The 288,358-nt window shown below is 39.9% G+C and overlaps 2 protein-coding genes and 1 pseudogene across 13 annotated transcripts; 2 read left to right on the forward strand and 1 right to left on the reverse strand.

Annotated features, from left to right (window-relative positions):
* The first annotated feature begins 33,715 nt into the window (after positions 1 to 33,715).
* LOC136400847 (uncharacterized) lies at positions 33,716 to 36,696 on the forward strand. Of its 8 annotated transcripts, none has more exons than XM_066378120.1 (2): positions 33,716 to 33,827; positions 34,112 to 36,696. In XM_066378120.1, exon 2 carries the CDS (start codon positions 35,367 to 35,369, stop codon positions 36,033 to 36,035), a length of 669 nt encoding a protein of 222 aa, XP_066234217.1. In that variant the 5' UTR covers positions 33,716 to 33,827; positions 34,112 to 35,366; the 3' UTR covers positions 36,036 to 36,696. The 8 variants fall into 8 exon arrangements, with proteins under 8 accessions (XP_066234217.1, XP_066234221.1, XP_066234222.1 ...); XM_066378124.1 differs by having other exon boundaries at positions 33,719 to 33,827; positions 34,598 to 36,696; XM_066378125.1 differs by having other exon boundaries at positions 33,729 to 33,827; positions 34,399 to 36,696.
* Positions 36,697 to 37,529: 833 nt separating this feature from the next.
* On the reverse strand, positions 37,530 to 176,849 carry MEIS1 (Meis homeobox 1). 5 transcript variants are annotated; one of them, XM_066378130.1, is made up of 13 exons: positions 175,907 to 176,689; positions 173,839 to 174,065; positions 171,888 to 172,029; positions 171,312 to 171,362; positions 170,482 to 170,532; positions 168,928 to 169,074; positions 147,511 to 147,622; positions 100,363 to 100,508; positions 63,949 to 64,025; positions 44,176 to 44,234; positions 42,957 to 43,046; positions 42,569 to 42,664; positions 40,321 to 40,459 (listed from the first exon to the last, which is right to left on the reverse strand). In XM_066378130.1, the coding sequence occupies exons 1-12, from the start codon at positions 175,916 to 175,918 to the stop codon at positions 42,606 to 42,608; spliced, it is 1,173 nt and encodes a 390-aa protein (XP_066234227.1). In that variant the 5' UTR covers positions 175,919 to 176,689; the 3' UTR covers positions 40,321 to 40,459; positions 42,569 to 42,605. The 5 variants fall into 5 exon arrangements, with proteins under 5 accessions (XP_066234226.1, XP_066234224.1, XP_066234225.1 ...); XM_066378131.1 differs by having other exon boundaries at positions 42,957 to 43,042; positions 44,172 to 44,234; XM_066378129.1 differs by lacking the exons at positions 42,569 to 42,664; positions 175,907 to 176,689 and adding an exon at positions 176,723 to 176,849 and having other exon boundaries at positions 37,530 to 40,459.
* Positions 176,850 to 277,466: 100,617 nt separating this feature from the next.
* Positions 277,467 to 277,580, forward strand: LOC136401754 (U2 spliceosomal RNA; annotated as a pseudogene).
* Positions 277,581 to 288,358: the final 10,778 nt, after the last annotated feature.

Below are 288,358 nucleotides of genomic sequence, written 5' to 3' on the forward strand. Positions count from 1 at the left end.
CATGTCCTGAGACCTGACATTTGCAGAGCTAAAACCAGGACAGTTCCAGACAACCCTGGGAGTCAGATAGACCTGGATTCAAGTTCTCCTTCCACCACTACCTGACCTTCAATGTACTAATCCACCTTCATGAGTCTCAATTTCCTCATCTTTAAATGGGTGCTGAAACGAGTACTTAACTCTTAGGATTGCAGTAAAGATTAAACAAGATAAAATATTCAAAACTTGGCCCTGGCTGGTTGGCTCAGTGGTAGAGTGTCGGCCTGGCGTGCAGGAGTCCCGGGTTCGATTCCCAGCCAGGGCACACAGGAGAAGTGCCCATCTGCTTCTCCACCCCTCCCCCTCTCCGTCTCTCTCTCCCCCTCCCGCAGCAAAAGCTCCATTGGAGCAAAGTTGGCCTGGGCGCTGAGGATGGCTCTGTGGCCTCTGCCTCAGGCGCTAGAATGGCTCTGGTTGCCTACGCCCTAGATGGGTGGAGCATCACCCCCTGGTGGGCATGCCATGAGGGAGTCTGTCTGACTGCCTCCCGGTTTCCAGCTTCAGAAAAATACAAAAAGGAAAAAAAAAAATTCAAAACGCATATATCCGGCATGGAGCACAAGTTCAGTAAGTAGTAACTGTTATGATTACCACCATCATTAGCATCATTGTTTGTCATCTGTGAAGGCCTATGAGTTTCTACTCAATATCTCTTCTCTTATACCTATCTTCAGAACTTCAACTTCCTTAATATAAGTTGTCCTTTGACTTAGTTCTGGCCACTGAGAAGGAGGAGGAAGTCTTTAGTTGAGACTTCCAAGAAGGCTCTTTAAGACACATGGATGTCGCGGAGGGCATAAAAGGGCAGACACACAGGGGTGCACATTTCCCCTTTGTTCTTCCACTTCTTCCTGCCTGAAACGCAGACTTAATGCTGTGAGCAAAGCAGATCCTGTGACCCCAAGGTGACAAGAAACGCTCAGGATGGCTGGGTGGGAAGATAGGAAGAGTCCATTTCTCCTCTGGCATCACGGAGCCGCGTACCTATCTTGGATTTCCAACTCTTGGACTTTTCAATCTATGAGGAAAAAAAATAAAACCTTCAATTCGTTCAAGCCACTATTTCCAGCATTGTGTCATTCTCAGGCAAACAGAATTTTCAACCAGGCACATCCTAGCAGAAATACAGGCAAAGGATTCAAACAGGCAATTTAACGAAAACAGTCTGTGACATAACTTACTATGTGATTATTATTGTATAAATATGAACGTGACACTATGTTTAATTCCCATGTTAACAATAAAGTAGAAATATTAATATTCAAAATACTATATATAACAATTAAAATGTAATAATTATTTTTTTATTATGCCATGCTTTTTTTTATTTTTCCAAGAAATAAATGCAATAGACACAACAGAAGCTCCCTTTTATCTCTTCTCTGATTCATTTATCTCCCTCCCTTCCCAGGTTTAGCCAATATCTAGAAGATACTATTAATCCTCTCTGTTTGGATTTGTATGTTTTTAATATATATATGTATATATATACACATATATATAATAGTAATATATACTACATATATAATATATATACTACACAATATACACCATATAAATGTATATATACTTCTTATATATATATACACACATGCAAAACTATATGGTATATAACAAGTTACATATTAGTGTACTTTTAAATTCTACATAATTGTTATAATTCTGTCTATATCTTTTTATGAACTGCTCTTTAAACTCAATAGTGTAATTTGGAGGTTTTCTCATATACAGACCTACGTATCTAATTTATTCATTTTAAAAATTCTACTGTCTTCCATTGCATGAATATATTATAATTTATCTATCAATTTTTCTTTTGTTAGATAAATATATTTTTTAAAGTTTTGGCATTAGCACATACTTAAATACACATGGGAATTTTCTCGCTGTTTTAATTTGCATATCACTGATTATTATGTGTTTATTAATTATTTGGTTTTATGCTCTGTGAATTTTCTTTGCCTATCTTATGCATGTTATTTGGTGGAATCTTTGCCTTTGCCTTATGGATTTGTAGTAGTTATTTATAAATCTTGAATAATGATTCTTAGCTACTCTTTTACTTAGCTCTTTTATGTATTGCTTTAAATTTTAATGTCAGATTAATCTTTAATTTTATCTTCTTTTTGGAATTGAGATATAATTCACATAAAATTCATCACTTAAAAGCATAAAATCCAGTGGTTGTTGGTATATTCAAATATGTGCAACTACTATCACTGTTTAACCCCAGAACAGTCTCCTCAATTCAGGAAGAAATCCCGTTCCTTGCAACAATCACTCTCCATTTCCTCTACCTCAGCCCTTGGCAAGCACTAATCTGCTCTGTCTCTATGGATTTACCTATTCTGGATGCTTCATACAAGCAGAATCATACAATATATGATTTTCTATGACTGGGCTTCTTTTCCTAAACATAATAGTTTCAAGGTTCATGCATTTTGTAGCACATATCTGTACTTTATTTCTTTTTATGGCTGAATTATAGTCAATCATATAGATATATCACATTTTGTTTATCCATTCATCAGTTGATGGAAATGTGAGTTGTTTCCCCTTCAGAGCTATCATGAGTGATACTTCTATGGACATTCATGTACGAGTTTTGGGGTAGACATATGATTTCAATTATAATTGCTGGGTCATATAAAATCTCTACGTTTGAAGGAATTGCCAGACTATTTTCCAAAGTGGCTGCACCATTTTACATTCCCACTGGCCACGTTCTGAAGGTTCCAATTTTTCCACATACTCCCCAACACTCCAGCGGCCCATCTTTTTATTATAGCCATCTTCATGGGTGTGACACTGTATGGTATCTGATTGTGGTTTTGATTTGCATTTTCCCGATAGCTAATAATGTTGAGCATATGCTTACTGCTCACTTGTATATATTCTTTGGACATATGTTTATTAAAATCTTTTGTCCACTCTTTAAATTGAGGATTTTTTTTATTATTTAGTTGTAAAAGTTTATTGCATATTCTAATACTAGTACTTTACTAGATATAAGTTTGCAAATATTTTCTTCCATTCCGTAAGTTGCTACGTTCTTGATAGTGTCCTATGAATCACAAATATTGTTAATTTTAATGAAGTCCAATTTATCTATTTATTTCTTTTGTTACTTGTGCTTTTGATGTCATAACTAAGAAACCTCTGTTTAATTCAAGATGATAAAGATTTATGCTTGTTTTTTTCTTCTCAGATTTTTATTATTTTAGCTCTTATATTTAGGCCTTCAGAGAATTTTTTAGTTACTTTTTGCGTATAGCATGAAGTATTGACCCAGCTCTATTTTCCACAGTGAAGCTCTAGTTTTTCTAGTTTGGAAGATTTGATTTTTTTTTTATTTTTTTAACACATTTTTTTAAAATTTTATTTATTCATTTTTAGAGAGAAGAGAGAGAAAGAGAGAGAGAAACAGAGAGAGAGAAGGGGGAGGAGCTGGAAGCATCAACTCCTGTATGTGCCTTGACCAGGCAAGCCCAGGGTTTCGAACCGGCGACCTCAGCATTTCCAGGTCGACGCTTTATCCACTGCGCCACCACAGGTCAGGCCCAGATTTGATTTTTGATACTAAAAAAGTCTTCTGCACCCAGACATAATACGTGCCTATAATTTTCCCTAATATGTTGAAAAACTTTCGTTTCTGTTGTTGTTTTTAGGTCTTTAATCTAGATAAACTTGGTTTTGTGGTTGGTGTGAAACAGGAATCCCATTTTCTGTCTTCTGTTTGGCTATTATTTGACACAGGGGTATTTTCTGAATACTCCGTCCTCTTCCCCCCAATCTGTAATGCCACTTTTGTCAAATAACTGAATCTCCACACATGCTTGGGCATATTCTTGGGCTCTCTATTCTGTCTTATTCTTCTATTTATCAAACATTTAAATTAGCATGGTTTTATTATGTACATCATTGGTTTTTTTAAGATATCAATGATTTTTTTTATTTCTAAAACTTCTATTTGGCTCTCTTTCAAATATGCTTCTTCTTTTTCTACTATTTTCTAATGTTTCTTTGTGGTTTCTATTCCTTTATCTCTAATCAGTTAACATATTAAATATAGATTATTCTATAATGCTCAGCTTCAGGGATGACAATCTTTTATCTGTTGTGGCTGCTGATTCTTCCTTGGGGAGGCTACCATCTTCATATTGTGATCACTCTTTGGAATCTGGAGTTGGAGGAAGAATATTAACAGAGCACTATTCATTTGCTCCTTTGAGAACCCTAGGGGTTTCACCTATATAGTGACTACTTTAGGATAATTTAATGACTTGAAGGCTTCATGCTATGTGAACAGGAACCTTTCAGACCCCTCCCTGGTTATGGTGTTTTGATTCCCATCAGGAGATTCTTCCAAATTTTTTCACGCAGAACCCAAGTATATGCCAAGATCATTTCCATTTCCCTGGACCAGTGGGCCTACTCTGACTCACTTTGGTGGACAAGTCACCTTTTAAGACTTCCAGTTTTATCCAGGGTTAGCATTAATACTGCCTTTTGAGGAATACATTATTAACAAAGGCTGTAAACTTACCTTTAAAACACTGCTACATAAATAGTGCTTATAAACATCAGACTGAACAGACTACTACATTACAATAACACATGTATTTATGATAAAGCCTTATAACATCACTATATTTTCACACTTGATTGGAAGGAAAAGAGACAGATGTAGACCTTTCTCAAAAAATGGGTTGAAGAACAATATAATTTCCTTTTACCAAGAGCAAAAGTAACCATCATTCTGCCTCCTGTTTCTAAAAAAGGATTTTACACAACTTGAGGCTCCCTGTGCTGAGTGATGGTTCCTTATAAATGAATGCATAAATCATAAGCATCGAACCATTTAGAACTGGACAACAGTTTGCTTGAATCTTGGGAGAGAATTCTATTTTGCACTTAATAACATTGACATCTACTGACATATATCAGCAAACTTTGAAGGAAGATTCTGGCCAGTTCTTTTTATTTAATTTTTATATCTAAGGAAGTAATGCTATGTAGTTGGGTTTCTTTTAAGCAATTCCATTTGTCAGTCTCCATCATTCACAAGTTTTATAATGTCTGTGGGTTTTTTTTTTTGGATTATAATACCTTTTTTTTTCAGCAGGATTTAGTCTAGCATCATGCATATTGAGTATACATACATATTGAATATATATATACACATATAGAAAGAGTATATAATATATATATATTCATGTTGTAGATGCCATAAGGTAACCATGACATTTCCAACACACATATGTGTTTCTGAAGTTTTACACAATTCAAATATACCTTACTACTAATGTTATAGAAAAAGATATTATAAAAGAGCATGATGAACCTTTATTAAATTAACATAAACTTCTACATTATCAAAAAGTTTTGATTGTTTTTAATTAGGTCTCTTAAGATAAGGAGTACTTTGCAGTAGCTTCTAGCAACAACCAAGTCTGGCTTTTTAAAGTAAAACCCAATGCCTCCTTGAAGAAAATTCAAAATGGCAGAACTGAGACACAAAATATGGTGGGACTGTAAGACACAAAAAGCCTCTCCAAGAACCTTACAGTAAGTTACATAATATTAGTTATGAAAAAATTATTTTTTTCTACTATACTCAATTGTGAGTTTCACTTACTAAAAAGTTAATTATCAAAGACCAGTTATTTGCCTCCCTGGATTTAAAAAATAAATAGTCCATTTAAGTATACACTAAAATGTGCTTAACATAGTACAAAACTTATCACATTTTCATAGAAATACATAGATTAGTAGCAAGATAATGGGCATGAGTAACATTTTCTCCAAGCTATTAAATTCTCTTAATGTTCTATAGTACAAGGAAATGTGGATATAATTTGAGGTTATCCTTTTAAGGATTCTTATCTGTATCTCTCCAGTGAGTTGTTATTTCAGAACATTTGTAACTCTTAGTAGAGAAACCTCTCATTTAATATTCTTGCAAGTTGGAACCAAAAGAAAGTGAGAGTTTCTGACACTAAAAGGTTTAATTTTTCTAGCACAACCAATTAGAGCAGCAATTTTTAACTGGTGTGACGCAAGAATTTTTAAAACGTTCAATACCTGGCCATTTAGTCAGGGCACTGACCTCTTTTTCCTTAGACTGACAAATAAAGAGATGACAACAGCTAACAAAAAAAATAGCCATCTGGTGTGAATGAATCAAAATAATACCTATTTTTTTTGTCAGATTGGCAAAAACTATATTTTTGGGTACAGCACAGAATTTTAGTAATTAGTTGATGTGTGTCATGAGATGATAAAGGTTGAAAACTGCTGTATTAAGGTTTGACTGCTATCTACACTGAATGCCTTTTATGTTTCCTGTTTCTTGTGGATGAGAGCAGAGGAAATAAAACTGAGTCATTCTTTAAGTCAGCCCTGTAAGAATAGAGGATTTAAAGCTAGAGATTGCACAGGTGCAATCTGCCTGACCCCATGTTCATATTAAAGTAGATGAAGAGTGACTTTAACTCCAACTCCAAAAACACAGAAGGTGGCCCAGAGTTCAAAGTCAAAAAGAGGAGACAAAGGGTCTGAAACATGAGGAATCTTATTAAACCTATAGATCAAGAAATATTTATAAATCTCCTAAATTGTGTTTAGTATTATGTTAGGTGAAAAAAAACCAGATCAAATATTAAGGAAAAGGAAAAAATAAATACTGAGGCAGAACATTATGTTATGATATATTTACATGATATAATTAGTCTCAAAAGAGAAAACCAAAGAGCAAAGAGAATACAAGTAAACAAGAAGTTAAAAAGAAGAGATAAAAACAATTGACAAAGAGAATTAGATATAAAGATTAAGTCAAATAGAATAAACAATTTTTATAAGAAGGTGTTGATAAGGAGGGCCACACCTATCCCAGAAGAAGAGGAGAGAACTGAAATAACAAGATCGAGTCTGAGATAACACAAGTCAGAACTAGGGGAGGCCTTGGGGGTCTGACCCCCTGCTCCTCTGGGAAGGAAGGCAAGTGTCCTGACTTAAGGTCATACAAAGAAACAGTCCTCACACTAGAATCCAAGTCTTGGACTCCCATGCTGCCACTTGCAATCCAATTCCAGCTCAGGATCTCAAAGCAAAAGAGAGAAATCACTAAAGCCATGGCCATAAAGAGGAGAAAAGGGCCTGAGAACAGAATGGGAGGACATGAATGGAGGACACAGTAGCAAAACATCATTAGTGCAGCCTGAATTTCGAGGAGGTCCAGCCAAGCAGAAGACGTGGTGCATTTTATTTCCATGTGCCAAATAATTACTTGAGTTTCAAATGCCCATTTACCTAGGATGTTTGACTTGACTGCATGCATATACGGACCCTTTGTTTTTCTCGTAACACCTACTATTTCTCGTTCATAAGCACTGAAATACAATTTGAGAAACACGATAGCATACCCGACCTTTTTCAAATCTCCTAGGCAAACTCCAAACTCACCAGTTCCCCCCATCTCAGGAGTGTGAAATCTTATTTTCCAGTTCTCTGCTCAAATTTAACAAGCCACCTCCTGCTTAACCTTCTTCTGTGAAACCTGAAAGCAGCAGACAATTGTGTGCCCAACCCTTGTTCCTCTGAGCGCCCAGCCTCCCCATCGGGAGGCCATAGAAGCACAATTTCAAATCTCTGAGAATCACCCTCCGCTACCCAGAGTATGACATAAAGCTTAACACACATTTTTTGCACCTTAAATACAAAAGAACATTTTCCACTACCACAACTAAAGGGAAAAAAAAATTATTTTTCTACCCACCCTCTTGCCCTTTGACTTTAAGAGAGAAGCACTGAAACAGCATTTAATTGTCTCCCAACTATCAGAGGCTAACTAAATGAATCTATGCCGGGATGGTATTGTTGATGATGTTGTTGTTTTTACTGCTTTCTGGTGAAGATACACTTAGTGAAAACACTACAGCTCTCAATTAGGCAGCTGGGTGACCTATAAATATATATTTATGTTTGAAGCCTAAGTGGCCACTGGCTTCCCTACTGTTTTACTTAGCTAACAAAACAACTCTATCAAAGTAAGTATTATTCCAAAACCCAACTTCCTTTGCAAAATGCTCCCATGTGCTCCATCAGTCTGGGACTCTGATGAACTACATCGTTTCTTATAAACTGTCCATGGCCCATAAATTTCCAAGCATAAAGGCTATTACTGTGGTGTGCAAACCTGCTGAGAATTTGGGCCTTTCGAACTCTGTTTTACCTGGGTGAAAATGAGACGGGGAGAAAGTGCATCTGCGAACTTCCTTCATTCCCCTCTTTCTCAACCCCATCAGTGAGAATAATTTAATGTGTACAAGAAAAATGAGAATTTTCTTTCTGCAAATGCTACCTGTCAGCAAAGTAAAAGGAGAGGTTGGGTCAATTTTCTAATTAATCTAGGAAGTGTGGATTGGAAAACTCAGAAGGTAAAAAAAGGGGGGGGGGCATTTTTCTTGTATTAGCTAAATAATTCTAGACAATAATGGAAGAGGAATCACAAGAGAATGCTTTAGAATCCCAGTGAATGGCTAAATCTTGTTTATATCAGTACAAATTACACTACTTGAGACCATGTACTAATCAGGGAATGTGAGGCTGCTATTAGTTTTCTAGTCTGAAAATGTATTACATTGTCGGGCAGCATCATAATCACCATAGGCATCACGTCTTCTTAGGTTTGTGCTTTGCACTTTATAATGGGTTCAGGGATATCTTATTTGATCTTCATGAATAAGTACAAAGGATGTAGATGGAGAAATGGGGCATTAACATGTCATTCCTGAGATTTTTGACAACTCAGCTCCAATTTCATATAGTTTTATTTAATGATTAAAACAATAACAGTGAGACCAATGGTAGGTAGACTATGTAGTATGACCTGGAGACCAAGGTATCACTAAGCATTGGCTACAAGGAAATTAAAACATAAGCTGATATCTTCTAAAGCTAAACTACTTAAATTTATCAACATTAAATCTGATGGTTTTGAGCACAAATTAATCCATCTTGGAATTTTTAAGACAGACAGTTAGAATACCCCAAGTGAAGGAAGAGCAAGGAAGGGAAAGGGGAAAGGGGGAAGGGGAAAGGGGAAGGGGAAAGGGGGAAGGGGAAAGGGAAAAGGGGAATGGGAAAGGGAGGGAAGGGGAAAGGAAAGGGGAAAGGGAAGGGGAAAGGGAAGGGGAAAGGGGAAAGGGGAAGGGGGAAAAGGGAAAGGGAAAAAGGGAAAGGGGAAAGGAAAAAAGGGAGGTGGAAAGGGGAAAGGGGAAAAGGGAAAAAGGGAAAGGGGAAGGGGGAAGAGAAGGGGAAAGGGGAAGGGGGAAAGGGGAAAGGGAAGAGAAAAGGGGAAGGGAAAGGGGAAAGGGAAGTGGAAAGGGGAAAGGGGAAAAGGGAAAGGGGAAAGGGAAGTGGAGAGGGGAAAGGGGAAAGGGAAGGGAAAAGGGGAAAGGGAAAGGAAGGCAGGAGGATTCTGTCCATTTCAGCCATGATATTTCCAGGGATAATTTTCCTTGTGCTATAGAAGCCATCTCACTTTGCCATCCTCTAACTTAGGATCTGTCTTTTCACCTTCACATTTCAATTCACATCTCATTAAGTAAAATAGCTCATGTTGTTGTTAGTTTCTTTGATGCAAAATTACAGTGTTTTGTTGAGGAATTCTTCCTAGTAATATAAAGAAATTGTGGTTGTTTGGGTGATGTATTTAATGCAAAAGAGTTAGTAAATTCTAGGGAAAGAAGTTTTGCTTCCTTAATCACATTAAAACCATTAAAAACATTTTTTTTCCCCAGGCAGTTATGTGAAAATATTCATTAAGTACACTAACTGTGTCTAAACTAGAGGATTTGGGGTAGGAGAGAACACAAAATGAAATAACATACCAACATCTCAGTGTCTGATTCTAAATGTCCCTTTCAGTGAAGTCCTTCTCATTAAGTTGCTGTTGCAATTATAATATGATAGTTTTCGTCTTTCATTTCTTAAAAAATATATAGTTTATAATATATACTCTATAACAATTAGGACTCAACAGTGCTATAATTCTCTCCCCTATTTATATATAAGATTTCGACTAAAACTTTTTCCCAAGAAAATATTTAAAAAATTAGTAATATAATTTTAATAAAATCACAACCATTATGTGCTGTTGATTGAGTTTTTAAAATCTTGATCTAAAAATCTCAGGTGACTAGATGAGATGTAAAAACTAGCACAGGAAGTTATTTTTCGCTGTTTAATCTGGGGTTCGTTCATTTAAAGTGCTTATCATGGTGTGACATGATGAGCTTATTCTCTCATGCAGGTTTTTGTTAAAGAAAGATCATAAAATCTCACTGTGAATATTTAACTGCCGAGTAATAACATGGAGTCAGATACTTACACAGAATAATGGTGTAACACAATGCATTTTGACATCTGTCCAGACAGATGTTAAAAACTTAAGTTCTTCAAGATTTTTTTTTTAAGTTTTATAGGAAAAGATCTGGAAATCATTGTTTATCCTAAAGCTACTTTGTTACAATTTTACTGTCAACAATTTAATTAATTGAAAGAGAGACAGAAAAGCCGGTGATTTACATAGACTTTCTAAGAAGAATTTGGTCAAACTAGGAAAAAAAAAATCCACAAGCAACTTTTCTTACCGACACACCATCATCAATCACCTTGTCTGTTTACATGGTTTATATTATATATAAAATATAGCTTCTTATTTTGACTTTTTTTCTTAATTTGAGTCAGTAAAACTAGTAATTTTATCTTGAAAAGAAATCACTAACCTTCAGAGCAACGAGAGCCGTATTTCATTAGGATGCGTTCAAAAAGCAAACCTGAGTTATCCTTTTCATATCCTATAATGCTGCTGCTAAATATGAATGTGATATATTTCTTTTTAATTAAAAGTAGTTGCATTGTGGTGTGATTTTTAATAACTTCAGTGTCTTCAGATTTGTACAGTTTAGATTCATGTTGAAACTTGCACACCACCACATGCTGACTGCAAAATTCATTAGTGCATAAATCACGTTTTAGTGATAGTCCTTTAAACAAAGTTGGTTTGACTGTGAAGTGCTCACTGGTTGGCTTATTTATTATGAAGGTTTGTCAGGCAGAGCCGTTAAGTTAATCAGTAACTAATAAAAGATTTAAGCCTATAGATATGTCAACCGATTTATTACTAAGAAAGGTTTGGGGCTTCTTAATAAACACTCATGAGAAGATGTAATGGTTACTTCAAGAGCCTTATATCCATGCTGCCTGCAAAGTTTAAAGGAGAGTCCCAGTTCTTCTGAAAACAGAGAAGAGCATACATTATTTCCTTGAGTTTTATTATCTGACTATATGTCCATAGAAGATACTTAACTTGATTTGCTTTGGAATCAATATGCAGGTTTGCTAATCCTGCTTTTCTACATGGCTTAGTGAGCCATCACTTGAAATACGGGAAGTCTTTTCTCCTAACCCATGTCTCTCATAGCTCTATAACTTTCAGCAAAGTTAAGTGAACTCATTCTTGGAAGGTTTTGACATCACATTGCCTTATTGGGTTAATTTTTATGAGAGAAAATCATGATGCCAAACATAATTAGGGCTAAATTCAAATTGATGGGCAAAAGCTTCTTTTCCATCACTGGACCACTTTAGAACATAGGTAAAAAGTGTGGAGCATTATACTTTAACAGTGGCATTCATTTACAAGCTGTGAGACTATGAAAAATCTCTGGGTCTCAGTTTCCTTATCTGTAAAATGGTGCTAAGGGAGAGGATAAGGATTGAAATACCAAATTGAACTTTCTTACAAATACTGAAACTCAATGATCTTATGGTCCATTAACAATCCTCATTTAACTAACAGAACACATTTGTAATTCCAAAGCTAATGCAATGCCATACAAAGAGTGTGTTTTCAATACATAGGTACTAGTAGCGATTATTTGGTACTTACAGACCATGTTCCCACAAAGTTAAAGGAAGCTTTAAGTCTTTTGTGTAGAAAATTTGGTCAATCTAATCTATCAGGGGGCCAGACAATCAAGATTTAAAAACAGAATAAACATTCTCAAACATTTTTAGCTTAATTATTCAGATGATTGCTTCAATTTCCACTTCCTTTCTGCCAGGGTCTCTATTCTCTCTCTATTTGTCTCTATAAGGCCTTGGGGTAAAGTTTGGGGTTTCATTTTTTTGTTTGTTTGTTTCATTTATTTATTTTAGTTCTTTCAATCAACAAAGAAGATATATAAAATATTTTCACCAAACAGTACTTTTTGCCAAGGTAAAAGTAATTATAAATATAGTAACCAGGAGATCATGATTTTTTGGCTATCATTAAATAAACCACATACAAGTGGAAAGCTCATTTCCATCAACTCGTACTCAAGCACAAAACCATGTCTTCCCAATGTATCTTCCACTTGTGTCCCAAGTTCAGTATATCAGGAGGACAGGACCATCTTGTGTCAGTTTTGTGCTTGATGTTAAAATAAAAGTGGGGGTAAAGAATCACACCTGGAGTAAATTTGGGGTTTTGTTTGATGCAATAATTTTTATCTAAAAAAACATCATGCCCATTCTAAATCTGTTTGTAGCATGATCACAAATGTTACGTGTCTTTGATGGACTTGATAGGAAGAGCTTAGAGAAGCAAGACCCTAATTTCTTCCAAATGCATTCTTCTTTGAATTAAACAGTCAGAAAAAGGAAAACACTGGGGATATGCTGTTAATGTGTTTTAACTGCTAAGAGTGCTTTAGCTCAAAAAGATGTTAAAGGATATAAAGACCCCAAATGTTCAACTGCATGCATTTCCACAGTACCTTAATGTGTAGGTTCAATCATATTGAACTAAATGCTGAGCCAGTAGGCTCAGAGCTTTGTAAGGCTTTCCCAAAATATTCATATATGTCCAAAGAAAGCTAGGCATATTTTTGGAAACTGTAATCAGAATTACTTGGTTACATATAAAAGGAAAACAAAATAATAGTGACAATCAGGAAGGAAGGAAGGAAGGAAGGAAGGAAGGAAGGAAGGAAGGAAGGAAGGAAGGAAGGAAGGAAGGAAGGGAGGGAGGGAGGGAGGGAGGGAGGGAGGGAGGGAGGGAGGGAGGGAGGGAGGGAGGGAGGGAGGGAGGGAGGAAGGAAGAAAAAAGGAAGTAAGGAAGAAGGAAAGAAGGAAGGAAGGAAGGAAGGAAGGAAGGAAGGAAGGAAGGAAGGAAGGAAGGAAGGAAGGAAGGAAGGAAGGGAGGCTGAGTCAAGTCCTTTTAAGCAACTCTCCCAGAATCCTACTCACTTTTGCTCTTTGACCAGAGCTCCGTCACATGGCCACAGTTAGCTGCAAGAGAGGCTGGTAACCATCTCTAACTCTGGGCGGCAGTGAGCCTAACTAAAATTCAAGTTCTCCTTTTAAGGAGAAAGGGAAGTAAATATTGGGGTAGGTAAGAAGCAGCCTCTACTATGGGAATGCTTAATGACTAGGGAAGAAAATATTTTTAAAGGACTATGCCAAGAAAATATATTTTTCCTAAGGAGGAAGAGGCTTGCTATTAAAGACTACCCCTAATGCCAGACTATGGAATGGATGGTTAGGGGTAAATGCTAAAAGTCTTAGAGACTGGACTGAGTCTGGCAAAGAACACATTTCAAGCAGGAAAATAAAGTGCGCATCTGTTGTCAATTCTTTTAACCAACTGGAAACTTTATTAGGGTAAGGATTGGGGTGTGGTGGTGCCGGGGACCTAGGAAATGTGTTGGCATCTATGTTAACCACAGGAGGCAGCACAGAGGAATGAGAGACCCTGGGTCTTTGACATTACACAGACCTGGTTAGGAACAGAAAGTCTGCATTAGTCCTTAACCTCCCTGATTCTCAGTTTCTTGACTTCAAAACAAGGGAATAAATATGGGTTTGCTGTAACTTTAAAGTGGGAATTTCATTAAGCACATATGCTCAAGAATTAGTATGTATAACACTACCATTGTGCCTATTTTTAACCTATGATTTAGAATAAGATAAATAACAAAATGCTCCAGAGATAATGAGGGTGTACCTTGTTGGCCTAGTCAGTATATCCCACATCTTTCCCTGTTGTTGTTTTTTTTTTTCCTCCTGCATTCTTAATTATTGTTTCTAGCTCAGGTTTTTAATTCTCCCTTGCCCCAACTTAGGGCTCTCAACTGTATCCACTTAATAATATTGTGTAAACCCATGAGTTATTACTCTATATTTATGAAAGTGCATTGTCTGAAAGAGCTATAGTTATAAGGGGCATAATGATTAAAAGTTTGGACTCTGGCATCAAACTTGAAATTGAAACCCAGTACCAACACTTGGTCAAGGGTGCTTAGCCTCTAGGTCTCAGTTTTCTCATCTGAAAATTAGAAATGATAATTCCTCTCTCACTAGTAGAGCATGTAAAGACTGAGGTCAGAGCCTGGCACATGGTAAGCAATGAATGAAACGTGGTGATCACCATGCTTTTAGAAGAAAACGTGGGAGTCACAGTCACGGGCAGGGCTTCCCCTATGACAAGTACTACGCTTTATATTCAAGTTTTATATAGCTTTTATTCCTTGCACTGATCCTACAAGTTTTGAACCTTTCTTTTACAGATGAGAAAAGCAATGCTTGGAATGACAAAGGGCCTAGGAATGACAGAGAATAAATTATTGACAGTGGCATTATTTGGTCCCAGGTCTGTGTTTCCAAAGATCATGTTCTTTCAACTGATGCACAAAAATTGACCGCAAAAAAATTTTCAGCTTTTGACATAAATAAGTCTTCTTTTAAATATGGGGTTTATCATCCAATATATTTTTAATGTCAAAACGACTCCATCACAATGGATTTTAGAAAACCTGCAGCTAGTCTAGTTTTTTTTTTTTTATTTTAGTGTAAATGTTATTTTTACTATGTTCCAAACTAAAATTTTCTTTATGTGACCACCATTCAAATATTACACATGGATCTGAAACAGTTAAGTAAAATGAACACTATTTTTTAATGATACCTCTCATGTAAAAAACATGTGTATTTATAGATCTTCTGGTAATTCTCTACATTAATTCTTTGACCTCAAACTGACCGGAGAAGGTCAACAATTCTTGTAATGTCCCTGAGTGGTGCATTTTCATCTCTAACTTAGCTGAAAAGTATATAAAAGCACAGGCAGTCAGAAAGCACCCAAATAGCTATACAGCTGAGATGACCCCAAAACGCAAGTTAATCCCTCCAAGGTCAATTGTAATTTATGTTCAATTAACTGGCTCAAGAAACCTGTTTTAGACAGAAGCCAGAAATTAGGACACCCGTTGCTTGACTTTTTACTGGGAAACACTTTCTTTGAAAGCCACCATCAGGAGCCCAAAATAAGAGGCTAACAACTGACTTTCCCCCTAACTGAGTCTACTTGAGTCTACTCAACTGACCATACTAACGCATCCTAGGAATATGCTAGAAACATGGAAGATTTGGGTGGAAAGTCTATTATTCCTGTGGATACTGGATACGTGCAAGTGAACAGGATGCACAAACTCAGTGTCCACTTTAACATGGAAGCTACCAGGTTAAGACTCCTTTTAAGATACATCAAAAAGACACAAGAGGCAGCTGGAAGGACTCTTGCTGATTAAATCTGAGAAATAATAGCATCATAGCAATGTAGTAATGAAGCAGAACTCATTAAATAAAATAAGAATCCTGTAGTCTATACACATAGAAGTAAATGAATAAATAAATAAAGGAGGAAAGAAAGGAAAGCTCTTTCTTACAATAGAATGCCAACTGATAAATATATAAACATGATGGAGTTCTAAGCTTGTCAATGGATGTGAAAACCAGTGAATAAAAGTTTGATGAGGAACAGTACATTTACATAATAATCTCAAACTATCTGCCACTTGGCAGACAACACCATAATCAAATGAACAGAGTTAACGTCCACCAGTACAGAAGCAAACAGACACCATATGCCAGCTGATCCATGAACTCAAAGCCCCCCATCTCTTCTGTGGTGCTCCTGCTCAAAATGCACAGCCTGAATGAATCTGATTCCTGATGAATCCAGTAATTAAGGAAACATTAGACAAACCTCGACTGAGTGACATTCTACAAAAAAACTGGTCTGTACTCTTCAAAAGGGTCAAGGTCGGCCTTGGCCGATTGGCTCAGCGGTAGAGTGTCTGCCCAGCATGTGGAAGTCCCGGATTAGATTCCCAGCCAGGGCACACAGGAGAAGCACCCATCTGCTCCTCCACCCTTCCCCCTCTCCTTCCTCTCTATCTCTCTCTTCCCTTCCCACAGCCAAGGCTCCATTGGAGCAAAGTTGGCCCGGGCGCTGAGGATGGCTCTATGGCCTCAGTCTCAGGCGCTAGAATGGCTCCAGTTGCAGGGAGTAACGCCCCAGATGGGCAGAGCATCACCCCCTGGTGGGCATGCTGGGTGGATCCCTGTCGGGCTCATGTGGGAGTCTGTCTCTCTGCCTCCCTGCTTCTCACTTCAGAAAAATACAAAAAAAAAAAAAAAAGGTCAAGGTCAAGTAAGACCAAAAAAGGCAAGAAACTTTTTGTTCTAATTTAAGGAGACTAAAGAGAAATAACAAGTAAGATGTAATGTATGACCTTGGATTATATTTTAGATCAGGGAAAAGAATAATACAAAAGGTATCATTGTAACAATTGATGAAATTTAAATATGAACTGTGGATTTGATAACAGTATTGCATCAATGTTAAATTTCCTGATTTTTTTCTATTCATGTATGAAAATGTCCTTGTTCTTAGAACACACACACTGAAGTACTTAGTAGTAAAGGGGAACAATGCCATCAACTCAATTTTAAAAGGTTCAAAACAAATTATATTTATATGAAAGAGAAAATGGTAAAGCAAAAGTCAAATGTATACAATTAGTGAGATTTGGGTAAAGGATTAACAAAGTACAGAAGTTCCTTGTACTATTTTTACAACTTCTCTATAAATTTTAAATTATATTGAAATGAAAAGTTATTTTAAAGAAACATTTAAAAACTTAAAACTATAGCAAAGCAAAGTTATTAATTAAAAATATATTCTGAAGTATATATTTAAAAGTGAGAAGACCCAGTATCTGGTGTTTGATTTACAATATTTTAGAAAAGAGAAAAAAAAGACAGAGAGAGAAAAACATAAAATGAAAGTAACAAAAAGTTGGCCCTGGCCAGCTCGGTTGGAGCATTATCCTGAAATGCCAAGATTGCGGGTTCGATCCCCGTCAGAGCACATGCGGGAAGCAACCAATGAATGCACAACTAAGAGGAACAACAAATAAATGCTTCTTTCTCTCTCTCTCTCTCTCTCCCCCTTCTTTTCTGTCTCTTTAAATATCAAGCAATTTTTTAAAGTGACAAAAGGTTGATAATTCTAATTCTTAAAGTTGGATAATAGATACATGGGGATCTGTTATACCAGGCTCTCTACTTTTCTATGTGTTTGGAAATTTTCCATAATTAGTTTTTAAGTCTCCTCTGAATTGATGCCCACCTTCCAACTCCTGGCAACAATGAAAGCTTAATCTCCTTCCCCCACCACACTACTGATAGTCAAGGTAATATATATATACACACACACACACACACACACACATATACACACTGTATGGTTTGGCTAATTCTCCAGCATTTAATTTGGGTTCAAAAGCAGTTCTTTACAGCAGTGGTCCCCAACCCCCGGGCCACAGACCGGTACCAGTCCATGGGCCATTTGGTACCAGTCCACAGAGAAAGAATAAATAACTTACATTATTTCCGTTTTATTTATATTTAAGTCTGAATGATGTTTTATTTTTTAAAAATGACCAGATTCTCTCTGTTACATCCGTCTAAAACTCAGTCTTGACTCTTGTCTTGGTCACGTGATACATTTATCCGTCCCACCCTAAAGGCCGGTCTGTGAAAATATTTTCTGACATTAAACCGGTCCATGGCCCAAAAAAGGTTGGGGACCACTGCTTTACAGAAATTATTTGACATTCGGTGGGCAGGCATGTATTTCCTAATATAGGAAGTAAGAGCCTCATGCTGGAGTTCTCTTAATGCAGGTGGCCCATTCTGGGAGCTAATACCACACAGCTGGACACTGCACAGCTGGAATCGGCAACCCCAGGACCTGGATGAGCGCTGAGAAAGGCAGCCAAAGAGAGTGCTTTTCTCCTCAGACTTTCAGAGGCACATTCCCATACATTGCATCTAATTTGATCTATGGTTCTGGAGATTACCATCTCAGGTAACATTTACATCTTTAACTGGCTATATAAAATTAAATCTTGGGGAAGTCGGTAGAAAAGTAAGCACTGCCTAATGTAAGAGTGAAAACAAAAGTCAACATCAAGCTTCAATGGACACTCCCTGAAATACAGTGTCACAAAGAATCCTTCTGGGAACTCGGATCAAACAAGAGATCCCCGTGTTTGCTGTGATTGTCATCCCTGAAAAAGAGCCCAGGTGCTACTTCATTTAGAATGTGGGAAAGCAAAGTGCAAAGGTCATTAGGTCAAAGCATTTAGTGGTGACTGTAGTAGTAATGGTAAGATTTAACTGGTATAGCATGTTTTAAAAAGCACCAGAACAACATTCATCACTCCATTTCATCCTCACAAGCACCTGTAAGGTAGGTTTGGCAGATAGACTTCATCCCTATTTTACAGATGAATAAACTGATGCTCATTACAGCTGATGTCACCAGAGTCACACAATAAGTAAATGAGAGAACTGAGATTCATTGGTATCATTTTCTATCTTCCAATCTCCTACATAATTCCCAAGAACAATGAACAGAAAAACTCATGGGAAGCAAACGTTACCTGCCATTGTTTTTCTAAAGCACACTTTGCAAATCAGGGTAGATTATTCTAAGTCAACAGATACAAACAGGTTCACAAAAGAATGTCAGATCTGTTTTTGGTCCTCTGTAACATTTTCAGTAGAATCTGAGATCAACATATTATTCACAGAAACATACAGTTTGATGCCATGGAGATTCTCCTGTCAACATCATGTGCCTAGGAGGATTTTAGAAAATCATTTTTAATTAAAAGTGCCAAACATTAGAATCAACCTGAGATATTCTAAATACTAAAGAGAATTAACCAGATAGAATGACTGGCCTAAATTTCACAATAATGAAGGGAGTAAAATCATTGACTTAACCTTTGTGCTCAGATGCAGGTTTAATTCCTACTAAACATAATGAAAACACTGCCTACGAACTCCATAACCAAACTTTATTAAAACAATGTAGCATTGTTGTTTGAAACATACTGTACTTTAAAAATTACTCGGATAGAGATCATGCAGATATGGGCCTGCTATGAGGTCAATGAGGTCCAGAGAAATCCAGGAGTAGGGAAGAGGGATGAATTCACCTCCCATGGGAAGCATAACAAAAGTGTCTGTGGAGATAAGTATAGAGTTGTCTTAGCAGACATCTCCTGGGTTGGTTTTCATATTTAAAAAAGAAAGAAAAAAGAAGAAAGAAAGAAGGAAAGAAAGAAAGAAGGAAAGAAAGAAAGAAAGAAAAGAAAAGAAAAGAAAAGAAAAGAAAAGAAAAGAAAAGAAAAGAAAAGAAAAGAAAAGAAAAGAGACAAAACAAAAGAAAACTGATGCATCTGCCCTGGCTGGGTAGCTCAGTTGGTTGGAGTGTCATCTCGATGCACCAAGGTTGCAGGTTCAATTCCTGGTCAGGACACACACAGTAAGCAAGCAATGAATGCATAACTAAATGGAACAACAAATCAATGTTTCTCTCTCTCTCTCTCCCTTAAAAAAAATCAATTAAAAAAATTGCTTAAACAAAAAAACAAACTGATACATCTACTATTTCTCAGATTTTTGAGGCATCCAATCTCCAAATCTCCCTGTATTCATTTGCTAGGACTGCCAAAACAAAATACTGCAGACTTGGGGTGGTAGACAAAAGAAATTTATTTTCTCACAGTTCCAGTGTCTTGAAGTCCCAAATCTATTTGATTGGTGTGATTTCTTCTGAGGCTTCCCCTCCTGGTCCTCAGGTGGCTGCCTTGTCCCTGCGTCCTCACATGACCCCTCCTCTGTGTGTGTGCATCCCTGTGTCCCCCTTCGTGCCCAAATGCCCTCTTCTTTTAAGGACACCAGTTAGATTGGATTAGGACCCACTTATATAACCTCGTTGGACCTTAATTAAGGGTACTATTTCCAAATACAGTCACATTCTGAGGTACTGGATGGGGGTTAAGACTTCAAAATGAATTTGGGGGGGACTCAATTCAGCCCATAGCACTCCTCGTCCCTGAGCCTTCAGCCCATTCACAGAGGTGTTTGAGCCAAGAGGTACCAAATTTCAGATGAGATATGAGTACCTTTTCTAATCCAAGCCAAGTTTCAGATTTTTACCAAACTCATGTAGTTTGGGATCCTTTTGACCCCTTTTATGTACCATACTGTAAGTTTAGAGGTACTGGCTTATTCTAATTATAAGGCAAAGTTTAGTAAAATACCTCTACCTATTTGGAGCTATCCAATTTCATTTCTTCAAAAAAAAAAATACCTCAGGTCTTGGCCAGTTGGCTCAGTGGTAGAGCATCAGCCTGGCATGTGGAAGTCCCAGGTTCAATTCCCAAATAGGGCACACAGGAGAAGAGACCATCTGCTTCTCCATTCCTCTCCCTCCACTTCTCTCTCTCTCTCTTTCTCTCTCTTTCTCTCCTCCTCCGACAGTCATGGCTCAAATGGGCAAAGTTGGCCCCAGGTGCTGAGGATGACTCCATAGCCTCCCCTCAGGTGCTAAAATAGCTTGGTTGCTAAGCAATGGAGCAGCAGCCCCAGATGAATAGAACATCAGCCCCAGATGGGGGTTGCCCTGTGGGTCCCGGTTAGGGTGCATGTAGGAATCTGTCTCTCTGCCTTCCTGTCACTCTCTTGATAAAAAAAAAAAAGAAAAGAAAAAAGAAAATACCTCAGATACTTACTTGAATCTGCTTATTGGAGTTCTTTACGTCATTTGTCTTGTGACCAGGTAGACAAACACATATTTACCTTTTTCTTTGTTTTTATAACCAACAACAGGTGAAAATACTACCAGGTTTAGGAGTATATGATTTAGTCAATGACAGAGGCAAAATATCCCCAGTGCATGCCTTGCTCAGACCACGTGGATAGGGTCTGCAGCTAGAACTCAAGAACTGATGCTGGGTTAAGACCTTTAGCTCACTGCTTCTTATCACATGGCACCGCTTAATGATTACATCTCTAAGTTACTTTTCTAGAGAGATAGATGATGAACACATGTCCATATCTTCGAGGTACCTCAAGATGTTGTGGAATGTTGTAACTGTACCATTTGTCAAGTACGTAAACATGAAGAAAGAGTGATGTTGTACACCATTGACAGCAAAATCTTTCACCTAACAGGTGACTCTATTACTGGCAACCTTGTCACTGAGTTTCACTGTTTTCCTGCTCCCAGAATGAGATGTCTGATACTGTATACTTTGGGTTGCAAAAAGTCCTGCAGGCAGATATCTGGATGAGTAAACACACCCTCTCCTAGAAAATCAACTCAAAATGTTTAAGCAATGTTGAAGAAAAATCACTAAAGGCTGCCCTTTGGCCTCCAAGTCCATCTAAGTACTTGGTGCTGGCCAGCAAGCTTTACATTTCCCCATCAGCTCCCTCTCCCATTGTGATGTCAACATTTAACATTTCCCTCAAGCCTTTTCCTTTTCCCCTACTCTTAGCACGACCAAACTTCCTGATTCGTCCAGGGTTGAAGAGATTCCCATAGGAGACGTGGGACTTTCGATGCAAAACCTAGTTACCCTCCTGCCCCCTTACTCATCATCAAATGACATCACTACCCACAACACAAAAAATACATATATAATTAAGATTATCAGGTGTGAACTGCCCCCAATTTTTCTTCCACTATCCTCTACCTGAACATAGATCAGTGCCCATTTAGTCTTGGAAGCTAGGGTAGCCCATTGCTGATTCCCAGCTCAATTCCCCACCTTCATGATGCATCTTCCCATTATTTAATATCTCTTCTTTGCAATTTCAACTTTTCTTCCTCTTTCCCCTTATACAAATATGTGCAAGTTTTTCATCTTCAAAATCACATATCCCACCTCCCACCACATCCCATTCATTCAGAGCCGTACGCCTTGACTTTCCTTCACCGTAAAATATTATTAAGGTATAGCTGACAAACATTATAGCAGTTTCAGGTATACAACATAATAATTTGACACTTGTATATGTTGCAAAATGATTATCAGAGTAAGTCTAATTAACATCTGTCAAGGGGGGGGAGATATATTCGGTGGGACACTTGAATCTATGTAAACACAATAAATTAAAATCATAAATAAAAAAATAAAAAACATCTGTCACTATATATAGTCACAGAATTATTTTTCTTGGGTGATAACTTTTAAGATTTACTTTCTTACCAACTTTCAAATATGCAATACAGTATTATTAACTATAGTCACCATGTTGCCATTCCATCCTCATAACTTACTTATTTTATAACTGGAAGTTTGCACTTTTTGACTCCCTTTACCTAATTCACTCATTCCTCACCCCCAACCTCTTGCAACCAGCAATAGTTCGTTCACTGTACCTATGAGCTTAGTTTCTTGGTTTTGTTTTGTTTTTCTTTTTTTGTTTTGTTTTTAAGCTTCCACATGTAAGTAAGGTCATGTGGCATTTGTCTCTCTCTGTCTGATTTATTTCATTTGGCGTAATGCCTTCAAGGTCCATCCATGTTGTCACAAATGGCAAGATTTCATTCTTTTTTATAGCTAATATAAATGAATATATACATACCACATTTACTTTATCCACTCATCCATCAACGGACACTCAGACTATTCCTATATGCAGCAGTAATGAACATGAGGGTACATATATCTTTTAAAGTTAGTGGTTTCATTTTGTTCAGATGAACACCTAAAAGTGGAATTGTTAGATCATACTGTAGTTCTATTTTTAATCTTATGAGGAACCTCTAAACTGTTTTCCACAGTAGCTGCAGCAGCTTACATTCACACCAGCAGTACACGCGTGTTCCCTTTTCTGCACATTTTGCCAACATTTACCATTTTTATGTATTTTCAGAGTAGCCATTCTAACAGGTGTGAAGTGATATCACATTGTGACCCCCAAACTTCTTAAAATAGAGCCCAAAAGATCTCATCTATTTCAGTGGTTCCTTTAAAATTTTAATTTCCAGCCCAAACCTCTCTACTAAAATACAGCCCTGTGTCTTCATCCTCTTAATAAGCACACCTATCTTGATAAGTATATTAAGCTCAAAATGTCTGAAACAAAGATATCCTCTTTCTTTCTAGTGTGCTCTTCCTTCTAAAGTTATTGTCCCAGCAAATGGAACCACAACCTGCCCAAATTTCCAAACCAGAAACCATGCCATTGTTTTCATCTACTTTTATACTTCATTCACCAAATTTATACTAGCCTATTGTCTCCTAAATATCTTCTCTCATTCACCACTCTGGCCCCTCGTCCCCACTGCGATCACAGAAGCCTCCTCACTGGTTTCTTAGCTTCTTAGCTTCAGTTCCGCCTCCTCCAAGCTATCATTCATGAAGTTGACATTTGTAAGTCAGGGATTGAGCTATTTCTATTATGCAGGAGTAGAGAAAAATCTTTGATTTAGTCCAGTGAACATCAAACTTGCCACAAGAATGTCTAAGGATTAATGAGCAATTTCTAACTTGGTCATGAAAATGACTGGATCAATGTCCACACTGGCTTTGAAGCTGATTCAGATAACTGTGTACATTGAGTGAAGGTGGTCAAGGAGGCTGCCCGTTTCTTTGCAGAAATGCCACTTGCTGATGGCAGCTTAGCGCCTGTACGGAGATCTGACTATGTCTTTACTTTTGCAGTGTTAGCCCCGATAATCTCTATCACCCTAAGGATTCATGATTGCTAACAAGTCAAGCTGATGCCGAAGCCACTGGTTATTCCACACTGTTAGCTGTGGAATAATGTGCCCCTCCTGCACCTTTGTTCTGGCCACACTGGCAAACTTGCCATTTTCTAAGTTAGCCTCCTCCTCCCAACTCAGCCCTTGCCTGGAACATCCTTCTCCTCCTTGAACATTTTCAAACAAGTACATTCAGAAAGTAATGCTAATGCTCTTCATTTGGAAAAATAAAATAAGACCGCTGGAGGGTAACATCTGCCTCGAAGCTGTGTTGCTCCTGGAACTGTTCGCCTTCAGAACTATTCCTTGCTCTGCTCTGCATTTCAGAACCTTGTGTCTCCCAGGTTGTGTGTCTGCTGGTTTCTTGCAGGCTTTACCCAAAGGGAGATACTGGTGACAGATGACAAAGTGGAAAAAAAAAATGACTCCAGAATTATGTTTCTCTTTCTCATCTTCATAGCTCCAGCTCCCACCAGACATGCCTGCCCTCATTACACTTCTACCAGGTGTCCCTGCCCCCTGGAGCCTGGTAATCATTTGTTCCCATGTCCTTCTAGTCTACCTGGGTAACAGCTTCTTCCTGCCCATGCTCAGCGCCGGGTGGCCTCACTGCCACCTGGCTGCCTTCACAGCCTCATTTTTCCACTGTGTAAGCAACTCCCTGCGTTCAATTCTTGCCCTTGTACACATTCAAAGTGGCTTCTGTTTTCTTGGTTGGACTCAGATATAAAGCAGTTTCCTGAGCTTTACTCCTCCTCACCTCGGCCCACCACAAAGGCTTTTGGGAGCGCCTTCTCCTGGGTCTTGGCTTACTTTTTGTGTTCCCACTGGCACCTGTGTATACTGCTATGGGTTGGGATTGTGGTTTTGCTTATGAGCTCCACTCCCGATGAGCTCTTGAGAGCAGAGCCAATGTCCTGCTAATCTCAGCACCCTCTGTGTCCTGCTCGCTGCTCAGGATACGGTAGGTGGTCACGATTTTAAAATATACATATACATATGCATACACAAAGGATTTGATGTGATATGCTAGAAGTATATGAAGATTTAAAGCATGATCTAGACTGGAATAACACAGAATTTAAATGAAAAACAGTAAACCTGTGGACTTTTTTCATGAGAGGGGGAGGCGCTGTGTTTTGTTGGGTTTTGTTCTTCTCTTCGGAGTGTGGCATGCGTTTTCAGTCTGCTAGCTCACCATCCAGTCACTGGTGGAAAAGTCACCTTTTATTTCAGTGACGCAACTTAATCAATAAAGGTGTTAATTACTCTCAGCAAATGCTTTGGTACAATAAGAGACTGTCATTTTACTCCTGGCAGCCAGGCAGGGGAAATCAAAGGAAAGCTTTTCAGAATCCTAAGAGACCCTTAGAACTTTGAGGACAGAGAAATATTCCCTAATGAGTCAGGACTCCTCTGGAAAAAATCTGGAACTCTTTGAGAAACAGAATTTATTATTACATTCAATTGAATCTGTAGCAACTCCCTACCATGTTCTACAATGCAAAGTGATCTACAGAACAGAAATATATGAATATCATTTAGAGATTAGGAAAAAGATTCGTGGAAGGTAAACGACATCGCGTTCTAGCAAGAGTCAGGATTACTTAATGGCGTGCCCGGAAGTTGGCCCCTAACTTGGCTCCCCTCCCCAGCAGCCACCACCACCACTGCTAAACCTTTCACCAGAAGACCCTTTCAACTTGGGCTTCCATGAGGAACACCAGTATTTCTCTATTTGGACTGTATTTTTATGGACATCTTGAATTCAACCTACCATAAAATCCTCAACCATTAAACTTCTACATAAAGTCATTACAGCACCCCTTAATATGATAATATTTTTAGCACAAGGAAACCAGAAAAGAGCCTTTTAACCCTTAAGACTATGGAGGGATGTGCAAAAAGAATTCACTCCATCATATCAGCATATTATATTATGAAATTTGCCTAGAATTGACTTCCTGTTCTGGTGTGATTCATGGTGGTGGCTGTCTTGGCAAGGTATGGTCCATGTGTTGTGTGAAATACTGCAGGTGCCAGTTGCAACAAAGTCACCATTGTCTTTCTGTAATGAAGTCAGTTTAAACAGCTAAGTGTCCTAAAGTGAATCCAAGTGTGCCTGGTGTCCAGAAGGTCAATTATCACACGGTGTTAGACAATTGGGATTGCGTTACTGCTAAGAAAGGGGCTTTCGTTTTTGTTTTTAATAAAAGTCTATTAGAATAAAGCAAACATAGTACAGCAAAAATTGAATCAGATCTACTTTGCCACAGTTTAAAGATCGCACAAAACAACCATGAACCTAATCATACAAAACATCTTACATACTTTTACTTTGGAGGAACTTTACTTGAAACAAGTGACCATGTCTTATATAACTTTCGCTGTGCCAAGCTTCCACCACTGTAATCACTATCACAGTCCAGGCTCACTTTTTGTGGTGAGGGGAGTCGATACTGAACCAGCACACACTCCAATTTTTGTAAGCAACTTATGGAAAATCTATTTTATTTCAAATAAAATTTAACATTTACCTGGTTTTCACATTTATATCTTGCTGTTATTCTTCAGAAGATGTTTCCTTCTAACATGAAAATTCTGAGTTTTTAAAATCTTCATGTGACAATGAAACAGATTTTTTCTAAAAACAAAATCAGAGCTGATACCATCTTGATGGGAAAATATATTAAAATAGTGAATTGTTACATATATAAATAATATGTCTAGTAAACGGCAGTGTCATAATATTTTGTTGAAATTTATAAAATAGCCGTGATGTCCTTTAAAAGTCTTTTTCTTTTAGTGAATAATGTTTCAGTTAGAGCAAACCTAATTATTTTTAAATGACAAACATGAATTAAAATACAGAAATGTTTGTTTGAATTTAATAGATTTGAAAATATTTTCAAAGCATTTTCTTTATTTTAATTTAAGGGTGAATAAGTACATTTCTCTGTTGCAAAATCAGAGAAACTCAAGCACTTAGCATTCATTCCTTGGCATTAATTCTTAATGTCTAGGCACCAAAGTTGATTAAAATGCTGAAATTATTTAAGTTTTTTAACCTTCCATGAGCATTCTAAGAGGACACTATATACATATATTCCTACCTGACATAGAGGAATTGAGCTGAGTGATTTTTTTAAATGGACTTTTAAAATCTTAACTTGATAGTTACAGATGTTTTAATCTTTGGAAGCCATTATATGTTCATTTTCCTTTCAGCATTAATTATACATAATGACCTCCACCTATCAGAAGAAAACTATATTTGTTTACATTTTCCAATGCTTTTAAAAATAAAAAATAGTTTTCCTTATTAACAATAAGGGCAGACTCTTTTAATTGTTAAAGTCTTGTATTTTTGAAAAATTGTCTCTGGCTATTTTAACTAGAAAGTTCTATCGTGAATAAAACTGTAACATAAATTCCCCCCGAATAATAGCTTAATTACTTATAAACTCTGGAAACAATTAGTTTATCATCCTTTGAAGTGAGTAAGGCAACTTGCCAGGCTGAGAGTAAAATGCTTGTCACTTTTTCATGTAATGAGCTTAGTTTCTTTTTGTTATTTTAGATTATTTGGAAAAGGAAACTCAGTGGAATACACTTTAATGTTCGGAAGATTAAAAGTTGAATCATTCACTTCATAAATGGCCTCTGCAATAACACTTAATAAAGTACCGAAAGAAATATTGAAGGCTCTGAAGATTATAATTTATGTGCTTATGGAAATCATTGAAACAGATATTCTGGTTCAAAGATAAAGTTGTGCTTGAATGACACCAATATTGTAAAAGATTGACGAGGACTGTTCTGGTTCTCAGCCTCATAATATCATCCCTTACACAAACCAGCAAATTACAGGACCGGCCTCTTCTCTTTCTTCCATCTGGCAGCTTGCTCTCTGCTTTCTCTCCTCACTTCCCCCGCCCCTTCTCCTTCTGGCTGCCTTTAGGTCTCTATCTCCCCTGCACATACACACCTTTCCCTTTCACCCCACGGACTGCTCCTCCTGATTCCTCTGTGCCTTCTTTTTTTTTTTTTTCTTTTCATCGCAGTTCATTGTTAGGTGTTTTATTCCTTTTCTTATTTTTTCTTTCCCTTTCTGGCTAACCACAGATCAAAGGAAGTTCTGAATGTTAGTGGCTATTGTGAGATTGAAACACTATATGTCTATCACCCAAAAAAAATAAGAAAAAAAGTATCAGAAGAGGATACTGACTTCATCTAGCTAGCCAGGCTCGAGGTCGGCCTGAGTCGTCGCACAGCGCAGGTGGGGGGAGAGAAGCTCTAGGTGGCCACCTTGTTATAGGCCAGCTGGGTGTCTATTATTGCAGCCATTGCGTCAGATGGAGCCAACACCTGAGGCCGCCAGCTCCTTTCTGACCTTGGCGGTCAGTGAGCAAGATCATCTGTAATTCCGTCACCTGACTATAGGATTGTTTACAGGGCTCGGGGGAGAAGAACTGAGGGCCAAGAAAGGCAGGCAGGTCTCAAAAGCCCAAAGGTTCCTCTTGGGATCTATCCAGCGGGTGAGGGTCCATACCAGATTCGGCACAGCAAACTTTTTCACCACTTTACCATTTTCAAAATGATATTAACATACTTCATATATTGCCCCCCTACTGGAAGTCATAATTACAACTCGCCCTTCCCTTTGTCGGCAGGAATCTCTTTAAGCAGTCCCAGCAAGTCAACTCACTTTGGGGACGCATTTTGCATTTTTCATCACTCCTCATCCCTCCCCAGACCTATATGTCAAGGAACAGAGACTTGAGACGTGACACATTAATGTTTTTATCAGGGGACCACGCTCTCTGCTCCCACAGAAAGGGAGGGAGACCAGGAGAAGAGGGAGGCCGAGAAGGAGAGGGAAGGAATCACTCTGCAGCTCCTGTGGAAATTCATATGCTGTGTATGTTCCTCTCTCACCTGAAATAAATCCTGCAGGCCTACCCACACAAACCCAGCAGCACTTATTTATTTGCATGTCATGCTTATAATATGGTAGAAAGCAAGACGGATCTTTGAGGAGGGGAAGAGATGAGGCTCACCTTTCAGACTAGCTGTCTTAAATAAAAAAGAATCGTCCGGCCGGGCGCCTAAAATTTATCTTGAGTTTGTGGTCATTATCTCTATTATATAGCCCTGGCAATAAATAAATCGGGTAGTTACTACCCAACAATAAAACTGTAGTGTATGGGACACCGTACTATTACTTTCTTAATAATCTGCCGTTCCTTTCACTTTAAATCTTCCCCGTCTTGTCTTCCCACTTGTCTACAAGGATCTATCTTCACCCTTGAGGTACCAGATCGCTTGGTTCATTTTTATATTTGGTGAACACAATAACTTTTCCTGTCTAGACTTTCTGTTTTTCCTCCTATTTCTAGACTGCCTAATCTGCTTCAAGACAAAGGGTCGGCCCGGATCAAAAGTCTCCCCCGCCCACCCCACCTCCTCATTTTAAACGCCCTGTGAGTCCACGTGAACGAAGATCATCCCTCTCAGGGCAGCCACACACGGGGTCTCTAGGAGAAAGGGGGCAACTCAGATTCCCGACGGTCTGTGTCCCCGTGGCCAGCACGCCCTTTGCGCACTGAGTCCAAGGGTCTCGTTGAGAAGACGTTGTCTGGGTTAGATCTACTTCTCCAGGCCCTCACCCTTATTCATGGTGTGCCTGACCCAGTACGGATTTCGGGGACCGGATCCCATCCCTCTGCCCTCTCCCGCTCGCCCTCCGCCGGGGCACCGCGCGTTTCACACGGACCCGGGCGCGAGCAGGCTGGACCCGCCTGAGAAGTCGGTCCTCGCTCAACTGCTGAGTCCTCTGCGTTCTCTGGGCATGAAAAGCCCACGGAGGGGGCTCGGCCCCGGGGAGCAGATGCCGAGGTGGGCGGGGGTGAAGGACCTCCTTTCTGGTTCCCAGACGCGCTGGCCTGCGGGAGAACCAGGGCGCACGCCCACCAGCCTCCGCTCGCACACCTGGGGTTCACCCCCTCCGCGCGGCAGTTAGGTACGCGGCTCCTACCTCGGCCCCGACCCCCAGCCAGACGAGGGGCGCAGTCTGTTTAAGTATCGAGCCTTCCAGGGCCCCGGGGGCCCTCAGCTCAGCTACGTAGACGAGCCCAGCCTCTGTCCGGCCGGCTCCTTCCAAACCCAGCGCCACACTTGCTCGCACGCCAGCGCGAAAAGTGACGCGTATTGGCAAAGCGGTCTGCAAATGACCGTCTCCTCCGCGGAGCAGTAGAAATCCGGGCAGGGAGTGAGGGGAGGACTGGGGGAAGAAGGGGCGAAGAGGCAGCGGTGAGCTGGAAACACAGACCTGCGTCGCTTCCCCTTTTGTCTTTATACTGATTGTCTCAAGAAATCAACTTAAGCACAAACCCCCAACGGGCTTGTTTTTGTTTGTTTGTGTGACTTAGATCACAGATAGAACTCGGGACCAAAGCTCTGAGTGTCTGTGAGAGAAAGAAGCCGGCCAGGCTACTGATAGTGAAGGGACGATGAACTTCTCACCTTTTTTTTTTTTTTAACTCAACACGTCCTTTTAAAAAAAGCCTCATCGCGCGCGAACTCACGCGTGTGTCTCTGTGTGCGTGTTTCGCTCTTAATTGCGTTTTGCTGGGATGATCTTTTACGACTCGAAAACAAGCAGCTGGGAAAATACTCATGTTTGGGACCGAAAACACTTGATATATAGATATTATATATCAATATATCTTAACATTTAAAAGAGAATGAATTTGTCCTGTCTACATTGGCATTGAGAGAAAGTTTCAGAAATCTACCCAGAAGAAAGTAAAGGGGGGGGGGGGAGAAGAAAGAAAGAAAAGCAAAGAAAGGAAAAAGGAAAGCTAGGCTTGGTTTTCCTTATTTCAGATCTGTAATCAATCATTGAAATAGGAGGCAGCAAAATTGTAAAGATTCGATAGATTAAAATGCAAATGAAAGGTAGAAAAAGAAACATTAACATGGCGATCAAAGATTTAATAACCATAAATCAAGTTTTTTTTTTCTGTTGCAGCTGCAGTTTGTGTGTGTGTTTATGTTTTAATCATGTTTGTTCCATAAATAAATAATTTCTGAAACGAGACTAATTTTTCATTATTTTAACCGTGGGCTATAACACTAAATATTAAAAATAGAAAACGTACAGGATGCCAGATCCCCAACCAAATAAGACCTGTGTTGATTGGTTAAAATCAAGGGGGTTTATTTGTGTGTTTTGAAAATCAGAGTTATTGTGCTAAAAAATTTCTATCTAAACTGACAAAGCCCAAAGTTTTATTTTTCCTTTTAGTATTTTACGTTAACAAGATACCATTTATATTAAATATATGCATGGCTGTATATTCATTTCAGCTTGAGCATTTTCAAATAAAGTGCCAGACTATTTAAATGCTATAGAACATATTATTGTAAAGTGATTTGATAGAATTCCTAGAAAATAACATCCATTAGAAGAATCTGTCTTCTAGAGAAAAATTAAATTATGGTTTGACACAGTTAAAACTTTTCTTAGCTTTATCTCTAAAAGTTAATTTTTCCAAGTGGGGATATTTTAGCCCTTTGTTTTGTTATCATTCGATTTAGGGTCTCCTGTTAAGGTGTCAGATATCGGAACAAACACTAATTTATTCGCTCCTCATTTTCTCATATGGTGAAGGCTTTTCATTTAGGTCGTTTTGTTTAAAATATTGATTTATACTGTTAATTTATAAATTATTTCTAGAACTTTAAAAATAAACAGCTGGGCTTAGTCATTTCTTTTCCCTTTTTTTGTAGTTTTATTAACGTGGAAGAATTTATCTTCAGAAGATTGGAAACTTCTTTGTGGTAAAACAGCTTTGTAGTGTTCAAAATAGGCTCTTTGCTTAATTTTGTCTTTGAAAAGAGTTATTCAGCTTAATTTATTGAAATGATGAATTAGAATTGTCTTCAGTCTCCTCTTTCTACAAATTAAAATGATAACCAAACCTTGGATACTTGTTTCTTTTCAAACCCTTTAAGTTAAATGTGAGCTGAGTTGGTGTCCACTCCCTCCAGCCCAGCCACACAATCACGTTTTCACTTTGACAGTCTAATAATGCATTTAGTTTAAAATTACACTTGGACCTTTCCTCCTTTGTATTTTTTTTTTTTTTTTCATTTACTTCAGTGCAACAAGATGGCTTGATTTTCATGGGATTACATGAACTCCATTCAATGTTACTGGAACATTTCTGCTCAACTAAATACTTGCCTTTAATAGACAAATGAACTTCTTATTTGCTGGAGTTTGTAGATGGTTTTAGATACAGAGTGTGCAACTGATTTAGTTATTGTTGTGAGAATCAAACAGGCACAAAAGTCATCTATCTAAACCGAAGAGATATGACTCTGTAAAAGGGAGAAACAAGGACAGAATCGTGGGGAATTATTTCAGTTTACAGCTCTTATTAAACCGGATATGGTTTTATTTTGATCTTTAAGTACCAACCTTGCTAAATGCTCCCAGATACCTTTTCTCCATCACCCCCAATTTTTTCATCCATTAGATAACTTGGGTTAGATCATCTTAGCAGTTGCTTTTTCTACAGGATATCACTGAACAGTTGCAGTGTAAAATCGCGTGCATCTTCAGAGAATTGCACACACCCCACCCCCCAGGAAAAAAAAGAGAGAGAGAGAGAGAAAGAAAAAGAAAAAGAAAAGAAGAAATGTTTTTCCCATTCGGTTTTAGTATCTTGTTTCGTTGAAATGCAAGACAGGTACTTGATTTAGCATTTAAGCAAAAGGTTACACAAACCGCGTTTTAAAAAGTGTTGGGATGTCCGACAGGGTCAGCCCCAGATCAGATCATTTTTTGAATGCAGACCTAAAGATAATGAGTACTTGTTGTATTAAAGGGAACAAACAGTACTTTGGCTTCCTCTGACCCCAGAATGCACGGCTCGGTTTCATTGATCATCCTCCTTTATGAGATAATGCAATTACAAACATCAATAAGGGGCTGCAAGGGGAATCATTATGCAGTGACAGTGATAAATGACGGTGCAGAAATAGCATGCTTTTTCCCCCCTAACAATCCAGGAGCCCAGGGGCTCCGGGGGCTGAACACAGTCGCCAAGGAAACAGATGACATCCCAAACGACACCAAAGGAAAAAAAATGAACAGTCTTTCTTTGCCTCTCACTCTTTTCCGTCTTCCAAAGAGTTAGTTTTGGCTCTAGCAGCAGCTGCCACACAGGCATTTCGTTATTTCAGACATTAAAAGACTGGAGCGGGAGGTGGGAGTCTCCTCCTCTTCCATCCCCACCCCCCACTAGATAACACACAAAGCTTGCTGTTCACAGTTTGGGACTACCTGAAATGCACGTCTTGAAAATTAGATTGGGGTGGCATGGGGGTTGCAGGAACGTGGATTTACGCTGCCATTGCGTTGTATTTCTCACACTTTCACGATTGTCTGGTGGAAACTGAGTCTCCAGAACAAGCTGACGCCTCGTGGGTCGTCCAGCAAAGACGGGGGCGCGTGGCTTGCCTCCATCTCCCTGCGGTGCCAGACGCTGCCCAATGCCAAAGCGGGGGGGGGGGGGCGGAGGGGGGAGGGGGGAGGGGATGGGGCGTAGGCTGCTGCGAGGGGTATTTGCCGCTTTGCTGAGTTTCTTTGAGATAGACTTATCAATGGGCGTGGGGTTCTCACCTACATTCAGGAATCGGGCTGTTTAAAGACCCAGGGTGCCCTCAGCAAGTGGCTTCAAAGGGGCATCGCTGAACGATCCCACCCACCCTTGTCCAGGATGGTGGGTGAAGTAGGCGAGTGCGAAAGGTGAAGGGTTACTGGGAGTGCAGTGCCGGACCTGCGGCTGGGGCGAGGGGTGGGGGAGAGCCTGAGGCCACTCGGAGGAAAAGGGGAACACGCCACTTTGGGGGAAGGGAGGAGAACAAGAGCGCAAAGTTGCTGGGGGCAGCGGCCCGGGTGGGGCGGGAGGTGGGGGAGGGCAGAAGAAAAGCAGAGGGAAGGGAGGAGGAAAGCAAGAAGAGTGCAATCCCACCCTTCAACGAGGTCGCCAACCCGAAGAAAGCAGACACAGGGTTCCTGACCCCTGCCAGGCACGCCCCGGCGGGGAGCGAGGGACCTCTGCGCAGCGCGCCCTGCCACTGGAGGCCCCCACCCGGAGGAGCGGGCCGCGCGGGTGCCTGAGCAGGTGACTTTATTCACTGCTTCCCTAATCCACGGGGTCCCGGGACTTGTTTTCCGCTTGGAGATTAAAATCATTGCTCGAGTAATGAACTTAATGCTTTAGGGTAGAGGTGAGTGTGTCTGCGAGTGGGCTGGGGTAAGAATTACCGACCCGATCGATGGGAGACTGGCTTAAAACTAAATCCCTTTCCTACAGGGTTTCGCGCCGGGCGGGCAGGAGGCAGCGCGCGGAGGGACGACCCCCAAGCGTGGCACGCGAGAACCGAGACCCTAAAATGTCCCTAACCTCCCCCCCCCCCGAGACCCCAGGGTACCTATTTTTAAGGGCAAAGACTCTTAAAAGCTCAAATGCTGGAGAACTGATTGCTCAATAAGTTACTTGTTTTTCCTTTCAGCTACGCCTACGGAGAGAACGTTACTGACGCGTTGGCGGGCAGATTGAGCCAAAAAGGGACCCCACCCCCATCCTTCAAGGGCCGACCCCCCCCCCCCCATCTCTCCCTCACCGCTCTTTCCTGGGCCCTGGAATGGCCAACCTCACGTGGACTCTGCACCTGGCTACCCTAGGTGTTGCGGGTCGCCTAACAACCAAGTGGATGCGGGGTAGCACGAGAGAGGGATGTGAGACCAGGGGAAACACCCGGCCAGGCAGGGCGCCTCACTACCCAATTCCACGCTACTCCACCCGGAGTCCAAGCGCCTACGCGAGAACTTCGTACTAAGTCATGTTTTTACTGCCTTCACGTGGGCTGGCCGAAGGCCTGCTTGGAATCTGAAAGGCAGGGGAAAGTTTGCAGAGGTTTTAAAGTGCTTCCTAGGAGCTCCTGCCTAATGGCATCGAGGTGCTGCCCACAGCTCTCCGACTGTGGCGCACAGGCACCCGTGGCCGGCCTGGCGGACTCTTACCAACCAGGTCCCAAGCGCCCTCTGGGCCCCAAGCTCTCGGCGTTTCGTCCCCAGATCCACCGTGGGACTCGGGAACAGAGTTCATCGAGAAGGCTCTAGTCCCTGAGCAGTTCTGAGGGAAGGGGACCCATAGTCCCTCAGGAGGTGCCTCTCCACAATCTTCTGCGCAGACCTGTGGTCGCCTCGTCTCCAGAGACAAAGTCACTTTCATGACCTGAATTCATGTTGGGGTAGGGAGGAAGTAGGAGGCTACTGGAGATGCTGGAGCCCCCACCCCACCCCCAGAGTGCTCTGGGCTCTGAGCAGAGACTTCTGCGCAGAGGAAGCCGGGCGCAGGCCAGGACGCGGTGCACGGTAGGAGGCAAAAGCAGCCGCGTCCTGGGCAGAACTCCTCGCAGCTGTCACCGCGGCCGGCGGGATTTTCCTCGGGGCGCGGAGCTCCGCCTTAGCCTGGGGCCACCGTCATCTGCCCTCCCGCTCCACTCCCGCGGACTTGGGGGGCGCTGTTCACAGCAACCGACGCCGAGCGCAGTCTGCACCCCTCGAGGGAGACGCGGGCGGGAGGGGCGGCCAGGGCTGCGCTTTTCCTTTTCGGAATCTCTCAACTTCGCTGCGAAGTTTCCCGGTAGGCGCCTCTGCCCTCGGGTCGGAGCCTCCCACCGCCGCTCCTTCCCCTCCCTCTTCTCCGCCCCCGCGCGCCCAGCGAGTCGGAGCCTCCGCCTGGGCCTAGCCGCCAGCCCGGTTCCCGAGCGGGGACCCCGGCGCCCGCAGCGCCCGGCGCCGCGCCTCCCGCCCACCCCTCTCTGGGCCCCGCCGGGGTGCCTCTCCCCGGGGCGACACTCGCCGACCTGGCGCGCTGTTAAGGAGACACCCGCTGCCTCCCGAGGAACTCCTAATACCATCCATACAGCTTTAATGCGTTTATAATTCGATAAGTGATTTCAATTTAAAATTGTTAGTAACTAATTTTATGGGTAATTTTTCCACATCAAATATTTAAGCATCAGATTAAGGGAGCCAGTTCCGACACAGGATAATAAGGGGGTTTCCCCCCACCCTCCGCGCCTCCGCCTCTCTCCGTTTCCTACCGAGTCGTTTTTCCAAATCCCCAAAAGATGGCAGTCGAAGCCGACATTCTTCTTTTCCTGCGGCTCTGCGAGGGGAGAGGGAGAGAGGGGGGAAAGGGAGGGGGAGACGAGAGAGGAGGGGGAGGAAGGGAGAAAAAGAGGGAGGGAGGATGGAGGCGAGAGGAGAGGGAGAAACTAGATGTTCCATGGACTTTGCAAACTGGTTCTTTCACACGTTTCTAATACAAGCAAGAAACAGTGATGAATTTCCTGGAAATGTCCTGAGGAAAAAAAAAAAAAAGCCCTCCAAAAAACGTGCCTGTGGGCTCAGAGTAGGAAACGTGAGAAACTCAGCACTTTTAAACTAAACCCTCAATTCAGAGCAGAAGAGGGAGAGACCGGGAGAGAGACAGAATGGCTTTTTTATATTTCTTTGTATTTTAACATTAACGTCATATACAAATACTAAACACCTAAGCAACTTCTTTCTTCTAGGACGGGACTCTGTAAATTATATAATAGGAGGAGAGGAGGTAGGGGGTGGAAAAAGGTGATGGGTGGGGGAGGGCTGTTGTGGACCAAGGGGGGGGGGGGGGCAGCAGCGGATGAATTGCAGACCAGTTGCCAAAACTTTTTTTTCTTCCTGCTGCTGCTGCGGCTGCCTTTGCTGCTGCCTTTGCTTTGAATGTGGGTAACTAGGAAACAGCAAGCCGTCTGAGAAGACGGAATTTCCAACGTGTAAAATGTTCTTAACGGAACCATTGAGCGAGTGCAATAAGGCGTGAGGGGGAACTAATCTTCCCATTTAAATGTTTGTGGCAATTTTATCTAAATGAATTTTAATGCTAAACGAGGGTAATTCCCCATTTGTAGCGCGTTTACTTCTCTTTCCTGTGCTTCTAAAGCAGTCGAACATCATGCAATGAACAATAACAATAAAAATACTGTCGAGGCATATTATTCATTTTGAATGTGTTATAATTACAGCTGATTAAATATGATAGGGCAAAATATTTTTAATTTTTGGAAAAATACTGAAATCATATTAAAAAGTCTCGTTCAGTATGTGTCCCCCCCCTCCTCCCCAAATACTAAAAATAAAAAGCAGGTACAATTGTGCGCCCTTGTTTAGAAGAGGGCGTTTTGTTTTTGCCTTTTAAGAAACATCAAAAACACTCTCAGCCCCTCTATTATTTCCCTCTTTCGGATAAGTGTCCTCAATAACCTAGAAGCTGGCTCTGAAATTTACAAGAGGAAGAGCTAAACTAGCACTGAGGGGGAGGTGGGGGTGTCGAGGCAGGGGGAAAAGGACCTGAGGAGAGGAGGCTGTCACAAAACCACCACACAGACGGGGTAACGCAGGTAAAGAACACCGTTTTTATTTATTTTTTCTAATTCACTGGACACTAATGATTTTTATTCTTCATAGCCTCCATATTCCCAATTTCTCTTCACGTGTACCCTGCTGCTCCCCCCCCCCCCTTTCTTCCCTCTCTCTAGCTCTGTTTCGGTCTCTAGCTCTCTCTTTTTCCCTACCTCCTCTCCTTTCTTTCCCTCCCCCACCCGGCCAGAGCTTCCTCAAGAATAAAGGCTGAAAATAACCAACTCACCCAGGCATGTACTGGGGAGGAGGGGCAAATGGATGGTTAGTTTATAAAGTTTATTATTAATTTTAAAGTAAATAAATGGTTGTTAACTGCTAGTAACCACCTATCAAAAGAGAAGTATTTCACTAATGTGGACTATTTATGTAGACGAAGAATTGGCACCGGGTCCAAAGGAGAAATTTAAACAATCCCATATATGGGGTGGGGGCGGAGTGGGGTGGAGGGCGCTGCGCCTCTGGGAGGCTACAGAAGGCTGAGCCTGACTCTCATTCCGCGCATCCACGTGTTTAGAAACAAGGCCCCATAAACAAAAGGTGAGAGTGCGCACTGCTGCTCCCGCAGGTGAGTCAGTCAATCACACGTCACCTAGTAAACCCAACCCACAGCTGGTTTCCCTTTTCAAATAGAAAATAGAATTGTTCAGGGCGGGTTTATAGAGTGACACGGGCCTGAATGTCAGACTTGAGTTTAAGGCACTCTCCTCCGACCCATCCTTTGTTTACAAAGCAATCACAGCTAAAAGGCTGATTTTTAAAAACGAATTTGCCTTAATTAAAATATTTGTATATTTTCGTTAGCTTTGGGAAGCACTTTTATAGCAGCGATTTTATTTAAATAAAATTATAAGCTATTCCAGCTTAAACATGTTATTTTGTACCATTTAGCTGGCTGCCATGCAGAAATTCTGTACAGCTGTTCTGGAAAATTGGTTAATAATCAGTTTTATCCAATGAGAACATAGAGCATATTTATAAAAATTAGATTTTGAAGTCTGGTCTCTTCAATTCACATAGTTAATTTTCTAATAAACATATTCTGCTCATCGTAGGTAACATCCTTAGTAAAGATTTAACTCTACTTGTTTTGCCATTATATGCAAGAATAATTTCACTGACATTAGATGAGTAATTCTGTTGGATGTAATCTGAGTCTACAGTTACTTTAGTGCCCTTAGGCCTTAAATTTGCTGATATTAGGAGTTCATTAAGTCAGCTTAAAGAAATCAGTAATTATTATTAAATAATTTACATTGTGGTTAAAATTTTCTAGCACGTATATGTCTTAGGGAGCCAAAATTAATTTTTATATTTACTGCATTAATCATCAAAAATTTGGGGGGCAGTAAACAAATTTTTCAAGCAGTGGAGTCAGCATGACAAAAATAATCTTGTTTTTATTTTAGATTCAGATTTCATTACTGCACTCAAACGACTACAACTGGGCTTGGCGTTATTATACAATCCGAACTGTTTCCATCAGAAACGCTAAGACTCAGTGTGCAATGATTGTTATTAATAATTAGCTCCTTGGTTTCTTGATAGAAAAAGGCTATCAACAAGCATTTGTTTATCCATAACAAAAAGAATAATTAGCTTATCCCACTTAGTAAATCTTGTATGCATGCCAACTCATACCAAACTGCTACTTTTACAAAAAAAATTGCAATAATACAGTTCATTTTTCCAGTCCTTTTTGCACAAAATTTATTTACAATGTCTACATAAATGCTCCAAGGTGGGACTATGGAAAAATACACACATGACTGATGCTTTGCTCAGAAATAAAGTCAACATATTAAAAATAAATCTTCAGTCTATGTTTTTGAGCTGCATAAAACAGGAAGTGATGTATAAGGTGGTGGTCGTTGCATGGGGACAATGACGCTTGATGTGACAATTAGGCTTCTAAACACACGGCCTTTTGGTTTCCATGCCTCCTCCTACCAGTCTCCTTAAGACACTGCCTGCAACAGCTGATTAATCATTGTTGATGACTGCAGTTTTTCCCATCCTTCCCGATTTACATCTGTTCAGGCCAATTCAAATATGGTGAGTAAATGAATTAGACATGCAAATTCAAGCCCCAGGCTAGAGAGAGGGAGAGAGAGGAAAAGAGAGAGAGAAAAAGAGAGAGAGAGAGAGCGCACGCATGGCTGAAATCCTAGGCGAGAAGAAAGATTCTTCTGCCTGATAGTTATTTTAATGCTCTAAAAATCCTGCAAATCAGACCTTCCTGTCCCTTGCAGGATAACTGTAAGGCTTTTTAATGTAAGGAGGCTTCTGGAGGAAGTGAAGAGCTATGGAAACAACACACATAGTGTGGAAAAATTTCACATTTTTCTTAAAAAATCTATAAGAAACAACGTAATATGGATAACAGTATAATAGCATTTACAATATTTCACTCTTTGTTCTCTTAATGTCTTATATAGTTATTTAGCATGTCCCCCAAATTGACTTCGGTTGGTATTTCCTGCTTTTTAAGAGTCCCTATGAAGAATTAGGGATGCTCCTTGGTCCAAAGTAGATGCCAAGAATGGAACTCCACAGTCATTGCAGAAAAAACATGATTTGAAATCAGTCACCATTGCAGACAATGCATATTCCCTTAAGCTACTGAGCATGAATGTCCATGACTTGTCCACTCATTGTTGGGTCTCCTGTATTAAGAACCGTGGGGCTTGATGCTGACATTGGCATTCCAGGGTGGGGCGGTCCTCCATGCATCATCACTGTTGGGTGGTGAGGGTGTCCAGGAATGTACGTATGCATGGGGGGCCCATGACGCAGCTGAGCAGGATGGGGGGGCATCTGGGGTTGGGTATAACTTGGCTGTCCCATACTCACACCCATTGGACCACCCCGGGCTATATACTCCCCTGGCATACTTTGCAGCCCTGTAGAAATTCAAAAGAAAGAAACAAAAAAAGAAAATATTATGAAAAAGCAATAGTGTGGTTCCGGCTATGGCAATCCTATGAAAGCCAGGGATATTGTGGTTAAGGGAACATGGCTCTGTAAAGTTCTTTTGATTCACATAGAAGAAAATAAAATGAGAAATGTCATGCTGGAAACTCACATTTTGCAACTATTTTCCTTTCACTGTTGCTGTGATCAGCTCAGCCTACTAAAGTCTTATTTATTTTAAAAAATAAAACTGTTATTTGAGGCCTAGTGTGAAGAAGCACTTTTGTTCCCTGAAATCTTCTCTACCAAAAGTACAACAGTACCCTGCACTGGTCACGAAACATCTTACATGAAACTAACCTAGACAGGCTCACTAAGGCTGGTTACTTAGCTGAACCTGTACTTTTAAAAATTAAAACAAAACAAAACAATAACAGTTATCAATGAATTCCTTCCTCATGGTTTCTTAGAGCTGGAGGAAAGAAAGCATTCACAAAACCCTGTCCACCTTACAATGATTTTGAGAACAATAAGAAAAATTGGGCCTAAAACAATACCCCTCCTGCTTTGAGGGGCCTCTTGTCTTCTGCATGGATTGCTATAGTTGATGGAAACTGACAGGTGTATTGTTTCTGAGAGCTATAAGCTCCATAATCATCAAGGGTGAAAGGCATAACGCTATTGCTAAGTAGGTTCAATTGGCTTTAGTTCTAAGTAATAGGGCACTGTGAATACGATGAACACCTTCGAATAAGGTCTCCAGGCTCTAGCAATGAATGGCTGCTTAATCTAGCCTAAAGGAACATTTTTGAACTAATGAAAATTGCTTATAAAATATACTGTACCCACAGCTCTTTAATCAAAAAAGATGATAATATTTTTTGTAATAACCTATTAATTTAATTGGTCACGAAGCATAAAATACATCATTTAAATTTAATTGACCCAGAAACTAAGAAACAATATTTAAATTAACTAAGCTAGAGAATTCCATGATGAGGTAATAAGACTGTTGCATTCCCGAGCTCAATGGAATGTTTTCAGGAGCTAATTGTTAAACTTATATTTGACTCATACTTGGGGAGGAAGACCAATACGAATCACCCTTGGCCTCGGCAGCAATTTTAAATAGTGTGTTAATATAATCAGAGACACAACCAAGGCTCGGACATAACTGCTTTTAATTTCAGAAACAAAGCTGGAGCAATGCTATTAGGGGTAATTTAGGAAGTGAACAAGAGCTTTGGTGTTCAAAACAGCCTGACTTGTTTGAACACGAATTGCCGGAGTGTCTTTTTTAAGAAAGAAAATTCAAGAGTGAGAATCTGGGACAGTTTTCCTAGACCCACTTCACTAGGCCTGCCACTGAAGATTGCATTAATGATCTCTATTTTTGTATACTGAATAAGTCAAATCCATTTGTCACACTGCAAGTGATGGCATACTTAATTTGGATATAGTCAATTAGCCTGGGCTAAGCCCTGCAGCCTGCTGTGCACACCTCTATTTTGTATTCTCCCTTTATCCATTGCCACACGTAATCCCATTATGATGGACAGACAAAGGAATAAACTAAGAAAAAAAAAATCAAAGTTTAGTTGACTGAAGCTCAAAATATGCCTTTACTTACCCTAAGTAAGGCTAGTGTTTATTTTCCCTAAAAGAAGTCTCTGTTTGGCTTTTCGGTGTCTTGCAGGTTAGTGTAGAAATGTAACTCATGCATCAACTGCGGTTAGACAGATTTATGACACTTTGGGGACATGCTCTTTCCTCTCCTTGCACTGCTGCAGACTGCTTACATTTTGCAAATCAGTCTGTTGCTATGACAACCCACTCCCCCACCTCCTGACTGTTTCTTATTTTGTCATGTGGTCAGTACTGTATAATAGCAACACACAGGATAAATGTACATCATACATAGTATTTATAAGCTTAAAAGCTTGATCACAACCAAGGAGAAAATGAAGAAAGCAAGAAACCAGGAGTTTAATGGAAAGGAATGAACAAGCATGAAGCTATGGGCAAGGAGAATGTAAGAAAATGCAAGAGGAAAAATATTCCTAGGACAAAGTGAAAACAAAGACCCCATTTGTACTTACTTCCCCCTGGCTTTGCGATTGGTTAACTAGATGAAGGTTACATGTAGTGCCACTGCCCCTCCATGCCCATATTCATGCCCATTCCACTCATAGGTCCTAGAAGGGAGATAAAAATCCAAGAAGAGGCCAGAAAATGAGCAAAGTCAACAGATAGTGCCAAAAGACCCTTAAAAAAAAAAAAAACAGGTTCCAGAGGGCTGAGAAACAGTGAGATCTTCAGTGCATAAAGATCCTGGCTTCCCCTCTGCAATATCTTAGATGCACAGGTGGCAGGCAAGGCAGGCAGCTTGAGATAACAGCAAAGGATGAAGTGCGTTTACCTGTGCTGATGGGGTGGGGGTGAGACTCTTGGAGTTAAAAATGAGAAGCAACCACGAAACAATCTTACCTGGTGCCCTGATGCCCATGTGTTGCTGACCATCCATTACGAAACCTCCCATGGGCTGTCCATCAGGGTTATAAGGTGTTCCTTGACTTACTACAAAAGTGCAAAACAAGATTCTTAATAACAGTCTCTGTGAGAGAGTGAAATAGCCAGAGAGAGATAGAAAGAGACAAAGAGAACATACCAGGCAGGTATAATTTTAAAACATTCAAAGTTGAATTTCAGCCCTACATACCTCTGTGACCAAATTTTAAAACACTGTTCAAAGAACAGTAAAGATACAGAAACTTCATGTTTGGGTTTTTGTCTGGTGATCACATAATGGTTGTTGAAAGGGAAAAAAATTACAAGAAATGACTAAAGAGGTAGTGAGACTCAATATGGTGCTTAATATAGTTTCTCATAGTGCTCTCTGAGATGAGAGAGTGTTTCATAAGGAAAGTACAGCCCCACTGCACCCCTAGTAAATACTGTTGTCAACCTCACTGGTATATTACAATACAAAAACAAATCCTAAAAAGATGTTTCTTGGGTTTTTAGATCTGCAAGCCAGAGTCCCATAGAAGTATTGCCGTTTTAAGCTCAGATTAAAAAACAAAAACAAGACCATAAAAAACAACAAGTCATATACCAGAAGATGGATCTTAACAAGAGAAGGCCTGAGAAGTAAGAATCATGTATTTATACCACTACCTGAATCCCATGTTTTAACTGTACATGAAAAGCTGCTTCAGAAGTAAGCTGCCTTGGGTTATTAAAGCACACAAAAGCTCTACCTCATTGAATGTCTTTGAACTTTACTGAGTCCCACAAGCGATCCTGACCCCTTTGCCCTTTTGACAGGTAATAAAGTTTACAGCAATTCCACACCAAGCCATGCACCAGGGAGTGGTCATAGTAGCAGAAAGAGCTGGGAAGGCAAACTCAGAAAAAAAAAAACACCATAACATTAATATATTGAATGTGTACAAAGAAAATTGTAACTGAGCGTATGATTTAAGAGTTACTTTTCTCTGTTGGCTTTTTTCCACCTTCTCCAAACATTTTATAATGATGTTAAATTGATTAGTGTTGTTATGAAACGAAACTGGTTTCATTTTAATTGCCAGGCGCTCCTAGCACTCACTCCCAGTTTATTTACCAGGTAGCGGACCTCCCGGTGAATGGCTTGAGGATGGTTTTCGCTTGCGTGACTTGAATACAGTCACTATGGGGGACTTGCCTGCTCGGTTGGACTGGTCTATCATGGGCTGCACTATTCTTCTCCGGGCATTAATAAACCTGTAACCAAGAAAGAAGAGCAAATCATTATTTCTTACAACAAAACAAAGTGGTAGGGAAGGTGAAGGAAGAGAAGAGGAGTCACAGTGAGAGCAAAGCTAGATCGTGGCAAAAGGGTTCTCTGCTCTAGTCCATGTGCAGTTTCAAATGCTGCAAGACCTGTAACCTTCAGTGACCTTTGAGCACACAGGCTTGGGGTTTCTGAGTTGATTTATGTTTGCCTGTTTTACCACAGTTGGACACTTCCATTTCATCTTTTCATGGGGGAATTAGCAGAGTTTTCAGGAAACAATACCAGCTACCACTCTTTTCAGTTGCAAAGGGGGAAATTTGGTGGGGAGAGCAAGATGTCCACAGGGGCATCTGTTACCTCTCCTAATTAGTGACATTTCAATCTTATGTTCTCTGCCTTCTTTTTTACAATTTTTATCAAAACCTTCCCTACCTCTTGCAAACCTAATTCTATTTTAATGCCCACTATTAAGATAATGAACTGGGATGGCAGCACACCATCAAATGAGAGAATGTCTGGAGTTTATCACCACTAACTCACACTGCTGGGGACTTCACAGAAATGCATTCCTTGTAGAGATTTCTTGGGGTGGCTTTTTTTTCTCTTTATGCAAAGTCCTGAGGTCAAGGAGAGGTCACAGCTATACAGTAACTGAATTTATAATCTCGCTTTCTCTAGCTAGATCTGAAAATTTATAATCAGCATCTTATTAAGATAGTTCAGTCACTTAAGTGTCTTAAGAGTTTTTTTTTAAACAATTTTTGTTGCCCCTCAGAAACTGATTAGCCACCAAAAAATAAAAAAGGTGGGTAGGACAAACTTTCCAGAGTCATGCTCATGAAATTCCTAACTCTTAAGATCTGTGTGTATTGTGTAATACTACAAACTACATATCAAATACAGAAAATGGTCAGGACACAATAGATTCTGAAATAGCAAATTACTTTCAGTTCTGAACTCAGTTTGAATATGTTGAACGTGAGGAACACATAAAAAATATAAGGAAAAGTTTAATAATGCACTGTTAATAATTAAAAGATCCACAGGCCAGTGTGAATTCTAGTTTATTAGTCTCCCAACTTTAGGTAGGACAGTCGTTCCCCAAAACCAAACCATTAAACAGACAGGGACAGGTTTTTAAAATAAAAATGAATACTTCATGACATTTTAAGATTCTCATTATCTTACATTCTTATGTTTTTTCATTATCTGAGAAGTAATTAAAATAAATAATGACAGTGGAATCTAATTCAAAGGACACTGTTGGTGCTAACTCTTATTGGCAATACATATTATATCAGTTCTTGTACGTGAAGTCCTTGAACTGCTAATAAAAATATTTAAAACACAGATCTAAAACAAATTGTGTTGCAAATCAGGTTATCATTATCTTGTATAAACCATGAAAATTGGAATCATGTGAGCAGAAGGTTAGATTAATTCTCCATTCTCATTATAAGCACAGGTGTAGCACAAACACCATGTAAAATAACCAATTAAAATGAAAAAAAAATCTGCTTTTTCATTAGCTCCCTTCATTGCATGACCAATTAGAAAATTATTTAATATTAATATTCTGCATATACCAAAAGTAATTTTCATAGTAACTAACATAAGTAAGAGAGCAAAAACCAACTCTATCTATGGCACTGTTCATAATCTGCAGGCTTTTAGAGGGAAGAAACTCATAACTTTTTTAAAGTCCTTTTAAAAACATAATAATTTGTGGGTGTGATTTATACTATTCGTCTAAAAATAGGAAGAGTGCTTTTTAACGGATGAGAAGCCAGGGCTCAGAGAAATTAAGTGACTTATTTAAGGTCACATGTTAGCCAAGAGATGTTAATAATTTGCTGAATGACACACAGCTGGCAAACAGTAGCAAGCAGTTCCCTCTCAAATGTCCTACGCAGAGCATGGCCACTACTGTGCCATCCATCTAGAATATTCTGAATGACATAGATGTTTTAAAAGAGCTAGTATTGACCCAATTGCCACCAGCAATGACTCTATCATTGATTCTAAGAATAAGCATGACTGAACATTTCGTAGATTGGGGATTTTGATGTCTGTACTGCTTGTGTATATAGACAAAGATAAAACTATACATAAGATTCAGTGACTTGAGTTATCTGTATTCCAAAGCCTGCCTCCTTCACACCCATGCATGCAGATTTCCAAAGACCGATTCATAATAACCAACTAGGTTTGAATCCATGACTATTAAACCCAGGGAATTGTAGAATAACCACAGGTCAAGTTTGGAAGAGGTTTTAACATTCACCTAATTTTGTCACTGACATGAATTCCCTCTCTGATATCCCCACCCAGTAGATGGGTAGCCTCCACTGGACAGTTTCTGACACAGTATTTGCCACCTTATCCGAGTGTCCATTCATTCTATGGACAATGCAACTGTTAGTAGCTTCTGCCTTACTTGATCTAAAATGCTTTCATCAGGACAACTCCTTGGGGTAAATTAATTTTTATCTCACTTCTTCAGGATTGCCTTTCAAATATTTTAACTATAGCCCTCATGTCCCTTCGGTTTCTCCCCTCTCCTCCCTAGGATACACATCTGTGATTCCTAATAAGTTCATTCTAGAATGTGAGTTCTTCTAGGATATTGAGTCCACTCACCATTTGGACCGCTCTCTGCTCACTATGCTGAGGTTTGTCGATGTGCCTCTGAAGGGCTTCAGTGGACAACACTAAATGCCATTATTCCGGCCCTGTTCTGGACCCCACGGGGCAAGGAAACACCTCAACACAGCCTTTCAGCTAAGGGCCCCCAGATACCAGGTACTGTGCTTTGCTTTCGGTGACATTAACCAGTTGTTGTTATTGACAATACCGATGTAGGCTACCTATAGGATATGTAAATATGAAGGTGGGAATCCTTTCATTAAATAAAATATGATAAAAATAATAAAACTTTGAAAATCTAAGAACACCTAATCACTTTGTCTAGAGCACTGGACTACATTAGTTTGGAACTTCTCATTTTTGAAAACTTGATCAATACATATAGAACGTCACAAACTCTCAGAATGTTACTGAATTACAATCTTATACTTCTAGGAAACACATTATTTTCTGGGATCATGGTAGACATCTTTATCTAAAAATAACTAATAGGAATTTTTTTTTATTTATTTTTTGTATTTTTCTGAAGCTGGAAATGGGGAGAGACAGTCAGACTCCCGCATGCGCCCTACCGGGATCCACCCGGCACGCCCACCAGGGGGCAATGCTCTGCCCCTCCGGGGCGTCGCTCTGCCGCGACCAGAGCCACTCTAGCGCCTGGGGCAGAGGCCAAGGAGCCATCCCCAGCGCCCGGGCCATCTTTGCTCCAATGGAGCCTCGCTGTGGGAGGGGAAGAGAGAGAGAGGAAGGAGAGGGGGAGGGGTGGAGAGGCAGATGGGTGCCTCTCCTGTGTGCCCTGGCCGGGACTCGAAACCGGGACCTCTGCACGCCAGGCCGACGCTCTGCCACTGAGCCAACCGGCCAGGGCCGACTAATAGGAAAATATTTTTATTTTTTAAAACATCATCTCTTTGATCTTAAAACCATCACAATATTTGACTCTCTTTAGTGTATTTTATCATTATCCTAGACTATCTTATATGTACACTCTGGAATTATGATATACATAGCAAAGCCATGTGTTTAGATGGTTTCGAGGTGAATTCATATACAAAAACATTTTCCTTCTGGGCAAAGTAATAAAATGACATTCTGGCTCCTCCCACTATAAGTCAAACAGAGGTCAGTTCCCCCATCCCTGTATCTGTTTAAATAAACTGGTCCAGCTGTTTGTTTCTAAAATGCCCTTTGACCTTGTGTCTCATCTTCCCTGCTTTTGTGATAGAATGCTTTACTTTCCATTGTGGAAGATACTAAATTATCAAGAATTTTCTAAACACTAAACCAAAAACAGAACTTTAGATTTTATGTGAACTTACATGAACATATTCCCTTCTTAAAACATTGTCATTTCAAAAAGCATAAGTAAATACTTATTTTAAGCTCATATGTGTGTTCAAATATATATCTACATTTATGTATGAATACATAAATATACATTAGACCTTGAACATAAGAAGAAACAGTGTTTTTAAAGAGAAAAAAGAAAATGGCAATATTTTAATTTGAATGTATAATAAAATATACATTCTCCAACAACCACAAAGTTGTTTAAGATAAAATATATCCAGGAACTACACACACTCTTTAGAATTTCCCATACTGATAAGGTCTCTTAGTTTAAAGATATAAGAGAAAACTTTTACAATGGATGTCCAAACACTACAGCCCTTAAAACTCAGATGTATAATGTCAGGAATACATGACCACAGGACAGTTTTCCTTACTTATTAAATGAGTTTCACACCTTGCGTTAGTAGAATGTAGCTCAAATTTGCCATAAACTAGGCATTTAAAGAGGGAAACCTTTCAGTTAATGATACTTTCAGGTTGGGAGATATTCTGTTTGTCTATCCATATTACATTTTGAACACAAATTTTTTAAAAATACCATTGTTTTGTAATCACAATCCTCTTTCATAAAGTACTCTTTAAGAATTGAACACCGTATAGGTGGTAGAAAACTGAATAAGGGAAAGAATTCTTATATTTTCTTTTTCATAGAATCATGGATTAGAATTTCTTCCTGTGACCAAACTATCTCTTTTCTTGAAACATGAAGTTTTAAAAAGGAAAGGAATTTAATGGACTGGTTTTATAGCTTTAGTTCATGTCAAAATAGAGATATATTTCTTTTTACGTAGTTATTTATTTAGAACACAAGTTCTAATAAAGGGAAATGGGAGGCTAAAGGGGGAACAAAATCTTCAAAAATCTGACACATGGAATCATCTCCAAGTTGAATTTTGTTCTTTGCATTTTTAAACAGAAATCAGACAAGGAGAATGGAAGATGATTCCTGAGTTATGCTGAAAAGAAATACAGAACATTTTGCTTTCTTCTTTCTTCTTCTTGACTTCTAGATTTTTTTATCATTAGTCTTTAAGAAAATTTTTTTTCATTCTGCTATTTCCATCTATCTCCTTTTATTCTCAGTCTTTGAATACCTGAGTAGTTTTCTAAGCAAGATCTGGCAGAATGGCTTGCTGAAGTTGACCTTTGTCCTTTAGTTTATCCTCCACTCCTTGCCCTGGTTCCTTCTTACAAAACTGGATTGCTGAGTTTAGCTTCCTCTTCGTGAGAACCAGGAGAGGTAGAGAGATTATAGTGGATACCCATTTAGCCAAAACACAAAGCACATATTCCTAGTTCCACGGGCAACTTTTTCCACATAGCTTTGCCCTTTTTCTATGCTCTTATACCTTTTATCTTCCTTGTATGGTTCTCTGTAGTAGTAACAAAAACAAATAAAATTTTCTTGTTCACTTTCAGAAATGCCATTTTCATCTGTACTCAATTAATTCTATTCCTTAATGTTTACAATCCTGCTTATTCACTGATGATTAAGGGAGTCCACATTTTGTTACTTTAGCCGGTCTCTGCCAACTCAGCGAATCACATAAAATCAAAATGCTGTTGTTTCTAAACAATGACACGACTGTCAGTCATCCCCATAATGCTTCTTGCCAACTAGGCATAAGTGAATAGTCAGCAGGAAGGAGGTACCCATTAAGTATGGAGAAATAACATTTTACAATACCCTCCTATGCCCAAGAAGCTAAAATTTCAGCCTAATTATTAAAGATTTTTTAATAGCAGGATATGTTAGTAAAGATGCTTTCTATAACTATACCATCCAAGATACTATAAATTATACTCATCTTTGATTAATATAGGAATACCTAAACACATACTTTTAATAGTAATAAAAATTAATACCATGCATTCTTAAGTATAAATACCAGTAATTTCTACATGCACTATTTTTTATTCAGTTAAAAATAAACAACATGTTAATATTATACATAATTGTTACATGATTCATTTAGGTAACTTCTATAAATATTTCTATAGAATTAAACCTTGTGAAAAACTTCAGATATAAAATGTCACATTGGAAAGTAATTGCTGAATTCTAGAATTTTGTCCTTTCTCTAGTCCATGAATTTTCCTTGGCGTAGCATTTCTTTCAACTTTATCACAGTCGTTTAAATAAAACCATACATTTTAGATTTTTTTTAAAGTCAGCATTTCCTAATAACTTTAAGGCCTGTTTTATAAACAAACCCTTCAGGGAAAGAGTTCTAGCTATCTCCCAAATAACTCTCTGTTCTTTAAAACAACAACAAAAAAATCAACTTCAGAATCTTTTGTTGGAATTCTTTATTTTAGATATACATTTACTTATTGGATTTAATGACCCATAACTGGCAATCTTCAAGGTCCAAGCCTTCTACACTCTCTTTCTCTGTGAAATAAAATGTCATGAAACATGATTTTAAGATGCTCAAGAAAGTTAACTCAATCTCAAGTCAGACCTTATGAAATCATGTTTTTGGCACCCTTCCCTAGTTTCTCGACCTCCTCCAGACTCCTCCAGTTCCAGGACTGGAGTACATCACTGTGTGCCCAGGGGTGGAGGAGGTGAGTTGACAGAGGGGGAGACAGGGCACAGGTTCTGCTCCCCATCCTACCTAGAGGCATAATATTGGATTCTGCGCCGATCACCCTAGGCCCATCAATCAGCAGTTTGAGAAGCCTCCCCTTCTCAGTGGGTCTATTGGACAAATTACTCTAGAAAGGATTGAAATTAAGGAAGTTAATTACATATAAAATTTCTTCAAAACAACTAGTAAAAAAATATATATCACTAATTAGTTGAAGTTTTTAATGCAAAGAAATAACAAAACTCATGTATAATTTTGGACTTTAGATTTTGAAATAGTTTCCAAATATTTTATCACTTGGATATATATAACAAAGATGTCTATGAAAGCAAATTATAAAGTGATCTTGTTACATCCTTTCATCTGATTTGAATTCTAAACAGGAGTACCTGTAGTTGCCTAAATGGGAGTCTGTATTTCTTTTGCTACTTTTTAGATCACTAAAACAATGGGTTCCAGGCTCATTGGAATAGAGTGGAGGGATATCTCACTAGTTCTGGTATAAAAGATACCCAACAGTTAAATACCTTAAGTATCCACTGAAATAAAGCATAGGTAACAAAATAGCATTTTATAAAATATTTACTTAACTGTGACAATTTGCCAAATTTGAGTTTATATATATAACCATACATATATAATAAAAATATATGGAATTAAAATAATTATTAACACAATGGATTAGCAATAGGGCAACCTAGGATAATAGAGCAAAACCTTCTGTAGCAATGGAAAAAGTTAAAATAGTTTTAATAATATCATCAAACAATAGATGTATTTCTCTTTGGTTTAAGCTGAACAATTTTCCATATAAATTCTAATTTTCCCACATTCATAAAAAGTCAACAAAATTGTGTCTAACTAAACATCCCATGAACATTACAGAATATGTATATTTACTTAATTAAAAACAAATTTTAATTTTCTGCCAAACTCCATTATAAACAGAATGACCAGATAATTTATCAACAAAGCTGGGATGCTATTGAGAGTAAAGGAACACTATTAATAATTATCATGAACAACAGGCATAAACCATGAATGTCCCAACCAGCTAGGGTGTACGCCAGCATAATGATCAAATGCGCACCTTTTCCCCAAATAAAATTTTCCCTGTATGACTGGGATTGGAACCCTCTGGTGTTAGAATAGGGACCAGCACCAGCATGCATAAAGTTTGTATGGAATCCCAGCACCCTCCTGGAGTACCTGTGAGCTCTTTCCTTTCTCTAGGACCTCTCCTTTACTTGCTTTAGTTTCCAAGTCTGACCAACCAAAAATTTCCCAGGCCTGGAGTCTCCACTCATGCCAAGGGAAGATCTCTCAAAATTGATCTTGATTTCTACTTTCACCTGCCAGAGTAGGCTACAGAATGGCACAATGGAGCTGACTTGACTTGACTGGAATAGAGCCTTGTCTCTATTCCTTAGAATGTTCACTCTGACTTCTGTTTCAATTAGGAAGGCTTGAAACCTCAGTTCCAGGTACTGTACATGAAAATGTGATACGTAGGCCCTCAAATGCAACTGGAACCGCTTATACTAAAAGGCAAAAAATCTCTCCATTGAGTTGTATGACAAAACTTTCAAATGAAGACACTAAACTAACAAAATGACCCCCTCTAAGAATGTGTCAAATCTTTGAAAAAATGCCATAGGTATCTAAGTCACACTGAAATAGTTTAGTGAGAATGTGGATTTCACTTGAGTAGCTTCCCTTTTCTTTGAATGACATTATGCATAATTATCATAGTCAAAACCCTGGCAAGCACTTTGTAAACTGGGGTACTGTTATTAGAATTCTCAAAAATACCTAATAGTATAAAAAAGAACTTGTACATGAAACAACTCAAATGTCCATCAACTGCCTGACCAGGAGGTGGCACAGTGGATAGAGCATCGGACTGGGATGCGAAGGATCCAGGTTCAGAACCCCAAGGTCGCTGGCTTGAGCAAGGGGTCACTCACTCTGCTGTACTCCCCGCCCCCCGGTCAAGGCACATATAAGAAAGCAATCAATGAACAATGAAGGAGCCACATTGAAGAATTGATACTTCTCATCTCTCTCCCTCCCTGTCTGTCTGTCCCTATCAGTTCCTCTCTCTGTCTCTGTCACATACACACACACACACACACACACACACACACAAATGTGCACCAATTGATTCATGGATAAACAGAATGTGGTATATAGATAAAATTGAATATTACTTAGTCATAAAGAGGAATTAAGTACTGACGATACATTACAACATGGATAAAATTTAAAAACATTATTCTAAGAGAAAGAAGCCAGTCACAGAAAACTACATATAACATTTATGTGAAATGTCCGGAATAGGCAAACCTGTGGAAACAGTAGGTTAGAGGTTTCTGGGAGCTGGCAGGGTGGAGGATGGGAGTGTGGGGGTGGGGGTAGCTAAAGGGTACGTACAATAGAGTATACAAATCTCGAATTTCGACGTGTACACCTGGAACGTATATAATGTTATTGACCAGCGTTACCCCCTGAAAAAACTAAAACATAAGATAAATAAAGGTTTCTTTATGAGGTGGGTGACAGTGTTCTAACATTGACGGTGGGGGTAACTTCACTACTAAAAACCATTGCACTGTGCACTTTAAATGGGTAATTTGTACGGAATGGGAATTATATCTTAATAAAGCTGTTAAAAATAAATGCATAATGGTGGGATGGAAGAGGCAGTGGACTAGGTGTTAGCCCCCTCCTTGCCTGGAATTAGCAGAGTAACCTTGTAAGGCCCTGAGCCTAACTGTCAAATGATGCATAAGATCCCATCCAGAAATTGGTTCCCGTTGTTCCATAGCACAGGGTTTGTACAATTTTAATCCAGGTTCCCCTTTGATAAACTTTAAAATCTCATATCCATTAGTTACTTGCAATTTCAAAAGAAATAACAAGACTAAAATTCAAAGTTAATTCTCTATAGACTTTTTTTTATATTACATTCACTCAGAATGGTTCTGATATGCCTTTCTTGGCCCCCCTCCCCACTTTCTTTTTTTTTTTTTTTCTGAAGCTGGAAACGGGGAGAGACAGACAGACTCCCGCATGCGTCCGACCGGGATCCACCTGGCACGCCCACCAGGGGGCGACGCTCTGCCCCTCCGGGGCGTCACTCTGCCGCGACCAGAGCCACTCTAGCGCCTGGGGCAGAGGCCAAGGAGCCATCCCCAGAGCCCGGGCCATTTTTGTTCCAATGGAGCCTTGGCTGCGGGAGGGGAAGAGAGAGACAGAGAGGAAGGAGGGGGGCGGGGTGGAGAAGCAAATGGGCGCTTCTCCTATGTGCCCTGGCCAGGAATCGAACCCGGGTCCCCCGCACGCCAGGCCGACGCTCTACCGCTGAGCCAACTGGCCAGGCCCCACCCCCCCCCCCGCCCCACTTTCACTTGGCCCCAACGTTGAGAATCCCTGCCATAACCTATTGTACTTTCTATCCTGTAAACAGTACTGCCAGGTGACCAGCCATGGGGGCTGAGATTTGACATCTCTGGACATGTACAGTTCTTTCAGTTAGCTTGCCACCGTCCCCAACTCCCTGCTCTTTCCAAGTACATACAAATTCTGACCCAAACTAGGGATCAAATAAAGTCAATCCTAGCAGATGTTCTAGGGATATAAGCCAACAAAGCCCTTCAATCAAACAACAACTCTCAAAAGTACTGGTTTACATTTAAATCAGCATTTTAGAGTAGAAAATAGTAGAAACTTAATAGTGACTTTATCAATATTCAGCCAGATCTCCACAATGACAGGAAATTCATTGTTGAGCTAAGTTACATTGAGAACCCAAGACCAATAATCCCCATGGGCCTGAAAGAGTTAATGTGTTTGAGGAAAGAAATATTTTTTTCCCTTCTTCAGTGATGGATCTAATCTTATGAGGCATTAGGTCCTTGAATCACATTGGTGAAGAGGGTTAAAAGGAAAAGAGAGCTTTCAAGGATGGGAACTGATTAAGGTTTTTTGTTTATTTGTTATTGTTCGGGTGTCAAGAGCCCAACTGAGTTCATTATTTCCCATATTAATGGGTCAGGTTTAAAAGCCCTGTAAGAATGGAAATAAAATAAAGAGGAAAATATCCACGCCTAGGAGGACATTGAACAGGAGAGCCCTGTATTTGTCAAAGTTATAGGCATCCATGCTGTTGGAGGCTTTTTTGTTTTTAATGGTCTCTTTCCCCTTAAAAATTAAAAAAAGGGGAGGGGGGGACAGAACAGAACGCAGTGCATTTACACAAAGCTCCAGGCATTCACACATCAGAGCGATGAGGCTGGGATCCCAGACAACTTTCGCCCTCAGAAACAACTTCCTTCCCCCGCAGCCCTGGCTCCCCTCCATATTTTTTTTTTTTTTTGAGAAAATTGTTTTATTCAACAAAGAGGCAACATTTGCCCCATTTTTTCATGTTTCAGGCTGAATTTTTAACCACTCAGAAATGCTGTTTGTTTTATGTAGGCGCAGCCTGCAGCGAGATGATGATGTAAGTGAGAGGAGAGAGGGGGTCTCTGTGGGCACAGCCCGGTGCTTCAGTGCTCAATGGTTAATCACCCAACACCGGCCTCAGCAACTGTTGACACAAAATAGGTGGAGATCAGGTCTGTGCAAGCAGAAAATACCAGAAAGGCAAACTGTATGTAAACACACTTAAGACAGATTTGACAAGAACAGACCAAAACCTGACTTGCTAGGAAACTCCTAACGTCTAAGGCTCCGGGGTCCCTCTCAGCTGAGGCGGCCTCCCCTTACAAAGTTGCCTTTCAGAAGAAAAAAAAAAAAGAGTAACATTTGAAAAACTAAAATAAGTTTACAGAAGACAGCTGAGACATTTGTCCCCTTGATTCACACAGTGTGAGTTTCCAATCTGCTCCTACATGCAGGATTTATGTAATGTAATACAGTTCTTCCACGTCTACCTGGACTGGAGCCAAATGAGAGAGACTGCAAGAAAAAAAAAAAGAAAGAAAGAAAAAAAGGAAACCCAACAGGCACATACAACCACAATTCAAAAAGTTATTTCTTCTGACCTATAAAACTCATGCAAAGAAGCAAATGGATAATGCTTAAACAGTCTTTTAATCTTATCTAACTGACACCTGACAACCCATTACTTATAGATTATTAATGCACCCACTAAAAAGTTTGTCAGGTACAAAATTACTAGAGAAAAAGATTGAACGCCTGAGGAAAAAACAAATTTTGCTGTACGGTAACTTCAGAAATTTCAAGCTTATTATCTGTCATGCCCTTCCCAGGCTCGGAGCACGCTGCTAAAAACAACTGATTTGTCTCTATTATGAGTCCTAAAATGACAGCATACATGTTTTTCGTGTCTTGTGATAATGTTTAATTTCATCTAGTTTTTATTTTATGGTGCCGGATTTGTTTATTTAAGAGATAAAAAATAGCAACTTTTAAATTCTCCTGTTTGTCCCTTTTAGCAAAGGACCTTCTCTTGATCTTCAGTCCTGGTGTGAAGCTGGGATCAGTCATTTCCGAACACTAAACTTGCTTCTCTTTGATTCACAGTATCATACAGTCTAGAACATTAGAGCTGGAGGGGGCTTGGGGGTCCCAGTATTTAGCCCTACCTGCCCATGGAAGGCAGAGGAAGTTGTTGCCCGTGGAGATAAAGTGACTCAATCAAGGACACACATCTCATTGGTGAGGAGTGGGGACCACAGATGAGGTGTTTTGACTCAAAATGTTCTTTCCCCTAGTCAGTCCCTCCCCTCACTCGCCCTGTGTAAGCTGAATGTTGTCATGGGCCTTACAGGGGAATTTGTTCCTTAGCCACCTGTGGGTGTCAGGGCTCTTCCCCTTGATCCCGACGCCTCTCAGCCCCCTCACCTCCCATGCTCTCAGCAAGTAAATGGTAGTCAGGTCTAGCTCTGCCAGGTAACATGACATGCAAGGAGTTCTTTCTACAGTGTGTCCGTAAAGTCATGGTGCACTTTTGACTGGTCACAGAAAAACAATAAAAGACGTTCGAAATGTGAAATCTGCATCAAATAAAAGGAAAACCCTCCCAGTTTCTGTAGGATGATGTGGCAGCATGTGCACATGCGCAGATGATGGCGAACACCGTGTATACAGCAGAGCAGCCCATGGCCATGCCAGTCGAGATGTGGACGGTACAAAGGAAAGTTCAGTGTGTTCTGTGGCTTGCCAATTCTAATCTGTGACCAAAGTGCAACGTGAATGTCAGTGCGTTTATAACAAGCACCACCACATAGGAATAACATTACTCAGTGGGATAAGCAGTTGAAGGAAACTGGCAGTTTGGTGGAGAAACCCTGTTCTGGTAGGCCATCAGTCAGTGACGAGTCTGTAGAGCAGTGGTTCTCAACCTGTGGGTCGCGACCCCGGCGGGGGTCGAACGACCAAAACACAGGGGTCACCCATGGCTTTAGGCGACCCCTGTGTTTTGGTCGTTCGACCCCCGCCGGGGTCGCGACCCACAGGTTGAGAACCACTGCTGTAGAGGCTATACGGGATAGCTACCTAAGGAGCCCTAAAAAAATCTGTGTGTCAGCCCACATCGAACTGCACTGAATAGGTATGAAACTGGGAGAGTTTTCCTTTTATTTGGTGCAGATTTCACATTTCTATCGTCTTTGGTTGCTTTTCTGTGACCGGTCAAAAGTGCACGATGACTTTATGGACACACTGTATTTCTTGGACCAAATACTTGTGCGAAGACACCGAAAACAACAAATCTGGCTTAATTAGGACCTGCAACAAGTCCTGCTGACCCATACACTGTGTTCAAAGTCAACCATCAAGCCACTGGTTTCACTGCTTTGAAAGGGATCACAGGTGCTCAAGGAACATGGAGCCCATGAAGGCTAAATCCATTTCCCAACTCATTCAGCTCTGCACCTAACTTGAACCCCAACCCTAAGCGGTGCTCAAATATTTCCTCAGGTAGTACCAACCCTCAACTTCAGGCATCACATTCTTGCCTTGTCCTGAAAAGCACGCAAACTGTCTTCGAATGCTGGCTGGAGGAGACCGCAGTTACACAAAACAGCTTCCTACCTCACACACTTTACTGTTCGTCTTCTCACCTAGACTCAAGGTCCCCTCGTAGAAGAGTATGGCTTTTCCATCAAAGGGTATGGCTTTTCCACCCAGAGCTGTGCTTTGAGTAAAGTTGTGGCATGAAACTTACAACAAAGTATATTTAACAGATTGCAGGGTCATTCTCAAAGAGGATTGTTTGTTGTAAATTTTTAAAATCTGCAGACAAAAGCAGCGTCTCTGTTGAACTCCTAAAACTCTGTGACATGACAATACCTGAAGGTTTCTAAATTCACAGCTCTTTTCCCTGCAAGCTATTTGCTCAGCTTTCCTAATAACACCCTGCCTGCCTGGCACCTCGCCAGCTCTGTCACAGGCAATGTGCAAGCTAAACACTTTTTGACTGATTTCAATATTTTCTTATGAGCAACTAGACAGTATTTTATCTAGTGAGTATTACTGATTGCTATAATCTAAGCCCGGAGTAAGCGCTTGTAAAGGTAATATTATTAGAATTGACACTCAAGGTGAAAAGCATAGCAATTAACTGTGACTTGGAGAACAACAACCCATTCTAAAATGTTCTGGAGAGTTTTTCTATTTATATCTCCTTCTGTTGCTTCTTTTAAAGATACTGCACCTGTTACTCCATTGATCAATTGCGAGGTCTATGTTAAAGGTAGGTTATACTTAAATTCTCAAAGAAAAAAAGTTAAGCCACCTGCTTAATAAAATGACCTATTGTGTGTGAAGTTGTTCCATCCCTAGGTAATTCCCAGGAAAATCACGATACACTCTGCACTTTCATTCTGTGGTTGAGTAACAGACGAATGACCCAGGAACTCTTACATGGTGCCCTGTTTCTTTTACATCTGTTTTTCTTGCTTTTGTGTCATGCCTCTGTTTAGCTTTATTGACAAAACAATCTGTGCCTAATGTTTAAACAACATCTGTAAAATGTATTATTAAATTATGTTGGAAGAAAAAGCAGAGCAATTCTATGAAACCCTATGACCCCTATTGATTTTTAAATCACAGAAGTGGAAAGGATAATTTGTGAATGTTTTAACATTTACATCTACACAGGTACCTATATTTATAGGATCTTTGATTACTTATAAAAGTATTTGCTACATTATTACCATAACTCAGAAAGAAACCTGACCTTTACCAGTTGAATCTGCTTATAATAATAAGGGAGATCCTATTTAAAAAAAAAATAAGTTTACATTTTTACCTGCCTGTGGCATAAATCTCTAAGGATAACATGCTTTTTTTTCCACACTAGTAATAAATGGGAGGTGATGCCTGAATGCTTTGCAGCTTTGAAGGCAGTAAAGTAAGTAACTAGGAAAATCTTGTATGTATACTAAATCTGGGGTTGCTAGCGCTGAGATATTTCTGTAAAGCACCAGCTCACCTTGGATGTTAGGGTGACCCCTGGAATTTTATGCACCCGATTGATGGAGAATGGTTTTCCTTCTCATACATTCTATATTTCATATATACTAACTAGATAATTTGTACCCAAAATCCATATTGCCTTCTTAGAGCATAAAGGAATAATCATTTAACAGTGGCCTAATGGGAAAGTGTTTGATGAGAAGTAGTAAACAAAAAACTGTAAAATGTATTCACTGCACCCTAGGCTAGAACTCTGCTACGGCAGAATGTGTCAGAGGCACCTGACAAAGGAGACACGATCACAGGCACAGCATTTCAGCACATGGAATTCCCAGGCCTGCAGAAACATATGAGGGAGTTTTTATTTGACCATTCTATACTCACACTTGAAAAAAGCGCCTGACCAGATGATGACACAGTGGATAGAGTGTCGGTTTGGGACACTGAAGACCCAGGTTCAAACCCCCAAGGTCGCCGGCTTGAGCGCAGGCTCATTGGCTTGAGTCGGGCTCATCTGGCTTGAATGCATGGTCGCTGGCTTGAGTGTAGGATCATAGACATAACCCCATGGTCGCTGCCTTGAGCAAGGGGTCACTGGCTCAACTGGAGCCCCCTGGTCAAGGCACATATGAGAAAGCAATCCGTGAACAATTAAAGTACCACAACTACGAGCTGAGAAGTCTCCCTTCCTGTCTATCTGTCTCTGTCTGTCCCCCCCCTCAAAAAAGTAAACAAAATAAATAAAGTTGGTCTGAAGAAAAATGAACTAAGTATTGACTTTGTGTGTGTATATACATTTTCTTTAAAATTCTACCTAAATATCTGAAGACTTAACCACTTAATCTCAAAATTCAAGAAGTTTCTGTTGAAATGATTAAAATATTCAACATACTAGTAACATTTTTACTGCTGATGCAACAGAAGTATTTGTCACAACAACAATGAAAAAAACAGAGAAACAAAACCTCAAATGCTATTATTTATCATTTTTGAATCAAACCATATTTGGGAGTGAGGCAGCAAAGGGAGAAGAAAACATAAATTTATAGAGCATATTATATTTTTTAAATTGTTATGCTTCAAGTGTAAGTTTACCACAGTGTGCTAGATTGAAATATTTAGGCAATTAGTTATGGAAGTTAATTTTTAAAAACCATGTAGTTACCTCAAGTATTTTGATAACTTTAGGTAAAAATGCTTTTACCCAAATTATTTGCATTATTGTCTCAATTCTTAAAAAATGTATTGTTCATAGACTTGTCCTGTGATGTCTCATCTAATAAAATCCACATTCCATCTTAGGTCCCAATTTCTGTAAGTACTAAAACCAGCCATTTTCAGATTCCTCCTCTCTGTTTTCATTCTGGCAGGTACACCAATATAACAATAAGTTACTCCTTTTAATCCAAAATTTCTCTTAATTAAGCAAATCTGTCCTGTTTTAAATTTAGATTGTTGTTAAATTCTCCCTGTTGTCTCTTCTCCCAAACCCCATATGCTCTGACCTAAATTAGCCAAGGTGGATTGTATATTTCACACCTATGTCAATTAAGTAAATGTAAAATCAGTTCTGCAATAGAACGAAAGAACCATCACAACGCACCAACCTTTTCTCATCTCATTCTTTAGTTAAGAACCTCGCTTAGCACTGCACTGGTCAGGGTTTCTATGACAAGCTAACAACTAGACATGAGTTTATATTTTTCCCTTTCAGACTATGTGTTTCCATACATCATGTTGCTGCCAATAATTATGACTGATCTACACCCAACCTGCCCTTCAGCATTTTATTAAATCTCTGCAACCATGACTCATAGTTTGTACAAAATGTACATGTGTGTTAACAAGTTTTAAGAAATCCAGGAAGGAAGGCCCATTTTTAAATGTTGTGGCTAAATAAAGTGAAAGGGAATGAAGATTTTTTTTTAAAAAAATGTTATTTCCCAAAGGAAATATCTTGAGCTTGATGCTCAACACAGGAAAAATGTTTAGAAGCTCTCAAAAAAGCTTTGTGTAATTTTCGTTATGGAAAGTAAAATGAAAGCCATTTTACTTCCGTGGTTATGCTACCATTTCAAGTATGCCATGGCAGATGTACCACCTGGGTTCTCCTGTTTTTGCATCAGATTTACGACTCGAAGTCTAAAGAAAAAGAAATCTATTATCAGCTTCTTAAAAGGAAATTTGAGTGGAAATTAATAAACTGTGAAGAACTCAAATAAAACATGGGAAAAGCCATGATTCATCAAACATAAAAGAAGTAATATCTCTTACAACTTTGAGTTACTTGTGGGAAATTCTCTACCACAGACCAAGTTGTTAGAGTTGCCACAGTTGCCAAACTCCGAGCAATGAGGTGCAAGCCAAAGTCACTGCTCACTCCACAGAGAAGTAGAAAGAACACACGTGCGCAGGACGCAGAGCCGCTTGAGAGCAGACAATGCCCACGTCCCGCATTACTGAGGAAGCGTGACTTGTAAGTTATGTACCTCTGTGGAATCAAATGTCAGTATGAAGTTTAGGGTCAAGTCTGCATTCACTTTGAAAAATTACTCTATGGTATGTAGCATAACAGTTATTAAGGTCCTCCCCCCACCATTCTAATTGCAAAATGAGGCAGTCAGACTGTGATCACTGGGCAGAGAATCTAAAGAAATAATAGTTGCCTACATTCCCTGGTGTCACAGGGATGCCTGCCTGACCTGCATCTACAGGAGCCATCCCATAGGTCTGTCCACCTGTAGAAAGCAACTTGTATTAGAATTTGTTCTCTGGTAATGGTGTCTGTTTACAGATGAAGTTTGCTAGCAACACCAAGGAGGAAGAGAGACAGCATGAGTGACAGCTTATCTGAACAGCAGAGCTCTGCCTCTTTCAATTAGAGTTTGTCCTGCCACTCCTTGGCCCTCAAATGGGAACATTTCCCAGGGATATATGACATTTATACAGCCTCCCATTGTATTAAAATTGCCTCATCATCAGTTTCACTTGGAAACTATATATGAGTTTAGGTGTGCAGGCAAAATTGTTAGTCTACCCTGTGATAATGTCCAAAAACAATTCGTGAGACTAAGTTCAAATATATACAGGGTGGGGCAAACGTAGGTTTACATTTGTTTGTATGAAAAAGAATACAATAACTAATCAATAATACTACAAGAATAAACTGTGTTTTGCATACTCACACCTGTAAACCTATGTTTGCCACACCCTGTAGTGTCCACAGTCTTGAAAATTCACATGCAGAAGCAGGTAAAAATAGGCCAATGAAAAACCTCAGCAGTGACACAATTCCGGTAACTCATTTAGGTATAATGCATCTTCCACTGGATCCCTGTCCACTTGACTAAAAGGGCTGCAAAAACCAGTCTCCCGAGGCTGCAGTAAGGTCACAGAAATTGATAACCCTTACAAGCAAGGCTTATGTGAGTCTGTCTGTGTTTTGAAGATAGTGTACTTTGTAAATTAATCCTCCAAAGACAAATACATTGTAAGTAGCTTGTTATCACTAAAATACTAAATTGAAGAATACATGGAACTATACTGACAGAAATGACATCTTCTGTAATGGAGTTTAATATATCTGAAAACTCTCCCAAAGCTTCCCAGGCTCTCTAACAGAGAGAAGAGTCTGTTAATAGAAGTGCAATGGACATTCAGAACAAATTTGTTCGCCAAAATGGAATTAGGCCACGTAATCAGAAATTCTGTAATATTAATCTTTGACACTTATTGGACAGAAAGAAATACTTCTGTCTGCAAAGTGGCACTCCCAGCTCTCTGCTTTCCCTAACCAGGCTTTGGGCGTTTTCTGGATTTTACTTCAAAGAGGATAAGGTTTCCTCACCATAAACACTAATCTAAAAATATTAGGACAATTAATTAGATACACTTAGTTTTAGAGGATATTGGGTTTCAATGCCCTTCAAATATGACACTAGCCCTGCGTTAGTATGTGATCTGGTTTTCAGCACACTCACAAAGGGTAATAAATCACACTTTCTCAAAGCCCCGTTGCCATACCACCATAGAGAATATTGTTAAATCGGAATATTGTTGGCTGCTTCTTGGTACGTAATCTCAGCTTCTCCCCAAATCAGGAATTTACACATTCATTTAGAAACAGTATTGCAGAGTTCAGAGATATATCAGGTTCTGAATAGCTTCAAAGTAGAAACAAGTAATTTTTCCCTCTTCCAGAGACAGGAGATAATAGAAAAGGGGCAACTATTCTTGAATGCATAAGTCCTAAAAAAGTCTAACTAAATTTAGTTACTCAATGAATTGAAAACCTGACTGATACATGATGGTGGATTTTCTTGTTTTGTAGAAAATAGGATGACCACTCTTTCTACCAATTATCCCAAAGAGGAGAAAAAAGCCAGAGAGAGGGATATATTCCCAGAGCCACAGTGACATGAATTAAACTGACTTAGCAGGTGCCTAAAATTTGTCAGTCGCTCAAGGAGAGGGAAGCCATACGTTGTTTTCTTCTCCATACTAGCAAAGACTCTCACCTATCACTCCATAGTCTGTTTCCACTTTTGGAAGACAGGGCACCAGGGAAAACGGCAACACTGGGTGTGTCCTCTTAATGCAAAACATTAGTTGCAAGTTGCCAGAGGGGGAAGAAGACTGCTTAAACGCACAAATTACTTACCAGTTGTTCACTTGAAGGATGGTGAGTCCCGTGTCTTGTGCCAACTGCTTTTTCTGTTCTTCAGAAGGGTATGGGTGCTGAAAGAGAACAAAAAAGATATATGTCTGTTCGTAAACTTTGGGCAGAGAAGGTAGTGCACATCACATGTCAGGTGCAACGGCAGGGGCTAGGGATTCTGTAATAAAAGATACGCTCTTAAAAGAAAAGTGATGTGTACATCTAGCAATATTTAGGCTATTTGTCAATAACCTAAATGTCTGCTGAAGTCTATAATTAAGGATAAAAATGCTGAGGTGTGTCACTCTTATTAATGGAATACTACATCATCTAATTAATGGCAGTAAAAGACATCCAATTACAAAGATTAGTGAAGTGTATAAATAGCTACTTAGGATACTTGCAGAACCTTGATACTGAGTTTATCCTTTAACAGGTTTATTTGTTGCAAACATGGGAAGTTTAGTATGGTGTTGACTGTATTTTATAGGATTTAAAATAAGGCCAAGCTTTTTTGACCATATAAAAGTATACCACCTTGACATAATATTTCAATTAGAACACGGACTTCTAAAGCTGATCCACTTGGACCAGCAATCTCCACTAAGGTTCCCAGTAATTAAGCACTTTGTTAGCATGACATTCTCCCTCCAAATACCATACTGCTGGATGCAAATATCAAAATTAAAGTGGGTGCATTTTTTAAACCACTATTCATTTAAGCTCTTCTGAAGAGCACAAATGAAATTCAACCAAAGTTTGTTTCCATATCTGAATGTCAACACAAGCTGGGATTCTGAACACAGGCCAATATAAGGTCAAAGACCAGCATATTTTGCATGTTATGAACAAGCCCAGCTATGTTCCTCATAAAACAGGATAAAAAAGTATTACAGGATTAGATAATAAAATGAAATCCATACCTTCTTGTAAGAATGTTTGGAATTCTACTGAAATTAGTTTTGCCACAAATACTTTTTGTTCAATAATCAACAATATCTAAATCAGAAATATACAATCCTAAAGCCTGGGAGAGGCGCCGAGGACACGGGTTCTATTGACAGAGACGCTGCCTCGTTTGAAACACTCCATCCCAGTAAATTCTGTTCTGATCATCAACAGTCTACGCTCTTATGAGTGGAAAGGGCACCCCTAACTCTCAATTTAACTACCTGTGCCACTGGAAAGTGAATTCTGGTCTATTGAATGTTAATTAACATAGCTTTTAATCTCATTAATAATGTCTGATTAGATGCTAATAAGTCTCATTAATGACCACTTTAATGCTCTTATACGTAAGTTTAAATATGTTCTTTATCTATACACATGGGATTCGTTTGTGGAGAGCAGACATGTAGCAATTTTCCCCACAAGCATTGTCTTTGATTGTCACTTAATCAATAAATACACAATTAGAATAAGGTTTTGCTTTCATGGAATATAGTTCCTATCTCTAATGAGCTCCAAGTATATTACAGACAGGATGGTAATTAATCCCCGTTATATCCCTTTGAGGGACATAAATGGAATCGATTGTCCCTCCTGTTTTACAGGTGAGGAAACTGACCAGGGAAAGAAATGGTCAGCAGCCACAAGCTGAGTGAGATTTCCTGTTTCCAGTGTCCGAGCCTCACCATGAAAGAGGGATGTGGCAAACACCGTTCATGATCTCTCTTGAGACCCCTGCCCAAAAGCGTTCAGACTGCTTACCAGGGCTTGCAAGGCCCGCCACTCCCCAGCCCTGCCCACCTCTGTGCCCAGGTACACCATCTGCCCTTCTGTCTTTCAACATGCCAAGCCTGCTCTAATGTCACTTTTTTTGTGTGTGTATTTTTCTGAAGCTGGAAACAGGGAGAGACAGTCAGACAGATTCCCGCATGCGCCCGACTGGAATCCACCCGGCACGCCCACCAGGGGCGAGCTCTGCCCACCAGGGGGCATCGCTCTGCCGCAACCAGAGCCACTCTAGCGTCTGGGGCAGAGGCCAAGGAACCATCCCCAGCACCCGGGCCATCTTTGCTCCAATGGAGCCTTGGCTGCGGGAGGGGAAGAGAGAGACAGAGAGGAAGGGGGGGGGTGGAGAAGCAAATGGGCTCTTCTCCTATGTGCCCTGGCCGGGAATCGAACCTGGGTCCCCCGCACGCCAGGCCGACGCTCTACCGCTGAGCCAACAGGCCAGGGCCTCTAATGTCACTTTTATGTCTCAGCTCAAATGCCAATCTTACCCACTCCACTGTCCAACCCAGCCCATCTTACATACTCCGTCAGTATGCTTTCCTTAACAGCAAGCATCGCTCTCTAAAACACTTGTTCTGACTGCTTGTTTCTTTGTTGGTGTATCTCTCCCCACTCATTTAGCAACTCCAAAGCACATGCCTTTTTTGTTCACCATCCTCAACTCCCAGACTTGCATAACAGAAAATCAGTATATATTTGTGGAATAAAGAAATAGCCACTCAGATACAACATCAAAATGTACAATAAAATTTTTTCAAAGCCCACAAGAGGAATAAACAATACAATTTGAGATCTACAACACTACTTTCCTTACTTCATTCCTAAAAGTGATGTTGACCTCATTCTTTTCAAATAAATTTATAAAAGCCTCATAATAGGCTGATGTGACAATCTCCCTACTCAACATAACGTGACAATCTACTCAACAAAATGCCAGTCACCACAAGCAAAATCTCATGATTGGACACTGAGCTAAGAGTAATTCACTACTCTCGGGTTTAAAACATAACTCTCAGTGCAGAAAGACTTGTCACACACTAAACCAAATGACTCTCTCACCCTATGAACAAAATTAAGGTGGAGATAAAGTTATTCGATGTTGACACTAGTTGAAGAAGTGGACTTAGGCATGCATGACCTTATTAGATTGTATGTTATGTTGTCACTCACTTTGAGACTTGAACAAGGAACCACTTTTCTAATTCTCAATTTTGTCATCTATAGTTCTAAGAGCCATCAAAGTTAAAGGTTACCCAGGCTAGCAATTCTTACAGAATATAAGCCTGATTTTAAAGTATGGAAAATTTAGCATCCAGCTGTTGGCACTACAGCAGATCCTTGAATAAAGTTGTTTTGTTCAGTGTCATTTTGTGACAATGTTGATGAGATGCTGTTGGAACTCGCCTCCTGTCTACATCATTAGCCTATGGAAAAATTGGTTTCAGTATGCTTTGTTTTGAATAAGGTCTAAGAATCCCTTGATGATATTAAATGAGGACTTACTGTATTTGCCCTATAAAGCTGTAGGCTGATGTACACAAGTCATTTCCAATCTATAACATTTTTTTGTAATTTGTGTACAGTTTTGTAGGTCTTATGGAAATCTCATTTAGTGATTTTCAATAGAATTAATAAATATGTCAACAGTGTCTCTTCACTATAGCTGGATGGCAGTCCCTTTACCCTGTCTTATTGTGTCTTAATATTATGACCAGAACTGGATAAAAATGAATATTTATGCCATCTACCTTTAGCTACTTTGAAAATTGAGAATTGTCACAGTCATTTATTTGTGCTGTGTTTTCAAGAGTATTTCTGCATGCCTATTTGTGAGCAACTTTTAAATCCAGTCTGATAAAGCAAATGGAATTCACATTTTATTTATGCAAGTGGTGTCAGAAAAATTCTCTTTGGATCATTAAAATTACCTGAATCATTACAGCTTAAAGAATAAGTATATGACCCTCAAAGTTTCAGTACAAATTTACATTGTTTTTCACATCATGCAGTTTCTGATTTCATAATTTAAATATCATAAAATGAAAGAAAATTCTCCCCTTTTTTCCCCTCTGTCACTTTTCATGTGATCTGATTTTAAGTAATTGGAACAAACTGTGTCTAATTTCATGCAGCATAATTGCTAGGCAGCCTCAAGCTATGGAGACCCAGAACTCTATCTCCATTAAACAATTTTCAGTTGTTCAGGATATATATATATATATATATATAAATAATTTTTAAAAAAATAGAAATTATGAGCCTGGATGAAATTAAATGTCCCAATAATCTGGTCATGGTTAAGGGGGAAAAAGGTATTAACAAAATTCTTATACCCTTGTCTATGGCAGATCAACTGCACGGTGTTTTTTTCTTTCTTTCTCATAGTTCTTGGCCTTGGTGTCCCACAGACTTTCAACTCCTTGAAAAAAAATCCATCATTACTAGTATTACACGAAAGCCATGACTTCGGGTACCTAATCCAGTCAAAAATTCAGAGAAGTCGGCTTTTTAACTGAAATCCAATATGCTTAAATATCTTAAATCCTATGCATCTTTACTAGATAAGCTTTTTGTGGACAGTATGAGATATTCCTTTGTAGACTTAAAAAAAAAAAAGATTTGACAAAAATCCAACATGCCACAGGCAAGGCTGCTGTAAAAACATTCAGAGCCCTGTTGCATTCCGCCCTGGGCTAGTGAGGCCCCAGGATGGGCAAAGGTAGACATCACTTTACAAAAGAGATAAAGAGAAATGCCATTTAAAAAAAGAGGGGGGGGATTTATTTCAAACCATTGCAACTAAGGGTCTAGGTCACCCCTCACCATTCTCCTAAATACCTTTGCTATTATCACACCTACATGGCAAGGCACTAATTTAACAGAGATCAGTAGGTTCTTGTGAAGGAAAGACGGATGGATGGCACTTACCAGATATAGCAGTCAACCCAATCACTTTTGGATATCAAAGCAAATTTGACCGCTCTGATAGATAGTGACGGGAGACCTCGCCTTTGTTGTGTACATTAGCCTCCTGCCATTATCTCTTAAAAGCTTAATTATTTGCAAACAATTGATCAAGATGGGAATTTGAGAAAGGATATGCAAGGGCCACTGGGAGAACTGCAATGCATTAAGAGAGCAAACAAAATTACCTTTAGATCTTACAATAAGAATTAACGATTGAGCTCAGAGAGCTAGGCAGTGCAGTAGCTGCAAGGGTTCTTTCTCGAGTGTTTCCCATTTGATCTGCATTAACACCTCAGGAATGAGTGAAAGCCATAAAACAGTGATTATGTATGGGTAAAGCTGACCCTCCTTTTCAGCAGTAAGCCTGCACACATGTATGAGGCTGGCCTCGCTGGGGAGAGATGAGATGCGAGACTCACGGGAAAAGAAGTGGCTTATGGGCAGTGGAACCCCAGGCTAAAGGAAATCGCTCACACAGTCGTCGTCTTGATTTCAAAAATCAACACCTGGACTTCTCCTTTCCAGGGTAAGTCTCTTACTGAAATAGAAATTGTCTGCCACTCCCCACGTGTTCCTGGATCCACAGTGCAACGTCTAATAATGACGGAGGATAGCAGTGATTGCTTAATAACCCCATCAAAGAACAAAATTATTTCTGGAAAGTATATCCTGTGTAATAGAAATCAAGACTATCTGAAAGAAAAATCTAAAAATAGCTTTATGTAAAAGTTACATCTGAACTGTCATTTTGTCAGCCCCAAAGAATAGGAAGTGACAAAGAAAATGACAACTTTTTACAGAAAGTTATCTCTGCACAATTCCAATTTTATTTCTCGGGGTTGGGATGGGGGAGGGGTGGATTCTGCTGTTGGCTGTGTGATATTTACAAGTTTATAATATATTGGAAGAATATGTATTTATTTAAACAATCAAGTAGACTTTCAGATGAGCGTCAATGGAAGAAGAAAAACTCTTTAGTACACACAGATGGAAAAGGTCCAGCCTTATATCTTAATGATATCCTTGACCAAGTGTACTCCTTTCATCAAATTTTACACCGCTGACTGCAAATGTGGATGCCAAGACAGTGATGAACTTTATCTTATCTACCCTGGTAACCAAGTTTCAATAGCGTCCCCTCCCTCACCGCCTTGCCCACTCTAACAGCACATTGTAATGGCAGTAGAAAATTTGAAAATAATCCTGTACAGAGCTTGCTGGTGAGATAATGAAAGGCTACACTGCCCCTTCTCAAGCCTCAGATTAGTAATTTCTTGTGACACAGAACGGCCTCTATACCAACACTGCAAAACAGCTATAACAAAGCAATAGAGGTGGAAGCAATTTTCAAGCAAAATGTTACATGCTATACTTTAAAAGGTAGGGCAATAGGTACCGGGGAAGCTGATCTAACAGGAGGAATTATGGCAACTGTCCAATATAACCCTTATCAAGGCAATGTTCTGTTGCTTGGCTGAATATGTTGGAGGAACAATTTCGGAACTTCTTTTATCCTTTTTCCTCCAGCCCTTTGCCTCCTCCACAGCTAAGTTTAATGCATTAATATAAGTTGACCTTGAGCTAAAACTCTGGTATGTGACAGAGAGATACTCCCTTTAAGAAAAAAAAAATCTGCCATATGGCTTTTAACCATTAGCTCTCTGTGTTCTTTTAAAACTTCTACTGCGTTTTTGTCACTAGGGAATATTGTGGATCTAAATGAAAACAACCTGCTATATATGTGACCTCAAAGAGCATAACAGAAACTTGCTAACCAAATATATTTATGTTAGTTTAACATACATTTTTTCCCTATCAAAACTTCTCCCACTTTAAATAAACTTGCCGCCATTTTCCCCTTATGCATTGACTTTGAATAGCTTACACTGTGACAATTACATTGATCTAAGATACTTTTCCCTTTAAAAAAAAAATCCATAATGCTTCCCTATTGTCTTTCAGCTTTATGAATTAGTTTTACTGTTTCAGTGAATGCTTTTTTGTCTTCTGACTGCACATTATCAAAGAGACACTTTGTGCCTCCCATTTGCATTACAAAAGCAGTGCACCGTGCAGTAGAAGAACAGAGCCTGAATGCATAGTAGTGGAGTCCTGCATTCCCACTCACATGCTGGCATCCAAAGAGCTGTGCTGTCGGTACTGGCTGAGAAGCCAAACGTCTTTAGAGCCCCATCAGTGAGTGAAGTCACAGGATTTCAACCTGCTTTCTCAAATATCCACCAACATTTCCAGATTGCCCCTTTGCTCGGACTCAATGTGCCCCACTGACTGTCTGGCACTTGCTTTTTCTGAAGCCTAGTCAAGCCATTTTCTAGACACTTGCTCTGATTTTCCGTATGTCCAGTATATTTTAAGAAGTTACTACTGGAAGTGTGCAAGTAGAGAAGTCAGGTGGGAATCTCTAAACTTGATCTTATCCCATGAGAAAGACATCAATGTGGAATGAAAAGTTAAACTTGGGTAGTATTTCAGAGCAATCTTTACTTCTGCACTAATGACGCTACCTTTATAATGCACAGCAGTGAAAACGTTGTTTCATAGTCAATTATAAGAGGCCAATACTACAATGCCTTGCCTGTCTCACCTATCTGAGCTTTCGGTTTCTTATCAATATCAGTTAAATATGAAATAAAAACACTAAATAAAAAAGCAAATACTTATGTTAAAGGAGTCACAGGTGTTTAGGGGACTTCTTTTAAAGTTGCTTGCAATTCTAAAATAATAACAATGTTTTAGATTTATTCTTTATTAGCCATATATATGTTACAGGAATATTTTTAAGTATATGCATTAAAGATAAAATTTTGACTCTAAATTAGCAATTACTTATATCCTCCTCCTAAAAGTATTAAAATTCATGAAGAGTGCTAAAATTATTTTGAACAGTTATGATTATTAATGAACTCCTTGAATATTGATTCTCTTAGAAGACTGTGGCTATAAAAGGAAACACAAAAAGGCCAATAAGAAAAACAGGGTGGGAGGAGTAAGCCGGTGGAGTGGGAATGGGGGAGAAAATTCAAGCATCACTTTTGTGTTCTCTTTGAATCATTTGAAATGATAGCTCATTTCAATTTTTACTGTTTGTCAGTAGGACAAATGCATTACAAACCCTCTCTTGTTTATGTGCCCTTGGTGACCTCCAAGAGTAGAGACTGGGCTCAGCTCCATTTCACAGATGAGGATGCTGAGACTGGGCTAGGGCAGAAACACACACAGGGGCTCCCAGCCACTTAGCCCTTCCCCAGAGTCTCTCCACTTGGCTACACTCTCACTGATGTTTCCGTCCCATTTATCCATTCTCTTTTATAAGTTACTCATTTTAAAACCAAAATGATATTATAACGGAACATAAATAAAGTTATTAATTGTGGTAAGCAGTGACTGATGTTTTTCTGCAATTCTACCAGCCTCGATCCTGGAGAGAGTTGCTGTACCTATCCATCACCCTGGGGTAAAATTCAAAGGGCAGGGATGGAACCGATGGGTAAAAGGTATTTCACTAGAACTTCATCTTGAATTCTCCTATAGCACCCATCAAAGGGATTTTATTAATTGTCACTTAGTAATATTAGCAAGTATGGTAGATGTCATAATGGAAACATGTATTAACAAGTAAGGATCTACCAGACATTTTTCCAAATATACTGCTCACAAAAATTAGGGGATATTTTATTGCTTCGTATTCATTTTGAAATATCCCCTAGTTTTTGTGAGCAGTATACTTCACACGTACTAACTCCTCACAAAAACTTTACAAGGCAGACACAACTATTCTACTCACTTTAAAGATGAGGAAACTTGGGCACAAAAAGAACAAATAACTTTCTCAAGTTCACAGCTGTAAGTAGTAGAGCTGAGATTTGAAACTTGCTGGTAACATACAAGTCAGGAAACTCACTTCCAAACTTTTTGTCTTTTAAATGATGAGGAGAAATCCCACTCATTCTTGGTGAGTTAATTATGTATATATATGATAGTTACTACTTTATGAAGAAGCTATTATCTTAATGTGTGTGTCTACATCTTTTATTTCTACAACTCAGTTCTGTATGTGAAAACAATAGTAGATTTTGCTATAAGATACAAAACTCAATGGAAACTAATATACCCATCACATAATTAGTGTCTCTAGCACTGCTTAAAAACACAAGAATGATGGAGGTTGTATAACAAGAACACTCATTAAAGGTCATAGAAACAAATACCTGCTAGTCCATCCAACTATGCTACAATTTGCTCTAAATTGTCTTTTTTGAAATAAATTGTTGTGGGTTTTATGCCGATTTCTTTCATTTCTTATGTGATCCTTAATCAAATATGAGTTAAATTACATTTGGAACCACTTCATTTTAGTAGAATACTAATCAAAGCACACAAATGCTATTCACATTCACAACACAACTAGCCCAGTCCTGTGCCCAATAAATATTTGTTGTCTGAATGAAAGAGTGCTATCGAAGTTAGAGACACCATAAATGTCTCAACTGGCATTTATAAGTTGATGTGACATCAGATAAACATCAGACATCTAGCAGCCCCATTTCAACAACTGGTCAACCTTCTCACTCAAATCCGCAATCAGTACAGATTCTACTGACTTTATTTCACTGATTTTTATAGAATGCTTACCCTGTGCTAGGCAGTACCCTCAGTGCTTTACAATTATCCATTCATTTAATCCTTAGAGCAAGCCTTTGAGGTAAGTGTGTTTACCTTTAAGTTACAGATGAGGAAACTGAGGCACAGAGTCTAAGTCACTTGCAAATAGGATGGAGCTGGGATTGATTCTAAGAAGTTCTGCAGCCCATGATGCTCATAATTATTGTGTTATTGCTTGTCTTTCTTAGTGTGTATAATTTCCCCCAAAAGTTTCTCCATAACCAACTCTATGTTGTTGTTGTTGTTGCATTTATTTGTTGCAAAAGTTCCCTTCATTTTCCAACTGTAGTGTAATAAAATTCAGTTCTCCGTCTTATAGGACCTAGCACAGGACTGAAGAGGGGATGAAGGAGACTGTTTTGACATATAGGCTCTTCCCCTAAGAATCTCACTTTAATAAATAAAACAAAACAACAGCACACCATACTGGACCAATTTTCTGCAAAGAAAGTTCATGACTGATTTAGACAATCAACTCCAATAAAATAAGGATCTTTTCCAAAGTGCATGCAGCTCATCTCTGCTATTTCAGAAAGCATGCCAGCTAAAAAGAGACCTCTCTTCAACCTGAAGAACACTTTTCCACTTTAAACATCAAAGTGAAAAGGTTTTGAGACCATTAAGAGAAAAGAAAAGGAAGATGAAATACAACGATACCATTTTGGAATGAGTCTGTTGACAGTCATCATTATTGCCTTTACAGATGCCCTGTCCAGCATTAAATATTCAGGAAATATCCCTGTATAAAGAATAAAGTATCCATAAGTTAGAAGCAAAAACAGTAAACTTGGTGAGCATGGTTTTTTTTTTTTGTTGTTGTTTGTTTGTTTAGAGAGAGAGAGAGAGAAAGCTAGAGACAGGGAGAGAGAGATGGAGAATTCGTGCTGCTCCCAATATGACTAAAGACCCCTGGAACTGGTACTCATTCTCTAGTGCTAATTTTCCCACTTAAATTACAGTGATGCTGTAGCCTCATCTCATTAGAGATCATTGTCCCCAGTAGACAGTTGTGTTTATGGGGGACTCTGGCTGTTCCACACCTGCTGATCAGGTTGCTATGTGATCAAGGCTGCATACAAACAGCAGACTCGAGCTTGCTGGACTGCAACTGATGAGCCTGGGCTAATTCAGGGGTGATTATGTAGTTTACTGGACCACTAAACCTCTTTAAGCTTGTAATTACTGCCTATTTGAGTAAAGAACATTCAAAAGCAATTCACTGCATCATGCCTGCCACAGCTGGAAGCAGGCTGCCAGCAGTCTGTGGGGACATTAAAATCTACAGGGACGTGGATGGAAGCCCAGCTAGCAGACACTGTCAGCGGCACCCGCAGCCAAGTATGTGCACATCCTGCTCACCTCTCCTGACCAAGCTTACCATTAATGGTGCGATGAAAACCGTAGAGCGGTAATAAAGATGACAAATAATGGAATGTAATGGTACAAACTACATTTTAATGATTTCTCCCTTTGTAAAACTAAAATTTAAAAAGTCATTTCATGTAAATGCCAGAGAGAGAGAGAGAGAGAGAGAGAGAGAGAGAAAGAATGGATGTGCTTTAAATAATATACACTTCTGAGATTTACAGTGTATTTGCTAAAAGTTCCATCCAAAAAACAACTTGAAAACAAAATGCCCACCTTCTATGCATTCTAAAAGAATGGGGATGCAGAGTCTTTTGAGATCTCTTCCACCCACTTAGCTGCTGTGTTTATAACCTTAGCTGGGAAAATATTGTTTACCTAGTTGATTGACATTTTCTAAAATCATATGTGTAGATTTTTGCTGTTAATGAATTAAAATGCCGCTCCGACACCTGAGTGAAATTTACTTGCAAGAGTCTTAGAAGATTTAAGAACAGAATATATCAGTATTTACCAATGTTCTGGCTTTCTTTTGCTGTCACCGTAACAACTGCAGTTCTTTTGTGTAACAAAAGTGTAAAACATGCTTTGCATTGCTGCCGGTATAATTATTACTTGTCTCTAAGTAACAAAAAAAGACTGGAACTTAATGAAGGGGGATTAAGTTAATTTCTTTCGTAGCTAACAGTTTCCTGTCTCTTAAAATGCAGAATTTGGTGAATATAATGTTCAGGGAAGAAAAACTAAGCTTTTTATTTCACTAAAATCTCCACTTTGGAATATTAATTTTAAAATATTAAGATGATGTTTATTCTTTAAAAGTATGTAAATTTGGTGTTAAATAAAGCCACAAAAATCCTCTCTGACTACTCCATCCAAAGTCCACAGATCCAGGGGGCTTATGTGTTATCTAGACATCATTCCTATTAATATTCATTAGGTAGGTCTGCTTGCATTTTTATAAGCTGTGAGAGAAGCAAAAGAAACAATCAGAATTCTTTAACACACAGGCATTATCAATTCAACATATGCCAAATAGCAGAGCACCCAGATTTGAAGTTAAGATTCAAATGCAATTTACCTTTACTAAGCTAATTTTCATGAAAACTCTTTTCCCTTTACTCATTGTAGTTTAAGCTATTTAATTATCTCTATTCTCTGTAACATACACTTCAATTTTTTAAAGAGATTATTCAGCACTATATTTTATCTTGGTTAACAACAAAACCTTTATCTTGCAATCAAACCGAAGAGAATTTCCCCTGAAGAAAAAAAAAAAAAAAACTAAAAACTTTAAATTGTTTTAGTAATAAGATTACCTTTGTCTTCATGAACCTTCTTAAACAAACCCTTTTTAACTCCCCAAAGCATTTACTGATGTGAACTCACTGTCTGTCTCCAGAGTGGATTACAGAAGAGGAAAGAGTCTTAGACAAAATGTGGGCAGAGCCCCAGGATTTGTTTGCCGAACTCTGCTTTTCTTGGTTGTTCTATCTAACTGGACGGGGGAGGGGGAAATGCTGGCACCGCTGTGGATATACTTCTGTAGGGTCCTCACAGATCTCACAGATACTCATGTAACACCTTGATGAGTGGGAGAAAGAGCGAGCCTGTCACCAGCAAGATTTCAAAATAAAATTGTCAGAAATGAAGGCACTCAATCAAAGTTAACATGAAGTCCTGCATGGGGCTTTTTTTTTTTTTTTTCTTTTTAAGTTTGGGTGATCCCTTATACCCCTTATAGTTGTATGACACTCTACATTTTCAAAGAACTTTTGTTACATTTTACCAAATAGGAGGCTAACACGTGTTTGGCGTGCTTGGCGGGGTTGGAAGGGCAGGCAATTTCATCCCCACCCTGTAGGAGGGAGAACAAAACTCAGAGTGTACGCACAGCAGGCTCCCTGGCCAGGGCGTTGGGGCTTTTGGGCCTGAGGTCCAAGCCTTCCACTTCTCAATCTCGTACTCTTTACACACTACTGAAGCTCGAAGTTTATCTGGTTAATGGTAAAAGAAAAAGCTGTGGCCACATCTGTCAGAAACCCCCTTTGAGTTGGAGGACCCAGCCTCTGTTTTGATGTGTAAACAAACGCACATTGCTCTAAGCCCAGGGGAAAGCAGAGTGCTCTAACCAGAGCCAGACAAAGCAGAACACCTTTCACACTAGCTGCCATCATTTCTGGCAAACCTTAAGTCGTTTTGTTGGTAATGCCAGAAAGCCTTCTATGATGGCATATGCCCCTTCTAAACGGGGTTTGAGAAAGAAACAGCCTTACCTGTGATCAGGTCGTTTGTTCCTCTTTAAAACAAACAGATTTGGTTTTGTTCTAGGTAATGTCTTTCTGTGCCATTCCATGTGTGACATAAGGTTGCCAACTGCATATACAGGGGCCTAATTTTCTCCGTTCCTAAGTCACTTCCTAAGAGAACGTAGGCCTCTGTGGAAAGTCACAGCCAGTGTGGCCAGGAAGGTGGCCATTAAGTCCCTTTCTGCTTCAGTGATGTGGTTACACACTGACCAATGACAAATCTAAAGGAAAACATTATAAGAGTTACTGGTTTCAGAAGGTACAGTTCGGTGTACTGAATTAGTTAGTTCCTTAAGTCCAGGAACCCACACCAACTATGTGCCTTGATCAAAGCATTTCAGGCCTCTGAGCCTCGGCTTCCTCACTGGAAAACCAAGGCTGACAAACTAACTGGCGGCAGTCAAATGGGACAGCAATGCCAAATTGCTTAGTATGGTACCCGGCATGTATCTAGGGCATAGTAAGTAGTAGCTGAATTTCCCTGGCCAGGTAGCTCAGTTGGTAGAGCATCATCCTGATAATGCCAAGATTGTGGATTCGATGCCCAGTCAGGGCACATACAAGAATCCAACAATAAATTCATAAATAAGTGAAACAACAAATCAATGTTTCTCTCTCTCTCAAATCAATAAATTAAAAAAAATTTTTTTTTAAATAGTAGCTGAATCTGAGATGAGTCTTAAGTTTGGGTTAACCTATATAAAAGAATTTATATATATACCTTAATTTGTAGGCAAGAATATCATAGCAGACTAGACATTTATTGTAGTTTTCCTCTAGTGTTAAATTAGCCTTTTCCCCAAGGTGTTAATGTTTTCTTACAATTCTCTCTGGACACACCTCCAGAACACGTGACAGGGCCAGCTGGAGGGCAGGCACACAGGCCCCCACACGGAGGAGCCCTGTGCCCCATGTAATGTGCTGCTGTGGCCATCTTGAAATGCTTCACTTTTTTTTTTTCAGGAGCCCTGCATTTTCAATTTGCACAGTGTATGTGGAGAATGTTTGTGTCCTCCACAAATCACAAAGCGGGTCCTGCTAAAAGAAAAGGGCGTTGTTTCCCCATCAGGTGTTTTATATACAGCCACGACCTACCCCTCTTGAACTCATCTGAGCTTCACCGAAGTAAAGCAATAATTACTACGTTCTTACTAAAAGAATGTAAAGAAGAAAACACAAAAGAAAAAAAAAAGCAAGATACAGGAGGCAAGACTGACAGCAGAGATGTGTGCAGGCCTCAGACAGATGAGTAAGGACACTTAAATGACCCTCCAGTGGCCTTCAAGGGTTCACACACTCCTGTAAGTGCCTAAATCACCCTAGGGGATGGACAGAGGCACTGAGAAAATATTTCATATTATAAAGTCTCGGGGCGGGGGGCGGGGGTTGGAATCAATAATCCGGAACCTTCAAGGTGTGAGGCCCATTCTGGCTCACTGGACTCGGGGATGTTGAGAGCCTTTGTCTTTTGGTGGCTGGGAGTCAGAAGTGGCAGTCCGCCCACCTTCCTTGGCAGGGAATGAGTGCCACATTTGGCAGAAAAGTGTGCTCTCGAGAAAACGGAGCAGAGAATCTTTTGGCCTGGGCTCCAGCTAGGCTAGAGCAGGAGCGAGCATCGCCACCGCATGCCAACCAAATGCCACTGTAATTAAAAACAAACCTTTGGAAATAAACTATTTGGACATTATTTCAATTCCAGCACATTCACAACACGAGCTCATCGATAGTTACGATGAATTCACTTGGCCGCAGGATTTTGTCAGTCTTCTGAAACAGAATTTTACTTTTTTTGTTTAAGGAGGTCCAGATAATATCTAAGTCAGCAAACCAAAAAGAAAAATATATATATATACATAATGAAGCATAAAGTTTCAGAAACTTGAGCACGTTTGCTGCTGTACCTCACATCTAACCCTCCAAGATGGCAGCACTGAATTTTAAAAATGCCAAATTCCATCATTCTGATGATGCCAAATGATGGCCTTGACTATTATATGCATCTATTTTGTTTAATGGCTTCATTTATTTTAATAACAAAGGGAAACTAGATTTTACAGATGAAAGCTTTTTTTTTTTTTTTCATGGCTCCAATGCAACTGGGATTTGGAAAATCTGTGATGTTAACCAATATGTGATAATGGCTGCTCTCATGAGCTGTATTTTATAACATTTTATGCACCGGAAACCTACACTGAGTAACCAGCACCACAGCACCCCTATTCTGAGAAGGCACACTTGGGGTGATTGTCAGAGGTCTCACGATTATTCCATGATTCTTTTCTCTGAATGGAGACCTGCTCAGTAAAGTGTCGGCTGTGGAATTACTGGAGCAACGGGATTAACTTACTAAAAATTTATTATAAATGAGGCAGGGAAAGGGCGGTTCACGTGATTTCAGGGGTAAGAAAATAATTGCATAGACTTCTTTTTCCTCTGTTCAGAAATCTGCCTACAGGGCTATTTTTTTTTTTTTTTTTTTTTTTTTTTAGAATCAAAAAATAAATAAATAAATCACAGCAAGTAACTTCAGTTTAGTTCTTGTTTGATTTCTTCATTATGCTCCATATCTACCGTGAATCAAGAAACCAGAAACTCATCAAAATCAATTTCCATAGGAACAAAGGACCTACCACCTCAGGACCTCCCTATTGGCTATTAAAAACCTCCCCATTTATTCAGAATGTATAGCTAATTTCAGAAAGAAGGAAGGAAGGGAGGAAGGGAGAGAGGGAGGGAGGAAGGGAGGGAGGGAGGGAGGGAGGGAGGGAGGGAGGGAGGGAGGGAAGGAAGGGAGGAAGGGAGGGAGGGAGGGAGGGAGGGAGGAAGGAAGAATAAAAGGAAGGGAAGGAGGCAGGGAGGGAGACATTTAGCCCACTAAAAATTTTAGTAGGATGACACAAACCAAAAATCTGAAGTGTTTTTTTTTTTGTTTTGTTTTCTTTTGTATTAAATGAGAGCCATACCTCGATCACTAGAACACAACAGATGCAACTTGCCAGCCACACACAGGATGTGGAATTGTTTCACAGGCACTATCTTGGCCCAAGATGGCAGCTCATGATTAATGACTGCGTCATCCTGGGCCCTGCTGCAGTCAGGCCCGGGGTCTGATCCTGACACGCACAGCCTCCGTCCGTAGCCAATCAGCAGATGTAAGCGCATAGGGCCTGTCAGGTTGACATATCATTCCTTCGACAATGTCAGTGAGTATTAATGTTCAATTATCTGTCCTAGAAATGACCCTCGCCTGTATGCACTGTATAACTGCACGTATGGCACTCTGGTAGTCCCAAAGACAAGGCAGAAATGCCCCTGATAAAACAGCAACTGGGTTGGCTTTCCAACATTGTCATGACATTGCCTTGTAGTACTACAGTCAATCGGAGATTTATTTTTAGTTCTTTTCTGAAAACATATTTGAAAGACCAATGAGCCATTTTTCTTTCTTTCTTTCTTTCTTTCTTTCTTTCTTTCTTTCTTTCTCTCTCTCTCTCTCTCTCTCTCTCTCTCTCTCTCTCTCTCTTTCCTCCCTCCCTCCCTTCCTTCCTTTCAGCATGTTTGTGAATCAGTAGTCCGTACTACTTAGATAGTGAGACTTCAAATGAGTCATCTTGTGACTTGCCGATCACATTGAGTCAACTATTCTTTATGTATGACAATGAGCTGTTCATTAAGTGTGGGGTGCCTTTTCATTTCATGAAGCCAGGTGTATATCATTTACCATCAAACCAAAATGACAAGAGTAGACTCTTCTAGAGCAGTGTCAAGATTAATTCAACTTCAACTTGTGAATCTAAAGGAATATGTTCATGCCAGCCATCCCTCCTTCCCATCATTAAAAATGAGGCCTCTGGCAGAGAAATGATTTAAGAAGCATACCTATCTGAGATCGTTTTGCTTGTTAATCTTTACAGTTGCTCAAATATTTAAAAATATTGTGCTTATTTGTTGAAATTAAATTAACCTCCCCTTTCTCATAGGTTATGGTAAAAATCTATTTTTTTTTATCTTAGCAGACAGCTGCATGTGCATGGTTTTTGCTGAATTCACTTTCAAAGGTTATCAATAACAAGTTTGCAAACTTCTCATACAACGAGCACTGAAAGATAACGTACAGTAATTGCATGATAACTTCCTCCATAACTGAGATAAAAACTTGAACATAATCTTGAGTTCACCAACCTATGTATGATAGCACAAACTTCAGTGGCTTAGATTGGGGCTCAAGGAATTTTACCCCGATGCAAATTTTTCAGGAATAGAAAATGCAATCATTTTTGTCCTGTGGAAAACCACTAAAAATTTATTGTTTTGCCTTCATTTTAACATGTGAAAAGCAGGCTGATTATGAAATGTACCTATTAAATGTCTAGCCAGTTCTTGGTCCCAGTGTGTTGTCTAGTGCTATTTCTACTATATTCTCAACTGCACTGGGAAAGTCCTTTTACCTTTTTTTCGTGTGTGTGTGTGTGTGTGTGTGTGTGTGTGTGTGTGTGTGTGTGTGTGTTGGTCTGCCTACAAGGTTCCCACCAATAATTTTCTCCAAATGACTTCCATTTTCCTCCAGCTTCAGATTCTACTTCTTGGATGCTCCGCAGCTGACGTGCCTCCTGGACTGCTAAAAGATCTGGGAGAGTAGCTCCTAAGACTCCCCTCCTCTCTATTTCTAAACCTCTCTACCTTCATCTTCTCCTATTCACACTTATTGCTAGGCTCTTACTCTGAGATGCCATCTCATCACCCTCCCCAATCAACCCTGTCACTGCCAACTTGTCCCTGATCCTTGCTCTATTAATCTGTCCCAATCTATGTTTATCTTCAAAGGTTCCTTCTCTATTGCCTAAGAAATCAACCAGGCAGTGTATTAACAACTTGCGTGGAACATCGTAGCAACTGCATGAAAGAGAGCTGAGTTCAATTCTATGTGTAAACATGTTCAAGCCTCCCTTCTCCTAAATATTAAAAGGAAAGAAAAATGTTCCGTTCTTGTTACCACTTCCTCAAGCTCCTACCCAAATTATATCCTTTATTTTCCTCAAGCAACTGCAAAAGGGTCAGGCCTTACTGTCCCCATGGCAGCGCCACCCGCATACCTTGTGATACAACTTCCTTCTCTTTCAAAGGCTGGAAACAGCTCTCTTAAAGACCAGTGATGATGTTCTCATCCCCACGCCAGGACCTTTCTTAGTCCTTCTCCTTCATAAAATTCTCAGGGTTTGGTCACCTCTATTTTGAAACTCTGCTCATTCATTTGGTCAGTAAATACCATCAAGCATCTTTGATGGTGGTTCTAAAGATCTAGAGATGAGAGATTAAATCCTGCCCTCCAGATAGGGAGGCCTCTTGTAAATAAAGAGAGCATATAGGGACTCTGTATCAGATGACCCTGGGGTGCTCTGGGTCTGGTGGCAGGGGCCATTTACACTCTCCTGGGGAGGATCGGGATGGCTTCCCCAAGCACTGACAGTTGAGATAAGACTTAAAGGATATGGAAGAAAGTGTGAAGTGGAGTAGGGGTCATGGAGGTGATGCATTCCGGATAAGGGAACAGAGGAGTGCAGGGCGGTCCAGCACCTGTGAGGACCTGATGCCTTCCAGCTTGACGGCAGCCAGCGATGGGCAGTGTGTGTGGACGAGGCAAGACGAGAGCCTGGACACTCAGTTGGCCAGTATCAAACCTCAAAGGGTCCTTGAATGGCATGTCAAGGATGACATTCTGAGACAATAGAAGATAGCCCAGGATTTTAAGGGGGCAGGGAGGGACAGTGGCCCAGCTTTATTTTAGAAAAGTCACTCTCGTGGCAAAATAGCTGAATGTTCATAGGGGATCAGTATTAGACGCAGGGAGGCTGGTTAGGGCAGTGAGCACGCAGGACAGGACAAGGTGGTGGCAGTGGGACTGGAAAAGAGTAACAGAATGAAGAAGTGTTGAGGAGGGAGAACTGAGGGGGCTCAGTCAGTGAGCGACCATCCGTGAAGGGGGATGGAGAGAAGACTTTCCGGGATGGGGCCTAGTTCCTGGTGAGGGCTTCCAGGTCCATGGTGTGGCCAGTAACTGAGAGGAGTCTGGCAGGAACGGAAACCGATCTCAGGACCATGGTGGATTATGTTTGGGATGAACTCTGACTTTCTTATTATCTCCCGTCTTTTTCTTAGGGTATTAAATAGTTGGAAGCTGGAAGGACCCCAGAGATCAATTCAGCCCACCTCCACATTTGACAGACCTTCTGTTTGCTCCTGTCTCATCCTCTAGGTCCCTCCCAACACACACACAGACGACCTTTAAAATGAGGGGGGGAAACAGGCATTGCCCCAATTCTGTCCCCGACCTCCTCCTTTTCTCTTTCAGCACTCTTTGAGTCCACAACTAAACAAATATCCATCTGTAGCTTCAGTGGCAGTAACACCAAAGCCTTGTGCTGTCACCCCAGCGATCCTGTTTCTAATTACTGGCTGTACAACTCACGTGGATGTCCCACCAGCCCAGAACCACAACATATCCCATATTGAACTCCTCACCTCTCCCCAAAACCAGTTCCTCCTTCTGACTTCCGGTCTTCTGTGAAAGAGACTGCTGATACCGCAGCTCCCTAACTGCCCACGTGAAACAGGGAAGTCACCTCTGATGCTCTTCTTTACCACATGTCCGCTAATGAGTGGTTGTGAAAGGCATCTGAGTCAGACGGGCTTGAGTTCAAATCCAACCCCTGCTTCCTACTGCGCTCCTTCAGGCAAGTTGTTTAATCTCTGTGAAACTTGGTTTTCTCATCAATGAAATAAGAGATGAACAAGACCTCCCTTAGAGGGTCACGGTGGGAATTCAATGAGATAAAGCAAGAAGGAGCTTAGCAGAGACCTACCAAAGTGGGGATGAGGTGGGGCAGTCTTCCCCTAGCAGGGAGGAGCATTTCATTCACTGACATTATTTAGAATTGCGGGTACACGGGGTACTAATAAACAGACTCACTTTGGTCATTTTATTATTACTTCTAAATTCTCTACATACTTTGCCCTGAGGATGGATAGCTCCCAGACCCACCCTGGTGCATGGTTGGCTCTCAGCATGGTGCATGACATACACACGTGTCAGCTTCCAATGTTTCTGTGTGTGAGGTGCCAGGTCTACCTCCCAAATCTCTCCCACCCATGTGTTTCTTTACACACTCACAACCACAACCTTCTTACCTGAACTGTTATGTCTCCTACCTATATATGTTCCTCACTGTAGTTCTTTCTACAAACTGCACCATCACTTAGATCTGAGCCCTTTTCAAAGAACTTAGAAAGCTCCGAGATGTGCATGATTCCTTGCACAGAGTAGGCACACAAAAAAAATCTGAACTTAATTGAAAAAAAAAAAACACCTAGAATGGCCCAATTTATGTTGTCATTCAAAGATAAGGGTAGATATGGCCTAAAGTTCAGCCGTCATTTACATTGGGGAAAAATAACAAGCACTTTTTTGTGTGTATTTTTCTGAAGTAAGAAGCAGGGTGGAGGCAGACAGACAAGACTCCCACATGCACCCAACCAGGATCCACCCAGCATGCCCACCAGGAGGCGATGCTCGCCCATCTGGGGTGTTGCTCCATTGCAATCAGAGCCATTCTAGTGCCTGAGACGGAGGCCATGGAGCCATCCTCAGCACCCAGGCTAACTTTGCTCCAATGGAGCCTTGGCTGCAGGAGGGGAAGAGAGAGACAGAGAGGAAGGAGAGGGGGAGGGGTGGAGAAACAGATGGGCGTTTCTCCTGTGTGCCCTGGCCAAGAATCGATCCCCGGACTTCCTCATACTGGGCCGATGCTCTACCAACTGGCCAGGGCCAAACAAGCACATTTTTGAAAGTTGCTTTTTCCTGCTGTGGGGTGGGATGAAGCCATCATATCATGGAAACCATCCCAGCCATGTCCACACAAACCAAACAACTGAAGATATTCCTAGATAAGGGCCTGCTGCTGGTGTAACCCCCTGCTCTTGCTGCAGTGCAAGGGTCAGGGCCACAGAGAGCTCTAGGGACAGCATGGCACCCATGCAGGGACCCCACAGCTCTGCAAGTGCCCTGAGCAGTTGTGAGCGCTTCTGAGTAAGTGTGGGAAAGGTGTGGCTCTTGAAGTCATGCAGACTTCTGCCTCGGCCGGTTCTCCTCAGACCTTATCAACTGTATGTGCAAGACAGCTTCCAGAGCAGTACCAACCCGTAACTGTAAATGCCGAGGTGGGCAAGTGGGGAGAGCCAGCAAGTTGAACATTAGGGCTCTGGATTTGTTTTCCCAGTCTCTACTTTATTGGGACACTAAGATCTCTGGTAGATCTTTAGCCTTTTCTATCCCACCTCGTTCTGTAAAATGTTCCATCTGTTAAATAGGGGGGATAATTATTAATTGGAGGATCACATGCAAACTAACTCCTGATAATTAAATTCAAATGGGATCTGTGCTTATAGCCTGATTTTTAAAAATTCAAATATACGCTATTTCAGGCACGTGTCTTTGGCCTTCTCACCTCGGAAATTCACCCCACCATGGACTCAGTTGCTCTCTTGAACACTGAAGTGATGGGTGCTACTGAGTGCTCATGGTTTCCGGTTCAATACAAACACTTTTAGGGAGTGAGTCCAGAGCGCCTGTCGTCTGGGTAATTGATGATGTTTTCACTTCCAGGTGTGGGCCTGAGACCCACAGGGCTCAGTGGGGGCAGTAAATGAACTGACTTGACTACGCCTCTTACCCACTGCTCCTGATCCACATAAACTCATTACTGCCAAATATACTTCAATGTTATCAAGAGGGGGTGGCAAGATATAGTTCTGACAACAGTTCAAGTGATGCCTTTATTTTTATTTTTTTCATTAGTAAATTAAACACTTGGTTTGTCATTACAATTCTTTGTGAAAACCTGGTCTTCACTCAGTTTACAATAAATTAGAAATGCCTGCACCAAAACAAAGACTAATCCAGGATGCCATCAGACGCCTGCCTCCCTCCCTAATTTTGATTTCTAGGTCCCACGGCTTCCATAAGAGCAAGCATGCTGGGGCACACACATACTGTATTTCAAATGGAGATTTTATGTAAGCTTATTTTTATAGTGATTCCAAGAGTAGCTGCTCTGCTTTTTATCTATGCAAACTGGAAATAAAGTAGGCACCCTGCCAGCTCCCTGACAGCAGGCCAGGCCCGGGCTGCCATGGGTGACTCGCACAATGACATCTAAGGGGTACAGAAAAGAACCCTGACTAATGGCTTTTGGATTCCTTATGACCTTTGATCTTCGATGACTTGGACCAAAATAAATGATCTAATTTCAAGAAACTACATCCAGCATGTGAACTCTAATGAGTGAGAGAATTTACCTGCTAAGCAATGATTAATAGGTACATGCTACTTACAATCATTCCTTAGATCTCAGCCAAACTGGAGAGAAAATACTTTTCAGATGCTCACTTTTTAAAACAAATTCATCTTCCAGGATACTGTGAAATTTGAGAGTGCCCATGGCATTTAAAGTGCACCAGGCAGTGGAAATACAAAAGGATTTCCTGGAGCAGACAGCAAGTTGGCGGGCAGTACCAGGAACAAAAGCATCTCTCCCGCAAATATACGTATTGTTTCTGTAGTTAGTGATGCTGTTACTTTCTTACTAATAGAGGCTAACAGATCTGGAGGGACTTTGGGGGCCAGCACCATCACTGTGCACGCTGCCTGCACTCGCTGATCTCTTCTACCACCGCAAATTGTCACCGGGGCACTGAAGCTAGATGGCGGTGAAGGAGAAGATTCTGCGTCACTCAACTTCAGAACTACCCTACCCTTTCTCCCACCCTGAACATACCAGTGTGTTGTCAAGAAAGCCCAAAAGAAAAAGTCTGTATAGCTGCAGAGTCCTTGGTCTACCAGAAGCTTTCTGGGTATTTGAGAGACCCAATGCAAACTCTCTGATATTAATTTAGGGCAGTGACACTACCCTGCATGACCCTGTAATGGTGGATGGATGTCATATACATATTTGTCCAAACCCATAGAATGTACAACACCAAGAGTGAACTCTAATGTAAACTATGGACTTGGAGTGATAATGATGCGTCATGATTGGTTCATCAATTATAAGGATTGTACCACTCTAGTGGGGGACACGGAGAACGGGGCAGGCTTTGCACGTGTGGGGAAGGAGGTATATTGTCCCTTCTCCTTCGTTCCACTGCGAACCCAAATCTGCTCTTAAAAGTACAGTCTATCTTTTAAAAACTTTTCGCTATTCAAAAGAGAAAAGCTCCTGTACACTGAAAAAGAACTGAAAGTGGGCCGAGGAAAAAACAACTTCAGTCCAGTTGACATGGTAAAAATAACGGGTTCAGTTTCAAAGTCAGAGAAAAAAATAAAAATATAAAAATCAAAGATGAAGAAAAGCAATCATCTTCCCATTTAAAATCTGTCATCTTGCACGAGTGCCTAAGATTCTTGCAATGCCAAGTGTGGGCTGTGGCCCAGCGCCATCATCATTCTACACCTAGGAGCTATTGGAAATGCAGACTCTCGGGACCTGCCCCTCTGAACAAGACTCTTCATTTAAAAAAAAAAAGATCCCCAGACAATCTGACTGCACACTAACGTTTAGGAAGCATTGCTTTAGAAGAAGCATGGGAATCTTAAATTCTGTAGTAATTTCCATTCTTAAATGGTAGACTTTCATTATTTAAAGTTTCTATTTACACCTCAGTTAAGTCTCCAAATGTGTACTTTGCTAAATCTCTTGATACAGATTCAGAGGAATATTGTGAGTATTAATGTTATATGCATAAAAATTAAAATCAAGAAAATGTCTTCTATTTAGAACCTAAACAATCGTTCCACGGCTCTCTGTCATATCAACCCTGCAGTGTTTCCAGTGACTTGACTTATCATAATATCACCTTTACATACTGATTTTCCAAACCAGGTTCAGCAGGCTGGACCACCTCTGCCTTGTCATGAATAAAGAAGGAAGTAATTACTGTCTAAGTTTACTCAGCATAAGAAGGTAAACAGGGCACTGCAAGCCAGCCCAACTCTCTTTGTAACAAAAGGCACCTTCTCCCCAAATTACCAGGATAATAACTTTAACCCTCCATTTTACTTTGGTTATGAAAACCAACCGTGGTCCCGGAAGCCGTGGCTCCAGTTCATTTTGCCTTGCACTTCCTTCTGTCTCCCCATCTCCAGAAGTTAACCAACCAACCAACCAACACTATGAGCGTCTTCACATCGTTTCTCTTGAAGTTGGTATTGGGAATAATGGATGGGAAAATGAAACTCTCGGAGGTGCCACCAAAGGCCAGCCTCAGAAGTGAACACCTACCACTTAGCAAATGGGAACAGCCCTAAAATCCCACGTGCGGTGACAGTTAACCTATGCGACACGTTATCCATGCCAGATCAAATGTAAAACCAGCATGTGCAGCCCTGGAGATGACCGGAACTATAACACCACACGTGAATGGTATCTTACTGATTTTTCCAAAAGCTCTGAGCATCTAGCCCTTAATTAAATCTAATTTGGTTTCCAACATGGAGAGTTATTGAGCATATTTCCCTCCCGATCCATGGAAGCTGAACATACATCATCTTCACCTTCCCGCTACAGCCTTATGCAGAGGTTTCTGTGTGGGGACGTGCAAAACTGATTTATGGTGCTATTGCAACAACTAAGCAACTAATCTTCCGGTGTCAATGTAACGCATAAGAACAACCTAACTGAAACATATAAATTCCACATATCCTTAAAAAATATTAGTCTGTAATTTAATACAGCAGAATGTGTCTAAGCCTATATAACCTTGCATGCAGAAGCAGTTTTTCAAGCATTAATACTTAAATGGGTCACAGATACCACATCTGTCATTCTGTCCTGAAGTCTATGAGGCAAAACCAAGACTATGCTGGCCTATTGATTTTTCTAGCATTTGCTTTAATTTACTTAACCATTGAGAAATCCATCAGTACATAAAGGACAACTGTCCATTACTGCCTCATTTGCAGACATTCCTTTCCCTCGTTTTTGGTAAATATTTCCCTTAAATTGCTATGTGTTTACAGTGTAAAAACGAATTAGGAAAGTGCTCACACCTGTTTCTGTTCAGTAACTGCTGCACTGAGGTATATGTAATGTGCTTAAAGATAGAATAAATATCTAGACATTATTACATCTGTGTGCAAAGGGTGGTAAATTAGATCCTAATTACATTAACAGGGATTCTGCCTCCCAGCTTAAATTTTACATGAGCACTCTGCAAAAATCCAAACGCTCTGCTGTGGTTTCTTTATGAGCTGGTGATTACAGCTACTTCCTATGCGGTCACTAAATATTCTGTTTACAAATAAATGAAGAAGCTTTGAGCCAACTTGCCAGGGTAATAATCTATTTTTTTCTCTCCCTCCCTCTCCCTGACAAACCCTCGCCACATATGCATGGCAACAATCAGGAGCCCTGGCTTCATCTAATTACTCCATCACATAATTTCACAAATTGCCTTGTCACTGGGGAGCCTAGTGCAAAACACGCTCACAGTGGGATTTCAGGCAGCAGCTTTCATTTACTACTCATTCCTCGTTAAATTAAACACGAAAACACCAGTTGTGTGAAAGAAGTCAAAAAGAATGCCTGCAAATGAGCCAGACAAGTCTACCTCCTATTTACCATTTCACCAAATACACTGTTGGCAACAGGCATCTCGAACAGAAGGATCCCCTTGGCTGGCCCGTTCTTATTTCGATGAAGTGGCTACAATAGACCATCATCAAAAGGCCACGAAAAAATGAGCTTCTTGTCCTGAAAGTAAGCTTTGTCCTATATCAACAGGAAGCACGGGCAGCTAATAAAACATTTGATATTCTCAAACCCCTGTATTCTTTACTCCTCCTGCTATATGAATGCCTGGCCATGATCCTCACATGAGAATGTGGATTTGTATTAGATGAATGATGCTAAGCCCTTTGAAGGTATAAACAGTATACCATATTTCCATTCTGGCTGGAAAGAAGGAACCAGATTCCACTAATCTTTAAAAGTTCTCAAACGGAAAGATCATCAATCAAGTTCATACAGTATTAGATGATTTCCTTTTAAGTATTAATGCCTTGCATGTTTCTGAAACACATCAAGATAAATGCTCACCCATCTCACTACGGATGTGGGTGGAAGAAAAAGAGTGTATGGTGGGTGACATTACTAGAGGGCATGAACCTAAGGTTACAGCCCTGGAAGCTGATATTTTTATATCAACAACTAAACAGTGCCGCTGCTAATTCAAGGTATTTCTCTTTGTAGCTCAGGAGCCAGCAGGGCCAGGTACCGTTTTTACATCACAAACCAGTCCTTTATGCATGTAGATCTGCCAGCATTATCGGCACAGGGAGAAGAAGACATTAGCAGCAGCTGTCTCTCTGCTTTTACACTGAAAATTCTATTCATACAGACAGGTGGAGTAATTTAAAAGCCAATGTGGTGCAATTTCGATGTGACTAATGTCACTGCCTACGAAAATGCCACCATTACCACTGTTTATGGAAACATTACTAAAATTACATTTTATTCATAAGAATTTTAGGATTCTGGTTATTACTAGCTTTAAAATGATCAGACCTCGGTGTCATACCCCAGAGCGGTGGCTTGATTCTCCAGGGTTTCGCAGCCTTCTTTGCTGAGAAACGACAGTTGGATTGTAGTTTCAAGAGTAATCGGGGCTGCGTACGCAGTTTCCTCCATCTCCATAAAGCAAATTAAAGACATAGCTCTTTGGCGTCCTAGACACGTGACGGGCAAAAAAATCTTCAAGGAGCAAACTGCTGTGTTAGAAGGTTTAGGTAGATCTAGATGAGGAAAGATTCCTCAAACTACTTTCAAACATTGTTAATAATAGAAAGGGATAGAGATTTACATATTTCCATAAGGAAAGAAGGGCAATTAATGTTTAAAAACTGAAATTCTAACAATGAATAATTCTTACAATGGCACAAAATCTCAATAGCTGTAACAATGCCTTTTTTTAGGGGCATTTATATCTAGAAAAAGAACCTAGGTAGAAAAGGACCCTCCTTGACCTACAATTGCCAATAACCATCAGACTGCATTATGAAGTTTTTTGCCAAACCCTCTGACTCACATTTTTATTTTAAAAACACGAATTAGCTAACTCATGGAATGAGATTATAATTATGCTTTGAACTCCCACAAAGCAATTTGATTTGCTCTGTGTTTGAGAGGCAACGTGGTGGAAAGCACAGACATTCAAGTCAGGGGAGCCGGGTTCCAGCCCAGCCAGTTCCTAGCTTTTGACCTTGAAAAAAAAATCATTAACTTCTCTAAACTCCAGTGTTATCCTGCCTACTTTACAAGATCGTCTTAAAAATTGAGGGTACATGAAAATATTAAACTACAAAGTGCCACAGAGACACATCATTTTATTTAGCCTCTTGATCAATTTTTCTTCAGCTATTAACAGGACAGAATAATCCAGTGTCAAAATAGCCAAGCAATTATAGATAAATTTTTAAAAACACAATCAAAGCAACATTATGTAGGCAGGAGATAATTTTTTTTCTTATAGATGAAATCAAATCAGTTTTGTAGAATTTTTCACCCAAGTTTGGAAATTGACTTTTCTTTAAATAACCGATAAGAACTATTCCTAAATTTCCATAAATTGCAATAGAAATTATCTTCACTCATTAATCTTTCTTAAGACAAGTATCTCTGTTAACAGACTATACCCACCTCCTGGCCTATGGATGCCCCAAGACATTTCCTAGGACACTGAATTCTCAGAACTCACTTGTGTCCTGGGAGAGCAGCACAGGGTTCTACAGGGATGCTAGCCACAAAGTTGACATGGAAATTGATAAGAACCAACCACAGAATATTGCGAACTGAGAAGCAAAGACACCTAAAAGGTGTCATACATACACCTTTTTTTGTATGTACATAAAGTGATAATACCATGAGAACACTCAAATACACGTCATTAAATCATACCAAGGTCTCCATTTTAGAATATTTTGAATAATGTATTTAAAAACCAAGGAATTTGTATCCCACTTAAATATTAACTAGAACAGGATGTTTGTATTTGTAATGGTAAGTTAGTTGTTGAGATCTCTCTTTTCTTTATAGTGGTCAAACATAAAGCAACACATCTTGTATAGGGGCCCATACTCACTGGGCTATAATTTATTGAGTGAAGACATTGTGCAATGGCAAGAAGAAACAAGGCCTAGAAGAAGGCCTTTAAACCATTAGAAAATTGTCTGGCATAACTCCCCCGCCACTTGTGTGCTCTTGGAGGCTCTCCACAGGCCCACCAAGACCAGGAGCCTGACTGAGTCCTGAGAGTCTTCTGCTCTCAACACCCTGAGTTAGGTATTGAGTCCATTGAAGAAAGCCAACTCTACCTGGCTCAGGACTCTGCCATATAGGGACAAGCAGTATTAAAACACCAACAACCCTTGTAAGTAGCAGTCATTTTGACGTGAATCCACACTATCACTGTCATTACTACCAGGGAGCCTTTATAAAATAACTGTGTCACCTCATGGCATTCAGTAGACTGCAGGTAAACTTGGGCCATGACCAACAGGGTTTTGTGACCCAAGCAACAGACCATTGCAATGTGGTCTCCACTATTTGGTTACCCTCTGGTATGGGCTTACCCAAGCAGAAACAAAAATTAGAACCCTAAAACACAGAAGTAGAATGGATCCATTTTCTCACTAGAATTGGTTTAGATGGTGGGGTTCAGAGAGAGACGTCCTACAGAAAAATGCCCCGGCACATAGGGGCATCCATGCACACACAGTCCTGCTCACACTTCTGTAAGAAAGACTGAGATGTGATGAGGGTGTTTTCAGTTAACTCAAACGGTCTTCTAGGTTTCATGACACAAAGATTTACTTCTACTGGCAAAACAACAACCAAACCAAACCAAACCAAGCCAAAACACTGGAATCCTTTCTAAAACAAAACCATCCGATTATCTCTCCATCAAACCTTCATCCTTTAAAGCAAAATACCTTCACTGGGAATCTTAAACACTGAGAAAGTGAAAAGCTAAGCTTATGTTGTATCAAATGCCTGAGGGCGGGATCGGGTTAGTTTAAGAAACACACTTAAACATATCTACGTGATGCTCCGGTTTTAATCTGAAAGATAAATTGAGGAGCAGTTGCATATTCATTGACTGGGTTTGATATTTTATCTTCAAAAATATATCATCACTAAGAAGAATCAGAGGAAGACATGGTATTGATACATGCTTTGAAGTCTAAATGGCTGGCTAGTGTTCAAAGAGCTACGTGCATCAGCAGTCCTGCAACTTAATAAATTGTGCTTATATGGGCACTTTTGTTTTCAACCTAATCCTTTATTTAATTAGCATGATTAAGAGGATATCAGAAAACCAAACGATAGTACATTTTTTACTTAGCCTTGGAAACAGAAGGAAAATTTTAGAATAATCTGACAAATTGCCAGCCAGACTTTATACAGGTCCCTTGTGGACCAGTCTTCAGTGAAATGAACCAACCATTTGAGCACAAAAATCTCAATCACACCATGAAAATAACATAGAGCCCCAGCCAGAGCTCATTTGCCTGTAAGTTCTGTATACCTGGATAAATGGGCAATGTTAAAGTTGGACATTTGTTTTTACTTTTGATTGTTTTCTTTTCCCCCATGTCTCCTCATCAACCGACTGTAATTACCCCAGGTCAGAGGTGCATAACTAGGCTGGGGAAGAAAGGCTGGGGCAAGAGGAAGGAGGTGTGTGGAAGGCTGGGAGAGAGCTCTGCCAGGTCACTAATGGCCTCTGGGGCAACAACTTGGAGAACAGGCTGATGCTTCGCCTTTGATCTTCTAATTCACAATGATCATTAGTATTAACTCCGATTCTTCTGGGTGAAGAATTCCAGCTGTAGCCTTTTCAGTTTACCTGACCTAAGAAAATTCATCACCCATCCCATTAAGATTTCAATAACCAGCTAAGAAAAAGGAAAAGGCAGTTGCCCCAGAATCTAGAAACCACAGCTTTATTTTTCAAACAGAGTGTAGATGATGTATATCACCAAAGAATTAGGGCATTCCAGTATTACCCCCGGGTAATTGAATAATCTATTCCATTTTTGTACTAAGACTGATGATTTCCAATAGGGGGAAAAATAGTCCGGGTTCCTAGCTGATCAAAGTTGAAATATGCTATCTATTAAGGAGCTGAGATCTTTTAAAATTAAAACACAGGGATTTGTCATCCAGGCCTGGGTTCCTTTTAGCAAAGCCTAGCTCTAACCCATCATCACTGCTAAACTCTGTGAAGGTGAATGGCAACACCATGCAATGGAAAATGTAATGTCTACAAAGATATTTTTCTTACAGATATAAGGGAGCTCATTTTTGAAATGGTACATGAATATCTGGAAGAGAAAAAAATCTCACTCCTTCATGCTAATTTTTAAGTCTCTTAATTTACAAACATATCTGCAGATAACACGTGATGAGGAAGGAATCAAAGTTAGCTGCTAGCTCCACCAACCATTTTCCTTGGTTCAGGTGTATAAACAGGAAGATAGGTTAGGACTAATTTGAAGGTGATACTTTCTACTACCCTGACTGACACCGTGGGAGAGAGTTCCAGAATATAGTCTTCCTATCCACTACCTTCTTAGGACTGATGATAGCTGAAGGATGCTGGCTGGTAAGCCACAATAAGAGATCCATTGTTGCCTGACCTGTGGTGGTGCAGTGGATAAACGTCGACCTGGAATGCTGAGGTCGCTGGTTCGAAACCCAGGGCTTGCCTGGTCAAGGCACATATGGGAGTTATGCTTCCTGCTCCTTCCTCCCTTCTCTCTTTCTCTCTCCCGACCCCTCTAAAATGAATAAATAAAATCTTAAAAAAAAAAGATCCTTTGTTAAAAACTGGTTAAATATAGAGTTGAGGACCAGAGAGAGAGAAATGGGGAGAAAAGCCAATTCCTTCTACTATCTATCTATGTATATGCCTACCTATCTACCTATCTACCTTTCACACACCTGGATCAATAGAATGGGTTATTTGGATATCTGGATACCAATTAGAAGTGCTTTTTCATTGTAATAATAATTCATAATGTTTAGAGAACAATTCTTCCAAAATTGCAAGCAAAGATATGACAGTAAGATGTCTCCAACAGAAACATTTTTTATTACGAAAAGCGAAACCACTGAAACAACATCTGTCTCTTCTAAAGCATTCAATTCCCAACCCAATTCCATTTACTCCATCCTTAGAGTGGCAGATCCGCAGGGCACTTTTCATCTAATAGTGTTTCTATGGAAACGCTATTTTCAACCTGGAAGATTCCACAAGCCCTCACTTTGGCTTTATCCACATTGAAGGGAAAGTCTTATAAATAACAAATTGAGACAAAAATTTGGCCACAGACAAAATATATGTGTTTTTTCCCAGGCTATAAGTTCAACAAAAGAAACAAACAAACAAACAAGTAAAACAAAACCAAATAGCAAAATACACATAGCTGGCTTAGAAACAAAGTTTGTCTCTATAGTAGCCAATGGGATCCTTAAGCTTAGTGAAAGGATAGGGAATCAAAGAGAATGCAAATGAAAATCAATTTGCCTTCAGGACCACCTCTCCTACTGGTCAGTACCAACCAGATGTGTCTCCCCTTGAATGGTTTCTTTCCCTGAGTCTGCAGGGATGCATTTTAACAACCTCCACTCTTCTAACTTTCAGGATTCCCGGGATGACCAGAGCTCCATGCAGGAAAATATGTCACTGCATATTTTAAATAAGAACCATATTAACCGCTTTTCTACTTAGATTATATTTAAAACTGCACTATGTTAGGGTGGGAAAACAAAAAGAAAAAAAAAGACGTTTGGTTTTTTACTTTAAACATTGTATTTATTCCTTCTCATTTTCACTAGGGCCTGACTTTGTAACACTATGTAGCAAAATAACCACTAATATGCAAAACACATCCAACTTCAACATTAGGTCCAGTAGGTTATATTTACAGATGGGATAATGCCCTTAAGAAGGAAAAAGAAACCTTGATGTGGCATATGTCCCTGAAGTGACTGTCACTCTACAGTGATGCATATGCCAATATTAAGTACTTTTTAATTGTTTGCAATAATTTGTCTTCAGGCAAATGCAAGCATTTTGATTAATAAATGCTTTTATTTTCTTTCTAATTCTTTCTTATTCTCTAAATGTCAGTCATTCTTTTCAATTCCAGGGACTAGTTTCTTTTAAGAGACCTAGTTTCTTTTAAGAGACCTTCTCTTAAAACTGGCAAATGTTCAGCTAAGTAGTCCAAGCTGAAAACTTACATCAGTGAAATTTCCTTTTACCCCATATCACCAAAGTTTAAAATCTGTTTCCTTTTTTTTTATTGTTTTCATTTTATTGTTTTCATATGCACAAGTATGTCCAGTTTAGCTTGCTAGAGACTGTGAGTCCAAGAATGAGGCTTTAGTTTTCTCTTTGGAGCAGTAAAATGTGCTACTGATTAAATCTACCTGTGGATAACTCCAGAACGACACATTTTTCTTTTGCAGCTTGGGTGCAAATCCAGAAAGGTTTTTTTTGTTTTGTTTTGTTTTTCTAAATCAGGGCCTATTCTGCTGCTCTAACACACAAATGTTTGAAAGCCCTTTCAAAGGCAGATTTAAAAAACAAAAACAAAAAACTGAACAAACCCAATGAAAAGATTGACCCATTTATTTGAAAAAGAAAAAAAAAATAGCAATTTGCTTTTAAAGAGGTGTGTGAGGTTTTATAATATGTCTTTGGTATTTAATAGATTAGTTTTTACAATTTGCTAATAAATTGTTATTGCTATTGTTTAATTACCTAGAGTCTCCATTGCTCTTTTATATCTAGCAAGATTTAGAAAAGAATTTTGTAGATAAATTGCATTAATCACAGGACAAGAATGTGCTTCCCGGCCAGGGCACACAGGAGAAGCGCCCATTTGCTTCTCCACCCCTCCGCCGCGCTTTCCTCTCTGTCTCTCTCTTCCCCTCCCGCAGCCAAGGCTCCATTGGAGCAAAGATGGCCCGGGCGCTGGGGATGGCTCTGTGGCCTCTGCCTCAGGCGCTAGAGTGGCTCTGGTCGCAACATGGCGACGCCCAGGATGGGCAGAGCATCGCCCCCTGGTGGGCAGAGCGTCGCCCCCTGGTGGGCGTGCCGGGTGGATCCCGGTCGGGCGCATGCGGGAGTCTGTCTGACTGTCTCTCCCCGTTTCCAGCTTCAGAAAAAAAAAAAAATAATAAATAAATAAATAAAAAAAATAAAAAAATAAAAATAAAGAATGTGCTACATTTAAAATTTGTACACAGTCTTCCAAATGAATTGTGCATGCCTGGAGAGGTCTCAGAACTTGAAATTAAGTTGCTGAGGGATTAGAACTGAGATATCAGTAGTTATTTACATTTGGACAAATCACAACAAAACTCTCTCTAAACTCTTTTTTCCACACAATTTATTATAATCAGCTCCTGACTATAAATATTACCAAAGTAATCTGTGCATTCCTACAAGAGAAAGAGAAGGGTGTCCCTTGTAAACAGAGATCTATTTGCTCTTGCAATCAGAGGAAAGTGAAGGGAATCTTTCTAATTGGGGAAAGGAAAGAGGGAGAACATTTAAATGTGTCTCCTAACTTTGCTTTTTAGATGGTATTATGACAGCATTTTTTAAAAGAGACCATTATCGTTATCAATATTTTTGTCTGACTAGATGGCCGTGGAATGGGGAAGGAGAGTGTGGAACTACCCAACAAACCACAAGGCGACATCTGTGAGCATCCATGGAAAGCCAGGAGACACAGACAAGTGGATTTCCCCTTCCAGGGTAGTGACACAGGCCAGCACAGACCCCCAAACTAAAGGCAATCAGACAGCTCATGAATATTTTCTGTTACAATCACCCCAATAACATGGATCCCTAAAAGCATATCAATGCAAGGGAAATCATGCTGGCTGTTAAAAAGATGTTTCTGTTGCTTTTTAAAGATGGTAATACAGTTCTCTGCAAGGTCCTTCACAAGGATATAACCTAGGAAACCAGAAAATCTGATGGCTGCATAAAAGAACTTGCTTTTCTCTCTCCTGATTCTATCTGAGCCAATATTTGATTATATTTTATTCAGGGGCACCTCAGCTGCAAATAAAGCCAAAGCTCCTTTGCAGATTGAGATGGAGGCTGACAAAATTTATTCTTTTTTTTTTTTTCTGTTAGTACCAGAAATAGAAATATTTTGGTTGTGACTTCAGGGTCGACCTGATTCTGTCCCCTTCCCCAACTAAGTCTCCAGATCAGGTTAACTGGTTAGCTCAGGTGATGAAATATCAGCATGGTTGCATCAGCACCACTGACCAACTCTCACTTATCGCCTGCTGATTTTAAAAGCCACCAGACCCTAGTCCTCCTACTCCCATTTAGCAGTGCTTGATAATCCTTAGTAGCAAACTTGCACAAGACAGATTTCAGACTATCCACCTATAAGCAACAAGAGTTAGATATGCAATGGCACCTGAATCAGATTTTAGGCAAACCTAACATGATGTTAAAATCAGCTAAACAATCTAAGTCAGTGGTTCCCAACCCCCGGGGCCACGGACCGGTACCAGTCCGTGGGCCATTTGGTACCGGTCCACAGAGAAAGAATAAATAACTTACATTATTTCCATTTTATTTATATTTAAGTCTGAACGATGTTTTATTTTTAAAAAATGACCAGATTCCCTCTGTTACATCCCTCTAAGACTCACTCTTGACGCTTGTCTCAGTCACATGATACGTTTATCCGTCCCACCCTAAAGGCCGGTCCGTGAAAATATTTTCTGACATTAAACCGGTCCGTGGCCCAAAAAAGGTTTGGGACCACTGATCTAAGTCATCAACTAACTAGCAACATTAACCAATCCCTAAAGAGATTCCAAAATTTTCAAGCATAGTTTAGTAAAGGTTTGGAATCATCATGGGAAGAAGTGAAAGGTAGAAACCTTTGTCTTAGCTCCTCCTACTGTTCTCAGTTTTTATTTTATTGATGGATGCTGGACACTCTTGGTTAGTTTACACCCCCAAGTGTTATTGGAGGCATAGCCTTTGTCCAGGGGAGCAGAAACAGGGTGGCCTTCGACACCCCATTTGTCTCCCTGTATTGGAACAAGTCACTGAGGATCATGCTCTGAAAGTTGATAAGGGTGCAAGGGTCAACATGTCAGGACATATTTGTGACAATGCAGAATTAACTTTGATACTTAAGAAAAATGTATGACTTTAAGAAAAGTAAACTATGCTAAAAATAGTAACATAAAAGGTTTGCTCCTGACATATTTCTAAAAGCCAACACTCTTCCTCTTTGTTCATCTTAGGCAAGGCTAGGCTACTTCCTTTCTAAGTTCATCCTTTGTCCCTCAGAGTGGAAGTCCCCCTGGTCAACACTTTTGCTGATTTAAAAAAATATTATGTTACCCACAAATTTTCATGTTGTCTTCTTCCTTAGACATATTAAATCAGTATGCACTTATAAAAAATTATCCACCACAATATTATGATTATAAATATTTTGAACATGAAATTCATTCAGAACAATAACCAAACAAAACAAATCCCTCGGTGACAGAAAGCCCCAAATCTCCAGTTTCTCACATCTCCAGGAGAATTCCTGCAGTGAAAACAGCAATACTCACACAGACAATATAAACTGTTACTCTGCTTGAAAAGTCACCAGGGACTACACAGGAAGAGCTGACTCTATATTGCTGTTTTCCTTTACAGTTCCAAACACAGGGCGACTTTCACTGTGTAGCGCTGACTCACAGGAATGTTTGGGAACAGCAGCCAGTGCATTTGAGCCACTTAAAAGCAAATTATGTGAGCATCCTGCCATTACAACAAGATGGCAGTTTTTGTGGACCATTCATTATAAAGGTCCACGAAAGTGTGAGAAGAAATTAAGTCCTTCTCTCTAGGGTTTGTCTGAACTTGCTTCTTAGTGGGAGCTGGTTCTGGGTACTTAAGAGGCACACTGAGAAAAGCAACATCATTAACATGCATACTTAAAATCACAAGTGCACATTAACTCCTAAACCTTAGAACTTAGGCGAGTTAACAACAATGCAATAGCGAACTTCAAATCAAACTCCTCGTTGGGGCAACGTAGCTAGAAAATAAGTGCTGAAACTGTTGTAAAAACCCTGGGAACACAGTGATTTATGATATATTCCAGGTCCAGAGGGGTCACTTATCCCCCTTTTTTTTTTCTATCAAAACTGTTTGTCCATACTTAGTTTACATATGTCATTTAGAATCCACTTACTGTTAGATGCTGGAACAGCCACGCCCTCATGATATTTGTGGCTACTTTGGGAAAGATGCCACGCTTTTTGTGACGCTTTTTGTCCTTATCTGGATCATCATCATCACCTGTGCTGGGGGAAGCTACACTGTTGTCCAAGCCATCACCTGCAAACATAGTGAATCAAATTTTGACTGATGCTACCTTGACATGCTTTATTCAAATAGAATGCCTTTGGATATAAACAAAACCAAAAGAGCAATATAAATGATTAATAGTTTATTTGGTACTTTTTTTTTTTTCAAGACAAAGAAAAAGAACAAGGTCTAGGCTCAAAAGCGGTTGGATCTTAAGGAACTTCTTCCAAAGAACAGTGCAAAAGGTCAAAGGGAACGGAGGGAAATATCTAATCCCTCTAGTAGCTCTGTTGCCATGGTAATTATTGAAATGTGTATAGTTAAGATATGTTAAGTGTAACTCCTTTTGGGGAGTTCAATTATGGTGGCAGCCATTAGCAAAGCGGCAGTTCCCTGCCTGGGTATTCACACCCCACATACAGTCATTGGTGTCAACCTGTGAGAAGATGCATTTCAGATATCAACTATTTCCACAAGTGATCTATCTTAAGACTAAATTAGGCCATGGAAATGTAGGTAATCCATCATATAAGGCAGTTTTGACATAGGAATGCTTCAAATAGAATATAATTTTTCTTGTCATAGAAAAGAGAGCATCAGGTTTAGTAAGGGAAAAACTCCCCAAATTGTTTTCTAATTAAAAAACAATTACTATTTAAATCCAATAAAGTGATGTTAAATTAACAGTCAAGTGGCATTGTTTTATGCTAATAATCTAGGCAGTTTCTCAAATTTCTTCTACATTAAAATTTTTCTTATTGAAAAGTTACCTGCTTATGTAAGCCTATAAACTGGATCCTGTCTTTCCACTGATTTTTGTTAGAACATTTAAGCTGTTTCTTCTAGAAAATATTTTGGTTCTGTGACACAATGAAGTTCAAAATGTAGCATTTATGTTATAATGCCTTGTCAAATGAGAAAAAAAAAATTTCAGCCCATATGATCACACTGTCCAAAGTAAGTCATAAGGTACAAATAATGTGCGTTTTGTTGCAAAAATCAAAGGAAAACCCACAGCCAACTAAACCCATGACACTAAAAAGTTGTTTAGCTTCTGTCAAACACTTTTCTCAACCTGGAGCCCCACTCCTGGTGGGAGCCACTGGCTTTTAGAAAGAAACAGGGTGCTTTGGGTCTAGAAAAAAAGAGCTAGAGCAGCAAGGCTTAGTGGTGAGGTAGCTAATGTCCTTGAGAGCATACTCAGGGGTTCCGCAGGTCACGGGGGACAGCCTGCCGGCCCAGAGAACCGGGTGCTTCGGGAAGACAAGTTTCCCAGGGACTGTATATTACTTCATGCGTTTCCATATTACTTGTTTCTGTTAGCCTAAATATACTACATACAAAAAGAACTCTATTTTAATTTCAGTTATTTCAGTCTAATCTATAGCAGTTACGTTACCATTAATCAATTATCTTTAACGGCTCTCACAGAAGACCCTTATATCCCCCCACCCCAGCCAAGAATAAAAAAATAAAAAAGTGCTCTCAAATTGCCTTGACTTGTATTGAGTTAAAGTTTTAAAACTTTGTTGGGTAAAGGACAGACTAATTTTAACACTTCTGCTATAATTTCAGCATAAGCCACATATACAAAATGCTTACAGAACTTTTCAGGGTTTACTTTGTATTAATTTTAAAATTCCATCATTGTATTGTCTTTAACATCCATCTAGTTTGGTTACAGTTCCCACAGAATCATAGCTGTGTTCTCAGTGGAAAAAATCCTAAAGACCCACCGTTCCAAAGTCCTCAGGATACCAATGAGGAAGGCGCTAGTGTTCCTGGTGGGTGACTCGCCCAAGCTCACTAGCCTGGGATGGAGCTGCTGGGTGTGTGCTGGACCAGACACCTTCATCTCTAACACCAGTCTCCCATCCATCCCACACAACTCTTTATTTGCATAACCTAGTGCTTTATAAGGAGTCCCCTTGGATTTGCCTAACAAATTCTTTGAAAGTCCAGTATTTAAGGAGGCTTTTTATTCAGAGAAGCAATTCACCATATAAAAATAACAATTCATTAAAGAAACATGAGCCAAGAAAACAACTCAACAGCATTTAAAATTTCAATGGGCTTATCCACTCGCAGTATGCAAAAGGTAACCAAGGAAAAGAAACTATTCCTTGATCAATGATTAAAAATGAAAAGCTTCTAACCTAATGACACCCTGTTTTTCACCATCATGATTGTTTTCCACCTAAAAAAAAAAAAAAAAAAAGCCTTTCTAGCCATCTCAAAACCCCTTCAGATTAATTTAGCAGGCAATGCCCAGTGCCTGCCTAGAAGAGAATTCATTGATAATTTATGGAAATATCTACTATAATCCAGCGGAGATGACTTTTTTCCAGCTTTGTGCATCAATAGATAATCAAGGCCTTAAAGCAGCCTTAGCTTCCCATTACCTCGGGCAAAAGAATTCCTGAAAGCGTGCCTTGAGGGCACCTGAATTATATACTCCATTAGGAGGGGAAGGCTTTCTGCATTCCATGTGTAACACTCACCAGAACCTTTCCTGTTTATTTCTGCTGTATGAAAGCAGAAGCATTAGGAACAGAAATTTTTAAGTGAAGACTTATGTAGATACAATGGAGAAACCTTTCAAGCAGGAGCCAGATCACCCCCGTCAGTCCCTGGCAGTGACCTCTCCCGAATAAAAGGTTTCTATTACATCATTAGCTCAAGCCAAAAACAGCCTTGGCTTAATGCACAGTTTGTTCTTCCTACTGTTTTTAGGCAAATACAGCTACTTTGCTCCCATCTGGGAGGGAAATTACACTGCTGGGCTGTAATCTAAGACAAGATTTTCATTGGAAGCAAATGCTTTCAATCCAGTGTAAATACTGGTGCATGTTCAGAAAAGCCTAAAACAATAAACCCTGCTCCTTCCCGACACAAGTTAGGGAAATGGAGAAGATGGGGAAGGAGAAGAGCATAATAAAACAGACTATTCTAAAAGCAAACACTTTCATAGATTTTAATAAATTGTTTAACCTCTTCCACTTTCTAAAATTGAAAATTGATCTCGCAACGTCTCCACCTCAGAGGACCGTCTAAATGGTCAATTGTACCTTTAGCATATCCATTCACTCTGCAATTGGATACAGTCACCTCTCTGCGGTCTCTGGAGGATTTATTTCCTTTTTTTATTTTTAAGATCACTAAACAAACTTGGAGAACCGCCGGCCGACCACACGGCAGCAGGCAGCAGCTCTGAACCACATTTGTAAAATGTCAGCAGTGACTTCATTCCTGGAGCTGACTTCTCCTGCCGCCAACTGAAGGCAAACTGAAAAGGTGGAAATAATCATAAAAATGATGCTAGTCCATAAACAAGCTTACAGCCTCATTAGGATAGCAGTAGGCTCCAGTGGGTGATTTATGCTCGTTTTGCTGATGCTATGAGGAAATGCCATAGGGCGACTTTAGCCAATTGCTAATGGTTTCTGACAGCTTCTTAGCAACTAGTGCAAGCAACGTTGTGGCGTTTGCTAGTGACAGAAACCGAAAATGTCATATTATCTGCCCATGTGTCATGAAGTCCGTGTGGCAATTAACTAGCAGGCCAGTGACTGAGGGGCCAGAGGCTCCTGAAAATGGCCTTTGGCTATGCAGAGGCAGCTGGCTGAGTGCAGACTGGCTGCTCATATGCAACATTCTAATGCAGAAATTTACTTCCCTGTGACTTCCAGGATGTGATGAGACCGAGCCACTGAAATCCCTTTTTTCCCCTCACAAAAGCAAAACTCAGGACTTCTCTCTCTCTCTCTCTCTCTCTCTCTCTCTCTCTCTCTCCTCTAGGCCCCAACCCTGGCTCTCCTCAGAAGGTACTACAGCGATCCTCTTTGATATGATTGTCTGAATGGCTCCTGGTCCTGTGCTTTTTGGTCACTAAACTCAAAGGTGCTCACTGTTTTTCTGCTCTTTTCCAAATGAGTCTGAAAGGATTGAGGATCACTGAAGCAGACGCACTGCCTGTCAGATTGCTAGGAGCCGAGGAACTCTGGGCAGCAACAAGACACTATTTAAAAAAACACCAGGCTTCTCCCAAGCAGGGGGAGAATCTTGGCCACATTTTTTGGTTTCCGAGCTATCAAAACCATGCACTATATGTCAAACTGTCAAGCCTTTCAGCGTGGGCCATTTGCCCTTTCAAATAATATTTAAGAATTGTTTTTACAAAATTTTATAGGCCATGGTCTAGTGAAAGAGGCCAACCAACAAAGAAAGGAATTTGTACTACAATTCGTCTATGGACAATTTCTTGCGAGACCTGGGCCTGTCCCTGCGGAGCAAGGCAGGTGACCTGTGGCAGCTCCCAGGCTGTCAGGGAGCTCAGATTTCAAACACGCTCAACTCAAACATCCCGAGTCGCCTATTTAAGCATGCCCAGGCATTTAGGCTGTGCTATCTCGTGCCTTTCAAGGCAGGATAAAGCGGCATTTATCGTATTCAAGCCATTCAATGGGTCAGACTGACCGTGTCAGCAGGGGCTCCTCTCTGGCAGGTCAAATCCCTGCTCCCATTTTTCTTTCCCTCCTAACTCCCCCCACACACACACACACAGACACTGCCATTCCCAAAAACCTATTCTGAGTGAGGCAAAAACAAAACTCAGAAATGCGCCTGAGATCAACATTACAACAAATGGGATGTTCCCATGTCAGCGGGCCAGCAGGTATAAATAAAACGTGGTGTTTGCCAGAGGGTTCTTATGTCACAGTGGCAACACTTCTAATGACGGATATGAACTTTCAATCGCTGAGGCCAATGAGCATGTAGGGTTGGGGATCCACTCGTTTTGCTGGAAGTCGACCTGGAAGCCGCCCAGCTTCAGGAATATTTCATCCGCAATTTGGTATTGAGACTCTGGAGTTTTGGGCCATGTCCACTCCTCCACCTGTACTTTTCTCTTCCTTGGTGTTTAGAGTTATAGGGTTTGTCCAAAAAAAAAAAAAAAAAAATGTACCTAGACTGAAAAATCAAGGCTATTTATAGTTACATCTTTCAACACTGACCAAATCTTGTTTTCTTGAAAGTTGTCTAAATGGTCAACTCAAAAGCATTCTTATGATGGCACAGCTCATGTTCTTAAGGTAGCTAAGTTTTCACCCAATATCAAGGTTTCTTTTTTTCTCATGTTTCTCACCTACTACGTCTACACCAGAGAACGTGGAACACCATGTCTTCAGTTGTGGTAGAACGTTCCTGCCTTCCCAGGCGCTGGTGGTGCAAACAGCCCATCAGTTGAGAGAGGTTGGCTTTCCTTAGTCACGGAGCAGTCCGAGTGTACCAGGTTTTAGGAAAAACATAGAAACTACCCCAGACTCGTTTCTCCAGATCATAGCTGTGTCTACTTAGCCAGAAATCACATGGGATGATGATTCTGTGTTGTGTGAAGAGGATGCAGGAGGAGAAGAATAGACAGCCCTTTCTTGGGAACTAGCTAGAGCACGTCAGAGGTCTTGAGGAGGTCTTTTGTCTTCATTTAGAATGCGTAATAGCTGCCAGAATGATTTCTTCTAAACCACGTATCTGATCATATAATCCTGGTAGTTAAAATCCTTCTGCAGCTACCCTTTGCCTTCAGGATAAAGGTCGCACTTTTTAGCCTGGCATGGAAGGCCTTTTATGATTTCTTTCCTGGTGTGTTTCGGCCTGCCTTCTGCTGAGTTGGCATGTGTGTCAACACACGCCAGACACCCCAGTCCTGAGCCTACTTAACATTCTCAAGATCTCACCAAATGGACCACTTTCTCATACCTCCTTGCATTTTCCTATTCTGGTCCTTTTACTATAGCATTATTCCTGGCAAATTCTTTGGTGATCTTTTAGGTTTAGCTCAACTGCCATCTCCCATAAGAACCATTTGCTGACCTCCAGTTGTTTAGTGACCCTCCTACCCAATCCTAAGTGATTTTTCTTGTCCCAACATTCCTTCCATGCAACACACATTGTACTGGGACTGCTGATTTTTGTATATGCACCCTCAACTTGATTACAGGATATTTTGTATATGCACCCCAACCTTGATTAGGGTTACTCCAGTGTCCAGGGTACAAACTTGTCAATTGCTTAGTAAGTTAATGAGAAAATGTATTTATTTTCCACCGCAAGGAGAAAACCATAGTTTACATTTCCAGCAGTTACAATTTTTTTTTTGCTCCACACCTAAATTAAAATTCTTGGAATATATTTGCCAATGTAATTCAATAAGCTATAAGGAAACAAATGAAATGCATTTCTCCAAAGCTGGGAAGTTTCCTTAGACTCTCTAAGCTCATCTTGGCTAAAAGATAAACTAAGAGTTCAAGCATCAGTGTTCTTTATAATGTGTGCCGTTGCCTTTCAGAAATACACCCCTACTTCCTGAAATTTTAACTTAAAACTATTTACCGAACTAAAATTTCTTGCTATTTGTTCATTTTTATCCTGAGTTTAACTTTAAAAGATAAAGCAAAAGTTATTTGTTTTCCTTTTGCATTTTCCCCCCAAGGGATTAATTATACTACCCCTGCCCCTTTGCATATCTCCCAGTTGTACCTAAGGGAAGAAACAACTGTCTGTAAGTGGACAATGTGACCCTGAGCTCAGACTCCCAATATACACTTTATAGATATGGTGCTGAATACAAAATTCTAGAACTCTGGCTTTTCCTTGGTTCTGCCAAGTCATTGTATCTGTCTTTCCCACAGTATCCCTCCACACCTGCCTCAACACTTTTTTCAGCAACAGGTGATATGAGGAACTTAGTATCTGATACCACAGAACATGTCATAGGATCCAAAAAGACATTAGAAAGGACTTTGTAAGATCAATGAAAACAATACTACCCCTACGTCTTATTACATACAGTGTGTCCATAAAATCATAGTGCACTTTTGACCGGTCACAGAAAAGCAACCAAAGACGATAGAAGTATGAAATCTGCACCAAATAAAAGGAAAACCCTCCCAGTTTCTGTAGGATGATGTGGCAGCATGTGTGCATGTGCAGATGATGACGTAACACTGTGTGTATAGCGGAGCAGCCCACGGCCATGCCAGTCAAGATGTGGACGGTACAGAGGAAAGTTCAGTGTGTTCTGTGGCTCACTAAATTCGAATCTGTGACCAAAGTGCAATGTGAATATTGGCGCATTTATAATGAAGCGCCACCACATAGGAATAACATTACTCGGTGGGATAAGCAGTTGAAGGAAACCGGCAGTTTGGTGGAGAAACCTGTTCTTGTAGGCCATCAGTCAGTGACGAGTCTATAGAGACTATACGGGATAGCTACCTAAGGAGCCTTAAAAAATCTGTGCATGAGCCCACATCAAACTGCACTGAATAGGAGAGTTTTCGTTTTATTTGGTGCAGATTTCACATTTCTATCATCTTTTGTTGCTTTCCTGTGACCGGTCAAAAGTGCACCATGACTTTATGGACACACTGTACTTTCAAGAGAAACACAACACACTTCACATCACTCCATATCTGCATCCACCATACTAATATGTACTAGTCTAAATCCAATGGTTAACTTATAAGTTTAACTTTAATTAGGGTTCTGTTAACTCAGCCTCCCTTTTGTATCTCATCTCATCTTTAGGTGTTTAAAGTTTCCCTGTTCTTAGTTCAAAGTGATTCTCAGTTGATTAAAAAAAAAAAAAAAAAAGGAAAGCATATTCTCATACATTTTATTGTACCACCCTTGGCTTTCCTGAAAGTTTTGAGGTGTAGCCTTTAGAAAACAAGATAAGGAGTTAGATATTGGCATCTGCATGGCAGTGATAAGTTCTAGATGGGGCTTACCCACTGCCCATGCTATAGATGTACTAATGGCAATGATTGAAAATGTGGATGTGAGAAGAGTGGGGGAGATTAAGAATATGCTAATGTTAAATAAACATATTATTGGCCCTTAATAAAAAGAAATGTCTAGATATGTTTCCTAAGGTTGGCTTCACAGAAATTTGCCATGAAGCTTTTCCTTTCCAGTTGAATTTAGGTTTGTTAACTGGTGACAAATATTTGTTAATAGTTAACTGCTGTGGAATGAGCCCACAGCCTCCCTGTGCCCCTTGGTGGACTCCTGACATCACAGAAACCCAAGGGAAGGCAGGAAGAACCAAAGCCTGGAGGAAGTAGCCCTCTCCAGGAACATCCCCTTTTTTGAAGAGGAAAATGTAGCATTTAAATATGAGTCCCAAAAGATGGTATATGTAACCATCTTCTTCATAAATTCACCCCTATCATTCATTTAACAAAAATGTATTGAAGTTCCAAACATTATACCAACCACTGGGGACATAAATGGTGGACAAAACCAGAAAAAGTCCCTGTTTCTATAGAGTTTTCCAGTTAGAGGGCACAGATGTTAAACAAACTAATCACAGTAATACATGTACAATTGCACTCAATCAAAAATAAATATAAGTCTCAGAGTGTGAAACAGAGGAAACTGGCTTAGGCGGGAGGGATCTGGAACAGAAATCTAAAGGATGAAGGGAAGCAGACAAGGCACAGTGGGCATCCTGAAGGGGCAGAGGAAGCGTGGCAGGTATAGGAACGGCATGCGCAAAGGCTGCGTGTGCCCGTAGGATGCTTGGCACAACCAGAGAACTGAACCCTGGGAAAGCAGGACAAGATGGAACAGGCAAGTAAAAGGAGCAAGACCATACCTCATGGGCCATGGTCAGGATTTGGGTATTTGTCCTAGGGTTCTAAAGTTGTGACCTTTAAGGATGTTTCTGTGGCATCATGGTGTTCTCTCCACTGCCTACCCTAATAGTACATAAATTTTACCAAAGAAAACCTCATTTCCTGCTGTCTTTTTCTAGTTCAACCTAACAAATCCCCCCCCCCCCCCCAGTTCAAAACTCAGACTGGAGAATGAGGGACAATGGAAAAGCAATTGGATAGGCCCCCCTTTAGGCACAGATTACCTTTGGAATTCATTTATAAAATAGGTTTCTCGGACACTGGAATATATTTTCACATAGAAGAGAGTTGTGGACGGTGTTACGTCCCAAGGCTTACTCATCAAAGCCAATCGAATGAGGTTCACCACACGAGTGAAGTTCCATCTGACATGTGAGCCCCAAATACAAGGAAGTCAGAAGGTATCAGAGTAAGGAGGAAGATGGATTTCTTTTCACGTTTTGGTGCATAGAGTCAGCCTAGGAAAACATTAAAATACACGGAATTGCTTTGATTACTTCCTTCCTCGCAGCTCTCTTCCACTGCACAGCAGCCACCTCCTGGAGTTTCTGAGTACGCCACTGTTTTGTAGAGGCACTGGGCTGTCCCTGTGGTCCTTTCACCCAGACCTATTCTATTCCTGCTCTGAATTCATACTCTTCATCTCCCAACGATCAACATACCCCACCTTTCAGTCTCGTTGATGTGAGCCAGACTTTAGGTAGAAAGCAATCTGAAAGAACTAATTTAGACTAGGCATGAATAACTGATCCCTTCCTCACCTTCCCAGAAGTGTTGACATTTTTAAAAGAAGATTTGTTAATGCAAACAAATCTTGAAATGGCAGAATTTCAGGTAGAGTCATAAGTAAAGGTATGTTTAAAAATACAGCTTGTGCAGCATTTTTTTTTTAATTAACAGATGCCAGGCTTTCAGAAGAGCCCAACATCAGTTTCCAAACTTATCATTACCTCATCCATCCCCACTCCACATCACCCATGCTTATCCCTGCCTACATTTGGGAAGCCATGTGTTTCTGAGCATCCCAAGATTTCTTCACAGAAATTACAGAGACAGTAGACGAGTCCTGTGGGTGTAAAATGGTGAGAATAGGAGTGAGAGATCTGGGTTGAACATTTGTGTATAAATGTAGATCATTCATACAATTTGGGTGTTTATAACTCAGGGAAAGCCAGCCTGTTGAAATAAATTTGGAATAACTTTTTTTAGTATAAATAACAGATTCTATTAAGCTTCTACCACTTCATGATTCTTCACTGTCAACACAACACATAAAATATAACTGGGTGAAAAATAGGAAAAGAACCCAACTAAATAATAGAGACTCAGAATGAAAATACTTACTGAATTTTTATGGAATACAAAAAAAAATTCTGTCAAAATTATAATGTGAAGGTGAAGGGATTAAAAGAAGAAACTGGACTCTCTAAATTTATGGAAAGTAAGAATTCTCCATCAGAGTCAGTCAATATTCATATTTACTCTTAAGATTTATTTTATGTAAATGTTCATACGAGTAGAGTGCTGTGGAAGATACAACGTGTTCACCAAGAAATCAGATAAATTCTACAAGTATTTTTCCCCTGAATCATTGGCCTTTGTTCTTTTGAGATAGGAATACCTTTTTTCTAGTAATTCAATATGACTTTTTGACTTGAGTTTCCCTCAGGGGAACAACAGCAAATTAGCTGCCTACACACAGAGGACAAACAGCAATGATGAATAGGAAAGGAAAAAAAAAACAGATTTTACTCATTTTTCATCCATTCAGCATTTTTTTTTTACAACTAAACACCATGGAAAATCCCTGCAAAAACAGCATAACTTCTTAATGAAGTCTTAGAAACTTCAGCATGTGAGTGTGCTGCTAGATAGGACTGAAATCTATGTATTTATACTAACAGTAAAACAAAATGGAAATCCCCAACCTTTATCTAAGATAAAAAAGAAAGAAAACACACTCGCAATTGTCAAGGCAAAATAGTGCAAAAGCGATAAACTTTTGTTTTGACTCAACATCTTGGAAAGCATTATAGAAACTAGTACTTTGTTTATTTTTAAACATATTTTTGGTAATGTATGATGAGTTCATTGCTTGAGATATTCTTCCCAAAATATAGAAATCATACATTAATGAATGATCACAAAGTTTCATATAACCATGAAAATAAATGTTTTAGTCTATAAAAAAAAAAGACACATATGGGATATTATAGACAGGCACACACACACACACATTCACACACCATTTATTTTTTTGATATCTTTAAAAGTTTGTCATATAATTTATTTTTAAACTTCTATATATTCTGCATGTGTGTACATATATGTGTGTGTAAGTATATAATATATATACTTTCATACATACAGGATAATATTTATTTATCAAAGAGGTCACATCTTCAACAAACTCAATTACATGGAACACACTTGAAAAGTAGGATTAAAAAGTTTCAGATAAGCAAATGAGAAGCAGTGGTTCTTGATTTACGCTACACAGAGAATCACGTGGTGGCTTTTACAAATTCTGATGCCTACACTGTACCCAAGCCAATCACATTAGTATTTTGGAGGGTGAGATTCCAGTATTAGCAATTTTTAAAGCTCCAAGATGATTAAAACGTACAGCCAAGTTTGAAAGCCACTGGATTAATCACAGATTATATGTGGCAAAGCTTCTATATTTTCTATGGAGAAATGATCATAAGCCCCTTAATCAAAAAATTACTAAGTTTATTTTAGATGTAGATTTCAAAAGTTTACTCATCTGGTTTCTCATCTGATAGTTTGTAGGCTGAGATCTAGTGAAAATATAAGATGATAAAGAAGCAGAAAATAAAAGAACCTAAGAAGTGCAGCACACTAGGGCCCTTCAGCATGGGGACAACAGTCCCCTCTCTGCCAACGGGGCTATGGAAACAAGAAAACACAGCACACTGCCATAACTCATGTATCTACTGACTATTGTTTTAAAGTTTGTTATAGTCAGATACGATAGAGTGTGTGTATAGCTTGGAAACATTTTCATTAAAAATGCTCCTACTTTTTTTAATAATTAAAAAAGTAAGATTCTGTTCATCTCAACCACATCATTCTTGAACGACCCCAGATAAATTAGGACAATTGTGTACATTCTGTAGAAACCCTTTTTACGGGTTTGCCCTCACTTCACCGGTCTGTGCGGCTGGATGGACTAAGTCATCACAATGGGCCTTGTGAATTGGTTAAATAAGGGACACCGGTCTATCCTGACTCTCCTGCCTTCCTTGGGGTCTTCTCTCTAGGCACTCATGGGCGGCTTCCCCTTCACCCCTTACAAAAATGCCCTCCTATGTGATTTTCAGTCCATAAAAAGGTATGAGGGTGCCACGTGTGTGCAGGAAGGGGGACAGGACCACGGAAGGAGGAGCATGGTGGGTGAGAGAGTGGGACACAGGTGAGAAAAGAATCCCAAGGTCTCATCTGGTTTGAGCAAGGCTCACCAGCTTGAGCCCAAAGTCGCTGCTTGAGCAAGAGGTCACTCGCTCTGCAGTAGCCCCTGGTTGAGGCACATATGAGAAAGCAATCGATGAACAACTAAGGAGCTGCAATGAAGAATTGATGCTTCCCCTCTCTCTCCCTTGCTGTCTGTCTGTCCCTATCTGTCTCTCTCTCTGTCTCTCTCTGTCCCTGTCACACACACACACAAAAATAAATAATAATCCTGGGGTAAGGAAGGAGGTGGAGCTAGAGAAGTGCCATGGGTTAGGGGGCAAAAAAGAGAAGGTATTCTGTAGAGCTGGATTTCTTTGCATGCCAAATAAAATGAAATCAGGTTGTGAAATGTAGGTTAGTAAGCCTTTGGGGAGAATGAAAAGATTTTAGAGTTTGAAGGACAATGGGCAAGAAAAAAGTTGAAATTAAAAAAAAAAAAGGCTTGTCACCATGTTATTGTAAAGCCATCTAAAAACCCAACAGCCTGGAAAGAAAAGGTTTGTGGACAATTAGCAGGTGTCCCTTACTACATCTCACCTTCGCTTCTCTATCCGCTTTGTGGATGTCACACCACACACTGGTCACTCAGCTCCTTAAGGGCAGGTGCTTGCCATTCAGAATAAGCAGGCTGGGTAAAGTGGTGACTCGCTCCGGTGGGTAGAGTAAAGGTAAACCAACTTGACCTGCTCCAACTTTAACTTGAGTGTGAAGCACCAGGGACCTTGTTACGATGCAGTTTCCAATCCGGTTGAGGAGCCCAGTTTCTGCATTTCCTACAAGCTCCCAGGGGATTGTGGATGCCATGCTGCAGACCCAGGACCACAATGTGCATCTCATCAAGGTATTGGAGGGTCTTTCCCTACCAGCAAACAAAGCTAGAAAGTGCTGGGTGCCTGCAGAGGCCTCACTAACGGAGAAGACAGGCCAACCTCCCTTCACCCAGCACAGTGAAGGCTATACCTATGCCCCCTGAGCAAGGATGGGGAAAAGGCTGCTCAGGGCCTGCTGTGAGCCTGCCATGTCACTGATGTCTCTAGGACTAACTAGAGTATCAGAACAAGCCAGGATGTCTCCCACTGGCGACCCTTCTTTCTGTTAGTGCTACACAGCTCTCTCCCCCACGTTATCTCCTCAGCACGTACGACACCTCACTTCCTGCCTCCTATGCTGAAAGTATATTATAAGAGAACAGTTTAGCCTCTGGAATCAGGTTGTGTAGATTCATGTAAATCCCTCTTTACCACCAAATGCCTGTGTGGCCCTGGGCAAGTTATTTAACCTCTCCAAGCCTCTGTTTCTCTCCTTGGGGGAAAAAAATGAACATAGTAAGAGTACTTACCCGTCAGAGTTATTGGGCAGATTAAATAAAATAAGCTGCATAAAATGTTTATTTTAACACATCACCTGGCAGCTGTGGCTTAGCTCGGTGAATGCTAGTTCTTGTGGTTATTTTGCTATTGAGTACCTTGTTTGAGCCAGGGGACATTTATCCTGAATCTGTCACCAAAAGCACAAAAACACTCACTGCCACTCTCTCTGTGTGTGTTTGTGTGTGTGACAGAGACACAGAGAGAGAAACAGAGAGAGGGACAGATAGAGACAGACAGACAGGAGGGGAGAGAGATGAGAAGTATCAGTTCTTTGTTGAGGCACCTTAGTTGTTCATTGATTGCTTTCTCATATGTGCCTTGACAGGGGGGTTACAGTAGAGCGAATGACCCCTTGCTCAAACCAGTGACCTTGGGTTAAAGCTGGTGAGCTGTGCTCAAACCAGATGAGCTCACACTTAAGCCAGTGACCATGGACGGGGTTTCGAACCTGGGTCCTCTGCACCCCAGTCCAACGTTCTATCCGCTGTGCCACCGCCTGATCAGGCTCACTGTGGCTCTCATCATCTCTCCTCACCTCCCCCATCCCCTTCTCATTCCTAGAAGCCAAACTTCTCCAAAATACTTGCAGCCACTCTCTTGGCATTGCATACCTTTTTTTATTGTTTTGATTCTCTTTTTTTCCAACGAGCCATGGAATGACCTAGAACAGTGGTCCCCAACCTTTTTTGGGCCACAGACCGGTTTAATGTCAGAAAATATTTTCACGGAGCGGCCTTTAGGGTGGGACGGATAAATGTATCACATGACTGAGACAAGTGTCAGGAGTGAGTCTTAGACGGATGTAACAGAGGGAATCTGGTCATTTTTTAAAAATAAAACATTGTTCAGACTTAAATGTAAATAAAACGGAAATAATGTAAGTTATTTATTCTTTCTCTGCGGACCAGTACCAAATGGCCCACAGACTGGTACCGGTCCGCAGTCCGGGGGTCGGGGACCACTGACCTAGAAGTATGTAAGTGTTTCGGAGTAGAAAGGATGGGCAGTCCTGCCTAAACTGTCCTGTCCCACAAAGCTGGCAGCCTCCTGGTGGCTACACTGGAAACAGTTTTTATGAATGCAAGTTCTCATTCCCCACACAAAATAGGTTAATTCCTAATAACTTGTCCTCTGACATAATATTGTCCTCTAAATAATATTTTTGTGGCAGTTGTTAATAGCAAAGATTTTTGTTTTTGTTTTACTGAAAAAAAAGGTGCTATTGTTTAAGAAAGCATCTTCAAGGTCTAGGAAAAGTGAGATGTACTATACAAAAACAGGGCTAATTTTCTCTCTCTCTTTTTTTTTTTTTTTTTGCATTTTTCCAAAGCTGGAAACCGGGAGGCAGTCAGACAGACTCTCGCATGTGCCCGACCCGGATCCACCTGGCATGCCCACCAGGGGGCGATGCTCTGCCCATCTGGGGCGTTGCTCTGTTGCATCCAGAGCCATTCTAGCGCCTGAGGCAGAGGTTACAGAGCCATCCTCACCACCTGGGCCATCCTTTGCTCCAATGGAGCCTCGGCTGCGGGAGGGGAAGAGAGAGACAGAGAGGAAGGAGAGGGGGAGGGGTGGAGAAGCAGATGGGCGCTTCTCCTGTGTGCCCTGGCCGGGAATCGAACCAGGGACTCCTGCATGCCAGGCCGACGCTCTACCACTGAGCCAACCTGCCAGGGCCTAATTTTCAATTACAATCCATCTCTTGTCTAGATAATAATAATAATAGTAATAATAAACACTAACATTTACTGAGCATGTACTAGGTACTTGAAATTGTATTTGGCCTTCACTTATTATTATTATTATTATTATTATTATTATTATTATTATTATTAGAGAAAGATGAGAAGCATCAACTCATAGTTGTGACATTTTTGTTGTTCACTGATTGCTTTTCATACAGGCCTTGACCCAGGGACTCCAAATGAGACACTGACCACTTGCTCAAGCCAGCGACTCCACACTCAAGCTGATGAACCTGCACTCAAGCTGCTGAGCCTGTGCGCAAGCGGGTGACCTCAAAGTTTCAAACCTGGGACCTCAGTGTCCCAGGTCGACACTCTATTTACTGAACCACCACCAGCCAGGTAGGCCTTTATTCTTGATGAATTAATCCTCACAAAGACCTCAGAAGTTAAATTTGTTATAATGGTAAACAAACAGACAAACAAAAAAGGTCAATATCTCCATATTTAAAAAACCCTTTACTTCATATGGATCTTTCAAAGGCTGTTTTAGTAGTCACCAGAAATAAGTCATACTTACTAATGGACAATCATGTGCTGCATGGAGAGCAGGCACCTTACTTTCCTAAACTGTCTGCCACATGCAGGCAAGCCCTAATGCACAGGCGAGGAAACAGGCTGTGCTGCTGGCAAGGACTCTGAGCTACTCATGGATTTGGATCCAGATGTGACTCACAGCTAAACTCCTGACCACTCTGGGGCTGCTCTGTCCATTTCACTCTACTCAGCTTGCTGATAACAATCTAGGTGCATTTCTTTAACCTCTAGAAACCTCTTCCAGAGCGGTAGCCACGTCCCCCCCCCCATTGCTGCATGCTGCCCACACCCAGCACAAAGCATAACCCATAATGTGCCCTTCAGAGTCTTTCTCCTGAAGTCAGACAATACAGGAACACCATGCGTGCCATCACAGTGGCATGTGAGTGTCCCTTAGTCACAGGGAACGAACAAAAGCTAAATATGAAAACCAGCCCCAAAACAGACAAGGAAGACAACACACACCAAGGGTGCAGGGATGCAGAGAAAGCACACCACAATGGCAGATGCCAACCGTGGCCGCATAGCAAACCAGGGAGGCAGTGTTCCTGAGTGTGCCTCCAAAAGTTAAAGAAGAAGACTGTATAGGATGCCAGGGGAGGGAGTCGAGTGCCCCGCCGTCAGAGTGCAGAGGTGGTCCTGAGCCTGCCGATGCCGGTCCTGCTGCGGCCCCTTCCCACCCGCTCTGCTCTCGGGGTAGTTACCCCTGAAAAGACAGAACTGCCCATGGCAGGGACATAGAAAGCTGCGAGGCACACATTTTCTAGCAGCACACAATGGTTTTCAAGTGTCTCTCTGTCAGAAAGCTGAAGTTCTGCTCAGAGGAGAGTTGGGAGGGAAGTGTGCTCCCTGGGGACCGCCACCACTCCGTGGAAGCGGGAAGTTCACACCGAGCAGGGCGGCAGCAGGGAGACCCACCGCACGCTCACAGCTCACAGCTCACAGGCGAGTTTATTTTCTCTCACCGTTTATATATCAAAGAAAGTCTCCCCTCTGGGAAGGATACAGAAACACAAACAAGGTTGCCTCCGGAAACACCCGCCTGGAGCAGAGGACGCTCACACTGTGCCCACGCCCAAGGGGTAGCAGCGGTCCAGGTCAGTGGGGTGTACAGGGATGATGTCACCTACATGTTAATCTGAAATCTAGCTGAGGCCAGAAGGAAGTAGCAGAGCCCATGAATTATTCTCATCCACAGGAGGCAGAAATCTTCCCTCTCACAGAAAGGGGGCTGGTACCCTGCACCCACTCTCTTTGCTGGTCTGTCCTTGTCTCGTCCTCACACCTGCAGCTGCCTCTACAGACACTCTGAGTGGGACCCAGGCTCCCTTGGTTTCCTGGAGCATCATCCCACAAAGACAGAGACAGAGTGGCCTCTGTCTGTGACACGCCCCTAGATTCACAGCAGCAACAGCTGATCTTTAGCTCAAATCACAGCACCTAGCACCGCCTCTTCATGCAGATCCAGTCCTCCAGTGTGGGCACGTATCTTTGGATTCTTTTTCCTTTTTACCGAATTTATTGGGATGGCACTGGTTAACAGATGTGGGCACGTATCTCGAGCCCCTGCTCTGCTCTCTGCCCTCTTCTAGGCCTGTGCTAGCTCCCAACCACAAGCCGGCTGGAATCTCTCCCCACACCGCCCCAGCCCCTGCCAGACTTCTTTCCCAGGGCTGAACACTGCTCCCAAGAACTGCCAGCTGGAGGGGATCCTCTCCCTCAGAAACAGACCTCCGAATGCCAATCCCAGCCCTGCCTGACTTCTGAGTTGGCCTGCGGCCTAGAATTCCTTGCTGCTGGCCCCACCTATCAGACTGGGTATCCTGAAACACCAGGCCTGAACTTGCTACACCCTTTGGACGCTATAGCTTGGACCACCCAGCGACCCGCAGAGAAGCCAGCTTCTACATGAAGGTTAGGTGCTGCAAGCCTGCAGTCTTCTGAATAACTGGGGTGCTTCTGCCCTGTCCAGCCTCCCCTTCCTGCCCCGTGGCTCTGTGTCACTGAGATTCTAGCATGGCTCCTATGCCTCAGCACGGCCTGCCTTCTCATCTGGCATGCCAAACTGGGAAACAGCCCCAAATCACATCCATCCATTCAAATCCAGATGGTCTGGGAGAGTGTGATTTCCATATCTGACAGCAAAGGGGGGTGTGAATCATCGCCTTCCTCTGTATCTCATTCATAATCAAGGAAGTTTTCCTTCCCAAAACCTCTCTGAAACTAACTCTCCGTAAGTCGGGCATCTTAGCAATATTGGAGGCAGCAAGTTCCCGCTCCTGTCATACAGACAACCAAAGAAAGAACAGGTGCAGGCACAGCCTGGGCTGAGCAAAAAGATGGGAAACTTGAAAGATGGCTCAATGTAGGCCCAAAGCAAGCAAGATATATCTAGATACATCTTCTTTTTGGTGTAAAAAAAAAAAAAAAAGACAAAAACAAACAAACAAACAATAAAAGCCAACCATGAGCGGGATCAGGTTTAAAAAGTGCATAATGTTGTTTTTTTAATCACAGTATAGAAAGATGATCACCGTCAGAGAAGCCTAAACACTTTTAAGGCATGAAATGCGACTATTTTGGGCACAAAGGAAAGGATGAAAACCTAAAATATGAAAGCTGCTTGAGTGATCACGTTAACGGTCTCTCTTCTGCACTTTGCTTGTTTTCCTTATTTATTTATTTAATGCGAAGTGGGCGTTTTGAAACTATGCCTAAGCTATGTGAGCCTGCAGTGGTCATTCCAGGTCTTCCTACACTTGGCAGGGAGCCAGGGGCAAATTCCCAGATGGCCAAACAGGGATTTCACAAGATCAGGCCACTATTTCTCATCTTTCCAAGTTCCCCTCTTTTCCCAAACATACGTACTCACGGCTGACTTGCACGTCCGAGCCCAGGACTGAAGTTCCAGGCTGGCACTGCTATCTGTGTTGCCTCTGTGAAGTAACTCAGTTCTGCTGAGCCTCCCCCTTCCTCCATCCACAAAAGGCCGATGGAAATAAGGAACTAGCTCTTTCTAAGGAGTGTTGTGAGGAACAAGTGGTATGACATACAGGGGTGGGCAAAAGTCGGTTTACAGTGGTGAATCTGTGGAACAGTTTATTCTTGTATTATTATTTATTAATCATTGTATTATTTCTTTGTATTACAAATGTAAACTATCCCTGTATATGGAAACTCTTGGGTAAATATGAGACACTATAAAAATGCCTCTTCTTTTGGAGAACTTCCAGGATCCTCCAAGACAAGAGTAGGGACATTTTTTCACATGCAAACAGTTATAGCTGGTTACACATTATCTATTCCATGGCTTGGTCACACACAACCATCCCCACTAGACTATTAGCTCCTTGAGCACAATAAATGAGTCGAGTTCACCACTGTATATTCTGCAGGGCCTACCCCCAGTAAGCAGTCAGTGTTTGTTGAATGAATAGCAGACTGCATTTCTAAACTTTTGTAGATGTATTTAGTTAATGCAGGCATGGCACAGGAGAGGTAGTAGGAAAGCACCTTTATCTTTACAGCTTTTGTGTCTCTACAGAAAACAGTTAAACTCCTCACCTTGAATCAGTTCCTCTCTCTCCAAATATATATAAAATATACAGAATTCTTTATCAGAAAAATTTAACAGGCCCTGGCCAGTTGGCTCAGTGGTAGAGCATCGGCCTGGCGTGCAGGAGTCCCGGGTTCGATTCCCAGCCAGGGAACACAGGAGAAGCACCCATCTGCTTCTCCACCCCTCCCCCTCTCCTTCCTCTCTGTCGCTCTCTTCCCCTTCTGCAGCCAAGGCTCCACTGGAGCAAAGTTGGCCCGGGCGCTGAGGATGGCTCCATGGCCTCTGCCTCAGGCGCTAGAATGGCTCTGGTTGCAACAGAGCAATGCCCCAGATGGGCAGAGCATCGCCCCCTGGTGGGCATGCAGGGTGGATCCCGGTCAGGCGCATGCGGGAGTCTGTCTGACTGCCTCCCTGTTTCCAACTTAAAAAAAAAAATTAACAAAGAATTCAGTCATGCATTCTAGAAGTTTGCTAAACTCTCTTTTTTCCTGAGAGTTATTACAGATGAGACAACTGATTGGTTCGTTCAAGTGACTGAAAGGAGAGGAAAGGCTGAGAGCACCTTGTATGTCAGGTCATTCTTTCCTGTCACAAATGCCACTCTTTTTTGTCATAAGCAAACTAGTGAAGTATGATCCTTTTTAAGTGTAATTAAACCTACATTTCAGTACAGCGCATCACAGCACCACCTATATATGCTGAGGAAAATAATACTTTTACAGGAAACAGTGAGATGGCTACAGAATCATTCGTAGCCTGAATTCTACTCCTATTGCTGTCAAATAAAATACCATTCATATTCTCATTCACTCTCCCTCTCTCTCTCTCTCTCCTTAAAAGGTTCTGATTAAGTGATGTATGGGTCACTCAGAGTAGAAGCAGTTAAATGATCGTTTTACATTTAATGAAGAACATCACTATTGTTAGCTGGCTCTATTTATTAGAAGGTACATTAAAGAGTGTATGACAGTGTGGACTGTGTGGTTTACTGTTAGGGGAGTCATAATGTGCGGTGAAAGGTGGAATCAAACAGTCAGGAATATGTTGTTCCTGTTCATTTGCAATGAATGGAAATTAACATCATAGCAAGCGAATATTCTATTTAACCATACCACAGAGGCTAGGTAAAGTATAATTAGAACTTCTCGGCTTATTTTATTATTATTGATATGATGGTGGAGAAAAAAACCAAGATCATTTCCTAAGGTCTAGTTGAAAAGAGCAATTCGTTTATAAGGAAAAAACCTCCCCAATAATGACAGTGATAACTAGACTTAGTTCCTTCTGTATTTAAGGCAACTCATCATCTAACACGTACATATCAAATAAGTTACAAATATTACAGGTCGGAAGACTGGAAAGCCCCATGTTGAACTGGGAGAGGATGAGTTACAACAGACAGAGTCAGAGTGTGCACTCTTACCCCAATGTTAACACCTGCATCACTGGGAGAGGGTCAGACAGATGAAGGGAGACTGGAACGCCAGACTCAGCTCCAATTTATGACTTTAAGATCCCACTGTGGAACAGTACGTATGAGCATTTCTGCTAATTCCTACTGCCTTGTGGAATTAAGGGATAGCCGGGGATGTCTTAGTTAAACTAGTCTCAAGAAATTTAGGTAGCTTGATACCATAGGTCACATGCTTATATGTTTCCTCTATATGGGCCTCTCTGCCAAGCAACACGATCCCAACACCCATGCCTAATGTTTAAAGCCCACTTTGGTGAAGCACCTGCTTCCTCGGCCTCCTCCTTATGAAGATGAGGTTTACCTGCATGGGAATGGGTGACATGACTTAGCCAATAGTGACGGTGCTCTCATGAGCCCCAAAATGTGTTCAACAACACAACAACTGTGAAGATGCAACTCTCCTTGCAGCCATGAGACAAACTTCCATTCTCTTGAGTAGGGGAGGAAAAAAAAAAAAAAGAGTTCTCTACCTGATCATTGCAAATGACCAGCAAATGACCAACAGTCACTAGCATGGACATGGAACGCCTGGCCCTCAGATAAGACAGCACAAACAACCAAGGAGTTCTCCAGGCCTCTGCTCTAGGACTGTCCAGGAAGGAGCTGATGGAATCTGGGGCTGCTCAGCTCGGAACCAGCTGGATACGTGCATAGAGGAATGAGGTTTGTATTCTCCTGACATCCCCTCCTGCTGGACCCAGCCAGATGAGAGCAGCGGTTTCCTTAGCTTCATGCCCGGGAGGCAGTCTCTCAAAAGCAGGGTCGAGAGGCAACCAAGTGAAAGAGTTATTGACCATGTGTGTGCAGTGTTGACTGCAGCAAATAGAGCTGGATTAAGAATTAAGACCTCAGCACTCCACTCAGAGCGTTACTTTAGGAAACTGCCAAGGAAGTTTGCGTCTTGTACGGGGGCCTGAGGAAACAACCTGCAGGCATATTCTCTTTGCCGACTCTCCCACAGAACACATGGAGTTGTGTCTACAAAGGCAGTGACAGCACACACCCTCTGAAAGGTTCAAGCTGCCTCTTCCGATGGTGTGGGACAGCAAGGGGATTGGTGAAGACACCATCCAGCTTGCTGGGGCTAGAGCGCCTCCCTCCTGCTTCCCTCCTTTTGGCCTTAAACACACACACACACACACACACACACACACACACACACACACAGGAGTGAGTGAATGCTCACTCTTTTCATGTTGTGATGAGCTATTTTCCCTTTAGATTTTAATTCTCTGTACTACTCCTGATTATAACAGATTTATTATTCAGTATCTACCATATACTGTCCTTTCGCTGTGTTGTTCGCATTCTGGCACGATGGAAGTTCTCTTCAGAAAAGGAAGTTGAGGTGCTAATAATTTTCTGGTGCAGCTTTTGGTGTGCCGTGCAACGGGGAGGGGAGGGGGCCCCCATCAATAGCTCCATCGTGGAATTAAAGGAGTGTACCAAGCCCCACAGGTCACGTGAGGGTAGGGCCAGATTGTAAATGGCTGTCAAGTACATTTTGAAAGCCAGAATTTGGTAACCCCCAACCATGCATTTCTGATGGTATTTCTTGGCCTAACTTGATAGATTGATTCTGAAAACATACACTAATTTTTTAAATACAAAACAGACCCACTTGTGCTAGGGCCTGCACAAACAGAGGGCTAGGCGAGTGGAAACAGCATAAACAATGTTGTTTACATCCTAGGCCTGAGAAAACTGGTGCGCTTTCCTCTGAAATTGCAGGAAGTATCAGGGTAACCCCCATCCGTGGAGGTGGAATGAGAACCACATTTTCCAGAGGAATGGAGATAGTTTTTCAGATCCACTGACATTAAAGGATCTCAAAGCCAGAGCACAATTGATAAAGGATGGGTTCTCCTCTGACCCGCGAGGGAAGGGCAGAAGATCCCAGCCACAAACAAAGCCTCAAAGTTAAAATTAAATGAAACCAAACACCGCAAAAGGGCAGATGCGAGCAACACAGCGCGTTTCCATTGTTCTCCTTCACTTCTGACCTCACGTCGGACCCGTAGACGGTCCTGCAGACTGTCACTGCATCCAGAGCAACCAGCCATGCGGCTGGGTCCTGACGTTTGAGAAGCACATCGGGGCAGACCCGTTCATCCTTTTTTCATCAGTCAGCTTCCTTAATAGATTTCTCCATTTTTTTTTTTTTGGTCTTTTTGTTATTGTAACAAAACTATATTTAAAAGCAAGCAACAGGAAGCTTTTACTTGGGAAGTTGAGGTTTAAGCACTCGGTGGCAAACAATGAACCGGAGAGATAAAGATGCAACGCAAATGGTCGGGAACAGACCTTTGCTAGTTTCCTGCCAGAGTTGACTTGTGAGCATGTGTGAGGCCACGATAGGGACTAACAGTGCTATTTTGCTTTTATTTACTCCATTTTATTTGTTCCTGTGAGAACCCCTATAAAAACAAAGTGTGAGGACAAACAATGGAAGCTTTGCCATCTCCTTCTTGCCAGAGCTTTTATTTTCCACATTATCAAATGTTTTCATCAGTGGAGCTCAGCCCATTCATTCAACTCTGTGAATCACAACCCAGATCCTATTGCATTGGGGTGGGGTGGGGGCTATGCATTGCCTGTATCAAGGAAGAAAGGGAAAGAGAGAGAAATAAAGAGGAGAGAGAGAGAAAGAAAGAAACAGAAAGAAAAATGTGCCCTATCATCCTGTCCCTTTGACACTTAGAAACAGATTTGCAGTCTTTTGTAATACTTCAAGATGAAACTATGTCCCCAAATCATCAAGTAAACTAGAACTTTTTAAAAAGCAAAACTTGTAAGCCTATAACATAATTTTATCTTCGTCTTCCCTCCTTTTTTTATCCTGCCCCCTTCCCCAAACAGGTATCCATGTCAAAGGAGAACTCTTGAGTTGGGGGTTTGTTTGACCTAGGTCATGCAAAGGTCAAGCTTTTCACCAGTTGTTAACACAAAGCTTCTAGCCAACCCACCCTCCAAATCCGGCTACACAGTCTGTTTCCATCTGCAAATGCGCTATGCACATTGGATTTTTCTCAGTTTTGCAGGAACTAACAATCCCTGCACTGTGAAGTGGTCTCAGTGACAAATAAATAGGTCAAACACTCTTCGGTGAAACTGTAGGAGCTGAATTTGCCAAATATGGAAATGTAATAGATTTTGACTTTTTCATTTTTAAAAAGGCTTTTTAACGTGTTATTTTAAAACCAGTTGAACAGATCGCTTTATTCCTTTATTGAACTTCAAGGGATGCTGTCTTTTAAGCAGTTTTATGCAATCCAAACTATATTTTTGCCTCTCTGAGAGAGATCAATATTTATTCAGATTGATTTTTAAGATTTACATGTGAAAAATAGATAAAATTGCATCAAATATAAACCAAAACTAATTCTGTCAACTCCCATGAAAGTCAATAAAGCCAAAATAAATTTAGCAGATTTCATCTACCTGCATTTGAGAATTGTTTTACTTCATTATTTCTTATAAACTTACTGAGCAGAAATTTGCTTAACTCTTACCCGAGCTTCTCTTACTGAAACAATAAGACTCTCTATGGAATATTCTGCACTTGAATATTATCACCAGGATAGCATATGGCAAACTAGCAGTAGGCAGTTTATCTTCATCCTCTTTGTAAGCTAAAATTAGCACAATGCTTTTGCAGCATTCTACACTTGACTCGGGCCAGGGTGATATTCTCCACAATGCCATGCTTGTTCCACATCCTGCTCGCTTCCAATATTTAAGCAAATTGGTTAAAGGTTTATATTAACAATCACAGATACATTTTAATGCAATAACCCCAACCCCCCCCCAAGTAACACCCACGATGAAAAGTAAACCAGCTATATTAGGAATCAACCTGAAAAAAAAAGACCTTCCTTCATCTGCTTCCTGAAATATATAGTGTTTCAACTACAAAGTAGTTCACATGTTTACAGAGGCTAATTGTACCAAGTGGGATATATATATAAGGTTCCAAAAAGCAAGATGCAATTACCTTCTTAGACAACTAAGGCTTATTTTTCTACTTGTTTACCATATTCAGTTTTTCTTGGTAATGCGTTCTTGATGCTAAAAATGCATTGTTGCTAGGAATTAAGTATGCACTTTCAGAGGATTAAATGAAGGTGATGGCCAATGGAAAGAGCTTACTCTTTAAACAGGAAAGCAGCTACTGGCTAGCCCTTTGAAAGGATTACAACACAAACAATGATTTTAAAAACAATGGTGGAGGTTCAAATAATACATCTCTTTCAGCTGGCCTGTGGCAGTGTAATCTTCTCATCAAATAGTTAAAAACAAAATAAAACAAAAAACTTTAGGAAGAATTAACTTTAGAGAAGATTGGCAGGTAAGCAGCTGAGGGACATTTACATTAGGAACAGAAACACCACTATCCCCGGGACCCTCCCCACTTTTAATGCCATTTATTAGGGCAGATGTTAGACTAACAGGATTTTGCTGGAAATTCCGCTAATCAATATCCAACTGAAGTTTCTGTTACCTCTGTGTGCTGGGACAGATGTATTTCAGCTTGTCACTAACAAATTAAAGCCAACATGACAAACAAATACTGATACTGTCAGCTGATTCGTTATCAATAAAAAAAGAAATCCTTCATCATTTCTTGGAAAGAAAAAAAAGCGATTTCTCAAAAGCTCATTGTATATTTGACCTATTCAGATTATTCTCGGAAGTATACATTTTATCAAGGGGGAGGGGGGATGAAAATCCTCTCTAAACCTTGTAAAGCTAACTCATCCATGATCTGAGTAAAACAGTATTTCACTTGATATAACGTTAATCCATCTATCCCAGTCATTCCTGATCCACACCTCTTCCCCAACATAGATGAAGCATACCAGGGAGGGCAAAATACACGTACAAATATTTAAATAGGTAAATCATGTGGAAATTTCAGTAATGATCAAATAAAGCAGTTATATATTTCATATCTAATTCAAAAGCTGATATGCATTTGGACCTTTTCAGCAATATCTGTATGTAAAAGAATGAAATCCGTGACCTTACTTTGTACTCAGATATTCTGAAAATTCAGATATTGGGAATGGTCTATACTGTTTTATAGCTATTATCAATGCTAAGTCCTAAATTAAGATTTCTCTTCTCACTGACCATGAAATTATGTGTTTACTAACCTTTGGCAAATTTCAATCATAAGTTCTTTATTCTATCTGAGTTTGTACACAAAGTTTCAACTCGTTTCTTAGGATTTCAAAACTGAAGGAAAACATTTCCATCATCTAACCCAACATCTTTTTATTCACAGAAGAAATTTCATCTCAGTGAGGTTATGTTGTCCAACCCAGAGCACAGGGCTTATAAATTGTCCAGTGGGGATGGCACCAAGCACCAGTATTCCAACCACAGAGATCCATCACATAGTTCATAGAAAGACACTTAAAAGTTCCCAGTGTGGCCTGACCGGACAGTGGCACAGTGGATAGAGTATCAGACTGGGATGTGGAGATCCCAGGTTCAAGACCTTGAGGTCACCAGCTTGAGCGCGGGCTCATCTGGTTTAAGCAAGGCTCACCAGCTTGAGCCCAAGGTTGCTGGCTTGAGCAAGGGGTCACTCAGTCGGCTGTAGCCCCCCAGTCAAGGTCATATGGGAAGGGAAAGCAATCAATGAATAACTAAGGTGCTGCAACAAAGAATTGATGCTTCTCATCTCTCTCCCTTCCTATCTGTCGCTCTCTCTGACTCTGTCAAAAAATAAATAAATAAGTAAAATTTTAAAAATAAATAAATAAAATATAAAAAAGTTCCCAGTATGAAGTGCACATAAACAAGTATTTAAAATAATAATTGATCATCATGAGCTAATCCTCACATAGAGTCAACCAAAACTATACTTCCTGATGTCACAGCATTTGGTTCCATGACGTCAAAATCAGTGGTTCAATGTTTTGATGGGGGAATTTGGGTATCATTGATTTATCTATATCCTCAGAAATGTATGGATTCTTTAAATGTCCCTTTAAAAAAACAGAAATTTATAGTAATATATACGAATTTGTATCCATGCATATAGACAAGGCCAATATGGCCAAATGTTCATGACTATTGAAATGGAATGGTGGGTTACAGGCATTTATTATACTATTCATTCTATTTTTCTGTATGTATAAAAATATTCATAATAGAAAGTTGGGAAAATACTAACACACAATATGTGGAAAAAGAATCTCAATGCAATGCTCCACAGGCCTACGCTGTATTTTTCATTTTCTATATACCATCCTTGGCTCTGGAGTCAGAGTCCCTGTATTGTACTACGAGAGAACAGAGTCGTCGCCACATGTAGAAGGAATTCCTCTCTTTAAAAGGAAATGGATCATGTTTGGTGGTTAGGAAACCACCACTACTCCCTTGAAAAGGGATGAGTTTGCAACCAATACCAAAAATTCAAAGCACATTTATATGTCAAGAGAGAGTGGATAGAAAAAAAATTAAAACAATCAAAACAGAAAATAGACTCTACGCAGTCCACATGACTCGGCTGCAGCACTGTACATGGAAAAAAGGGAAAGGAGACATGAACAACGAGACAAGAGAGCGGGAGGGAAGTAGTAAAGCTGATGTGCTTATCACCTACCTGTAAACCTACCTGTGCCTCCCCTTAACTTCCCAGAAACAACATTTCCTGTTCACTATGAATACACCAGTGATACTTTGAATCTGATTTTACCAACTGCGATTGCTATTATCCTAGCCTATGGTGCTACATACTTCTTGTTAAAATGAATTTTAAAATTTACTGATAACATGGCCTCCTGAAATTCAAAGGTTTAACACTAACCAATAGCTTCATCAAAGACCAATGATTCCTGTGACAAGACAGAGACTGGAGATGTGAGAAGTTAGTGAGTAGATACATTCTCCATCCTAACTGGGCTCTTGTGAGGCAATTCTACCTTGGTCTTCTGAGAACACAGGACCCTACCCCAGTCTGACCATCAACAACAGCTACATATGCCATTCAAACACCCCTTTGACTGGTACTGCAATCCTCTCTTTCTCGTAGACACCTTAATATGTGTTGTGGAAATAGCACACACATATTGTTCAAAAAGAATCCAGTGGGCCAATGACCCTGGGGTAACCAAAGTATCATCTGCAGTTTAAGTCTCTTCTTAATCAGTCAATTATTTATCATCACCTCCTAATGTAAAAGTGACAGATTTATAACTTGGGACATTTGGGAGTCTTGTAGGAATGGAAATCTCAGTGGCCCAACATGTTTAGAATGCCCTCTATCCTGACACAAAAGGGTAGACAAACACTCTGCCTTGTAAACTGAAGACACATTTTGGAATAGTACCAGATTTTTAATTCCTTGTTATGTCACCATCAAAACTCAGAAACGAGCACCAGTCTGAACCAGTCTCTCTTTTTCATAGAGGAAAACAAACCAAATGGTGATGATGATGATGATAATGATGATGATGAAGATAGCAGCTAACACAGACACAATGTTTACTATGTGCCAGGCACTCTTCTAAGTTCAATATATCAACTTGTTTAATCTTCAACCCTATAAGTTGGTACAAATATCACTCCAATTTTGTAAGTGAATTTAGGTTGTTCTTCTGCCCCTTCCCCAAAGTGAAACCTAAGCCATTTTTCTACAGGAAAAGACCAATATAAGCTTGATTCAGATCTAGTCATACACTGAAACCCCCTCATGCCCGAAAATAGTAAGAGCATCCACTGAATTAGATGAAAAAGTAGATAACTCTTAAAGAGAACACCATCAAAAAATTTGTTTGTCCCAAATATTTCTTAAAAATTTAGAAGTTAGGGGAGCAACAAACACTAAACTCTAAATTCCCTGAGGCCAGAAATTAGTCTTATTCATCTTCATTGTCTCAGGATTTAACACAGTGCCTGGTAAACAGGAGGTACTCCGTGAGTGAGTGAGTGAGTGAATGAATGAATGAAATATAATGCTAAGCAGTGCCTAATCACATCCTTCTAAAGCTCCTTCCTAATTTTATCCTCTTCTCTCTTTCTCATGAGAGACAGAGGACTAGTGAATGCATTTCAGACCAAAAAGATAATCAGTTACCAGGTTATTTCCTAACCTGGTGCAAAAGAAAGCTGTCGGAGTTAAAAGCAAATAAACAAACAGAAGAACAAAACCTGGCTAATTCTGGTCCTGGTATTTTCCTACTTACTCCCCATCAGAGTTTGGCAATTCTCCCCTGAAAATGGAGCTGTGAATGGCTGCCCTGCTATAAGATTGCTGGTGTAAGGCTCAAACACTAAGTTAGGTGGACACATTTCATAAACTGAAAGCATGAAATAATAACATTATTTGTTAGAAGATATTTTTTGCCATCACCCAGTGTTGTATATGGTTCACAGTAGTTGTTCAACAAATATTTGTTAAATAATGGAAGATCAGAACAAAAGAGGCACATGGCTCTGATCCTCTAAATCCCAATTCATAAGAGTGCCTCTGAGAGGCTCAAATTAGAGCCAACCTTAGTGGAAGGAAGGAAAGCAAGCTCCGGTAATAATGCCCTTTATTTCTTTAGGCTAAAGTTGGAAAAGGTATATCCAATTCCACATCAAAATAAATTATTATATCGTCAGCCTTATGGAGAAGTAAGACTGATGCGACTAAGGAGGAGGCTCAGGGTATCAGGCTTGAAAATCAAGCCAGTGGCCCCCCAACTCTTGAGCCCCTCTCTTCGCAGCTCCTCTCCACCAGCACCCCGGGTCACAAGCCAAGAAAAGGCAGCGTCATCGCTGTCATTCCGCTCCTCTGAAATAGGAACCTGGATTAGCTCTGGCTGGCTGGAGCTCAACCCAGATAAGTCCAGGGCAATGCTGATAGGCAGCGGGAAAGAATTTGAGGAAGTGACAAGAAATGCCACGTCATCCACCATCAAGAAAGCTTTCCCACAAAGTGGCCTGGGAGGTGACTGCACAGCGACTGCTGCTCAGAAAAATGCAGATAAACGCTGAAGTCTTTCCTAACAGCAGGAGAGAGAGCCAGCCACAAACAATTCATGTCCTTGCCACATCCTTCAGTGACTACCAGGAGGAATGTAGCGCGTGCCCCTCCCTCCCACATTCCCCCTCTTGCCACCCGCGGGAGCCCGAGCTGAGGGTGTGAGTGCCCTCCTGCTGCAAGGGACCAGGACACCCAAGGCAGCAGTCTCGTCTCTGCTCATTTCTAACATACTAACCAAAGAATCACCAGTAATCCTGAGAATGTGGTTCTTGTTTTGTTTTTTCACAAAGATTCTAGGTTATAGTTTTTCTGTCTCAGGGAAGGGTATGTGCCATGTCAGAAATAGACGCTTCCTTATTTCATTCACCAAATAATAGACATCATAATAATCTGCAATGGCATCTGTCATTGCAAAGCTTTCCAGTGTTCTTCACAAGTTTCATTGAAAAGTGGAAGTTAGCAAGCAGTTATTCTCCAAAGAAATTCACATGTAAAGAAGCAGGGGCCCTGCAACAACATCTGTGCAGAGTGGACTCTTCCATTCTGTCATTGCAGCTTTTTCAAAGACAGATGGAATTCCCTAGTGGTTTTATATGGTATGGCTTTCTTTACTTATATTTAAGTTTTCATTCAAAGGACCTGTTCTCAAAAAAATGTATCCAAAACTTGCCAGAGATATCTTTATGAGGAAATAAATCTGTACTTTGAAAAATAGATAAAAGGTCAAATATATTTAGAAAAAACATATAGTCTAATGAATTACTACCAATGACTACTTAAAAAGGCATGTTGAACGAGCTCCCAGCTTGAATATCTGCTGGGTAAATCTCCTAGCCCAGTGTGCTACAAACCTCCCTGCAAGAAAATTCTGGCGTCGATTCTGTGATCTCAAATTGTCCCACAACATCTATCTAGAGAGAAATTTGAGTCCCTGGTGTCCCAGAGGTTTCATGAGGGCCACAGTTGTCGGCAGACCAGATTTTCATCCTGGGTAGCCAGGGACATATTTCAATACAGTACATTTTTGCTCAGAACTCTTTTGAGAACACGCCAAATAGAAAATGATTAGAATTACATTTACTCACTCTCACATATTAGCATTAAATTATTAGTTGTATTAGTGGCTTACATTTACATTAAACTTGCAAATGATATAGACCCTTATTTCCATTCTATGAGCGTCTCAATATTTTTTCCCCTGCATGCATATCTAATCATTTGCTTACCTCTTATCACTCCGGGAACCTACAGCTTTAATTCCATGGATTTCCACAGGGCAAGAATCTAGGCCACCGTTTATGCACAGAAATCAATTCAGCCATCACTACACTAGGCATCAAAACAACATTTTAAGAGCAAAAGTTGAAGCCAGTGGAGTTGAGCCAAGGCACCTCTCCTCAAAAGGAAAGTGTAGTGGGCTTTTAAAGAGCAAATAGGACACATCGCCGAGGCTTTAGGCCTCACCAAGAAATGGGAATTCTTAATGGCCCAGAGTTTCTTGATTCAAATCTGCAACTTAAGACTTTGTGCCCAAAGGAAAGTGTTGATTGCCACTCACACACCCCTCGCTCCCCCAGGGCACTCTGTAGTATCCCTTGTACATATATTCACCAGGTCAACTTTCTCTCTCTTTGCCCCCAGTGAGATCACTAACCAATGGCATGTAATGTTTTTAATTAGAATCTAAAAGAGCATTTTGACACCGTAAGTCTATTGCATTTTTACAAGATACACAGTTCTGAGATGCAATATTACCTTAACATGATCGTTTCAAAAGAAATTTGATTACTAAGTATCATAAATCATAGAAACATCATTTACTTCTTCTAAAATTATATTCAATCTGCTAACTACGGTGTTCATGTTATCACAATCTTTGCAGTTGTATATTAAAGCTATAAGAAGCCCCCCCCCATCTGTTTCCCACAGCTTAAATAAAAATGAATTAAGACAACCTGATCAAGGGTATACATGTCTACTGCCATTTCCCACGGCAAATAGGGCATTTTCCTCTGGGAATAAAACATTTTTCTTAAACTACTGTTTATATCCCTTATCAGCTGAACAGCAATAGAGCCATCAAGTCCAATCTCTTGTGGAAAAAAAGTCAAGGTCAACAAATACTTGCATTTTTGTTTATCTTTAGCTGCAATTACTACTGACATTCAATTGGGTAATAAACATGAGGTCTGTCAAATGTTCCCAACGAACAGGTGATCCAAAAGTTATCTCAGAACAAGGCCACTGCCAGGTAATCAAACAATCCTATCATAACAGTTATGATTTGAGTACATTTATTTACCGATGCACACATCGGTCAATTCCAAATGACTATTGCCATTCCCACCACTGGGTAATAAGGTTGAGGAAGTACAGTAGGGCTCTTGCTAGAATTACTCACCAACAATCATGTGTGTACTCCCATGAGCGGAATACCATCCAAAGAAAAGGCTCTCTCCTCTTATCTTTTCTATTTAAAGGCAATTTTGTGTAGCTCAATACAGCCATGTCCTTTGCTATGCCGCCCGGGTTCCTGAGTCCAGTTGCCTCTCTCTGCCTGAAAACCAATTCTACGGTTATGGGTGTGTGTCTATTTGGAACTGTTGCATTATTTCTTTAAGCCAGCACGGTTGCTACATTAGAAAATACTTCATTTTAACTTGAAAAGTCGTAGGATTTGTTCAGCGTGTTTAATTCTAAAGGGTCAGAGAGATATTTGGAATAAAGGCCACATACTTCTTTCCAATCCATCATGAAACTCACTGATAGCCACAGGAGTTATGCATTGGGATCCGGACAGCACATGGCTCTGTGCCATATTCGACTTACAGATTAAAAATAGAATCTGTTCCAGCCACAAAATAAGACACGTTAAACTCAGAGCCTCCCTTTGGAATATGAAAACCAAATCTAAGGACTGCGCTACTACCTGAGACGATGACTCTGATTCACATATTGCAAACCTACGGCCTCCACTTCTGTTATGAAAAATGAACCCAAGGAACCTTCCTGGAGCAGAAAAGTAATGCTTCCACTTCTCCCTGTGCAGCTTTTATTAACATCACATCAGTTAGCGGAGCAATTAATGTTGCCCAAAGCTGACTCCTCTCCTACCAAGGTCATGACAACATCTGGGATCGAAGTAAAGGGCAATCCTTCTGAAATATACACTGACTCACATCCTGGGAAAGAAAGTGAAAACTAAAGAACAAAACAGATTCTAGACACACAAAAAGAAGTGTATGCTCTTTTCAAAGGCAACTTTTTTTTTTTTTGTATTTCTCTGAAGCTGGAAACCGGGAGAGACAGTCAGACAGACTCCCGCATGCGCCCGACCGGGATCCACCTGGCACGCCCACCAGGGGGCGACGCTCTGCCCACCAGGGGGCGATGCTCTGCCCCTCCGGGGAATCGCTTTGCCGAGACCAGAGCCACTCTAGCGCCTGGGGCAGAGGCCAAGGAGCCATCCCCAGCGCCTGGGCCATCTTTGCTCCAATGGAGCCTTGGCTGCGGGAGGGGAAGAGAGAGACAGAGAGGAAGGAGAGGGGGAGGGGTGGAGAAGCAGATGGGTGCTTCTCCTGTGTGCCCTGGCCGGGAATCAAACCCGGGCCTTCTGCACGCCAGGCCGACGCTCTACCACTGAGCCAACCAGCCAGGCAGGGCTCAAAGGCAACTTTTAATGTAGAAATATTAATTATCAGGTGATAGTGTCATTGATTCCCCCCCCCTCAAAAAATGCTGTTTATGTATTAAAAAATTATCCTTCCTTCTTTTAACAATCTGGCAAAAAGCGAGTCTGAGCAGAGTTGTACCAGCAGGCACGAGAGTAGATGATTTCCAAACCTGGAGCCTAGTCAGTGTTGGAGTTTCTACATAAAAAGAAAGCTCTGCATCCTGGGAGGCGGAGAGCTGCAGCACAGCAGGGTTAGACTCCACTGGGAGTCTGTGAGCACGGAGGCCCGTGAAGCAAAACATCTACTCTGCAAATGCTCAGGAAATGTTCATCAATCAGCTGTCAGACAAAGGGGGAAGTCACCTTATTTTCAGAGTAGTAAACCGATGAAATGAGTCACCAAATTCCCATGATAGCATGGCTGGCCCCTTCCTTTCCACCCAGCGCCTGGTGCCCATGGAGCTGGGACCTTCTCCACAGGAGAGAAGGGTAGCAGAGAGAGAGTAGTGAGCCACCCTCAGGAAGGGCTGGGGGAAATGTCACTTCTGATCAGCCAGGTAGGGTGTGGGGGGAAAGCCATAGTCCGCAATGATTAGCTCTATTGTCCTCCTATCCAACAGGGTGAAGCTACACATAAGACAAAGTATGCCAGAAGGGACCTGTGGTCCATATGGCAGTATTCTGAAACCTTCACAGGATCTGAAATCTTCCAAACCTACTGCTCCCCAGACCACTTGGTCTCTCAATCTGGTTCTGTCTCCTCCTCAAAGCTTCTCTATCTGACCCAATCCTCTATTTTATTTCCTGGCCTCGATATTTCAGCAGAACCACAGTGCTGGCTCCGACCCTTCCCCGCATGGACTCCTCCTTCAGTCAGCTCTGACCATGACAGAACTCGTACATTTTCAGTGACTCCCCACTGCCTCTCAAACTCCTGAAGACAACATGGCCTGGCCCCTGCCACCTCTTGGCCTCACCTCAGACTCCTGCTTCCCCGCACCCTGGTCCCTGATCACGCTGAGGCATATTCTTAGCTTCCGAAGTGTCATGCTTTCTCTCTGTTTTGTTCCTTTACACAAACTAATTTTTTTTTTTTTTTGCCTCCCATGCTCTGCTGCTCCATCTGTCCACGTTTCCATCGCAGACTCATCCCCTAGGAGGAGCCAGTTGGGAGACTGGGAATCAAAAGCAGCTTTCTTCAAGAGCTTATAATGCTGGAGGATGGGTAGTTGCTGCCTGAGTGCAGTGTGGAGAAGGATCCAGATCTCAGTCCCATTCTGGCTTGATGAGAAAGGGGGCTGGGATCGATTAAGGATGCCTGCTGTGGAAGGGCAGGATGAAGGCATACCTATGCCAGGCAGGTGCTTCCTTGTTGACTGAAATCTTCCAAACCTACTGCTCCCCAGACCACTTGGTCTCTCAATCTGGTTCCATCTCCTCTTCAAAGCTTCTCTATCCAACCCTCCCCTCTATTTTATTTCCTGGCACCTGTTAGGTGCCACTCCTTCACATCCAACTTCCACCAAAGGTGAGACCTCACCTACCATATGCTGTCGGCTCCTCCACTAGACTGTTGGTTTCTTGCTTCCAGGAATGGCCCCTTTCATCTGAATTCTTATATCTAGCACTGGCTTACTGTGCACATTCAATTAATGCTCACTAGGTTAGTGAATGGAACTATTTCTGTCTTCACCTCCAATACCTTTGGGAGCATTCCTCTCCTAAGCTTTAAATTCATAATATCAATCAATACGTTTTATTTGCACTAAATTTATTTGTTTACCCAAGGGGATGTTCTTGGTCCTGGGATGTGGTAAACCAAATATTTGTAACACATAGCCATCTCCAGTTTTATAGGTTGAAACCATATTTCCTCAGAAATTCCATTTTTAAAGACTGTGGACCTGAATCTGACCATACCGTCATCCTGGCTCGGCCCCTCATTTTAACCATCACTTATCTGAATCTCTCTGGCTCCACCGACCCTGTGCCAGGGGACAATAACCAGAATGACAAGAGCATTGTCATTTGCATTCCCAGCCCCAGGTACAAGGTAAAAAGACTGAGGAATGGAGTTGATCCACCATAAAATGGTCAGAAGAAGGAGACAGAAATACAAGAAAAGGCCCTATGGTATCCCAAATAATCAGCTCCTTGGCTCATAATAAGACAGGCTGTCCTCTGGTTCAACCATGGAAATCAAGACTAGCTTAGATACCTACAAGTTAAAGTAACAATGGGCTGAATATGAATCAGGCATCTAGTTAAATCAGTCGATCAAATATTTATCAGCATTGTGCTAGCTAAGGGGAATGCAAGAGGAGTCCTATAGGGGATATTGCAAATGTCATCCGAAGCCATTCACTGGATCCCTGTGTAAGGACATGCGGAAAAATTCTCTCAGGTCTTCATATGCCAGTCAAAGGGATTCTTTTGAGCAACCTCCATAAACATGTAACTCTTGTAACTAATTATATTTCACTCTTCACTTTGGCTGCAAGGACGCTCAGAGCCAAATTAACTGCCTACTTCTAACAAGTGTACATCTGTACATAATATTATAATTCAGACTGTTTTGTACTACTCTTAGGATTAGTCTCTTGTTCATTTTCCTTTCATTTAAATTTCATCATCCATTTATTTTTATCTTATTGTATACTATATACTATTCTTACTTTCCTTAAATCCTTCTTTAGAAATGAAGAGGAGAGTGTATGCAAATGCATTTTAAAAGTAAGATATTTTCTTTTTCCCTAAGGTATCAAGCTACAGAAGGCTATCAAGGTGACAGCTGTGCTGCTGTTACAGGTGCATTGGAACAGGGGCACTCAAAGGAAGCGTCAGTAGCACTGACCTAATGCTAATAATCTAGCAATGAGCCTATTGGTAACTTCAATATTTTCTGCATTCACTCTTCAATTCCCCCTTTCTTAAAAAGATATGGCTTGGGGGGGAAATAAACATATGCATGGGTTTGAAGAAAATTTAAGATTTTCTAAGCAAGGTCATGTTCTCCTTTTCTCCTGATATGGAAATAAGTAAAAGGAAATTCTGCTTCTTCCATTCCTTGTTAGGAAATCAGATGATCTATGTCTCGGAGGGAATGCATAGGGTTGATATTGGTAAATGGGGGAAAGCCAAAGCTAATTGTACTAATCAAACAGAATGCTTTTAGGTTAAGTAATTACGGAAAATTATCTGCAAGACTGAACTAATCCACAAAGCCAGACACTTGAGCAAAACCCAACTTACCAACTACACTTCTGGGACCAATCAATGTAAGAGGTAGACAACGCCTACCCCTTTTTAAGGAAAATGCTTGGCATAAATTTACTGTTTGGGTTAGTTTTTGCTAGGCCAACAGCCAAAATCTCTACCACTATCCCTAATTAGTGCTAGCGTTCATGAGGGAGAGAGATAAATTCAGGAGCCGAGCAGAGCAAAATATCACGTCCCAGGGGATGGAATCATGTCTGCTGCTAGGAACGGCGTAGGACATAAGAATGCCCTCCCAGGGTAGCTCAGCTACTCCTGCTATGAAATGTATCCTTCTCCCTTAAGATTCTACAAGAGGTAGTTAAATTCTTCAGCCGGTCCCATTCTTTATTGGAAACTCATCCAGGGCCAGAGAATGGTACTCAAGAGTAGGAGTAGGCAGAACAGGCAATTATAAGAGTGATGTGATTGAAGGTACAACCTTAAACCCATCTACCACCAACTTCTGAGCAGGGCTACTCATTGGATCTTTCCTTGAGTCCTCCTGTTCAAATGCATCTCTTGAGTCCTGACAGGTGAGACTTCAGTATCTATTTACAATTCAACAAAGATTGTCACGTGAGCTTAGCCAGAAGAAATCAGTCCTGAGGTCACAGAGTGTAATCACAAGCTGAAAGCATCAGAGGGTTCCCGATCCCCTTTAGTAAATAATTATCCATTGCCTGACCAGGCGATGGCAAGTGGATAAAGCGTCGGACTGGGTTGCGGAAGACCCAGGTTCGAGACCCCGAGGTCGCCAGCTGGAGCGTGGGCTCATCTGGTTTGAGCAGAAGCTCACCAGCTTGGACCCAAGGTCACTGGCTCGAGCAAGGGGTTACTCGGTCTGCTGAAGGCCTGTGGTCAAGGCACATATGAGAAAGCCATCAATGAACAACTAAGGTGTAGCAATGAGCAACGAAAAACTAATGATTGATGTGTCTCATCTCTCCGTTCCTGTCTGTCTGTTCCTGTCTATCCCTCTCTCTGACTCTCTCTCTGTCTCTGAAAAAAAAAATTATCCATCAATGGCCATGTGCCCTTTAACTATGCTGGGTACGAGAAATTTAAAGATGAAGACTAGTGCCTTCCCAGGAGTATCCTGGGGAGGCTCATGTATGAACAGTTCATTTCAATGTGTGACAAAGGATAAGACACTGGATACCATGACAATATAGAAGAGGGTCATTTCCTCCAATCTGCAGGTTCACAATACTTCCTGCAGATAACATTTAAGTTTAGAAATTTTTAATCTGGATTATATAGATCCTCCCCCCACCAAAGGGATCCATAATTCGAGTTCAGAAGATTCATGTACTTGGAAGGTAAAAATTTACATTTTCTTGTCACTAACCTCTAATTGGAATTAGCATTTCTTTCAAGTGTCTATCCAGGTAACAAATCACAGAACTATTAGTAAGACCTGAGACTTTGTCACCAATAGAAATCATATCTATATATCACAATACAGTTATCACAAATACCTTAAAACATCATTTACATTTACTACTATTTCAAAAACATTGACAACAGAATTACTGCTAGATCTTTTTGTTCAATATTTAACAAAGCACTCATATCATTATATAACCATTTGGTTATTTTGATATCTGAACTTCAATATAATTACTTTCCCTTGTAGTCCTATTTATTTTATTTTATGCATTAACAAAAATATTACTCTGACAAGATATCCATTGACTTCTCTACATTGTCAAAGGGATCCCCACCACTGCCAAAATGTTAAGGGGACCAGTATGAATCAGCAGCGATGGTGGAGAAAGCAATGATGACATCAGGGGTTCAGACTACAGAGGCCCTGGGTGGCCACATTCCCAAGATGGGGCTATAGATCAAAGTTGGTGTCACAGGGTTCTATAGATGCTAAGTCTCTATGACAGTCAGAGAACCAAGTTAAAGGTGCCCTTCTGCAAGACAGACCAAATACTTCTCACCTTGTCTTTCAGCCAACATCTCTGACTACAGAGAGGTCACTGTGTCTGGGTCACTGGTATGTTGTGAAATAAATACACTCAGCTCCCTAAGAATACTCAGTACTTGGTGAATATTTCACTTACATATGCTTGATGTTCTTGGTAGGACACATAAAACTCCTGAGGGCAAATACTATGACCTACTTATTTTATAGCCTTCCACAGAGCACCTGCCATATATAAGTGCTTGATACATTTTTGATGACTTGACGAGAATGTATAAATTTACATTTCTCCACTTAAATACAACTCATAACAATATGTTGGCCCATCTGCAGAAGCGATTACAATTCTAGAATCTTTTTATCTCCTTAGGCTATATTAAATGGATGCTTCCCTAAAATTAACTTCCTCACTTCGGTCTTGCCAAGAATGACACCATGTAAAGAATCCACCACCTTGGACAATAGATTCTCTCCTGGTCTGTTTTCTTGGGTAGAAACTAAAACACACATTCAGCTGCGCCAGGCTTTGTGTAGTGGCCCTGGAATGCCTAGGAGGGCTGACCTGAAAAACAAGTTATTGCTTGTAGTTCAAAACCCCTGCAGAATTGAGAGAAGAAGGGAAGGTGAGAGAGAAGAGAAAAGAAAGGTCTTTGGTAGGCCCTGGCCGGGCATCTCAGTTGGATGGAGCATCATCCCAATATGCCAAGGTTGAAGGTTCAATATGCCAGTCAGGGTACAAATAAGAATCAACCAATGAATGCAGAAATAAGTGGAACAACAAATTGATTTCTCTCTCTCACTCTCTCCCTTCCTGCCCCCCATTCTCTCTCTTCCTCTCTCTCTAAAATCAATTTTTTAAAAAGGAAGGTCTTAGTTAGAAACTGAATTAAATAATTACACATTAAGATCTGAATTTCTAAACCTCAGATCACCATTTTTATTATTTATATAAGGCAATAAAATGCAGGCTATTAATATAAATGCAGAATATATTATTTTATATGTAATGCATTTTGGAAGAATACATTACAATTTTAGAAAGAAAACACTGAGCCTACAAAGCAGTAACTTCGGGTCCACTACAGTAGAAAATATATTCCACTCACTCTCAAAGGCTAACGCTGGTACAAATAGGGGAGCTTCCTCTAATTTACGCAAACTGAGTGAAACCGAAAGGAAGATACCTTTTACAAAAAGGTTTCTGTATCTTCTGACTGCAGAGCTAAATGATGAATTGCCATAATGTCATAATTCATCTCATTCTTTACCACTCCTTTTAAAATTTGAAACTATCACACAATTCTTGCGAGATCAATGTAATTAATCCTAAGAAAGTCAAGAGAACAGGTGTATGATTTCAGAAGTTCTACACGTCACCCCAGAATTGATGTTTCTTAAGAAACAACTACAACAGCAACACCAACAAAATTCTAATCCATCACACTCAACAAACTCCCAGTATCTGCACAGGTGACAACGACAATCGTCAGTAGCAAAGTCTACGTCACATACCGAGTCTACTGTAACAACGTTGCAAACCAATGGAAAAACAGAATTGTCTTTTTAAGTCCATATGTAACATGCATCATACCTTTTGAGTTTCAAAAATTAGAGTACAAAATTTTATAAAATACTCAGACCTTGAATTCATACAGTAAGTAAAAATGAGCAATCAACAGAAAATATAAGAAATGACCCTGTTGACTAATGCCCTGTCTTTTCCAGTCGAGGGCCAGACCTATTCAAACCCAATCACATGAGGATGGAATCAGAAAAGGTCAATCAAAGGCATGCTGAAACTCCAACTGTCTAGCTGACCTTCAGAGCTTGTGACAAATTGCTATCAGTCAATGTCAACTAATGACAGTAGCTCTTTGGCTAATCAATTGTTCTAAAAATGATCAAGAAAACTACTCACAGGACAGCTCATTTTCACATCAATGCCTGTGAAGTATGAAAAGCTCATTTTTTGAGTTTTTAATAAGCTCATAAGTAAAGCAGTTACTTGGTAACAGAGGTCACCTTACAGAAAAAAGACAGAACCTTTGTCTGCCTTTTACATATCCTTTTATTACCATATTATAGTAAAAATATGCCACGGATATGCCAGTGGGCTACATAATAAAGTAGGTAACACTTCATCCACTTTGGAGACAAACATTCCTGTGTTTAGAGGTAACTCTATTTGGGAGTAAATAATTTCAAATGCATTTTTCAGTTAAGACGAAAAATAATGACCTCAAGTTTACTAGAGATATAGCCTAATAGTGAGAAAATGCACTTTCTGTGAAAACACTTATAGCTAAGTTCAGGCCCCTAAACATACAGTTACTACCTTAAGGTGATGAAGTTATTTTTCTTTGTTTTAAGATAACCTGCTTTCATGATGCTAAAAGTCAAGCAAATGGAAAACAGAAAACAGTTATTCACATTTGATGAGTCAATAAGAGGAAAGGTGAATCTAGTACGGGGTGTTCCTGGAAAAACAATTCTCTGGCTATTCAACTAATGTCCACATGTTTGATAAGTTAATAATATGGACCTTTGATAACAGGAATTTGCAGAGTATAATAACTTCCCCTTTCTTTTTTTACACCTGACTTTTCCCATCAGGAAATCATTTTCCTATTCTGCCTGCCACTGGCATGCAAAGGCCACACTTTCATTTATACTGCAACATTAAGTGTAACTAAAGTAACGTACAGGAGCTGCAGTGGGCTGAAGGCTGAGGCCTGTGGTCACAATTGTATTTTCCCTTCCCTTTCTCGCCACTAGAAATGCATTATAATGTCACTAAAATATAAGAAGTTCCCTGAGAAGCACAAGAATTAAGACATCTGTATGCACAAAAATTGCTCATTTCAACTCACTCTGGCCAACAGACAAATAAAATGAAAAAATAATAATAATAACTCACCTACTGGTTAAACATTTTTCTTCATTTTCAGGATTCTCGGGTTATTCTAAACATTCTGCTTTTAAAAATCACTTGGGATTTTGAAAAAAAAGAAAGGAAACTGTTTCTAAACAAGCAGGGTTCACATTGTATGTTTTCATCTGAAAAACTGCAGATAACAGATTACATCCTAAACCTAAGTTGCTAAGGTAGTTTTTCAAATTAAAATATCTTCTATGGCCTCAACCACTCTCAAGTTGTCCATAGGAAAGAAATAAAGGAGGGAGGGCAACACTTAAGCCGAGCCATAATTGGAAGTATGTGAAAAATGAAGTGTCAGTTTGGTCAATAAAGGGCAAAGGTCAAGGGGAACTGCAGCCCAAACTCTGTGCGAAATGTGCTCATTAAGACATCCAATCAGAGCTCTCCTTCCCACCTATCCCATTATTCATCAGACAGCTGACTGTTTCAAATGCCCGGGGTTTGGGCTGTTATTACTTTTCTTCTTCATGTAAAAAGGCGAGCTGGTATATAAATCGTTGCTTAGTCATCTGGAACATAATGTGGCCCTTCCTCACCTCCCTCTCTCCTTGTTCCCCACCCCCTCCCACGAGCTCTGCCTGCAAGCTTCACAAGTCTGAAACAACTGCCTTGAGAGTCCCTTCAATAATAAATGGAATTGCCTTCTGCCTATAGGTTGCCTGAACTCATACAAAAGCTGGTGTGGAGGGGAACCGGGCAGTGGGAGGCATTGCAACTGTTGATACATTATTATAAAGAAGTAGCAGGGCTTTCAATTGTTCCTCTTTACAGAAACTCGCTGTTTTTGCCTTTTTCTTTTTTTAAAGAGGGAGCAAAGATACAATTGTTGATCTGAGTCCTACCCGCCCCCCCACAAAAAAATGAGCCTGTTCAAAAGTGGCCTTTCCAGGTTCCAGCGACCATGAAAGTCCTTTATGGTTGAAATGCTTTACATCAAATTTCAATGCAGCAGTAATACTTTTTCTTTATCCTTACAAAAAGAGGAAAGGGGGATGAGCTTTAAGTGGAAAGTATTCTGCCAGAAAAATGCCCTTACTTGTTTTCTGTGCTCCTATTCTCAATTCAATAAATCTGTGAATGAGTTTGAAATGGGATAGGCTCTTAATACATAATACAAATTAATCATATCAGTCATCATGCTCCTCTGTAAATATCTCAATCATCATTCTACTTAGCACACAAAACTAGGTTCTCCCTCACCAGCAGCACAAAAGCCCCCAGAGGCTAACGCTGATTCTGTCTGTTCAAAGTTCTGCCACCATCATGGAGCACAGTGCCAGGCCCAGTACAGACACTGGTGAAGGTGTCATACGATTGATAACAGAAAGAATGTCCACCAGGTGATCTGTTCTTCCATCCCTAGCCCCACAAAAGCACTTTAACACATAGGATACCATAGTTACAAGCTTGGGCTCTGGAGTCAAACTGTATAGGTTCAAGTTCTAACTCTACCACCAATCAGAATGTGAACTTTGGGCAAGGCTCCTAGCCTCCCTGAACTTCTGGGGGCTCCTTTACCAAGTGAGAGATGGAAATGCACTGTCCGCCCTCAATAGATTATTTTATTGTTATCTATAGTCATCTCTCTTGGCTTTGAACCAAAAAGGGGGAAGTGTCCAAACTCAGAATGTGGTCAGTCATATGTAAAGCTGCCTAACGAGCTGTAGAATGGCTGCCCTCCAGCGAAGGAACACCAAAAGGCACCAGATTTGCTTGGTGTTCTCCCAGCCCAAACCACACGATTCCTAGAGCAGGCCTGGCTTATGGTCAGTAGGGCAGCTGTGCACAGCAGGGTAGAAAAGAGACATGAAGGAACCACGTATCTGCCAACGTCCACCTCAGCTTGTAAGGGAGGGTCCTGAACACACCTCATCCTAAACCGATGAAAAAGCCAAGAGTCCAAGCCCCCAGGACCGACTCTTACAGTCACTCGACAATATTTCTGAGCTACACTTTTTTTTCTTTTCTGAAATGGGCAAATACCAAATAATTGACAGGAATAAAAAGAAAGGATTCCGTCACATGTCTCTGGAAGTGCTTTGAGGAAGTTAAAGAGTAGACAAAATCAATGCCGTGGCAACAGCAACAGAACCCTTTACCAAATACGCTTGCTAGGCCTTCCTTTTCTGCGCCAATTTAAAGGAGCCTCACTTACTAAAGAACCAATTTCTTGCGAGGGGCCACAAGTATTAATAGCCAAGGAAAGCAGATGCCACGAGAAAGAGTTGTGTGATAAATAATTTTATTTGGGGGAAAGATTTAGCATGCAAACCATGAATAAACATTAAATCCCTGAAGAAAAATAATATTATTTTGGTATTTTCTTAATTACCTGTCTGACATGTACTCTCTTTAGAATATCCAAGACTCAATTTTGTATATTTTTTTATGCCGAGGTAAAAATTTTACTGAAACTATTCCATCAGTCACAACTGCCACTACGTGGGCAAATTATCAGGCGCTCGAAATCCCCCAAATTGCTGAAATGCTAACTAGAAATTGTTACTGTATTTTGAAATCTGTCAAACCTTATGAATTTCCTGGATGACTTATTTTATTTTATTTACTTTGAAAGTCCGAAGGAACAGGACTCGGTTGAGATATATAGCCTGTTATATGCCTACACTGTGCGGCAGATAAGGCTATTTAACAGAGGACTGAAGCCTAAGGGATTTCTTTTTTTTCATACCACAGGTGCCATAATGAAGTGGTGAAAATTGAAAAGGAATGAGGAAAAAAGAAATGCAGTACAAATAATAGAGTAGAGAAAGTTTTAAAATATGTATTACTCCTGTCTGTAGGGGAAACACCTCTTTGGATATGTTCTTGACAGATTGAGTTATTTCTGTCTATTGGGTATGTATAAAGACATATTTATGGATTTATAAATCTTTTGAAGAGGGCTGTTATTTACCCAGTTGACTAAAATGGACTCAAACTGTGTAAATAACTATTTAGGACATGCACTACGGGCCAAATGCTGGCATGGCGCACACATCCCTGTCTGCCAGAAAAGGCAGACAGGGAAAACACGGACAAGCCACTGTGCAGAGTTAATCCGCAAGCTGCACAAGGTCCCAGCTCCACAGGTCTCGGGGATGAAAAAGAGATTTAGAAGGGTCCTGGTTGGCATGGAAATGCACAGAAGTTGTTGCAGCAACACTTCTAGGCGTCATTCTGCATTTAGCAAGGAATAAATCACACTGCCAAAGACAACCCACAGGGAAGACTTAAGGTAGGGACTCCTGACACCTGTATTATCAAGCTGGTGCAGGGGAGGAAGGGGGAAATCCGGACAGAAGGTTTCTATTCAATTAGGGTGGATGTAACTGACTTTGATTCTTTGGTGGAGAGCCGGGGAAAAAGGGCATGAAGACAAGAATCATATATAAACAATTAGGAAACCGAAAGTTTTGATCTGACACCGCAATGGGACCTCAACAGATCCTTCAGCTCCCCCATAACCGTTCTCTCTCATCTGTAAAGTGGGGCTGGACCTGCTTTATCTGCCACCCAAGATTGTTTTAGAAAGGGTCAGCTGAGATCATTCAACTGAGATAATTTATGTAAAAATGCTTAAAAAAAAAAACTAGGTGGTAGTCTTTTATGAAAAAATACAAAGAGAAACAATGTAAGTGGAAAGCTCTAGTAATGTCAAGGATCCATGGCTCATGGTCACAATCAAATCCATGATCAGACTGGCCTTTGGAGAAGGCTTATTGAAGGAAAAAGGAAACATGCAGAATTCCTAATTCCCTGTTAAGACATGTCAGAGGGGAAGAACTGGGATGGGGCATTTGCCCTCTGAAAATCCTTTGATCAGATTACATTTAAGAAAACTTAATATGTTCTAACTTTAAACTCACATACATGTTAGCTGTTCACAAGCCTTCAAAGGCTGCAGCCCTAATGCATGCCTGCTCCTGGATGATACATCTTTTGAAAAGCCAGAAATGGAAAAGAAAAAGAAACAGACAAAAGGCTGGGCTATGACCCCATGTAGCAATTTTGGAGTATGGAAGAAAGAATTGAGATTCCATTTACACCTTTCTGAAAACTCACGGTGCAAGATGAATTCCGAAAGTAGGGCTTTCTATGGAAAGTGCTGACCTCACCTTAAACTACAGCTCTGTGAGCGGCGGCACCACAACGTATACATACACACACCTGAAAGAAAAAAGGCCCTGTGGATTTCTGCTGCATATCATTTCCCAGTAAAAGTCAGAGAGCATGGGTTACCTCTTTCTGTCTCAGCTCTGAACCAGTTTACTGTTCCAGGCTCCATTTTTACTAGACTAATAGTTGTGAAGTCAGCAACTTTGCTTTGAACAATAAAATGTCTCAAATGCTTAAAATTCTATGCGTAGAAGTTACTCCCAGGCCAAACAGCATACATATGTCTAAGAATATTTAACTTCGATGTTTGTCTTTTCAAATGAATCCTGTTAAATTCACTGTTCTAATTGGTAGAGACCATTTAAATTAGAAAACAAAATTCCTTTATTGTTTAACATCACTCCTATGAAACATGATCATCAAATCACCAGATTTGAAGGTATGTGCCTACTGTGGGCTCACAGTCAACTTCAACAAAGCTGCCTTTTAGATTCAGATAGAGAATACTCTTTTAAACTTTGGTTGCATTAATTGAACACAAAAGCCACTGTAGTTGGTCTCATCAAAAGCAGCATGAGACATCTGAATAACTCGTCACCTTTCTGCTAAAGATTAACTTCATGCTTAAACTTTATTTTCTACTAGTTATGGTCGAATGTGTATATCCTTGGACACTCAAATACACACACAGGTATGTGTATTCAAAGAACAACACAAATCAAATTGGTCTGGTTTCTTTCCTTTTCTCCCTACCTCCCTTTAGCCTAACCTTGCAATAAAGTCAAGCACTGAAGATATTTGCATATGTAAATTCAGAAAATGGTTTCAACCTTGTGGAGAGGGACATGACACAGGTTGCTGAAAGGCCCACTGCCCCCTAAGCATCTTAAGACACTGTTAACTTGGAATCCTAGTGGGTGTTCCTTTGTGAGCTCTTGAAAAGCCTCTAAGGGCAAGTAATAGGAATACTTTTTATTTGTATGGCACAGTATTAGTAGAATACTGTTGGTGCACATTTCAACTTTTACTTCTCTAATCTTGCCCACAGCCGATTCACTGATCCCATTTTATGGAGGTGGCCTGGTGACAGACAGACAGTGAGGTAGCCGGAATGGCACAGAAGAAAAAAGGATGAGCTGATTCTCATATAATGTGGGGTTTACGTTCTGGGGAAAATGTATAAACAGTCACTTACTAGACAATTCTGATCTCTTCAACTCTTAAAAATGAAACAAATAACAGAGGAGAATAATGAGAACACTTCTCCTACCTTGCTCACTGCTGTTATCCCCACTGTGTGATGTGTGGCCACCGCTGGAAGGGCCCGGGGTTCCTCCTGAACGGGTGGATGCCGTGTCATCGTGATCTCTGTTCCAAGAGGGCTGTGGGGACACAAAGCAGAAATCCAAATACAGCGGTCTATTCACACTGGTCCAGTAGGATCCCACCGCCTAATGGCAGAGCAATGGACAACCCGGCCGTCTTCCCCACCCCCCTTCACAAACGGTGCCAGCTCAGAGCTACACTGGCCCATTTAAAATTTGCCAATTTCTGCTTCTAAGCTGAAATAATATGTACAAATAGTTATTCTGTAAGTAATTGCATGCTTTATTACCAAGGAAAACAAAAACATTCCGAGCTAAGAAGGGGGAAAAAAAATGCTGCCACTTGATCCTGACTATTTTTAACATCAACCAACCCTCTGGCACAACAGCCTGCTACTCTGAAAACGCAAAATGAGAGTGGTGGTCTCTAACACTGCGGTCTGTGGAGGCCTCTGATTCATCCTAGAAGACAAACATGGCAGAGCTTTTAAGGCCTCACAATTAGGCCAGGGTCCATAATAGCTAGTATGTGTCAGCTGTTTGCCGTATGGTACATGGCAAATGGACCAGGCACAAGGACAAAAGAAGAAATGAGAATAACAATAGATTCACATGGACTGTGTACACTCAGCCCCATGCCGAGCCTTCATGTACTATTGAACGGAAAACAGATGTTGCTTCTTATCACTGGGTGCATTTGAAAGTAACATTCAGATAGGAAAAATTGGCTGTAAATTAAATTCTTGGGGAAAACAATCATGGTGACACTTCTCCCAAATCTCCCTTTATCACCAGAAAAGATTTTAATTAGCTTTTAGTGCTAGCTTTCAAAAACAGCCTCATGAGTCACTGGTCATCTGCACAGTAGGAATGATGCAAAATAGAAAGCCAGTTCTTGGCTTTGTCTTCAAGGAAGTGATATTTGTCTTCCAGATGATTAGTGGGGAAAGAGGGTGATCTTGGATGTAAAGTATGTCTACATCATTTCAGTCACTGAACGTCAGTGGGTCACGACTGTGTCATAAGTAGGAAAGTTTAACGGCCCTCCCAGCATTTAAAATATGCCTAGCAAAATCAAAGCACTCTTTGCTTATTTCTTGAAAAGTGTTTCCATATCCCAGAGTAGATAAGAAGGGCTGAAGAGATCAAAATGTTTCAGACAGCCAGGGAGAGAAAAGTAAGGATCCCACCAAAGAGACATACTCTATAAGAATCAAAGGAAAAGACCGTCCCTGAAAAGGATGCTTGCCTGCCACCTCCTCTATAATCTCGGCAAGAAGATTAACACAGCCTGGAAAATGAAATAAAGTCACAGAAAGATTCGCCTCTTGTATGCTGGACTCAGCCATTATGCTTATTCGCAAAAACAGTGCTAATTGATCTGCTGACGCTATGATGGAAAGATATGTGAACTGTGAAAGAAGTGCTTTCGACAAACACGCATTCTGCAGCATACCAGAAGAATGCTGTAAGACGTAATCTGGAACACATGCTCAGAATGCAAACAGTTAATGCATAAATTTTCAGTTTGTACAACTGCAGCTCTAAAAGGGGGACTTGTTTATTCAGAGCTCTGCAGAAAGAATGGTACAGCACCCAGGGGACAGACAATGCCAGGCACAAAACCCCGGTGCCTCGACATGTAAAAGGATGTTTTTCTATGTGCTACAAATCCCACTTGAAAATATAATTAGAAGGAGAAATGGCAAACTATTGCATTAACTGTAATTGAACAAAAGACCAGCAAGGCATGTGGGAGGCTGCAAGAACCCGTGGGAGTTTCAGGATGCACGGGATCCTGCGAATGACATCTCCTGGGCACTCTCATTTTATTTATGTTGTCCCTCACTACTATTGTTGACTGGTGATCTGACTTGTAATTAATAGAAAAGCTAGTGATAACAAGCGAAAATACAGAGCCATGGACTAACCTCATCAGAAGCTTGTTTGTTAATCTGATTAAGACTAGGACTCTAGAAAGGTGACTTAGAACCAAAGAATTATTCCAAGCTATACAGAAAACTGTCCTCCTTTATGCTACAACAGACCTGATAAATTCACTATCTTTTAATGAGCTCCGCTGATTTATTCAGCTCTGCTCTGCTCCCTCCCCCACTTTTCTACTGTGCAGGATGTAGATTAATTCAATGCTTAATTGTTTAGTAAATTCAATTTTCCACATTCTATTCTGCATAGCTTTAGCTAAGGTTCTTAAATCTTCAGCAGTGAGCCCTGAGCCCAGTGTTTGTGATCTGTGCCTACCTTTTTTCATCACCATTTTTCTTCATCCACCACTTAATTCACCATGAAAAGATTTTCCTTGCTGGAAATTCTGATTCCGCTATGATCTGTGAGGCATTCCGATTCATTGCATTTTCATTGTGTTGGGTCTTAGATGCCGGGCTCCTCTTTTCTCACAGTTATCCCCACATTATACAGGCATTCATGCAAGAAATGTTGGATTCCACCTCAGTTTATCCAAATTTTGTGCAACCTATATGTTTAAATTTATGTGTTCACCAAAGGTAGGAGCCAATATTTTCCACCTAATATCATTCTTCTCACAGCTCTGCTCTTCTAGAAAGGCCTGTGAATACTGAATGCACTTTCTCTGAAATGAAATCTAACTTTTGTGGTCCCCTCTTGAATTAGCATTTTGGGTATTAGCATTTCAAGAATGCTGTCGTCATACGAAGCTGAGCATTAAGAGAATCCACAAAGTTACCAAAACAGAACAAGAATTATGTTTATTTCAGTTCATTAAGCATGATTAAAGTCTAAGGATCAGAAATAGCTCATGAACTCTTCGAGTATAAATATGTAAGACAGCCCTAATCAGAAAGAACTCCCCTAAAACCCACCCACTAGAGAATCTCAGTTACAACAACACATTTCTGTGACTGTATGTGGTTACACCAAACAGCATTCTTATTTTTAAAATAAAATATGTGCATTTGATTATGTACATATATCTGTGATGTTGTGAGTTGCTTGGGGCCACTTGCAAAATAAGTCTGACAGAATAAAATCAATGATGCATTGCATTAGATGTATAGCAAACCTTAGTCATTGTTCTAAATTAAGTCCCAAAGAGGCTTTTTTTCTTCAACGCATATAATCTCTGAGTAAGCAAGGTCTATCTTCTCATCTACTGAAAATCCATTAAGAGGTCCTAATTTGAAGTCCACGGACCACAGGGGATTTCAGGGGAGTCTTGTTTTAACTATAATTGTGTTTATGTATGTACTTGCATTTCCCTTCCCCACGGGGATAGTGCCCATAACTTTTCATCAGATTCTCAAAGCAGTATGTGATCCTTTGAGATTTTGAGAACCACTTTTCCATGAGGTGTTGTTCACCAGGCTAGATGAAAAAAACAGGGCTAGAAAGATGTTTGAGATCTTGGCTTCTACACTCTTCACTTGACACTAAGAGCCAATCCTCAAGAATGTTTGACAATCAAGATTTTTAAAATGAGGATAAGCTAAAATTCATTGAGTGGTATCATTATTTTTTTAATTGATAAGGCAACCGTACTGGTATCTGGTTTTGAAATAGAAGCAATAACCTCTTTGGCTACAGGCTCCTCCAGGACCAGGCTAGTATCTGGATCTTCCCTGTCTTGTTCTTTTCTAGCTCAGCACAGTGTAGGGCGCATGCTCAGCACTCCATCAATGCTCACTGTGCCACACTGAATCATTCATTAGTTACTGATCCACCAATATTCAGACAGACAAACCACAACTTCTCAAGCTATCCTTCCTTCTGAATGGAGCTATCCATTGGTGGCTTTTCTTCTTCTTCTTTCCTGCATGATATTTTTTTCATCTGTGTCTTAATTTTGGATATACTTTGGGTCTTCATATCACTTTTTGTGTTTCCCTTAGACCATTTTTCACTATCGTGATATGAGTTATCATCCATATGCTACAAAATTATATCTCTGGATCTCTTCTTTGGTCTGTGGACTTGTATGGACCACTCCTGCTAAACCATCTGCATAAAAAGATTTCCATCTCACTCAACATGTCCAAAGCTAGACTCTTCCCACCAAACCTTTTATGTATTCCTGTATTTTCTTGATTCTAGTAGGTATAAACATCACTCATCAATGGTATGAATTCCAGAACCACGTGGGACACATTCATCCCCCCCTTCTCTATCACTCTATCTCTCCCCACCCCAATCCAATCAGGTATCAAGTCTTGCCCATTTTTTCCCCTAAATAGTTCTCAAATACATTCCTTATTGTTCATCTTAGTGATTGCTTTTCTTGTTAAGGCCCTCCCAGCTTTAAAGAATTCAAGTCAAATGTCTCCTCAGCCTTAAAAGAGCTCAATTCCACTAGAATATAAACTTCATGAGGACAGGAACAGGTGTCAATGTTGCTCGACATTTCATCCTGTGTATCAAGCACAGTGCCCAATGTGTGTCTGGTATTCATTCAACGTGTGTCTGTTGAATAAACTAACAGCTCCCTACTGCCTATAGAATATAGTCTAGGGGTCCTTCACCTCATACTCAAAGCCCTTAATAGTCCAAGCCCTGGGGACTATTCCTCTCCTTGTTCCTCTTCCCCAGAATGTGATTTCTGGCAAGTATGTTCTGCTTGTCCATTTGGGCCCATCTTTATCCTTCTTGCCTGGAATGACCTTCTTTGCCTGGCCTGGTCCCTCATTACCTCCTACTTGCTAATTAAGTCACAGTTCAGCTATCACCTCCCCCGCAATGCCTCCCTGATCTATACACACACACACACTTCCCCCAGGATGAGTGAGGCTCCCCTCCCGAGAGCACTTAGAATACACCTCTAACCATTTATTTGACTCTCATATTGTTGTGTGATGACCTGTGGTGCCTGTCTACAGTTCTGCACTATGAATGTTCTAAAGTCCAGGACTATATTTTAGCCACCCTTTCACCATTCATCCCAGGACAATGTCTATACCACATTAGATACAAATATGGTTTTGAATAAATAAGTGAGTAACTTAAGTGATATATAGACAATCTCTGTGTTAAATTGTCACCTGATGCTGTGATCTCCTGTATTAAGCATCATAAAACATCTAAAAATATTTGCATGATTTAGAAACATATCACAAACTTGCAATCACATAAACACATGCCACTATAAAAATATATTAATACTCAGTTGCAGTATAACACAGTCAAAAGATAGGAAACTGAAAACTACACATATGCCAGTTTGAAATCTGACTACATCACTTATATAGTCTTAGACAAGTCACAACCTCCCTAACTCTTAATGTCCCTAATCCATAAATGGGGATAAAAAAAACACTCCTCTGCAGGCATAACATATAAATTTCCAGACATGCGGCAAGTACTCAATAAATGACAGCTACTATAGTTTTTAATTTAACAACATAGTCAACCCTGAAATATCTACATACAGGTGTATTCGGTTTACAGACCTTCTGGAAAGAATGGTAAACCCAAGCGGGCTCAGTGTACAGCCTGGCATGCCCTGGGCTATCTCCCAGCTGGTGTGTGCTCAGGGAATGCAAACTGATCTTATTTTCACCCTCAGATAACATGATTTTACAGGTGGCTTGCTCCTCCCCACCCCATCAAGTTTAATTTGATCCCTAATATTTATAAATCACCTTACAGTATACAAAGCACTTTGACATATCTTCTCACTTGGTCATTTGTCAATTTGTCACATCAATATACCAGGATCTTTTTATTCTAGGCCAGAAATTGTGGGGTTCTTTTCTTCAATTTTTCTACATTCCCTGTCCCATTCAGAAAGATGGATAAACAAGACTCTGATGACCTTGACTCTAAAGAGGTCAGCTAGCATCTATGTAAAAACTGAGCAGATATAATCACAGTGTTCAAACTTTAAATCTAGTGGACACCTCACAATAGGCAGCATTCTCTTTGGGGAAGTACGTTGGTGTTTTCAAACCACCAGAGTCTTCTCAGTAAATGATCTCTGACAGCCTGAAGGAGCTGGCATAGCTGCAAAAGGGAAAGGTTTTGGCCCTCCAGACTGGGGAGTGGTCGGTCCATGTGGGGGAGGCACCCATGTGTGTGCCACTCCTGCACACACACACTCACATTCCCACATCTGCATGTGTACACACACACACACACACACACACACACACACACGTCTACGCCTGTTCAGGAAGCACAGCAGACAGGATCCCCGAATGCCATCATTCTACACTGCCAGGGTAGTCACATCTTCTTAGGCCCCCTCCCTGAGACATTTTCACCTCTGTCTAAACAATGTCTCTTAGGATCCTTAAAGGCACAGAACTTCCCCAGCTATGATTCCCGACATGTCTCTCAATCAATGATGCCTTTTGAGAAAAAGGGACCAGGGAGACCCTCATGCGAAGGTGAGAAGAGAAGGCGTCCAGGCACTACCATGCACTTGAAGTTGAAAAATGGGAGACTCTGAGATTTTTTATTTTTTTAATGAAGATTGAAAGTCATTCTGACACTCCTATTTGAAAATTTTCGTGCATCCCCGCCCCATTTGAACCTGCTTGATAACCAGGGCAAGCCGTACAAGCAGTCAACTCACTCAACAACCAAATAGCACCTACAATTTGCTAGAGCCCTTGGTAAAGCCTGCTTCTCTCAAAACATACTCCCCTCAGGCTATATCTACCCAACTTCAAATTCAAACAATTCAGCAAAAAAAAAAAAAAAAAAAAAAATCAAATTCTTTATATGGATTTAAAAAAAAAATCCCTGGAAATTATTAAGCAAAATTCATCTAACCATGACAAGTTTGAGCAGGCTGCTTTGTTTTACCATAGAACTGCCCTCTTACCTTTTAAGCTTTCCGATGTTTTTAAATATCAGAAGCTCACAGATTATGTGCACACCTGCTATGGAGTCAGGGGTTACATTAAAATGTGCTTGGGAATGGACTGAAGGTGTAAACTTTTCTGAGTCCACACTCTGTCCTGCTGACTAATAGAAAAAGTGTATGAAGGTGACTGCTGTGCTGGGCAAAGCTGGTGGGGGCCTGAGGCAGTCCCTGGTGGTGGCCCACGGGTGCCTTTCCCGGGAGGGCCATTTGTTAAAAGGTTATCTCCCTTGCACACTTCTTCCGACTTTCTCCATCCTGTCTCTTCCTTTCTCTCATTTCCTTCCCTGTCCCTGCCCTCACAACCTTGCCTTTGCCGATCTTCCAGACCTGCCAGGGTTCTTGCTGAGCCCCTTTTTAATGCTGCAACAAAGTGTGCTTATTTTCCCCATTTAACAGAGGCCTGCAGGGTAATTCTGGTGACTCGGGGCAGATGGTAAGTTAGTGGTAAGACAATGGAAACCCAGCACCGCCCCCCCCCCCCCAGGATCTGCGGCTCTCACTAAGACACCACACATCCTCTTCTCCCCGTTCCAGCCTGACCATCTTTGCCACTGTGGACTTTTAATGGAGTGACACATCTCCATGATTATCCAATTATCCCTTAGTGATGGTGCTCACTGCATTGGGCCAGCCAGTATATTTACAAACAACCTAAGTGTACCTAGTTCTGCATCCAACAAGGTAGACTTCTAAAACCTTAATGACTTACAATGACGATGTATTGCTTTAAATACCCACACACGAACACACACTCATACATATGCAGATACAGATGATCAACGATAATAGTCGCGGGTAGTGTGTGGAGGCAGACAGCAGCCGTTAAATTGAGTTCTATATTTCCCAGTTCTCACATACCACAAATAAAACCTACAAAAATGATAATTTTCCAAACATTGAATTCTCTATCTCTGTGTAATGAGGCATGTAGAGAGGAGGAGGAGAATTTTTGTGAGTTTTTTTGTGTATGGCTTTTTTTTTTTTGCCTTTGGTGAAAATTCTCCAAGGAGTAATTTCATCTTTAAATGAAAAGTTTTGTATCAGGTGATTGCATGAGCTTTGGGAATCACTGAAGCCTCAGGTTCAGACAGGGGGAGAGGCACAAGACTCACACCACACTCGCCCACGCCCACACAGCGATATATACCACCATGTGCGGAGGACTCAGGCAAAGAATATGGAAAAAACTAATTTTAAAGGTACATTGTAATGATATGTAGAACAGCTTGGCAGTCAACTTCCTTTTTTAAACCCACTCACCCTTAGCCTGACCAGGCGGTGGCGCAGTGGGTAGAGCGTTGGACTGGGACGCGAGGACCCAGGTTCGAAACCCCAAGGTCGCCGGCTTGAGCGAGGGCTCATCTGGTTTGAGCAGAGCTCACCAGCTTGGGCCCAAGGTCACTGGCTTGAGCAAGGGATCACTTGGTCTGCTGTAGCCCCCGGGTCAAGGTACATATGAGGAAGCAATCAATGAGAAACTAAGGTGCTGCAACGAAGAATTGGTATTTCTCATCTCTCTCCCTTCTGGTCTGTCTGTTCCTCTCTGTCCCTCACTCTGTCTCTCTCTGTCTCTGTCACACACACACACACACACACACAAATAATAAATAAATAAATAAATAAATAAATAAATAAATAAATAAATAAACTCACCCGCCCTTAAACACTTTGCTCTCTGCACATGACCTCTGACCATGCCTAGTTCTCCTCCAGGCCTGGTGGCTGTGGCCAACAGTGAGGTCAGGGATTTCAGGCAGCTCAAGCTCAGCACCAGGGGTCACTCTCCCAATGCTCCTTACAATTTTACTTTCCCACAGTTTGATATCTTTTAGGTCTCAACTCTGACACTCTTGGGTCATCACTAAGCTGCATGGTTAAATTCATGCATCCACAAAATTAAAAATGAATCAATAATGCTAAGCAAAATTCTGCAGATGTGAAAGCACCACCTAAAATAACCCAACAACTTTCCATATGAAACCCACACAGCACTGACATATTCCGCCCAATTCTTTACATTGAGAATTAATGCCAACACTATCCCAATGTGACCACACTGTGGTAATTCCCAACTGGAGTAGGTTCCTCCAGACACATTACAAGGGAGATTGGTTACAACCAAAGGGAAAGTGCTACCAAGAACTGACAACTAGTTTTACCAAAAAATCTCAAAACCAGAAAGTAGATGAGTAATTCACAAATTATTCAAGGGCACTAAATGCTCATATTCAACTAAGCAGTTTGTTGTGGAAGAAAAGCTCATGAACAGAAGGGAAGATAAAGCCTCATTACACTAGAAATCTTAGTCAAAGTACTCTTTTATGTTTTAATAACATTTCCTTTTCCTATGCCACTGTATTATGGCTGGCATGCTATTAGTAAAAATAAACTCCTATATTAAATTATTTTAATGACTCCATGTGCTTCCACTCTTGAAATCAAACCTGTAAATGCAGTTCAAAGTTGAATGTTTAAATTCCTTTTTTAAATCCCTCTAGTCCAACTGGCACTACTATATTTCCAAATATTTGTACCTAAGAATTTCAAACCCTACTCTTCATTTATCTAAGAGTATTTTCTATCATTCAGAGTATTTTCTATCATTTCTATTAGAAGTGGCAGAATAATCTTTAAATTATGCCAATATACCTGGAGTTATAAAATCCCTTTTATAAGATTGCTTGCTTCCCAATGTTTTGTTTTACATTTGTAACAGTATTCAGTGCTCCTCATTTTGCAAACAAATTAAGATAAAATAAACTTAAAAGTGTCTTATATAAAACACTTCAAACCACACGTTTTCTAGGCAAGCATCCTAGCAAAAAGAACATCCGATAAGGTAGAAAACATTGTATCCTGAGTACAAGTAGATAATAAGACCTCATGAGCATCTGGATCTTAGCCAGGTTGCATTTGTACTCAGAAATGTGGAAAAAAGTACTCAGCACAAGATCTGCACATAACTTTATTTGAAATTGAACTTAAGAGTGAATCTGTAGTAATTTACTGTGCTGTCTCAGCAACACCACTGAGGAGCTGGTCCCTTTTGACACACTACAATAAAATCAGAATAATAGGGGCACCCCCCCCTTAATAAAAATTAAAATATTTTTCTTAAGCTCTATCTATGCTAAAAAAGCAGTCTATTAAAAAACATCCATTAACAACTATCCAATCTTCCTTCCTCAAGTCAAATTCATGTTGTTGATGGTTGGGCAGAATACAAGAAGATAAAAGATTATTTAATATACTGTACTGTTTATTTAGGGTTTACTATTTTAAAAGCATTATATGAATTCTTACTTAATTCTGACAAGTAACTCAATAATGTATTCTATTACTATCCCCATGTTACAGATGCTAAAACTGAGGCCCAAGGAGGTCAAGAGACACCCTCTCACAACACAGCCTAGATTCAATTACCACTGCTCTAATTCTGAAGTGTACGTACCTTATTGGGCTACTGCTGACTAAAAGGCTGTGTGGAGCTGAAAGTTACAATTAGCGCTCTTAATGGCTCCTTTTCTAGTGTTTCTGAAATTTTCTTTATTCTACTTCTAACTCTAAAACCAGAAACCCCACAAGACTGATGTGAGAAGAAAAAAAATTGAGCTAAAAGGTAGTCTTGTATTATTCGACTGCCTTAAAGCACTGTATTTTAGATAAAAGAATCATGGAAATGTACACTTACCACTGATGTCCACTAACAATTAGCAATAGGGCATTTCCCAATTCCCCTGTGGTTTTCTTTCTGGACGCACTTCCAGCTTTTTATATTTTCAATCAACTTTTATTTTTTTTAACATCTGTCATTCCTCTAGGGTCCCTAAATCCTTAAGTTTGCACAATGTTAAATTTGGAGGTAGGGAAAATACTATTTCTTCTTTTATTATTTATCTTGGCAAAATCATCAGAGAGGCCTTTTTCAATGCACCTTGAAATATAATTGGCATTTCTGGTTCCTAGAATGGCCCAGTTTTCTATATTTCAAGGCCTTTAACTGAGAGATCAACCAAAGAAACTGTGAATTCCAGAAGCAGGAGGCCAAGCTGTGCTGCTGGTGCACTTTTTCAGGAATTCCAGCTCATCAGAATGCCACTCTGCAGCCATACCCAAGGCTATAACTCCCGAAGCCATTGGTACTATTTTAACAGTTATAGAGTATTTGGAATAGTAGATGTATACTACAAGTGAAGAAAAGCCCCATAATTGATTTGTTAATGTTTCATCCTCTTCTTTTTTCCTGTTGGCATGTTCTTTACATGCCCTCAATAAATATGAAACACTCAAACAACTCACTGTTAGGGTGGCAAGCAAACCTTAGAATGTCGAAACAGTAGAGGGAAGAACAATGAACCTAATTGAAACAGCAGGGTAATTCGGAAAATAAAATTGATTTGCTACAAATTCCAAATTCCAGAATAAAAATGTTTATACTCTCTCAAATGAAGATTGATCTCAGCTTTGAATAATTATTAGACTAAAAAATACTCGAACAACCACAATACATTTGATATGCACAGAACAAGTATAGTCTCCATGTCTCTATTATTTTGGGCAAGGAAATGCAGGACACAATGAGTCTGATATTTTTCTTGGTGATTTTGTTATTGAGCACAGCTTATAAAATCCTACAATAGGCCAAGCCACCAAATACACACCCAGTCTTAAAACTTCCATGGACAATATTTTCCAGAACATTTAAAACACCTTAAAGGATAGAGAAGCATGCTGAAAGACATGAAGGGGTTAAATTAGTCTGCTATTCAGTATCTTTTTCTTTCCCTTAAATAAATTAATTTATCACCAAGGTCAATTCAAAATGTAAAATTCTTGATTCTTTGGCAGAAGCTAGAGCCAAAAGAACTATGACAATTAAAATGAAAATGGAAAAATGCACTTGCATCTGGAATTATGAAATACAAACATGTAATGACTCTATAAGATGATATTGATCTGGACACTGAGGGTAACCTTATTATCGCCTACTTAGGTCTCTGCCACTATTGGCAGAGAAGCCACCCGTATCTGGCAAAGATAAATTCTATATGCTCTGTAGAGTTACAGCATACTTCCCATATAAATAATGTATACCATACACTGTAAATAAATCATACATTTATCTGAACTGTTCAAGAGTGAAGGGCAGGGTAGCTATTCATGAGATGGAGTCTCCTATGAATGAACAATTTCAAATAAAAGTAACCTTTAATGGTGAGTTAGTTATCACAAAGTTCTTAAACTTACACATTCTTAAGTGGGTGTTTTAAAACAACTCCAGATCAAGTGGGAACTTTCAAGTAAATGCTCCCACTAAACCCAAAATGCCCCATTTAAGTTTGCTGTTAAAGTTTCTATTTTTAGCCCTGGCCGGTTGGCTCAGCGGTAGAGCGTCGGCCTGGCGTGCGGGGGACCTGGGTTCGATTCCCTGCCAGGGCACATAGGAGAAGCGCCCATTTGCTTCTCCACCCCCACCCCCTCCTTCCTCTCTGTCTCTCTCTTCCCCTCCCGCAGCCAAGGCTCCATTGGAGCAAAGATGGCCCGGGCGCTGGGGATGGCTCCTTGGCCTCTGCCCCAGGTGCTAGAGTGGCTCTGGTCTCGGCAGAGCGACGCCCCGGAGGGGCAGAGCATCGCCCCTGGTGGGTGTGCCGGGTGGATCCCGGTCGGGCGCATGCGGGAGTCTGTCTGACTGTCTCTCCCCGTTTCCAGCTTCAGAAAAATACAAAAAAAAAAAAAAAAAGAATAAAGTTTCTATTTTGATTGTAGCACCATAGCTAATAGCATTTTACCTATTTGCTATAATTTTTAACTCTCTCTACACTACGGGTTTTTGATTAGCAATGAAATCACTAGATTTAAAGTGTCATGTAAGAGTTTTTGTCCCATGAAACACACAGGTTTTGTTTGTTTTTTCCTTCAATGTGAAACACTTTAACATTGCACTGAATAGAAAGGTAGACTTGGGGGGGGGGGGGAAGGAGCCCACTTATATCAGTTTGGTAGGACTTACATTGTAAAAATTGTCAGCCCCTCCCCACAGAGGATCCCCCTTTTATAGCCCTATACATACATAAACTATTTCCATTTCTTGCAAATAGTATAAGTATGCCTTTATAAACTCAGACATTATATACCATTTAGCTGAAAATTAAGTCTTCAAACCACTAAGGAATAGTCTCTGAATAACAGAAAACACTATAGGTCACAGTTAATTATAGCTTGTCTATCAAATTAAGTTAATGTTTGAGAACACATCCAAATAGTTATAGAGATATTAAGGAAAGTTTTATGGTCAAAGAAATTCTTATTCATTGAGCTTCTAATATTTTTTAAAGAACAGAAATAAGCCTTTTTCAAGTTAGGATAGGATGAGATAACTCTGAGTTTACATGAAATTGTTCCCTTCATTGTCCTTTGATGACTATATTGATTTCATTATAAAACTTCATTTTCTAGAGTTTCATAATAGTCATAAACACACTTCACTTTAAAGAGTTTCTATGAGACATAATGTGAATGCAAATGCAGAATAAAATGCAAATCATGGAGGTCTGGGACCCAATATGGACTATCAGTTAAAAATACAGTCACTGAAAACAAACATTTAGGTCTTAAGAGGAAGAACACAAAGAGGCTGATATGAATCTCTATATCAAGTATTCATAGCCCTAAGGGAGGCAAACAAGAACAACAGTTCTCAGTTTTTCACCTCATTGTAAAGCACAGGTTGGGAATATTTGATGACTTTGGTTTCCATTCATTCCTGTTCTAAAGTGAGTAACATTTTTCATCTTCTCAGGAAAATAAACCCACCTGTGCGTGATAACCCACAAGGTACTCAGGGAAATGAGACCTAGCAAACTAGTTCAGATCACAGGAATAGGAGGCTTACCAAATGATGGAAAAGTGATCAGAAAAAGAAAGAGCTGTAGTTCTATCTTTCTAAATAATAACCAACAACCCAGATATTTATAATGAATAAATAATAAAGATGCTATCATTCTGCATTGTAAAGAATAAGGCAAAAAAATTTGCAGAAATGGGACTTCACCAGCAACAACAATTCATTCCAAGCCAGCATATATTGTCAAGGAATAATTTTATTATCACTCAAAATCTTATTTATTTACTAACTACTACAATCTAAATGAGATAAAATAATGTATGTTTCAATCCATTGAAAGTTAAAAATTTTATATTGTGTCCGAAAGACATAAGCAGCAAGACTCTAAAATGTTGTTTAAACTTGTTAAACATCATAAAAAGATGTGGTGGTTTTAAAGTATTACTTAGTAAACTTATTAGTAGTAATAGTATTTCCTTTTTGTGAAAAAATGTAATTTTATTTAAGCTTTTTAAAGAACCATAAATTTCACACTCCAGTTTCTTTACCTCAGGATTATAAGTCCTATTAATTATAAATAGTCATGAAAGTATCAAGGAAAGAATCAATGGTAGAAATGTATTTTTGAGGAGTAATGTAAAATTTATTTTTACAACTTATTTACCCTCTTTCTGTTTATAGTAGTACTTATGTCATGGAAAAGCCATCACATGCTTATTGCATATTTTAAAGAGAGTTAATGACTTAGTTCTGGTTATAACTTGTATTTAACTATATATACTCATGATATAAATAAACAGGTGTATAATTCAATAAATGTAGAAATGAGCTAATTTCACCAGAGAATAACTCTTTATGGTATATGTTAAGAATCCTGAACCAAGAAGTACAGAAATAAAAAATAACTTCAAAAAATTTGCACTGTGGTGTTTTCCTTGAACAGGAACATATTTCCTAGATTAAGAAATGCTCTTTGGAAAGAGTGTTCAGAGAGAGTCTAGTAAAGTGTTGCCAATTCCTTTAATTCTGCACACACGAATGCATTAAACTGATTGAAATTGGATTCTAATGACAAATATTTAAATGGATATGTTCTTGTTTATTTCACATGGTATCCTTTACACCATTTATTAAAATGTCAAATTTTTAAGCGTGGGAAATCCAGCAATTGCTCAATACAGGTATACTTCTTGGAGAAGTTGTTTAAACTCCCAGAAGCTTTCCCAAATTTCTATAATCCTGAAATCACAGCATGTTAAATTAAGGATAGAGTGAAAAAGTACTTTTATCTTTTACACTACATACACATACTCATCTGCTTAAATTTTTCAAAAGTGATTTTATACACCCAAGGTTCATTTACAAATATTAATAGTAAAATATCCAAACTGTTACAGAATCCCAAAAGTTAAACTTTGGAATTACTGTTAAAATTCACAGGGGAGGCTGGATTTTATGCTTTAGACTCTAACTTTTGAAACAGGTATTATACCCTGACATTTCCTGATGAGTAAGGAACACCAAACCCTACATGAATTTACCACAGGGTTGTTTTACTTGGGATTTTGATAGCCTTTAAGTCTAACATCTATACAGCTATCAGACACACGGTCACATGTCTTCTACTTTTATTTCTTTATTTGTAAAAAAATACTTCCCCACAGTTTGGGTGTAATTTTAAATATCAATTTTTGCACTTAGGAGAAATGGCAACATTTTTGGTTTCATAACATAAATTCAAGTACTACTTTAATACAAATATGACAGATACCATAATCTAAAAATGGCCATCTAAAATGCTATAGTTGCAAACATTTAAGACTGTATAACAAAAATGACTGAGAATGGTATCAGTTTACTATCCTTCAAGTATCTCCCTGACAATGGAGTCAAATAATGTTGAATTATAGACCTTCTTACAGGAAGTCTTATTTTGTGGTCATTTTTGATCATCTCCCTGCTATTCCCTATAAGGATTTGGTTGAATGCCAGCTTTCCTTTAAAAGTTTCTGTATACATATCTGGATTGTGTTTGATGATTAAACGATCATTTATTAAAACTTTTAGCATTCCACATTTGTTTGACATATTTATGTTTCAGAAGAAAATATTGCTATTGCAATAGAAAAGATAACATTACCAATATGAAAATACTTCATTTGAATTCATGTTGACAGTATTTTCATTTATGACAAGTGTCTTAATATAACTTGTTATGCATTCTTCACAGTTTCTCTCACTCCACCTGCGAGGGGCGGTGAACTGGTTTTATAACAGTAGGCCCCATGGTAATACTTTAGCCTATCTACATGGCCTTAATAAGCCTAAGTTTCTACTATGGGACCACAAATAGTCTTTGTTTTTAAGAGTATGGAGTTTTACTACATAATTTTCCTTCCATCACCAAGCAACAGCTGTGTTTTAAATCTTTGGGACTATGACAAACCTTTTAACATTTAAATATATGAGTGTTTGAAAACATAATGATTTAAAATTTATTTTCAAAGTTGGACAATTATAGCATGATATTTCAGTTACTTTTTTTTTTTTAAAGCAGGGCCCATATTTTAATCCTCTTTTTGCCTTCCCTCTTTTCTTCTTCCTCTACTATTCAAGCTTTTCCATGTTTTCTAATAAAAGTCTCTAAGTTAGGGCCAATAGCAATAGTACACATAACCACTCTATATATTTCCAAATCGTGAGCAATGGAGTCATTCTAGTGAGAGAAAGATTGCTATTTGAGTGACCTATTGCCACAGAGCTAGTTAAATCACTGAACAATAGTTACTGTTATGGGGCTTTACTTTGTACAAAGTAGCATTAGTATCATTGCTTTCCATTAACCATGGAACTTGCACTGGGGACTGAGAAACAGAGAGGAGAGAGAGAGAGAGATACTCTGAAAAGGAATAACTTTTGTAGTATTAGCATTTAGACTTCAAGACATTTAACAATGTGATTGACCTCAACCTATCTGCATATATTCTGCACTTCTTTTTTCTAAAATGTTTTTAAAGAGACCCTATTAAAAATCAATATATCGCTACTCTAAAATTCACACAGAAATACACACTAAAAGCCAATCAGAAAGTAATAATAAAAACACACCTGGTAAACAACTAACTTTTAATTCAAAGGTTTCTTAGCAATAAAGGGCCTAGAATGAACATCCCAATTAGCTAATGTAGTGACAAGCAGTCAACACCTTATTATTTAATCATTAAAGAGAATCTTACTATAATTTCCCTTTGACATATTTCAAAAAAGAAATTAAGAGTGCACCACATGACCCACAACAACAATCAAAAGGAAAGATAGATAATTCTAAGACCCCATCACTTACAAGGACTGTGGACTGAGAGGTTCCAGGATTAAGGCATTAAGTGGGACCCTATGAAGTATTTACAATTTAAATAAGATGTATCTTTCTGTAAACATTTAGAAACAAACTACCTGACAATGGGACCCTTTTCCTGTTTCCTGATATTTGTGTCCAGTTTTCTTACTAGATGAAAATAAATTGTCTGCCTTTCTAGTATTAGCAAATATCCGATGGTCTCGACTTTTTTTTTTTTTTTTTTTCTGAAACAGCAAATCCAATTCATCAAGGGCATTAGGCTGTCCCTTGCCCTTCCGTCCCCATCCCTGACCATAAACTCCACTCCAAAAGAGAAAGTTTAAATATCACTTAGATGCATCCCCACCCCATTTTGCAGGGAGGGATTATTTTCAGTCAAGTACAAGTTCAATTTGATTTTTTTTATTTTAAACTATGTTTTGGAAACAACATTCGGGACATTTAAAACAAAACAATTGCCACCAGGGTTCTCTGGCCCACTTGGGAAGTAAAGTTCACGGTCCCGGGCTGCCCTGCATCCCTGAGGCCAGGAGGCCGGCCTCTCCGGCCTGGGCCTCACCGCCCCGGCAGCCGTCCCCCTCCCCTGGGATCTCACCAGCACTTGGCATTTAACCTGCCTGGCGAGCCTTCTGGTTCCAACTCTGAGAGCCACATTGCTTTTCCCTAGATGTCAAAGACAAATCGGGATTAACATGCAACAAGGCGCCCGGTGCAGCCTGGAAGCCCTTGCCCAAGAGCTGTTAAATGCAGCTTCAGCCGAGGACCCCCCGGAGAGCTGCTGTTGAATAAAAATTGTAATCCAAGGGGACCATTTCTTTGCTTCCCACTGCTTGTGGGAGAAACCGGGCTGGCGCCGAAGCACAGGCCCAGCTATTTCCCGCTCGCTACGAGCAGGCGTGGCCACCCGGGAGGCGGCCTGAGGGGCCCGGAGACCCTTTGCTCTTCTCCCCGCTCTCTCGCTCTCTCTCTTCCCAGTGTTGGAGTGGAAAATGCTTAGATTCAAGGAGTGGCGAGCAACAGACAGCCCTGAGAGGGAAGGCTTCATTCGACGGCTCCTTCTTGGAGCGCGGTCTGGAGTCTGCCCTCTGGGGGCCCAGGGTCTTCCCCGCCTAGCCACTCTGGGCGCCCCCAATTCCACCCTTGACCCTCCCCCCGCCCCAAAACAGGCAACCCTCCTTCCCTCGGACCTGCATCCTTCATCGCCCACCAGGCTCAACCCTCTCCTTGACGCCTCACTCCCAGGCCCCCTTCTACACCCACTCCCGGGTCGCAGCCCGGCTCCCCGCTCTCACCGAGGCTCGGAAATCCCCAGGACCCTAGTCCTCGGGCGTCCGGAGCCTGAGTGCCGAGGCCGCGAACGTGGCGGTCGGGAGAGGGCGCCTGGGAGGGCTGCGTCCGCGGGGACCTCGGGGTCTGGGAGTGGGAGTGAGCGTCAAGACGGGAGGAGGGGGCGGAATCACAGCTTCTACTGGAGTCTTAGTCTGATAAAAATAAACAAACAAATAAATAAATACAAAAACCCCCACAAAACACTACAAGGCCAAGTGGATTTCCACCGATTAGCCTTTCGGGAAACCGGCTGATATCAAACTCGTGGATCCCCGGTCCCTGCGCGGGCGGCAGCCTCCGCGCCCTCCGAGGGAAGAAGTAAAATAAACCGTGCAGCCAGCAGACCCTAGAGACAGAGGGGTTAACGAGCTAACGAGGCCCAGCGCTCGCGCCACGCCTGCAGCATCCAGTTCCACAGCGCACCCTCTGCGGGGACTCAAACTGGCTGGGCCGCATTTGCAGACAGGTGGCGAGGCAGTCTTTCCTGGGTCTGGCCCCAAGGGCGCCGCACCAGGGGTCCAACACCCCCAGGGCCCCGTGAGCTTGTTACAGTCGGGAAAACTGGCGCCCACCTGGCGGCCCTGGTGCCCACCGTCCGAAGCAGGGGACTCCACTCTGCTTCCCAGGCACAGTCCCTCGTGCACCCCGCGCTCTGCGCTCCCCGCTCCAAAGGGAGCCCAGGCGCACTCGCTCCTGGCTCCTGGGCAGCGGTCAATTAGAAAGAACAAACTTGGGTTTGCTGCCCTCTGACCAATTGAGACCTGGGTGAGCCCGAGGGGTCTCGCGAGCGCGCCCACGCCCACGCGCACAGGCCAACAGCGCCACCAGCTCAGCCAAAGCTGCGAAGCCCCCTCAAAAGCCGCGGGGTTGGAGGCACGCTTCTCATTTTATGCGTGTCGGAGGGAGAATAAAACGCCTATTTTCACCCCATAGAAGTGCCTACCAATCTGCCTATCTCAAGTTAAGGTAGTTGGGTAACAAAAGTTTACCGAAGGAGTAGGGGGAAGAAAGTGATGTTATCAATTCTGTATACTCCCCAAATACCCCATAACTTTGGTCCTTTATCTTTGACTTTAATAAAATAATGATTCGTTGAGAAAATGGGGTATAAATCTTCATTTCGGAGGCAATTAAAGTGTTGATTTCATTCATGCCCTTAAGCGATTCTTGTAATTTGCTCAAATAGCTTTATATACCCAGCACTAGAAGCTTTTAGAATCCTATTTTCTAGTTAGGCTCGTTGGATTACGATTTTTATTCAACAGCAGCTACCCGAGGGTTCCTCGGCGGAATGCGTCTTGAACAGCTCTGGGGCGAGGGCTGGCGGGCTGAAGCAGGCGGAAGCCGGCAGCCGGCGGGGTCGAGGGCAGGCCCCACCAGCCCGGCCGCCTGCAGGTTCCCCACCTCGGCAGGGCCGCGCCGGGATTGCTCAGACTGCCAGTCCTGTGCACTCGTCTACACTGCCGAAAGTTTGCAACTTGCCAAATAATAGTAGGGACCCGGCGCTCTGGCACCCTTTAAAGCTCAGGTCAGCCTGCCCTCCACTCCTCCTAAGGAAAAAAGAATTCAGCCTCTGTTGCGAGTTTCCCCAGAATAAGCCAAGCTGGGGCTTTATTTTAAGGAGGTGATTTGGAGAGAAGAAAACTTTAAGATGCCACCAAGATCGAGGAGTCGGGCACTTGGACAGGATAGCCGCTTGGCCAACAGCAGTCAGTGCAGAGCCTGCAAGGCAAGCTGCATGGCTGGCGGTCCTTCGGCTTAACAAAGGCAGGCGGATCTCTCCCCCAAGACGGGACTCACGTGCCAAGTCAGAAAGAGAAACAACTCCAGGCCTTCACTTCTATTTGGAGAGAGGGAGGAGGCCCGCAACCCAAATCTCTAGACGCGTTGCAACAATTCGCAACGGAGAGCTGTCGTGAGCCCTGTTTTATCCCACCCACTCCTCACTTTTCACTTTCATGCTATTTTTGCAACTCCTTCGGACCAATCCAGAGACACAGTGACTGAACAGAGAGACACTGGGAGCAAACAGTGGTGTTAGGGTGGGAGAGAGACGCACACACACACACCCCAGCAAGTCCAAATAAAAGTCGTCCCCACTTAGCAACGCAGCGGAAGAAGGGCCTAGGAGGAGGACGGGAGAAGAGGGTGCAAAGCAAGCAAAAGCGGACAGTTGAGAGTCAAGGTGGCGCGAGGTCCCCCACCCGCCACACCGAGGGGGAGTTGCAGAGATGCCCTGCTGCTGATACTTCCAAAAGCTGCCAACCCAGAGGGCCCAAAGCACGTACCAGCTGGAGGATGAGTGAAAAGAAGAGGAGAAAAGTCCGTATTTATCTGTTTTTATACCCTCGGCCTGGTCTTATTTTTTCTAGGAAGTACAATAAAATGGGCGAGTTTGCAGCAAGCACTGCACAAAGCAATGTTCAGTGAGGTCTAGAAGCGTTCGGCCGAGGAAAACTGACAAGACAGGCTAATGAACCGTACAGACAGGGAGAAAACAGCCAGCATTTGCTAGATTTCAAACCCTTGCTGTCTTTCTTAGACCACCTATCTTGGGTTTATTCCTAATAAATAAGAAATAAGCAGACCCTACACTTTTCTTTTCTTCAAGAGAGAAAGGGGTGGGAGAATGCTCCAGAACAAAGCCCTACAATCAGAGGTGGTCACTGGCAGTTAACACTCCCATTATTATAGAGGGTAAATAAAATAAAGACAAAAATTAAAAGCGACAAGAAACAGGTCAAGTTTGCAGGCAGAGCTTTTACAAGCTCATCTCTCTAGGTCGAATCCCAGAGCCAGCCATAATGAAGCAATAATAGTCACATTATTCAAAAATTTTCATTTCGATGGAAATGTATCTAAAAGGGACTTAATCAAATGCAAATAATAAAAGGAGGTGGTAGTGACCCAGCAAGCAATATACATACAGATTTTTTTTTTTCCCAGGGATGTTGAAATTGAAAAGGACATACCTGGTCGGTTAGATTTGCTGATCTTGTTATATCTTCACTGTCTGATTTTGAGCCTCCTTCTCTATCGTCTATCACCAAATCGATAGGCATTTTCCCTTTTAAACAGCTAATATACCGGTGGCAGAAATTGTCACATAATTCGTGTACCTACATTATGACAGAAATAAAAAAATGGAAATATAATCAGGAGTGCATAAATGACATTGACAAGTGAAATCCACCCCCTTTGTGAGATGCAAACTTCCAAATAGGGGAAACACAGGGCAGTTGTCCTCCAGAGACCCCTAGATGCATCCAGAATTAGGAATAACTTTCTTTTCTTGCAAAATAGAGATATCCCAGAAAATTGACAGTGACAAGATGATTCACAGGCTACAACATATTCAACACCCGTGTTAAATTCATCTGCTTCCAGGGCTGTGGCCATTAGAGAGGTGACCTGCATGGGTGACATTTAAGGTAAACTATATAATTTCATCTAGTTACTTTATTATAGGTCGTCTTCCAAACGTGTCTAAGGAAAAATATATACACAGATATATAATATTGAATATATATTATATTCTAAGGACCAGTACTCTGGTGGCATATGCCTGACAACCCAAGGCCCTATAATATTTGTAACTAGGGTTTTGATCCATAAGAAGAATATTTTAGGATATTTTTTAAAAAATAAGAGGAAATAAAATGGCCATGACTCATGATATGGAAAAAAAATAACCGACAGCTACAAAAATGTATCAGATTATTATTATTTTTTTTAAGGAAAAAGATGCTTCAAAACATTTAGGTGTACACAAGTGGAGTTGTCTCTTGCAGGCCCCAGTCATCACTAACATGGAAAAATTCACAAGAAACTCCAGTGTGCTTGCAATTTAATGTTAGTTTGAATTACAATGCATCAAGTTTTTTATTGCTGAGATTTAGAGAACAGCTAGCAAAACTGCGATATCCCACACCTTTCTTGAGTGTGAAGGTAGGGTGTGTTCAGGATTCGCAGATTCAAGAAATTGACACAACTATCAACTCTGCTTTGTTTCTGTAAAACGTTTAATGTGTCTCTCCCACCACCTCCTCCAGACTCCCTGTCCGCTCCCCCCCCCCCCCCCAGCCTCTCCTGTGTCTGACCTGGGGCTGCTCTCAGCCTGTCTTCCAGAAACTCACTAAACTAAACAAAACTTCCCCCCTCACAGAGGTAGCAAAGAAGAGGAGGAAGAGGAAGATAAGAGACCGCAAAGGTATAACCTGTGAAGCAACTCACAAAAGCATTCTAAACATCAAGGGGGATGCATAGAATTGCAACTATTTGTACAAGCCAGCAAGGTATTAAGAATGAATACAAGGCTAGGGCATTTGTGGTAGGTTTTAGTGGCTGAAATTGTAATTAAACTGCAAAGAGAAATGGACGTTAAGATTGGCCTTGACACTAATTACCAGAAAGAAAGACATTTATGCAAATGTTTCAGAAGCCTGAACTTCAGCCATTCTGAACCTTCCCCCACCCTGTCTGTTTGGGGGTGAGGGGGCAAAAGAAAAAGAGGCTAGAGAAATTACCTTCTCTAATTCCAACAGATGAAACCTTAATACTTGTATGGCTTGAATCATCTGCAAAGACACAAAAAGAATGAGTACCCCATTCCTAGTTTGCAGAAAATTGGCTGTCACAGCTCTAGCATCTCCAGCCCTCCTCCTCCCCCCAGTAAATAGAGTTATTTTGATTTATGGCAATAACACTAAAACTTAATAGCAGCGACTGGGTACCATCTAGAGGTTTATATTTCTTAAGGAGAAAAAAAAATAGCTAAAACAACAACAAAGCATCTAAGTGGGGATCATAAACACTCTCCTCCCCCATGGCTCTCTCCCCTTTCTGAGCTCCACCGCCCCCACCCCATCCCTGGACTAGATGTTTCCTTGGAAGGTGTGCACAGAAAATAGTCCAGATAGTCCCCAAACTGTGGCTGTTAGCACTGCAAACTTTCTGCTGCCTTCTGCACACCTTTCAAGCAAACTATTGGTTTGGGGGCTCTTGCCCGGTCGCTGCCCTCGTGACGCGACTTTGAGCGCTGGGAAGTCCGCAAAGTTTAAGCACACACGCTGACAGGCCCGGAGATAAATCCCCGTGCTGATTAGAGCTGCGCTGCCCGGCTGTCATAAAAAACAAAAGCTCGCGTTTCTCCGCGCCGCTTAGCCAGCCCCTCTCCAGATAAATTTATTTCCCGGGGATCTTGTCCCGGACCACTTGTCCGTGGACGGGGAACATTTGCAGCCGACCTGCAGCGGCAGCGGGAAGGCCCGTCTACAAACCTCAAGGCTTTCAAAGCAAAAGCTGGGGGGCTGGAGAGAGGAGAGCTAGGGAAGGGGGGTAAGGGGTCTGCTCTTACCAAGTTATCCAGTTCTGGATTAGAAGAAAATAGAGGTTTTTCTGCGCGAATCTAAATACAAGTGAAAAAGCAAGGGGGGGGGGGGGGGAGAAAGAAACATTTGAAATCTGGTTGCCTTCCTAGTTTCTTGCCTCATTACACTGTCGGGGGTCGGCTGTAACCTCCGGGAGGGACTCGGTGACACCGAGTCTGTCCCGGGCAGAAATACTTCAACGTGAATCAAATTAGCCGAAAACAAGCCCAGAGTTCACGGTGACTTCTACCAGCAGCTAAGCTACTACTACAGGAGGCTGCTCAGCTCGCCAAGTCCAGGCAGCTCCAGCGCGTGGTGTTTCTGATTTCATTTTATAAAGGGAGCTTTCTGCGTTAGGTTATGGAGCTTGAGTTGGGATGGACATGGGCGATTTTGAGTCACCCGCAGACACTTAATATAGGAAGAAAATCTCAGGGTAGTTGTAACAAGCAGGGCTTAGGGTGGACTATTTGCTAGTTACTCTTGCAAATATGCTGGGTAAGGGGAGGGAGGTCCCTATTTTTTTTTCCCCCTTTTACTTTTTAAACATTTATTTTGCTGACCTGTTTGGCGAACACGGCTATATCTTCATTGAATGACTCTGACGAGCAGACGTCCCCGCCCGCCACCCCCGGTTCGCGGGGGGTACAAGTAGCTAATTCACATTTCTCAAAAATCAGTGCTAAGAGAGGGAAGAGGGGGTGTCTGCAAGAAAATACAACAGTCACAAACAACACAATGGTTAGTCCCGAGTCAGGGAAAAAGGACGCCCAAGAAAAGCAACCGGCGGAGCTGGAGGCAGGGACCCCCTCCCTGATTTTGTCATCTACTTTTTTCCTTCCCTCATTCCCCCGCACCCAGGTGACTGCTCAGCTCCCTTCCCTCTTAGGGCCTCCAAGTTGGAGGCCCTAAGCCACGGACTGTATCTGAGGATCGGTTCAGTTTATCTGGCCGGAGAAATTGGTAACATTTGCTAAGGATAAAACGCAAGCGGTTCCAGCAGCCATTTTGAATTAAGTTTCCCACCCGACAAGCCCTCGTCCCTCGGCTGCACATCTAGGACCTGAAGGACGAGAGAGGCGCTGGGCGCAGGGGCTGGGAGAGCTCGTTCTAGTGGGCGCCGCCAAGGCAGCCTCGCAGAGCCCAGGCTGGTGATCTCTCGGTGGCAGGCGCTCAGCTAACTTGGGAAAAGGACCTCTAAGACTGCGGGACCCGCTGTCAGGGGGCTGCACCTACCGATCCCCACCCCACGACCCTAGGAGAGCGAGGAAGCGCCTCCTTGGCTCCCTGCACAGTGTCCCTCCCTTCGCCGGCGACCTCACCACCCCCCAAATAAAGTTTCTTTCAATGGTCTTGCAGGAAAGCCTTTCATTTTGTCTCTGCGGAATGGCAAGGAAGCTAGTGCTGCCAGGGGCCTAGATGTCGCTTATCTCAGCCCATAAAAGAAAGAAAGAAAGAAAAAATCTTCTTCCAGTACCCAAGGAGGTGTCTCAAGTCTTTTATTAGCTCTCACAGCCCAGCTGGGAATTTAACAGTTTGGGGTCCTTTTCAAAGCTTCCCCAAATGTTCTGTCCCAGAGGCTGAACCATTTGCAGTTAATGCTCCAGAGAGAACGCTGGGATTTAAACAAGCCCATCGCACAGGGACCAGAAAAATAAAGCAGAAAGGGTGTGCAGCTGGAGAGGGTCGGTGTTGCACGATATTTTTAAAAGAAGAAATAAAAGTTGTTGCAAAGTCAAAAGAGGTCCCCAAATTCATCAGCACACAGTAGGCACCAGGGACTTTCAAAGGATTTTACCAGCCCAGGGTCTAATGGAATGGCCGGGAGAACACGGTGTGAACCGCAGCCAGAAAACAACATGGCCCATAGCACCCCGCATCTACTTCTAAATCCTGCAGGTTTCGCCTTTGATCACAAAGTACTAAAACAACTATAAGTTTCTTAATGTCTTTAACAATTCAGATCGAACTCCTGTCCGTGACTACAGTGGTAAAACTTTCTAAATGCAAAGCCTGTTCCTCTTGCCTGACCTGCAACTGTCCTCCCTTGATTTTATTGTGCGGTGGCAGAGCCAGAATACGGTTGCTGAGTAAACTTAGCAAGTCAGAACAATCAGTGGCTTAAAAGATTTTCTCTTAAACTAAAAGTTTCGTTCCAACACAAAGGCGCCTACAGTTAGAAACCCCCAACGCTTTCCCAGCGCAGTGGAGCGAGCCAGGACTCCAGCAAGCCCAGAGAGGACGAAGGAGCTTGGGCAACTTCTCCTGCACGGCGACCCCTTCTCGGGCATGGCCTCGGTAGAGCCGGATGCTGGGTGGACACGGAACGCGCGTGGAGAGGGTGGCGTCCGGGATGACAGGTAGCATCCCCAATTCTCCATGCAATGCGAATGAAAACTCACCAAGTAATGTACCTCCAGTCTAGAGAGCTCTGGCTTTCCCCTTACCGAGGGCAAAAGGAAAGAGGGGAAGCACCAAATCTCAGCTATTTAACCTGCTGCCCATTGTACCTACCCATAAATGGCATCTTTATCTCTCTTTAAAGCGTCATTGACGGAGGAACCCATGCTGGGGGCCATGGCGTTGGTGTGAGCTGTGTGCGGGTACTGATGCGAGTGCAGAGGAGGCCCGTGGTTCAGGTGGTGGACCGGCTGCATGGATCTGGCCGCATGCGGGTCCCCATACATCGTGGAAGGGATGCCTACTCCATCCATGCCCCCGTAATGGGGTAGATCGTCGTACTGCATGACAAACAGGAGAGAAACAAGGTTCAGAAGGCCAGGCAGGCAAATGTGGGAGGACGGCAGGGTACAGAGCTTATATAATGTCAGTCCAACTGGGTCCTTCAACCTGGAATTCGGTGGCCTTGCATCTCTAAAGTAGAGATATTTTATTTAAAAAATCAATTTTAAAGTAAAATTCTAGGATTCTCAGTGAGACTCATCTAGGATAAATGGTCTTGCCCTAACTTGTGTCCCTATCAACTAGTTCATAAATTCAGAATCCTTCAGCAAGAAGGTAAGGAAAGAAAGGAGGCATTCTCCCGGAGGGTGGAAGGTAAAACATGCATGTCTCTATAGGAGGAAATTCAAAATCACAATAATAAAAGGTGCCACACAGTGCAGCAAACCCACCTAGTTTCACAGCCCCTTCTCATGAGGGGGAGTTAAAAAAAGTTAGGGTGGGAATAGCTACTCCAAGCACGTGAATTCAGACAGACTTAATATTTTATTTCCCTGCCTGCAAGAGCTTAGGCATTCCTGCAAGAAACTGAATTTCCTTTGCTTTCTAAGACAAACTCTGCTACATTATACAAAACTGGCCTCCTTTTAAATGAAACTCAAAGAAGGGCAGCTTTTCTAGTAGTACATTACAGTTGAATTTAGAATTGGGCAATTTCTATTCCAATGGTAAAGAAAATCTATAGTTGGAAGTTAGTTATTCTGTTTACTCCTGCGAACTTTCTCCACAGACTAGAAGTCAGCAAGGCAAATGGTACTCATCAGTTTTAAAGCAAATTCAACACAAATGCACATACAACTTCCCATCTTCCTCATCTAGAAAAACTACTTTCATATTGATCGGCATTATTTTTGTGTGCACAATTTAGCTATTTAGATTTTTCTCATTGGTTCATTCTAGGCAAGTTTTTTTCCCCTCAAGATCTGAAGGCTTCGGGAGTGAAATGATTTTCAAAGAAAAGAGGAATTGCCACTTCCATCTCCTGAGAGCCAGAGGTGTGAAAAGAGTTTGGAAGAACGCTGACATTTGCCTGAACCAAAGGAGCAAAGAAAAATGTGTCAGCCTAGTAACTTTCTTTTGCAAACAGGGCTTTGAGGGCCACCATACAAATTATGCAAGAAAGGCTTTTTGTAGACCCCCCTTTCTTTTAAGAAACTACCTCAGTTGGGTTGTCATTGTCTCACATTACTTTCACTATGTTTCCATTCAAATAGGAATATTGGGGAAATTAGTATTGCATTTTAAAAGTGAGTAGCTGTGTGCTAAGTATCCAATTAGTGGAGAGCTTGTCTAAGATAAACTTTCTAAGTATTACCTTGCATAAAAATCCTTGCACATTAAAATTACTTTTAAAAGATGAATGTTTCCTGACCCCCTAAAAAACATTGTACTATGACAAAGTTATTTGCTTTAAAAAAATAAATACTTCTAATAATATTAAAGATGAGCATAATCAATAACGTATCAGAAGTTTCTAGCTGTCCATTTAGTTTAAAAATAGCTCAAAACTTCTGCTCTCTGAACACTCATATTATAGCATTAAGTATCTAGCATTATTTGTTTGGTTTTTATTTTATTTAAACAGATGATTGCCCAAGCTTGTATTTTTATTTATATAGCTGCTCGTTAGGAATCTATAGAAAACTTGATTACTCAAATTAACATGTAACATACATAAGTCCACAAAAGCATTGAATAAATACTCTCGCTTTAGGCCATGGCTTTAGGAGCCTCATTCAAAAAGACAGAGAGGAAAAAAGGAAACTTTTTAGCTGTGTCTTTCAGCCACGTTTCAATTTAATCTCACATTTGAGTTCCACAATTGTTTTTTAATACGTACCCTTTGCGCCATCGGCCTCCCTGGCTCCCTTCCTAGTTCAACTTCTAATATATCCTCTTTAAGGCCAGTGTGAAAGGAAACAAGCACGCAAACTCCCCCGGAAAAAAATTTTAAGAAGCAGGACGAAAAATCCCTTAATGTCTCCAGCAACGTGAGCTACTAGTCCCAGATCTTCGGTCTACGGGACCTGAAGCAAAGCGCCCGAGTCACTGAGCATAAAAGCGCTCCGTTTCCAAGACAGCAGCGGGGGCAAAGGAAAAAAAAAAAAAAAAAAGAAAAAGAAAAAAAAAAAAAGAAAAAAGAAAGAAAAAAAAAAGCAGATCTTCTCTCCCCCAAAAAATCAGTTTAAAAAAAAAAAAAAAAAGAGCGCCCCTCAGACCCAACTACCAAATCTCATGGCTTTCTGCCACTCCGGCTGTCAATCACAGGCGAGGTTGTCAACGTGGTGAATGAATGATCATCCGCTCTGTCTTCTTCTGGTCAGAACACCTCAAATGTTAATATTCAAATGCACAAAGCCCTAGCGCTCGCTTCCCTTGAATCAGTCCTAATTCCTAATCAGTTTCTCTCTTCTCTCGCTCGCTCGCTCTTTCTCTTTCTCTCTCTCTCCCTCTTTGCAACTGCTGCACTGGAGAGAGATTAGAGGAGGAGGGTTGAAAAAAATGTCTGAGTTTGTCTTAAAGGAGCCACAATCGATGCCGCCCGCTTGCAGTCCCCGTGCGTGTGTAAAGTGTGTGTTGCACAGGCGGAGAGGTGGATTCCGACCAGAATGCTAGAACCCGGAAGTAGTGGTGGCCATAACAGGTCGCGTCTTACACAATGCATTGGGCTGCAGCAAGTAGGCTCCTCGGCAGGGGTGGGTGCGCGAAGCGAGCTCCGGCCGCACTGGAGAGGCTGAGAGGCGCTCCATTAAATCGCACGCCCAGGCACAAACACCCACACTCCCAGGGCACACGCGCACAAACACGGCCAGCAGATTCCGGCTGCCGGCTTTATTTTCCGTATTTTTTTCTCTCCCTCCCCCTCCAGACTCTCTCCCAAAGCCGACGCTTTAAATAAATTGGGAATAAACGCGGGGCAGGCAGCAGCGGGAGTTATTTTGTACAGAGCTCTGCGCATTGACTTCATGACTTTCCTCGAAATTATTGGGGTCTGCCAGTATTTTTTCAGGGCGGAAGGGGGTGATTCGAAAGTACTGGATTCTCGGAACTAAAGACTCTAAGTCGGAAAGTCAAAAAGGAAGCAGGGAGAAGCAGGAGCAAGGCTGGGAAAGGCTCTGCTAAGGAGTCCCGAGAACGGGGGGGGTGGAGATGGCTGGAGCTTTCTGCAAATCCAGCTTAGTTTTTTGCTGTCAGAGATAGACACCCGGTCCAAGGAGAGGAAATGCTTGCATTTTCTCACTTTGGGGTCTGGACGCCCCCACCTCCTAGCCCTGGAGACCCCCCAGTTCCAACCGTGGCGTCCTGCGCGAAGTGAGAGAGGAAGGGAGGGAACAATGAGCTGAGAGCCGGGAATGTGCCCCCAGCGCCTGTTTACAAACACGAAGCTATTTATGATCGCCGGAAAGCGAAACCCGACGCGGGTTCGGAGCAGCCCAGACCTCGCGGGCGGAGCCGGGGCCGAGGCGCCGCTGAGAGGGAGGCTTTTTCTCCTATCCTCTCCGGGCGAAGCGGCCGTGCGCCCAGGGCGCGGCGCGGCAGGGCCGGTGCGTTGGGCTTGGGCTACAGCCGCGCCGCCTTTGTCTTCGAGGCGCCGAGGGACTCCGGCCGCGGTTGTTATCGGGCCTGAAGGGATCCAGCGCCCTTATCTTTTCCCTGGAGACACCCCGTGCTTTACTATTCAGCCCCTTTCCCGCCCCTCTCCGCTTTCCTGTTCCCAACCGTGCTCAGGGAAACCTCACAGTGCCAAAGACATTCACTTCGGAAGCTGAGGTTTCAGACAAAAAGCTGCCCCTACCCACAACTCGGAGGCTCCAACCAGTCACTGATTTTTAACTTTCTCCCTTTAAAGACCTATTCTCTGGCTTAAGCAAAAAGTCCTTTTCTTTATTCTCCCACTCTAAGCTTGCCCTTTATTATCTTCGGTGGTGTTATTTTCGTTTTTATTTTTCAGCCCTCCAGACTCTGATTTGCCGAAATGGCTCAGCCTCAGCAGCTCGACCAGAGGGCTGGAAACCTCACATCTCCGAGCAAGGCTCGCAGCTCGCTCGGCTCGGAGCAAGATTTTCCCCCTCCCTCCAGCTGAAACCTCGCAGAAAACTCCCCCTGCGGTCGACTGGAAAATGAGCTCACCCAAATCTCGGTAGGCAGCGGTGGAGGAGGGCTTAGCCAATCAGGAGGCGCTCCCGCCAAGACGGCCCCACATTGGCTGTGGGGAAAATCAATTATCAAATAATCGATCAGCAGGGAGCTTCGATCTGCCGGGAATGTAAACTGCCAGTCCGGATTCCCGCCTTGATGGTGGCCAAAAAGCTGATTCCCTCAACGCAGCCAGCCCCTCGCTCCCATTGCCCCCAACCCAACCCATCCGGCCAGATGCACACCGAACCCTCACCCCAAAGGGAGCTGTAGGTAGGGGGAAGAGTTTTGAGAAAGATTAGGGGGTTCCTGTCCTCAGAGATTGTTTGGAAAAGATTAGGAGCTCTCAAATATATTCAGACTAACTCTTACTTGCTCAAACTAAAAAAGAGAATTTTCATCAATCCGAAAGGTAGGGCTCAAGTTTCTGTTAAGAGGGCTCTTGAGGAGCAGGGAACACAAGGCGAGCATCAGAACAGCGATTTGGAATCAGGTTCCACCGAGCGCGCTTAGCCTCCTTAAGCGACATCTATTGCTTCTTTTAGTACTGAGCACGACTCGGCGCCGGGTTCCCCCAATAGTGGGTAGAGGAGTTCCCATAAAGCCCAACAGCTGAGTCTTCCCAGACTCCGGTACACCACTCTCGCTTCGACACTACTAGTCCCAGAGCCTCAGATGCGCTTTGCCTTGAAAAAGCAACAACTGTTTAAAAAACCTCCTCCCCACGTTCCCTCATCAATGTCTGCTTTAGGATCTTTTCTTTTTCTCTATTGCAAACATATGTAGACCTTTCTGGCACAAATGCCCCGGTACATCACAAGGGAGGTGAAGGTTGGCCCGCGTGTCAAAGCCAGGGGGAATCCAGGTGACTTACCAGCACCTATAAGCCACTGCCTGACACCTGCACCCCCCCAACCCCCCACCCTCGTCCCCTTCCCCAAGGAATTTGCAAACACACTTTCAGGCCAACATGGAACCTCTCGGTCTCAGGAAGGCGATTTCTCTGTTTATTTCTCGGGAAACTGTTGGTTGGGCCAAACAACGCAAGCCTTTTCGATTACGGAGAGACTCAAACTGGGCCGGCAACCTGCAAGCCCTTTCCCGAACCCCAGCCCAGCCGACTGCGGCCAACACCTGAGCGCCTTCGGAGGGCTGCTCGCGGGGGTAGAGCACTGCCTCTCCAGCAGGCCTGCCAAGCATCAGCGCGGTCCGCCATAGGGGGAAACCAGGGGAGGGGGTGTCAAGCCAAACCTCGACGTGTGCGCATCTACGTTTATGATCTTTAATTGAAGTGTGAAAAAAAGTTGTGTAAGTATAATTTAACTCAGAGAAATTTCCTGCAAAATACATTTTGCTGACCATAGACTCTTAATAGCCCTAGGGGTTCTCGGGCAAGCCTTAGGTAACCAGTTTGAAGTTCATCTCAACCCTGCTGCCACATTCTCAAATTTGGAAAAGGTCACTTTGGGGCTTTTAGATATATAATTTGTTTTGTATTGTTACTTTCTGGTAAATACTTTCTTTTGTTTTCTAGCAGAGATGAAAAAAAGAAGCTTCAGGTAAGTCACTACTTTTCAAACAACCAAAAATTTCAGAGCATTAGGAAGACTGTTTTGCTCTTTAACCATGATATGTCAGCTACCTTATAAATATCTTTAAATTACCTACATACAGATTTTCCTTACAGAAATAGTTTGTGTGTGGGCTTTTTAAAAAAGTTTTACTAGTTTTGAAGTGTCTTCTTTCTTTACCCTCCCCCCCCTTTTCCATTTATAACTGTGAACCTAATGCTACTCCCAGGTCTTTATAAGATTAATTCTGAACAATCAAGGGAGTAAACCACTTTTACAGTGTAATTACAGTAGTACAAATTGTTTGCCCAAACCTCATTCTGGATAAGGATTTTACAATTAGCAAACAGTTATTACAGTTGGGGCTTGCTGAGAGAAATTGTGCAGAGGACGTCTAAAGTTGCAATCTAGTAGCCATAAAAAAGAAAAAAAAAAAACTCCTTTAGCAGGGTAGCAATTAATCACCTATGAAAAAGAAAAGGTAAAGGGAGAGTTCTAGGTATCTTAGTAAACTATTATCCGTATTTATACCTGTACTGTAACAGCACCTATCCTTAATTTATTTCAAATACTTGCTTTTTAAGGCAATAGCACTTTTATCTTGGGAATACTTGGCCTAGTGAAGGTTTCTGGCACTTGCCCCTGATTCTTGTACATGGGCCTTCTACACTCAGTTTACCCTTCAAATCCCAGAGTATCTTCCCAACTATAGAGAAGGAGGACTTTAAAGAGGCAGGCTGGGGCCTAGGTCTCTACTGTTTACACCTCCCGCAAGGAGGAATTTAAAGTAAGCGATGCCCCTTTAGGCTGTTGGTATAGTCCTCACTGAGAACTCCCTTCTCATTTTCATTCTCCTATAAGGAATTGTGCCTTTGGAAAGACCTATATCCTGTTTTAGGCTTTTGTCCATAAAGTTCAAACTGATGAGTCAGCTCCAAAACCCTCAGAAATTAGAGAGGCACCTCTTAAGGTAAATTGTGTGTGTATTTGCCAGCCCAGAATAAACAAAAGCCTGTTAATCAATCGAGTTTGGCAGCTGTGTTCACAGAATGATAAGGGTTTATCATCTGCCAACTAACTTTTAGATGCCTGCAAAAATGTTCGCTCTTTCCGTTGTCCCGCAGTACGGAGGCTTGGGTCTTGTACTTTAAGAACGTTCATCCTGCACATCTAACCCCCTGCATTAGCATTTACATTTCAAAAAACAGAAATAAGAGGAGGGAAAGACAGTTTAAAGAAAATAGATTTAAAATCTAGTCGAGATAATAGAGGAATGCTGGATAAGATAAGAGCCTGGATGTGATATGAGTGAAGGAACAAGGAGTCAAAGCTAATGAATGGCTGTGAGAAAAGTGAAATAAACTATTCAGAGGTCTATAAAAGGGAGAAACCTGGTTAGGTGATATGAAAGTGGGTTAGTTGAGGGGATTAGGAAAGACGTTAATCAAGTGCCCCAAAGAAATCCGGGCTGTAAGACCTGGGAGATTTGTTTACTGCATTTTGCCTCAGAAAACAAAGACTGTCTGGGTCCAGTTCAGAAGTCAATGAGAGGTCAACTTAGGCTCTCCAACTGTCCAAGGGAAAATACCTAAGTCACTATATTCTGACTGGATAATGCAAAAGTTAAGGGGGAAGAAGAGGGTGGGAGGTGTTTCCTTTACTATCTTTCTATTTCAAATCATTAAAATGCTTTGGTCTCTAGAGGGGGAAAATTACACTGGTTAACGTAATTACTAGCTCTGACATTTTCAGAAGTTATAGAGGTCTTTTATTAATTAAATGGAGGGCTTAATAAAATATTCCTAATAAAATTTATGGTTGTCTTAAAACTTTCTAAACAGTGCTATAAATTCTTAATAAAATTAACTGGGAAATGAGTTATTAGCCCACACTTTACCTTCCCCCCCTCTTCTACATAAGAAGCGTCTGCAGAATAAAAAGAAGCCTTTTAGTAAAATAAAAATATTAGCCAAAGTCACACATTGTTTTAGAAGATGTAAAGTATCAACTAACTTGTTTCTAATGGCTTCATCTTCCAATAGCCTCTAAAAGCTACTCACAAAACTTTTAGAGAATTTCTTCCCCTTTGCAGCTACACATTATATATTCATGTATATCTAAGCCCATTTGAAATACAATGCTTAAATTTCTGGGCTGAGTTACATGTTAACTTTGATAAAAAGCATAGATGCATCTCGTAAAATTCCAATTTGGAATTTTGCGGGTTAATATTATAAATATTTTCTTTGTCCATTAGAATATAATTAAAAATGTGATTTCTGTCAATCTAATTTCTTTAAAGGTAACTTTTACATAAACTTCTCAATCACACTTCCCTGTGAACTCATTTATAGCAGTCAGTGCACTATCTGAAGCAGCATTTTGTTGTGTAAATATAAAACCTTTTTCTTATCACTGAATTTCAAAACCTTGGTGAGCTATCTTAAGTTTGAGATACTTTACTCCTTTACAGATATAACACGGGCTGGTGGGCTGTTTAAGATGAACAGCATAGTCAAACACACTCCAAATCAAACCAAACAGCCTTGTTGGATTGTTCCGCATCTGAAGGCTTGATCTTTTGTGCCGTCTACTGGGCAATAGAAAAACTACAGCCTCTATGATTTAAACTTTTCTCTTGTCCAGTGTTGGGTGGGGGATGGGAAGGTGAAGGGGAATGTGATTTGTTGTTGGTAAATAATGAGAGAACTACAATACCCAATTTAAACTCACAGTACAGATTTTGTGACTTCAAATCTTAATATCCAAGTTTAGGACATTAAGTTAAGTATGGACACACTTCAACCTCTTGATAAAGGCACAAGGCTAAAACTTGCCTTTTACACAGCTATCTGTGCGTGCATCTGCACATGCATGCATGCACAAAGTCACCTTGGGAAGAGAAAGAAAAGAAGTGTGACAAGCTCAACCTCTCTGGAAAAAATATATTGGTGGTTGCTTGGCTCTGAGTGTGAATTGGCTTGACAGTCAAGTTTTTTGTACCTACTGCCTAGATAATCTAGGATGTACAAGTTCATTCTTGGAATTTGAAATATGATATTGTTCAATAACCAAGGAAAGTACTTTTATGAAACAGGAAATGAAATTGGTAATTAGAAAAAATTGTAGTGCAGTTACTTTTTGGCAATCTTGGATAAAAGCATGAAACTTCACTGTTTTCACTTGCAGACCACATGTAGGAGAAAGTGAGGATGAAATTCACAGTCAGATGCCTTTATGTAGCAGAGGCTGTTTGATGGTCTCTTAAACATTTAAAAATATTGTATACATTTTGATTATGATTTTAAAATATTTATAGAGTTCTAGTATTATGGAAGCTTAATACAAGAAGAAATGCATGGAGCTAACTTTGACCTCTGTTTAATATTGACATAGTTTCTAAATAACCACAATTATCATATAGAAGTGATTTGGTGATTTAAGAAAAACATAAACAAAACCCCAATGTCAGTTAAAAAAAAGAGAGAAGGCAAGCTAATTTTGGTGGAAGAGACATAGATTTGGGTACAAGGCTCTTAAAACTGTTCATCTGCTTTTCTGAAGTTAAAATTCCTTATTGAATTTTAATAAAACCTAGTAGCACATGACTAGTTGTTAGAGTGTCTTTTATTTATTTATTTTATTTTTTATTTCTTTTACAGAGAGAGAGAGAGTCAGAGAGAGGGATAGATAGGGACAGATAGAAAGGAACGGAGAGAAATGAAAAGCATCAATCATCAGTTTTTCATTGCGACACCTTAGTTGTTCATTGATTGCTTTCTCATATGTGCCTTGACTGTGGGCCTTCAGCAGACCGAGTAACCCCTTGCTTGAGCCAGAGACCTCGGGTCCAAGCTGGTGAGCTGTGCTCAAACCAGATGAGCCCACGTTCAAGCTGGCGACCTCGGGGTCTTGAACCTGGGTCCTCGGCTTCCCAGTCCGATGCTCCATCCACTGCGCCACCACCTGGTCAGGCTAGAGTGCCTTTAATAATAACCTAATAGTGAAAAAGAGATGGCTTTAAGACATTTTATTGATGCATAAATATACTTCAGTGATCTACTTCAAATAATACATATTGATGTGGCGCTATGTCAGAATGACTTTAAAGTATTGGATTAAATATAGATATCTCAGAGAACCTGGATTATTGACTACTTAAGGCAGTGAGATTGCTTACACTGCAGTGTAAAAGAACAGAATGCTTTTCAGTTGTGGTAGTACAGTGTTGGCAGGGTGCTGGTGGTTGTGGCGGACCATGTCTTTTTAACTTCAGCATAATCAACTGAACTGTGAAAGATTATTTTATGACACGCTGTTTGGGCCCCTTGGTCCAGATTAAAACAGCAACACCAGCAACAACAAGGACCCGCCTAACAACAGATGGAAAAGGTAGACAATTCTTACAGGAACCAATCACAAGGACTCATAGTTGGGAACATTCTAAACTAATAGGGGAAGTACTGAGTGCTGAAAGAGGTTTGGAGAACCATGCTCTGGTCACCAAATGCAAACATTTACCTTTGAAGCAACAGCATGGGCCAGACTAATCATGATTAACAGCTGTGTCCCACTGGACTAAAGGGGAATATTTTGTGAAAACCTTCAGGAAAAAAAAAAAATCGTACTGATTATTCAAAAATAAATATTTTAACATTTCATTGAGCTGGTTAATGAATAAGAAAAACATCGAAGGCTTCCTGCAGCTCACAAAGGATCCAGTAGCCTGAAAAACAGGAGAAGGAAAGAACCAGAAGCTGCAGGATGCCTGCTGAGTTGTTACTCACTTGTGACTATCTGAAAATAGACTTTTCTGTGCCCTTGTTTAAAAGTGAAAAATAAATATCATCTTTCCTTGTCTTTTTCAAAAAAGAAATTTAACGTCAGCCTATGGTACACTTGCTAAAAGTAATGATTTTTTTCCAGGCGATTTATGCGAGAAAGGGCCTATTTGAAAACTTATTACTAATGGGAGAAGGCGACTATGAGCCACAAATAAATCGGGTCGCAGCTGAGCCCACAGCCCTGAGGAGCGCCCCTTCTTCTGCGCTCAGCCAGGACGACTTCGTTGACTCGCAGGTCTGCGGCCACTTCCGGGACTGTGTACGGGGTGGGGTCCCGTCCCCGCCGAGCCCTCAGGAGGGCCGCCCTGCCGCCCGTGCGTGTCCGGGTGCCCGGTCCCCGTGCCGCCTGCAGCGCGCTCTGGTCCCGCGAGGCGCGCCGTCCTGAGGCCGGGCCTGCCCGCGTCCCCAGCGCAGACTCCCGGGCCTGGCGGCGGGCGGACGGGGTACGGTTCCGGAGGCGGCGGGCTGCGGGTTCTGATCGCACCTGGCTGGGTGGTGGTGGGTGGAGGAAGGTTGGTTTGGAGGAACCTTTTCCCCGGGGATCCCGAAATGTCTGGAGAAAGCGCATGATGGAAAGGTCCTGGCTTCTGCCAGTGACCCCACCCCCGCCAGTTTTGACAACCACTTTGTCTTCTATGGGGTTCGCCTCAGGTTCTGCGGGAGGGAGCGGGTCTGTACCGGACTGCGCGGGGTGGCAGCCCAGGGCCGGAGCGCGGGGACCCGCAGGGCTGGGACAGGGACATCGGTCGCTGTCTTCCGCTTCTTGGTTCTGGGCACCCGAGGGCGACTTTCTCCCTCTGGACTCCAGGACCCCGGCTCACCCCATTGTCCTCCTAGCCTAATTCTGGAAACTTCTCGCCTCCGCTCTCTGACCGCTCTTTCTCCGGGGCGCCCGGAGCTTCGGGGTACCGCCCATTTCCCGCTTCCTCCTCGGAGGCCGAGTGTGTCCAGGAGTCGGTTTGGGACGCGGGAGTCTTTGGGGACCCGGGTCCTGCGCGCCCCCAAGGCCGCGGCGGCTCCCTCGGAGGCGCTGGAACAAGCGGCGCGCTGTGGCGGAGGGTATTTCTGGTGCGCTCCTGGGACTGGGAGCTGCGGGAACCGCACGGGGTCCCAGGCGTTACTTCTCCCGAGACTCTGGCCGCAGCACCGTCCGCTCCGTGCGCTCCGTGTGGCGTTCACGTCTCAGAGGAGGTGGCGACCACAGGGCCCTGCGTGGGGGGCGGCTGGGGGAATGTGGCCAGAGGCTGGGAGAAGGGGAGGAAAGGAGAGAGACACAGAGTGACAGGAACAGAGAGAGGGAGAAGCAGATAGCGAGTGGAAGAAACAGAGACATAGTCGGGGACACCCGACACAGAGGGAACCCGGCCCAACCTTGCCCGTCACCACCGCACAATAAAGGATCCTCCGCACACCCGGCTTCTCCTGGGAAGGGGAAACACGCTGTGCAGCTTTCTGCTTCCAAAAGATCCTTAGTGTAGACTTTTGCATAACTGCATATTGACTTTCCTAAATAGTTGCGCAGAGCTATTTGTGCTTCCACTTGTTCCATCGCAAACAGTTCCCTTGGGGAAAAGAAAAAAAAGAAAGTGTGTGTGTGTGTGTGGGGGTGTCTGTGGGTGTGGGTGTGTGTGTTTGGGGGTGGGAACACTAAGGCCAAACAAAAACACTACCACCCTCTTTCAAAGTGTCTCTTAGGTCACTCCCAAAGTGACAGTCCTGCTCTGGGAAGTGAATGAGGGGACTGCTTGGCCTTGTGTCCGTTTTTCACAGCCCCCTCCCCACCTGGAGAAACAGAGAATATCGGGGCATTGTTACGGTGATTAGTTTCACTGGCCCATTTCCCGCTTGCTCTCAGATGAGCAAGTTGAGACCCAGAGAGTTTAAGTAACCTATCCAATTTCTTCTCTGTCTTTTCTGCATGTCTCAAAGTTCTCTTATTTATATTTCATTTCTTAAAACACACACACACACACACACACACACACACACACACACACACACACGTACAAAAGAAACCTTTCCTACTTCATGTCTCCTGCCAGAAGCATCGTGTGTGAGGATGGTCTTGTGTGAGTTTAGGGACTGGGTGGTGGTTCCTTCCTCCTCCCCAACCTCCACCCCCTCACTGCCCAACACTGACTCCAACTCTGACCCCTCGTAGGAGAGCAGCAAGCAGGCAGCTCGCTGACCTGTGGAAGACCCTTCCACAGAACAGGAAGAAAGGTGCAAGGACGAATTGTATTAGGTGTTGATGGTGCTGTGGTCTCATAGGCTTTGTCCCCCACTCCAAACAAACAAACAGACAACACAGGCCTTTTGCATGACTTCCTGTGAGTGAATGACCCTAAGCAGAAAACTGGCCCAGGTCACCCCGGGGACAAAAGTAAGGATGCTCAAGGCCTTATTTACCCCAGGATTAAAAAGAACATTCCTTCTAATTCTTATCCTACTCAGAAACTTGCCTTTTAAGGATGTGAGAAGGGGCTTCTTGGAGTCTAAACAGACATAATCCCCCATTGGGATGTTTAGGTTTCAATTTTATTCCTGCTTCCCTGAACCCCACTGCAACCAAGACCCAGGCTTTCGAACCCCTTACAAAGACATCTGATATCTTTCATGGGCAAAATAAAATTTTGTGTCACCACTTTTAATTCTGAAGTATTTTTGTTTTCAGCTTTAAATTTTGCTTCCAAAACCAATCAGTTATTTACTGCTCTCTTATTCCCTGATTTTTTTTTTTTTTAGTCTTTCATTCTAAACTTTTTGTTACCTTGAATTTTGTCTTGATTTGGGTGTTTCATACAGAAAACCTGCTTGTAGGATTATTTGCAGTAATCTATACTTACTTTAATTTTTGAAAACTTGCAGGAGTTTACTGATTTTTTAAAAACTTATTAACAAAAATAACCTAACACTTTTTGAGGTTTAATACTTAGCAATGTGCTATGTCCTAGCCTAGCCTTGTGATAGCCCATTGCATTTTTTTATATACCTGTTGATTCACAGACCTTTCAGTTAATCTTTCTGAGGAACCCAGGCCTTTGTGATATGATATACTGCTCTGTAAATTATTGTATTTGCAACTATTTGGTGATTGTAGGCTGAAACAGAAGAATGATTTTGGAAACTGGTTCTGTTAGAGAAAGCTCTTTACATGTACAAATAAATATTCCTAGCCAAGATTCTGGGTAGTGGTAGTGAGTGGCAGAACTGAGAGTTAGGACACTTGGGTTCAAATTTTAACTGGGTCACTAGTGCGCTAATTGCATATGAATAAGCTAATCACCTGCAAGATGAAATGATTACATTCTTTTGTTCTCTAAGTATACTTTAGATTCTTGTATTTAGTGATTCTGCATTATAAAATTAGATAGAAAATATGTAGCTTCATAATGAACAAACAAATTTAGTGTTAGGACATCACAATAGTACCTATGTCATAGATAGTAAGCATTAAAGAGGTCGATTTTTTGGAGGGGTATTTTTCCAAAGTTGGAAGCAGGGAGGCAGTCAGATTCCCGCATGCGCCTGACCAAGATCCACCAGCATGCCCACCAGGGGGGCGATGCTCTGCCTATCTGGGGCATTGCTCTGTTGCCACCAGAGCCATTCTAGCGCCTGAGGCAGAGCCATGGAGCCATCCTCTGCACCCAGGCCAACTTTTGCTCCAATGGAGCCTTGGCTGCAGGAGGGGAAGAGAGAGATAGAGAGGAAGGGGAGGAGGAGGGATGGAGAAGCAGATGGGTGCTTCTCCTGTGTGCCCTGGCCAGGAATCGAACCTGGGACTTCTACACGCCAGGCTGATGCTCTACTGCTGAGCCAACTGGACAGGGCCAAAGAAGTTGATATTTTAGAGTTGGATGGCAGAAGGTCATCTTATGACAATGTTTCCCTGCCTGGACTTCATCCATTTACATTCAACCTTAAGATTTTTGCTCTGTTTTAATGATCTCTGAATTACTATTTACTTATCTTAAAAAAAAGTCTCATTTAAGATAAAACACATAAATGTGTTCTAAAGTGAAACATTGTTATAGAGTTATAGAATTTTTTTTGTAATGCAAAATACGATAAATACATTAATAAATGTAAAGCAAGTGCTTGGATATATGCTCCTAAATCATCTTTACCTCTCTTTGAGAAGCAACAACTACAGATATCTTTATCTACTCAACATGCATTGGTCTAAATGGGTTCTACTTTTAAGAAGTAATCACTAGAGTAAGAAGTAAACACTTTTGGTTAGGAAAAATTCAACATTAATTTTAGGAAGAAATCAACACTAATGTCTTACAGTTCTGCTTTGGTACTTAAAGTGGGAGTGTATCTTGTAAACTTGTAACTGCAAACTTGTTGATATTGGTGAATTATATGAAACCTCCATCTTACAAGACAGCATTTTGAAATACAATCACTACAATTTTAGACATTTGTAAGGCCCAAATTTATGATAATAAGCAATTTTTGAAAAGTATACTAGATTCCACACTATAAAAATGATAACAATGTCTCGTAAAAACTTTCAAAACAATGAAATCTGAAACTTTTGTGCTTTATATTCCAGGGAAGGGAAAGTAAACGATTCTACTTTGCAGTTCTTTTTAAATTAATCACTCTCAACTGCGCCCTCTTTTTGAGATCCTTTGGACAAGGAAATCAAGCTCAGAAGAATTCCTTAATACCTTCAGGCACTGTAATCTCCTGATAGTGCTCTCTAAATTTGAAAGTGACAACTTTCATCTTTGTTGAAAGTTACACCTGAAAGAATGAAAGTAAACAAAGAGATGTCAAAGGCATAGAATTATTTTTGTTACCACTAGATTTTGTCTGGATATTCTTTAGTGTGGTTTAGAGATTGCAACATTAAATTCTTGATCTACTGGCCAGCCAACTTTTGCAGACACTTGTTCTAGCACCCTGATTCCACATTTGCCCTTTCTTTGTAGCATTGCCCACTGAATTTGTAGGGCGAGAGATAATTTATACACAGATTTTATTTCTTTATACCTAATAGTGACTACATATCTCAGTAGACCAAACACCCTTTGCTCGTAGATTTGTTCTGTTTTGTTTTTTTTCCTAAACATGGAATTAAGTTGAAATAATAATTTATTGAAACGACGTAGATACCTGACCATCTTAAAATCCCAGGAAAATGAAAACCAAAAAACATTGCCTAGTGAAACCAGAATGCTTAAGAACTTAAGAACCACAAAGTTGAAAATGGATAGTTATGGCTCTTTTAATAACTGTCACTTTACTGTGATTCTAAATCAGCATCCTGGCACGATGAAGAGTGTAGTTGAACTTCATATGTTCTGGAAACCACTGCTTTGAAGGTCACACTCAGCCTTGTTTAAGTTCCCAGCTATATCCCAATACCAGCCATCGTGGGCTGCACCAGACCAACCATGGCCTTAACCTGATAAGAACCAAATGCCCACAGCCAATTAGTTTAGTCTTGTGATTCTATACTTGAAGGTTGCTGTGTTTTTTTTTTCCCTCATTGAGCACTTAACTCTCTTTAATTTTATACTTTTGCATTTTTATGGTAGTTGGCCAGCACCTATTTAAGCTAATTTAGAATTTTACGTATTTTCAGATACTCTTACCCATTAAATACTTAGGGCTTATTTGTTGGAGATGCTCAATCAATGAGCCTTCCTCAGGGCTTTTAACTTCTTACCCCAGGAGGAAATAGTTTGAATTTGTTTCAAAATTCTTTTCTTCTTATGTGCCCTTTTCTTTTCCTATGAGTCTGTAATTTAGTTCTGCTGACACAGTTGGTTAACCCCATACTGGGGAGCTGATTAAAAACACTTTCTACAAATGTTTATTCCTATTGCTGGTATTAATCAGCATTTTTTATTTTATTTTATTTATATACTTATTTATTTTCCTTATCTCTTCCTTTTGTTTATCAAAATCTTTCCACCTCAATCATTCTATACGGGCATAGTTAAAAAGCTACATACATACCCAGTTCTTTTTAAGATAGGGTAGTTCTCACTACACCATCTGTAATGTACCCACTACATTAGAATGGTTCCAGAGAACAGGAAGTGGTCATTGAGATTCTATCAGACCATATATGCACCAGAACAATGTAAACTATGATCAGGTTTCTTCCTGTCCCTGTGCTCAGGGACCATTCGGTTGCACAACAGATTCCTCTCTTGTGGAATACTTTCTTGAAAAACCTGAATTGTTATAGATATGCTGAGGGAAGTTGCTCATGGTCGTTTATTTACTTTACACACTCCAGTTAACCCAGATACCAAAAGCCATTGTCACTGTCCTATCCCTGCTCTTTTAAAAACTTTTAAAGAAGACATGAGGTCAAGAAACAGTTTCAGAGTTGACCTGCTTTTGTCATTGTCACTGACATTTTTTGGATAATGATTAAAAGGTGAGTCTGTTGCAAATTTCATAAATCAGTCTTTTCTCTCTGTTCTGCTGTAAAGTTGCCCTTCACTAACATCACGATACGTCATTGCTTTGTCTCAGCCAATCTCAGGGTGCCTGAAAGTGTTTGGCTAACTTTGGGGTCCCATGGCCTATCATTGGTAAGATCTGGTTCTGCACTGTTCATCTAGAACAGTGTTATTCAAGTGAAGTTAACTATTTGACCTAAACAAGTCTTTTGTGTTCAGGGATAAAATTTGAAATTTTAATCTTTGTCTCTAATTTAATAAAATGTTTCACAGCTTGCAAAGCATGCTCCCTTCCAGGCCTCATATCTTACTTTCCTTCCCACAAACTGTGTGAGAATTTATTATCATCTCCATTTCACAAGTAAAGTTTAAGTCACACAACTGTTAGGGAGCAAAGGCTGTATACTGAATCATGGTATCAGCATGGAAAAATCTTTGTAACTGGGTCATTTTACTGTGTTAGACATTTGGAGGAGAGAGTATGAGAAAACATTTCTCTTTGCTTGAATTTCCTACTTCTTTTTTCTTCTTCTCCTACCATCTACTATAACAGGGGTCGGGAACCTTTTTGTCTGAGAGAGCCATGAAAGCCACATATTTTAAAATGTAATTCCGTGAGAGCTGTACAATATGTTTAACACTAAATACAAGTAAATGTGTGCATTTTATGTAAGACCAACACTTTTAAAGTACAATAAGTCTCTGAATTCTTTTTAATAACATTGTTATGCTGTTGCTAACCAATGATGAATAAAGCACTTCTTACCATTAATGCGACTTCTGGTGCTGCATGGTTTTTTTGATGGCTTTGTAATCTGGTTGATACGTGGTGAGATTAAGCTTCATGCAGGCGTTGATACTTCCATCCATTAAACATAATCATAGATTGGTCTTAATGTTCTTTAGATGTGAGAAAGACTGCTCACATGCATATGTAGAGCCAAACATTGTCAGTACAGCAATACTCACACGCTGCAGTGTGTGGTATGTGATGGGAAGTGCATTCCAAGTTTTGACAATCAGCTGGTCCACGGGTTGAAGTTTTTTCATTTCTCCCCACTTGTGTTTCCTCACCAACTCTGCTTGCTGTCGTGCAAGTCTTTCCAAATCTTCATTCAGTGACTTGAACTTATTCACCCACATGTCTGAGGCCTTCAGGTAAGCAGCTTGTAGCTCAAAATCTCTGATGGAGACACCAGGGATGTAACTCAGGTTGGCACTGTCCACTGCACACTCGTGTGGTTGGGTGATGAACTTAAAAAGATGAGTGCGCTCACGAAATTCTCCAAAGCGCGCTTTGAATGACTGCAGGAGATTAGATGTGAAGCCCGCTAGCTGCTGGAGATCAAGATGTTGAGCAGGGTCACTTGCTGTGCATGCATCTTTAAACTCTCCCAGTTTTTCAAAGTGTAGTAAATGACCTGTTTCAATGTTGGTGATAAAGAGTTCCAGCTTATTTTCAAATACAAACACTGCTTATTGAAGGGATACGACTGTATTTCCAATGCCTTGCATTTTCACATTGAGCTGTTTCAGATGTTCAGTCATGTCCACGAGATAGTAGAACTTCAGGAACCACTCAGTGTTAGCTAACTCAGGATGCTCGATGTTTTCCATTTCAAGAAAAGTCTGGAATTTGCTCAGACAAGCTGCGAAATGGCTGAGCACCTTCTCTCTTGACAACCAATGCACGTTGCTGTGCAGAAGCAGACCAGGATAATTATTCCCAACTACATCCAGCAGTATTTTAAACTGGCGTTCATTTAAAGGTCGGGCAACAATAAAGTTGACCACCTGAATAACCAGTGACATCACCTCATCAAGCTGCTCGCCTTGCTTCTGAGCACAAAGTGCCTTCTGATGTAGGATGCAGTGAAAACTTAGGATGGGTCTTATTTCATGTTCACAAAGAGGCACTACGAATCCTCTGTTTTTCCCCACCATGCACGGAGCACCATCAGTACACACCGAAATAAGTTTATCTATCGGTAGATTATTTTCTTTAGCAAATTCAGTGATAGACTTGAATAAATCCTCCCCTCTTGTTGTCTCTTTCATAGGCAAAACTTTCATAGCAAGACTTTCCTCACGTAGTGTGTCACCGACAGCATACCTTGCAATCACGCTGAACTGGGATAAATGTCTTATGTCTGTTGACTCATCCAAAGCAAGAGAAAAGAATGGTGCTGCATTTATGTCTTTCACTTGTGTTGCCTCAATTTGATTTGCCATCATGATGGTACAATCATGAACAGTTCTTGCCAACAGAGGCATGTCTTTTATTCATTTGATTATCTTGTCTTTATCCAAAAAGTCGCCAAAAAGTTCATTGGCAACATCAAGCATGAATGTTTTGGCATACTCCCCATCTGTGAATGGCTTTCTGTTTCTCACAATTGCTAAAGCAGCAGCAAAGCTAGCCAAATTCCAGTCACCTGTTGGGTCCAAACATGGAGTTGCTGCTGACTAGCTTGCACTCTGCACAGTAGCTCTTGACATGCTTTCTTCCTGCTGGATATTTCGATGCAAATGTAGTATGGCGTGTGTCAAAGTGCCACTTTATATTTGACCGTTTTATTGATACAATTTTGCCACTGCATATTAGACACACTGCAGAACCTGCTCTCTCCACAAATGCGAATTCCTCTGTCCATTCCTGCTGAAAAGTACGATACTCCTCATCTTTTTTTCTTTTAGCCATCTTCTTCGTCAAAAGGGTTTCTGCAATTAGCTAGCTGACTACTTGATTAAAAGGAGAGAAGTTTACTTCCTGACCTCACAATGACCCGTGTACATTACGCATTATCCAATAAAAATTTAGTGTTGTCCTGGAGGACAGCTGTGACTGGTTCCAGCCACCCGCAACCATGAACATGAGTGGTAGGAAATGAATGGATTGTAATACATGAGAATGTTTTATATTTTTAATGTTATTATTTTTTTAATTAAAGATTTGTCTGTGAGCCAGATGCAGCCATCAAAAGAGCCACATCTGGCTCATGAGCCATGGGTTTCCGACCCCTGTACTATAAGATTAGAAATATTCAATTTCCTGAACTAGATCCCCAGAAATTATCACTATTTCCAATGTCCAGACATTTTGAACTGATTAATCATGCTCAATGGGAAATATCTGCTTCTCTGTATTTCTAAGAGATTTTTTTATTTTGCAAATACCATATATTTTTGAAAGATCACACTCAACCTTATATATAAAATGCAAGGTTATATAGATTTATTATAATTCTTTTGTTCTAAAAATATTCTTGTAGTTGGTTTTTTCTTTTGCATTTAAAAACTCTAATATAGACATAAATCAATGGATGACCTATCATAGCATGATTTTCAAGGAGACAGCAATTCAAACTTTCCACTTAAAGAAAGAGAGGAAACTGCTCTCAGGAAATATTAGTGAACCGGCAAGAGTCCTTTTTAGAACACAGTTACCATGGGATTGAGAAGTATTTGCTAATTATAACAGTACACTAATTATCTGCTTTTACATCTCATCTTTCTGTCTTTCTGTCTAAACTCACTTCTAATTATATGGTACTCTTTTTTGCATATGACATATCTAATAGTATTGCTTTTATAAGATATGAATTTTTGTTCACTTGGAAGTATTAAAGACATAGTTTCACTTCCAAAATTTTTTCTCCTACAGTGTAGTGAAATCTTTTGATTGTAAGTTGAATAAGCTGTCATATTGGGGGAAGGATTTAAATATTAAACATATTTTTAATCTTCCAAAAGAGAATAGCAAAAGGATCAGCCTTGTCATGGCTTCTAGTTTTTTAAAGCAGTTAGCAGATGTAGCCACATTATCTACTAATCATCATCACTGTCATTGTTGCCATATTTTTATTTCCAGAATTTCAGAAATTATAATTGATGGAAAGACATTTTAAATATAGAGTAATAAAGCAGAGGTTTCTGGGTTGTCAGAACTTATTTTTGTGTCATTAATTTCCCCCCCCTGAATTATACAGGTAAATTTAGAACAAAAGTAGCAATCACAATAACAAATGTGATTTTGATTCTTGTATTTTAATTGCCTTGGGCTTGTTGAGTAAATAAAAACAGAAAGTTGCTTTCTGTGTAGAGAGAGTGATCCTTGCTCAAATCCTCAAAGCAGGAACTTCTGTAGGGGTGGAATGTGCTTATGAATTGGGGTAGAGGAGCTATATCTTTAGGAAGCCTCAGGCTTTACTTCCAAGCACAGGCTCATGTGACAGCTGTTAGTCTGACTCATTTGTTGGTATATACTTTCTCCAACTCCACTCCTGATCATACTTTATTGATTATGAACGTTAATGCACACATATTCATTTTAATGTTTATTTGTTTTTAAAGAACACTTAGAGAATAATTTATAAGCGCTTAAAGAAATATCTAATAGAGTACTTGAGGCTTCAGCAAATACAAACAAAATCTGCTCTGCAGTAATTTATATATATATATATTGAGTGAGAGGTGGGGAGGCAGAGACAGATTCCTGCACGCACCTCGACTGAGATCCACGGGGAAAGCCCCCTACTGGCGATGCTCTCCTCATCTGGGGGTGTTGTTCTGTTGCTCAGCAACCGAGCTATTCTTAGCACCTGTGGTAGAGGCCAAGGAACCATGCTCAGCACCCGAAGCCAACTTGCCTCAGTTGAGCCATGACTGCAGGAGGAAAAGAGAGAGAGTGAGAGAAGTGAGAGTGGGAAGGGTGGAGAAGCAGATGGTTGCTTCTTCTGTGTTCTCTGACTAGGAGTTGAACCCGGGACATCCACATGCCAGGCCAATGCTCTACCACTTTACCAACCAGCCAGGGCCTGCCCTGCAATATTGAAAGCACATATACATATATGGATCAAGCAGTTTTAGAGCTTAGGCTCCAGGAGAGGGTAGAAGGAGGTGGTGAGGGCTTGTTGGAACATAGGAAGGAGCATTTATTGAGGGCTTCTTCTATGTCAGGCACTGACATTGTTTCATTTTGGTACAATCTAAGTCTATTGAGGGTTGTTAATCAAATTAGAAATCTTTTGGCATACCTTTTACATTGAAATGCACTGATCTGAAAACTTGGATTTTCCTGCCATCAGTTTCACTTTAATGCCCAGCCATAGAATCATTTACATTCATTCAACTCAAGATGCTCAATTGCTCAGCAAACTAAGGGTGCAGTCGGGGTCTCAAGAGCCCTGTGAGGGCATTTTCTGCAACTAGAAGCATTTCAACAATGGTAGGGATTCTTTGTTATTTGAACAGAGACCCCTTTCCATCCTTCCTACCGCCTTGAGCTGAGGCACCTCATCTGGAAATCAAGAGGACTAGACTTTATTTTTGATATCCCTCCCAGCCTTGGTGATTTGTGAATTTCATATTTGATTCTGTTAATGCCAAATGTTATAGCTGAAAGGGGGAGAGCAGACTAATAAACAGAACTTTCTCAGCTGAAATCTTAGGTGGCCAATAGAAACGATTTAAGTATTTTCTGACTTTATCAGAAATGCATTCCTTTGTGGCAATTATAAGATACATTGAGAAACAAAAAACTTTAAAATTTTTATTATTCTTTTTGCTTTTATCATTTTAGTGATAGTAAATTATGCAGTGAAAAGTTTCCAAAGAGGTAGAACAACAGTCCCATATTAAGCTGCTGCAGATTTTTTTTTTTCCTGTTAGCTATGCTTTGGAATAGGGAACTCTCCTTCTTGGGGTTCAGTAAAATAAATGTCATGCCATCTCTTTCAGAATGTTGTTCTGATGTTTAATCAATGTTTATAAATCTCTTCAGGATCCTCACATGATAATTGTGACCTAAAGTACAAAGTATTATTCTTAGAATGGAGTAATTTTATCCAATTAAATCTTTGAGCTATCACCTGAGTAGAAAATACTATTATTACTTTGCAAATTACTTTGTACTTAAGTTTCCTCATGCTCCCTAACCATGAGCAAAAATCCCATCAAAAGGGACTTATTAAAATATATTTAATATTTGCAACTTTACATGGGACATTACACTGCAGAACAGTATGCTCTAGAGCTGCACTCAGGGCAGGGCAGAAGTAACTAAATCTCTCTGAGGGTGGGTCTTATACAATGCCATTAACCACTCTTGGAGCAGCGGTATAATTAATAACTGAACGCAGCATGTCATTAATTTGAATGGGATCATAAGAGACTTTGAATTATAAGCTAGGAATCAACTTAGAGATTTGCCCTAGTTTGTAGAGACTGGATTTTCACAATTAGTTGGTAATGTTTGCTATTTAAAATGCAGCCAGCTCTTCAAAAACTATTGCCAAGCATAGAATTGATGCACCGTGTATCCTAGCAAGTACTTAAAATAATCTGTTATGTTTGAAATGAATCAGTCTAGACACTGCTTTTCATTAATTAATTAATGCATTAACCCAATTATTTATTGCCTATCTATGTGACATCTGGATTACAGAAGGTCTAGTGAGGTCCTGGTCAGGTACCTCTGAACATCACCCTGCTGCACCAAGGTTGCGAGTTTGATCCCTGGTCAGAGCACATACAAGAATCAACCGAGACAAGATGGCCATGGAATAGGTGGATGTTCCAACTCCCATATCCAAGAACCAAAGTGGATTACAAATTAATTTTGAGAACAGTCATCTTGAAAGACCAACTTTGGACTAAACTAAGAGGATTCTACAGCCAAGGACCACCGAAGAACCCACACTGAGACTGGTAGGAAAGGCAGAGATGCGGAAAGGGCTTCCCTGCTCCCAGGAGCGAGCAGTGGCCGGAAGGGACTCTCAGGGTGGGGAGGAGTGCCCGGCGAGTTGTGGGTTGTGAGTCCTCAGCCACAGAACTGGAGTCCCAGCCTAGAGCCCTGGAGCCTGGAAGGGGCGAATGAACTGTATTTGGCTGAGAAAGGAGCCTAGATACTGTTTGAGTGCAGGAGACAAAACTCTCGGACCCAGGCTCTGTATTAAAGGGACCGCATGGAGAGCCTCACTCACAGCCACCAGCCGGGGGATCTGGGGGTGGGGAGCACTGGGAGGACTGGAGTTGCCAGGGGAGAGTTTGTTCTCGGAGGCTCAAGGATAGACACTTTGAGGAAAGGGCACTGTAACCCTTGGGCTAAATCATGCCCCAAATCTAAAGTGAACATTTTTCCTCAGAGCAGCAACACCAGCAAAGAAAATAAATTACCCCATCCACCAGAGGCTCTCTTACTACAGTCAGAACAAAGAGGCAATTAGAGGCAGGCAGCATGTTAGAGACACAGGTAGTGAGTGCTGGGGTCTGAGCTACACAGCCGCCCCATGCTGCTGAGTGCTTGTGGGTGGTGGGTGGGCCAGCAGCGGGGTGAGCTGCAGGAGCCAGGGCAATACCGGCAAGCATCCGCGGGACCGCCCATGAAGGTGGAAACCTTGGTGGCCGTTGAGGTGCTCCGAGCTCACAAGCAATCCCACCCGCCCTTAGAGGTAGAGGGGGCCTGGACTACAGCAGAGGCAGTCAGAGCGGCTGCGCACAGACTCACCTGCACAGGCAGAGGCTGCAGCAGTAGCTTCGAAGGTCTGAGCTTGTGCGCAATCTCGCCTGAGGCGTGGGCCCACAACTGGCAGCGGCTGAGGGTCTGCAGTAGACAGAACAAAGCAGGAAAAAAAATCTAGTAAAAGGGAAATGTAGATTTAAAGAACAAAATGGCAATAAACAACTACATATCAATAGTACCCTTAAATGTAAATGCATTAAATGCTCCAATCAAAAGACATAGGGTAGCTGAATGGATAAAAAAGCAGGACCCATATGTATGCTGTCTATAAGAGACCCACCTCAAAACAAAGAATACATAAAGACTGAAAGTAAAAGGATGGAAAAAAATATTTCATGCAAATAGAAATGAAAAGAAACCTGGGGTAACAATACTTATATCTGACAAAATAGACTTTAAAACAAAGACTATAGTAAGGGATAAAGAAGGTCACTACGTGATGATAAAGGGAACAATCCAACAGGAAGAGATAACCATTATAAATAACTATGCACCAAATATAGGTGCACCTAAATATATATATAAAGACTTTGATGGACATAAAAGGCAAGATCAGTAGCTATAATAGTAGCAGATTTCCATACCCCACTAACATCATTGGAAAGATCCTCAAGAAAGAAAATTAACAAAGAAACAGTAGAATTAAGGGACACACTAGATCAACTGGATTTAATAGATATCTTCAGAACCTTTTACCCTAGAGCACATCTCTAGGATAGACCACATGTTAGGGTATAAAACGAGTCTCAAAAAATTTAAGAAGATTGAAATCAAATCAAGCATCTTCTCTGACCACAATGGCATGAAACTAGAAATCAAATACAATAGAAAAACTGAAAAACACTCAAACACTTGGAAACTAAACAGCATGTTATTAAATAACGAATGAGTCAACAATGAGATCAAGAAAGAAATAAAAAGTTTCCTTGAAACAAATAAAAAAAAGCATACAAAAACTCAAAATCTATGGGACACAGCAAAAGTAGTCCTGAGAGGGAAGTTCATAGCATTACAGGCATACCTTAAGAAGCTAGAAAAAGCTCAAATAAACAACTTAACCCTGCAACTAAAAGAACTAGAAAAATGACAGAAAGTAAAGCCCAGTGGAATTAGAAGGAAGGAAATAATAAAGATCAGAGTGGAATAAATGACATAGAGACTAAAAAAAAGAATACAGAGAATCAATGAAACCAAGAGCTGGGTCTTTGAATAGGTAAACAAGATCGATGAATCCTTAGCCAGATTCACCAAGAAAAAAAGAGAGAGGACTCAAATAAATAAAATTAGAAATGAGCGTGGAGATATAACGACTAACAAAGCAGAAATACCAAGGATTGTAAGAAAATACTATGAAGAATTGTATACCAAAAAATTAGACAACTTAGGTAAAATGGACAAATTTTTGGAAAGATATAATCTTTCAAAAATCAATCTGGAAGAATCAGAAAACCTAAACAGAAAAATTACAGCTAATGAAATTGAAACAGTCATCAAAAAACTCCCAACAAACAGAAGCCCTGGCCCAGATGGCTTCATAGGCTAATTCTACCAAACATTCAAAGAAGAACTAACTCCTATCCTTCTCAAGCTATTTCAAAAAATTCAAGAGGAGGAAAAACTTCCAAGCTCCTTTTATGAGGCGAGCATAATTCTGATTCCAAAACCAGACAAAGACAACACAAAGAAAGAAAACTATAGGTCAATATAGCTGATGAATTTAGATGCTAAAATTCTCAACAAAATATTAGCAAACCGGGTACAGCAGTACATGAAAAATATCATACATCATGATCAAGTGGGATTTATACTGGGGAGGCAAGGCTGTTACAGCATTCACAAATCAATCTGTGTGATTCATCACATAAACAAAAGCAAGGAGAAAAAGAACATGATAATATCAATAGATGCAGAAAAAGCATTTGATAAAATCCAGCACCCATTTATGATCAAAACTCTCAGCAGAGTGGGAATACAGGGAACATACCTCAACATGATGAAGGTCATCTATGACAGACCCACAGCCAACATCATACTCCAAGGGCAAAAATTAAAAACAATCCCCTTAAGATCAGGAACAAGGTAGGGGTGCCCCCTTTCACCACTCTTATTCAACATAGTTCTGGAAGTCCTAGCCACAGCAATCAGGCAAGAAGAAGAAGTAAAAGGCATCCAAATTGGAAAAAAAAAAAGTGAAACTATCATTATTTGCTGATGATATGATATTGTACATAGAAAACTCTAAAGTCGCAGTAAAAAAACTACTGGACCTGGTAAATGAATTCAGCAAGGTGGAAGGATATAAAATTAATACTCAGAAATGAGAGGCATTTTTATACACCAGCAACAACCTGTCTGAAAGAGAAATTAAGAAAACAATCCCCTTCACTATTGCAACAAAAAAATAAAGTACCTAGGAGTAAATTTAACCAAGGAGGTTAAAGACTTGTACTTGGAAAATTATAAAACATTGATAAAAGAAATCAAGGAAGATACAAACAAGTGGAAGCATATATGGTGTTCATGGTTAGAAAGAATAAACATCACTAAAATGTCTATATTACTCAAAGCAATTTATAAATTCAATGCAGTTTCTATTAAAATACCAATGACATACTTCAAAGATATAAAAAAAATATTCCAAAAATTTATATGGAACCAAAAAAGAACTCGAATAGCTTCAGCAATCTTAAAAAAGAAGAATAAAGTGGGTGGTATCACACTTCTTGATATCCAGTTATATACTACTAGACCATTGTACTCAAAACAGCCTGGTACTGTCATAAGAACAGGCATATAGATTAATGGAACAGAACAGAGAACGCAGAAATAAACCCACACCTTTATGGACAATTGATATTTGACAAAGGAGGTAAGAGCATACAATGGAGTAAAGATAGTCTCTTTAACAAATGGTGTTGGGAAAATTGGACTGCAACCTGCAAAAAATGAAACTAGATCACCAACTTACACCATTCACTAAAATAAACTCAAAATGGATAAAAGACTTAAATGAAAGTCATGAAACCATAAGCATCTAGAGGAAAACATAGGCAATAAGCTCTCCGACATCTGTTGCAGCAATCTATTTGCTGATTTATCTCCACGGGCAAGTGAAATAAAAGACAGGATAAACAAATGGGACTATATCAAACTAAAAAGCTTCTGCACAGCTAAAGACAATAAGAACAGGATAAAAAGGCAAACCACACAATGGGAGAACATATTCGACAAATACATATGGTAAAGGGTTAATAACCAAAATTTATAAAGAACTTGTAAAACTCAACACCAGGAAGAGAAACAATCCAATCAAAAAATGGGCAAAAGAAATGAATAGACACTTTTCCAAAGAGGACATATAGATGGCCAATAGGCAGATGAAAAAATGTCCAACATCACTAATCATTAGAGAAATGCAAATTAAAACCACAGTGAGATATCACCTCACTCCATCAGAATGGCGCTCATTAACAAAAGAACACATAACAAGTGCTAGCGAGGGTGTGGAGAAAAGGGAACCCTCCTGCACTGTTGGTGAGAATGCAGACTGGTGCAGCCACTGTTGAAAAAATTATGGAGATTCCTCAAAAAATTAAAAATGGAACTGCCTTTTGACCCAGCCATCCCATTTTTAGGAATATATCCTAAGAACACCACATCAATGATTCAAAAGGAGAAATGCACCTCCATGTTTATGGCAGCATTGTTCACAATAGCCGAGATCTGGAAACAGACCAAGTGTCCATCAGTGGACGAGTGGATTAAAAAGCGGTGGTTCATATACACAATGGAATAATACTATGGGGCCATGAAAAAGAAGGAAATCTTACTTTTTGTGACAACATGGATGGACTTGGAAACTATTATGTTAACTGAAATAAGCCAGGCAGAGAAAGAAAAATACCATATGACTACTCATTTGAGGAATCCAATGAAGAATATGAACTGAGAAATGGAATAGAGACAGAGGTGGGATCAAAGGGTCCAGAGGGAAAGCAGACAGAGAGAAGGGGAATGACAGGATGGGATGAGAGCAGAAAAGCAAAACTGGGGAAGGGCGTTGCTGGGAGGAGAGCAAGGGGGACGTGGTGGGGAACATGAGGGGGGAGGTATTTGCCGGGACACTAGAATCTATGTACCCCCAATAAATTAAAAAAAAAAGAATCAACCAATGAGTGCATAAATAAGCAGAACAACAAGTCCACATTTCTTTCTGTCTTTTTTTCTTTCCCCACCTTCTTTCCTATAGGAATATGCTATGAAACATGCAGAGTTAGGAAAACAATTAGAGACAGCGAGGCACCTGAGGGCAACAGCCCTGAATGGGTGAGTCCAGGAGCCTCTCTGACCCACACTGGAAACAGTGCATGCTGGAAACAGTGAAACAGCAAGATAAGATTCAGTAAAGGAAATGTTTAGGCCCTCAGAACAAAGATTAGGAGTCAGCATGTTCCTTGCATGTTACTTCACCCCCTGAAAACTTCTGCTGTCTGCTTCCTTGAGTTATTTGTACTGGCTAATACATATCTGAGTAGGGCTGAGAACAGGGCTTCAGTCCTTCAGTCTGGTGACCAGGGCTGTTGCCTCCCCTTGGCCCTTTGGAGCATGGCATCTGGTCTCTGAGTAGTTAATTTTCTCCGCAACACCTTCCTCTCTCTAAAAATAAATTTATAAATTAAAAAAAAAAAAAAAGATCTGCATTTCTGTCCAGTTGGCTTAGTGATAGAGCATTGGCCTGGCAAGCATGCCGATGTCCTGGGTTCAGTTACCGGCCAGGGCACACAGGAGAAGCGCCCATCTTCTTCTCCACCCCTTTCCCTCTTGCTTCTCTCTGTCTCTGTCTCTCTCTCTGTTCCCCTTCTGCAGCAATGGTGCCAAGGAAGGCTCCATGTCCTTGGCCTCAGATGCTAAGAAGATCTTGTTTGCTAAGCAGTGGAGCAATGCCCCAGATGGGCAGAGCATCTCCCCCTAGTGGGCTTGCCAGTAGATCTCAGTCAGGCACATGGGAGAGTCTGTCTCTCTGTCTCCACTCCTCTCACTGAGTAATAAAAAAAAATCTGGAGATACGTAGGAGTGTGGGAATTCTACGGTAGTATGTGATCAGTCGTACTTGCCTTCATGGCCAGTTCGTGTATCACTTTAGCCCCTGGTTTTATTTTTGAAGTTGTTCTAGAGAGCTATATTGTTGCACTGATTGAAAATGAGTCCCCACCCCCACCTCAACCCACAGCTGGGGTTAATTCATCAGACATTCCATGAACTTTTATTACATTCTAGGATAAAAGAGGCATTTATAGTAATTAACATAGAAATGAAAAAAGTAGCTCGTATTTTAGGCCTCAAATTTTGGAAGATTGTATGGCAAGTGAAATGAGAGAATTCCATTGTTTTAGTGTACATAACTGCTTAGATACTTCAGCAATAAAATTCTCCTTTTCTTCTTTCTCCCAACCCTTTCTGATCACACCAAAATTCTGGTGACTATCAAAGATTGGCTAAGTATACCAGAAAGTTCAATATTAAATTATCAAAATGGTACTGAAAAAAAAGTTAAAGAAAAAAAATCTATAATCCCACATCCAAATATAGCTAAGAATTTCTTTCTTCAGATGTGAGTTTTTATAGAATTATCTGCTTTTGCTTTCCATTACATTAAATATTTTCTCAAATGACTACATAAATTTTGTATCTATTTTTAATGTCTGCGGACTCTTACGAAGTGTAGGTGTACCATTATATAGTAAAGTACCCCTTATTGCTGGGCATTTATTTTTCACTATTGTAAATTGAGCGACAGGGAGTACTGTGTGTGTGTACATCTCCTACATTTTTAGATAAATATCTGGAAGTTAGAATGCTGGGCCTTTAAAAAATATTAAATTTTTTATGGTTTTAAATATATGTATTTTTTTTGCTGAATTATCTGTCAGCATTGGACATGATTCTCCTTACCAAAATTTACTGGTAAAAATAAACTCTTATTTTAAAAATTGCATTTTAGTATATGCAATAAAAAACTTTTTTTTTAATTTATTGATTTTAGGGAGAGAGAGACAGACAGAAAACATTGATCTGTTTCTGTATGTGCCCTGACCCGGAATTGAACTGGCAACCTCTGAGCATCCCAACAATGCTCTTAGGCTAACCAACTGAGTATCCAGTCAGGACATACATCTAATTTTAACATGCTACTGTTGAGTAGGCCTTTTCCTTTTGTTTTTGAAAAGTCAGCTTACCTTCTTTGTGAATTACTCAATTAGGGATAGTGTACCTTTGACAATTCAAAATCCTCTATTATAGGAGATATACATATATGACATGAACATATATGATGTCTTTGAAGAAATAATCATTGAATTTAATACACTTATAAAAATAAAAATACAAATCTAAAAAAACAAATATTGCATAATTATACATATGTTTGAGTGTACCTAGAGGAAAAATTCAATAGAAATACATAAAAATATTATGATTATTAGATGATAAATCACCTTTACTTTCTTTTTTCTACTTTTCTATATTTTCATGATTTTAAAAATAAATGTGCACTATTTTTTTTTAAATCAGAAAGGCAGTTACACAAAGATGTTTTTTCTTTTCTCTCCATTCATTTTTATTTATTTATTTATTTATTTATTTATTTATTTATTTATTTTGTATTTTTCTGAAGCTGGAAACAGGGAGAGACAGTCAGACAGACTCCTGCATGCGCCTGACCGGGATCCACCTGGCACGCCCACCAGGGGCTATGCTCTGCCCACCAGGGGGCGATGCTCTGCCCCTCCGGGGCATCGCTCTGCTGCGACCAGAGCCACTCTAGCGCCTGGGGCAGAGGCCAAGGAGCCATCCCCAGCGCCCAGGCCATCTTTGCTCCAATGGAGCCTTGGCTGCGGGAGGGGAAGAGAGAGACAGAGAGGAAGGAGGGGGGGGGGTGGAGAAGCAAATGGGTGCTTCTCCTATGTGCCCTGGCCGGGAATCAAACCCGGGTCCCCCGCACACCAGGCTGATGTTCTACCGCTGAGCCAACCGGCCAGGGCCTCTCCATTCATTTTTTATTTGGGCATTTTCAAGGTCTGACATCTTATTGAAAGTGGTGAGAATATGCAAGTTTGGAGGCTATGGGCAAGTGAAAAAGTACTTTTGGTTTTGTGAAACCAAAAATTTCTAAAAAGATGTTAAGAGAGAGGTGACCAGGTGGTTCCCTGAGTGAGAAAAGGATTTTGAAAGCCGAGTTTCCTGGTACTGAGCCGTATTGCTAGGTCTTCTCAGGCGCCCTGCGCCGCCGGTGTCAGTTTCCAGGTTGCCCTGAGGTTTTGCACGGTGAGGTTTCTGTGTTGTCTTCTGTCCGAATTTTCAGTGACCATTTATAATGAGTGAGAACACACAGATATATACCCAGATATCTGTTGTTGTTGTCTTTTTAAGTTTGCCCTTACTTTAAAACGTTCTCTTGCCCATAGTGAACTTTAGAATTTCTATATTTGGTCAACTTAAATTTAAAAAATCTATTGTTTGCAAAGGAATAATAGGTAGAAAGTTTTCAAATTTCTCTGTGTTTGTTTAGAATAACAGCTGATGCCTGATTGTCCTGACTTTTCTCCTGTCATCAGGTGCCAAGCTTTTCCTGGGCTCAAGCTGCAGGTAAACCTCTCAGAGGAAATAAAACAACCTCTTTTGTGCTGAACTTTAAAAAAGTCTCAGTAAAGACTGATTTCCAAAAGTGTGAAAAGGCTTATATTTTAGAAATTCCTCTAGATCTCTCAGGTAGACAAGAAATGGTGAGGAGTATTTCACAGAAACAACAGATTCATTATTTCTCAATGGTGTCGGGGTTTATTTGGTCATATTTTTACCAGTTAGTTCTCCATGAGAGTGGATTTCTAAAAATCAGGAGATTGTCTTCCCCTTTGGGATAACATTCCTGGCGCAGGCGAACAGAAATAGCACCTTTTGCTCTTTGGATTTGCAGGTTCTGCAAACCAAAGGAAAGCAGGATTTGTTGGGGTTTAGGGGGCTAATGAATAACACTCTTGCTAACTTCCAAGCCCCTGGGATAGGGACCAGTTGAAAGATTCACATAGGAGCATGATAGAGGGAGAAATATCAGCTTTGGGTGGGGGAAAAGCTGATTGGAAAACAAGGCTTAGATCTAGGTTGGTTAAGATTCATCTCGCCTGTTCAATGAAATAAACCAGCAAAGTCTGTCCAAACCAGACCTGAATAAATATGTGAGTCTAGAGAACAGGCTGCCTGAAATAGAGAACTCAACTCAGGAGAGGCTGAGCCTCTGAGGCTAGCTCTTCTTTTTTCTCCCATTCTCACCGAGTAGCAAAATTAATCTTTCAGAGAAATGTGAAAGAAAGGGCAGAGACTTTGAAAGATCTCCCATAGTTTGATCTAATGAACATGGGAAGTCCCCATTCTATGGAAACAAGCTGAGATAAATAAGCATTCCATCCTTACAAATATATGTAGCAAAGGCATGGTTGAAAATAAAGATTACAAGAATCTGAGGCATGAGTGGTAACCCTCCTAGGGTCTGCTAAACTGGCATCCTTAAGATGTCTGGGGGTGGGGGAGGATTGTCAGGGCATTTGCAAGATGATAATATTTTCCTGCTTCTAAAATATGAAAACAAATGACAAAGAAATCTGCAACCCTCCTTACATACTGCTTCGATGAAGTTCACAGAAATAGAAGATACTGGGAATCCTGGGACAGATCCTATCTCACTTGTCTGGGTCCATAAATACGAAAAGTGACATTTCACAAAACTCACCCTCATGCCCTTAATTTGCAGGGATGTGTACTGGGAGGGTGTGTGGTCAGCCAGGGGGAGAAAATGTGAAGAGGTGCTTAGCAAGCATGGGAGTGGAAAGTCCATGCAGGGTTGAATGACTCACCCAAAGTGGGAAGAACCACAAGGTCTGACTAATGTGCTTTTCTCTGGGAAGAAGATGGGAAATATCCCAAGTAGGATCACTCTGAGGTGGTGGGTTTCAACTATAATTGAGCTTTTATGGAAAGAAAAGAAAGAAGACAATGACCTTTCTCCCAGGGTATTAATGGCCCAAGAGAAGAATGGAGTTAAAGCCCCATCAGGTTTCTTTCTCCAGTATTCCCCAAGCTTCAGCCTCCAGGGATGAAAGAGGAATGGTAGCAACTTTGGGGGGAAGGAAGTGAGGCTGGAGAAAAAATTTGAATGCTGTTTCTTCCCAAAGAAGTAGATGTCTGCTGTTCCCTTAATTGGGGGTAAATCTAAAATTTATGATCGGGCCCAGAGGAAGAGGATACACTTCTAACTAGAAGAGTGAACCCAAGCAGGGAGATTTAAAACATCATACGGAAGAAGAAAACAGAACCGATTCAATAATCATAGTTGATTCAGCCTCTGCCTAGCTCATTATCTCCCATACATGACATAAATTCAGAATCTAGAACAGAAACTCTCAATGTATAGACTTCAAACCAAAAGAAGTCTATGTATAAATAAGGCCCAGATGAGGAGGCATAGGAAGTCATTGAGAAGCCCTACACACAGCATCCGAACCAAAAACAAGTCTGTATAGATTTCTGATAGAAATCTGAAAAAAAAAAAAAGGTTGGCACCTATTACAAATATTATAGTAAAGACAGAAAGGAAGAAAGAGACATGATAGGTTAATAATGCAAAAATCCTGTGTAGAGAAAGATAAGCCACAAACAATAGAACAGTATTTTTGTTTGCAAGTGCTATGCTCTGTCAAAGAAACTAAAAGGAATATTAAGTCTTTGAAACAAGTCATTGAAGTGTATAAATAATATTATAAATTAAAAAACCCTGAAGGTAAATAAAATAAATGAAGACCAATATAAAACAAACAAAACAAAACTTAAAATTCTACTGAAAGGAAATAAAAAGAATACTTAAAGGGGAAGGCCAAGCTTTTTCATGGATGCAAAGACTGAAGATATGTGTTGTCATTAAATTATCCTGTAAATGTTCATAGAATACCAACAGGATTTGGAGGAATAAGTAAGTGTTAAATATACAGAATGAGTTCTAAAATAAATAAAAACGGGGTTAGTCTTGCCAGAAATTGTGACTAATTATAAAATAATATTTAGCACAGTATGGTTTTGATTCAATATAGGTAGATATGAAATAAAATAGATCTGAGGAATAAGGTAAACTCAAGTAATAACTGGGTGTGATAAATGTGGCATACCAAATCACTGGGGGATACATAACCCAGTTAATAAACTACACAGTGACTGACCATGATATTTAAAAGAGAGAGGGAGACTGAGATTTAAACATCATTCTCTATTCTGAAATTAATTCCACATTTGTTTAAATGTACTAGCAAAACAAAACAAAAAGCCCCAAACTATGATTATGATCTGTGAAGTATATAGCATGCACAATTTAGAAGCTATAGAGGAAAAAATGCTCCTGGTGCTTTTTGTTTATTTGAAATTATGTGCTATTTGATAAGTTGATCAATGTTTGCTTCTCCACTGTGTCATTAAGGTCAATACAGGGCCAAGGCTGGCTTTGGTATTGGTTTGTTGTATCCTTAACACATAGTAAATATGCAATAAATATTTATTAAATAAATAGATCAATGACATTTGAACAAAACATACATATTCTGTATTGTGCAAAGAATAAAACTAAAGTGAAAAAGCAAAAAATTAAGGGTTGGTGGTTTACAACACAAAGACTATGGTAATTTCCTTAACATGAAATGTATCTTGAAAATTATAGAGAAAAGGACCAATAATCTAATAGAAAAGTGGACATCAGAAGAAATAAGCAGTTTAAGAGAAAATTTTCAAGTAATAAATAATCATAAGAGAAATCTTTGATTTCATCCATAATTAAAAACCCAAACAATGAGTCATCTCATGTATATTGGTTTGACAAGGATGAAAAACATTAATAGGACCCAATTATTGGTGGAAGGCAGAGGAGGCAAGAATTTTCATATATTCTTAGTAAGCATCTGAATTGGGGGAACATTTTGAGGCCAAGGTAGCTATATCCATCAAGATTTGAATTATTCCCTGGCCGGTTGGCTCAGTGGTAGAGCGTCGGCCTGGCGTGCAGAAGTCCTGGGTTCAATTCCCGACCAGGGCACACAGGAGAAGCACCCATCTGCTTCTCCACCCCTCCCCCCTCCTTCCTCTCTGTCTCTCTCTTCCCCTCCCGCAGCCAAGGCTCCATTAGAGCAAAGATGGCCCGGGCGCTGGGGATGGCTCCATGGACTCTGCCTCAGGCGCTAGAGTGGCTCTGGTCGCAACAGAGCGACGCCCCAGATGGGCAGAGCATCACCCCCTTGTGGGCGTGCCGGGTGGATCCTGGTTGGGCGCATGCAGGAGTCTGTCTGACTGCCTCCCCGTTTCCAACTTCAGAAACACACACACACACACACACACACATACACACATACACACACACACACACACAAAGATTTGAATTTTTCATTCTTGAACTCAGCTTTTTAGGAAGGTTATTCAATAGATATACTTGTACAAGTGAACAGAGGTATACATAAAGGAATTTTTGTTTTAGCTGTCTTTGTAATAGAGAAAAAATGTAAAATATAAAAGACTATTAATAGAAGATTGTTTAAATAAACTGCAATATAGCCAGAAAATAGGATGTTATTAACTATAAATAAATTAAGCAAATGTATATGTAGTAAAAGGAAAGAGGAGTATTTCATATTCTCAAGTGACGAAAGCAAATTAGTTACACAAATATCGTGATTTCATTTAAGCAACGTTTCATTTAAACATTCTATGAATGTTCATAGAAAATGACTGGTTCTGTACTTTCTGATTTCTCCTTTTTAAAAAGTTTAAATTTACTGATTCTATAAATTTTTTTTTAAATTGACTTTCAACCAAACAGGTAAAATATTATATCTCTAAGATTATAAATAATACCAATGTTTCTCTTATTTAATTTGAGACTGTGATTTGCATTGTGTTATTTGTTCATTTCAACCTATTTCTCCCTTGGTACCAATTGGTTTATTGAATATTAATTGTGTACATTGAATAAAATAAACTATTTTCTTGACATTATTTTCTGATGTTAAGGATCCTTTTTCAAAAGACATGACTCTCTTTTTCGTATAGAAAAAATAGGTTAGTTGATCACTTCCCAAACCAATTATAAATATGATTAAAAGAGCTGAATATCTTTATTCTGGTTTCAAGCTTTTTTTTACTTCCACATAAATATAATTAGTGCATTTATCAAACATTTAAAATCTAGTTGTGTGTATTTGTGTGTGTGTGTGACAGAGACAGAGAGAGACAGAGAGAGTGACAGATAGGGACAGGCAGACAAGAAGGGAAAGAGATGAGAAGCATCAATTCTTCACTGCGACACCTTAGTTGTTCATTGATTGATTTCTCATATGTGCCTCGACCGAGGGGCTACAGCAGACCGAGTAACCCTTGCTTAAGCCAGCGACTTTGGGCTTAAGCTGGTGAGCCTTGCTCAAACCAGATGAGCCTGCACTCAAGCTGGCTACCTTAGGGTTTCCAACCTGGGTCCTCTGCGTCCCAGTCTAACGCTCTACCCACTGTGCCACTGCCTGGTCAGGCTAAAATCCAGTTTTTGATGCAGTTTTAAGGTTGACATTTTCAACACAAAGATTTCAGTAAAACAGAATGCAAATTTTTTACATTTCCAAAAAAATAACTAAAACTGGAATAAAAGATATATTTAAGCCTGCCCCTCTCTTTTCAAACCTTATTTCTTGGTAATATGAAAATGATATCTTTTTCTATAAAGTTTTTGTGTTCTTCTGAGGGAAATTTGAAGTAATGGTATTATATTTCTTCACTATACTAGATATATTTTGTTTAGCAAAAAAGAAAAATCAGGAGAGAAAAACAATGCAAATTACATTTAAACTCATTTTCTAATCTTATTATTTTCATTATTTGTCATTTTTTCTATCAATGACCTTTTACATAACCAAAAGCTAAAAACATAATTTCTATTGTTAAAATTCTAAAAGTTTCTCAAATAAAAATCTCAACTTTATTAGTTATCTAAAAATTATCTTTTGGATTTTTTTAAAGCTCATTCAGAATTTATTTCTTTGGGCTTAAAACTTTTATTCAAAGAGAACTAGTTTGGAGGCATGTATATATCTGTGGGCTGGATCAAGTCTGCAGTGATGAAACAGCAGTGGAGCAAATTCCTCTAATTGATTTGAGGTTTTCCTAGAGGTGAGTGATTCCTGTCTGCTTGCCACACCACTCAGCCCTCCTCCTTGCCTCCGCTTTGCTTATGTGTGAGCTATAGTTCCCTTGACCCGGGGCAGCCAGGAGCTATTGGAATCTTTTGTTCAAAACATAAAATACATCACAGGACATCGAAGAATAGCAAAAGGAGGTACATGAAGGGAAATCATTCCCACCATGAAGAGCAAAAGAGAACTTGAAAATTTCAAATTCCTATACACACACTTTTCTAATCTGAAAGAAACAGAGAAACATGAGATCATAAAATTGTAAAGCTAGAATAGCATTGTAGGTCAACCCTCTTATTATGAATAAGGAAACTGAGACTCCCAAAAGCTAACTTGCTCAAGGGACCACTCCTTTGGAGAGTAGCTAACCTAACAGTACTGAATTTATTTTTTTACAAGTTGGTTCTCTTCTTTGGGAAGAATAAAACAAGGGTTTGTAAGAAGTGCAGTTCTTTGCTAAACAGGGCAGATGGAGAAATAAAATTCTGAAGCAATTCAAGCATTTAGTCTCTTTTTATTTAATTATTACTCTTTGAAGGCCATGGCACCAACATGACAGAAATAGAATATAGCAAAACAAAAGCATAGGAGAAGGGGAAGGATGTTTAGGAAGGTCAGTTCTCCATCTCTCTTCTCTGTTCCTTTTTGCAACTATCAGCCTTCCCACTGTCTCACTCCAATATTGGGATGGCTGCTGTGTGGCAGCTGGTCCTAAGTTGTATCATTAGACAGATTTCTGTGCTTTACACCCTAATTTATGGCTTACCAATCTATTTAAACACAATCTGGGGATAATATAATTTACATATATTACATGAAACACATTATTAGGGTATAGGATGAAGCTTTGAAGTCACGGGCTCTGAGTTCTAACCCCAGTTCTTCCACATATCAACTGTTTGACTTTGCTCAAGCCACTGAAACTCTGTGCCTCAGTTTCCTCATATATCAAATGAGAGGATCATGGTTGTTGCCTCCACATAGACATGTTAGTAACTATGCAATAATGCAGCAAATACTAACTCAATAAAATAACTGATAAATGTTAACTATAATTAATTATCATTCAGTTTACTTCAATTCCAGGAGCTCACAACAAACAAAAATTACCAATTCGCGTAACTTATTGTAATTGAGCATGTGAAATAACATCTCAGGGGTGGTAGTGGGCTCCCTGTAGCAGAAGCAGTGAGGTTGCAGAGACACCCTTTGCTCAGCCTTCCTTCTCGTAATTCTACTTCGTTACTATTATTCAAAACTGACTCTGAATAAAGAGATAGACTAGCCTACACAGCAGCCCATGTCCTACAAAATACATTGAACTTAGCCAGAAAATGTTATTTCCAGTTCCAGCTAAGTTGCTATACAGCTCTGAGAAAACCTTTTGAACTTCCTTGCTTTCTCTCCATTTGCCTTCCCTGGTCAAATGACTGTATGAAATAGCACCCATATACATTAAGGCAAAAATTAGATCATACATGTGAATGTGCCTTAGCAAGGATATGATGATTTAAAGAAATGAAGCTAAGATTACTATTATTCCATAAGATATTTCACTGATTCCTGCTTTCGAGGACTCAATGGGGGGGGGGGGGGAGGATAAGACCCTGAAAATAGAAGCATATGATAGACGAGCATCTCCAGAGGTTACTAGATAATACTTGGTCTGCTGTTTGGGGAAGAAAAAAGGTGGGGGAAAAATGATGTCGTCAAATGTCTGATCCAGCTTTCTATACCTGTCTTTGAGAGTCACACTTAAAAAAAACTTTATTGATATATTTACAATAAAGTACATGTGTTTAAAGTATGATTTGCCCTGGCCAGTTGGCTCAGCAGTCGAGTATCAACCCTGCTTGTGGATGTCCTGAGTTCAACTTCTGGTCAGGGAATGCAGGAGGGGAGACCACCTGCATTTCCATTCCCTTTTCTCTCTCTGTCTCTCTCTTCCCCTCCTGCAGCCATGGCTCAATTGGTTTGAGCACATCTGCCCAGGCATTGAGGATGGCTCCCTTGAGCCTCCGTCTTAGGCACTAAAAATATCTCAGTTGCGAGCATAGCCCTAAATAGGCAGAGAATTGGACCCAGACAGGGTTTGCCAACTGGATTCTGGTCGGGGTGCATGCAGGAGTCTGTATCTTCCCTACTCTCACTAAAAAAAAAATTACAATTTATTAATTTCTGACATGTATATATAAATCCATGAACCCATTACCACAGTCAAGATAGGAAATAGAGCCATCTTTTTCAGTTTTCTCATATATATTTGTAATCCCTTCCTGGACCCACAGAACCATGATCTACCTTCTCTTTCTATACATTAGTTTTAAATTTTTATATAAATAGAATCACATATTGCACTCCTTTTTTGCTTGGCTATTTCATTTGGCATAGTTATTTTGAGACTCCTCCATGTTGTTGTGTGTATTTATCAATAATTTATTTCTTCTTATTGATGAGTAGTATTCCTATACAACATCTTGTCTATCCATTCACCATTCACCTATTGATGGGTGTTGGGGTGGTTTCTAGTTTGGGGTTATTATAAGTAACGCTGGTATTAACATTTCTGTAAAAGTCTTTTTATAGACACATTTTCATTTCTCTTGGGTAAATACCATGGAGTACATCGGCTGGATCATACACTATGTCTATGTTTAACTTTTTAGAAAATAGCCAAACTATTTTCCTAAGAAGTTATTCAACTTTACATTTCCACCATATCCCTCACATCCAGTTTCCCCTCTGTTTAACATCTTATACTAGTATATTACAGTTGTTATAATTAATGAACCAATATGCAGACAATATTATCAACCAAGGTCCATAATTTATTCATATTACGTTAGTTTTGTTCGTCTATTGTCTTTTTCAGCTCCAGGATCTGTCAGGAGACCACATGATATGCCAAACTGTCTTCTAAAGTGGCCGTACCATTTTGCATTCCCTCCAGCAATGAATGGGAGCTCCTGTTCTGTATCTTTGTCAGCATTTGGTAGCATCAGATTTTTGGATTTTAGTCGTTCTAATGGTTGTGTAGTAGTATCATATTGTTTTAATTTACAGCTCCTTAGTGGCAAATTATGTTGAACAACTTTTCATATGCTTATTTGACATCTGTATATCTTTCTTGGTAAGATGAGATCTTTGCCAGTTTGTTAATTGGGGTATTTTTTTTCTTTTTTTCCCTTTTATTATTAATTTTATTGGGGTGACTAGATCAATCAGGGTACATAGAATCAGAGAAAACATCTCCAGGTTATTTTGACATCTGATTATGTTGCATACCCATCACCCAAAGTCAAATTGTCTTCTGTCACCTTCTATCTGATTTTTTTTGTGCTCCTCCCCTCCCCCACCCCTTCCTCTCCTTCCTCCTCTGCCACCACCCCTAACCACCACACTCTTGTCCATGTCCCTGAGTCTCATTTTTATATCCCATCTACATATGAAATCATATAGTTCTTAGTTTTTTCTGATTTACTTACTTCACTTAGTATAATGTTATCAATGTTCATCAGTGTTATTGTAAATGATCCCATGTCATCATTTTTTATAGCTGAGTAGTGTTCTATAGTATATATGTACCACATCTTCTATATCCAATCATCTATTGAACGGCTTTTTGGTTGTATCCATGTCTTGGCCACTGTGAACAATGCTGCAATGAACATGGGGCTGCATGTGTCTTTACATACCAATGTTTTTGAGTTTTGGGGGCATATACCCAGTAGAGGGATTGCTGGGTCATTTAATAGTTCTATTCTTAACTTTTTGAGGAACCACCATACTTTCTTCCATAATGGTTGTACTACTTTACATTCCCACCAACAGTGAATGAGGGTTCCTTTTTCTCCAGAGCCTCTCCAACACTTGTTATTACCTGTCTTGTTGATAATAGCCAATCTAACAGGTGTGAGGTGGTATCTCATTGTAGTTTTGATTTGCATTTCTCTACTAGCTAGTGAAGATGAGCATCTTGTCATATATCTGTTGGCCATTTGTATTTCTTCCTGGGAGAAGTGTCTGTTCATGTTCTCTTCCCATTTTTTTATTGGATTGTTTGTTTGTTGTTGAGTTTTATGAGTTCTTTGTATATTTTGGATATTAAGTCCCTATCTGAGCTGTTGTTTGAAAATATCATCTCCCATTTAGTTGGCTGTCTGTTTGTTTTGTTATCAGTTTCCCTTGCTGTGCAAAAGCTTCTTAGTCTGATGTGGTCCCATTCATTTATCTTTGCCTTCACTTCCCTTGCCTTTGGAGTCAAATTCATAAAGTGCTCTTTATAACCAAGGTCCATGAGTTTAGTACTTTTGTTTTCTTCTATGTAATTTATTGTTTCAGGTCTTATATTTAGGTCTTTGATCCATTTTAAATTAATTTTAGTACAAGGGGACAAACTGTAGTCGAGTTCTATTCTTTTGCATGTGGCTTTCCAATTTTCCCAGCACCATTTGTTGAAGAGGCTTTGTATATTGTTGGCCTCTTTACCAAAAATTATTTGACCATATATATGTAGTTTTATTTCTGGGCTTTCTGTTCTGTTCCATTGGTCTGACTGTCTATTTTTCTGCCAATACCATGCTGTTTTGATTAACGTGGCTCTATAATATAATTTGAAGTCAGGTATTGTAATGCCCCCAGCTTTGTTCTTTTTCCTTAAAATTACTTTGGCTATTTGGAGTTTTTTATAGTTCCATATAAACCTGATGATTTTTTGTTCCATTTCTTTAAAAACTGACATTGAGATTTTGATGGGAATTGCATTAAATTGGTATATCACTTTGGGTAATATAGTCATTTTGACTATATTTATTTTTACTATCCAAGAACAAAGAATATTTTTCCATTTTATTGCATTCTTTTTTATTTCCCTTAACAATGCTTTGTAGATTTCATTATATAGGTCCTTTACATTCTTTGTTATGTTTATTCCTAAGTATTTTATTTTATTTTTTGCAACCATGAAGGGGATTATTTTTTTGAGTTCATTTTCTGATGTTTCATTGTTGGCATATAGGAAGGCAATGGACTTTTGTATATTAATTTTTTTTTTGTTTCTAGTAGTCTTTTTGTTGAGTCTTTGGGGTGTTTGATGTATAGAATAATATTATCTGCAAAAAATGAAACCTTTACTTCTTTTCCAATATGAATGCCTTTTATTTCTTTCTCTTGTCTGATTGCTCTGGTTAGAATTTCCAGCACTACGTTGAATAAGAGTGGAGAGAGTGGGAAGCCTTGTCTTGTTCCTGATTTTAGAGAAAAAATGTTCAGTTTTTTGCCATTTAATATGATGTTAACTGATGGTTTGTCATAATTGGCCTTTATTATGTTGAGATATTTTCCTTCTATATCCATTTTTAAGTGTTTTAAACATATAATGATGTATTTTATTGAATGCCTTTTCTGCATCTATTGATAGGATCATATGGTTTTTGTACTTTGTTTTGTTGATATGCTGTATTATGTTAACTGTTTTATGTATGTTGAACCATCCTTGTGAATCTGGGATGAATCCCACTTGATCATAATGAATTATTTTTTTAATGTGTTATTGTATTAAATTTGCTAGTATTTTGTTTAGAATTTTAGCATCTGTATTCATTAGAGATATTGGTCTGTAGTTTTCTTTTATTGTGTTGTCCTTGCCTGGTTTTGGTATGAAGGTTATGTTGGCCTCATAAAATATGTTTGGAAGTATTGCTTCTTCTTTGATTTTTTGGAAGACTTTGAGTAGAATAGGAACCAAATCTTCTTTAAATGTTTGATAGAATTCACTAGTATAGCCGTCTGACCCTGGACTTTTATTTTTAGGGAGGTTTTTAATGGTTATTTCTATTTCCTCCCTGCTTATGGGTCTGTTTAGGTTTTCTGCTCCTTCATGACTCAGTCTAGGAAGATCATATTGTTCTAGGAATTTATCCATTTCTTCTAGATTGTTAAATTTGGTGGCATATAGTTTTTCATAGTATTCTACAATAATTTTTTGTGTATCTATGATATCTGTGGTGATTTCTCTTCTTTCATTTTGGATTTTATTTATATGAGTCCTTTCTCTTTTTTCCTTAGTGAGTCTTACCAAGGGTTTGTCAATTTTGTTGATCTTTTCAAAGAACCAGATCCTTGTTTTATTAATTTTTTCTATAGTTTTTCTGTTCTTTATTTTGTTTATTTGTGCTCTTTTTATTATTTTCTTACTTCTGCTGGATTTGGGTTGTTTTTGCTCTTCTTTTTCTAGTTCCTTAAGATGTGAATTAAGTGGTTTAACTTGGGCTCTCTCTTGTTTGTTCATATAGGCCTGTAGTGATATAAACTTCCCTTTTATTACTACTTTTGCTGCATCCCAGAGATTTTGATAAGTTGTATTGTCATTTTTGTTCATCTATATGTACTCTTTGATCTCTGCTTTTATTTCTTCTTTGACCCACTCATTTTTTAAAAGTATGTTGTTTAGTTTCCACATTTTTGTGGGTTTGTTTACCTCTTTTTTGCAGTTGAATTCTAGTTTCAAGGCTTTATGATCAGAGAATATGCTTGGTATAATTTCAATCTTTCTAAATTTGTTGTTGTTATTTTTATGGCCTAATATATGGTCAATTCTTGAGAATGTTCCATGTACACTGGAGAAAAATGTATACTCTGGCACTTTGTGATGAAATGTCTTGTAGATGTCTATCATATTCAATTGTTCTAGTGTTTCATTTAAGGCCAATATTTCTTTATTGATTTTCTGTTTGGATGAACGATCTAGAGTCGTCAGCGGTGTATTGAGTTCTCCAAGTATGATTGTATTTTTGTCAGTTTTTGTTTTTAGGTCATTCAGTAGCTGTCTTATTTATTTTGGTGCTTCTTGTTTTGGTGCATATATATTAAGAAGTGTTATGTTTTCTTGATTCAGTGTCCCCTTTATCATTATGAAATAACCATTTTTGTCTCTGATTACCTTTGCTGTCTTGTAGTCAGCATTGTTAGATATGAATATGGCTACACCTCCTTTTTTTTGGATGTTACTTGCTTAGAGTATTGTTTTCCAATCTTTCATGTTGAATTTGTTTTTATCCTTGTAGCTTAGATGTGTTTCTTACAGTGGATTTTAAAAAATCTATTCTGCTACTCTGTGTCTTTTTATTGGTGAGTTCAAACCATTTACATTTAGTATAGTTATTGACACTTGAGGGTTTCCTATTGCCATTAAATATTTTGCTTTCTGATAGTTTTCTATCTTGTTTGGTTCTTCTCTTTTGTTTTTCTATCTATATGTTTTTTGTTTTCTATATATTTTCTAGCTATTTGTTTTTGTTTGGTTGTAATCCATACTTCTTTCCTCTGTTACTTCTTTTTTCAAGCCACGTGCTTCTGTGGTGGTTTTCAGGAGTGATTACCATTAAGTAATGGAAAGGATGCATATCATGTTCATTGTAGTGCATTAACTCATGAGTGCTTTTGCACTCCATCCTCCTTTGCTACTGTTAAGTTTTGTCCTCTCTTCTTTTGTGTTTTTGTTGTCACATTTTAATCTTGTTTTTTTTTTTGTGATCTTGATGGAGTTTTTACTTGTAGTTTTGTTTTATTTTGTTCTTTGTATTTAGTTGGATAACCCTCTTTAGTATTTCCTGAAGTGGGGGTTTTCTGGTGATAAATTCCCTCATCATTTCTGTATCTGTGAATGTTTTTATTTCTCCTTTGTATTTGAAGGATAGCTTTGATGGGTATAATATTCTTGGCTGGAAGTTCTTCTCTTCAGAACTTTAAATATTAGGGTCCACTCCCTTCTTGCTTCTAGAGTCTCAGCTGATAAATCTGATGATAATTTAATGGGCCTTCCTTTATATGTTGTATTCTTCTTTTCCCTGGCTTCCTTGAGAATTTTTTTTCATTGGTTTGTGCCAATTTCATTATAATGTGCCTTGGAGTAAGTTTGTTAGGGTTAAGATAACTCGGTGTTCTGTTTGCTTCTTGAATTTGAGGCTTTAGTTCTTTCCACAGGCTTGGGAAGTTCTCGCCTATTATTTGTTTGAATATGTTCTCCATTCCATTTCATCTCTCTTCTCCTTCTGATATACCCATTATTCTTATGTTGCTCTTTTTGATGGAGTCAGACAATTCCTGTAGGACTTTCTCATTTTTTAAAAATTTTGTGAGTCTCTCTCCTCTTTTCTCTGTAGTGCCTCTAGTTGCCTGTCTTCTATGTCACTAATTCTCTCCTCTATCTGGCCTGTTGTATTAGCTAAGCTTGTTACCTCGTTTTTCATTTCATGAATTGAGTTTTTCATCTTTGTTTGATTTTGTTTTCATAGTTTTAATTTCCGTGGTGATATATTCTTTCTGTTTGTTGAATTGTTTTTTGAGCTCTCTAAATTGCCTTTCTGTGCTTTCTTGTATATTCCTGAGTATTTTTAGGACTTCAATTAACTCCATGGTTTCCAAGCTATTGAAATTTTTTTCTATAGATTTTTCCTCATCTATCTGAGCTATATCTCTGTCTTTTGTATCCATGATATTTGATTTGTTTTTCCTAATGGAATTTGAGAGTGGTATTGTTAATAACACTTTGTTTGATGTATATGTATTTCACATGCTCCTGGGATTGTTTTTTCTGTCTCTAGTTGTTGAAATTTCAGGAAGAGGAATTAGGATCACCCCTCATGGGGCCATTTCTTTGACATCACCTCCAATATTCTCTGTATTTTTTTCTTAATGTTGAGTTTTATGAGTTCTTTGCTTATTTTGAATACAAAACCTTTATCAGTTATGTATTTTTACGAGTTGGTGTTTCATCTTCTTATTCCTTTAACAGTGTCCTCTGCTGAGCAAAATTTCTAATTTTAATAAAGTTAAATTTAACAACTTCATTTTTTATGAATCATGCTTTTGGTATTGTCTGGTAGTTATCAAGGTAATAAAAGCCTCATGGGATAGATTGGAAAGTATAATTTATTTTCAATTCTCTGGAATTTGTATAGAGTTGGTATTATTTTGCCATAGATGTCTGAGAGAATTCACAAGTGAAACTATTTGGGCCCATTGTTATTTGTTATTGTTTATTTATTTATTTATTTTGGTGGGAAGATTTTTAAATACAATTTTGATTTATTTTATAGAAAGGGATATTCAATTTATTGAGTGAGTTTTGGTAATTGTGTGCATCAAGGAATTTGTCTCTTTAAGCAAGTTGGTGAATTTGTTGGCATAAAGATGTGAAAATAGTCCTTTATCACTGTGAAGTGTGGCACCTGTCTCATTCTTTCCCCTCCAGTACTCAGTTGAGTCATTTCTAGCTACATTGTGTTCTTGCCTCTCAGCTCCATCTCCTCAACTCAGAAAGTGTGCCCTGCTCTGTCTGGGTTCTTCCTCACTGCACTGCAGCTGGGGAACTCTCTCATCACAAGCATAGGGCTCACTTCTCTTTTAAAGACTTTTTACAGAGATATCAGAGAAATAGCACCATGAGGGGTGCTCCTGATATCTCCCCTTGAAATTTCAACAAACTCAGCAACTATAGACAGAGAAAAAAATCTCAGGAGCACCTGAAATATACACACACCAGACAAAGGTATGATTGGGCAAAAAAGTAGTTGAATATATAATGCACTGTGAAGGAAATAAGATGGAGAACGAGGTTTTTTGCTCTCACTGATCTGTGGAAGAAATGCTTTTGTCTGAAGCTGAGCAAAGTGGAGGGTCAGAGGCAGAGGGAGAAAGCTGGGTTATGGTAGACGATCAAGCAGAAGAAAGACCACGCTATCTCTGCCTAAGATCACGGACGCGGGGCAAGCAAGGGCAGCAGGCTCTAACAAAGGTTTCTGGTACAGGGTGCCTTTGGGAGCCAGCACTGGCATCAGCTGCTTTGTGCCACCACTGGTGTGGGTGTGTGCATGCAGGCTGGAAGGCTTAGCTGGAGCTTATCAGTGATAGACATTTGCATGGGCTGTTGCCAGAGTCTGTGCATTCCGAGCTCCACCACCATTATGGGAAGTGCAGAAATGCTGGGATCCCTGGGGCTGAGACTGTCCAGGTGGGGTGCCTCCATAGGCCTGCATTCCTGGCTCTGACTGAGATCACAGGTGCTGTTCGCCTAAGTGGGCACGTGCAAGCTTCCATGTGCATGCCTTAAGGTGTGGGGGCTGGGTGCACACGTGGCTTGCTCTGGGCTACTAAACAGTGCACAAGAGAGAAGCCTGTGGAGATTAGACCCACGGAGCGCTGAAGCATACTAGACATGCCCAGGGTCCTTTAGAAAGGCACTTGATCTGCAATCGGCTCCCAGCCCACGGCATGCTGAGATGTGCTAGACCTGTTTGGCAGCCCTTAGAAAGGTACTAGATCATCAATCAACTCTCAGCCCTTCCTGCTCTCATTGGCAGCTCTTGTTGGCACAGCCTTACCCAGAACTGTGCTTTGAGTGGTGCTGGAGAAAAGACCTGGCTGCTCTTAGAGCCTCTTGCTCTGCAATCAGTGGCTATGGAGAAACTCACAGCTAAGTCCCCAGGCTGCTAGCTCAGGTGGGAGAGATGTGGGGAGAGGCACCTGGAAAACTAAGTCTTCCATTGTCAGAGCCTCCAAGCAATACAACAGCAAACCTCTGTCTGAGAACTTCATAGGAGCAAAAAACCATAGTACAGCACCACCTGCAAAAAAAAAAAAAAAAAAAAAGGAAGAAACTACCTCTCAAAACCTGGAAAAAATTACATTTTTATAACATTGTTTTCTTTTTTTCCCCATTTTGATCATTTTATCTTCTTTCCTTTTTATTCTTTCCTTTTCTTTTTGAACATCATTATCCATAGTTGTTACATTTTTCATTCTTGTTTTTTTATGAGGGCTTTATTTCAAAAACCTTTATTTTTTTTTCTTTTTCCACATTTGATCGTTCATTTATTAACAAATTATTATATTTTAAATTCATGTTTTTCTTTGTGGCATTTTGCATGTTTTTTATTTCATTTTTTAACTCTTCTGTCATCTTTCCTTAGTTCCTGCTCCTTGTTCTCTGTAGTTTTTTCCCACTTATCATTATAAAATTGTCATTTTTTTCACTGTATCAATTTTTATTTTATTTTAATTATCTTTTATTAGTGTTATTAACAATACCAGTCTCAAATGCCATTAAGGAAAAATAAATCAAATATCATGAATACAAAAGACAGATGTAGCTCAGATAGATAAAAAAAAATCTCTAGAAAAATATTCTAATGGTTTTGGAAACCTTAGAGTTAAATGACAGAATTAAAAATTGAAGTCCTAAAAATACTCAGGGAAATACAAGAAAGCACGGAAAGACAATTTAGGACGCTCAAAAAACAACTTAATGAACAAAAATAATACTTCACTAAGGAAATTGAAACTATAAAAAGGAACCAAACAGAGATGAAAAACAATACATGAACTGAAAAACAAGGTAACAAGCTTAGGTAATAGAACAGGCCAGATAGAGGAGCAAATTACTGACATAGAAGACAGACAATGAGAGATACTACAGAGAGAAGAGGAGAGAGACTCACAAATTTAAAAAATGAGAAAGTCCTATAGGAATTGTCTGACTTCATCAAAAAGAGCAACATAAGAATAATGGGTATATCAGAAGGAGAAGAGAGATGAAACAGAATGGAGAACATATTCAAACAAATAATAGGCGAGAACTTTCCAAGCCTGTGGAAAGAATTAGAACCTCAAATTCATGAAGCAAACAGAACACCGAGTAATCTTAACCAAAACAGACATATTTCAAGGCACATCATAATAAAATTATCACAAACCAATGAAAAGAAAAAATTCTCAAGGAAGCTAGAGAAAAAAAGAATACAACATATAAAGGAAAGCCCATTAAATTATCATCAGAGGCCCTGGCCGGTTGGCTCAGCAGTAGAGCGTCGGCCTGGCGTGCAGGGGACCCGGGTTTGATTCCCGGCCAGGGCACATAGGAGAAGCGCCCATTTGCTTCTCCACCCCCACCCCCTCCTTCCTCTCTGTCTCTCTCTTCCCCTCCCGCAGCCAAGGCTCCATTGGAGCAAAGATGGCCTGGGCACTGGGGATGGCTCCTTGGCCTCTGCCCCAGGCGCTAGAGTGGCTCTGGTCATGGCAGAGCGACGCCCTAGAGGGGCAGAGCATCGCCCCCTGGTGGGCAGAGCATCGCCCCTGGTGGACGTGCCGGGTGGATCCCGGTCGGGCACATGCGGGAGTCTGTCTGACTGTCGCTCCTCATTTCCAGCTTCAGAAATATACAAAAAAAAAATTATCATCAGATTTCTTAGCAGAAGCTCTACAAGCCAGAAGAAAGTGGACCTCAATATTTAAAGTACTGAAAGAGAGGGACTTCCAGCCAAGAATACTATACCCATCAAAGCTATCCTTCAAATACAAAGGAGAAATAAAAACATTCATAGATATCAAAAAGATGGAATTTTTTTGAAAACCCCCACTTCAGGAAATACTAGAGGGGATTATTCAACCAGATACAGAGAAAAAAACAAAACAAAATCACAAGTAAAAGCTCCAACAACATTACAATAAAAACAAGATTAATCTATGATAATAAAAACAAAAAAGGGGAGAGGATAAAGATTCACAGTAGCAAAGGAGGATGGAGTGCATAAACACTCATGAAATAGTGGACTACAATGAATATAATATCTATCCTTTTTATTATTTAATGGTAACCACTCCTGAAAAAAACACTACAGAAACACATGGCTTATAAAAAAGAAGAAACAGAGAAAAGAAGTATGAAATACAACCAAACAAAACCAAATGACAGAAAAATAAAAGAGAAGAACCAAATAACAGAGCTACCAGAAAGCAGTATATAAAATGGCAATAGGAAACCTTCAAGTGTCAATAATTACATTAAATGTAAATGAATTGAACTCACCAATAAAAAGACACAGAATAGCAGAGTAGATAAAAAAAGAAAATCCAACTGTATGCTGCCTTCAAGAAACACATCTAAGCTACGAGGATAAAAATATTCGAAGTGAAAGGTTGGAAAATGATTCTCCAAGCAAATAACATCCAAAAAAAGCAGGTGTAGCCATACTCATATCTAACAATGCTGACTACAAGACAGCAAAGGTAATCAGAGACAAAGATGGTCATTTCATAATGATAAAGAAGACATTAAATCAAGAAGACATAACACTTTCTAATGTATATGCACCAAACGAAGGAGCACCAAAGTATATAAGACATCTACTAAGTGATCTAACAATAAAAACCGACAAAAATACAATAATTGGAGACCTCAATATGCCGCTGATGGCACTAGATCATTCATCCAAACAGAAAATCAGTAAAGAAATATAGGCCTTAAATGAAACACTAGAACAATTGGATAGGATAGACATCTACAGGACATTTCATCCCCAAATGCCAGAGTATATATTTTTCTCCAGTGTACATGGAACATTCTCAAGAATTGACCATATATTGGGCCACAAAACTAAGATCAACAAATTCAGAAAGATTAAAATTATACCAAGCATATTCTCTGACCATAAAGCTTTGAAACTAGAATTCAACTGCAAAAAAAAAAAAGTAAACAAACCCACAAAAATGTGGAAATTAAACAACATACTTCTAAAAAATGAGTGGGTCAAAAAAGAAATAAAAGCAGAGATCAAAAGATATATACAGACAAACAAAAATGATAATATGATATATCAGAATATCTGGGATGTAGCAAAAGCAGTAATAAGAGGGAAGTTCATATTACTACAGGCTTATATGAATAAACAAGAAAGAGCCTAAGTAGACAACTTAACATCACATCTTAAGGAACTAGAAAAAGAAGAACAAAGGCAACCCAAAACTAACAGAAGAAAGGAAATAATAAAAATCAGAGCAGAAATAAATGAAATAGAGGAGAGAAAAACTATAGCAAAAATCAATAAAACAAGGATCTGGTTCTTTGAAAAGATCAACAAAATTGACAAACCCTTGGCAGGACTCAATAAGAAAAAAAGAGAAAGGACTCATATAAACAAAATCCAAAATGAAAGAGAAAAAATCACCAGATATCATAGATATACAAAAAATTATTGTAGAATACTATGAAAAACTATATGCCACCAAATTTAACAATCTAGAAGAAATGGATAAATTCCTAGAACAATATGATCTTCCTAGACTGAGTCATGAAGGAGCAGAAAACCTAAACAGACCCATTAGCAGGGAGGAAATAGAAATAACTATCAAAAACCTTTCCAAAGATAAAAGGCCAGGGCCAGACAGCTATACTAGTGAATTCTATCAAACATTTAAAGAGGATTTGGTTCCTATTCTACTCAATCTTTCAACATATCGAAGAAGAAGCAATACTTTCAAACATATTTTATGAGGCCAACATAACCTTCATACCAAAACCAGGCAAGGACAACACAATAAAAGAAAACTACAGAGCAATATCTCTAATGAATACAGATGCTAAAATTCTAAACAAAATACTAGCAAATCGAATACAACACATTAAAAAAAATAATTCATCATGATCAAGTGGGATTCATCCCAGATTCATAAGGATGGTTCAACATACATAAAACAGTTAACATAATACAGCATATCAACAAAACAAAGAACAAAAACCGTATGATCCTATCAATAGATGCAGAAAAGGCATTCAATAAAATACAACATCATTTTATGTTTAAAACACTCAACAAATTGTGTATAGAAGAAAAATATCTTAACATAATAAAGGCCATTTATGACAAACCATCAGTTAACATCATATTAAATGGCAAAAAACTGAAAACTTTTTCTCTAAAATCAGGAACAAGACAAGGCTTCTCACTCTCTCCACTCTTATTCAATGCAGTGCTGGAAATTCTAGCCAGAGTAATCAGACAAGAGAAAGAAATAAAAGGCATTCATATTGGAAAAGAAAAAGTAAAGGTTTCACTTTTAGCAGATGATAACGATCCTGTACAACAAAAATCTCAAAGACTCCATAGAAAGACTATTAGAAACAATAAACAAATACAGTAAGGTCTCAGAATCCAAAATTAGTATACAGAAGTCTATTGCCTTCATATATGCCAACAATGAAACTTCAGAAAACGAACTAAAGATAAATAATCCCTTCTACAGTTGCAACAGAAATAATAAAATACCTAGGAATAAACATAACAAAGAATGTAAAGGAGCTATATAATAAAACCTACAAAGCATTGTTAAGGGAAATTGAAAAAGATACAATGAAATGGAAAAATATTCCTTGTTCTTGGATAGGAAGAATAAATGTAGTTAAAATGACCATTTTACTCAAAGTGGTATACAAATTTAATGCAATTCCCATCAAAATTTCAATGTCATTTTTTAAAGAAATGGGACAAGATATCACTAGGTTTATATGGAAGTATGAAAAACTCCAAATAGCCAAAGTAATCCTAAGGAAAAAGAACTAAGCGGGGGCATTATAGTACCTGACTTCAAATTATATTATAGAGCTACATTAATCAAAACAGCATAATATTGGCAGACAACAGACACAGACCAATGGAACAGAATAGAGAGCCCAGAAATAAAATCACACATATATATGGTCAAATCATCTTTGATAAAGGAGCCAAAAACAAACAATGGAGAAAAGAAAGCCTCTTCAACAAATGGTGCTGGGAAAACTGGAGAGCCACATGCAAAAGAATGAAACTTGACTATAGTTTGTCTCTTTGTACCAAAATTAATTCAAAATGGATCAAAGACCTAAATATAAGACCTGAAACAATAAAGTACATAGAAGAAAACAAAAGTACTAAACTCATGGACCTTGGTTATAAAGAGCACTTTATGAATTTGACTCCAAAGCAAGGGAAATGAAGGCAAAGATAAATGAATGGGACCACATCAGACTAAGAAGCTTTAGCACAGCAAGGGAAACTGACAAAACAAACAAACAGCCAACTAAATGGGAGATGATATTTTCAAACAACAGCTCAGATAAGGGCCCAATGTCCAAAATATACAAAGAACTCATAAAACTCAACAAACAAACAAACAAACCAATAAAAAAATGGGAAGAGAACATGAACAGACACTTCTCCCAGGAAGAAATACAAATGGCCAACAGATATATGACAAGATGCTCATCTTCACTAGCTAGTAGAGAAATGCAAATCAAAACTACAATGAGATACCTCCTCACACCTGTTATATTGGCTATTATTAACAAGCCAGGTAATAACAAGTGTTGGAGAGGCTCTGGAGAAAAAGGAACCCTCATTCACTGTTGGTGGGAATGTAAAGTAGTACAACCATTATGGAAGAAAGTATGGTGGTTCCTCAAAAAGTTAAGAATAGAACTATTATATGACCCAGCAATCCCTCTACTGGTTATAAACCCCCAAAACTCAAAAACATTGATACATAAAGACACATGCAGCCCCATGTTCATTGCAGCATTGTTCACAGTGGCCTAGACATGGATACAACCAAAAAGCCGTTCAATAGATGATTGGAGGCCCTGGCAGGTTGGCTCAGCGGTAGAGCGTCGGCCTGGCGTGCGGGGGACCAGGGTTTGATTCCTGGCCAGGGCACATAGGAGAGGCGCCCATTTGCTTCTCCACCCCCACCCCCTCCTTCCTCTCTGTCTCTCTCTTCCCCTCCCGCAGCCAAGGCTCCATTGGAGCGAAGATGGCCCGGGTGCTGGGGATGGCTCCTTGGCCTCTGCCCCAGGCGCTAGAGTGGCTCTGGTCACAGAAGAGTGACGCCCGGAGGGGCAGAGCATTGCCCCCTGGTGGGCAGAGCGTCGCCCCTGGTGGGCGTGCCGGGTGGATCCTGGTTGGGCGCATGCGGGAGTCTGTCTGTCTCTCCCAGTTTTCAGCTTCAGAAAAGAAAAGAAAAGAAAAGAAAAGAAAAGAAAAGAAAAGAAAAAAGAAAAGAAAAAAAAATAGTTGATTGGATAAAGAAGATGTGGTACATAAATACTATGGAATACTACTCAGCCATAAGAAATGATGACATAGGATCATTTATGACAACATGGATGGACCTTGATAATATTATACTGAGTGAAATAAGTAAATCCGAAAAAACTAAGAACTGTATGAATCCATACATAGGTGGGACACAAAATTGAGACTCATGGACATGGATAAGAGTGCAGTGGTTACCAAGGGGAGGGGAAGGGAGGAGAAAGAAAGGGTGGGGAGAGGGGAGGGGCATAAAGAAAACCAAATAGAAGGAGAAGGAGGACAATTTGAATTTGGGTGATGGGTATGCAACATAATCAAATGTCAAAATGATCTGGAGATGTTTTCTCTGAATCTATGTACTCTAATTGATCAATGTCACTCCGTTAAAATTAATTGTCTAAATAATATTAAAATAAAAAAATTTACTATTATTTTTTAAGTTTTAGTAGCTTTTATTTTTAATTGGTTATTTTAGAGTGACTAGAAGAGAGAGAGAGAGAGAGAGAGAGAGAGAGGATGCTCATTGGTTGTTTCTAGTAGTTGCCCTGACCAGAGATCCAACCCACAACGTGGGTGTTTTGGAATGATGCTCTAACTGATTGAGCTAACTGACCAGGGCAGGCTCACCTCTTTATTCTTCTCCTTTGGGGATCACTGTATTTATTCCTTGGAAACTGGTTTTTCTTTACTTTTTCCTTCCTTCCTTCCTTCCTTCCTTCCTTCCTTCCTTCCTTCCTTCCTTCCTTCCTTCCTTCCTTCCTTCCTTCCTTTTTTTTCTTTCTTTTTTGGTTGTTTGAGGTAGGAGGATAAATTTGGTCTTGTTACTCCATCTTGGCCAGAAGCAGAAATCTCACTTGGTTTTTCAAAGCCTTAAACAAAGTAGTCCCCACTGTAACACCATGTCCTTACTTATATTTCCCAAATAAACGTGGCATTTTCAAGTGTCTCTGCCAAAAGTTTTTATAAGCTAGTGTTTTTCAGGTTTACCCAGGAAGTCAGTAGAAATTCATATTCCTATGTCCTACCCCAAGAAATTCTGAAGTTCTGGGGTGCACTCAGTGATGTGTCCCTGAATATTCTTATAGGGATTACATTTTCAGCGACACTGAACAATTTCTCATACTATTTTCTCTGACTAGAATTCTTGTCTTACTTTCCAAGTCAGTTTAATTGTCTACAGGAAAATCTTCATCAGACCCCTCCTTGCTGTTAGGCACTTGCTCCTTTGGGTTCACATATCACTTTTAAATAAATCTATTTTTATTTGTATACTTACTACAGTGCACAATAATTATTTGTGTTTTTATCTCCATCACTAGATTATGAACTCTATATGTTCTAAAATAGTGCCAAGCACAAGCTGAAGCTTGGCAAACATATAATTTTTTATAATATGTACACAAAATATTGAACAAAGACAAAGATGTCGAAGTTTCAAGTTCAAAACCTGAGATCTATTTCTTAATAATGTTCATACAGTTCACAACACACCAGAATGGCCTTGGATATTTGTTAAAACACAGATTTCTAACCTGATGTGAACCTTTACAACTGGCCTCTAGGGCTAATGTTGAGACTTAGTTGGTATAAAACAATCCTTCCAAAATCTGGCCAATAATCAGAATCATACGTGGGGCTTTCAGCAACACACATTCTGGGTTCATATCTTCATAGATTCTTTGTGACCAACTCACTGTGTGCTTGAGACCAGGACTCCATAAGTTTTTTTGTCTTTTTTCTTCTTTTCCAAGTGAGAGGAGGGGAGATAGAGAGACACACTCCTGCATGCATCCCCACAGGGACCCACCTGGAAACGCCAATCTAGGGCCATGCTGGAAACGGGGCTATTTTTAGATCCTGAGATGGAGGCTCCACAGAGTCATCCTGAGTGCCTGGGCCCATGCACTGGAACCAATTGAGCCATGGCTGCAGGGGGGGAAGAGAGAGAGAGAGAGAGAGAGAGAGAGAGAGGAGGGGTGGAATGTCTGCTTCTCTTGTGTGTCCTGAGCAGAAGTTGAACCTGAAATATCCACATGTCTTGAAGTTCTACCACTGAGCCAACTGGCTAGGGCCAGGACTCTGTAATATTAAGGCTCTTCCACCCCCACTGTGACTCTCATAATTAATCAGACAAATTTGAGGACTGGTGGTTTATAGTATTCTTTCTTTTTTTTAATCTTATTTTTATTAATTTTAATGCAGTGACATTGATAAATCAGGGTACATATGTTCCGAGAAAACATCTCCAGATTATTTTGACCTTTGATTATGCTGCATACCTCTCACTCAAAGTCAAATCATCCTCCTTCACCTTCTATCTGGTTTTCTTTGTGCCCCTACCCTTCCCCACCCCCTCCCTCTCCTACCTCGCCCACTCCCTGTTACCATCACATTCTTGTCCATGTCTCTGAGTCTCATTTTTATGTCCCATCTATGCATGGGTTCATATAGTTCTTAGTTTTTTCTGATTTATTTATTTCACTCTCTATAATGTTATCAAGGTCCATCTATGTTATTGTAAATGATCCTATGTCATCATTTCTTATGGCTGAGTAGTATTCCATAGTATATATATACCAAAGCTTTTTAATCCACTCGTCCTCTGACGGACACTTGGGCTGTTTCCAGATCTTCGCTATTGTGAACAATGCTGCTATAAACATGGGGGTGCATTTCTCCTTCTAGAACTGTTCTATGGTGTTCTTGGGGTATATTCCTAAAAGTGGGATGGCTGGGTCAAAAGGCAGTTTGGCATGCGGGGGACCCGGGTTCGATTCCCGGCCAGGGCACATAGGAGAAGCGCCCATTTGCTTCTCCACCCCCACCCCTCCTTCCTCTCTGTCTCTCTCTTCTCCTCCCGCAGCCAAGGCTCCATTGGAGCAAAGATGGCCCGGGCGCTGAGGATGGCTCCTTGGCCTCTGCCCCAGGCACTAGAGTGGCTCTCGTCGCAAAAGAGCGACGCCCCGGAGGGGCAGAGCATCGCCCCCTGGTGGGCAGAGCTTCGCCCCTGGTGGGTGTGCCGGGTGGATCCCGGTCGGGCGCATGCAGGAGTCTGTCTGACTGTCTCTCCCCGTTTCCAGCTTCAGAAAAATACAAAAAAAAAATTAAAAAAAATTAAAAAGAAAAAAGGCAGTTCAATTTTTAATTTTTTGAAGAATCTCCATACTGTTTTCCACAGAGGCTGCACCAGTCTGCATTCCCACCAGCAGTGCAGGAGGGTTCTCTTTTCTCCACATCCTCGCCAGCACTTATTCTGTGTTATTTTGTTGATGAGTGCCATTCTGACTGATGTGAGATGATATCTCATTGTGGTTTTAATTTGCATTTCCCTATTGATTAGTGATGTTGAGCATTTTTTCATATGCCTATTGGCCATCTGTATTCCTCTTTGGAGAAGTGTCTATTCATCTCTTTTGCCCATTTTTTAATTGGATTGTTTGCCTTTCTAGTGTTGAGATTTACAAGTCTTTATAAATTTTGGTTATTAACCTCTTATCAAATATGTTCTTCCATTGTGTAGTTTGTCTTTTTATTCTGTACTTATTGTCTTTGGCTGTGCAAAAGCCTTTTAGTTTGATATAGTCCCATTTGTTTATCCTGTCTTTTATTTCCCTTGCCCGTGGATATAAATCAGCAAATATATCTCTGTGAAAGATGTCGGAGAGCTTCCTGCCTATGTTTTCTTCTAAGATGCTTATGGTTTCATGCCTTACATTTAAGTCTTTTATCCATTTTGAGTTTATTTTTGTAAATGGTGTAAGTCGGTGGTCTAGTTTCATTTTTTTGCAGGTTGCTGTCCAATTTTCCCAACACCATTTGTTGAAGAGGCTGTCTTTACTCCATTGTATGCCCTTACCTCCTTTGTCAAATATCAGTTGTTCATAGAAGTGTGGGTTTATTTATGGGTTCTCTGTTCTGTTCCATTGATCTATGTGCCTGTTCTTATGCCAGTACCAGGCTGTTTTGAGTACAATGGCATTGTAGTGTAGCTTGATATCAGGAAGTGTGATACCTCCCCCTTTATTCTTCTTTTTTAAGATTGCTGAGGCTATTCGTGTTCTCTTTTGGTTCCATATAAATTTTTAGAATATGTGATCTATATCTTTAAAGTATGTCATTGGTATTTTAACTGGAATTGCATTGAATTTATAAATTGCTTTGGGTAATACAGACATTTTAATGATGTTTATTCTTCCTAACCATGAGCACGGTATATGCTTCCACTTGTTTGTATATTCCTTGATTTCTTTTATGAATGTTTTATAATTTTCCGAGTACAAGTCTTTAGTCTCCTTGGTTAAATGTACTCCTAGGTACTTTATTTTTTTGGTTGTAATAGTGAAGGGGATTGTTTCCTTAATTTCTCTTTATGACTGTTCATTGTTGGTGTATAAAAATGCCTCTGATTTCTGAGTATTAATTTTATATCCTGCCACTTTGCTGAAATCATTTACCAGGTCCAGTAGTTTTTTGACTGAGACTTTAGGGTTTTCTATGTACAATATTATATCATCTGCAAATAATGATGGCTTTACTTCTTCTTTTCCAACTTGAATGTCTTTTATTTCTTTTTCTTGTCTGATTGCTGTGGCTAGGACTTCCAGGACTATGTTGAATAAGAGTGGTGAAAGGGGGCACCCCTGCCTTGTTCCTGATCTTAAGGGGATTTCTTTTAATTTTTGCCCATTAAGTATGATGTTGGCAGTGGGTTTGTCATAGATGGCCTTTATCATGTTGAGGTGTGTTCCCTGTATTCCCACTTTGTTGAGAGTTTTGATCATGAATGGGTGCTGGATTTTATCAAATGGTTTTTCTGCATCTATTGAAATTATCATGTGGTTTTTCTCCTTCCTTTTGTTTATGTGATGAATCACATTGATTGTGAATATTGTACCAGCCTTGCCTCCCCAGAATAAATCCCATTTGATCATGGTATATGATTTTTTCTATATATTGTTGATCCGGTTTGCTAATATTTTGTTGAGGATTTTAGCATCTATATTCATCAGGGATATTGGCCTATAATTTTCTTTCTTTGTGTTGTCTTTGCCTGGTTTTGGAATCAGAATTATGCTCGCCTCATAAAGAGCTTGGAAGTCTTCCTTTCTCTTGAGTTTTTTGAAATAGCTTGAGAAGAATAGGAGTTAGTTCTTCTTTGAATATTTGGTAGAATTCACTTATGAAGCCATCTGGCCCAGGACTTTTCTTTGTTGGGAGTTTTTTGATAACTGTTTTGATCTCATTTGGTGTAATTGGTATGTTTAGGTTTTCTGATTCTTCCAGATTGATTTTTGGATGATTGTATGTTTCAAGGAATTTGTCCATTTCATCTAGGTTGTCTAGTTTTTTGGCATACAGTTCTTCATATTATTTTCTTACAATATTTTGTATTTCTATTGTGTCAGTTGTTATTTCTAATTTTATTTATTTGAGTCCTCTCTCCCTTTTTCTTGGTGAGTCTAGTTAAAGGTTCATCAATATTGTTTACCTTTTCAAAGAACCAGCTCCTAGGATCATTGATCCTCTGTATTGTTTCTTTGGTCTCTATGTCATTTATTTCTGCTCTGATCTTTATTATTTCCTTCCTTCTACTACATTGGGCTTTATTTGCTGTTCTTTTTTCTAGTTCTTTTAGATGCAGGGTTAAGTTGTTTATTTGAGCTTTTTTTAGCTTCTTAAAGTGTGCCTGTAGTGCTATAAACTTCCCTCTCAGTACTGCTTTCACTGTGTCTCATAAATTTTGAGTTGTTGTATGCTCATTATCATTCATTTCTAGGAATTTTTTATTTCTTTTTTGATCTCATTCATAATCCATTTAACATTTAACAACCTGCTATTTAGTTTCCATGTGTTTGAGAATTTTTGAGCTTTTCTGTTGTGGTTGATTTCTAGTTTTATGCCATTGTGATCAGAGAAAGTGCTTGATATGTTTTCAATCTTCTTAAATTTGTTGAGACCACTTTTGTGCCCTAACATGTGGTCTATCCTAGAGAATGTACCATGAGCACTTGAAAAGAATGTATATTCTGCTTATTTAGGGTGAAAGGTTCTGAAGATATCTATTAAATCGAGTTGATCTAGTGTGTCCTTTAAGTCTGCTGTTTCTTTGTTAATATTCTTTCTTGAGGATCTATCTAGTGATGTTAGTGGGGTATTAAAATCCCCTGCTATTATAGTATTGATGTTGATCTTGCTCTTTATATTCATCAAAGTCTGCTTTTATATTTAGGTGCTCCTATATTAGGTGCGTAGATATTTATAATAGTTATATCTTCCTGTTGGATTGATCCCTTTATCATTATGTAGTGGCCTTCTTTATCTCTTACTATATTCTTTGTTTTAAAGTCCATTTTGTCTGATATAAGTATTGCTACCCCAGCTTTTTTTCATTTCCATTTGCATGAAATGTTTTTTTCCATCCTTTTACCTTCATCCTGTGTGCATCTTTTGTTTTAAGGTGTGTTTCTTGTAGACAGCATATGTATGGGTCTTGTTTACTTATCCATGCAGCTGCCCTATGTCTTTTGATTGGATCATTTAATCCATTTACATTTAAGGTTATTATTGATATGTAGTTGTTTTTTGCCATTTTATTCTTTAAAGCTGTATTCCTCTTTTGCTATATTCTTGTCCCACTTTGATCTGTTTACAACATGCCCCTTAACATTTCCTGTAGCATTGGTTTGGTTGTAATGAATTCCTTGAGTTGTTTTTTGTCTGAGAAACTTTTTATTTATCCTTCAATTTTAAATGATAGCCTTGCTGGAAAAAGTAGTATTGGTTGTAGGTTCTTGTTCTGCATTACTTTGAATATTTCTTGCCATTCCCTTCTGGCCTCAAGTGTTTCTGTTGAGAAGTCTGATGTTATCCTTATGAGGGTTCCTTTGTAGGTAATAGCCTTTTTTTCTCTAGCAGCTTTTAATATTTTCTCTTTATCACTTAGCTTTGGTATTTTAATTATGATGTGTCTTGGTATAGGTTTCTTTGGGTTTCTCATTAATGGAGTTCTCTGTGCTTCTTGAACTTTTGAGAGTTACTCCTGCATTAATTTAGGGAAGTTTTCAGATATGATATGATTGAACAAAGTCTCTGTCCCTTGTTCTTTCTCTTCTTCTACAGGAACCCCTATAATGCGGATGTTATCTCTCTTTTTGTTGTCACAGAGCTCTCTAAGAGTTTCCTCAGACTTTTTGAGTCTCTTTTCTTTTTTTTTCTGCTTTCATGCCTTCATTCCAGTTGTCCTTCAACTCACTGATTCGATCCTCAGCTCTAGCTATCCTGTTTTTAATTCCTTCCATTGTGGTCTTCATTTCTGATATTGTATTTGTCATTTCCAGCTGATTCTTTTTTAATATTTCAATATCCTTTTTTATACTTGCTATTTCTTTATTTAGGTGTTTGTAATGACCATCCATTGTTGTTATAAGATACCTAAGCATCCTTCCAATCATTATTTTGAACTCTGCATCCAGAAGTTTGGTTATTTCCATATCACTCTGTTCATTTCCTGGATGTTTCTCTTGTGGTTTCATTTGCATTGCACTTCTCTGTCTTCTCATTGTATCTGTGTATTTGGGTGTTTTGTTTGTAGAGCTGGTTGCATCTAGGCTTGGTGTTGTCTGCCTCCAGTTTTCAATTGTGTTATTTCTAGGTCTTCTTGGGTTGGCACCAGCTATTATTTGTAATCCACTTTTGGATTTGGGCTGCTTTGAAGTCTTGGTTTTTTTGTTTTCTTAACAGGTGATTGTCTTGTTTGCTGATCTCAGCAGGGGGCTTATTTGAAACTGTATCCAGGAATGTGGTGGGTGTGACCTGAGGCTCTGAAGTCCTCTTCTGCCAGTTCATCTCTCTGAGCGCGGGTTGCTTTCTCAGCTTCAGTAGGGGGAGGTGTATCTCAGATCTCCATGGAGACCTGAGTTACTGCCCCTCCTCCCCACTTCTTGTTTTCAGCTGTGTCTTGTTGCACTAATTGGAGCTGGAGGGATGTCTGTATCTCTGTGACCTGGAAGTACTTTTATATTTTGCTTTGTGGAAGGATCAGCCCTTCCCCCAGTTATGGCTGCCTCCAGCACTGAATGAATCAGGTTTTCAATCGTCACCTGCATTCCTCTCCCCCTCACCATCCATCTCTTTCTCTCTCCTTTCTTTTTGGAAGACAAGCGGACCCTTTCAACACACCTCATTCCCTGGTCACCAGGCAAGTTTCTGTGAGCAGTATTTACTGCTCTTTTCTTTGGAGTGAGAGCCCAGCCTTACCCCCCCCCCCCCGTTCCTGTAAGCAGGGAGATTCAGGTGCTCTCTACCAGGTTTGTTGTGGCTTCTTCTTTGTTCCTTGGTTTTTAAGATCTGTTCTTGTAGTCTAGATTTGGTTTTTCATGCTGATTGTTCATAAATTAGTTTATAATCCAGTTTGGTATTGTGAGCTAGAGGTCTGTGCATCTGCCTACTCCACTGTCATCTTCTGTTTTCTAGCTATTCTTTCTTATCCAGAGATACAGGTCAATATCCCCTCAGAAAATAATTTTAAAGTTCATATACTTTAGTTCCCAGCCTCAGGGTGTCTGATTCAGAAGTTTCATCAAACTTCTATGTATAGGTTTTGCTAATCACTCCTGGCTGACACATTTTTTAGTTTTGTGAAGGTTGAATAAATGGTTGGTTTCTCTCCCTCCCTCATAGATTCATCTTATGCAAACCACAGGATTCTGGGTTCAGTTGCCCCCCCTTTACACAAGGTTATCCTGGCAGTGCTGAAAGATTCTATAGCTTTATTCTCCTTTCCTCACTTCTTGATGGTTTTTGCTGCTCCTTGGTTTTCACAGCCTGCCTGTAGGAGCTGCTCAATAAATGTTTTGAATTACACTGCCATCATTTGGTTATAATGAACAGAGGAACTAGTATAGTATTGCAGAAAGAGGTTGTCCCTCCTCCCTGCCATAGGTTTTTCTTTTACCCTCATCAAGATTAAGTAGACTCTTCCTATTTCAACTACCACCCCGTTCAAAGCCCTCAGAAGCCCAGAACAGAGAAGGAAGAGGGGCTGGTGGTCTTGAGAGGTGCAGGGGAGAGGGGGATAAGGAGTAGAAAAAGCTGAGGCATGCCTGTGAAATCCAGGAGAACTCATTACAAACACATTCAGGTCTGCTCGGCTGTCACTGAAGGCTGGTGTAACCAGGTTCACTACTAGTGTTAAGGGATGGAGATAAAATATGGCAGAAAAAGGTTTGATTCCTTCCTTCTGGTCTGCAGGGAGACGCCCTGCTCACCCTCACCTCCTGGCCCCTCCACCTGACCGTGTCACCTCTGTGCTTCTGCTCCCCAGCACTGTTATGTTTTACTTCAGCAGTTACCCTCAGTATGACAGCATTTATTTATCTATTCATTCATTCATTCATTTTTAGAGAAGGGGGAGAGAGAGAAAAGGGGGAGCGAGCGAGAGAAGGAGGGAGAGGAGCAGAAAGCATCAAATCTCATATGTGCCTTGACCAGGCAAACCCAGGGCTTTGAACTCATGACCTCAGTGTTCTAGGTAGAGGTTTTATCCACTGCACCACCACAGGTCAGGCTAGGCTTGACAGTTTAACAGCTAACAACTGCCTGTTATTTGTGAGAGGTAATCATTTTGAGGCATTTGCCAACTGCTTTGAGAAGTTGGGGGAAAACTGCCTCCCATTATACTTTATGTGGAGTCCAGCTATGACCCATGGTACCAGCTCAGGAGGTCAAATCAATGTACCGACTAGGTCTGTCTGCCATCTCCCACCCCCAATTTAGTAAAATGAATCTTAAATAAGAGGAACCCACGTAGTCTTCAATTTATAACTCTTTATAGGCAGTTTTCAATCCTTTTTCTCTCTTTGTCTAAGCCAAACTGGGCCACTTGGAGCAGCTTGTCCATGGCTTCTGAAAGCCAGCAGGCTCAGGGCTGTTTGCCTGTCATGTAACCATTCATCATCATGGTTTTTAAAGATCTTATAAGGTGCTAAATACCACTAAAGCAAGTGGGAAAGTATTCAGACATTCACAAATGAGCTTTCTGGGTAGTTTTATCTATGAGAGAGCCCTTGTTCGAAATGTCTGAAAAATAACTCTTTCCAGTGAAAGATTACCTTACTTTTCACAGAGAGGGAGATTCAGGGTTGCGTTAACAGGCTCCTTCCCCAGTAAGTCTCCCCTTCAGCGAAGCTGAACTGTTGAAAAAATGGCAATTATGAAGAGGACACTTCTGTCAAGTTTAGTGGATTGGATTCTCCGTTTCAAATTAGCAGAAGCCCCCCCCCCCCACCATCCCCATTTAAATGTCCTTGCTTCTGAAACACTAATAGTGGGGAGAGGACAGTAAGTGATTGCATATGGAAAATGAAAATGCTCACTAATTTCAGCAGGAAAGGTTGGGGTGGGGGTGGGCTGTGGCTCAGATAATTATGCTGGCGTACATGGTCTCTAGCTTTTCACTTTGAGTTTAGGTTACATTTCTTTATGTGTTAGAACTTTACCTTAGATCGCATGTCTAGCTTGTATCAAATGGATACTGTCCATATCTCCAAAGGAAGTATCCTGTTAAAGAATGCAAAGGCATACTATTAAAACAAGTAGGGGTTTTGTTCCTTTGAAAAAATATAGTTCATACTTGTAAAACAGTATTTTTATGAAAAACTAAATCAAATTTCCAATTAGAGAAACTTCAGATTGGTTATTTTTATTGGAAAACTGCAGAGATAGAATACATCTTTGTTCATCTGCTTTTCTGCCTATCAGAAAGTATAGCTTTCTGAGGTCATGAATGCATTTCACTGGCTGGCATTACTGGAAACTTTATCGGCATTCTAAATGTTTATGTAACTCTGAGTTGGAGCTAAGCATATACTTTTTCACATGGAAAGATTTCCATTTCTGAGGAACCATTTTAATTTGAAGATATAGAATTTGGGGGTTTTAATGCCCTGATTCAGCTGACTAAATTTGCATTGAAGCTACAAATTCGGCTTCAGGAATTATGATTTGTTTTCTTAAAACAATGTAGCGGCAAACCAAGGTTTATTTTAATACTTCTTTCCTATAAAACAACACAGTGGCAGCATCTCCCGAATATATGTCTTTGCCTGTCTCTAAATGTCTATCCACTCCCTGATTCATCAGTCCTCGCTGACAAATGCCGATATCCCCACAAGCATGACAGACAGGATTAAAGATCATCTCTCCAAGGACTGATCAGAAGCATAACTGCATGATATTCATATTTTTTCCTTACCTATAATTTCATTGAATATAAATACTGAACAGCGATACAGGTAATGGTAATTTGGGGGATTTAATATGGCATTTTATGTCAATAAAGTATTTTATCACCATCAGATAGTTAAATGAATGGTGTGTTAAGCTGAAAAGCACATTCTATTTGGAGCAGAAAGCCTTACTTGGAAGCACTTGGCTGTGTGACTTTTAGTGAATCACCTGAACCGTCCCAACTTCAGTTTTCCCACCTGTAAAATGGTGAGAATACAGTTTACCTATCTTTTCAGTGCTGCAAAGAGATCAAATGCAAACATATTGGAAGGCACTTTCCCAATGAATCTTAGTAATTATTACAAAGATCTAGCTGCAGGGGAGAGTGGGTATGCTTTCCCCACAATTGTTGTAGCATTGTTTGTGTCGGTGTTTTCTCATCTTCAGCTATTTACAAATTACTTTCATGATTATTGCCATATCTGTGCTTCCCTGTCTATTATTTGCATAATTTTCTTCAGTCTTTAAAAAATAGAAACGCGTGTATTTTAAAGGGACATTTCATGTCATTGTCATAAATGGGATTGTAATACCACTGTTATGAACAGAAGGTACTAGTAAAGATAAATAAAATACAAATCTAGTAATAAATGTCACTCTGAGTATCACCCAATGTTATGTGCCACCCATTCTGAGACGCACTGAGTCAGATGATGGTGGTCAGACTCCTTGAGGCTTTGATCATAGAAGTGGGGATTCTGGGTGGGGCAAGGAACTGCTCAGCCTAGAATTTCTGGCCCTGGGGCTGATGAATAAGAAACCAATGGATTGTGACAACAGGTGAGCTAGAAGGGAGAGGTCAATGACCAATTAGAGTCTTTTCTTTCCTTATACATAAGGGATATTTTTTGTGGTGTCTGCTCAATTGGAATGTGTGACTAACTGCCAAAGAGGGTCACAGGAGTAAAATAAGAGATGCCATTAATGCTTAGCCAATAAATAGTGCATTTTATTGGATCTGTGTCTATGAGGTGGACTGCACACGACTTTGAAAAACAGCAGTGGATTTGCTCTCCTCTGTGTTGTAAAAAGTGAAAGATCTGTCTGACTTTCAAAGTGCAGCTTCGAAAATGGAGAGAGCTCAATCACTTCTTTAAGCTTCTCAGCCACTGCACATCTGTTTCTATGAAGAGTAAATTTAGGACATAAAGTTTCCATTGAGGTTTCCACTTATAACATAATAGGAGGAAAATAATGCCTTTCTCCCATTGCTAAGGGACTTCCTTGTCTTCCACCCCTCCTGGCTTTTCGTTGGAATAATCACAGAGAACATATGTGTATTAGTCCAACTGAACACTGAAAAAGGGAAATCTGCCATAAAATCACATAAAAATTTTAAATCTGTATATATAAATATACTATGAATATAAATATATACATGCTATACATACATTTTTAACCTGTCAGTTTTCATACATACCATTTTCTACTTTCAAATGGCTTGAAAAATTCCAAAGTTACTTGAATTTCAAATCTATATAGCACAGTTCTTTCAAAGAGTTAAAGATGCTGTCATATTCTAAAATCAATAAATAAAATCTTTAAAAAAATAAATAAAAATGCTGTCATATGTTATCTCATTGGGTTTCTACCTTTCCACAGAGGTGGGAGGAAAAAAAAGCTATAATTTTTCTGAAAATAGGCACTCTGGTTCTACTTTAATAACAGATATTGCTAAGGTCCAGAGATGTAACATCTTATTGTAGTTAGTTTAGATTAAAGCACGAGGTTCGCTACATCAGGAGTTAAACATTTATTTCAAAATCATCCTTCCCTTCCCTTCTGTCATTAATCAGATCCTCTGAGAGCTCACGATATTCAATCCACCCCTTTTACTGTTGTTGTGATTTCAATAGGTTTTAGTTCATCCAGGCAAAGTTTTTAATCCACTTCTATTTCCATATAATTTTGGACTCATTGCAATAATCTCAATGATAATAAAGAGTTCAGGATCAGTGCTAGAAACATCAGATATTTCAAACTTTGAGTATATGAGCTTTTGCAACTTGCCATCCTAAAGCTCATGGGCTTTTTCTCCAAGATGCATGGAGACTTCTGCAGACTGTTCAGGCTTATCAGCAGAAGTGGTAGTCAGGAGTCTAAATGCAGCTCTAAGGGGACCCTTCTGCAACTGTTTATTCCTGGGATATGTACATTTGAAAGACCACTGAGTTGTTAAATTTTTCTTGCCTAGTTCTTAAAAATGTAGCTCAGTCAAAGAATTTCATTCATGGTTACCATGTTGAAGTTATGTTCTAAAAGTACTGAAAGTCTTGAATTTCCAACACGTTCATTACTATCTTTAAGCCATTTTTAAAGGAAAATAAGAATATGCTTAAAGTTCTGTTTCGCTATGCATAGACTACAAGCCTATAAGCATCCATTATTAGTACACATTAAAAATTTATTGATGAAAGTTTAAAATTCCTTAAAATCATTTGAATTGCCAACAGGCAAGTCTCCATTACATTGCCATCAATTATAAGAATTCTAAAAATTATTTCCTTGACATCTGCCTGCCTAAAATTATATCCGTTGGACTCAAGAAGCACAAATTAATTATTCTTGTTTTCAGGGCTGGAGTTGCAAATGCTTTGAAAAGGAATTGGCCCAATGTACTAGGCACATTACTAATTCAGAAGTGGAATAAAAATCAGTCTCGGTATTATGAAAACAAATCCAAAAGCACAAGGGAACATCAATTTCAGGTTTTATGCGCTAGTTATGTTTAGCTCCTTTTCTTTCTTGCTGTTATCACACTCAAGCATATCCTGGCTTGACTGAAATCTATTTTGTTCTCCTAACGAACTTCTAGAACATCTCTCCGTAAGATGCTATTTCTCTTGTATTCAGACATGTCTCTGAGGTCACATAAAACTGTACGACAATGAAAATGATCTACTTGGATTATAAAGACTGCCTGTTATTCATTTTTTAAACTGAGGAACACACTGGAGTTAAAAGCACATATAACAATTCTTGAAGCAATGTTTAGAGAGAAGTGAACAAAACAAAAATTATTATAAAAATGACAAAGCCTTATCAGTAATATAGTTTCAATCCCAAGAAAGGATGCAGACAAACAATTAAGGTGATGATTCAGCTAAGAGTGAAGAGGACTAGCTGTATTTTAAGAGCATAGATTCTACAGAATTATGCCACTTTAATCAGAAAGCTTGGAATGATGCCCAATTTATTATACAAATTTTGTAAGGACTTGATTGATTTCATTGTTTAAATTCAGCTTTATTGCTTCACAAAAATTCATATAAATGATCTTGTATAATCGTTTCCTTCTAACGTATTATACTAATTAATTTCAATTAAATATATGTAAAAGAAGATATATTTTGAAAAATGTGTCTCCCTTGCCATTTGTTAATATATTGAAAAAGTGTAAACCTTGAAACATTTAGCATAGAAAATATTCGTTTTTGGTAATTTCTCAAGGGGGTAATTTATTAAATGAAAGGCTTTTAACATTAGTTAAAAGCAGCCCTGTGAATCATGGGTGTCATCAAACTGCTTCATCAGTTCATTAATTTAAAAGATTATTATATGCGTAACTGACATAATTTTGAACAATGTTACATGGTTAATTTATTAATGTAGAAAAGCAGAAATGACATGGTGATTTGATTTATTTTTATAATTGTATAATTTTAGAACTTTTGCCTATGACTTTCACTAACAGAAGAAATGATTCAGTGTCTCACTGCTAATTTTATTGAGGTCTCTTCCCTGCTAATACTTTGTCAGTAGTAATGTCTTCTGGACACTTAATTTTAAAATACATTTCTAAGTTTGCAAGAAAAAGCCAATGAAAAAAAGCTAGCTTTTTTTTTTTAAGTCCAAGAGTCACATATAAGATACATCCCTTTCCATAATAGTAATTATGAGATTCTAATTTTTAAAAAATGTAATTTGATTTTTTTGGAGCATATCATATTATCAAGGTAGTATTGTTTTAATTATGTACATTTATAAATTACTTCTGCTTTATGTTTTATAATCTCTTTCCTAAATATCTATGTATTTATGAAATAGATACAATTATGCATTATGATGACCTGATTAAATGATTCTTCAAGGATTCTTTTTCTCTTGTCATAGTAGCTGGTAACCTTTTTTGAGTATTTTGTGAAACGCTAAGGAAGTAAGAGAAGTAGTTGAGTTAAATTTTGCCTGTTTATTTTTGATCATGCCTGAAGAAAGGATTTTTCCCTCCATTTGATTCTAATTCTGGAGTAAATAATGTCTATGTACCACTTTTTATTTTTTCATTTTTTGTAATTGTGAAAAAACAATTGAGATAATTTATATAAAAATGGTTGTATTGTTTGTATTAAGAAGAAATCTTTCTGAAATGTAACCATGCAAAACATTTAATGCAAGGCTCAAAACATTTTTCTACTTAATATTAAGTTTCTATAGGACTTTTTAAGCTACAAAATAAAAATTAGGACAGAGGTAATAAAAATCTGTATTTCAACTGTAGAGCAATTTCCCCAATGAAATATGCCCATCCACTTAAATCCTAAAGATATAATCAAATTAATGACCTTAAGGAACACTCCCCGTTTCTTTTTATTATAAGTGCGTACACAAAACAGGGGGGAAAGCTGTGAAAAACTAGGAACAATTTTGACATTCTGTTTATTTATGTACATAAAATAAATTTTACCTTAAAGTCTTTTTGTAATTTTAAAATTAAGTGACCAGAAGACATTACTACTGACAAAGTATTAGCAGGGAAGAGACCTTTTATTCGACAGATTTCTAAAAGTATAGTGAAATCACACCTGTATTAGGATATCTCAGTTTGCTATAAGGTGCTCCAAGGAATTAGATACAATATAGTTTTAGATAGACATTTCCAATAACATATGGTCAAAAATCAAAGTTCTAGATAGTATTTACAGCAGTCTAATGTAGCTACTTACCCCAGTGTATTGTCTATTGATGTTGAAGCTGGAGTGTACTTTACAGTATGGTTCTTAGATTGAAATTGCTAATTATCTAAAGAGGCAGCCTCCACGGATGGTAATAATTTATTCAATGATTCATTGTAAGCACTATAGCTGGCACAGGACTAACATCTTCCACTGCAGTTTCTCAAGCTGTCCTGAACTAATATTTTTTAACAAGTCTGTATGACCAGCAAGAACTTTCTACTAACCCAGAAACAGGTCCTGCATTTATTTTTCTGATTAATTTTGATGCTTTTCAGTACATACCAAAGTAAAATAACTTAAAAAAATATTCTAACTGAACATTTTGAAAAAAAATTAATTTATCATTGGAGTGCCTTAACTTACTGATTCATTTTATTTTCTCACAAATGAGGTGAGAAGGAAGGATATTAGTACTTGTAGTAGAGATGGGAAAGGTTAGATACATTATTTTCAAACATTGGTGGTCCTCAACAGTCTAATTCTGGAGTAAATAATGTCTATGTACCACTTTTTATTTTTTCATTTTTTGTAATTGCGCAGTTAAGATAGAAAGGCTGTTTTTAGTTTCACTATAATTGATATTGATCAATATTACTCTCCCTCCTCCCCTCTTCCTCCCACCCCACTTTTTTTTATCTGCTAGGGAATAAATCTCAAACAAATAATCAAAACTTGAACTAAAAAATCCCTACCCACTCCAGTAGTCCAATGGAAGGACAGTGAACCACCTGCATTGACATTAGGAGGCCAGCATAACAAACAGGAGGTATCGGGGAATGGCAACGGAAGACATTTTGCTATTTAAGATTTACTGAACTCCTCAGCATAATATTGCTATAAGGAAAATGCTCTGAAATACATGGTGTCTGCCTGGAGGGGTTAAGATCTAAATTAGACAAATGAGACAAGCTGGACAGAAAATCACCATAGGAAAGTGTATGTCCTCAGAGGGAAATATTTTTGAGGTCCATGCAATTTCAAGATTCAACAAACTTAGAGTGGAATTCAGCTAAATGGCAGTAAAAACAGTTGTCTTCCTTCTCCTTCTCCTTGAATCTTTCTCAATACAGCATCGTAGAAAATATCTTTTGGTCTCAACAAATTTGTTTCTCTGTTCTACTCCTAAGATGAGTTTGAGAAAATAAAACTTTGTATTAATATATAGGACCAAGAAAATGTTTCCTTAGCATGTCTCTCTGAAGGCATGAACCCGGAGCCCCTAACCGAGGTGATCGCTCTTTGTGAGAAGAGTTCAGCAGTTAAAACAACTGAGTTGTTGCATGTCGTTGCTCAGGAAAGATTGGCAATTATGCCAAATTATGTCTAATAGTTTTGGAATGTGAAGTCGTGTTTATTAACGTCTGAAGGGAGGCTCTAAATCTCCTTTACCCCCCAAACTCCAGTTTTGACTTTAACTGTCATTTTAAAAGATGAAAGAACAGGCTTCATTAAGCAAAGGAGCCTTGAATTTTATTTTTTAATTTAAAACACACACACTACACCTATTTCTATCTGACAAGATTAGTCGTCTATGTTTTCACCTCATTCATTTGCGATCTTTTATTGGATGCGAAATATAAACATATTATAGTTTTCTAGTTGAAAGCAATTTTTTCCTTTTTCATAGTTAACTTGCACTGTTGGCTACTGGAGAGAGTTTTTTACTCTTCTTTGGCTTATAAATTAATATTAAATATTTATAAATATCATTATTCATTTCAAATGTTGAATTTCTGTTCATGAATAGTACACATATATCACCAAACTGAAAAATAAACCCCCCCAAATAGAATTCCTTCTTGGCTTTCTTGTTTGTAGTTCATATTTGCAAGTATTTATTAGATGTGTGTTATACAAGGTGATACGTGGGTGCTGTGAAGGAATATGATACAGGATCCCTGCCCAGTCTGGAAAATAAAATGAACAAAAAGTAAATATTTAAATAAGCACTAATAAATATTGCTAAATAGAATTTAAATGATTGTACTGATTTATGCTCTCACAAAGAATTTCTGTGACAAAATTAAGAGAGGAGATATCATGAGACAGGACCTTGTCAGGGCAACTGAGTGAACACACACAGCTCTGGTTTAGAGGAGGTGAGGTTCCATTAGGCTGTGGTGATCCTGAAAGTTGTAGAGCAAGTGGAGTTACAGGTAAATATTAAAGAGCAGGTGTGGGTTGCAGGGAGAAGAGGAAGGGCCAAAGTTTTAAGGAAATAATGTCCTTAACATAAATTGTACTAATTTTGACACCATGAAGGGCTCTGGCACATTCATTTAACCATAGACTTCTTCTTTGCTTCTTAAGACACATCTGATATGTGTTCTCCCTGATTTGATCTGCCCCACCCAAAGGGACATCGGAAAGTTGCACTGGGTGCTCACAGAGTTCTCCACAACTTCTGGTGGATAAAATGTACTCATCTTCTGAGAAGGACAGTGCAGGGAGACTACCCGAGTCTGCTGGGCAGCTGCACAGCTCTGTCCAGGTCCCAGTGAGGGAACACGTGTTAAGTCTCAGGAGCTTTGGGTTGTACGGCAAGTGCTCTCTGTCATCTGCCCTGTTGGTTGTCTTGGTGTATTGAATGAGAAGGTGCAGAAACTTAGCCAGTGTCCCACAGCTCCCCACCCCCAGAAGCTGGGAGTGTCAAAGCTCTTCCTTATCTGCACTGGACTCTTGTCAACAGCAGCAAGTGATTTAGCAGGAATCTGAATCATAGGAGAAATTCATGTTTGTGCGCAATGGAGGCAATCCTGAAGCACAGACTACAGAGAAAAGGTGCAAGTTCTTTCTTTGTATCCTTCTGCATTTCCCTCTTCAGAGGTAAGCATTATTAACTTTTGTGTTTACTAAAAGTTAAATAAAACACAAATGGAATCATATTATGCATTTAAAAAAATTTAGCTAGATAACTTAACATTCCATATCAGTACATGCCAATCTACAGCATCTTTAAGTGGCGGCAGTTTTCCAGTTTGATTGAACAGTGATTTATTTAGTGACTTTCTTATTGGTATTTAGGTTGTATCCCAGTTTTCATTGCAATGAACAATATTATAATGAACACCTTGTAATATATTTTTGCTCACTCATTCAAGCATCTGTATGTTTAGTTCCTTAGAGTGTTGGGTTGTAGGGCACAGACATTTAAAATGTTAATAAATATTGTTAAATTGAATAATAAATATTGTACTACTTTATGCTCGCATGAGGAATTTATGGCAGGACCTCTTTTCTCACATTCTTTAAAAATATTTTTTGTTGTTGATTTGAAAGAGAGAGGAAGTGAGAGAGAAGAGATAGAGAGAGGGAATGGGAAAAGGACAGAGAGAGAGCAAGAGAGAGAGAGGGAGAAGTATCAATTCATTGTTCCACTTAGTTATTCCATCTAGTTGTGCATTCATTGGTTGCTTCTCATATGTGCCCTGACCTGGGATTGAACTCACCACCTCAATTTGTCAGGCCAATGCTCTATCTACTGAGCCACCTGGCCAGGGTCTTTTCTCACATTTTTGATAACAGTAGGTATGACCAATTTTTCTAAATTTTAGTACTCTGATGGGAAAAGGAACATATTTTTTATTTAGATTATGATTCCCTTAGATTATATATAATTTCACATGTTAATTGGTAATTTATATATATTTTCTTCTTCCATGAATTGCTAATTTGTGGTATTGATAGAACTTTTCTATTCGGTTCTTTGTCTTGTTGCTTTTATCATAGTTCCCCATGTATAAGACACACCCTTTTTTTTGACAAATTTGGGGTCTAAAAACTGGGTGCGTCTTATACAGTGGTTGTAGATTTTTTTACTTCCATTTCCTGCTTTTTCGCATGGATGAAGAGTTGTATGAATTTTATGATGAATAAAACTTGAGTTCAATAACTTTATGTAATACATTTTTATTTCAAATTTTGGGCCCCAAAATTAAGGTGCATCTTATACATGGGGATATACGGTAAATCTTCATTCCCTTGAATTTATTTTATATTCCTTTTCAAAACAACTTTTGGTCTTAAGGAGTCTGATTATCCAAATAAGAAGGCGGTTTCCAGTGCTGACTGTTCCTTATCGTCCCCTGGGAGGCGTAGGAAAAGCACTGGCCCCGGCCATTGAGAGCCTCGGGTTCTCCTCCCACTACTATTATCAGTTAATGGCGTGAACTGAGCACACCTGCCCATTTCCCATGTCCTCCAACCCCAGACAACCACCATGTTACTTTACTTTTGTGTGAGCCACAGATTTCCCCCCCATTCCACACATAAGTGGTACCATTTGTCTTTCTCTGCCTGGCTTATTTCATTTATCATGATGCCCTTCAGGTTTTTCCATGTTGTCACAAATAGCAGGATTGCCTTCTTTATTGTGAAATAATATTACCTTGTATATGTATACCACATTTTTTCTCCCATTTATTAATTGACAGACACTTAGGTTGTTTCCACGTCTTGACTATAGTGAATAATTTTACAATGAACGTGAGGGTGTGGATATCTCTTCGAGACACTGATTTTATTTTATTTTCCATATATTTATCCAGAAGTGGGGTTGCTGGATCCATATGGTAATTCCATTTTTAATTTGTTGAAGAACTTCCATACTTTTTCCCATATGGTTGTACCAATTTATATTCCCATAACAGTGTGCAAAAGTCCCCTTTTCTCCCTATTTACACCAACATAAAACCCACTTATATTTCAATTTTCTTATTAATAAAATAAAAGGGTAAAGCTAGATGATTTATGATGTTCTATATAGAAATAAGTCCCAGAGTAAATTATATTTTATCAATCATTCAATCATTTATTCTACATGATTCACTGATTGCTGAATAGTTGTGAAGCACTATGCTAAAGGTTGGACACACAGTAGAAAATGGTTATGACCCCTACTTTCATGGAAATAAAAGTTTCTAGAGAGCAGAGAAGCCATTTCTTATCATGCAGGTAACTCTGTAACTGTGCACTCTGAAGGGCTTTTGGAGGAAAGCAATAGGATTCTATGAAAGCTTGTAACAGAGAGATCTAGTCAAATTTGAGAAGACAAGGCAGAGATGGGAATGTCACCATGAGGAAGAAATATTGGATGGAACTTGTAAGATAATTAGTAAATTGTTGAACAGGATGGGGAGAACACAGTGGTCCAGGCAGAAAATAGCATGTGCAAAGGCCCTGAAGGCAAAAGGATTGTGTAAATCAGTAGTCCTCAAAGTGGGCTGCATAGATGGTTCAGTAATGTAGCTATAAAAATAAAGTATAACACCCTATAAGTATTTTTAATGAAAATAAAAAATGTTTTGATAGTATTTAATATAAGTACTGCCACACATAGCTTCATTCCTTCATTATCACAGTTTCACATAGTAAGTGAGCATTCTAAGAAAAAAATGGAAATTACTGAAACCTGTGGGTCAGCCACAGAGTTCTTACTTGTTCACTCGGCATGTAGAGACATATTGTAGTTTATACCTAAGCTGTCTCAGGTAGCAATTATAGCTGATAATATAGGTTTAAATTAATTCTCACTAAATGGGCATGTCACTTGAAAAGATTCCAGCAAAAAAAACCAAACAAACTGAAGATAATACTGTGTGAATAATTCGTGCACAAATAAGCAACAACCCTGTGGCAGAAGTGGCCTGCTCCTACAGCAAACTCATCAGCAGTCTCCCCCCAGGGTACGAGGAACGATGATCTGGTCAGTCAGAAATGATCAGAAGTTAGCAAACAAATATTTTATTGAACAAAGAGAAAGAAAGAAATCAAAATGGTAAAACTACTTGAAATGGGCATTTACATTCTCTCGGAACTTGAGCCAGTAAGAGAGAAGAAACTGGCTCAAGTTTCTTTCTTTTGAAAGAAACTTAGGACACTGAAGAAAATACTTGGACATGGAGGCTCAGAAATATTTCCAACTTTATGTGATTTCTCTTCCTGAAAACATTATGAGTGTGTCCTACAAAAGTATTTGTATCTCTTGAGTTTAAAACCTTGGAAACTAGAATTTTCTAAACTGTTTTCCAATCTTCTCAATAAACAGTGAACGTGAGCTTTGAGCTGGTGTGTTAACAACGCTAACGTGCCTCACCTTCTGATTCATTTTTCACAGAGAAGACAGAAATTCACTCGCCTAATTTCAACAACTCTGATAATAAGAGGAAGGGATGGGAGGGCGAGCATAAACACAGTGCTTTGCTGAGAGTGAACAATGGTGTGCTTCTTCAGATTCACAAGTTTTTGCGAAGTAACTTTTACTTTTGACAGACAACAAAATCAAGTATTTTAAAACAAAACTGCATTTTGCATGATGATCAGAAAGATGCAACAACGAATGATCCCTATTCATATTTCAGCTGAGAGCGAAAGGATTTTTTGCATTGTTGACAATAAAAATGAGTTTAAATATTTATGTCTTCTTTGCTCATCTTTTCCTAATTTCTATTTAATGTTTTGTAACATGTGAGTCTTAACTTCCAAATTAACAATTATAATATATTGATGGCACATGCGTATATTTTAGCGAATTCTAATCATTAAAAGTGATTGAAAGCCATGGTCCTGGCCTGAGGGTTAAGGGCTTCTGGAGGAGAGCTGTGTCTGTGGGTTTGAAGGTTCCAGGAGAGGGGTTTGATCTTTTCAGAAAGCATGGAGCAGCCAAATCAATTGTTCAATGATCTGGTCATGCTGTGGTTCCATTTATAGCTACATATAGATTCCTAATTCGTAATTCACACCACGCAGGACAATGAGCCAACTGTCTGATGATAGCTGATGATAATAATTTACTAATATTTGTCATTTCAGCTCTCAAGCAAGGTTCACACTCCACTGGGCAAATGGACCATTGATCAAACATTGGTTTGTTCAGGTGACAACTATATTATAGGGTCTGTTTATCTCACTGGCACTTAGGAAATTCAGTTCTAAATGGATCCAGATGATCTAGCTGTTTCGTGTGTGTGTGTGTGTGTGTGTGTGTGTGTGTGTGTGTGTGTGTGTGTACTGGAAGATATACTAGGGAAGCCAAGAAGCTAAGGTAGCAGAAAAAAAAAAACAGCATTAAGGACTAAATACAATGCCCATACGTTGTGTATGTGTGTATGTGGCAGGAGTATCTTAAAGCCCAGGGTTTCGAACTGGCAACCTCAGCATTCCTGGTCGTTGCTTTATCCACTGCACCACCACAGGTCAGACCAGGGGTACCTTTCTCATTCTCATTTAATCCTGTCCCTCCTTTTTGTGTAGTACTCCCCACTATTTTCTTAATACATTCTAGGGTGCTAAAAGTCATATTTTCCTATATGGGTATGTCACATTGGGGGTTTAAATAATGTTGAAAATGGTCATTATTTGCCTAACATTGTTTAAATGCAGAGTCATGAAGTTTCGCTGACTGAAAAAAATTGTGTTTCTAACCCAGGCCCTTTTCTATGAGATATCACACCAATCATTCACGGGACAGCTGGAATGAGTCATAAATCACTTTACTTCCTCTGTTTAGCAGTTTCTCCTCAGGTCTCCTCTCCTCCTTGGCCCCGAGACTGCTGGCTGCTGACTTACTCTGGAGTTTTGATTCATCCTTCTTGGGGATCAGTGCTTTGTAAATGTCAATATTTTATCAAAATGCTCTTTAAGGTCCATCCATGTTATTGTAAATGATCCATTGTCATCATTTCTTATGACTGAGTAGTATTCCATTGTATATATGTACCAAAGCTTTTTAATCCACTTGTCCTCTGACGGAACTCGATAACATTATACGGAGTGAAATAAGTAAATCAGAAAAAACTAAGAACTATATGAACCCATACATAGATGGGACATAAAAATGAGACTCAGAGACATGGACAAGAATGTGATGGTAACAGGGGGTGAGGTGGAGGGGTGGGGAGGGGGCGAGGAAGGAGAGGGAGGGGGTAGGGGGAGGGGAGGGGCACAAAAAACCAGCTAGAAGGTGACAGAAGACAATTTGAGTTTGGTGAGGGGTATGCAGCATAATCAAATGTCAAAATAATCTGGAGATGTTTTCTCAGAATATATGTACCCTGATTTATCAATGACACTGCATTAAAATTAATAAAAATAAGATAAAAAAAATACTGAAATCTAAAAAAAAATGCTCTTTATCTTTTAGCTTTCAAACTAAATTATATCCTATTGTAAAAGCTGTTTAGGGAAATTCTAGGTCATTTTAATTACAAGTTTCATAAAAGTGAAATAAAGCAAAGAAATATTAAAAAATCAGCCTTCCAGAAAATACTTTGGTTTACAGATAGTTTATAATTGTCTCCATATTGCTTTCCCCCCACTGCCCCTCCTACAAGCCCACCCAAAGAACTTTGCCCGGCTTTAAAATGGACACCATAAAGATGGAGTTAGAGCTGTGTATGAAGATCCCAGAAGCGTCAGATTGAACTCATCAAACACATTAGATATAAAATTAAAGTAGGAACAAACCAGACAAGTTGTTAAAGTCGAAGTAACTATTTTGCCAAATAAAAAGCTCATTAATGCCATAGAGTCAACATTAAGAGGCCAGGGCAATATCAAGAAGGTAAAATTGCTGGGTTGCTAATAAATACATATATGTAAACACAATGTTAATGTAAATAGGCAATGTCTCTGCAATCCTCCTTTCCCCCCACCCCACAAAAAAATTGGTAAGACCCTGGTTGGTTGGCTCAGTGGTAGAGCGTCGGCCTGGCGTGTGGAAGTCCCCAGTTTGATTCCCGGCCAGGGCACACAGGAGACACACCCATCTGCTTCTCCACCCTTCCTCCTCTCCTTTCTCTCTATCTCTCTCTTTCCCTCCCACAGCCAAGGCTCCATGGGAGCAAAGATGGCTCTGGCATTGAGGATGGCTCCATAGCCTCCACCTCAGGTGCTAGAATGGCTCTGGTTGCAGTGGAGCAATGCCCCAGAGGGGCAGAGTATTGCCTTCTGGTGGGCATGCCGGGTGGATCCCATCAGACGCATGTGGGAGTCTGTCTGCCTCCCCCCTGCTTCTCACTTTGGAAAAATTAAAAATAATAAATAAGTCTGTAAACTTGTCAATAGTCTATCCTGTTCTGTGCATAAGAAAATAAAGCAGAGAAACAATCTTAAGCAGTCACTCAACTAAACTCTAATAATAATAGTAACAACAACAACAACAATAAATAGAAGCTAACTTGAGAGCATTAATTAAATGCTAGGAATTATGCTAAGAACTCTACTTCCATTATCTTCTATAGACCAGGAACAGTTAAGTACTTTACCAGTTAATGCAGCTGGTCAGTGGTATACTGAACATGCATCCAGGCTCTTTGACCTCAGAATTCACATACTTAATTAGTATGCCAATCTACCTAGTCCACATTTATTTCCTTTTGAGTTAATTTTAAGTGAGCAATAGTTACCCTTCTGTAATATTTTCCTTCCTATAAGTACTTGGCACCCATCAATGTTTATAACTTTTTCCTCTTGTCTTGCCATGTTTCATAATTGCCTACTTTCCAAGTGCATCTTTTTCTACCTCTATCCTTGTAGTGAGTGTGTCTATTTTTATCAAATTCTGAGCACAGTACCTTGCACATAGCAGGAACTAAATTAGAAATGCATAGAATGACTGAGTGAATATTTGGTTATATCTAAGCAAAGCCTTTCACTCTTACGTGTCAAAGGGAAACATTTGCATTTTAACTCAGTTCTCCTTATTAATGTACTTTCCACTTATGAAAACATTTGATCTAGCACTTACACACACAGAGACACACACACATACCACATCTTAATTTTATTTTTTGCAAAAGTAGTTCTGGCACTTTGCAATGGGCTTTTGAAGTTATTGCTGGCATCCTGCTCAGCAGCGCTGTAGGCTGACTACACAAATTTCTCTCCTTTCCTGGAAGGGGGTCACCCCTCCAGCACAAAGGTTTTTCCAATATCTCTTCAGTTTACTAAAATTCAATTTATACCAATGATCTAATTCTATTAATATATACTGTATTTTTTGCTCCATAAGACACACTCCTCCCCCCCAAAAAAGTGGAGGGGAAAATGCCCGTGCATCTTATGGAGCGAACAATATGGTATTTTATTAAATATTTTAACACACCATTTGGTTCAGAATGTTTTTTTTCTTACTTCCCTCCTTAAAACCCTAGGTGTGTCTTATGGTCAGGTGTGTCTTATAGAGTGAAAAATATGGTAATACCCACTGAGTAGCAGGCATTCAGGAAACTATCAGAAACTGTCAGTATTTTTTGCACTTTTGAGTGAGTGACTGAGCAGTCCTAGGTATTTTTGAGACTCAGTATGAACGGAAATATCCATGGATTTATGTCACCTTGTGGAATTACTGGTGATTAGCTCTTGGTCATGGTTTAAAAACTCTTTCAAGATAAGTGACATCTGTAAATTGATTTGTGCAATATGTATCTATTATTTATTGCCTTGTCATTTGCATAATGAGTTAGTTTGTGTTCTTCTGTTGAATAATCTTCATTTTTTGAGAATACTGAAGGACAGTACCACTCAGAGTAGGAAGACCAAACTTGTAGAGGGGCTACTGATGTACTACTAATACTGTCTTAAAACTCTCTGTCCCAAGCTGCTACTTGAAAATATTAATATATGATGGAATCTTAGAACTCTATTTTCTTTGTATTATTTCCTTCCCCTGTGGATACTTTCATGTCCATATATATGAATAAATGCTTGTGAGATTAGGATTATTGTTAGAATTAGTCCATGAATATGTAAGCATGCTTTCCTACACAGACAGTAGCATATTGTGCTCATGTCTCTGTGCCTTGAAGTTTACATCCAATAAACTATCTTAGAAGTAATTTAATCCCCCTATACTCCAGTGGACATTGGATGACAGCCTTCCGGTGCCCATTCTCTTCCCCTTTCCTGAAGTGCTTGCGTTTCCTTCTACTTGTCTGTGCTCCCTTACAAAGCTTCTGGGAAACATGCCACCTCTGCTGATTAGCCAGGGTCAATCAATACTTTCTATTCTCACATATGATTTGAGCTTGCACAGTCAAGATGAACTTCAGGACTTCTTGCTTGGAGTGCTGAGATAAAAGCACTCTCTTCTCCAGGGGAATGGAACAAGAACCACTAATTATGGTTGACCAGGAGAGGAGACCAGGCTTGGGATGAAGCTATTATCATTGACAGCAAAGCAGTGAGAGGAGAAGACTTGGAGTCCTTAAGGATTTTCCATTTATGTAACTCAATCTATCTCCTTCATTATTTAAATCAGTTTGCAGTGGACTTTCTGGTACTTTCAACATAAAGGCTCTGAATTGAGTATAACTCTACATCATTATATTTAATGGCCTAACTATAAACATATCACAATATACTTAATATACATTCACGTTATTCCAATCTGCTAACCCATACAGGAACAAGTAACTGCATATATGTGTTCATGTGCATGTTCAAGTCTATCTGTTGGATAAATTTTATAAGTCAAATTGGAGACCTTGGGATATGTGCATAATGAATTGGATAGACTATGTCTGAAAATGCAAAGAACTAGTGAAGAAGTTGCCTTTAGGGTGGGAAATGTGGTGAATTGGTATTCTCTATACATTCTTTTTTAAATGACTTTTAAAAATCATCTGGAAAAGTATTTTTTTTTTAGAAAAGGGGAAAAAGGCACTTGAAGCATTAAATTGTGTATGTTTGAAAGTATCTTACAAATAATCAGGTCCAGCTGCCCCATTTTACAAAAGAGGAAACTGAGTTCCTGGTAAGTTCAGTGATTTGTCTACAGAACACAGGAGAAGTTAGAATCTGGGTTTTCAGACTCCTCATCGGTGATCTTCCATAAACAGGGAGCCTGGAAGCAGATCCCACCTGGAGATGATGGCAGTTGTGCCTGGGACCGGAGGTAGCACGTGTCTAGCACGCATTTTTCATCCAAGGTACCCAGGCTGGAGTTGCAACTGACCTTGGTTAAACAATGAATCAGGCATATGAATAAATCCTAAAGCAGTAAAATTTTGCCATGCTGCCTGCAGGGAGGGGGGTTCATTCTATTTTAGGGGTAGAAAGCTGAGGAATTGAGATTAGTGTCCTGCTAGAGGGCACAGGCACCAACCAGGGGTGCCTCAAGCTGGATCTGAAAGTGGTGTTTTCCCAAGGGTGATCCTCCTGAGCAGAATTGTGCAGAGGGACGCTGAGATCTGTGATGTAAATGCAGAGAGGGGGCTTGCTCAGCACCTCCTTTTATTGCACTAACGTCAGAGGATGTGTTCTTGGCAGAGGTTACCCGGACTGCCCTGGTACAGGGCAGAACACAGGCAAGAGTGAAACTGTCAAGCATCTTTGCAAAGACTTGGAAAAATTAAAATACAAAATCTCAGGCCTGAGAGATGGAGGTTTAACTTTATTTAGACCAAAGGTTACAGATGTGTTTATTTATTAGAAAAATTAGAAAAAAAAAACCCCTCTTAATATCGTCTCAAATTCCCATATTTCAAAATTTCCTCACTCCAATGACTCATGCTAGCTTCTTGGTATTGCTCCTACCCTCAAACATCCTCAATTATAAAAATTCACTTGTCCCTCCCTTTGCCCTCAAAGGAAATACAATTTTTAAAACTGGAAAGTGTCCTTTCGCACAATAACTTTATTTTTACAGATGAGAAAAAGGAACTCCATAGATTTAATGGATATATAGCAAGTCTGTGGTGAGCCTAGTCTAATAGCTAGATTTTCTGACTCTCTGATTCATAGTATCTGTAAATATAGAATTAGAATTAATTAAAAAAATAAATTACTTTCACCAAAGACTAGACAATTCTAACTGTATTTATAAATAGTCATTTTTTAAAAACATAAGCTCTTGTTAGCTCTGCCTAAGTGAGTATCCTTAATTTTAGAGCTTCATGTGGAAGCTTATAGGTATGACATTTCATGGCTATAATTTATTTTAAAATACTTCAAGAAAAAATAAAGTAAAATGTAAAATGTAAATAAGTGTTAAAGCTAGGTGATAGAAAGAGTGCTCCTTGTACTATTTTCTCTACTTCATTTTTAATATTCAAAGATTTTTTTTTTTATAAAAAGGGAAGAAAAGTCATACTAACACTAGAAGTATTTTCTAGAATTTAAAAGTCTCATTCTTCTGAAGTAATACATGCTCACTAATGAAAATCTAAGGAGCATTGGTCTATAAAAGAAAAATAAAGTCACTTTAATGTGTTCGTGGCCCCATTCAGAGAAAACTGTTGTCAACAGTTTGGGGGTATACTCTTCTAGTCAGTGTTCTATGTACAAATTCACATACATTTACCTGTAAGTGTTAGTCATACCTTAAGTCCATTTTATAAGCATTTTTAACTTAACATATAATAAATATTTTTCCTTACTGTTGAATTATTTTCTTTATCTTTTCAGAGATGCATACTGATTTGTCATTACATTTGTCCCTTCATTTCCACAGGGGATTGGCTTTGGACCCTTGTATTTGAGGATACAAAAATCCTCAGATGCTCAAGTCCCTTATATAAAGTGGCTTAGAGTTTTCATATAACCTCTGCCAGCGAGTTTCAACTGGTGTGCTACACGAAGTTTTAAAACAAGCAACACCTGACCTCTTTTTCCTTAAATTGTCAAATAAAAAATGACTACGGCCAACACAACAACAGCCATCCAGCATGAAGAAATCAAAATTATACCTATTTTTTTTGTCAGATTGGCAAAAAATAGATTTGTTCGTGTGCTGCAGAATTTTTGTAATTTGTTTATGTGAGCCGTGCAATGGAAAAGGTTGGAAATCAACTGCTGACCTGTGTACACCCTCCCATATACTTCAAATCATCTTTAGATTATTTATAACACCTACTATAACATAAATGCTATGTCAATAGTTGTTTTACTATATTGTGTAAGAAATAATGACAAAACATTTCTACATGTTCACTACAGACACAACCATTGTATTCCCCACTATATGGTACCTGCCAGTGACAACATTACATTTTCTGTGGTTGGCTGAGGGCTGACTGTATTTATAGAAACAGTCTCTTATTGCAGGCCACTGTGAGGTTTTTCTCCGCTACGTAACAATTAGTAACAAATCTCTGATGAGCATTCTTAGAGCCCACTCTGCACACATCTAGGATCACCTCCTCAGTACCATTACAGGGTCTTCCACACCAGCTTGCGTTATCTTATTAAACCTCCTAATTGATGAGCTACATATTTTTACTAACCTCATTTTATAGAGAACTTTAGGCTAAGAGGTAAGTACATAGACTTAAAGCTGTGTCTCCTAGTCCTCAAAGTTCAGGTATGGTTCTGAGACATCAAGCTTCCCTGGTGCGGAGCCATCGAAATTTTGAGGTTTGTTACAGAAGCTAACATTATCCTAACCAATACAAGGATGTTTGCTGTCTATATTTTATAGACCATTGACACCTCTGCTGGGTTTGTTCCAATTTTTCAGGGAAATCGGGTGCCCTTGCACTGGTGCTCACTTAACTCAATGTTGTTCAAGGTCAATGTTAGCTCTGAGAGATGCTGGCACCTTGGGGGGGAAAAAAAATCCCTGTGTTAAAAAATTATGCTTTTCTTTTGCAGAAAAGAATCCTTTCTTTTCTCTCTTTTCCCTTGCTTACTATCATTATATTTTTTCTTTTATTTCTCCTATAAGTCCACTTCTTTCTAATAGATATCCATTCTAAGGTGTTTGATATATTTCCATGGGTTTGTATATATTCTTATAGCATTGGTTTATTGTGTTTGTGTTTTAAATTTACTTATATAAAGTTATGCTATAGATTTCATTTTATTTCTTACCAATTTCACCCCAAAACCTGTTTATATAACTCATCTATATTGTGTACTTATCTTGAACGTGTTAATTCTACTTGTTGCGTAGGATACCACCTCATCCTCTCCCAGAGGTGAACCTCTAGATTGCCTTCAGCTCACCAGCACTACAAATAGTACAGCAGTACGTGTATGTGCCCTGTGGCACTGTATGATCATCTCTCCAGCAGGCACGTGCGATGGCTGGGTCACGGGACATGAACACTGCCGGGCTGCTTTCCAGAATGGCTCAACAGTTCACATTCTCAGTGGATAAGGGTCTCATTGCCTCACAACATCCTCCTCAATTGGCATTATTCCCCTAACTTTTATCCATTCTGATGTGTGCAGAATAAAATTTCATCTCTGTTTTAATTTCCATGTCTCTGATTAACAACAAATGTGTGCATCTTTTAAGTAATGTCTTTGCCCTTTGACTTCCCCTCCCGTGAACCACCTGTACATCTAAGGCAAAACAGTGTAACGGTCCAGCTCCTCAGAATCCGTATGGGAAACCTGTAAGAAGTGTGAAAAATAAAAGTATCTGGTATCCAATTCCAGCTTCTCTTTATATAATGTTACAGGTTATCTATAGCCTGAGAGATTTGTTCATTCAGTCATTTCAGAAATGTGTCAGGCACTGTATGCATTACACATTAGGAATATAAAGGGGAATGTAAATGACAGGACGCCCGCCTCTTGGTATCTATGACATGATGGAAGAGATAAATCCACTGTTTTTTGTTTTACTTTCTGAAAGAGTAAACATTAAGGTGTGAACTACTTATATCTTAATAAATGGCAACATTTTTCTCTCATCTCTTTTCTCAATCTGCAGTGTTCCTGGAAAATTGAAACTGTGGATGACTGATATAGGTCAATTGATGCTACTAACAATCAACAAAAGGAAAAACAACATTTCTAATTCTTGTTAACTCAACTGCTCACTGAGGGATCTTTTCTTGAAAAGAAATTCATAAGTACCCAGATGCTTTAGTAATATATACCTTCCCTGGGAAAAAAAAAGAAAAGAAAAGAAAAGAAAAGAAAGAGCTGTGCTCTCATGCCTCACCACCCCTTCTCTGACATTTGTCGTTGAGGGAATGAGGTCCAGAAGGCTGTAAAAAATGCTCAGTGTGGAGACTCTGGAGCTCTTCCTCATATACCACCCTGGTCCTCTTTTTTTAAACGTTGTTTCCATTTGAAACTAGATTCATTCAGCTTGCTCTTGCAAAATGAGGATTAAAAAAAAGTTAGGGTCTGGAAAGGAAGAGAAGGATTAAATAAAGAGTTCTGCTAGAATGTAGCTATCATGATCTAATGTACCACGGGCAGCTTCAGTGAATACTGGCTTTCAAGGCCCGGAGCTCCCGAGGACAGCTGGCACTCAGCTGGTCGTGGTGCTGGCCTCACATTGCCTCAGTATCTCCTATTAGCTCGACTGGTGCTAGTTAGCCTTTCTTCTTCTTCTTTTTTTTTTTTAAACGTGCACCACAGGAAATTTTTCCTCGGTGCGTTGCGTGTAAGAGCTGTTTGATTCCCCAAAGAAATAGCTTTGGCAAGTCAGTTAAGAGGGAAGGAGGCGCACTGAACACATGAGCACATTTTAACAATGTCCAAGTGTAAGTTTTACTGCCAACAGTAGACATGCCATGGAATTTGAAACGCAGCCCAAATGCAAAATGCAGTTGTTTTTATCTATGAGGAGAACATTGTGGTTTTATTCAGAGACGAGTCATTTTGTTCTGATTTATCCAGTTAGTAAATATATCTGATTTGTTTTCATTAGGGAGTTGAAAGTTTGCGGTTTTTCTTTTTGTTTGTTTCTTTTTTTTTTTTTTTTTTTTTGTCAAAGGGAAGAAAACTATCAGGTCTGGTAAAAACACAAGAAAGCAGAATTTTATTGAAATGCTCAATCAATAAAGATAGAGCCACGATGTCACCTGCCATCTACAATGAAGAGGGTTTGGAGTCTTGGCAAGAAGAGGGAAACTTGGGATTTTAGAAGCTCAGGATTTTGCTGTTAGTATCAGATGGCATCTTTATAAGGCCATCCTGAATTGCCAAATCAGAAAACTAAGTCTTTTGTTCTGTGTTATCTTAATTTTGTCCAGCCTATTAAATGATTTCATGATGGTGTCTAGGTGATATTTTTGCATTCACTAAAAACTTAAACGTTTCTCTAGGCTTACCCAGCAGTACAAGATTACTTGGTCCAATTAATCAGTTAACTCATCAATCTGATAAGAAGTGTTGATGAAAGAACTTTCAGCCTAAGAAAAAATCTTACAAGAGTTTATTTGAGCCATACTGACAGTTGCCAGGAAGCAAAATCTCAATGGATCGAGAAAATGCTCCAGAGAATGGCAGTTTTGCGGCTTATTTTATGCATTAGCATCAAAGGAGATGAAGGAGGGTGGCATGATCTGATGGCAGAATAGGGAGGCCGGAGAAAGCAAAACGGGGAAATCTCTGGGATTGGCGAGATTTATTTTTCTACAATGGTGGGTACAGGACTGTTACCATTTCTAGCACATAGAGATGGTAACTGGGCAACAAGACAACAATGTGATCTCGTGTTTGGGTGCAGGCGGTTGTACCTTTGAGGGGTCTGGAAATAAAGTTGCTCTGACACTTCATCATATGATAAATGGATTATACCATATAGATATATAACATAGATTTTATGATGTATTACATATTTGCACTGAAGGAGAAACGATACTGAGCCATCCACAAAATGGGTCCACATATTTGGGAATCATTAAGCGATCAGGTGCCATTCAGCATTTTCATTTAAATCTGCTGTGTGGGACAGATCTCAGACTCCAGCTACCTCTTACTGTTGAGAATATAAACACTTTACCCAAATAGAAAAAAAAAAAAGCAAACAAAACTGCTTGGAAGATTTTTTTTCCTTTGTTTCCCCGCCCCCATGTTTTTTTGTTTTTTTTTTTCATGTTCCCTGGGGTGACCAGTGCACCCTGAACAATACTTTGCTTGAAACTTTGTGCAGTGGATTGTCACTGTAGTGGCTTTGTGTCTGTGAAGAATTTATCAGACTCACTCTCCGGTCTCCATCCGTTGGCAAGACAGAAAAGCCTATTTCAACACCCCCGAGCATACCTAATATTTAGAAAGGTAAGCCTGTGCAGTGAACGTGAGAGTTCCTCTCCACGCCCTGATGGCTTTACTCAACCATTTTCCTCTTTTATCATTTGTTGGAAAAACCCTTTACTATCTCTTCTTAGTTCCTTGTCCTTTGTTAGCTACAAAGGGCAGATTTTCTTTTGTAAATCCTTAGTAATTAAACGAGCACTTCAGTGGCTGGAGCCTTCAATGGTCTGTTTCCTAGGTTTTTGCCTTTGACAGTCATATTTTGCAAAGGCCCCTGAGATGACTCGGCATCTTCCCCTACTTAACACTAAACCAATTGAAGCCCGTGCTTACTGCATGAAGGAGGAAAAGATTCATTAAGGGCACTTCATTAAGGAGCTGAAATGGGACGCTCTAAATGCGCCTGAACCAACGGCAATCCACAGGAGCTATTAGGAGAGCCACAAAGACAGTTTCCAAAACTGAACTCCAGCTCCAGTGCCTCGGATTAGGGAGAGTGATGGGATTAGTGTTTAATGACTTGGGGCGGGAGACAAAGGGAATTTGGACAAAGAGGCTTAGATATGGAAGAATTAACACTCTCTATTCCAAGCAGGCCTCCGATGACTTCCAGTGTTCTTTTCAGACTCAAAAGCCAAGAAAAAAAAAAAAAAAAAGATGAGCAAAGCTTTGATACTTTCTTAACTTTTTTTTTTATTACAACAACAATACAGAGGAAATAAAAGAACCCTCTTCACTCTCTTGCACTTGAAACCTCTTTTAAAAATAAGCACCTACAATTGTATAATTAGCCCCAAGGTGAGCTGGCCCAGGGCCTCAAGCATGTGCCAGAACCCTTCTCCGCTTCCCAAAGCCGGGGCAAGGCAGACACGGAAGCGAAACACATGGTAGCAAAGGCCCAGTTAAGTGGCTTTAAAAGCGCTTCTGTCTCCATGGCTGTTTATGTTACAGGTGCAACTGAAGGGACAGAGAGAAACTCTGCCTCATTGTAAAACCTCCTCCTGGCCCCATCTGGCTCAGCCTGCCACGATTGCAGGCTTGCAGCCTCTGTGGCCTGTGAAGTGCTTTATGAAAAGAGGTGATTATCCGGGCTACGTGAGGGGATAACTTGGGAAGTGTGCCAAAGGTGGAAAGTGCTCTTGAAAAAGAATCGTCGACTTGGAGTGGGGCAGGCCATGTTGGAGCTTATCTCTACCATTTCCCCCTGCTCTGGACAAGAACACAGTATCATTATCTGAGCGAAGCCACGTTTAAGTGGCTGACCCTGGAGCCGAGTATCATTCCCCAGGAAGTTAAGTAAACAGACTCTGAGCACCAAGTGCCTTGGAGCAGTAAGTGTGTGATTATGCCCTGCTGCTGAGAATGGCAAAATGCAGGTGCAAATGTTACTGTAGGCAGAAGTACAACCCAAATAGTGCCGTAAATGATCTCGCACTGTAATAAAGCAATTCAACATGGCCTGATTTTTAACCAACCTAAATCACTTGCAGAAAAGCTGGGTATTCATTTCATGTATTAGCCTATATGAAATGGTCCTGGAGCAGTTCTAGACACCAAGTATTATTTAACCCGTGTGGTTTAGTGGAACCATGGCAGCCCCCTGCCGTAATCCATTCGGAGGCAATATCGGCAATCAGTGTGAAATTAAATACATTACAGGGAAAGAGCTTAATGCGTTTTATAGGCAGTTGTTCACATCAAACTTTAGTTTTCGAAATCCAACATTTGATCCCGCAACAGGAACTGTGCCTTGCTCAGGGATTGCCCCGCTGCACTGTCAGGAGGTAGGAAAGAGGCAGGGCTCAGACTTCAGGAAAGGTGCTCTTGGCTGAAAGAAAGCATTTCCAATCAGCTTAGTTCTACTGAGCCTCTTGAATGCCAAAGGCCCAGGTAGCATTTGATCACGTTGCTTCAGGGCTCGGACCTGCATTTATTGCCCTTTTCTGCTAACATTTTTGCTTTAAGGATAGATGTTTTTCCAGGGCAGTGAGACTCCCTTCTCTCACAGCTAAATTGGAGTAGGGTGTAACGGGCTTCCCTCACCTTACTCCCAGTCCCTCTTGACCCCAACATGGTCTAGCCATCTGTTCTTTGTTAAATTGAAAATGTGTAGAAATTTTTATAGAGATCTTCAGCTATATAAATAGCTTTGAAAATTGTTGTAACTTTAAAAGCAGGTCAAAAAGGAAATTGAACAGCTAGTGAGTTTCATACCATCCAGTTCGCTTTTTGAAGGGCAGTGTTGGTCTTCCTGGTAAATGGTTGCTTTTATTGTTGGGGTTCTCACTGGCTTGTTTGTTTTTTTCTGGGTAGCTTTTAATAGAAAAGGGAGCTTTGGTGGAATCTTTGATAGAATGTCAAATATATCATGAATCGCTTCTGGCCCCATGGTCAAACTCAGGAGCCGCTATTGTCTTGGGAGTGTGGCCTGTGTGCATAGTTGAGCATCTGATTCTGTGTAAATATCGGTGACTTCCTTGGATGAATGATGATGACTCCAATCTGTTTACCAAGAAAGTTCCTGCACTATCATGGCACACAGGTGGATACTGTGTCCTCAGAGATGGTGGCCTTGTTGGAACCCTTGCACCAAACTCTCCCTCTTTGGGTGCAAAAACTTATCAAAAGACTCTTTGCACTGTCTTTTTTCCAGAGTTGACAACGGGTCTATAGCTCTTTAAAATATAGTGAAAATTAAAGTTTTTTTGTTAGTATTACAAAAAAGTCTAAGAACTTCAAAATAGTGATTCTCAACCTTCAGTGGGAGAGGGGCAATATAATTATTGCTAGGAGTCTATTTAATCCACTTGTGTAGCCATTCTTTACAGTCTGAAAAAATAACGTGTCTCACACATAGATAATGATTTTAAAAAATAATGTCCTATAGATGCTATTATGATTAACACATTCAAAATTATTTAAAAAGCTTTACTGAGATTATAGTCATCTTTAGCATTATATGTTGTGTTAAGCCATACTAAAAGTTCAACTCTTATCACATAGAATTCTAACATTTTATTTTCTGGGGTGAGGGTTATGATATGGAACTCTATCAATTGCCAGTAATAAAAACTCAACTTTTGGTCTAAAGCCAAAAGAGAAAAGTTATTGGCTCAGGTAACTCAGAGATGTATTGAGCTCTGTTTGCCTTTGCTTGGCTTCATTCTCAGGCAGGCTCTCTGAGGACAAGAGGGTCCTGGTCCTTGCTACATGATTACATGGTCCTGAAGGCTTGTGAAGTCAAGAGATACTTTATCCCAGTATCCATATGAAATTCCAAAAGAGAGTTTAGATTGGCCAGCCCTACTCTTTGGATCTCTCTCTGGATGAAGCAGGCAGAGAGATTAAGATTACTTAATCTGATTGGTCAACATAAATCATATGCTCACTCCTTTAAAAGTAACAGAAATATAGTGCCTTGATTCAGTGCCCTACTAGAGTCACACGGAGAGAGGGAGGGGTCAATATCCTAACAAAACAGAGGCGATGCTTATTGACTGTAAAAGGGCTCTCATATTTACACTCATATTTTCAAGACTTGGGAATCATTGTCCTGGAGTTATTATTATTTTTGATGTTTTGACTAAGTTCTTCTACCAAGTATTAGAAGCCAGCTAAGCACAATTGAAACTAGTGGGAATACCTTGGGAAGCACTGTGTTTGCAGCCAATCCCAACTGTGGTTTGTGTACCTGCTTATACTTGAGTGAGGAAAGAGGAAGAATGAAGGATTGGAATAAGAAAACACCCAAAATCAAAACTTCCTTAAAATAAAAATCTCAATTCTTCTCTGTTAATATAAAGCAAAACAGAAGAAACTCACATACACATATGCAATGTAGAGACACCTCCACTACCACCACCACCACCACCACCACCACCACCATCAAATGGACACAAGCTATAGGGGTTAATTTTAAAAAGACTAAAAATATTTATTTCTAAGCCTTTCCATTGGTCTTTAATTATTATGTGTTTGTTTTGTTTTTGGCATGAGCACCATGGATAGGAAACGTTATCCCTAAGATCCAGAGTTCTGAATAACAGGACCCTATTTATTGCTAGGTCTCCATGTCATGTCCTCTCTATGCTTTTTTTCCTGGGTAATTTATTCCTTCCCAGGAATCAATAATTCTGGAACTAGGCTCATTTATTTTTCCTTATTCCTCTCTTTGTTTCTCTCTCTGTCTCTGTCTCTCAGTCTCTTTTTTACTCCTCTGGAATTACTCTTAATTTTCTTAATTTGCCTTATTTTTTCCATTCTTTGTAATAAACTCATTTAAAGTTATTTATCCTTCTTAGATACAAGCATTATAGACACCGGTATAATGTGAAGAGTAGATTACTTGATTCAAAATAATGATGATGTTAATTGATGATGATAATGAAAATGAACATTAATTGAGCTCTTATTTTCTTATATTATCATAATATAAGCTTATATTATATTGCACTATATCCATATTATCTTATTTAATTCTTATACCGACCCTATAGAGGAGAATAGTAAAGGGTTGTTCAAACTTTGAACCTATTTCTGATGTTTGATAAATTCTCTATAATATAAATTTTAATAGAATTTCCCAGAATAGAAACTAAAAAAATGTACAGATACCTGTTGCCCCTGACTCTCTTGCAGCTAGTGCAATGGTTCTCAACCTGTGGGTCGCGACCCCGGTGGAGGTCGAATGACCAAAACACAGGGGTCGCCTAAAGCCATGGGAAAATACATATTTATTATACAATACATTTTTAAATAAAATATGTATTTCCGATGGCTTTAGGCGACCCCTGTGTTTTGGTTGTTCGACCCCCACTGGGGTCGCGACCCACAGGTTGAGAACAGCTGAGCTAGTGTATAGTGTCTAATGCTCAGCCAAACACCGAGATACTTGCCTTAGACTTTAAATTTGTAGATAGAGATACAAAAATCAGGAAAATAGGGAATTTATTTCTAAGATAATGGTGGCATAGTGGCTTCAACATTTTTTCTAGAATCTGAAGAAGTGTGGGGTTGGCTGTGGCACCCAGTGTCCAAGGCAAGTAGCAGTGATGGATAAACTTCAATACTCAGTGTCAGCAGCTCCAGTGATCAAGTTTCTATTTAACTGGCTTTGTGTCATTCTTTGGGCTATGGTTCTGGCTATTGCTTATACCCTCTTCTTCTGCCATTTCTGACTCTGGTTCTCTAGTTTGCTGATGTTTTTGAAACATAAAAAACAACATGGAAGCCCTTTCTGGAGTTGAACGACACAGAAGAGCCTTGTCCTTAAACTCCCTCAGATCCTTTCAATAAATTCCCTCCTGCCCAAATAAGCCATGGCTAGTCTATGCTAGCTGAAACAAAGAACCCTGGTGGATACCATCATGCTATTTTAAATTTCATTTTATTGATTTGGAAACCCAGGCTTAGAGAAACAAATTACATTGTGTAAGGTCAAACGAATAGTATTAGAGCCAAGGCTGACTTGAGAGTCCATATTCACCTACTAACCTTCACATCAGCAGGGAAGAAAAACTTCATCAATAAGTAAGATGCATCTGAATATAACTTAAAAGAAGGTAGGCATCATAGATTAAAGCCCCTATTTTGGCAAAGTCTGTCCCAAAGTCACAGTTTATTTGGATAATCTTTTTCTGTCTAGAACATGAAAGTTTGATCTAGATCAGTAGCTTTTAACAATTGAAGACGGGGTCATAGAATTGTACCAAAACAATTAAACAAACAACCACCGTCCAGAAAACCACCAAAACCTGACAGCGATGGATCTTCTTTCTAGTAAAGTACACATGCTAATGTGTTACATCCAATTTCTCTGCAAGCGCATCCTTGGAACTCAGTGGATCCCAGGCTTAGAACCCGAACTAGATGATCTCTCAGTTTGATTCTTCCAAGTAAAATACAGTATGATTCCATTGTCTGGATGAAATTGCTAAAACTAGTGAGCTCAATTTCTCTTTCGCTCTCTCTCTCACACACACATACACACAATCTCAAGGCAGAGGTTTGAATCAATCATATTCTTCAGTTTGTAACACATTCTCTTCATTAAGACAAGACGTCTCAGAAGACTTGAATTCACATAATATCATGTGATGAATGCCTAAAGAAGATAGAGCTGTCTGGCCTTAAGAAGACTGAGACAGTATGATCTGTATCACTTACTACAAGTGTCACTTGCCGCAAATAACAAAAGAGCCAATCAAAAGTTGCTTAAACAATATGAAATTTATAATATCATGTAACAAGAAGTTTGGAAGTGAGACATACAGGGGTTGATAAATTTAGTTAAAGACACGGTTTGTTTTTTCTTTTTTGTGTTCTGTCACCTTCCCACAGGATGTTGCCTTGTCCCTAGTGCCTCAAACTGGGGTGGCATATTTCTAGTTGGGATATGTGGAGAGCAACATCAATTTTTTTAAAAAAGCATGTTAACTTCTACTTTTAACCATTAGAGAATAACTGGCATCAAACTTGCCATCTCACTGAAAACAGCTATAAAACTTGACAAGTAAATTAGGTAATTATTTTCAGGCATTGAATAATAGGCATGGGACTGTAGCCCTGGAGAGAAGGCAAACACACAGGATGAGCCACACTTCTCTGCCTGGGGCCTCTCCTGCTGTAGCACAAGGAAGTAGAACCAAACAGAACAACGGTCTTGCTGAGATGAGGGACAGAGACTTGAGTTTTGGGCTCCTGAAACAGCTGGAACTTCCAGGATAGGGCTCTGGGTGCCTCTGAAGCCTGTATGTGAATTCATGAAAATTCCTTGGCAGAGGGCCGGGCTGTGCACATGAAGGCTGAGATTCCATGAGACATGACAGAGATAAACTGCCGTGGAGATAAAAACTGAACATAATAACAGAGGCCATGCAGTTTTGAAAGATGTTGGAGGCCATAGGAGAAAAAAAATATTTTGGGTATTTCAGGTGAGACCCTAGAAAGGCCATGCTTTATAAAGGAATGAGAACTATGCCCTAGAGTAAGTGCTTACCCTAATAATAAGTAACAAAACAAAACAAAATAACACCCAAATAGACCCCTCAATTAAAGAATGAAACCAAACATAAGAGGATAAAATTCAGGACAAATTCAGTACCAGTTAAAGGAAGATGATATAATTGAGATATCCTACAACATATTTTTCACAATAACTATTGTATAATTAATCATTCTTAAACATGAAAGAAAAATACAATCAAAGGAAGAAACGAGCAATAGAAAGAGACTGAGGTGACTTATCAATATAAGCCATTACCAGATAAGGATTTTAAAGAAGTTATTATGAATATATTCAGGGATGTTCATAATGATTAAACTAATGGGAAAACCTCCACAGATTCCACAATTGAAATTATCTTTTAAAACATTGGTCTTAATAAAAAACCAGTTTGGTACTACTTTGGATAATGCTGAGGTCTCCATTCCTTAAAGTGTGCACATAAATTCCTTGGCAGGATAATGTAAAATAACATTCAGCAACATGTGGGATAATGAGATAGAAGATGAGGGAGGAGAGAGTTGAAGCAGATTATCTATGTTTCTCTTATCATCACTGCTAGAAAGGAAAATCATTGGGCACACAGAATGAACTGGCTCTCTGGTCCTGCTGTGTCCTTTATTTGTTGAATTCCTACAATGATGCTACTTCCCTGAAGGAGCAGGAATTGCATGTGGAATAAATCAGGTCATCATGGAGCAAAGCAGAGTTAGATTTACCTCAAACTACATTGCCAGATGTGCCAGTCACAAGCACCTGGAGAGTTTGCTTTCTCTTGTACTCTTGGATTATTCCAGTCAAGTTACTGAGAAGCCCTTGAACCTTGTATGGCCAGATCCAAGTATAGCTATGGAGCTTCAAGCTAACATTTCTGTAATCTCTTGCTTACATGTCTCCCCTCCACTGTGAGCTCCTGAAAGGTAAGAACTGTGTTCACATACCTCCATATTGCCAATACCCAGTATAGTGCCTGACTGACAGATGAAATGAGTGAATGCATTCTAACCATCTAACATATTTTCCCTGGTTTGAACTTGCACTGAAGCACATTACAGTCCCCAGCAGTCTCCAAAATTCACTAACATTCTCCCACCCAATGCCCAACCTCGAACAGTGAGGTGTTCATGCAGAACTTCCCTCTGCTTTCCAGGGCAGAGTCTGGGTCCTTTCTAAATGTTCATGGAGAGATACATTAATGAATGGCAAAACCAAGGATGACTCTTTAAAAAAAAATTTTTTTTATTTAAGTGAGAGGAGGGAAGATAGACAGACTCCCACATGTGCCTGTCCCAGAATGCACCTGGGGCAACCCCCATCTGGGGCTGATGCTCTGCCCATCTGAGGCCATGCTCACAACCGAGCTATTTTTAAGCTCCTGTGGCAGAGGTTCAATGAAGCCATCCTCAGTGCCTGGAACTCGAACCAATTGAGCCATGGCTGTGGGAGGGGAAGAGAGAGAGAGGGAGAGAGAGAGAAGAAGGAAGGGGGGGGGGTAAGCAGATGGTCACTTCTCCTGTGGTACCCTGACCTGGAATTGAACCCAGGACTTCCACATGCTGAGCTGACACTCTACCACTGAGCCAACTGGCCAGGGCCAAGGATGTCTCTTAATTAGAGTTTTAGTCAAGTAATTACAAATGTAGTTATTTTTCTCTATTATTGTTTTTAAAAAATATATATCTCAAGGGGAGGGAAAAATAATCAGCTAAGTAGTAAAGAAATGGCAAGAAAACTCCCCTTTTATCCTCAAACTACTTTTGCACAAAATAGTATCAAGAGGGACTAGCATCTTCTTTCCATTTTTTGACTGTCAATGGTGCTAAAAGATAAAGACCAAAATATAGTCCCCATGTTCAGTGCAGAGAAAGCAGCCTCGGCACTGCTGTGGGAGAGAGTTGTTCCCATCTCTCCCGTCTTGCCCCTTGTCTCCCCTGCCTACAGTATTTCTCCCTTCTTGTTTTGCCTTTTTTCTCCCTTCTAAACCCTACCCAGGGCTTATAGTAGCTGTCAGAGCTGAGCATGTCCCTTAGCTTCAGGCAAATCTTGTTTGCAAGCAGGAAGCTGTAGGAATTCTCTCCTAGTGGTATTTTCACTCTTTATGTGAGCTTAATCCAGGGGATTAACAAATGGATCAGCTGGAGACCTCCTCTTACTATGACAGAGCAGGCAAGTTCAAGCAGAAATAGTCCCTGAAATGTCTGGTTCTGCCGGGAGTTAACACCACACCTACCAGGCACTGAAAAGGGTGTGCTCCCAGAGGAGGTCCAGGTCAAAGAGGAAACAGCTTTGCTGACATTGGCCTCTCCTTGCTGATTTCACATGCCTCCTTCTTCACTGCTGCCACTGTCTTGCAGTCCTCACCCTTATCTGGCACCTGAGTTTCTCTTATTCTCTGCCACTTCCAAGCGTCACTATTTCTCCTGCTTCTCCCTACTTCCCTACATAGCCAACAAGAATCCAGTCTCTTCCTGCTGTGTCCTGTGTCTCGTGATGTCTTAAGGTGGGTTCCCTGTGAGTAGAACTTGGGGAGAGAATTCTTAGACAAGTGATTTTTGCTCCTTCTGTGAGCACTTAGAGCTAATGACAGTTGTCACTCCATGTCCTTACAAAAGTGAGAATAAAGGCATTGCTGCCTATGTTGACAAGATTGACACCTGGGGATGGCAAAGCTTCCAGAGAGAGGGTAACTAAGCTTTTGATACTGTGATGATGCTAAGGAGACTATGAAAATGACATAAACCTCTCTCTTGTCTAAGTCACTGGATCTAGTTGAGCATTCAAATGTGTGTCCTAACTCATTCAGTCCAGGTGGACTGGGCTTCATTCAGACACTGACAGGTTGAACGAAATCCATGATGGCTGAGATGAAGAGAGTGGCTGGGAAAGAGGTCACACATTCCACAGCAACAAGTGCAGAGACTTGGAAGAGTCACTGTTTTAATGTCAAAGTTGTCCACCAATCCAATGTGATGTGGAAAAATACATACAAGGGAAATACAGAGTTGGACCAATAACATCATAATCTCTTTCCACTGAACCATCTAAATTATACTTCAGTATTTACACTTCTAAGAGAAAAAAAAACCCTGTTACAAGTGTATTAAGAGCATTAGCAATTTGGTTTATTTTATTTTATTTGATGTTGAGGCAATAGAAACAACATAAAAACCCTTTTGTTTTATTTTGCATTTTTGATAATACTATTAAATTAATTTTTCAAGTAAAATCATCCTTGTTGCACCATTCAGGTCACATTGTGACAATATTTTCAGGCTAGCCTAAAATGTTCAGTATTAACTGGGGTAATAAAAAAAATCCTACATTTTCTTTTTACAGAAGGATTTTATAGTTTTATAAAGAGTGAATGTAATCAGGATTCAGCAAGGCATCTATTTTTTTAAGTCATTATATATTATTATAGAGATTATCAGATTTCCCCAAATGTCCTCCAAACAGGCTAGTCATCTTGTCCAGGAAGGCTTATTCTATAATACTTCCAACAGGATGACTTAGAGTGGAGATGGACTTGTTTGGTTGGTTCCTTCAGTCCTGGAAACTTCTTCCTACTTGCAATCCCCACACCCATGTCTGATTCTGCATTTTGAGTCCTCCTTTGGAATGCCTTCCTGCTCCTTCTCATCTTACCCTCTGCCCATTCGTTAACTTCTTACACCACCCATGAAGCAATCTTCTATTGTTTATTCAATCTCTCTGTTTGCATGAGAGCTTTCTGAAACCCCTAACTTCTCTGCACCTCTAGTCTATACCATAAACTTAGCCCTTCGGCACATCATGGCTTGTATATCAGGGTCCTTTTAAGTGAATTGTTTTCTCTCCCCCACTAGGTTCTTAAATGCAGAGATCACATCTTACCCAGCTCCTCTACTTCCTGTAAATCTGAGCACCTTTTGCATGTATAGGCAATGCTCAACAGAGAGTAGCAAACATTCAATTAAAGTGATGGATTGGTTGTTAAAATTCTATGTATCTTTAATTCCTTCTATGATGTCTTTTAAACTTTTCTCACCTTTGTGTGTGCGTGCATATAAATGTATGTGTTCATTCACTTAAAATATTTATTGAATACCTACTATGTGCCAGAAGGCTGAGACTTAGAAGGGCAGCAATAAAGGAATTAGGAAAAATCAAGAGCAAAGACGTGTCATTACAGACCAAGCCTATGATCATCCACACCTGTATTTTTCCAATTACTATGTATGGGTGCAAAAGTAGACAGTGAAGAAGGCTGATTGGAAAAGAAATTGAGGCATTTGAAATATGGTGTTGGAGGAGAGCTCTGTGAATTCTCCGAACTGCAGGAGAAACAAATAAGTGGGTCCTAGAGCAAATTAAGCCTGAAACATTGCTAGAAGAAAAATGACCAAACCGAAGCTGTCCTACTTTGGGCTCAGTATGAGAAGGCAGGGTTCTTTGAGAAAGACAGTGATGCTGGGAAAAATAAACAACAAAAGGAAAAATGGAAGACCATACATGAGATGGTTTGACTCCAAAAAAAAAGAGAAGCCATAGGCATGAGTCTATAGGAGCTGCACAACGCTGGTGAGAATAGGACATTGTGAACATCACTCATTCTAGGGTCACCAGGAGTTGAAGCCGACACAATGCACATAAAACACAAACTATGGCCAAACACAGCACTGGCTGCTGGTGATAAAAGGTCTGATGTGACAGGACTTTAGTTTTCCATATGCTGGGCAGCTGAGGAATGATTATTTAAAGAAAGATCAGGTCAGGAGGAGGAGCTGGTTTGAGCAGAACAGTCAGGATGCAGATGTGTTGGGCTTGAGATATACAGGAGATGTCCAGGTGGGTCACTGGAAATGCAGTTCTAGAAGCACATTTGGGCTGGATGTTGGTTTCTGGGAGACATTTGCTTGGAGATGACAGTTGCTCAGGCTTACCTTGTCTACCTTGTAGAAAAGCAACTACTCATGGGTCTAGTTAAGTTTTCTGGTGGGACAAGATAAGAAGAAAAGGCTGAGAAATAAAATACATGAAAGGCACTCCACAGAACTTTAAAAGGTGACCTAAAAATCTTATTTAATTTATAAACAACATCTATAGTGAGGGCTTGAAGAAGTGGGGGCAATTCTGGGGCCACTGTAAGGAACTGCCTGCCCCTTGTTTTGTCTGAGTGCTTTGAACTCCAGTCCTATGATGATCAACCTGTTGGCTGATGAGCCAGAGGGGGGAGGAGGATGCAGGTTCTGCCCAACTCTGTCACAGGAAGCAGACAAATAAGAAGACTCCAAGGACCCTGGGCTACCATGTATTTGAAGATTAGATGAGAGTTTCACACATTTTCTTCTTTCCTTGAAGTGATACAAAGTGGGTGGTCTGGTCCTAGTTCTGCTACAAGTTAATTCTATTACTTTGAGAAGCTATCACTTCTCTGGGCCTTAGATTATAAGAAGGTGTGATGCATTAAATAAGTTTTAGGTCAACTCAGCACTCTAAAATGTCTGGTGAAGGCATATCAGATTATGTGAGGCCGCTTTGGTTTAGAGATGCCTCCTCATCCTCAGATCAGGCACAGATGAATCCTGGATATTTATGGTCCCTAGACAATCTTATTTTTTAAAAAAAATAAAAAATCTTGCCTGTCCTACAGCTGAAAACCAGGAAGTCGGGGTCCAGGGCACCCATGTGTGTGCATTCTGGGAGCCTGGCACTATTGCCTTTGCTGCCCAAATTGATATCTGAAATTGCATCATTCAAAAGGGTATTTTAAAGAGCTCTGTTTCACAACTTGGGGTCCTCAGAATCCTAGTAGTAAATGAAGTTGTTGTGCACTAGATGGGGTGAGAAACTATGAGAGAAATGCTATGAATCACCTTGGGACATCAATTTAACTAAAAAATGTAAGAGAAAGGTAATTTCAAGTTTACATAAACATCATGGCATAGCACACAAACTTTGTATTGGTCTTAAGGATGGCACAAAAGATGCAAATGGAAATTGTCATTTTCTGGTTGTTTTGGGCTACTTGTTCCTTTCACAAGGATCCAAACCTCTTTCCTTTCATTAGGAAGGCCTGGCACTGTTGACAGGCACATGTTTACTCAGTGGATCTACTGGGATTTATCACTCTGAAGTACCTGAGAATTTCTTCTTGAGCTAAAACAGTTAATGTTGCTTGTTTTGCTTTTTAGAAAATGCAAGGGCCTAAATTGGGAATTTGGGCTGGTACTGTGCTGATGATTTTTATGTCTTTACAAGAACATTCTCTTGTGACAGGGTTGGGGTGCTTTAGCATGGAAGGATCTGGTTCCATTAGTTACATAATGTTCTCATAAAAAGTAGTTGGGTATGGCTAGAGAAGACCTAAAATTACGCCTAGGCCCTGATTTATCACCTAGAAAATGCAGAACATCTAGTCATTTGGACTTGAATAGTTGGTTTTGCTCTTGTAAACTCCTGACCAAAAGCAATTATTTTCCAAGTTTTAGAGACAAATGAACCATAGAAGAGCAGCTGTACAACTTGTTGTAAGAAAATATGGTAATTACCAAGTTTGACATGTGCTATGACAACAGCTCTTTGCTAATCAACAGCTTCACTGCTAAAGCAGTCATTGAAAACATGTTGGGCAGCCCATCCTCAAAGCTACATGCCAGGGGGAGAGAGTGGAGTGCAGAAAATCCAAGGCACCAGATAATCCCCAAATCATTGTTGTTTGGCCTCCGGAGGTATCGTATGCTTAATTTTAAAAATATTTTGGCAGCAGATTCACATCCTTTAATTGGATTCTGTGCACATTATGCACATTATTGTCAATATTAGCCTGACTTTCCAAATAGACACTCAGAGCTGCCAGGAAAGGCCACCCTGTGCAGCAGGTGTAATGTATTTGGGGATTAAAAATTAGCAGGAGACAATTCTGACATGGATAATCCTCATGTGGATAATTGAGTGTTGACTGACATTGAGGGAAATGCAGTTATGGCAGAGGACAATGCGGGATGTCTACATACAGCTAGGTTGGTAAAGGGAAAATCTTCACTTCTTAGAGCAAAAAGTTTTTCAATGAATGCAAAGCAAAATTAAACCAAAAAGCAGCAACCTGAGGACCAACAAATCAAACTACATGATGAAGGAACGACTGAGAATATCTCAACCCGAAGGTGTTATAAAAGCTTGAGATTGGAAGGAGGAAGTTGGTGGTGGATTAATAGTTTTCAAAGCATATTAAATGTTAATCCAGCCATGAATATTTTCTGAAGTTTCTCTCTTTTCTAATCTTCCTGGTGACTCTCCCTTTTTAAATCTCCAGATCAGGCTTTACAGAAAGCTTGTGTTTGGTATACTTGAAGTCACGTTGGGGCAATTTAAGAAGAAATTCATGGACGATGGAAAGAACATTGGTTTCTCTACTTTCTCTCACTCTGTACAATGAGAATGTTAATATCCATCTAGCAAAAGAGTTATAAAAATTAGAGAAGGTGCACATGAAGCTCTAGGTACAGCTTTATAGTGAGCAACAAATCTGTAAAAGAAGTATCTTACTCTTATTAATAATGAGAATTGATCACTTCTTGGCCTTTTGGCTAAGATCAAGTGTAGTATCTGTTCTTATCAGTTTAATAATGAGAATTAAAAATTAAGAATGCCCGATTCTTATAAATGATAATGATACCCCAATGGCAATATCACCTTCTATGGATTGTAAGAAATAAAATAATCTAGAAGATATGCTTTTTGAATACACATAGAAATACTCTATAGAATTTGCTTTTCATCAAGTAAGCCCAGTTGCAAAATTAAGATTTAGGACTCTTTTGATAAAGTTCAGATGCTTAAACATTGGATGGAAAATCACAGAGGGCCCTCTGCAAATCTTTTTAAGAAAACAATAGATGTCCACCTATCCAGGGTAGACCAAGGGTAGTTGTGACTTCTGGGTATTGCCTTGTTATCTATTGTCTTGGTTTTTTTTTCTGGCTACTGCGAAGAAGGTCCCCATTGGACATGGGTCTACTTCCATACAAAAAAGCACTAAACACAGCATGTTTATAATTCATTCATTTGAAGCTGTGAATCATAGTTCCTGCCACATGATGTATACTCATAAATACTTGAAAGGGAATGCAGAAAATGCAAGAGACTAAGCAATAAGTGTATGACTAAAATTGTTTTTAAAATTTATTTTATTTTATTTTAATATATTGGTGTACATAGATTCTAGTGTCCCCCTGAATGCCTCCCTCCAATCCCTTATTTCCCCACCACATCCCCCCTGCCCTTCCTCCCTGCAATGCCCTCACCCCGATTTTGCTTTTCTGCTCTCATCCCATCCTATCATCCCCTTTCCCTCTGTCCGCTTTCCCTCTGGTCTTTTTGATCCCTCCTCTGTCTCTATTCCATTCCTCAGTTCACTTTGTTCATTGGATTCCTCAAATGAGTGAGATAATATGATATTTTCCCTTTTCTGCCTGGCTTATTTCACTTAACATAATAGTTTTGAAGTCCATCCACATTGTCGCAAAAGTAAGATTCCCTTTTTTTTCATGGCCCCATATATTCCATTGTGTATATGTACCACTGCTTTTTAATCCATTCGTCCAAAGACAGACACTTGGGCTGTTTACAGATCTTGGCAATGCTGCCATAAACATGGGGGTGCATTTCTTCATTTAAATCATTGATGTGGTGTTCTTGGGATATATTTTGAAAAGTGGGATGGCTGGGTCAAAAGGTAGTTCCATATTTAATTTTTTGAGAAATCTCCATATTTTTTCAACAGTGGCTGCACCACTCTGCACTTCCACCAGCAATGCAGGAGGGTTCCCTTTTCTCCACACCCTCGCCAGCACCTATCATGTGTTGTTTTGTTAATGAGCGCCATTCTGACTGGTGTGAGGTGATATCTCACTGTGGTTTTAATTTTCATTTCTTTTTTTTTTTTTTTTTTTAAATAAATTTTTATTAATGGTAATGGGATGACATTAATAAATCAGGGTACATATATTCAAAGAAAACATGTCTAGGTTATTTTGTCATTAAATTATGTTGCATACCCCTCGCCCAAAGTCAGATTGTCCTTCGCCACCCTCTATCTAGTTCTCTGTGCCCCTCCCCCTCCCCCTAACTCTCCCCCTGTCCTCCCTCCCCCCACCCCTGGTAACCACCACACTCTTGTCCATGTCTCTTAGTCTCATTTTTATGTTCCACCAATGTATGGAATCATGTAGTTCTTGTTTTTTTCTGATTTACTTATTTCACTCCTTATAATGTTATCAAGATCCCACCATTTTGCTGTAAATGATCTGATGTCATCGTTTCTTATGGCTGAGTAGTATTCCATAGTGTATATGTGCCACATCTTCTTTATCCAGTCTTCTATTGAAGGGCTTTTTGGTTGTTTCCATGTCTTGGCCACTGTGAACAGTGCTGCAATGAACATGGGGCTACATGTGTCTTCACGTATCAATGTTTCTGAGGTTTTGGGGTATATACCCAGTAGAGGGATTGCTGGGTCATAAGGTAGTTCTATTTGCAGTTTTTTGAGGAACCACCATACTTTCCTCCATAATGGTTGTACTACTTTACAGTCCCACCAACAGTGAATGAGGGTTCCTTTTTCTCCACAGCCTCTCCAACATTTGCTATTACCCGTCTTGTTGATCATAGCTAATCTAACAGGGGTGAGGTGGTATCTCATTGTAGTTTTGATTTGCATTTCCCTAATAACTAATGAAGCTGAGCATTTTTTCATATATCTGTTGGCCATTTGTATCTCTTCCTGGGAGAAGTGTCTATTCATGTCTTCTTCCCATTTTTTTATTGGATTGTTTGTTTGTTTGTTGTTGAGTCTTATGAGTTCTTTGTAAATTTTGGAAATTAGGCCCTTATCTGAGCTGTTGTTTGAAAATATCATTTCCCATTTAGTTGGCTGTCTGTTTATTTTTATATCAGTTTCTCTTGCTGAGCAAAAACTTTTTATTCTGATGTAGTCCCATTCATTTATCTTTGCCTTCACTTCTCTTGCCATTGGAGTCAAGTTCATAAAATGTTCTTTAAAACCCAGGTCCATGAGTTTAGTACCTATGTCTTCTTCTATGCACTTTATTGTTTCAGGTCTTATATTTAGGTCTTTGATCCATTTTGAATTAATTTTAGTACACGGGGACAGGCTGTAGTCGAGTTTCATTCTTTTGCATGTGGCTTTCCAGTTTTCCCAACACCATTTGTTGAAGAGGCTTTCTTTTCTCCATTGTGTGTTGTTGGCCCCTTTATCAAAGATTATTTGACCATATATATGTGGTTTTATTTCTGGGCTTTCTATTCTGTTCCATTGGTCTGAGTGTCTATTTTTCTGCCAATACCATGCTGTTTTGATTATTGTGGCCCTATAATATAGTTTAAAGTCAGGTATTGTAATGCCCCCAGCTTCATTCTTTTTCCTTAGGATTGTTTTGGCTATTCGGGGTTTTTTATAGTTCCATATAAATCTGATGATTTTTTGTTCCATTTCTTTAAAAAATCCCATAGGGATTTTGATGGGAATTGCATTAAATTTGTATATTGCTTTGGGTAATATGGCCATTTTGATTATATTTATTCTTCCTATCCAAGAACAAGGAATATTTTTCCATCTCATTGTATCTTTTTCGATTTCTCTTAACAATGCTTTGTAATTTTCATTATATAGGTCCTTTACATTCTTTGTTATGTTTATTCCTAGGTATTTTATTTTTTTTGTTGCAATCGTGAAGGGGATTATTTTTTTGAGTTCGTTTTCTAATATTTCATTGTTGGCATAGAGAAAGGCTATGGACTTCTGTATGTTAATTTTGTATCCTGCGACCTTACTGTATTGGTTTATTGTTTCTAATAATCTTTTTGTGGAGTCCTTCGGGTTTTCGATGTATAGGATCATATCATCAGCAAAAAGTGATACCTTTACTTCTTCTTTTCCAATATGGATGCCTTTTATTTCTTTGTCTTGTCTGATTGCTCTGGCCAGGACTTCTAGCACCACGTTAAATAAGAGTGGGGAGAGTGGACAACCCTGTCTTGTTCCTGATTTAAGGTAGAAAGTCCTCAGTTTTATGCCGTTTAAAATGATGTTGGCTGATGGTTTATCATATATGGCCTTTATCATGTTGAGATATTTTCCTTCTATACCCATTTTGTTGAGAGTCTTAAACATAAAATTGTGTTGTATTTTATCAAAAGCCTTTTCTGCGTCTATTGATAAGATCATGTGGTTTTTGTTCTTTGTTTTGTTGATATGGTGTATTACGTTAACCGTTTTGCGTATGTTGAACCATCCTTGAGATTCTGGGATGAATCCCACTTGATCATGATGTATTATTTTTTTAATATGTTGTTGTATTCGGTTTGCCAGTATTTTGTTTAGAATTTTAGCATCTGTATTCATTAGAGATATTGGTCTGTAGTTTTCTTTCTTTGTGCCATCCTTGCCAGGTTTTGGTATGAGGGTTATGTTGGCCTCATAAAATGTGTTTGGAAGTATTGCTTCTTCTTCAATTTTTTGGAAGACTTTGAGTAGAATAGGAACCAAGTCTTCTTTGAATGTTTGATAGAATTCACTAGTATAACCGTCTGGGCCTGGACTTTTATTTTTGGGGAGGTTTTTAATAGTTTTTTCTATTTCCTCCCTGCTGATTGGTCTGTTTAGGCTTTCTGCTTCTTCATGACTCAGTCTAGGAAGGTTGTATTGTTCTAGGAATTTATCCATTTCTTCTAGATTGTTGTATTTGGTGGCATATAATTTTTCATAGTATTCTACAATAATTCTTTGTATATCTATGATGTCTGTGGTGATCTCTCCTCTTTCATTTTGGATTTTATTTATTTGAGTCCTGTGCCTTTTTTCCTTGGTGAGTCTTGCCAAGGGTTTGTCAATTTTGTTGATCTTTTCAAAGAACCAGCTCCTTGTTTTATTGATTTTTTCTATAGTTTTTCTGTTCTCTATTTCATTTATTTCTGCTCTGATTTTTATTATCTCCTTTCTTCGGCTGGTTTTGGGTTGTCTTTGTTCTTCTTTTTCTAGTTCCTTAAGGTGTGAAGTTAAGTGGTTTACTTCGGCTCTCTCTTGTTTGTTCATATAGGCCTGAAGTGATATGAACTTTCCTCTTATTACTGCTTTTGCAGCATCCCAGAGATTCTGATATGTCGTATTTTCATTTTCATTTGTCTGTATGTATCTTTTGATCTCTGCGCTTATTTCTTCTTTGACCCATTCATTTTTTAGAAGTATGTTGTTTAGTTTCCACATTTTTGTGGTTTTTTCCCCCTCTTTTTTGCAGTTGAATTCTAGTTTCAAGGCTTTATGATCAGAAAATATGCTTGGTACAATTCCAATTTTTCTAAATTTGCTGATATTGTCTTTGTGGCCCAACATATGGTCAATTCTTGAGAATGTTCCATGTACACTAGAGAAAAATGTATACTCTGTCGCTTTGGGATGAAGTGTCCTGTAGATGTCTATCATATCCAGGTGTTCTAGTATTTCGTTCAAGGCCACTATATCTTTATTGATTCTCTGTTTGGATGACCGATCTAGAGCCGTCAGCGGAGTATTGAGGTCTCCAAGTATGATTGTATTTTTGTTAGTTTTTGTTTTAAGGTCAATAAGTAGCTGTCTTATATATTTTGGTGCTCCTTGGTTTGGTGCATATATATTAAGGATTGTTATGTCTTCTTGATTCAGTGTCCCCTTAATCATTATGAAATGACCATTTTTGTCTCTGAGTACTTTTTCTGTCTTGTAGTCAGCATTATCAGATATGAGTATTGCTACACCTGCTTTTTTTTGGGTGTTGTTTGCTTGGAGTATTGTTTTCCAGCCTTTCACTTTGAATTTGTTTTTATCCTTGTTGCTTAGATGTGTTTCTTGTAGGCAGCATATAGTTGGATTTTCTTTTTTAATCCATTCTGCTACTCTGTGTCTTTTTATTGGTAAGTTTAATCCATTTACATTTAGTGTAATTATTGACACTTGTGGGTTCCCTACTGCCATTTTATAAATTGCTTTCTGTTAGTTTTGTATCTAGTTTGATTCTTCTCTTTTGTTTTTCTATCATTTGTTTCTGTTTGTTTGTGTTCCATACTTCTTTCCTCTGTTGCTACCTTTTTTAAGTCATCTGTTTTTGTGGTGGTTTTTTCCAGGGTGGTTACCATTAAGTAATGAAAAGGGTACCTACCATATTCATTGTAGTACCCTATCTTATAAGTATTTCTGCACTTCATCGTCCTTTGCTACTGTTAATCTCCATTCTCTCCCCCCTTTTTTTTTTCCTTTGTTGTCACAGTTTAAGTTTGGTTTTATTGTGTTCTTGGTGGAGCTGTTACTTGTGGTGTTGTTTTCTTTTGTTCTTTGAATCTGGTTGGAAAACCCCCTTTAGTATTTCCTGGAGTGGGGGCTTTCTCGTGATAAATTCTCTCATCTTTTCTGTATTTGTAAATGTTTTTATATCTCCTTCATACTTGAAGGATAGCTTTGATGGGTATAGTATTCTTGGCTGAAAGTTCCTCTCTTTCAGGGCTTTAAATATTGGGGTCCACTCTCTTCTAGCTTGTAGAGTTTCTGCTGAGAAATCTGATGATAATCTAATAGGCCTTCCTTTATATGTTGTACTCTTCTTTTCCCTGGCTGCCTTGAGAATTTTTTCTTTGTCATTGGTTTGTGTCATCTTTATTATGATGTGCCTTGGAGTGGGTTTGTTGGGGTTAAGAAAACTCGGTGTTCTGTTTGCTTCTTGAATTTGAGGCTTTAGTTCTTTCCACAGGCTTGGGAAGTTCTCGTCTATTATTTGTTTGAGTATATTCTCCATTCCATTTTCTTTCTCTTCTCCCTCTGATATACCTATTATTCTTATGTTATTCTTTCTGATGGAGTCAGATAATTCCTGTAGGGCTTTCTCGTTTTTTATTATTTTTGAGTCTCTTTCTTCTTCTCTCTGTTGTGCCTCAAGTTGTTTGTCTTCTATTTCACTAATCCTATCTTCAATCTGGGTTGTTCTGCTAGCTAAGCTTGTTACCTCGTTTTTCAGCTCGTGAATTGAGTTTTTCATTTCTGTTTGATTTGTTTTTATAGTTTCAATTTCCTTGGTAATATATTCTTTGTGTTCATTGAGTTGTTTTCTGATCTCCCTATACTGCCTTTCCGTGTTTTCTTGTATATCTCTGAGTATTTTTAAGATTTCTATTTTAAATTCTCTGTCATTTAGCTCCAAGGCTTCCAATATGTTAAGTCTTTTCTCCATAGATTTTTCCACATCTATTTGTGTTACCTCTCTTTCTTTTGTATCCATAATATTCGATTTCCTCTTTCTTATTGGCATCTGAGGGTGGTCTTGTTGATAGCACTAATTAGAATTAATAAAGAGTAAAAAGTAAAAAACAAACAAACAAAAAACAAACAACAAAAAAAAAAAAAAACAAAAAAACAACAACAACAAAAAAAAACCAGAGGGTAAAACACCCCACAAAAAAAAGCAGTAATAATTTATTATTTCCCCCTTTTTTTTTTTTTCTTTGTTCCCCTTCCCTCCTCTCCCCTCCTCAGGGAAATATCGTGCCTATAATGGAGGGCCTGGTTTGCGGTGAAGAGTTCAAGGGGGCAAAAAAATAAATAAATAAAAAAAAAAAAAAAAAAAAATTAAAAAAAAAATAAATAAAAAATTAAAAATAAAAAAAGGAAGAAAATCTTAGACAAGCATAAGTTGATCTGCCTGCGGGTGACGGTCAACCAAGAGATATAATGAGAGGGACAAGAGGGAACCAGAAAAAAGGACAAAAAAAGGAATAATAAAGAAGAAAAAATAAAAATAATAAGTAAAAATACGTTGTATTAAGTGGAGCAAAGACCAAATACAATGGAGACCTTGGGTTGGGAGGACCCAAAATGCCACAAAAACAAACCAACCAGAAAAAAACAAAAACAAAACCGAAAAAGAAAAACAAAGCCAAAAAAAAAAAACACCTTGAGTCCCAAATTAACTAATTTGTTCGTGATTGAGGATTAAATGGGAGGAAAGTAAAACGAGAAAAGAAATAACGAATAGAAAGGGAAAAATAAGAAAAAGAGAAAAACGAAGGAAGAAATAAGAAAGCAAGAGAAAAAAACAAAATAAGGCAAAAAAAAACAAAAGAGGAGAGAGTGAGAATTAAGTGTCCTGGAGTATAACCCCAAAGGAGGGTGAGGATGAAGAAGAGAAATAAAATGTAACACTTATGGGTAGTGTAGTTCAAGAAAAGGGAAGCATAAGATGGGCAGAGAATAGAAGGACTGAGGTGGAGGAAATAAAGACAATAAGATAGAAGGAACAAACAACAACAAAAAAAAAAACAACAAAAAAAAACAGTGGAACAAGCTGCAAAGTCTGTGGATTTTTCCTGATTTTGAGATGTCAACCTCTTCCTCCTTCTCCTCTCTCCCTCTTCCCGGTCGGCGACTCTGCACCCCAGGCCCTGCCCCTGCGCCACACCCAGGCAGGGACTTGCAGTTGATGGGGTTCTACGGCAATGTCACACAATTGGCTTTAGTCTTGCTGGTAATCAAGGCCTGCCGGCGTCTGCAGGGTCTAACGACGAGAGAGTTCGCCTTCGTGGATTCTCTCTCCCAGTCCCCCCCTCCCGAACCAGCAGCCTGGCGATCCAGCCACAAGGCTGCCACTGCTTCTGCCTGGGGAGTAAGAGGCTCAAAGAGCTGGGAAATCCCCACTCTATCCCCACTCAGTGCAAGGCTCCGGGAAGGGCTCTGACAGTCAGGGCCTCCAGCGTAATCAGGCGGGGGTGGGAGTCAATTGTTGTCAAGGTGATTGTTCAGCACCTAGCATTCCGTTGGACCTCTCAACCCAGGCTTTCCACACTTTGTAGCCTGTTTTGGCCGGTAAGAAGAGGTACTAGTCTCTGCTTGCGACTAGTTTGGTATAGATCTTATTATCTGCCAAGTCCTTCTTGTTAGCGTTTATCCCTGAATATGGAGGCTCTATCAATCAGAAGTTGCCCCCGCCCCTTTAGCGAGAGGCACCAAAAAATATCACGCCTCTTGTCTTGGGTCGGTGAACTGAGAGAGATCTTATCAATTAGAACCGAGGGTGCGCAGATTTCACGGGTGAAGTTAATTTTAGTAATTGGGTCGCAGCTGTGCTCCCGAAGGTATTTCAGGCTGCCTGCGCGCGCCCCTCCCCCAACGCTTGATTGTTAGCTTGAATGGCTGGGTGAGGTGCCCCGCCCGCGGAGAGAATCTCCCAAGTAGGGAATACCGCCCTGGGGCCTCTCCCGCTCCCCGTGCGCAGGCCGCTGGGAACGTTAGCGGCGCTCGGTCTGCAATGCTCGGTCTGCAACCAGACCGGGAGCGCGCCAGCAGCTGCTAGCCGCTGGTTCTGCAACCGACCCGGGCACTGCCCGCGGCAGCGGCCGCGGCTGGCGGCGGCTTCCGAGTGCGGGATGACTCACCACTGGCGAACTTTCTCGCGGCTTGAATGAACGTCACTGCGGTAGCTTCCTCCACACCCTCGTCTCTCAGATTCGAGCGATAACAGTCCTTTTGCTTTCAGTTTGCTCCGAAGATAAATTTTCCTGTTTCTAGTTGACAAATTTGTTGTGATTTTGGGGAGATCTGTCAGACGCGCTACTCACGGCGCCATTTCCGTGACGTCACTCAATTTTCATTTCTTTAATGATTAGTGATGTTGAACATTTTTTCATCTGCCTATTGGCCATCTGTATGTCCTCTTTGGAGAAGTGTCTATTCATTTCTTTTGCCCATTTTTTGATTGGATTGTTTATCTTCCTGGTGTTGAGTTTTACAAGTTCCTTATAAATTTTGGTTATTAAGCCTTTTTCAGACATAGTGTCAAATATGTTCTCCCATTGTGTGGTTTGTCTTTTTATTCTGTTCATATTGTCTTTAGCTGTGCAAAAGCTTTTTAGTTTGATATAGTCCCATTTGTTTATCCTTGCCCATGGATATAAATCAGCAAATATATCCTGTGAGAGATGTCAGAGAGCTTATTTGCCTATGTTTTCCTCTAGGATGCTTATGGTTTCATGACTTACATTTAAGTCTTTTATCCATTTTGAGTTTATTTTTTGTGAATGGTGTAACTTGGTGGTCTAGTTTCATTTTTTTGCAGGTAGCCGTCCAATTTTCTCAACACCATTTGTTAGAGACTGTCTTTACTCCATTGTATGCTATTACTACCTTTGTCAAATATCAATTGCCTATAAAGGTGCAGGTTTATTTCTGGGTTCTCTGTTCTGTTCCATTGATCTATATGCCTGTTCTAATGCCAGTACCAAGCTGTTTTGAGTACAATGGCCTTGTAGTATAACTTGATACCAGGAAGTGTGATACCACCCACTTTTTTCTTCTTTTCCAAGATTGCTGAGGCTATTCGTGTTCTTTTTTGTTTCCATATGAATTTTTGGAATACTTTTTCTATATCTTTGAAATATGTCATTGGAATTTTAATAGGAATTGAATTGAATTTATAAGTTGCTTTGGGTAATATGGACATTTTAATGATGATTATTCTTCCTAACCATGTACACGGTATATGCTTCCACTTGTTTGCATCTTCCTTGAAACATTTTATCAATGTTTTCTAATTTTCCGAGTACAAGTCCTTAACCTCCTTGGTTAAATTTACTCCTAGGTACATTATTTTTTTGTTGCAATAGTGAAGAGAATTGTTTTCTTAATTTCTCTTTCAGACAGATTGTTGTTGGTGTATAAAAATGCCTCTGATTCTTGAGTATTAATTTTATTTCCTTCCACCTTGCTGAATTCATTTATCAGGTCCAGTAGGTTTTTGACTGTGACTTTAGGGTTTTCTATGTACAGTATCATATCATCAGTAAATAATGATAGTTTTACTTCTTCTTTTCCAATTTGGATGCCTTTTATTTCTTCTTCTTGCCTGATTGCTGTGGCTAGGACTTCCAGAACTATGTTGAATAAGGGTGGTGAAAGGAGATACCCCTGCCTTGTTCCTGATCTTAAGGGGATTTCTTTTAATTTTTGCCCATTGAGTATGATGTTGGCTGTGGGTTTGTCTGGCCTTTATCATGTTGAGGTATGTTCCCTGTATTCCCACTTTGCTGAGAGTTTTGATCATAAATGGGTGCTGGATTTTATCAAATGCTTTTTCTGCATTGATTGATATTATCATGTGGTTTTTCTCCTTCCTTTTGTTTATGTGACGAATCACATTGATTGATTTGTGAATATTGTACCAGCTTTGCCTCCCTAGAATAAATTCCACTTGATCATGATGTATGATTTTTTTTCAGGTACTGCTGTACAGGTTTGCTAATATTTTGTTGAGAATTTTAGCATCTAAATTCATCAGCGATATTGGTCTATAGTTTTCTTTCTTTGTGTTGTCTTTGCCTGGTTTTGGAATCAGAATTATTCTCACCTCATAAAAGGAGCTTGGAAG

This window comes from Saccopteryx leptura, chromosome 3 (genome assembly GCF_036850995.1).
Source record: "Saccopteryx leptura isolate mSacLep1 chromosome 3, mSacLep1_pri_phased_curated, whole genome shotgun sequence".
Taxonomy (NCBI): Eukaryota; Metazoa; Chordata; class Mammalia; order Chiroptera; family Emballonuridae; genus Saccopteryx; species Saccopteryx leptura.

Bases quoted from the DNA above. Each gene is read 5' to 3' on its own strand.
- LOC136400847 (XM_066378120.1), top strand. From the start codon at position 35,367: ATGCTGGAGCCCCCACCCCACCCCCAGAGTGCTCTGGGCTCTGAGCAG.
- MEIS1 (XM_066378127.1), bottom strand. The intron at 172,030-173,838 runs GTAGGTACAATG...ATTTTCTTGCAG, and splicing joins GATAAAGATGCCATTTATGG to ACACCCCCTCTTCCCTCTCT. The intron at 170,533-171,311 runs GTAAGAGCAGAC...GTGTCTTTGCAG, and splicing joins ATCCAGAACTGGATAACTTG to ATGATTCAAGCCATACAAGT.